Here is a 288,358-nt window from a genome sequence, read left to right on the forward strand (position 1 = left end):
GTAAACTGACTATACTTCAATTTAAAAAATAAAAATAAAAATGAAAAAACAAATACACCTTGGTCATTGGCTGGTTGGACTCTATAGTTTTTCTTTTTTGTTGTGGTTCATAATCCACTGGGTGTTATGCGCTGTGTGGCCTCAGGTGAATTACTTGTCTTTCCTGAGCCTATAAAAACTGCCTCACTGAGTTTTTATGAAGATTAAATGGGATCCACGTAAAGTGTTTACTGCAGACCCTGGAGCTCTGCCGGATCTCAGTCGAGCTCCCTCTCTGCACATAGATTTCTGTAGTTCCCATCATCTCCCTAAACACAGAGCTTCCTGAATATTATTACATGGGGCCAGGGATGTTGTTGGTACCCAGCACATGCACACTGGGGCAATATACGAGCAATGTTCATCAGATCGTCATATTCAGCAAATATTTATTTTAGGAAATGAACATATTAACAAGTGTATACAAAGAAGTCTGTCCTCCAGCTGCCCAAGTTTGTAGCAGAGGGTTAAGTAAACCACGCATAGCACTGCAATACCATTCATGCTACCGAATACCAAATGCCCAGGCCACGGCACCCTCCCACTGGCCCAAAAGGAGGAGTGATTTTTGCGAGTGGACATGAGCTGGTGCAGAGAAGTTTTCATTGCTTAGGGGCTGGAGGGAGGCTGGGTTTGGGTGGAAGGCAGGGTGCCTAAGTGGGGAACGATAGAAGATGGAACTCATACATTCACCTGGGGACAGACAGCATTTTACGCTAACGGGTTTGGACTTCTTGCTTCTGGCTCAGGGGAGCTTTCAGAGGGCCTTTGGCATGGAGTAGCCTGATCAGATTTGTATACTAGAAAGGAAACACTGGTGTGGGATGGAGAGCCTGCATAGGATGGATCGCAGGCGAAGAGACCGGCAGAATTGAAACAGGCAGCTAATTTAGCCATAATCTTTCATGCTCGAGAAAAATACACACAAATCTACTGAAGCCCACTTTTCAGAGGGAGGTCCTGAGATTCTAACACTTAGTTTAATATCCTTTCTGAAAGGGATGTATCTGCCCTGATGGACGGCAAAGTGAGGACTTCCTGTATGGGGAGACATGGTGTGGGTGAGCTACAGCCTGAGCTAGTGAGCACTGGAGGGGTGGAAGCAGGGAGGGCAGTGGTCTGGGCCCCAGAGATTAAAGCCACATGCTCTGGATTTCAGCAGAAACAGGGCTGGAATGCACCTTCCCAAGGCTGACTGGGGGGTGGGGTGGTGACGGGTTCCTTTCTAACTGGGAAACTTCCAGGTGCCCAGAGGAAGGACAAAAAGATGCTTAGTTCTGAATTAACACTTGGAAAACTTTTCTTACAGAAACAATGTTATAAATGGGTTACAGGGCTGGCCTCTTGAATCAACAATAGTAAGTCTGAAATTCAGTCCATTTGTAACTTGATTATCATTAGATAGTCTTCTGGATATTTCACTAATAACCAGATCTTGGGAACATGACCTGTTTATAAAGTGGAGATGATCTGTGGTTTAGAGTTTATAATCTCACCCTGTCACCTGCCGGAAATTCAAGGTTGTCTTGAGAACTTCATGTGTTGCTGCCAAGAATGAGATCAGGAGATATCAACCCAGGATACTGGCTTGGAAACGTTTCTATCTGAAAATGAATCCCCATTTTTGTTTTTACTAGAATAGAATTTTATTTGTGGCATCAAGATTTTTAAAAAATGATTTTATATTTTAAAGTATGCAATAAATTTTGACACATTAATCTTCATATATTTTTCCCATAAGAGATTTAAAAATACAATGTCGAGTGGCTTGTAATGAAAACGAATTGTTTGCCTTGATAATTATCTGGAATAATTTCAGCATTATAAATAAAAAATGAAAACAAATACCATTTATATTAGGATGAAATGCATTTGTAATACAATTTTATGTCTGTTAAAATCTGATTACAGAGAAAATATAGGTTAAAATTATGTGCTTATAGTTTCTAAAAAAATATGACATCCTTTATGAAAATGACTCTATTCATTCTCCAGCTGTAGAATGCATTCGAGATACTTTTCTATCTGGGATGAGGGGCTGCATTGCTTGATACAGGTTCCTTCTGGACCACTGGTGCACACTTGGGAGACAAAGGGGATGATGCTCTGTGGCTGGAGGCTGTGGGAGTATCTGGTCTCATTATACCTTGTTAACACCTTCTGAGCCACAGAATCATCCAATGAGTCAGGTGAAAAGCAAGCTTTCTATTTTCTTAAGCTCTGATATCTGCTATATTTCACAGAAGTGATATTTAAACAATCATGTGGTAAAATCCTGTTTTAACAAAACTAGTTTTCACGTTCAGTTCTACATAATGAGAACATTCCAAAATGCATTGGCCCATGTTAATATTACTTTGCTCATGAGGAAGGAGAAAATGAATTCTGATGGTAAGACCCACGAAGAGACAAACACATGTACACGCGTATCTGTATGCATTCAACATCAGAGATGGGCCTGCTTCCTTGTCTGTCAGCAGTCATTTTATCTTTAAACAAAGAGATTCTTCTTCAGGAGGGTGGTTCCTGTTCACAGCTGATCTGACAAAATCTTTGTGCTGATGGTCAGCACAAAGCATCTTCTGACTGTACGATGTTGTACAAAGCATCTCTGGAACATACAACAATCTTACATGACTATGAGAGCCGGCATGATTATTTTCTTTAGATGAAAAATTAAGAGCCCAGTGAGGCTGAGTATGTGGCTTCATTTTAAACATTTGGTAAGTGATAAAATCAGCGCTGCACCTGGAGGCCTTCCCTGCATGCTGGTTAGCATGGGTGAAGGTAAGACACAGAGTGCACTGATCTGTGAACTACCGTCCCTAAGCCGAGCTGTAGATGTGGTGTTTGGAAAGTGGTTTTGCTGCTGTCACATGTGAGATCTCTACCAGGTGCAGAAAGGTACCCATTGTGTTAGACTCTGGCAAACTTTAACCAACAGCCAGATGCACTTTTCATAACTCTCAGAGTGTGTGTATATGTAAATATAAAAGAAGACTCATAACATATATTTACAATTATTCCTAAATCACCAAGATACCATATTGAGAAATAGCTTTAACTTTTTGCAAGAGCATCTTCTATATAATCATTCCAATAAAGGTATAAAACGTATAAATACAGTCTTGGCACACTTTATCTTTGCAAGTGCACTAGAACACTTTCCCTTTTGCCTTATTCCGCTCACTCCTACTTTTGATTGTCTGAAATTTCCTTTACACGTCTCTCAGTTCCTTGAGGATGAGGACTCAGCTAGATTTCTTTTAAAACTGATGACTCTCATCCCAGGGCCCAGCACAGAGCTGTGCACAGAGCACAGCATTCAGGAAATGCTGGCTGAATGCATGCACAGGATTTTTACGTCCTTCAGTCTACTTAAAGCAGGAGTCTGTTTGTAGTATTTGGCCTAAAGAGTTTTGGATTCATAGCAAAACTTCATTTTCATAGTAAACAGTATTTTTAAAAAGCATAAGAAATATGGTAATAAATTTAATACAAATTACGCATCATAACTATTCTTTGGTTATTTTTAACAAATTATTTGGGTTTTTTTTTTTTTGGACTGAAGTGGAACACTAAAAACATAAAAATGCAACTACAGAAATTAGCTTAATCTGTAAACATAATAAACCCTGTAAACATACATTTACTACGTAATTGTGCAAGTGTAAAGAATGACTAGTAAAGGCAAGGACTATACATTTAACTTAGTTCTTCAAGGCATACTTAGGAATACTGCTTCGTCGAGCTTTAGTTTGAAGAAGGAATTCTTTTAACTACAACAGGAAAGAGTATGACTCTGTCCACGAGCCATAAGGATATACAGGCAAGAGGGCGGCGTGAACACCTTTCACCCTTTGCAAATCTGACTTTGCTTCACATGTCTTATGAACCACCTTGTTTAGTAGAACCGCATATTAACAAAAGCTGAATACTTTTAAAACGAAGAAGTAAACAGTTTTTTTTTTTTTGCAAGTGAGTCAGTTGACTAAAAATGCAGGTAACACACTTTCCAAGATTATTCCAAAAATCTGGGCAGTAAGGTGCAGTAGGCAGGTCTACAAAATAACAACTAGCCGCAGGCAGCACTGAATGTTCTGTAGTGTACTCAGTATTAAAGTTCTTTTCCCCCCAATTTCAGTTTTCCTTCTCAAAAGGCATCACACTTTTCACACATGACACTTACCACGAATATTTCACAGTTACAATTTCAGTAGTTTAAGAACTGCCTGGAAAATACTGGGAAAGAGGTAAATGCCAAGGACAAAACTCACGATGTCAGGCACACATCCTAGGGCGTGAACTCAAGTTAGAACCAAACAGCTGTGTAAATGCAACGCGTTATTTACGTGAATGAAACAATGGCAAAGTTGTCACACTACTTCTTCTAACGCTTTGATATGATTTTCTCCAATATTTGGGGAGAATCAGCAGCCAAGGGTTAGTCGTTCCCTGGAAAATTTTAAGAATTTGCTTAGAAAAAAGTGGCAGTAAAACACCATCAATGGTTACTTGTAATCTAATCAACGCCATCAAAACCCTGAGTGTTCTCTATGGCCATCTGTAGCTTATCCCATAATTCTTCAAATGATTCATAGGGTGGCAAGTCCAAGCGATTAAAGCTGAAAAAAACCGAGAGGGGCTGGTTAGGATGGTCCCTGACAAGGTCCGTTGCCACGGCACACACAGCGATGCAGCTATTCATGACGGCATGCTCCCACGGCACCAAAGACGTGCTCTCCCCAGGGACAAGGAAGCTCTAGGACTGGACTCGAGGCGTGGACTCTCCCCATGACTTCTTGGTGGTGTCCTCTCGCCTCCACCCTGACCTCCAAATGTCTGGCTTCCCTTCATTTGAACCTCCAAAAGGGAATGTTTTAGCCCCTCTTGGGATGGCCCATCATTCATGGGATGGGGGCAACAGGTGGTCAGCAATTTAGCTGGGCCTCTCCAATGTTCAGCTTCTTGGACTTCAGGTCCAGGCCTGCCTGGTAAAGAAACACCTGTTCCTGGGTTGGTGGCGCCGCCTCCCCCTCCTCCTCCTCATCTGCCCCTTCCTCCACAGCTGCCACCGACCCAGCACAGAGGGAACGAGACCTTCTGGACCTAGGCCAGCTGCTGGAGGACCTTCTCCCTTTGAGGACTTGTTCCCTAGGGTTGAAGAAGCTGCTTACCACGTATGAGCTCTTGGCAGCTTCTCGGGGGTGCCCCACTGTTCGACAGTAAACGACTGTGGTCCGTTTGAGCCTGTAAGGAAGAGGAGTTGCTTTGGTTTCATTTACTCTTTATGGGAATTCCTGGGCATTTCACAGCTCACCTTGGCTAATGGAGGAGAACTTAAACACACAGAGAACTCATCTAGTTTCTTTACACTTGAAAGAACTGATGCTGCCCTGGGCCAGACAACTTCCCCGTCCAGCCGTGAAATGAGGACCCTTCTTCCATCAGCCCATCCGCGAGCCTGTATCACTCTGCGGGGGGCGGGGGGGGGCGTGTCTGACCGCGCTGTTTCCCGGCCCTGCATTCCTGGTATCGCCTCCGTCATAGGCACACAGAAAATGAGCACTTTCTTGCTTTTTTGACTACCACTGCAAACAGCTTTAATTTTTTCTTATTATCTAATCTCAGTGCAAAAGATTAAAACTATAGGGAAAAAATTAGTGAAAGAGGTAAAAAATCACCTGAAATTCTACTATTAAATCTGAGTAAACATCCCATCAAACATCTTTAGGTATGTGTGCACATATACAGAATCTTATGTGCACGTGACCATGTTATAATATACACGGTACGTTTTTCTCTTATTATGGCCGCTCTTAGAAGCTCTCTTCTTTAACTGGAGTCTTCCCTTAGCTATTCCTTCTCCAGTTCTCAGCATCCTCCAACCACCCAGGTCAGCAGTGCTGACAACCCGACGAGGCACCTTCTGTACTTTTCTCCACGTCTTTTAATCGTATCCAAGTATGTGTGTATGAGTGTGACTGTCAGAAGCAGCACTAAGGAGGCTTAATATTTTCCATATTACTGTTTTCTCAAAAAGCATTGCTTTTCACACATCACCCATCACAATTATGTTCGCAGGTGAAGTTTCAGTACTATTGTCACTGTGTTTTCCATAACATGGAATCATATATATTTCCCTGCTTTCTGGTTCTTGCACCTAAACAATCCATCTGGAAAACTCCCTGTAAGTCAGTCAGTATCAACTTAACATACTTTTTACTGGCTAGACAACACTGTGCTGTAAGATCAACATTCTGAAGTTATTTCTACTTCTTTTGTAAATCCCTAAGAATTTGAATTTATATTCGAAGACTAATAACTTTGGATTTGTGTGTGGGAAATCTCCCCCAAATTTCAAAAAAATGCATGAAATCAGTGGCTGGCTGGAGGCCTGGGCTGCATCCGAGGGGGCCGTGGGGCTAGAGATGGAAGAGGTGTTTGTCCTGCCTTGATTTTCTCTCTAACTGGTTAAAGTCCAGGAGAAGAGACAGGAAGGGAAGCGAGGTGAAACCACCGGAAAGACAAATGCTAAGAAATTCAGTTAGGCAGGGAATGGGCGCCCTGGTGAGCGGCAAAGCTCCTGGCTCATCCTCCTCCCAGGGAGTGGCTGCTCTGGGTGGGGAGGTGGCGGCGGTTTGATGGGTGCTGCAAACAGATGTAAATGAGGCTTATCAAGGAGACCGGGTTGGCCAAGGAGGAGATGGCAGGGCTCTGATCTTGGCTGTCCCTTCTCTGAAGGCTCTGTTCTTGGTATCTTTAAAAGCAAGTAAATGTCATTCTAATAAACAGAATGTTAACTGTTTTCAGAAGTTGCTGTGATCCACCTCAGAAACAGTACTGCTGCGGTTTTTCTTTTTTGTTGTTGTTGTTAACAAAACACACCTCAAGCCTTACAATCAAAAAACAGGTTGCTAGGATACCATTAATTTCACTTTATAGAAAACTGCATTGATGGTAGCTATTCTGAATATTGAGAGATACAAGCAGTCTAACCCCAGTCCTGCCATTTCTCACAAGGCCTGATTAGATTCTCCACCCTCTAATTAGCAGCGCCCCCATCACACACACACACACACACACACACACACATACACACACACACACACATACACAGATTCCATGGGAAAGCTTTTTTTTTTTAATAAAAGCAATTTCCAACACTGAAAAAGGCCCAAAGAAACCGACTGAACTTAATGTTTAGTCTATCATTTCCCCCAAATGTATCCTACCACGATATTCCCTGTTTTTGGTTGTCTACTTATGAACACCCTGTGGAACAACTCTACATGCCGCACGACATCCTCCTCCTCCAGACAACGCTTGTTCTGTACTGGAATGCAGAGTGGAAATCAAATTTAAAATTCAAGAATGGAAAGTAACTCGAGTCATTTCATGTTTCCGGTCTTGGCCTACTTCAGTGTATCTAATTATGTCATTCAAAAACCTTTTTTTTCTTTTTTATTAAGCCAAACGTCTATATAAATGATAGAAGCTTGAAGATGAGTTGCCCATGAAAACGCCAGCTGGCACAAGCTCCATTTCTGGACACTCTGTAGAGAATCCTTACCATACAGTTCGGCAAATCCATTCATCGGCACACGAGATGTGCCCGTGACAAACTGAAGTAATCTTATCCGCTTCTCTGAATCCATCATTAAGACGGCCTGTGGAAGAGAAAAGTAGCATTTAGGAACATCACTGGGAAAAAAATGGTAACTAAACTACCCTAAAAAATACGCCATCAGAATTCAGCTGAGCATTCATGATCACTTATAAAGAACCTGCATGTTTCTTTTAGCTCCAACTGTGCTTCTTGGTCATTTACAACGTTCCTGAACCTTCAGTTCTGAGGCTCTCTGATAACTCTTCAGCATGGGATTATTAGCCTAATAAAGTGATAAAATTTCCTCTCGATGTGGCTCGTGGCTTTTGAAAAATCATATTTGCTGATATGACTGAGTGGCACACACATTTCTCTGTAAAACAGAAAATCACATTCAAAGGGGCCATGCAGGAGTCCCAGAGAATGCATGCGGGTTGTTTCAGGCTGCCTTGAAGAATCTCTACTTCAGTAAGGAACTTAGTGCCAGCTCAGCTGTCACGGCCACTTACTACATTCTGAAACTTACTTTTCTAATAAATATGTATGGAGGTTGGGACCATACCCAGAAGATAAATGTATACTGCACAAAGTCAAAGATGATTTTGCTGGGCTCTCCCTATTTTTGTCTTCTCTATACGTGATCCCCTAGAACAGTTAAACATGATTAAGTCTATCAAAAAGTAATTTACGAAAACAGAAGCTTTCCATCACCTTCCAAAACCACTGGATGACCTGATGATTTACGCTGTAGCCGTTTTTGTACTTTGTGTGTTCTCGCCAGTCATTTACATCGACATCTCCCAAGCCGCACATCAGAAGCTACGTGATAAGAAATGTCAAATTGTAGACAAGAAAAATAATGGGTGCAAAAGTCCGCTTTTAACATAAGAACAGTATTTCTTACCTCTAGTTCATTTTCATCGAAAATTTTGATGAGATCCTGTGGGATCAGTTCAAAAAACCCCTAGTAGAAAGAATATATTTAAAAGCCTGGTTAGCAGGGTCAGTGGACAATCCCACACTCAGCATCTGGAGGCATCCCACACCCACACGATTCCTACCACTCCTGGATGCTTAACTGATGCTTCAATATTGGCAAAAAAAGTATATACGTCTGTTCTCTCACTGCTTCCTCAAAGTGGCTATTTTAAAACTTCCCCACACTTTTCAAGCCTCCTTCTCCTCTAGGGCATTCCTTCTTTACAGTAGATAATTCCTATTTGGCAGAGAAAGTAGAGGCGATTCTGCGAGATAGAATTCCCTCAACCGTCGTCTGCCTCCCCATGTAACACGCAGCACCGACCTCGAGCGGGGCCCCTCCCCACCGCAGTGCAGAGAGGGACCACTTCCTCTCTGTGCTTCACCTGCCTCCTCAAGGATGTCCTCTCACCAACCCGTATTAGCTCACCTTCTATGAATCTAAATTTGTTCAAGCTGCATTTACCTTAAAAACAACAACAAAGCAAGTCCCTTTCTTCTGCTGACGGCCTCGCTCTGGACAGTGTTACTGCGTGTCACTAAACCCACGTGCTCCCCTCCATCCACCCCTCAACCCCTGCAGTCTGAGCTCTCTGTCAGCGCTGCCCTGAAGTGTCCTGGAGAAGGCCAAAGACAGCTCTGCGGCCACACCTGATAAACGTTCTCTGGTTCCCAGTCTTATCTGCCTTCTCTGCACTGTGATATTGTTGATAACGCCTTCGTCCTGGAAACTCTGTCTGCTGTTGATGGTTTTTCTCTTATGTCTCTGTCTGGCTTTGCTCATTTCCTTTGATGTCTCCTTTTCTCCCATCCCTTCTTTAAATGTCGGTGTTCCTACATCCCACGTGTGGCTATCCACTTTCACTGTTCTTACCATTCTTTCAAAGTTTCCATCATGTCTAGTCCATGCAGGTCACTCCCAGATCCACACTGCCACACTGGATCTCTATCCTTTAAGTCACCCTAAACTACAGATCTCCCTTCCCGAGGGCCATTCAAATGCACACACAGCTCTTCCCACCGTCCTTACCACGTCCCCGCCTGGGTCACCGCAGCACCTTCCCAGCTAGCCTCTGCTGCCCATCTCGCCCCCCTCCAGTTCACTGCAGACCACTTCCAGAATGATCTGACCAAAACATACACCGAATCCTGGTGTTTCATTGTTTAGGAGCCTTTAACGTCACCCTCCTTCCTCACTGGACTTCAGAGATGACTCTAAACCAACAGGTCCTTCATCATCTGGTTCCACTCCGCTCTCCACGCTTGGTTTGACCTCCTGCACCCTCTTCCCCAGCATACAAAATTGCTTGTATTTTCTCTAACGTGGGCACAGTCTTTTGCCAGACTTCACATGTGCTGCTCCCTCTGCTCTTCACGCGTGCATTTCCCTCTTCTCTGTGGCTGGCTCATCCCTCGAGCCCTCCCTCACCCCTGCCTCCATCTCCCTGCTCTGGTTTCTCTCCGCTCACCTGGCACTCAGGCTTCCCTCTGTCCGTCCCACCCTTCAGATTTTCTGCTCCTTGACAGCAGACCTATGTCTTTTTGCCTTGCATGGCACCAGCCACAGAGTCAGTGCTCAATACTGAGTAAATGGAAAATTGCGGGATCAGCATTTAACTTACAGTTAGCTTAAGAAATGAGTGCCCTGACAACAGCCTCAATGACCATCGACTGGGAAGCTGAAACAACTTGTGAATTTATAGTGTGCATAAAATGCAGTCACGGGGAAAGGTCGCTATATACCTTGACCTGTAAAGATGTCCAATAAATATTTGATAAGAGAGGAAAGTGAGTCACAAACCAAGATGTACACTGTGATCCCATTTAGGAAAGGAAACAAGTGGTATATTCTGCCATCCCTCTGGCAGTCTTGCGCCTTTGCTCATCCAAGGTTACTTAAGGTGAGGGGAGCGGGGCTGGAAGAAGGTGAGCGGACATGACAGACGTTAAAGGGGACCGTTGACGTTTACTGCACGGACTTCTTGGATGGTTATGTTTTAACTGAAAATCTATTCATTTAATGTTCTGTTAATATAAAATATAATTAAATACAGTTTTAAAAAGTGAGTCATATACTACTTCTTCTCTGATATAAGGCCCAATATTTAAAACTTATGGACTGTACACTTCAAAATTAAAAAGCAAACAACAGAAAATGAATACCTCTTTAAAAGCAGCCATTTGCTTCTGGATTCGGTTTACAAATCGCCATTGTATAACAAGACTAAAAGAAACAAAACAGTTCATCTTTTTCACAGGAACCAAGAAAAAATGTTAAGGTGCATGTTTTCTGGTTAGAAACAACAAATAAAGACTAGCTTAGCCCAAGGGAAAACTGAATGTGGTTAAGTAATATGGCATTGTTATAGAAAGAGAAAAAGAACATTGAGGCTGACTCTGGGGGAAGAGAAAGAACGTGAAAGAAATACAAAATTATTTGTAATATTTAATAAATACGGTAAAATACTTACTAAATATATTCCTTTTTGTTCTTATTGGTGACAACTATTTCTGATCCACCATTTTTCAACTCATGTTGATGTGTCTAAAATTAAGCATGATACCTGGATATGTTATTTTAGTGAAAAAAGTAAAATCAAGTATACATATTATAGTTATACTAGACACGTGGTGTTTTAAATTAAATCCATTCAAAAGCTAAGAAAACTTAAAATATTAGTTTTACGAAAATAAATACAGAATGACTCAAATGTCAAAGAAAGCAGAAATTCTTGCTGGGAGACAGCTTTTGTTACCGGAAATAAATTTAAAAATAGAGCATAGAAACGGGCTGAGTATATCCATCATTTATCATCTAAACTTACATTATAACATTTCCCTTAAGTTATTAAATTTAGGTTGTAAAGTTTCACAATTTATGTACCATTTATTGATTGATTGATTGATTTTGTGGGGGGAGGGAAAGGTAATTAGGTTTACTTATTTATTTTTAGCGGAGGTACTGGGGATTGAACCCAGAACCTCATGCATGCTAAGCGAATACTCCACCACTTGAGCTATATCCTCCCACCTGTACCATTTTAATTAATCAAAAAAAAAATTTTGTTAATAGAGACACTAGGGATTGAACGCAGGACCTCATGCATCCTAAGCATGAGCTCTACCCCTGAGCCCTACCCTCCCCCATAATTAATCAAAATACACAAACCTGTCCAAAGAGTTCTTCATCTATGACAAACCTGAGGTCCAGTTCTGTTGGATCATTTTCAAGAATCCATCTTAGTGAATTGTAATACTCACTATCCTAGATGTGGAAAATTGCATATTTAAAATTTGTATACAGAAAGAAGATGCCTGAATTTGCCAACAAAATATGCTGAGGGTCTGAATAATTGGGCAAAAGATGAAAAGGTCACTTGGACATCTTTTTCACACATGCACACACACAAGTATTATAAAAAGGTGTGAATGACTAGTGAGGATATGAGTATAAATGCAACTTTCTTTGAAATGCATCAGAAAAATAAGATGATTGATGGACGGGGGTAGACTCGGGGACAAGTATGTCACGAAGTAAGTCTAGATAAAAAGCCAATTGTGGAATCTGGGTGGTGGAGACACACGTGTCCACTGTAAATTTTTTTCAATTGCATTACATGTTAGAAAATTTTCATAATAAAATGTTAGGAAACATGTTCACTTGTATTTTGGAACACTATAACACATTGATTTCTTCATCATTAAAAGGTAACTCTTTAAAATGTTCAGTGGGCTGTCAAATTACAAATTCTCTGTGTTTCAAGTGAAAAAGACGTACCACTGATTCCATGTCATGAAGTGTTATTGGCTTGTGCAGCATCATCTTGTAAAATGGGCGGATGAAAAAACCTTGCAAAAAAAAAAAAATCAAACACATTTAAAGTGATTACCAAGTGAAAGAAATCAGATAACTACATATTTTTAAAAAAGTTTTATGCTTAATACTAACCATCCAACAGTTTGCCGTGATACACTGCCATCCCAGCTACCCGGCCAATAAACTTGAAGTAAGAGAGGTGGTCTTCATTACACAACCCAGAGTTGGGATTTATCTGCAGGGTGTAATTGTCCCTGTAAAGATAACTACATTTAAACACTCCTTTCTATAGCGCATACAAAAATTTTAACATGACAAATGATTACACATCATCTCCCTCTTGTTAGAGCTGTTCACCTCTCCCAGAACCATATTAGACCACTGGATTTCATGGTTTTGAAAAGTCATTTATGTCAAAAGGTGGAAACAACTTAAATGTTATTGAAAGATGAATGGATAAACAAAATGTGGTACATACACATAATGGGGTACTATTCAGCCTTCAAAAGGAAATTCTGACACATGCTACGACATGGATAAACCTTGAGGACATTATGCTAATGAAATAAGTCAGTTACAAAAGGACAAATACTATACGACCCTACCTATATGAAGTACTAGAGAAGTCAAATTCATAGAGACAGAAAGTAGGATGGTGGTTGCCAGGGACTAGGGGAGACAGTGTTTAATGAGTACAGAGTTTCAGTCTGGGAAGATGAAAAAGCTCCGGCAGAGATGATGGTGATGGCTGCACACCAATGTCAATGTCCTTAATGCTGCTGAACGATACACTTGAAATGATTATAATGTAAAAATTTATGTATATTTTATCACAATTTAAAGAAGTTATTTCTGAAACATTAGTTACAGTCTCCCTTTCCTGCACAGTGTGTCGTATGTTTTCCTTGCCTCCTATAACTTGGTTACTTTCAGAAGCACGATCTTTCTTCTAAAATATAGTCGTTGTAAAGGTACTTACGTAGCAGAATATTCAAACAACCCATAGTAAGGGTTAAACATTTCCTTCGAAATCAGAAAGAACCATTCTCTGGCGACTCCTCCGTAATCCAGTCCCTTTTCACCATCGAACTCGATCCACAACCTAGCCTTGAGGAAGTCTGCCCTCTTGACTCCCATGATTCTCCTGTAAGAGTCTTCAAGGACAGTTGTGCGGCGAAGTTTCATCTCAAATTTGTTTGGAATGTCATTCTGAAAACCCAGAGAAGGGAGGCTGACGATTTACATCAATTCAACACGACAACATATTTCCCTGTCACGAAAGTTACAACACTCATTGGATGCTACCGTGTTTCCGAGACCCTTTCTCAGGGAAAACAGGACTAGGTCTATTGTCCCTATTTCCTCTATGGCATGGAAGAACTCATGCATTTTCTCTCAGTATTTTATAATAGAGATGTCTGGTTGTGCCATCTAACCAGCAGTTACTGAAGGTGGTAATAACGCTCTCGGGAAGGCATTTCAGGAACAGTCCTTTCCATCGTAAGACCCAGCGAGGCCCATGCTGTGCCCTGCAGTCAGCCTAGCGCTGCCTGCCGGCCCAGGGCGCTTCCTTCTCGCCACGTTTCCTCCTTGGAGCCTGTGTTCCTCACTCTTTAACAGACGCTAACATTTACAGACTGTGCCAGCACCGCTCCCAGCATTTTAATAGGTTAACTCATTTACTCCTCATAATAATGCTCTGAAGAAGCTACTATTATTATCTCCGTTTTATGGATGAAGAAACTAAATAGAGAAGTAAAGAAAGTCCTAGTGCCTGAGTCTCTCATCTTAACGAATGAGCTACACGGCCTCACTAACCTTTTGTACAGACTCTGCATACATGACAAATGTAGAGAACCATGCTTTTAGGTAGATCTCACTGTAAATTATATGGCGATCCACCTGAGTAGTTTATTCTTGAGTGCTCTGTGAATAATGTTCCAGTGGAAACCATGAAGAGAAACCATGCTGTCAATATTCTGTCACTTCAAAAAAAGAAAAGAGGGCTAGCTCTAAGGGAAAAAAAAAAAATCAATTTCGCTCTCCGTATATTTAGGAAAAATAGAAAGCCCTATAGTAACATAACAGTACAAGTACTGTATATAAGCAAATAAGGACAACATAAGCATTCTCCTCTGCTGCTTATGTAATTAAAAAAGTGGTGAGACTGGAGAAGAGCCACTTTAGGATTTTAGACGCCAGGCAACCAGTGCAGGTGAGTTCCTCACCAAGCACTTCCTGCAGGCCGGCTCCGGGCCAGGCCCACGCAGGGAGGCGCTGCAGTGGGGCCAGAGATGGGAGGAAAGGGAATGAAACCATGGCCTAAGATGTGGTCACTTCCTTAAGGAGTTTATGATTTGGTGTGTGTGTGAGAAACAAATGGAAACGGTACTAATTCTGAGACTTAAAAGAGGAGGAAAACTGCTAAAAATAGAAATACGAGCAATGTTTTGTGGGCACCAAAAGTGAGCTACTAGTTGCAAGTGTGACCATCCAGCAGCTTCAAGAAGTCTTGAGCGGAGGCGAAGTGAGAGAGGGACTGGGGAACAGCACGTGGGAGGGGTCTACCGCACAGGACAGCCAGAGGGTATGAAAGAGTGGGGAGGGGCAGGATGACAGCGCAGGAAAGGGGAGAAGACTGGGCCCACTGCGCAGACTGCGTGCAGGTCGACCAGGAAGACCGATGAGCAGGGCCCGCGGGACCAGGCTGGTGCGTTCTCAGAGGTTGATGGTGTGGGGTGTACAGAGTGGGGTTTTTTTTTTCTTCCAATTTTTTTTTTATTGAAATGTAGCTGATTTACAATGCTAGTTTCAGGTGTACAGCAAAGTGATTCAGTTATAAATATACATACACATATATTTTCTTTTCAGATTTAAAAGGTGTTTTTAAGAAGAGACAAGAGGGAGTGGAAGCCTCCTGAACCAGACGGCACGGGAGAAGAGGAGTGGGCCGGGTGAGTGAGTGATGGCACAGGCAGAGGGGCTGGAGGAGAAACTCCCACGTGTGAGCTGGGAGGGGCGCCACGCGTGGGTTCTGGGATCAGGTGACCCAGGTACAAATCCCGCCTGCGCTCTGCACATCCTGCCTAAGCTCAATTTCCTTATCTATAAAATAGGAACAATACTGATAATCACCCTTACGGAGCTGTCGTAGGTCTTCCCGGGAAAACACGTGTCCCGTGCTTACGCAGCATCTGGCACACGGTGGGCTCAATAATGCTTAGCCGCCCTCATTCCTGACTAACGAGACGTTCAGGATGAGGCAGGGGAAAAGGCTGAAGACAGCTCGAGGCTTTGGAGCACTGGGTTAGACGTTTTTTATCTCCATCGTGGTGTTCTGCCTTTTGCTGTGATGTGTCCAGAAAGGGAGTTTAGTTTTTAAATCCTGCTTGAGACTTTTTGTTAAATTGAGGAGTCGGAATCTCTTCCCCACGCTCTTGAGTCTCTCCTTCTGGAACCACTTCAAGCCTCTTAAGCTTTCTTTCATAATTTAAAAAATCTTTTTGTATGTTTTTGTTGCATTCTCAGTAATTTCTTCTCTTTATCACCAGTACGATATGTCATGGGGGAGAAGAGCATGGACTCTGGGGCCAGATCACTTGATCTGTATCTGGCTTTGCCACTGATAACCATAGAACTCGACCACTTTGCCCAATTTCTCTGAGCCTCGGTTTCCTCACCTGTAAAATGTGACAGTAACAGTCCCTTCCTTGTATACTTACAGTAGAGACTGCATGGGCAATACATGTAACTTGTTGAGGAAAATGCTCGGTAGGCAGTGAGAGCTCAGTAAATATTACTGCTTTCATTATGGTTTCTGTGTTCTGTGACCTGCTCTGGGGGGGAAGTCAACCTCTGTATCACATTTCTAAGTGTTCAGACTGGCAAACAGAGAAGCTAGTGCTTCTATTCCACCATTATGTTGTCGTTAAGAGTGAAAATATTTACCAAATAAATCAACAAAGACTTAAAATCCCAAGGAATTTTAAGAAGTAGGACACAAATTTCCAGAGCGATTTTAATCACAGTGTTATTACTGCAGATGAGTTTAAAGCACTGATGATATTTTAAGATTTTATTAAGATTTATTATAAAATATTTGCACTAAAAAAATCTATATTTCCTCTTTAAAAAGTTTTTTTGGATGGAAAAAATCTGCAGTCACAGACCCACCATCTTGAATCTTTGGAAAAGCAGGCTTCCAGCTTGGAAGGCAAGAAAGTGTAACCCAATGTAGCCACCTAGTGGCGGTACTTGTAAACTGCAGGGCAAGGGGAAAAGTAAGAGCAAGTTAGAAAGGCTTAAAAAATGGTCATCCCCTCAGAGATCTAGACAACAAACTTGGTGGCCACTTGTGGGTGGGCAACAGGGGGAGGAAAGGATTATGGAATTATATGAAATCATGTCTGTGAAACTTTGAAAACTGTAAAGCACTACAGAATTTAAAGAATCTTTCACTGATAAAAAAATTACTCCAAAAAAAAGGTCGACACCAGCAGAAATGAAACAGGTGGGCAGATGATGAGTTTAGTTCCAGACATACTGAATGCGCGGTGATGGAAAAAAGTGTAGTGAACATATCTGATAAGCAGAAGGAGACGAGCCACAAGAGGACTGCTCCAATCACAGCCGTACTTTCAAACTATGCAGACACACTATGCAGACACACTATGCAGACACACTAAACATAGTGTGAAGAAAGTGTGAAGAGTGAATGACCATCCCTGGAGGACGCCGGTCAAAGCAGGAAAAGGAACCCAGAGAGCCTGCCTCCACCATCAGAGTCTGGACCAGGGGATAATCTGAGCCACTCTTGCTCAGTTTCTACAAAGTCCATACCCCACAAACCCATGAGGAAACCAGGTTAGAGCGCTTTAAAAAGCAAACCTTTAACACTGTTTTTCTATATTACAAGGTATATAGAAAAATAAACACATAAAATAATTGTGGTCTTCAATGATTTATCACAGCTACTCAAAAAATAAGCATCCTTTCCCTTTAGAAACTATTCGAAGTTGTTAATATACAGAACAAACTCTCCATTACTTTTAAGAATGCATTTCCCATTGCTTTCAGTCTATATGACAGTCATTCTTAAGAACTCGTAAGTATCACTAACCTGCTTCTTCAACTTTCTTCGGAAGAACTCATACTTTCTTTTGTAATCCCTGGAGTAGGGCACTGCCTTGAGTTGAAAATTTTGGAAAAATAAAGAAGGTTTAGGTTGCTTTACTCTGGAACAAAACAAAAAGTTCCCCTCTGGGTATTTTATGAACAGAAGTTAAAGGCATTAAAAGAGAATATTTGGAAGGAAAAGTTTAATTCAAAGAAAAACAAATATAAGACTTAAAAAATTTTAATTTCTCCATTTAAGATAAAATTGTATTCAGCAATTCCTATGGCTGTAATTTTCATCATGCAATATTCTTGAAATGCAACAGGCCAGAAACAGGAAATGTCTTCCAGGCAGAGAAATATTAGAAGTGAAAATTTCCATTTCTAAAGAGACTTTCAAAGTGATTTCTCCATTAAAGGAACAATTTGAAAAATGTACTTTTTCCTTGAACTCTGAGGCGATGCCTTTTTTACCCATCATTTTAAAAAGACTAAACATGGAGACAAGAGTAATTTAGAAGAATTGTGTTTTCAATTTTACTTATTTTTGTGAATTAGAAAACAGTATAAAATCTGAAAAACGGAAGCAGGAAAAAGTAGCTATATAAAAGAGGATAATGATTTTCCTATCATTAACCTGACTCAAGAGTAGTATAAACATCATACATGGTAATAATTGTACTTAAATATGAGCATGCCTTATATATTTACAGCGATTTCAACCCAAAAGTTCAAGACCAGACCCTGAGTTGACAGGACGCTGTCTGCTTCCTCACCAGATACTCTTGGCACCTCTGATCTGCTGAGGATTGCCAACATTCTCTTTCAGTGGCAAGTACCAGTCTGAGCACAGCAGTCCACTGCCGTAGCATTTTGACTGTCTGGCCCACTGGCCTCCCAAGGCTGCTGCACAGAGTTTGGATGACTTTACATGCTCTTTTCAAACAGCTGAGACCCAGTATATGGGCAGTGGGGAGCAGAGAGATTTGCAAATGTGCTTTCCTCTCCACGCCTTTAGGGTTATGACCTTGACCATTCAGCCCTGAAGAGACAGGTGAGAGGACAACCCCATCAGAGCACTCTGATACAAAGAGACTTACTGGTCCGGTTATTGCTACATTCTGCAACCGAGGATCTTCCCACTGGGTTCTTTTTATATCTGAAGAGAGGGAGGAAAAAAAGGTGTTCTTCATTCGCATGCACAAAATTTGATATTTCAAAAAACAATATAATGAAAAATCACATGGCACATACTATGATTTATGTAGAAGATTCTTCCATCAGTGTGAGTTCTTTCTTCCCATCCTGGCTATAATGAAGAATAAATTTCAATTATGTTTTCTGTATGGGCAGAAAAACGGCCTTGGTTCTATGGCTGATTTAATTCGCATATGCCATTCTTACCAGAAGATATCAACACCTTTATGACAATATTAAGTATAGTTGTTCAGGAACTACTGTATTCCAAAAACCAAAATGTTTGCGATTGCTGAGTTAGACCAGCAGCAGCTCGATAAACTTACAGGTAAAGGCCCCAGGTCACTGGAAGAATCAAGAGACGTCTTTCCTCTCAGGTGAGCTGGAATTTTCAGTCTTGGATCTTCCTTTTTTGGTAGAGTAAATAAAGAAAACAATACACACACACAAACTTTAAAATCAAGAAAGTCAGTCTGTTACTCTGTTTTCTAGTATCAACGGATATTTAAAATACTCTCTGATGAAAAGTCTACTTTTCTTTCACTTGCTTATGCTATGAAATAATAGGTACTCGTCTAAAATCTATCAATCTCAGGCTGCAATATTCAGTTCTCAGATCTTAAGAGCAAGATCAGCACTAACTCACCATCTCTCCCACAGAAAAACCATTCAGAGTATTTTGCCCACTGTTTAGCGATTGTGTCACCACACAGGGCTCGTCTCGAAATAAAAACTGGCAAGAGAGCAGCACACAGAACTGGACCACATATTCTACGCTTTTCGGCACCTACCTGCGAAGGTGCTAATTCATTAATATTTTTGAAAGACAGGAAGATAAGCTCAGAAAGGTTATTATAGGAGAATCAGATTGTTGAAAGAAAGGACAAAATTTAACTTATTTGGGTCAATTTATATATCATTTTATGACTGTATTAAATAATTCATTAAATAATTTTAGTTTTATTTAGGTATGTTGGTCTTTTAAACAAATTAATTCATCAAAAATCTCTTCGTCTGCTGCTGATTTTCAGGAATTTTTCTATTAGCAGTAAACCAACTGCTCAACAACTTTAAGCCTTATCTTAAAAATACTGGTTCTACCGAGCCTCATAAGGTTTTTTGGGTATTAAATGAGATACGGATTCAAAAGTACTTTGGAACTAGAAAGCCTCCTATAAAGGGAAAAGATTATTACTAAGTATTCATAAGCATTCATGGCTAGTGAGTGGAAAACCAGACACAGGAAGTAAATATATCTCCGTGACAATCCATTCCAACATTAAAAATAGGCATAAACATACTGAATAGAAATAATACTGTTTAAGAATTCAACATATCTTTATATATGTATGCATATGTATAACTGAATCATTTTCTTTGCTGTGCACCTGAAACTAACATTGTAAACCAACTACACTTCAATAAAAAAATACTCAATTCTAAAAAGAAAAAATTCAACATATCTTTAAATGAAGACTAGGAACTGTAGGGTATGTTAAAGCGTATGTAAGGATGATCAAGAACTATACATAAGAGACTGTATATAAATATAAATTAGAGAGCGTTCAGGTTACCCAGGTGGTGGTTTTGGTGTTGTGGTCAATGAAGAAGGGCCTCCCATTGGGCGCGTGCCGGACTTCCCAGCCTTTAGGAAGGAAGCCTTGCTCCATTTCAGACAGCTGGGCCACCTGCTGCGCCGCCTCACTCGGCGGGGCCTGGGGTGGAGGGCCTGCAGAAGAACCCTGGCTTGATGGCAGCTGACTCGTCTCCACTGTAGCCTAGTGCATGGATTCAATCACGATATAGTGTTTAAGAGAGAACACACAAATGGCTGTGGTTAAAAAGGTGACTTAACTTGCAAAATGGAACACACATTTATAAACAGGCCTAAACACTGGAAGCTCATTTTTCTAATAAGGTGTTTCGCTGAAGCTTATTTTTGAAATAATTGGTAATTTCTCAGCTAATTCTTGAGTGGTAAGATGCTGATTAACTGTCAGTCTGCTGTGGATGCACATGACTGGAGAGGCCGAGTCAGTGGGTCTGTGCCCTGCTTGTAAGGCAAGTCACAGGGCCAGCTGGAGGAGGCTGTCTTTGCTCACCCAGAAGACTCACACAGAGCAGGAACCCCTCATCTATGGAAGTGGGTTCTTATGCCGGGCAGACAAAATGAATGGCAAATACCTACCACAGCAATTGATAATTGAGACGTCATATATTCACACAATGAAACATAAGGCAGTGGTAAAAAGAAACACTGAATCTACATATAGAACAACATAGACAGGGTTTTAAACCAAAGTTGAGCAAAAAAAAAAAAGATTTACAATTATACAATATAACATCTTTGCAAAATATGACACATAAACATAAATAATATTTTGCATCATTTAGTTCTCTATGTTATGTATAGAACAGGCAGGAAGACTACCCCACAAGCTCAAGCTGGTAGTTCTCTCCAGGTACGGGGGACCAAGTGCTTGGCTAAAAGGAATTTAGTTTTATCTGTAAGATTTTATTTTAAAAAAGGAAATGTCTAGAAACAAAAGTGGTGATTTGTTAATGGTGGTACGTTTGGATGTTAAGAAAGTGGGTATCTGCTGTATTATTCTCTGTACTTTTCAGTGTTCAAATATTTCTCAATACGAGAAATGGTGATAAGGTAAAATAAATATTTTCCTAAATGCTCACAAGGAAATATTACAAAGGACACTCACTGTTGCCAAGGACACGGTGTCATCATCACAAATTTCTTTGAGAGATGCTAATCACCATGATTATCTTTTAGCAAAATAATGATCTTAACCATTCAAATTACAGAATAACCCAGTGGACCAGATTACTGACTTTGTCCTCTTACTCCCAACTGGGCTTGTCTGACCTAATCACAAGCGGTGATTCATGTATGTTAGAGACCTGCAGGAAATGGCAGGCAATTAGCATCCAGCTCGTACTACAAAGGGACGTAACAGCTTCCATAGAAATATGTGACGGTTGAAATGATGTGAGAAAACAGGTTAACGGATGGACTGCAGGTACCTGTACAGTGGGCTTTGTCCAGGTAGTAGTTCTGCAGTTGTGATCCACATAATACGATCTTCCTCTTTCGTCTTGTTTTTCTTCCCAACCTGGCGGTAACCCAGACGAAGTAGGCAAAAGCTAAAGTAAAGAATAAAAGGAGAATTAAAGAGTAATAGGAAAGAATCCTTTTTAAAAGGACCACCAAAAGCTAAAGTAAAGAATAAAAGGAGAATTAAAGAGTAATAGGAAAGACTCCTTTTTAAAAGGACCGCATCCGTTTTTCACTGCTAGCTCTCTTTAAAATGAATCATGTTTTAAATCGTATTTTAAAGTGTACAGCATTGCACTTAAAAAAAAAAAACTCAGGAGAACAGACTAATGATGAGAGTGTTAATACTAAAAACCCTGACAGTAATAAGAACCACACGCTAAGTGCTTTGACACAGACCATGTCATTTAAGCGCCACACGAATCTTAATGAGATAATTAAGATGAGTGGCCCGCTGGACTTAAGAGGAAACCGAAGCTTACAAAATGGAAGTAATTTCCTCACATACAACACTGCTAGTACGGAGCTGAGACCTGAACCCAGGTAGTCTAACTACAGAAGCTATGGCCCGTAGCTGCCAGGTCAAAAGTTACTCCTTCCTTCTTTCCGTGAGGGCTGGGGAGGGGCTGATCACTGTAGTTTATTACAAATGAACGGAGAGGTCTAGTTACCCAGGTTTACTTAAAATAGTCCAGGTCTGGCCTTCCTTTCATCTTTTGAACCAGATCAGACTCTTCAAGGCTTGGCCTGGTCCCCTAATGTGCCTTCCATATTAAGACGATCACCGCTGGTCTGTTCACTAGACACACTGCTCCCTAGACACACAGTGGGTAGATGTAACTGCGGACACTTACGATGAACTGTCAGTCTACAAAATAATGGAAGTCAGAGTTGCCCAGCTTTACCAATGTCCAGCAGCTGGTGAGCAGCTAAAAGGAATGTAGTAGATTTATCTCCACAATGGATTATCGTGAGCTGCTGTGACATATAACATGGACAAACCTCAAAAACATCGTACTGAGTGGAAGAGGCCAGACGCTTAAGATGGCATACTGTATGATTCCACTTACATGAAATTTTTACAAAAGGCAAAACAGTAGCAACAGAAGCAGATGAGTGGTCGCCTGGGGCCGAGAGGCGGTATTAAGACAACTTTTTGCGGCGATGGAAGAGTTCTTAAACCTGACTGTGGTGATGTTTGCACAACTGTACAAATTCATTAAAACTCATTTTTTTTGTTCACTTAAAAATGGGTAGATTCTATGTTCTGTAAATCGTATTTCCAGAGAGCTGCTTTAAAAAAAAACTCTAATCAACGCACTGTGAAGAAAAAGGCATGGAAATAGCTTTCCCAGTACACATGATGTAATCCATCGCTAGATTCTGCGGCTCAGCTGATGCACTTAAGACTGTTTCTTGGATGAGTGCCTGTAAGTCAATCAGAAATTCACCATTCTCTTGCATGGAGAACAACGACAAAGTACAGTGGGAGATAAAACAGGGGCCTCTGCTTAAGTGAGCTCCAGTCGAATGGAGGAGGCCAGACGGGGCCGTAGGTGAGAGGAAGGCTGTGGAGGGCATCCACGCTCCTGTTTATGGTCAATACAGACTGAGCCAATTGCACAAATGGGTGCCCCCTCCCTCCTTAGCACAGGGTCTGTGTCCCTCTCTTGGTGCAGAATCACCTTTTAAGAAGGATGAGCCACTCCCAGGTCAAGGACTTTTGAGTCTATGGCTTCCTATCCTGGAACTCCCATAAAATTGAAAACAATCTGAACTTTTCAAAATTAATATACAGACTGCCATTCAAAATCACAAACGGTTGGTGGCAAAAAAGTGAGATGGCCATTCCCAGCCGGGAAGTGAAATGGGCACAGACCCAGAACAGGGAGAGAGTTAGGAGATGCGGCAGCCCGTTTGGAAGAAAGAGCCCAGACGGGAATGAAGGCTGCAGAGGGGTCCATGGGAGGCTGAAGAGGCTGGGAGCCTGGGCCTCTTTTGTTGGGTTTAAAGAACAAGAAGTGGGGACCATGTAAGGAAGAGACAAACTCAAAACAATGAGAGTTGAGGCAGGAAGAGGATGGAGGCTGGGAGACCCAAAGGGAGTTGCAGTCCAGGCGTGAAGTTGTTAAGTCTAAGCTCCAGTCAAGACTGTGGCTGGAGATGCTACTGAGGGGGCGGCAGACGGCTCGGTGGCTTGGAGGATGAAGGGAGGGGGTGAAGGGGACTGACGGGCCCCATCCCGGCCACTGAGCCTGCTGACACCTGCTGACACACCTGCTGGAGTGACTGGCCCCTGATGGACCTTCAGGTGTGGGGCAGACACAGCTGCGAGACGCCGTGGGCTGCGCACAGAGCAGAGGCCACTGGACACTAGGGTCTCGAACTGGATGCTGCCTGCCGCCCACACAGTGCATCGCCCACCAAGCCCAGACGCCACCCACAGCCACCAGCACGCAGGGACTGGCCCTCTTACTATGGGAGAGACAGCGCTCCTGGTTTGGTCTTTAAAGGGCCCACCAAGCCCGCTTCCCCTCCCCCAACCTCATCCCCCAGAGCCCAGATGCTGTGATGGAGCAGTGCTAGGCAGCCAAATGGTCATATTCAGTGTCCCCCGTACCCCCTCCCCAGAAAGCTGCTAGGTTTTATATTTTTATTGAGGATTGAGGGGAGAGGATAAAACTCACCACAGGAAGTGTAGGCTGTTCCTCAAAAGTATAGGCTTGTAAGCTGCCTCTTCTGTTGGAATGATTCTTATTAAAAGCGAAAAAAGGAACAATAATAATGTTAGGTCTTTGGTTCGTCTTCGAACAGCATGTGGGGCGGCGGTGGAGGGGTACGATGGGGCAGAAGAAAGACCACACACTCCGCCTGCGTGGAGACTGCAGGGAGCTGCTCAGACAGGCTCAGCCCCAGGCCAACCTCCGGTGCACACCTCTCCCCCGACACCTAGACTGTCTCCTGGACGCTTTCTCTTCAGCGTCTAACAGAGAGCCCCTTATTGTGTCCAAAACTGGGTTTGGTTTTCTCCACCCACACCCACTCAAACCTGTTCCTCGTTGCAGGGGTAGCACGTGAGGCCAGCAGGTGCCCTCATCAGGTATCAATCACTCCCCCTTCTCCCCGTCCTGTCCCTGACAGCCAGGTCAGTCGCCAGATCCTATGCATTCTACTTCTTTACTAGTTCTCAAATACATTTCCCTTGCACTTTTTGGAAAAAAAAAAAAGTCAAGTTTTCATCATTTGTCACCTTGGCTGTACTGCAGCAGCATCCTAATAGATTTCCCCACTTTAAGATTTCATTGCTTAACTCTAATCTCCACACTACACGGTGCAGCCAGAGGGCCTTCTACAGGGTAGGCTTGATCATATTCTTTCGCTCAGAGCCCTTCGGTGGCTTGTTGCAGTCACTAGGATAAAATCTACAGCACAGAACACCACGTGAGTGAGCCTCCTGACGGCTCCAGAACTTCCCACCTCACTGGACATCCCAGATTACTTGTTTCCAGGAAATCCCATGTTCTTTCTTTCCTTGTGCTTTTATATGCACGCTGTTGTCACTATCAGAAATATTTTAATTCTGTTATTTAATGACATCAAAATTTATAATATACATATAAATTAAGTCAGAATAGCCACTGCAGTATGGTTTACAATAACAAAAAACTGTAAACAATCTCAAGTCCAACAAAGGAGACTGGAGAGATGGCTTAAGGGTTCCCTGCACAAGGGAACGATATTTGATTATTTTTCTGTTGTTGGTTTTTAAAAAGAGCACATCTTACTCTATATAGAAAACCCTAAAGACTCCACACAAAAAACATTAGAACTAAGAAATGAATTCAGCAAGGTAGCAGGATACATGACTAATATACAGAAGTCTATTGTTTCTTTACACTAAAATGAAGTATCAGAAAGAGAAAGTAAAAAAAAAATCCGGTTTAAAATTGCATCCAAAAGGAATAAACCTAACCAAGGAGGTGAAAGACCTATATGCTGAGAACTATAAAATGCTGATAAAGGAAATAGATGATGAAACAAAGAAATGGTAAGATAGCCCATGCTCTTGGATTGGAAGAATAACATTGTTAAAGTCACCATACTACCCCAAGCAATCTACAGATTTAATGTGATCCCTATCAAATTACCCAGGACATTTTTCATAGAACAAATAATCCTCAAAATTCATATGGACCCACAAAAGACCCAGAATTGCCAAAGTAACACTGAAGAAAAAGAACAAAGGCGTAATCCTCCTAGACATCAGACAATACTACAGAGATACAGTAATCAAAACAGCATGGTATTGGTACAAAAACAGACACATGGATCAACGTAACAGAATAGGGAGCCCAGAAATAAATCCACACACTTACAGTCAGTCAATCTTTGACAAAAGCGGCAAGAATATACAGTGGAGAAAAGACAGTCTCTTTGGCAAGTGGTGTTGGGAAACTCAGCCTCCTGTAAATCAATGAAGTTAGAACACTCCCTCACACCATATACAAACATAAACTCAAAATGGCTTAAAGACTTAAATATAAGACATGACACCATAAAACTCCTAAAGAGAACATAGGCAAAGCATTCTCTGACATAAACCATAGCAACACTTCCTTAGTTCAGTCTCCCAAGGCAAAAGAAATAAAAGCAAAAATAAATAAATGGGACCTAATCAAAGGAAACCATCAACAAAATGAAAAGACAACCTATGGACAGGGAGAAAATATTGCAGATGATGTGACCATCAGGGCTTAATTTCCAAAACATACAAATGGCTCATATAAGTCAATAACAAAAAAACAAACAACCCAATCAAAAGATGGGCTGAAGACCTAAACAGACATTTCTCCAAAGAAGACACAGAGATGGTCAATAGGCACATGAAAAGATGCTCAACGTTGCTAATTATCAGAGAAATGCAAATCAAAACTACAGTGAGGTATCACCTCACACCAGTCAGAATGGCCATTATCAAAAAGTCTGCAAATAATAATTGCTGGAGAGGGTGTGGAGAAGAGGGAACCTTTCTATACTGTTGGTGGGAATGTAAATTGGTGCAGCCACTGTGGAAAATAGCATTAAGGTTCCTTAAAAAACTAAAAATAGAGCTATCACATGATCCAGCAATCCCACTCCTGGGCATATAACCAGAAAAGATGAAAACTCTAATTAGTAAAGACCCATGCACCCCAGTGTTCACAGCAGCACTATTTACAATAGCCAAGACATGGAAACAGCCTAGGTGTCCATCAACAGATGACTGGATAAAGAAGATGTGCGTGTGTGTGTGTGTGTGTGTATAATGGAATATTACTCAGCTACAAAAAGAATGAAATATTGCCATTTGCAGTAACATGGGTGGGCCTAGAGATTATCACACTGAATGAAGTAAGTCTGACAGAAAAAGGCAAATATTATATGATATCACTTATATGTAGAATCTAAAAAAATTACAACTGAGCTTATTTACAAACCAGAAATAGACTCAAGGACATAGAAAAAAACTTATGGCTACCAAAGGGGGAAGGGAGGGGGAAGGATAAATTAGGATTATGGGATTAATAGATACACAGTACTATACATAAAATAAACAATAAGGATTTACTATATAGGACAGGAAATTATATTCAATATCTTGTAATAACCAATAATGGAAAGGAATCTGAAAAAGTATATATATATAAAAGAACCCCCGAAGCTTTGCTGTACCCCTGAAAACAGCACAATATTGTAAATCAACTATAGTTTAATTAAAAAAAAAAAAAGAGAGCACATCTATATTTACTGAAATGGTCCAATGTGTATGATACAGCATGAAAAAAAAGTAAGCTACCAAAAAGATAATCTCAGGTTAAAGAAAGATATATAAATATATGTGTGTGCATGTATGTTTATGAATATATAGAAAATGTTTAAAACAATATAGGCCAAACCATTAATGGGAATTGAGGGAGCATATTTTAGACGTAAGACTGAAGATTTAATTTTAATTTTATATGCCTCAATATTGTTTCAATGTTTTTCTTTTTCTTTTTTGTATCTGTTTCAATTTTTAACCATGACCATACAAGACTTTAAAAATAACAAATTATTTGTTTGAATTATTACGCACAGGGTATGAAATTCAATACAAAAGATATATGTCTTGCTCACCCTGTTCCTCCCTTCAAAAGCAAGCAATGCTACCAGTTTCCTGTTTTAATTTTCAAGAAATATGATACACATATTTATTCTCTGCCATTTAAATGATTTACATAGATGGCAGCACATCAAACACACTGTTCAGTATCTTGCTGTTCTGCAGTGAGCAGTATCTCTTAGGGGCTGTTTCATACATCATATACATTCAAAGACACTTGATTCTTTTTAATTGCTGCACAGTATTTCATTGTATGAATACCATCTATTACGTCTATAATTAAAAAAAATAACAGGAGGGAAGGGAATCAGATCTTATGTGATTTATCACCAGCAAATCAATGCAGTCTATCTTTTAAGTCTTTTTGACTGACCTTTCCCACTCCCCTGCCAAAAAAAAAATGAAATGAATAGAAGACAGAAGAGACAGGTGGACGAGAGAAGGGGAAGGGGGCAGGCACACTTGCTCCTGGATAATCACACAGGTATTGACACAGAACTGTCTACACTGAAGCTTCTTGAGGAAGGTGCTGAACAGAAGTCAGCAAACTTTTCCTGTTAAGGTTCAGAAAGTAAATATTTTTCTGTGGGCCATACAGTCCCTGTTGTAACTACTTAACTCTGTCAATGTGGCGTGAAACCAGTCACCAGCAATACCTAAACAAATGGGTGGGTTGTATCCTAAAGACTTAACCAGCATGCAACGTGCCTGTAGTCAGCCCTCCACAGTGACTGAGTGAAAAGAGGGGAACTCCAACTGGAAATGACCATAGGACCCTCAGATGCCTCTCCGTCTTCCATCAAAAAGATCTGCCGTGATGATACAGATAGATCAGAGAGCCAGCCACAGAGATCTCATCATGGCAGTGTCTACTGGAGCACTTGCCTCTGGACCCCAGGGACAGCAATTTTTATAGCAGTTGCTGGGGTGAAAAGATCATCTATCTCCCTGTCCAGCCTACATCAGCTCTTATTCACATGTGCGTTTGTGACAAGTGATATAACCGAGAAGCAGAAAAGCAGCCTGAACACCCAGGACCTGGCTTGGCACTTGGCACTTGGCAGCAGGATCCAGACAAAAATCAAGACTACTCTGTAGTCATGCCTGAACACAGCAAAACGTGGGCCCTGCCCAAGCCACAGAATACCAAATACCTCCCTATCCTGGCAAATGTGAGTGACCGCTGTTTTGTTTTCACTAATTATAGCTTTAGCCTTGTTCCAGATAAGATTTGAGATATTCAATGACATATTTCAAATCATTACGCTGTACACCTTAAACTAAGACAATGTGTTATCTCAATTATATCTCGATAAAACTGGAGAAAAAAGACATTTTATGTAAAAGTTAGATATTACATGGAATAGTATATATAATATAACATAATATAACATTCTGACGCGACAACAAAATCTAAGAGCATCTTCCTTACTGAGCTGGCTACTGGCTGGCCAGTGGCTGAATTTCCACAAATAGTGAGTCTGGCATTTAATCCTTCTGCAAGATGAGTCTGGACATCCACGTTACTCGATGGTGGAGATGATGGGAAGGCCTGATTGCCAAACATGTTGGCTTCATCTTCTCTTATAATTTCCCAGTTCTAAAAATGAAGAGAGTAAACTTAAGTCACACATACCTTCGTCTAATGCTATATGTCTGTCAACAAGAATAAGAAAATTATTTCTACCTCGGAAGACTCCCGATTGTCGACACTTTCTGTTTCCTCAGATATCTGCCGTCTGGTGGTAAAAGCACGCTGTGCTTGCAGCTGCATGTTACCATTCTCAGCATCTGTTAGGTTGTCCCTGCGTTAGAAATGTGAACGCCATCACTATGTCTGAAGAGAGTTCAAATGATAGTCAAAAATCCTGTGTTCATTAACAAAAATACCTATATTCGATCAGAATTTATTGTTTTGGGCCAAAGGCTGGTTCAACACGCACAGATTAAGCCATGGGCACACTGGTACCTTCAGAGTACTTTGCGGAGTTAAAATTTTTGTGAAAATGTGTAACGTGCCTGAGTGATATTTTCATTCATCACTGTGCCTAGGATAATGTCTCACATGTGTGGGCACTCAAAAATATGTGTTGAATGAATGAATACCTGAGTTTCATAAATAATTTCATTATATTATTATTTTGCCATGGTATTCCAAGGGTAAAATCTAAAGTAGTGCTGGAAAGTTCATAATAACAGAAGCTTTAAGAGTTACGTATACATCTTCATGAATTAGACAGTAACGTTTTCCAGAATTGATCTTAAGCCCAGAGCAGTGTCTCCCATGCATGAATGCAGAGTGTACGGATGCTGCAACTAAAAACTTAAGAGAAGCTTAAACTTAAATGGTATCTGCTTTTGATCATATACAGTCATGGGCCCATTCTGAAAAAAGATAGTAGGATACTAGTAAAGGCGCGCTGGGGTCTAGGAAAGGTGTGGTAAATCAAACCGAACACCCTTTCCCCAGTCATTCATTAGTTATATTATTTTAGCGAGTTGTATACCATAAAATAAAGAATTTGGTACAAGGATTTAATAACAAAATTTTTGTTAATTTATTTACTACAATATAAGTCCAGGATAGTCAAAGACCAGTTCTTACTGTACTGTTGCACAGTGGTCCTAAGAAAATGCCTCAGACATTTTTTCCCCGAAAGAACTGATTTCGGTTGGCTGAAAACAACATCAGCCACAGTGAAAGAAATGTGATTCTGCTCAAGTCCAGCTTGCCACCATACCGGGGTATGCAACAGGGCAATTTGGCAGAATTTTATAGCGTCTTCAGTTTTGCACCCTGTATGGCATTCTACAGAGATCAATGCTTCTGTGACATGAAGAACTTGGCATCACTGATTTGCTTTGGAAGGATCTGAGGACAGAAAATATGTACGAAAGTGCCTGGACTATAGCAGACACAAAATACCAAAGCCAAAAATTAGAAGATTCATAAACAAATAAGAAACATTTTATGTCTGTGTCAAGAAGTAGAAGACTAAAGGAAGACTTTGTAAGGCTTATCAGGAAGAAGTGGAAGGATATTTGATAATCAATATGAACAATGGGAGGATCTGTCAATGTATATTTACAAATACACAGTGTGATGATAACAAAAGAAAAATGTCACTGAGGAGACATAAATTAGAATACCTCAAAGGTCATTCTGTCCTTGATCTGTGTACAGTGGAAATTATGTATATATTGACCAGAAAGGCAAATGAGTATTTAACAAAAGAAAGACCTTGTTATTGAGTCTTTTATATTTTATAAATAACCTATATTTTAAAAATAATTTACTGGAGAAATTAACATTCCACTATATTTTAGTAACAAACTACAAAAAGTCTCCAAGATTTTCTAAACCAGTCTGAAGAGAAAAATGTACCTTTTGTGGCTGCATAATAATTAAAAACAAATAATTCACCATCTCTTAAAATAAAGAAGCAGTTAGAAGGTGACTCAAATAATTTTTAACATAATCAAATCATTTTAAAGAAGAAACAGGTAAGATAGCATTTTTTAAGCCCTGGGCCATAAAAATCCTAGTATTCTTACAGTTCTGGGATTCCCATACTATTACAAATCCATTTGAGCCATGGGTCCAAAATGAAAATTAGTGGTCAAACGTATTCCGATTATAAACATGAAAGCCATCAGCACATACTGAAAGGTTGGTCTTTTCCACTGTGTTCTTCTAGATTCATGGTTTACATAGTAGGTCCTTCCAAGAATATCCTGTCTCTCTTCCCATCCTGGAGGTAGAGGAGAAGGTTCTTGTTGATGCTGCAAATGGCAAGCAGCATCCGGTTGGTCCAAAACTACCCAGCCAGGCTGAAAAACAGAACAGTAACAATGAACTCGAAGCTTAATTTCTTTAATCTTATAAATTATGCTAGAGGCAACTGTAAAAGAGATTTAGCATATCCAGTTCCAGAAACTATGCAAAGACAGAACTGGCACATTGTCAACTTTTAAGACCATAATATGAAGATTTTATGATAATGAAGATTTTATGATAATGAAGATTTTCAGTTTGCAAAATGATTACATTTAAATTTTACTTGAAACTGTTTTAAATTCTTTCAGGTAAGGTTTTAAAATACATCTAATAGAAGAAAATGGGCAGGGAAAACTTTTAAATAAACAAACAACATTGGAAAGCCCTGAGAAATTGAGAAGCATAGTTTAGACTAATGTAATCTTATGCTATTCTCTACATTATAAACAGGGATCATGTCTTATTAGACATTGTCTCTCCCATAGAGAAAGAACCTTGTTTATGATGGAAATACATAACTCTCTGAAACCTAAAAAAACTCACTGGCTGAAGGTCAAACACGTAGAGGTGTGATAGGGAAGGGCAAATGATTCAGAAATAATTGAGAGATTGAGAAGTCATTATGATTCTCTGGTCTGACTTTTCTCTTTCCCCTCTGGACCATGGAAAGGCATTTTGGTCAATTAATAAACAGCCAAAGAAAGAAAGTTTTGTTTTGTTTATATGCTAGAAAGGCACTGGAAATTTCCTCTGAGACTAGCAAGGGGCAAATACACAAAAAACCTTAGCTAGGAAAAAGCAAGGAATTATTTGAAAAGGGTAGTGAGGGTTAATGACATGCTTTTATACAAGACACATAACAGAAAAGGCAGTCAGTAAAAGTTCTGCTAAATACTGATATAGTTAGAAACCATAAATAAACTAGGGATGAAAACTTAAAAATTCTCCTAAAGGTATACAAAAGAAGACCTGAGTAAATGGAAAGACATAATACGATCTTGAAAGATTTAATCTCACAAAGGTGTCAATTTTCCCCAAGTTAATTTATAAAAGTACCAAGATTTCAATAAAACTACACTGTGGGTTTTTTTTTAAAATAGCAAGACAAGGCAATTCTCAGGTTCAAACAGAAATAGAAGCAAGCAAGAATAGTCAGTACAATTCCAAAAAAAAAAAAAAGAAGAAGAAGAAGAAGAAGAATGAGTGAAGATTAACTTTGTCAGATAAAATATACCATAAACCACAATTACTAAAGCTGTGTAGCACTGGTACATGCAGAGACACACAGCTTAATAGAAGCGGAAAGCTCAGAAAGAGACTCAAATCTATAGGAGTTTAGCATATGATACATTTCAAATTTGTGGGAAAAGAGTTGATTTCAGTTGCTACCTCATACCTTATATCAGAATGTCACAGATTGAGCAATATTTAAAATGCAAAAAGGAAAAAAAAATGTAAAAAGGAAAACCAAACTGTATTAGAAAAAACCTTGGGATATCTAAAAAATATATTCTAAGAGTGGAGAAGTATGACACCAAATCCAGAAAGCATAAAAGAGACTGATTTGATTATAACCCCCTAAATTTGTACATGGCAAAAATTACTAAAACGAAGTTTAAAAATGACAAATTAGGGGTACCAATGGTATTTGGTTCCATAGATATAGCTAAACAAGAATTTTCTTAGTATATAGTCTTTTTTCCCAGGCACTTGGGATCCAGCACTAGAGGACTGTTGTGTGCCAGCCAGCAGACGGCTTAGAAGATGGAAGAGAATTCTTCCATGCTGGAGGGCTGAATCTAAACATGAAGGGTCAGGGAGAAGAGCTGGGAAGAAAAGAAACATTTTCTGGCAGCAGGGAGAAAAGGACGGGTTTCTGCAGCAAGGCTGGTCTCTTTGGCACGCTCCAATGGGAGGGTTACAGGTGGAGGTGGAACAGAAGACCAGGGGTAGGAGAGAGGAAGACAGACAGAATTATTCAGGGGAAAGGGATCTGGAGGGGAAGTAAAACTGACTGCCTTTCTTCTTACCTTTTCTGTGGGAACTGACATCATGTTAATTTTGTTTCTTGCTTTTTATTGTCCAAACTTCACTCTCTCCCGGTTTCCTCTCCCCCCTTACTTTGTCTCTCCATCTATGTCTCTATCCACCTTCCTTCTCTCTTTTTCCTTTCTTTTAAGTGATCATGGTATAGGCTCTATATACCTAAAAATTAGTCTCATATATACTAAATCAAATTTTATTTCCCTGGTCTCAATTTCAAAAGCATGAGAGTTGAATTTTTACATTTCATTCTCTTGGAAAAAAAAAAAGATTAATTTAAAAAATGTCATTATTTTTCTGCAGATGAATAAAATTTATTAATAAAAGGGTCCTTACTATTGCTGTAAAAGACTGTAAAAACATTCAGAGCTTGGAATATGGTACCAGAAATAAATTTTTTAGAATTTTCTTAAAGATTTCTTCTCAAAGGTCTACTTATAGAATTTATGTTACCTACGTAAACTTGCAAAGGGAAAAAAACTAGTTTAATTAAGGGCCTATTTTTAAAAAAACCTGTTTCAGTTAAACGAGGAAGTACAATTATAGATTTGAACATTGTTCAGAAAAAATGAGTTTTCATTTTTTTGTATAGAGTGCTTCCCTATTAAACATGTATCAGTTAATATCATTCACAAAATAATTTTCTACGCATCAATATGTGTCACTTAATTACAAACCTCAGTGCAACTGCCTACAATTTCAGGGAGTCAAAGAGGGTCAGAAAGAAAGCATTCAGAGCTATAGCAAACATTATATTGTATGGTAATCATGTAAAATACAGACAACTAAACCTGAAGTTACAAGGGGTAAAAATCAAATATTACATAATTACCTATTATAGTCACACTTTATCCCACTAAGGACTACACACTGCCTGAGAGTGAGCCTCTTTCGAAAACTACAATTGTTTTCTTTAAATGGTAGAATTTCATATATTCAGTCACCAACTAGATGTCAAAGACTAGGCTTCTCTGCTCATTAGCTACACAGAAGATAAATAAGCACAGATTCATGTGTCTGAATTCTGAGGGCCTTTCATAAATAAACTCCTACACGCTTACATCTACTGAAATTATAAGGTGCATTTGGAGGGAACTCAAACATCGAGACGTGAGACCACAAAATGCAGCGAAGCAGCTCTACCCACAGAAACTGCCCTGTGAATGAGGTACCTGTGATACGTGTGTGTGGGCATAACTTGGAGCAGGTTACCAAATAATGAAACGCTGTTAAAATTTTTTTTAAGTTACTAAATAGAGAATTTTCTTTCTTTACAGCAGACACCCTTCATTTCAAACAGAAAATTCCATTGTGCAGGATACCCTGTGCACCAAAATCCCAGGGAGAGAAAATTCTACTCAATAAATGTATAAATTTAAAAAAAAAGATTATTACATGATAAATCAGAGAAAAACTAAAAAGAAAAAAGTAATCAAATAAGGGAATTAGACTTAAGCAAGGACACCAAGTTCTTTGATTGCCAAAGTAAGGGCTGACTACAGTCTCTGATTTAAAGAAAAGAAAGTTCTGGGGGAGGGTTTAAGCACGGGGTAGAGTGGGTGCTTAGCATGCATGAGGTCCTGGCTTCAATCCCCAGTACACCTCCATCAGAAAGAAAGAAAGAGAAAGAGGGAGAGAGAGAGGGGGAGGGAGGGAGGGAGAGAGGAAAGAAGGAAGAAAAAGAAAGAGAAAGGAAGGAAACAAGGAAGGAAGGAAGAAAGAAAGAAAAAGAATTCCCCACAAAGTAAAATCTCATTAGTGTATGTAAAAAATTCCTGTTGCAAAAACACTGCTTACTCTCAAGCTTTCTCTCTCAAGACGCATACACGTGTGAGGCAGAGCACACCCTTAGAAAAACCCCAGCAGACCTTCAGTCAAAGAGGCATGCCTGCTGAGGAAAGCACACACCCCAAACCTGCCACAGCAGACCGGTACCAATAACGGTGTGCCTTCAGTCAGTGCTGTAGAATACGGTGTTATCTTTTGAAGATAATGTCCCTTCAGTGGGAACCTCAAGGGGCAAATGTTTTCATCGCCTTTTCGGATCATGAATTTTTGTACTGGAGGAAACCCTAGAGGTCACCGGGTACAACCCTCCCCCTCTGCAAATGAAGAACCTGAGGTTCAGAGAAGTTCAGACTAGGATTCCAGGCTCCAAATGCCCATCCAGTTCTATTCCAAATACACGCTATCTGCCTCTTCTTCACTCACTGAATGCAGGTGGGTCTGCCCAAATCCTTGACTTGGACTTCTTCCCGTCCTGTCACCCAGGAAGACTGTTAAATTTGATTGGCTCCCAATAAATGTGGCCTTTTATTAGATCACTTGAGTTCTCTCCCCTTCCCCTTAGTCTCCTCCTTTCCTGTGAGCCCCAGCCCACCCCAACCATGATGGGAAAAGTCACAGGAATCACATTTCATAAGAGTTTCTAATTAGTAGAGCCTCCTCAAAATTTCCATATATTTAACTTACAAATACTAAACTGTATTCTTACTTTAATGGAGGGGGAGCATGACATGGTTTAGAAAACTGGAAAACTAGAAGAAGTTAATGACTTAATTACAACAAATGCTTTCATTCATAAACACTGTATTCTCTATTCCCTCACCTTTAAGAATGCCGTCAGTAAGGCCAGTCATTCTACAGAAACATCCTTAGAGGAAGGAAATGCTTAACAAATGCTTGGGTAAAATAAACAAACGTCCAGGTAAGTAAATGCTGCCCCCCCCCTTTTATTGGGGTAAAATACACATAACAAAATTTATAATTTTAACTATTTTTAATTGTACAATTCAGTGGCATTAAGTACATTTATAATGTTATGTGAGCATCACCACTGTCTAGTTTCAGAAATTTTTCATCATCTCAAACAGAAACTCTGACCCATTAAACAATAACTACTCATTCCCCCTTTCCCTCAAAACCTGGCAACCACCACACTCCTTTCTGCTTCTATGAATTTGCCTTCTTCAGATCAGGTAAGTAACTTTTATTGCACATCTTAACGTTATTGAATATTTTTTCTTCAGAGAATAGAAAATAAAAAATTAGATATTATTTTATTTTTAGTTTAATCAAACATTTATAAAGTCTCACCTCTAATTCCTCAGCCTGTTCGGTGTTATCTTCTTCGGAGCCACTGGTTTTAGGTAAATAAGTCATTTTCAATCTCAGATAACCTTTAACTCTTGATTTGTTACTGTGGAAAAGAAAATAACAATTCACAACACTTTCACACTAGGAAGAAAAGCACTCATTTAGTAAGAGTTTATCGCACGCTGACTCGCCAGTAGAGGAGATTCAAAGACAAATTGCAGTGTGGAAGATATTTGGGAAAAGGAATAGATGTGGAGAAAAAGGAACATACACAAATAAATAATTGTTATGAGAGAAATAAGGAACTAAGGAAGTCTAAGTGCAAGATCAGAGAGAACTTGAAGGAAAAGTTGGCTTCGGAGTTGGGGCTAGAAGACTAGAGGGGATTTTGATCCGCGGCAGTGAAGGCAAAGGCATGATGAGTGGAGAAAAGAGCGAAAACAATGAAACAGATGGGAAACCTGGGATGTGGTTAAGGAAATGGCAGTAGTTGAATTTGGCTGAACTCAGGACACATTAGGGAGGTGGGAATGGTCCAGCTGATGGGGTCCACGTGAAACAGGAGAACTTTTAGATTTTATTTTGCATAAGACTTCGGGGCTAGGACAAGGCACCCTCAGAGATGTGTTTTAGGGATAATAATCTAGCCATGTTGTATAGGATGAGAGAAAAGTGGAGAGTAAGGCTGGATGGAAAACTGTCTGGAACCTACCGCCTGTCTGTGACAGCTGTTTGAATTTGTCATTCATTAATTGACCTAATATAATTTCATATTATATCTTGTGTCACCTCTTTGAATAATGAGTTGTCTAAGCTCAGGGTTGCTGCTCAGTGTATGTACATGTACATTTTTGAAAAGCCTGTCTTTCTTAAGCTTCTAGCTGGGGACCTAACTGTCTACTGCTCCCACCAATTCTAGCATCCTGTTCACTTACAAAGCCCTTACTTGTCCTAGCTTATAGTTTTTTGGGGGTGATTTTTTTTATAGATTTCAGTTATGTAACAAGACATCCTTTGTCTTTCTAGCCCTGAGTCTTTATCTTTTATCCTGTCTTCAAGGATTACTTCACCCACCCCTGATGTCTCCTTTCATCTTTTCAGTTATTCCTCTCTACACAGTTCTCATGGATTTGGAAAGTGCACCTTTCCTGAGTGATCAATAAAATCCCTGATGCTTATTTCTCAGGCCACTCATGTGGCACAGGACTCCATAGTTACGGGGGTGTGGTGAACACTCTAACTTGTTTTAAAGGATGGATACAGAAAACTCACTCAGATAATAGTTTATAGAAGAGTCTCTCTCTATAATGACAGGCCTTATTTTTTCTTTCCAACTCGATAATAAGCCTGTGGGTTTGGACTTAGTGGTGCTCAAAAAAACCTTAAGAATGTAGTACCTTTTCTATTTGAATAAAGTTCCTTCTGCACTTGCAGCAGTACTCAGTGCAGAGAGAAGATGTAAACTGTTAATAGTTTTTTGAAGATAAAGATATCAGAAGCATTTGACAAATTGAAAAGCAGGTTACTACAGCAACCAAAGAAGAAATACTTGGTTATTCTTGGTATATAGATGTCACAATCAGTTCAAAATTAAAAGAAGAAAAGAGACTATATTGCAAGACTTGTATAGAAATTAAATGTGACTTCTTGTATAAATAGTAAATACTAATGTAGTCAGAGAGCACTGTCCCCTTTATTTTGTTTTAAGAATTTATATTACAAAAAATACTTAAAATTTTCTATTTAAAAATGTTAGTAGTTCTCACATGATGCTTCTTAACTGCATTTTCTAGTTTTAAGAACAAGACAAATACTGTTGTTTCCACGGGTTCTTCCTTTGCTTTACTCTGACCTTTTTGACAGTGAATCCGCACACATCTTAACTAGAATTTACCTGATTATGTGGTACAGAAGATCAAAAGGAGTTTTATTTACAGCTTAAACTTAAAAATTTTGACAAAAATCAAGTAATTCAGTTTAGGAAAATGGAATTATGAATATGCTATTTGGGTTTTAATTTCCAGTCTTTGCTCATGCTATTTTCTGTAAATATTTGTTTTCTGAAAATACCTTTTTTTAATGAAAGTATGCAAAATGTACTTAGGTTTCCCTGAAAATGGTTTTGTGTGTATCGACTTAGGTTTCCCTGAAAATGGTTTTGTGTGTATCAAGTTGGATATTTGAATTGATTGAAGTTTGTGATTTTTTTTAAAGCACAGTATGACAAAATTACATACACTGTAAGGTATAAAATAAATATAAAATAATGACAAATTTCATTCTTCTAGTCTGATAAATACTAAGGTAGGGAGACAAGTCTTTCCCAAAGGGGTATGATCACTTTCCTCTATTTCCAGAATTTCTGTACTGTGCATATATTACTTTCTAATTAGAAATAGCAATGAAGCTTTTAAAAACAAATATTTAAGAGTAGCTTATTTACAGAGGCTTAAACTTTGAATTTCCAAAGAGACTACTGTAAGGTATAATGAGATAAAAAAAACCTTAATATCTTATTATTTTATATTTACTGACCTTCTCGGGTGAAGAACAAAATCCTTAAAGGTATATGGTCTCTCCATTCTTGGATTTTCTGTCTAGAATAAAACAGTGGGTTTTCAAGATATATCTATAACACCAAAAATATACACTTTTCAAGAATATTCATGAACTGTGACCTCAGGCATCATTGAAGTTAGAAGTGAGAAAAAAGGAGCTTTAGCTTATTAGACGTCACACCTGGTAACCTGACAGTGCGTTCACTTTTCTGCACTGTAGGAATTGCCACCAGCATCACAACTCGGCATAGAACTAGTTGAGGAGGCGTGTGTGGAGCCAAAAGGAGGGTAAAAGCAAAAATACAGTAGAGAATGGTTAGTGTGTTTGCACCCAAAGGAAGAGGGAATTTGTACAATGCCAGCAGAATGGCATGGTTAGACCATTAGAGACAGTTGCAGGAGAACAGAAAAGAAAACAGCCTGGAAAATAAGACTGGATTAAATATATTATTAAAAGTTTGCAATGTCTGAAGGCTGTAGAGACAATGCAGATCTGAAAAGACTGATATGGTAAAGAAGTATCACTTCTCTTATCAAGTTCAGCCACCCTTTGTTTTTATCATCCTTTACTTCTCTGTTGCATTTTGCATGGTTAACTACCCATCCAGTCTTGAAATTCTTAAATTCTCCCAACAACACTTTACTTGGTTCTTTCCTGGTTTCTCCTGGTCGGTCTTCTCTTTCTCCTCTGACAGACCCACAAAGACTAACAGTCAATGTCTGGCCTTCCGTGCTCTCACCCTCTCATTTGGACAGCCCATCACTCTCAGAGACTCTGTGGTTATAATCTCAATGGTGATAACTCTCAATCCTTCCAGACCTGTTTCTCAACACACTTTATTTTTATATCTGTCAGTTGCTCACTTTAAGCTTTCATTTTTTCCTGCTTTCTGTTGAAATGCAATATGGCCAAAAAGAAACTTAACATATTTCAAAAAAAAAATGGCTTCCCTCCTACCCTCTCTACTTGAGACACCACCCTTATCTCCCAAGTTCAACTTGTATTATCTTTACTTTTTGCTTATTTTTTTCAACTGGAGTTCTGTGTCAAAAACCTGGACCAATGATGTTTTGTTACGTCCTGAATGGTTCCTGAATCTGTTTTCTTCTGTTGCTATATGCTTGGTCCAGATTCAGTTTCATGTCCATATTGTTGTAAACAATCACACTTTCCTTCTGTGAGACTAAGCTCTCCCCATTCTAGTTATTCAATAGAACATCTCCAAACTGATCTTCCTCAAACAATGCTTTCATGACGTCAATCAACTTCAAGGGCTGTTTCTTACTAGGGTTCATGTAAGGGAATCTTGAAAATAAAATTAAAATGGAAAATTGAGAGGAGTTTTTAGAAAATAATACACTCAAGAAATAACAGCAGTACACACTTTACAAATAAAATATTTACATTTACTATATTGAGCTTCTGTAAGTATTTATTAAAATAAAAAGAATAAACATAAAAAGTAAAATCACGAACATCTATACCAACCGGTAATGGATAAAGGGGAACATCCACTTGACCTAGGAAATCATCTCTTGTCTACAAAAGAAAGAAGGAAAAATAATATTAGTAAAATGCTCAATCTTTTTGGAGGATTTTAATGAGCTACTGTCATCATTCACTAAAAATGTAGGCTTTTTTTCTGTTTAATCCTATGAAGTATCAATGAAAAAAAATCAATGGAAAATAAAAGGTAATATTGTACAACTTCTGGTAATGGCAGAATAGAGTATATTAGGTTAATCCTTTTGCACATAATTATGTGCTCTGAGAAAAACACAAAACAACTATTTGAAAGTACCATCGAGTGACCAAAACAAGCAGAAACTGGAGGGGAGTCAATCCTTGAAAGAAGGAACTGTACCGGGTAGGAGTCCTATTCACATGGCTTTTCACCTGGCAGTACTCCACGTGGTGGAATGATTGGAACTTAAAGGGAAATCTGAAAGGCTACTCATTTGAGTAGCTTGAAGACCTACTTTGAAGTTAACAGCATAACTGGAAAGTAAGAAAGAACTCCCAAAAGAAAGAAGAAACAAGAGTCCCTCCAAATCTATATATAAACTCTACCCAAATTCCTAGCTGATTCCTAAACTGCATATGTGAAAGGCAACAGCTGAAAGGCTGAAAGACTCAGCACAGATTTCAGTTGATGTTCACTTATCAGGAGCTAGCATTTGGAGTTCAGCTAAGTTAACAAAAATCAACATTCTTCAGGGAAAGATAACAAAATCATCATCTTCATCATGTGCCACACACCCTGTCCAGTATACACTGAAAATGACTAAACATGTAAAAAAAAAAAAAAAAAAGAAAAAGAAAAATATGACCCACTACAAGAGAAAAAAAGTAATTAATAGAAACTGACCACAAGATAAGCCAGATCTTGGAATTAGCAGAGAGGGAAATTAAAGCAGCTGTTATTAAGATGTTTTAAGAATATAAAAGGAAAATAAGATCATAATGACTGAATGAATGGGGAATCTCAGCAGTGAAATGGAAGCTATAAAAGGGAATTAAATGTATATTTTGAAATACATATACAACTGAAAAACAGAATATTTGAATTAAAGATCAGTGGATGGGCTTAACATATGATTGGAAATAACAGTGAAAAGTTCTGTGAACAAGAAGATATATCAACAGAATTTATGTAATATGAAAAGTAAAGAGGACTCGTGGAAAAATATAAAGCAGTCTAATATATGCGGAAGGGGAGTCCCAGAAAGATAGGAGACAAGGAGGGAGGAAGGGAGGGAAAAAGATAAAGGAAAGAGAGAGAGAAAATTATTTAAAGAATAAAGTCATCATCTTCCACAGTGTTGACATCTTACGTAACCATAGCACAATGATCAAAACCAGGAAAATTACTTCTAGAGGAAATATTAACTTTTATTTATTCAAACTTCTATTCTTAAGCTTTTTAATCGTAAAAAAAAAAAACCCTATACACATAACAGACAGTATTCTGTCAGATATTCTGTCATCCATAATCTTTATCAATTTAAAGTAACTTATGAAAACCTTGACCCTCCAATCTCAGTTCGCAGAGGGAACCAGGGTCAACTGTTCAATAAACTTCTCCCAGATTTTTTCCTGCATGTACCACATACCACAATTTTTTAAAAATTGAGGTATAATTGACATACAACATTATATTAGTTTCAGGTGTACAACAATATGATTCAGTATTTGTATATACTGCAAAAAAATCACCATAATAAAACTGGTTAACATTGATCATCATACATGTTACAGACTTTTTTCTTGTGATGAGAACTTTAAAGATTTACTCTCTTAGCAACTTTCAAACATGCTATACAGTATTATTAACTAGTCACCATGCTATAATTACATCTCCACAACTTAATTATTTTATAACTATTAAGTTTGTAGCTTCTGACTTCCTTTACCCATTTCTCCCACCACTCATCCCTTGCCTCTGACAACTACCAATCTGTTCTCTGTAAGCCTGTTTTGTTTTGTTAGTTAGTTTGTTTTTAGGTTCCACATATAAGTGAGATCATACATTATTTGTCTTTCTCTGTCTGATTTATTTCACTTAGTATAACGCCCTCAAGGTCCATCCATGTTGTCATAAGTGGCAAGATTTCACTTCTTTTTACAGCTGAATACTATTCCATTGTGTGTGTGTATACACACATACATTCATATATAAATATGCATGTACATATATTACTTTTTAAAATACATTCATCTGTTGATGGACACTTGGGTTGTCCCTATAGCCTGGCTATTGTAAATAATGCTGCAACGAATATGAACCTTTTCGAGAGAGTGTTTTTGCTTTCTTTGGCCAAATACCTCAAAGTGGAATTGCTGGATCATATGGTAGTTCTATTTTTAATTTTTTGAGGATCTGCCATACTGTTTTCCATAGTGGCTGTACAAATTTATATTCCTACCAACAGTACACAAGGGTTTCTTCTTTCTCATCACTTGCCAACACTTGTCATTTATTGTCTTTTTGATAACAGCCATTCTGACAAGTGTGAGATATCTCACTGTGCTCTTGACTTGCATTTTCCTGACAATTATTGATACTGAACAATTTTTCGTATGTCTGTTGGCCATCTGTACATCATTTTGGAAAAATGTCTATTTATATCCTCTACCCATTTTTTAATCGGATGGTTTGTTTTTCTGCAATTGAGTTGTATGAAAAATCAGGAATAATATTAACTAATCTACAGACCTTACTCAAATTTCACCAACTGTCCTGCTAATTTTGGTCCAGGGTTCAATTTAGGATCATACACTGCCTTTAATAGGTATGTTTCCTTAGTTTCTTTGAATCTGAAAAGTGTCTCAATCTCTTTGTCTTTCATAATCTTGACATTTTAAAAGAGTAGTGGCTAGTTATAGGATACCCCTCAATTTGGGTTTGTGTATTGTTTCTTCCTGGCTGAATTTAGGTTATGTATTTTTTGCAAGAATACTGTAAAAGTGATATTGGTGCTCTTTTCAATGCACTGTGTCAGCAGGCAATGAACGCTGGAATCTTATACATTATGGACAGCTAAAGACCATTAAATATTTGAGGAAGGTTTTAACGTGAAGAGCTGAGATCTAACCCAAAAAACAAACAGCAAGAAGGGAGTCAGATAAATAAGAATCAAGTCAGAGTGCAGGAGAAATACCTGAGAAAAACTATAATTAATATTGTCAGAGATAAGACATAAACATCTGTCAAATAGAATAGGAGGTTATATTAAAAAAGAAGCAATTAGAGAATAAGAGAGAACTCTTGGAAATTAAAAATATAACTGAAATTAAAAGTTTAAGATAGAGTTAGACAATAGAGTTCAAGAACTATGTCTCAGAAAGTAGAACTAAAGGACAGAAGAAAAGGCTGTAGCATTCCCCAAAATAAGGAAACTACAGGATAAATGTTAAAAGTCAACATCTAGATAGTAGGCATTCCAGAAAGAAAAATGAAAAGGGAGGAAATCATCAAGGAAGCATTTTAAGAAATCTTCCCTAAACTCAAGAAAATGAATTTTGAGAGTGAAAAGCCCCACTAAGTATTAGGCAAAATGCTTGAAGAAAAGACTCAAGCAAGGCAAATCATTGTGACATTTCAGAGCACGAGAGATAAAAAAAATTCTTAGGGCTTTGAGAGAGACAAAAGAGATCATACACAAAACAAGAGAATAATGCCTTCAACATGGTGAGAGAAAAAAAAATTCTACATAGAATTCTACACCCAGCCAAAATATCTTTTTAAATAATGAAGGCAGAATAAAGACATTTTCAGACACTGGTGTTCTCAGAAGGTAATGGAGGATATACTTCATCAAAATGAGGCAGTACAATATGGTCAAGGAAGATGCAGAGAATTCAAGACGGGAGGGAAGAAAAGAGGATCCCCAGAATGATGGGGAAGGGAACTGTGAGAATAATAGTAGCGTGAGACCTACGGAACCACCAGCGCACACTGGAGCAGGAAGATGGACAGTTATAAGAGGGGTGCTTCCAGAGGAACAGGAATAATCATATCCACCTAACAGGGTTTTGTGAGAATTAAATGAGATAATATACACAAAGTACTCTGCATAATACCCAGCATGCAGTAAGCATTCAATGAATGTTAGCTGTTATATTTGAAATGCTAGATTCTGTAATGAAACCCCTGCTTCCTTTCCCAGTCTGTGGACATTTCAAATTGGTACATACAATAAAAGGAGCATGGTTGGGGGCTGAAGCCTAGCAAATTACCTTAGTTAAAGGCCATATTCCTTATGAGAACATGAGCTGATAATTCTTCCAATGGACAAGTTAACTTTAATTATACCCTCAAGGCTGTGCTGTGACATGTTTCTTTATTCCTGTGTTTATGGTGAACAGATGTTATAATCCATAAATCTGATCTATAAGAAGCTATAAATAGCAAAGCAAAATACAACAATATACAGTTAAGTCTCAATCAGGATGCCTGAGGGATCAAATATTTTGGTTAACTGAATTATCTAATTAACTTAGGTTTAGGCTTGACCAGAAAAGGAAACAAAACACTTTTGCGGGGAGTTGTCTTAATAGATAGCCTTGCCCTCAGTAGAGTGAATTCAATGAATTCACGATTCTTCAGTGCTTTGAAAACATGGCTGTGGTCAATTATCACTAGAGTAACACAAGTAGAGAACAGGGTGTCTTAACTTGGGCACTACTGACACAGGAACCATTTAATTTTGTCGTCGTCGTGGCTGTCCTGTGCACAGAAGGATGCTCAGCAGCATCCCGGCCCTCTACCCACTAGATGCTCGAAGCACCTCTCCACCAGGTGGGACAACCAAAAATGTCTCCGGGCATTGTCAAATGTCCTCTGGGAGGCAAAACTGACCCTGGTTGAGAACCACTATTAAAAAACATGTAAAACAGAATGTCTCAACCGGTGAGTAAAAGACACCTCACTTTTAAAAATAACAGCTTTACTGAGCTATAATTCACATACTATACAGTTCACCCAATTACAATCAGTTTTTGGACATTTTCATTGCCCCCCAAAGAAAATCCATATCTATCAGCAGTCACTCCCCATTTTCCCCCTTTCTCCTTAGCCCCGGGCAACCACCAATCTAACTTATGTCTCTATGGCTTTACCTTTTCTGGACATCTCACATAAATCAAATTATATAATAAGTGGTCCTTTATGACTGACTTCTTTCACTTACAATAAATGTTTTCAGGGCTCATTCATCTTGTAACAAGTATTAGGACTTTATTCCTTTTTTATCACTGACTGTTGTACGGATATACCATATTTAACCATTTATCAGTTGATTGACATTTGGGTTCCTTTTTTTTGGCAATCATAAATAAGGTTGCTACGAACATTTGAGTGCAAGTTTTCGTACTGATACATATTCCCATTTTTCTTGGTTATATACTTAGGAGTAGAATTTCTGGGTAATATGGTAACTCTGTTTAACCTTTTGAGGGACCGCCAGACTTTCCAAAATGGTTGCACCATTTTACATTCCCGCCAGGACCGTATGAGGGTTTCAGTTTCTCTATATTCCTGCCAACATTTATTATTAACTATCTTTTTGATATAGCCCTCCTAGTGGGTGTGAAGTGACACCCCATCGTGGTTTTGTTTGCATTTCCCTGATGACCAATGACGCTGAGCATCTTTTCGTGTGTTTATTATGCCCCCTATTTCTTAAAATCTCTCATAAATCCTTTCTAGAGATTCAGTCTCCATGAGAGAGGCAGTGCCTGGTCACTGTAGGGGCAGAAAGAAAACATCTTATCCTAGGTTCCTTGTTCATTGATTACACTATGTGAACAAAAGCACAGAGCAAAAATTTCACATAATGAAACTTCCCTTGTCTCAAGTAATTCTGGTATATAAAAATACATTTTATAAAGCTCTTGCAATACATCTTCCTTTTTTAAAACAAATGATCTAAAATGAGTTTCTTAACTTTTACATAAAATGAAATGATCCCAAAGAACTATATTTCTAATATTAGAAGAAGGAAAACATTTTCCAAACTAAAAATCACTATGCATGGTCTAAGGCGATGGAGAATACAAAACTGGGAACTATCCTGGAAAGTCTCGGACATATGGTTACCATAAATACAGGACAATTAGGGGTTCTTTTTTCCATTTACAAAGAAAAAATAATAGTTTAAAATTCATTCCTATGAAGGCAAGTCAGTCTGTGATGTTCATTAATGTTGCCCTGGCCAACCAATTGTTCCAAACTCTGAAGATCGAACATTTCTTTGCAAAAGTTATTTCCTATATTTGAACTGCGTACAGCTTGCTCATAAAGCAAATTTGCATTTGGTAAATTACAAGTAATTTAAGAATGCCTGCAAATCTGAGAAACAATTTAGAACAGCAGGTGATTTTAAACAGGATTGTCTAGGGCACAGTTTAATCACTAAATAATACTTTCTCTAACATTCTAAAGATAGAAATTTCACTCTCTTAAAACAATTTTTAGAATATTAAAAGAGAAAAGTCCAAATTGCTGTTTTTGTAAAACTTCAGTTACAACTATCCATGGCTTTAAATTTAGAAAGACAAACTGTTATTAACCTTGATAAGGCTGCATGATGGCTGAATGTTCTGCTTTAAGAGAATCCAATGTCACAAAAAATTTTAATTTAAAAAACAGGAATGGTCAAATGTCATAGCTTCAAAGAATATTTAAAAAGAGTTTCCACTAAATCTGAGTTACAAATAATTTCCCAGGGTAAATCCACTGTATAGAGCAAAATAGTAAAGGAAGAATCACTTCCTCATAACCAGAGCCCAACAACAGAGCCAAAATTTTTTACTATAATAACCAACTTCTAATTTCAATCATGCTTTTTAATCGGTAAAAGTGAATTTCATACCTGGACATTAAATAGAGCAGTTTCAGTTTTCAGACTTAGCTATCAGCACTTTTCTAATGAAGATGATTTTTGAGGATTTTTGAAGATAATTTTAAAACAACAGTAGACATACACAGGGTACAAAATAAAAAGAAAAAAGGTTTCTAGCTTCCAACTCTCTAATTCTACACTGTCCTTCCAAGAGGCAACAGCTGTTATTTTTGTGTGCTTGTTGGGTTTAAGTGTGAAACCATTCAGAATTTTCTTTGACACACTCTTAACACATCTTTCTTTTTTTCTCTCTTCAACACTATCTCTAGGACCTTGTCCAACATCAGTCCACATAGAGATTCTTTGCCTCTTTAATGGTTATACAGTTTGCTGCTGTATGGAATACTGAAATTTATTTAGTTCCCTATTGACAGACATTTAGGTTGTTTCTAATCTTTTGCCCATTACAGTGAGCAAAGCAATGTCTCAATGTATAAACTTGCATTTATCATTTTGCAAATATACCCAAGATAATTTTTATTTTGCATAACAATAAGGACTACATGAAGCTAAACTGAGCTAATCTAAAACGGAAGCAGCTCTCAATGACTGACTGGATGTTACAGAAGGAAATAATGTCCTGAAAAAGCACCCATAAGTTTTCAAAGATAAGATCAAGATAAAAGATTTATGATCACGAAGTCTGCATGTAAAGGAGTATTTTACTCAGTAACTACCATCTTCACACAGCTGCATTCAAATCCTCTATGTGCAAATGTTAGGATTCTTCTGCAGACGTCACTGTCTAAAAAAGTTAACTGGGGCAGGCAGTAAAAAAGAAACAATAAATTCACAGCTATAAAATGTTCAAGTCATTGTTTATCATATTATTTAATTAAGTCAAGAGATCAAGAGGTATTTCAGAGATTATAAACAGGACAAGAGTAGAGTTAAAAGCTCTGAAGCTGAGACACTAAAAGTAAATTATCTAAAAACCTCTTTGTATAAGCTAGAATTTAAACTCTCTTTCTACTCTTTATAAGTTAAGAGGTTAAATGTTTTCTTGATTTGAACACATGAGAAGTCAAATATTTTGACACTGGATATTAGCACATGTGAATCTCCGAGAAAAATAAGCAGAACTTCTATGAATGGACCCATTTATAGTATTTTTTTTTTTTTAAAAGAAGAAACCATTTATTTCCTGCTTTCAAAATTTTATAAAAACTATTATTTTTAATGAACATTCTTCCTCTCTAAAATCCATATTACATGGATTTATAGCATATCCTAAATATTATAATTAAAAAAGATTACAAAAATGACTGTAAATTTAGCTTAACTATTTTCTAACATATGCAAATCTTTCTAAGTAAAATTGCTTTTTATGAAATTTTTACACAGCTTCTACATTCTAACCTACATACTGACTCATTCTATACTCTGACTTGCTTATTTTAAACATTTTTCTAGAGGTTCAATATTTATTGATTCAATCTTTTTCAGAACGTTGAGGGGAAAATGGTGTTAGCTAAACAAACAGTATCATCTGATCTAAGCTATAAAATCACAGTGCAATGGAGACTGGATGTCTTTGCTTAAAGCAAACATTCACCGCCCCAAACTCGTGATCTGCTCTGCCAGCCAGCCTGCCTGGTAGATTTAACTGTAAGGCACAAACTGTACTTGTTCTTTGACAATAGCTTCATATTGCTTGAAAACTTGGATACATGCATTCTACAGTCTTTAGCAACTCTCACATTTTAAAAGGGATTTTTACCTAATAGATGGGGGTGGGAAGGGAGTCAGGAAAAACCACTGTCTAAACCAGCTTCGGTCTGAATCATCCTCCTCTGAATTTGTCTTTTTGGAGGTTTCTGCTTTATAATCATTACAGACTTCTGAAAGCCGAAGATTTACCTTGACATGCTCCTCTATCTTGACATGCTTTTAAGTTTAGTTTGTGATTTATTGTGAGGATTTTCAAATATAAACCATTTAAAAACATGCTAGAGTAGAGAAGAAATCTGAGGCAGACAAGGTGTAGGAGGAATCAGGTTGTGTTATATCAAACACAAACTGGATTTTTAAATTATTTTCAAAATTAAAATTTAATTTTTAGAAGCAATTTATATTGTATGCCCCTAAACTACAGGTCTGTAGAAGGAGAGAAGAAAGTTTACCATTTATTACAACTTTCCTGCCCCCTCAAAAAAGGTGAGGTGCTCATCAACTTTTTTCATTGTTTCAAATTTGTATTTCTAAACAACGGAATATAATAAGAGGACTAAATGTATAAAGTTTTAATTTACTAGGAAATACCCACAGCTAGATAACTGATAAAAGGGATAAGGTTCTTCTTTCACAAGAGAAAAATATATGTTTTTGATTAAAAATAGACATCGAGATTCACTCTTCTGAGCTCCAATATATTATGCTACCTTTTTCTTTCTAGGAATGTTTGCCAAGCTATGAGGGAAAGAAAAAGGCCAACTTTTTAAAAGATGGAAGCTAATCCTCTCTGGAGAATTCTACGTGCAGTCTAAATGAGAAACTAATTCAGTAGATGGCTGCCCACGTCGAGGAAGATAGAGTGACTTTAATGCTCAGAAACCAAGGAGCTGTGTACAATCTTAGATATTTAATTTGAAAACAAGTTAAGCATGAGAAGGTGAATTAAGATCGTCCCTCTAAGACGGAAAAGCTGAGGCAGTTGAGGAAGTAGCTTAGGTGGCTCTGCTTCCAACCTAACCTAAACGTTTCAGATGCTTCAGCTTGAGTGAGTTCACTCAAGTGGTTCTCAAACTTCAGTGCAGGTGTCAGAAATCACCTGTTGGGCTTTTCAAGGACAGATCACTGTCCCCCTCTCCCTGCCTCAGGTGCTACTCAGGGAGTGGATCCAAAAGTCACACCTTGAGAACTACATTCCTATTCAACCTCATTTCTGGAGAAAACCAGGAAGAGTAAACAATAAAAAAGATGAATGAGCAGGGCATCTAAATTTATCTCTTTTTATCCTGCCTACTTCCAAGTGGATTTGGTAATTTTAAGATAGCACACAATGTAAATGGCACTTAGAGATAGCACAGAACAGAATTCCTCTAAAAGAACCAAAAGGAGTCAGGGACTTTGTATTTCCTCCTTGCTTAAAATATAGAAACAAAAACATATTCCTATTTTCAAAATCTTTGAAGACTTGCTATTGCATAAACATCATTTCCCAAGTGTGTTCTGAGGAGTAATGGATCTGCTGGACACTGAAAGAGTTCAAAGGTGGTCACATAATTGGGAAACACTTGGTTAAACAAAGTGCAAAACTTTATTTCCTGTAGGACTTCAGGAGCATTAACGTTACTAGTGTGCCTTGAGACATTCCAAGAAATACAGCATGCGGGATTATGCAAACTTATCAGTCAATGGGATGAGTTTTGTATGAGGCATCCTACAAACAGGTGAGGAACACATTTAAAAAATATTGGTCCAATTTTGACCAAAAATTTTGGTGCGGTTTTCAAAATGTGCACCTCTTGGGGAGTGATGGAAATGTTAGCTATCTTGATTGTGGTGGTGGTTTCATAGGTGTATACATCCATCAAAATTCATCAAATTGTACATCTGAAATTTGTGCAATTTACTGTACAGGAATCAGACAACGAAAAAGGTGTTAAAAAGTAGACTGGTTCAGAGGAAAAACTATAAATTCTTTAGCATGGGATTCTAGGCCCTCCACTTTTGTTTTACCCACCCACTCTGCAGTCTTACCTATTAATGTAAGTCTCCCCAATAGAACTGTATGACTGTGCTGAACACATCCTGTGTTTCACCCTCTCAAACTCCCTTCTGCTTCCTGGAAGATTTCTTTCTCTCTCTGCCTGTGTAAATCCTATCTACTTAGGGAGGCCCAGTTCCATGCCATTTTAATGACAATGTTCTTGATGACATGAAATCGCTAATTTTCTCCTCTGTAATTCTACTCCACTTTATATCTTTTAACGTCTGTTTTACAGCTCTCTTCTCCAGCCAGGCTGTAAGTTCTGTAACATCAACAAATGTCAGTGACTGGCTTCTATAGCCAGACTCTGTGCTAATTAGTGTGGAGAGGGTTAGTGATGTCCTGGAGTGGGCAGCCCGGCCTGGTTGACAAACATGTGCATGTAATTAAAGGGTGTGTAAAAACTGTAAACGAAAAGTACAGAAATCTAAGAATGTTTATAGGAGAGGGATTAAGGAAAACTTTCATTCTTTGTTTTATCCCAACGTGCCTTGCCTTTATAGGTATTTAACACCTAGAGATGAATAATAATTAATAAATTATTAAATAGTTTTAAAAATTGAAGTGAGCCAGACTTACTAGAAAATTATATCATCTTTGTATCAATGAATTCCTCCTTTGTTTAAAAAAAAAACCAAAACAGCTATTGAGGCCTGAGGAAGTACTCCTTGATGTGGAGAGAATTTACCAAGAAGGAAAACAGCAATAGTTCAAACATTATGAAACCAAGTCAGCAACGTGACAGGAAATGCTACAATGCCAAAAAAAGACGGTATCAGATTTCCTGTGCCTTTTCAGGAAATAGACTCAAGTCCTGCTTGCCCATTTCAAGAGGGTACTGACCAGTGTTGAACAGTGTTGGAGCAATAATTGAAAGGGTTAAATAACCTGTTCAACTTCTGGCAATCTGACTGTCTTCTTCAACCTGGACTTGAACTTAGCTTTCTGCTACCAGTGTGATGACTTGGTAATGTATGTGCTCTAAACTGGTTTATTGATTCCCTGATCATGTTTTTCACTGCTTCGACTGTAGCTTATGTTCCCGGATCACTAACTGGCTTTGCTGCCACAGGGACTGAACTGTGTTCTCTTCCATATGTGAGAAGCTGTCTTCCTCACTAAGAGGTCTTCCCTACACTTGTGCCCAGTCGTCCCCATCTGTTCCTGACCTTTTCTGCCCTCTAGTGACCATAAGCCACTCTCCCACCCTTGGCATGTGGAACCCACCACTTGGAGGCTGCACAGTTAGTAGAGTTTGACAGACAGAATATTAGGCATGAATCTCTGTTACTCAAGTCCCACCAGAGTACAACCCTGATCTCCGACTGACACCACCCTCAAATTTAAGAATTATATCCATGAGAGGTGAAATCCACAACTTAGGGAGACTTAGATTCAGATAAAACTACCCCACTTAGTAGGTTAAATATGATCTAAGAATATTTAAACAATGTTTAAAAGGAAGGTTAAAAATAATCCCTAAGTTTTGCCCTATAGTGAGGGCCTACAGTGCCTTGCACATGGTTTAGATGTCATTATTTCAGCTCACTGTTAAGTTAATTGCTCTGGATTCCAGTTTAATCATCTTTAAAGCTATGTGAATCTGAAGCTTATAAGCCACTGGACTTCATACTAGATAATTTTCTTCAGTGTATTAAACAGCAGCTCGTATAGTGAGTCTGGAGAACACTGCTGACAACTCAGGATTTATCCAAGTTTCCAGTCTCCAGACCCCTTAATGAGGCGATCCACCTGCAAAACTCCCTCGATTCAGGGGCAAGCAGCCTTGAAGCAACAATCATTCCAACCCTCCGGCCCTTAATTTCACATGATTATATCTATGTTATCTGTCTCCCTTGCTTAGACTGGCCTGTCAAAAGTTGGGATGATGCCTTCCAATCTTCTGTATTTCACAACAAAAGACATTTAAAAGGCAAAATCTGCTTGTTGTTGTTTCAACAGCATTTTCCCCAATCATCAACAAACAGTATTCAGCACAAACAATGCACAGTGACTGGCAAATACTTTCAAAGACTTATTGTCAGCAAAATTAGAGCACATTTGGACAAGGCCTGAAGGGACTGGCCAAGGAATAGGTCCAAACAACAAACAAAATTAATTATCAAATAATTCCCAAAGAGGTTTTTCCTCTTCTTTTTTCCGTAAACCTTGGTACAACACTACTTATATAGTGGTAGGTGGACATGTTTTTTCTAACAATTTTTATTTTTTGAAATGAATAATCCTTTCTAAGTTTTTTTAAAATTCATAAGTAAAAACTGATTATTCTTATAATTTGATTATCTGATCAAATGTAACATGAGCTGATTTATAAATAGTTGTTAAAGTTTCTCCCAGGGTTGAAAGTACATATAATTTTTACTGAAGAATATAATGTATCAGTGAAAACAGGGGCAAGGGGAAAGGATGTGGGTTACTGTTGTTTAAGAAAATAAGAACTCAATGGAGTCCTTTAAAACCAAATTTTTCTTCCTTAACCAGCAAGGCAGGTACCAGTGGAGAAAAATAAAGCCATAGGGATGTGGTTCACTCCTTCACCCACGTCTACAGAGTGCCGTAGTTTTAGGCACCTTCCTCAATACACTGGAGCTCTGTCAAAGTTACAGGGGTATCAAGGGCTTGCAGCTCGAAACGTAATGTTCTAGAGGAACCTTGTCCAACAGAACTTTCTGTAATAATGGAAATATTCTTTGTCTGTGCTGTCCAATGCAGGAGCCACGAATCACATGTGGCTACTGAGCACTTGAAATGTGTCTCGTGCAGGGGAGGTTCAGAATTTTAAATTTTATTTCATTTAAATTAATTTGAATCTCACTAGCCACATGTGGTTACTATATTGGACAGTGAAATTACAGAAAAATTTTCAGTGAAACGGTACTTTCTGGTTTTATGCATGATTTTTAGTTCTTGCTCTGCGAGTCATACATGTCCCCAGAACTGATTCTCCCACCATACTGTATTTGGAATCAGGACTCTTTTTTAAAACATTGAGTTGGCTCATCATATCTAAGGAAAAGTTGTATTATGCTCTTTAAGGATACTCCTGGGAAAGAAGTCACCCTAAGACAAGGAGGAGAAACTGTAGCCCAGTGGGGGGCAGCAGTACCTGAAAATGACAATGCCTGAAAATACAGTAGCAATGATGATAGGACAGGATTTGTTCAAGAGTGCATGGGAGCCATCTCTTGGGAGCATGCCACATATTGAAGAGTACTTCATAGCTGCCTGGGATCTTTTGTGGGCAGAAGAGAAGGGCTGTCATTGAAACTTGGGTTTATAACTGGCATTTTGTTTCCTTTGCTACTTGCAGTCTGATGAAGCTTGAGAAAACTTAGGTTGTATGTATTGAATAAAGAGATGTGACCGGCTCCTATCAGTATAATATATTTCAAAAGTTTTATCACCTGTCTGATAAAATTTACAAATGAAAATCCAGGATGATATCCAAGTTAATTTTAGAAGGTTAAAAAAGGGGTGTGGAGAAAAGGGAACCCTCCTACACTGCTGGTGGGAATGTAATTTGGTGCAGCCACTATGGAAAACAGTATTGAGATGCCTTAAAAAACTAAAAATAGAGTTACCATATGATCCAGCAATCTCAATTTTCTGGTGAAAACTCCAATTGGAAAAGATACATGCACCCCAATGTTCATAGCAGCACTATTTACAACAGCCTTACATAGAAACAACCTAAATGTCCATCAACAGATGACTGGATAAAGAAGTTGTGGTATATTTATACAATGGAATACTACTCAGCCATAAAAAATTAAATAATGCCATTTGCAGCAATATGGGTGAACCTAGAGATTATCATACTAAGTGAAATATGTCATAGGTAAGCCTCCTCCTCAGACAAATATCACATGATATCACTTATATGTAGAATCTAAAATATGATACAAATGAACTTATTTACAAAACAGAAAGACTCACAGACATAGAAAACAAACTTATGGTTATCAAAGGGGAAAGGGTAGGTGAGGGATAAATTAGAAGTTTGGGATTAACAGATACTAACTACTATGTATAAAATAGATAAACAACAAGGTCCTACTGTATAGCATAGGGAACTATATTCAATAGCTTGTAATAATCTATAATGAAAAATAATATGAAAAACAATATATATCTATAACTGAACCACTATGCTGTACACCAAAAACTAACACAAAATTGTAAGTCAACTATACTTCAATAAAAATTTTTTAAAAATCTCAAGAACCAAATATATACTTTTTTTCAGTAAAAGGGAAGAATAGCTATAATACAGACACCAGATGGACAAAACTGAATTGCTTATATAAATCATACAAAATTGAGTTTTTATGAATGTCCCAAAGAGACCAACTAGATAAATGTGGAATTATAATAGCTGAGTTATTTTGCTTTTACCTGATCGATAACTGCCAACCAAATATTTTAGCATAAGGATAAATCCTGGGTACACCAGGATATGTGTCCTTTTGTAAAAGTAACCTTTTGTTGAAAACATTTAAAAAATAGAGATTACAGTTAGGAGATTATTTGATTCCTAAAGATCAAGAATAAAACAAAAACTATATTCTAATGTGACTTTCACAAAATAAAATGTTTATTTTAATGTCTTCCAATACTATAAGCTCATTAAAATGAAAATAATGCTATTAATAAAAACTGTCATATCTTAAAACAATCATTAATAGACAACCTGAATAGGCCTATCTCTGTAAAAGAAATTAAATCAGTAATTAATAACCTAACAAAACAGAAAATACCAAGCCCAGATGGATTCACTGGCAAATTCTACCAAACATTTAAGAAAGAAATTATACCAATTCTCTACAAACTCTTTCAGAGGACAGAAATGAGGGAATACTTCCTAACTCACTTTATGAGATGAGCATTACCCTGACACCAAAACTAGATGAAGACATTATATAAGAAAAGAAAACAACTGACCATGTCTCCCATGAACAGAGATGTAAAAATCCTCAACAAACCATCAGCGAACTGAATCCAACAAAGAATTACACGTCATAACGAAGTAGGATTTAGCTCAGGTATGCAAAAGATTTAACATCTGAAAACCAATTAATGTGATCCAACAGGTCAAAGAAGAAAAAATTGTATGATCATAACAATAGGTACAGGGAAAAAATTTAACAAAAGCCAACACCAATTCATGACAAAAATGTTCAGTAAACTAGGAATAGTGGGAACTTTCTTAACTTGATAAGGAACATCCCCCAAAAAACCTACATCTAACTTCAGACTAACTGGTGAGAAACTAGAATCTTTCTCACTAAGATCAGGAACACGTCAAGGATGTCCCTTGTCACCACTCCTTTTCTGTACTGTACTGATGTCCTAGTTAATATAATAAGACAAGAAAAGCAATAAAAAGTATACAGATTGGGAATGAAGAAATAAAACTGTCTTTGTTTGCAGATGACACAATCATCTTTGGAGAAAATCCAAAAGGAATGACCAAAAACTCCTGAAACTAATGAGCAATTATAGCAAGATCACAGGATACAAGGTTAATATAGAAGAGTCAATTGCTTTCCTACATATACCAGCAATGAACAAGTAGAATTTGAAACAAAAAACACAATACCATTTACAACAGCACCCCCCAAAAAATGAAACACTTAAGTATAAATTATCAAAATATGTACAAGACCTACATGAGGAAAACTACAATACTCTGATAAATGAATTCAAGGAACTAAACAGATGGAGAAATATTCTATGTTCATGGATAGGAAGAGTCAAGATATCGCTTCTTCCCAATTTGATTTACAGATGCAAGGCAATCCCAATTAAAATCCCAGACAAGTTATTTCGTGGATGTTGAAAACTTATTGTAAAGTTTACTATATGGAGACACAAAAGACCCAGAATAGCCCACAAAATACTGAAGGGCAGGAACAAAGCTGGAGAACTGATGCTACCTCACTGTAAAACTACAATAACCTAAACAGTGTGCTAATGGTGAAAAAAACAAACAAACAAATCAACAGAACAGTATATAGAGCCCAGAAATAGACCCATATAAATACAGCTAACTGATTTTTGACAAAGGAGCAAAGACAATACAATGGAGAAAAGACAGCTTCTTCAACAAATGATGCTGGAACAACTGAATATTTACATGCACAAAAGTGAATCTACACACAGACTTTACATTCCTCACAAAAATTAACTCAAAATGACTCACAGATGTAAATGTAAAATGCAAAACTATACAACTCCTATAAGATAACCTAGGAGAAAATTTAGATGAATTTGGGTTTGGTGATGACTTTTTAAATACAATACCAAGGGCATGATCCATGAAAGAAATAACTGATGATCTGGACTTCATTAAAATTAAAAATGTCTACTCTGTGAAAGACACCGTCAAGAGCATGAAAAGACAAGCCACAGACTGGGAGAAAATATTTGCAAAAGACACATGTGATAAAGGACTATTATCCAAAATACATAAAGAATACTGAAAACTCAACAAGAAAACAAATAACACAACTAAAAAATGGACCAAAGCCCTTAACAGACACCTCAGCACAGAATATATACAGATGGCAAATAAACATATTTCATAAGATATTCCATATCATATGTCACCAGGGAAATGCAAATTAAGACAATAGTGAGATACCACTGCACATATATCAGGATGGTGAAAATCCAGGACACTGACAACACTAAATGCTGGTAAAGCTATGGAACAACAGGAACTCTCATTCACTGATGGTGGGATTGAAAAATACTAGCCACTTCAGAACACAGCTAGGCAGTTTCTTACAAAACTTACTCTTCAGCTTACTCTTAAGTAAACTTACTCTTACCATGTGATCCAGCAGTCACATTCCTTGGTATCTACCCAAAGGAGCTGAAAAATTATATCTGCACAAAAACCTACACAGAGATATTTATAGCAGCTTTATTCACAACTGCCAAAACTTGGAAGCAACCAGGATGTCCTTCAGTAGATAAATGTACAAATAAATACAAATAAATAAGGTACACTCAGACAATGGAATATTATTCAGCACTAAAAAAGAAAACCAAAAAAATCCAAAAAAACAACACCATTTATCAAGCCATGAAAAGAGATGGAGGAAATTTAAATGCACATGGCTAAGTGAAAGGTGTCAAACTGAAAAGGCTACAGACTGTATGATTTCAACTACAGGACATTCTAGAAAAGGCAAAACTATGGGGACAGCAGGAAGATCACTGGTTGCTAGGCAACAGGGGATGGAGGAATAAAGATACAAAACACAGGAGATTTTTAGGGCAGTGAAACTACTCTGTATGATATGATAGTAGATACATGACATTATAAATTTGTCCAAACGTATAGAATGTATACTACCAAGAGTGAACCCTAAATTAAACCATGGACTCTGAATGATAATGATATGTCAATGTAGATTTATAAGTTGTAACAAATGTACTACTCTGGTGGGGGATATTGATAATGGAGGAAGTTGCATGGGTTGGAGTAGGGAGTATCCAGGAAATCTCTGTACCTTCTGCTTACTACTTCTGTGAACATAAGACTGCTCTAAAAAATAAAGTCTATTAAAAAACAACACCTTTTGAGAGGTCTGGAATTGTTTAGTCTACAAACTGAAAAGAAAGAATCTACCATCCTATGGCTAGAAGCTGATTTTATCAATAATATAAGATGAGGAAGACTATCGCTATGAATCAGTGTTTTCAATGAGGGGCAAAAAAATAATAAGGCCACCTTCTTTAGAACTATCAATGATTGCTTATGGCCCATTCATAGGATTTTTTAGATTCTAATTCTCTTCTGTTAATTTGCTGTATAATCCTTATTTATTTCTGTCCTTCTTTTGAATGTCTAGTCTTGACATAGTTTTGTCCCCAAGAATATACACAGTCAAAATTGACTATAAATAAAAAGAACCATGCTTTACTTCTTAATAGGGCTTTGGAAAAACTGTATTCCTTTGAAAATATGTCATGATCTTCGATTTAGAGCCTCAGGAAGAAGTGCTTCCTCAGATTTCTAGTCTGCATTTTTGCTCTACTTTTTAATGAGTTCTTTTCATGTATTTCCTGTTATTTAACTGTCAACCTGGATTCTTAAACTTATATATGATTCAGTTTGTACATATATAAAACAATTATTATTATGTTATGGAATGTGTCATTTCATAGTTCACAGTGCACCTTCATATACTCTTACAATATTACAAGGCAGATAACAGTAGCTACTTTTTATTGAGCACCAACTATCTGCCAAATAGATATAAAATGTCCAGTCCTCAAATCACCTCTGCCAAGTTTCACACATCATGTTTCACAAACATGAAATTAAAACTCCAAGAAGCTGTAAGAGGAATTAGTGTAGCAAATTCACTATACAGTTATTTTCACTCCAGTGAGAAATGGGAAAGGTTGGTATCCCAGATATATGAACCCAAAATGCAGATTTGTGGTGATTAAGGCTGAGATGAGGTGTAATTAGGTGACCAGTTCTACGTCTTAACTCTAATCTCAGTTTTGGGTTCCAGAATACAACCTCAATTATATTGTTAACAAACGTATTATCAAACACTATCTGCTTAAAGAAACAGAAAAGCCTATGCTAAATAATTAGCATGCTCAGCCCCAAAGTGAAATGAACAACATAAAACAGATGAAGAAATAGACAGACATAAGTTAAAGGAGATGAAACTGTCTTGAGCCATGGCAATACTAAAATGACCTACATGACTTAGAGAGAGATCCAGTCAGAACCATTTAGAACTACTATTAATTTTAAGTGTGACAACTGCATGGTACTTTTGTATATCTAAAAGGTCCTTATCCATTACAGATACACTCTAAAGTATTTATGGGTAAAATTATATGATGTATGGGATTTACTTTGAAAAAAAAATTCAAAAAAAAAAAGAGGGGAAGAGATGGATGACCTGATTGACAAAATGTTGGTAACTGTTGAAACTGGGAGCTCATTTGGGACACACATGGAGGATTACTGCATTATTCTTTCCACTTTTTGTGTGTTTGAAATTTTCCATAATAAAAAGTTTAAAAATATTTGGAAAAAAAGGTAGTTTGTAATGATTTAGGTAGTTTATACTAGTTATTGAAGAAAAAGAACACAGTGAAACTCATAAAGAGTGTTGCAGGAGGTAGAAACACAAAGCATGTGTTATTTGATCAATAAAATTAATCAGAAGGAAGAAAGTAATTACAAATGTTGAGTCACAAGTAAGGAGAAGAGAAAAAGAAAAGTCTGAAAGATAACCTGGTTCTCTAGAAATGTGCTTCCACAATCCCTGAACTTCACTCTCACTCAACCACGGCAGTAAGAAGGACCTGATCAGGACTTGATCTGTTCTTCAGGAGGTAAGCATCATTCTTCAGACTGCAGTCAGTCCTAGTGGAAATCTGCCTTTAGACAACACTTTTCGTTGTTCTTCCTCATGCTGGCTTACTAGAATAATCTTCCCCAGGCAGCTTCACCCTGTAGATTCCTCCTACTGCAGTGTGGGATGAAAGTCCTCTTGGTTACACGTGCAGAAAAGTGCTTTAGGATCCATACTAGAGCTAAGTTTTGGTCCAAATATGACATTTACTAGATTTACAATACAGAGCAAATCGTTTTAACTTTTGTGAGCTTGCTCTCTTATTTCTAATATGGAGATAATCACTGTCTCAGAGAGTTTTCTGATACGTGGTATATAATACATGCTGACTGATTAAAACTTCTACAGGGATAGGGTTAAGAGTTTAAAAAAAGAATATATCAAGATTTTGTTCAAGTTAAAAAAAAGTCATAGTTGAGGTTTTGAGTTCTAGTGTGACAGTGAACATCCAGTATTATTCTCCATTAGGAGGCCATTCTGTCTCCTCTTCCTTTGTGTCTGTAGCCACATTTTTAGTAAGTCTTTCCTCTTCCTCAGAGTGACAGGCATGCACATTTACATTTAAACATATTGCCACTAACGTAAAAGGTTGGGAGATAACGTTAAGGTAACCACATATTCTATTATAAAGAATGTTTACTTTAGTCTTTCTAGAAGCATCCTCACTTCTCGAATATATATAATGTATTTCAGACAACATATGAAAATCAGGCACCTTCCTTTCTGTAAGTTAATTAAATTACAGTCAGTACCTTAAGAATTTGTTAAGTAAGTATCGCTTTTAAGGCATGGTTTACCTTGAATTAATCCAGTTTCAGAACCTATGAAAGAAATCACCTCCACTCTGAGTTTATCACTAACCACAGCCATAAAACATAACTGGGCAATCATTGCAGGTTTCTTCTCTTGCAGAAACAAGATGACCTCTGAGAAAGAACCTGCAGATACTGACATTTAGAAGTTGCCTGACAATGAAGCCTACCATCTGAAAAGGCCCACACATTTACAGAGCCTTCAGATAACTTCATAGTGACTCATTCTCAAACATGAACAGACAGCCAAGGTTCACCAGAGACCTGGAGGAAAATGTCTAATAACAAAGAGAAACAAACATCAACAGCAGCAGAGTGACCCACAGGGACCAGAGACAACTTCGGACCCATAACAAAGCTGATTTTAAAAGACCTTAAGTAAAATATTCTCAGAGAAATAAGAGACGGCACTTACAGAACAAGAATAATAGGTAATCATCAAAAAAAAAAAAAAAAAAACCCAAAAAACCCAAGATAGAACTTCAGAAATTAAAATAGCCAAAATTTTAAAACTAAAGAGAAGGAAAAACTTGGGGGAAAATCTTCCAGAATATAGAGTAAGGAGGCAAAGAAATAGAAAATGGGAGAGAAAAGTAAATTATAAGATCAACCCAAGAGGTGCAAACTTTGGTTTTGGAATTCTAGGAAGAGAGAACACAGAGAAAAAGGCAGAAAGGAAATCATCAAAGGAAAAAAACCCTGATTTTAAAAACAGGCCCATGTGTTATCTTGGTAAAAATTTAAATTAGTTAAAAATTATATAGACAATCACATAGCTCAGAGTCTAGGTGTTCACATGCCTGAAGTAGGAATATTGACATTATTATATATTCTACTATATTGTATATTGTATGGTTCTTTTTTTTTAATGGGTAATTCTCTCTTCTCATCTAAATTATAAGCTCTTTAAAGCCAGGAATAATATTTGCCATTCACAGCAGGCACATATTCTATTTCTGATAATACTTGTTAAACTCATTTGCTTTGAAGATGACTTGAATTTCCATCAAGCTCTGTGACTCTTTAAGAGGGTTCAGTCTTTCAGCCTTGGTACAAAAGGTAAAGGTCATTTTTAGCTAAAACAGTTACATGAAACTCCAGGGACAACTCTAAGAATCCAGCTCATACATTAAGTCTGGAATGAAGTCATTTCACTAAACAATGATAAACTTAAAGCGAGTCAAATGGCCTTTGTTTAAACACCCTTCAAACTTTTGGCCCATTCAATCTCCTTTTTAGAAAACTTGATCTGAGCCTCTACCCAGACACATAGTTCTATGGTACCAGTTAGTGGAATATGTAGGCTATGAATCAGACTCCACTGTGGAAACTAATCCTTGAGTCACGATCATAATATTCCACTGGCATCCACCCCAGGGACAAGGTATTCATTTAAGAGTGCCACTCTTCCATGCAAAGGGTGAAGCATCAAGAAGCTCCCACTCATCATTATAGTCATCCCTTAAGTATCCTAGTTTGGGTATCTGTTTGCACAAGGCTGTCTGGTCAACCTCATCTATCAGGCTCTACTGTCATCTCTACCCCTTTCCAAAGAGTCCCTTGGCTTCAGTCATTAATTTAATAGACACTGAGTGCCTATTTTGAGTGAAGCACTGTTCCAGGTACTGGGGATAAGTAATGAATAAGACAAAAAGTCCCTGATTCAGGGAATTACATTCCAGTAAGTCAGAGCCCAGAAAAGATTACCCATTTGCTTAAGCCTCTCTCTAGAATTTTTCTGTGATCAATTCTAGAAAATTTACATTTGTTGGCCTGCTTGCCTGCCTATCTATCTCCTCATCTTTCAGTTTTTCCTTGCTAGGCTCCCTTTTTCTCATTGCTTACCTGAAATGTTTAGTATCTCCTCAGGTTCCTTAAAGTCAGACTAAGCCACAAGCAGCCACGAAGACCACAAATACCCAGCTAACAATAAGATTTCTTATGCTGCTCCAGTGGAAAAACAGTTCCTAAGATTTTCATATACTGACCTATGTTTGGGAAGGTATACATACTCTTAAGTAGCATTAATAAATTATACATAAAGGATTTTTTTAACTTTCTCCTTAAAGATCAATCAAAAGGACAGCTCCTAAGTAAGCACTGATTATACAGGGTGTTTCAGTTCATCACATAAGCCAGTGTAAGACTCAAACATTCTTAGCAGTACCCTAACTGGCACTGCTAGAGGGAAGTGTTACTGGAAAGATTGCAAATGTTCGTAAAGAGGAAGATAGAAGATATTGCTTGAAAAAGCCAGAATAGTTAAAAAAAAAAAACATTTCAATTGTGTATTTTTCAAATCTCATGCTGAGAAGGGAAAAAGTTAAGTGTAGGCGATAATTAAAAAAAAAAACACCACCACAAACCAGAATTACAGCCATAATGAATTAAAGAGATTTAAGTAGAACTGCATGCCTTATAGACCAATATTTTTAGATTCTTAAATGAAACTAGAATGTAATCCTAGAAAATTTAACAGTCAGAATTCTGTGAGAGTCATACTAAAGTTCTTTCCTGAGACAGGCAGACAACCTTGCCCTTGAATGTCTGTTGGTCCAAACAATCTCTTCTGTATTACATGGTCTCAATCAATAACTAGTCTAAATGCACAAGTAGATTTAAAACTCTTTGTAAATACTTTGGCCCTTTGCAAATTATTATGGCTCTTATGTAAAAGCAGAAGAGGGACTCATTGGATACTTCAACTATGAACTGTATTACTGTTCTCATTAAAAAAAAAAGGTCTTAAAGTTTTGCTTCCCACAGTATGTTTGAGGAATTAGCAGCACTGATGTGATCTGGGAGCATGTTAGAAATACGGAACCGCCTCAGGCTCCACCTTCAGACCTACTGAACCAAAATCTGCATTTTAAAAAGCTCTCTAGGAGATGTACACACACATGAAAAATTGAAAATCAGCAGTCCAAAAGACACCTTAATAAACCATTCTCCAATTGGAATCCTAAAGCATTAGTAGGTAGCTTACTAACAAACATTTGAGAGAAAAGAGAAAGAAAAAAAAAAAAGGAAGTAGTCCTCCATAACATTTTAGCTATACCATAAAATGTTACACTCAGCTTTTGTAAGAGGGACAAAAGATAAAAATTCTGTTAAGAATGTGTCTGCACTTAATGAACAATTGCATTCAAAGACACTGTCCATTGTACCACCAATATCCTTGATGTAAGTATCTTTTTGCTTGGTAGTATTTTTTCTATTAAGGTAAACCACAAAATGTTTCACAGTGATATGGTTTTGAGAAGGCGTATCTCTCCCCACTCACCTCCACAGATATCCTAGAACCTAACTGGAAACATCATGGTATCTCCTGGTCAAGGTGTTCCTTGTGGTGACCAGCTCATGAATTGGGCTACAAGATACATAAACATGCTAGCTGCTTGCCCTTCCAAGTCCTCGGACCTGCTCAAGTTCCATTTAAGAAGTTTTGTCGGGGGTGGGGAGTGTATAGCTCAGGAGTAGGGCGCGTGCTTAGCATGCACGATGTCCTGGGTTCAATCCCCAGTACCTCCATTTAAAAACTAAAATAAGATAAATAAGTAAGCCTAACTACCTCTCACCTCCCCCAAAAGAGTTTTGTTACATCTCAGTCAGTGAAGGTAACACTACTTTCTGACGGCTGCTCCCATGTTGAGAGCCTCCCCCTATATACCTCACTGAACAGGGACAGATCGGCTCACCTCTTGTTTTGAAAGGCTTTCCTGTATCTCTAAATGCTGGTCTTCACCTGACCACAATCTTTCAGTTTCACACACGGCCAGCGAAGAAAACTGAACCACACACTTGAGCAAGACTCAGGTATTTAGTGGATTTGCTGACAAGATCACTGGATCCCCTTCTCGGCAGACACTCACTCCTGCTAACCACCCTCCTGACCTCAACACGTTGGCTGGCCACACCCAGGGCCTCTGCCAAGCCCCTTGTGCCCACACAGGCTCCTGCTCCTGGCTTGTCCTAGTCTGTCTTGTTTCCTGTCATCATAACGCAGAGGGACGAGGGGTCTAGGACGGGGAGGTCTCACGACAGGTAGCACACGGTGGGTGGGCTCCCTATCCTGGGAGAAGCTGGAGACAAAAAGATAGAGGTGCCTCTTCTCCAAGTCGTTTCAAGGAACAGGCTTTAAACTCTGACCTGTTTTCTACATGGCAGCTGTATTTTTTGTGTTGTCTGATTTTCGGTGGCCAGGGTGGGGGCGGAGAAGAAAGAGTGATGCTGCTCACAAGGACTACACACACAGGCAGCCTCATGTTTACACTAATTTTTTGTTGCCTTCATTTCAGATTGTTCAGTCTCCATTTCAGTCTTCACTGCCCATACTCACTCATTCTAAAATTCTAAGGTGAAAGAACAGAGAGCTACAAATCTTTCCACCGCCCCTAGATAACAGAATACAATATCCCTGTAGACAGACCATTTGATTTATGCAATTAAATCCACCTAACATCCTGTCTTCTATACAGTAGCCATTAAATATATTCCTTGTCTATACTACCTCATGCCTATTTCATGACACTGAGCAAACAATCTATGCCTGCTGTTTGCTTCCTTACCTTATGCTTTCTGCAATACTGTTCTCCTGAGCGTACTCTTACTAACGTCACCAAGGACCTCTTAGCTGCCACGTCCAGTGGATACATACATTCCACAGCATTGTGTGCTGCCGCCCCTTGCTTGTTCCCTTCCCTTGACTTCCAGGCCTCCACGCTCCCCTGGCCTCTCTGCCCTCCTCTCCACCCCCTCCCAGTGGCTCTTTCTTAGTCTGCTCTTTACCTCCTGTTCCACCACTTCTCCAAAGTTGGTGGCCTCCAGAATTCTGATGTATCACTCCTCCCATCTCACTTTTATGCCTTTTTCAGTTCATCCTTACCTAAGTCTCTGACTATACTCCTCATTCCCCAGCTACATTTCCAGCTCTCACTTTTCTCCTGATCCCCAATCCCGGGCCTCTAACTACCCTACCTGACAGCAGTAGCACCAGGGCAGCTTCTCGGTACAAAAACTTAATGATGTACATTATCTTCTTTACCCTCCCAGTCTGGCCCCTTCTGAATTCCTCATTTTAGTTCAGGACATTGCTATTCACCTAATCATCCAAGCTAAGAAAACTTTGATTCATTTATAATCCATGGTGTCATAAAAAAAATTGGCATCTAAAAACAAAAAAATGAGCACGTTACATTCTCAAATAAAGACTTCCAGCGCCGAACTGTTGTCTGTTGGCAGGGGTCACATGGCTTTCTTTCAGCATGAGGTGCTGCACTCAAGGGGACGCCAACCACTTCCAGCACGTCACCCCCAGCCCTTCCCACATCCCTGGACTCCCCATGTTGAGTCACACTGAACTATTTACAGTCTGATTTTTTTCACATCTCTAGCCTTTGCATGTGCAGCTGCTTCTGCCTAGAGCAATGATGCTCAATGGGGGTCAAATTTGCCCCTCGGGGACATATGGCAATGTCTGGAGACATTTTCTGATTGTCACAACTGGGGGAGAAGGGTGTTATGGGCATCCAGTGGGTGGAGGCCAGGGATGCTGCTTAACATACTACAGGGCACAGGACAGCCCCCCCCAAAACAAAAATTATCCTTTCCCAAGTGTCAATAGTGCTGAGAGTGAGAATCTCTGCCCAAAAATATCCTCCTTGATTTCTCTGCCTGGTGAACTCCAACTCCTCCTCTGTGAAGTCTTTCTCTGCCAACCAGGTCCTCTCCTCCAGATAAATATTGTATCTTTCTCACTTCCTCAACCACACCTCTGTTTTAGCACATCACACGTTAGACTGATTTTTTTTTCAGTCTGCCAGTGTGCGTCTACGCTGGAATGGGAGTTCCCCAAGTAAAGACTGTACTTTAGTACATTTTATTCCCATAGCCTGAGCCCGTGGGTGGCAAACAGTAGGCACTCAGATGTGTGCTAGATGAATGAATGAAAGACGCAGCTATAGAGAAACAAAGTATTTCTGAAGCAGATAATTCAGCTCCCTGAACCACTCCGAAAAGAACACTTTAGTTCTTCAATTCTGAGACACGTACATATACAAGCACACACTTCTCACTACGTTTCTAAAACTGGTCATTAACATTGCCGCATCACAATTTTAGAGTCAATATTTATAAACTATACTGATTTTTATAGGAAAGATTAGGTGTTCAAAATAAATTTAACCAAATGTCTCTAAATATTCTGCTAAAATTAACAAAATAGGAGCTGAGAAAATAATGGAACCCTAAAAATACTTAAAACATTTATTTTAGGAAGAAAAACCAAACATTATTAAAATGTATAATCTTGAGATAAGTGTTAAAGGCTTTTGAAATAACTGAGACATAGTTTTTTTTAAAGTTCTACTACACTAGGCTGAAGCAATTTACCTAACCAAGATTAAATAACAGGAAACATGCACAAACTTTCATAATAAAAAGAAAAAAAATGTAAAGCCAAACTTGCTGATAAAAACAAGATTATACATGAAGAATGGAAGACATATACAAGCACGGGCAAAATGCTAAGGTATTTTAAATAATAGGGTAATGAAGTCTCTGAGCTTCCTAACAGCACAGGAAATTTAAAAAACAATAGATAGGGAAAAACAAAACAATAATAGAGTAAGCTAACTATTACGCAGACTACAGAACTCTGCAGAGTAATTTTCGTAAATGGATAAAAACTGGTTCCTTACCTCCTCTTAGCTCCTTAATCTATTTCTTGATCAAGCTGACAAGATATTACACACAATGTTAAGATATCAAATATCTACTTTCAGATCAAAAGTCATTATAAAGCCCTTACGAAAGTAATATTGTCTCTCAAAAAGAGTATATAAAAATATATGCAAGTTACTGTTATGTTCTGTGCTGGCAAATAAATGGAATAAACCCTGTCATGTGGATTACAAACTCCCATCCTCATTCTAAGCTGTAAACACAGAACACAGCCTTGTTGCAGATATAGGTAAAAGCTCTCACTAGATTTTAAAAATTAGCCCTTAACGAGCTGTTGATTATAGAGAGCTAGAAACTGGATATGATTCTGCTAGAGACTGGTGTCGAAACACAGAAGAAAATCTGTAGCCCTCTCAGGGCTTTAGAAACCAGGGTCCCTGACCAAAGCAGTGATTTAATTTCACGGCTGCTGGGTACAGATAGCTGACATTACTAAATGCTACTCTAATATCAACTTGTTAAATGTGAATCCAGACTCAGCATATCAGAATACGAACCCAGACTAACTGGAGTCATGGGAAATATTTTGGGAGCTGTTTATTTATAAGTGAGTCACAATATACCACTATAATTAGATTAATATATAATTATTGATAAACACAGGATTATTTCTCAAACCCCATTATTGTTGTCACTGCTATGTTTAAAAAGCAACATTATTATTTTCCTCCTAGAACAAGCCCTTGATTTACCACTAATTGATTAGATCAATTTAGATCGAGTATGTGTTAAATTTAATGGTCACTATATTTTTTACAATACTTGTATAGAGACCTTTTAATAAACATTAGAAGGAGGAACAATTTAAAGCTCTTCAGCAAATGACACACTTCTGAACTATTTTATAATCTAATAATCTATCTGAAAAATATAGGATCTGCAGAAAGCCAGGCATTTGGCTGTTATGAAAAAATACTTAAATTTGCTTACCTAAGTTTTAATGAAACCAATAAAAGTGTATTTTTTAGCCACACAAAAGGCATTTAGTCACACATTATTAAAAAACATGAAAAGTACTATTTTTCAAAAGCATCAACAACAAACTATAATATTACCACAAAATCAACTATTTTAAGGATATTTCTATATTTATTTCTAGGTTAATTATTCCTTGAAGGTTAACTATTTCATTAAATGTAAAATAAGTTTACAAGGTACATATGAATTCAATTAGCAAACTATTAATGTATTTCTTCATAGTATCACTTAATTGCTTTCTTTTAGGAAACAAAACAACTATATTAATTATAATTTCCTAAGAGGTGGTTTTTTTAAGAAAGCGTTGTAAGTGGAATTAATAATTCTAAAACATAGATCAGAATTTGAAATGTGATCTTTATTCATCCTCAGTAAAGCAGTTGCTTATAGCAACATCTGGGTATTGGGTAACAATGATTATATTTATCAGATTTTCAGAAGAGAGAAAACAAACTAGCAATTACTTAATATTTTATCTGTCCAGAAGTTTTAAAAAAGATCTTTAATAGTGAAATTAAGTGCTACATAAACACAGATAAACAGAAAAGTTTTTCCCCCCAAACTATTATATTCCCTCATCTAGAATTGGTTTAGTCAGAAACACTTTTTAAATTTCTTGAAATCTGTCTAGATCTTCCAAATTCAGAAATTTTTAGAATCTACTTAAGTTTAAAACACTTAAAATACTTTGGGAAGGTCAAATTACATAAAGAACCGTTTTGGTTAAGATTCACTAGAGTTAAATTACTAATACAATACAGCAAAATTATCAAAATAACAAATTAATAAGGTAACCAGAAAATTATAGAAGATGCCTAGCAGTTGAAACCAAATTCAAAAATATAAAATTTAATATTGTTGAAAGAGGGAATTACATTTTAGAAGGCATTCTTAACTGGGAGCTAAAGAAAAATTGGGTGGAAACAAAATTCCTGTGGTTAAGGGTATATACAAATGCAAATGCCATTTATTTTCCCTCTGCTTTAAACATTCAGCATAATAGTTTTTACCCATGACCTAATACATATATGTATTTTAAAGAAACATTTTCTCTATGTTCACTTACGAAAGATCTTCACATTTTTATGCAGGCTTTTTATTGTTTAATAATTTAAGTAGCTTTCTATATTTTACTATCTTTTTCACAATGCTTAAAGGAGGGGGAGAATACTAAATGAGCATTTTTGAAGTAGGAATAAAATACAGAGTTAGACATTGAAATACTATGCCACTTGAGGGAAAAATCTACCAAGGTAAAATGTTATAAAATAAATTATTATTTAAAGCTTGTTTTATGCTACAGATATGTTTTGTGGCTTAAATCACTTTAGAAAAAAATTTTAATGCATATTTTCTACACTGGTAAAATAACAAATAGAGTGAAAAACTACGGGGACTTCTCAGCTTTACAAATATAAAGTTCATGACTACAAAATACTTGCAAGCTAAGAACAAGAAAATACATAAAACTACCAAGTTATTATACATTTTACCCAAATATTTCATAAAGCTATTCTAGTATAAATTATCATTTCCTGAGACCAAAGGGAACTTACCTTACAAGAATGCTTTAAAGAATTAGATAGTTTATTTGTGAAATCTCTGTTGCTGTCTCTTGATATATGATCAACTTTACCTTCATTTCCAGATGCAAATTTGATGAGTAATTGAGATGGTCCCCCCTTAGAACAGTTGTGCTTAAGGCTGGATAAACAGGAAACATTTGGATAAATTCCTCCCAATGAAATACTTCTTTGTAAAACAGCATGGTTTTTGTTTATCTGTAAATTTGGTCTTTCCAACTGCCCATTGATATTTATTTGATAATCTACATTTTGGGAAGATGGTAAACAAGATGTCCTATGCATAAGCTTAATATACTCTGAATCAGAATTAAGTTTAATTTCTGACATCTCTGGTTTACAATCACCATTTGCTGTTTCACAGTCTAATGTAGTTGCTTTTTGTTGGGTGAAATGCACTGAAACACAAGAGTATCCTTCAGATGGCTTTTCACAGACAGTCTGATTTGGACTATTATTTGCAATTACAATTTTCTTTTGTAATGAGCCCTTCCTGTGAAGTGGTCGTATGTCTCTTACTTCTCCGGGAGTACAGACCGTTTTAGATAACCGAAGTCCATTGACAGCTGTTGAAAGAAATCCCTTAGCACCAGTGCCATCTTCACTGTGGGCAATTTCACTAGGAGAAATAATAAACTGGTGGGAGGTTTGATAGGATCCTTTGCTTGGAAGAGTACCTGTAGTTGTTGGAGAAGCTGGTGGGGTATTTGAAGGACTCCTAGGAAAAATGACTAAGGATGAACAACGTTTCAGTGGAATCTTCGAGTTCCTGCTCATTGGCAATTTCATGATCTCTAGTCCATGATCCAAGTCATCCTGGACAAAGGGAACTGTACTTGTACTTCTTGAAAAAATTTCACATGGCGTAGTATTCCTGTTTGGCACACTTCTATTAGAGGTGCTGTCAGAAGATAAATTTCCACCAAAGAAGGTATCATCGGTTGGTGGAAAAGTATAACCACTGCTGTCACTGATGATACTGTTGGTGTATGAACCGCCACTGGTGACACTTGTGCATGACCCATAATCACTACCGTTGCTGCTGTAAGACCCATTCTCACTGGCTGGAAAGTTGCTAAGGCTACCACTGCAAACAGCAGAACTGCTTAATAGGTTACCATCATCCACGGCATTCAGCTCATTATCAACCACAGCACTGCCATCCTTCAAGACACAAGTAAATGAAGCATCGTCTCCATCAGCTAAGACATTGCTAGACTGAAGACATCCACTGTACCTTGTTGGTTGGAGTGAAATCTGCAGACAGCTGCTCTTTTTATGAACATTTTCAGGTGAAGGAACAGATGATCTTTCCTGAGACTTAACGTTTTCCTTTCCTAACGGAGCTAGTGCAGTCTGTCTGGGAGTCAGCTTCATCTGAACCACGTTAGACGCTGAAATCCGTGTTGGTCTGGTGAAGCCCAAGTGAACATGGCTATCCAGATCATCTCCGGAGGTTTCTGACAAAGGGTAAGTATTGCTTCTTCTGGCTGCAAAGTGCAATCGTAAGCTTTGTGCCATTTGTTCTCATTTCCAAACATGTTAAGGGCTGAAAGTCATAACAAAGATCTCTGTCGGTAGACAGGCTAGAAGCAGCTGCACTGCATCGAAAGAAAAAATCATTTGTGGTGCCTGAAAGAGCTCTTAAGTAGTAGTCTTTATCCTAAGTAAAACCTTAGAGACCAGATATCATAGAAAGAAAAAGACGGCCCATTCCTGAGACTGACGTTTCCAAAATGTCTTGAATTGCTTGTAGTCAAAATGCCTTCACTTACAAAGCACTTGATTTCCAGCGACCTTTAAGCTGAGCTCAGCCGCAGCACACTGCCTCAAACACTGCCAACCTTGTTTCAATTATACCTTCTCCAATTTGCATGAATGAGTAACACAAGAACAACAATCTTCTAGCATTTCAAGTCGAAACAGTATTTTTTTCACTCCAGCTCTACTAAATGAACATTTAACTCTGTGAATCACGGTGCGTAGACTTTCTCCAGCAGCGTTTGACCACTAATATTTTTACCCATAGGGATAGAATTACAGGAAGTTGGTAGGAATGAAACTCCATGTAATTGAGTATCAAATCAAGGATTGAATTTCCAAATAGTGGCCATACTAGGAATTTAGTCAACTTCGTAAATGTAGAAAGGAATACAGACTGTTAAATTTTTTCAAATGAGTAAGTTCAAAAAGTTGTATAAATTTGGAAATACCAAAACATCAGGGTAAATTAAAATCTCAGCGTTCAATCAAACAGATAAATATTTCAGCTTCCAAAACACTACGTACTTATAAAAAGTGAAAGCTTAAGGATCGAAATACAAAATTAGCCTAGTAATACTACTGCAAAAATTGAGCATACGACTGAGGAAAAAAAAAAGTTTAAGAGAAGCTGTCACCAAGCATTTTCTCCTGTAATTTTAAGGCCTTCCCAGCCAAGCAGTACAGTCTTTAAATGATGCCATTTATATTTTGACTATTAAAACTCTGCCAAGAAATAGCCTAAGCAAACATTCCATTAAAAATATATGCAGATTAGACAGAAAAACTATACCCCAAGATAGTCTGAGCACACAAGACATTTTATTCCACTGTCTCTGCAATTCATTCACTTAAGAGAGTGTTGTGGTAAGTAAAGAAGTCGAAAAAGGATTTAACACATCAAATAAACATATCTCAATGCCAATTCTGTTCTGAAAAACTCTTAAGAGCTCTTTGCTGGCCCCTACTGGCGCACTGAAACAATTCATTTAGCTGTTTGATATCTATAAAGTACAAACCATGCTGCGTATTTCTTTATGTAAACAGAGTACATACTTGTTTACATTTTTGAGTGCTAGCACTGCCCTAGAGGTGGAATTACTTACTACTGCTGATAAAGCTCCCGCAGGAGAGAACAACAGACTGTTTGTCCTTTTAGAGCTTATGATTTTGTATATATATATATTTTTTTCTGCTTTGTATTTATTTAACCTTTACTTTATTTTCAGTTTACTGGGTAATAAAAGTTTAATATTTTAATTTCTCCCCTAAATGTCATAGACCGAGGTTGGTATTCTACTTGAAAGAAACAAATTTATTTTTAAATAATACTCCAGGGTATATTTAAACCCCTTACCTGAATTTTACAGCTGGAACTCCAGTAATAAATATATACTGGCTCATTCATAGGAAAGTAAAAAGTAAAAGAGTTCCGTTGTTTACACCACATGGTTCTACACCCAACTTGTATTTTTCTAAGTAAGTTTTTTTCCTAAGTAAAAGCAAATATGTAAAACATATACTTGCACTTTGTTTCAAAGAGAAAACTCCTTAAGATAGATCTGTTCTCAATCACAATTTTCTAAACAGTGTTTTTAATCAAGTAAGACATGACGAAACAGAAATATGGAATTTATTAAATTTTATTTCTGACTAGAGTGAGATAGTACTATATTTCAGGATGTATAAAGTTAAAAACCTAGCAATAAAATTATCATGCTATTTTGGCTTTATATAATCTGTCTCCTTTTTGATTTTATAGATTTCAGTATGTATTCCCTATAATCTTCCTTCTTTGCAGAAGGAAGAGTCCTAAACTTTTCACTCTGCCTTCAAATAACTTCAGCTTTCCTTTTTGAATTAAGTTAGGGATCTGATGACTCAGAAAGTGGATCACTTCTACCAAGCTAATCAATGAGATCTAACTGCTCGTGCCTGTGGCCTAAAACTTCCATTTAACAAGCACATCTCCTTTGGCTGTTAATAGAAATAATGAAGCAGATAAATGTTTTCTCTTTGGTAACCTTCACCATAAGCATCAGTTTCATGTCCCCTAACTAGATTTTAAGCTTCCAGAGAGCGAGGACCACATATTTCTTCTGATGCTCCTGAGCTCATGCTGGGCAGAGTAAGCACTTAGTAACACCAGAGAGGAGGCTGGATGGATGGTGGACGGATCCCACTAGTACTTCTGAAGAAATACCAAAAAGTACTACAGCTGGACAAGAAGGAATGATGCTTGAAAAATCAGCAAAGAGGGCTTCAGTGAAGAAGAAGAAAGCTAAGAGAATCAAATGCACTTCCTAGCACTCTAGTTTGAGTTTAGGTTCTAGTGAGGCTGACTGGTTTGCTCTACTAGCTGTGGTCTGGGACGGCACAGGACTTGTCCCACTATACAGCAGTTATGGGCAGAACCTGGGGAACCTGGGGGGAAATGCAGCCCCTGAGCCAAACAGAGGCCAAAAGAGGAGCATCAACCCTAACCTCAAGGGGAGAAGGGCTGCAGAGGGGTGGCAGGCCTCAACTCGGAGGAATCTAGGCAAATCCTATAGGATTTCATATTCTGGAATGAAACAGATAATGTCTTAGGATTAGATTGAAGCTCGGGGCCCCACATCCTGAGATATTTGGTTATTGATTATCTACACAGAAAACAATGGGATTACTTACATGCTATGGGTAGGCTCTGGAAAACCCTCATCATTGACTAGAACTTTAACGGCCAATATCCACTGTGATGGTTAATTGCATGTGTGGACTTGGCTAAGCTATTTTGCCCAGTTATTAGGTCAAACACCCATTGAGATGTTGCTAGAAGCTATTTTTAGACGTGACTAATATTTAAATCAGTGGATTCTTGAGTAAAGCAAAATGCTCTCCATAGTGTGGTGGGCCTCACCCAATCAGTTAAAAGCCCTAAGAGCCACGACAGGTTGCCTGAAGCAGCAACTCGGCCTCAAGACTGTAACACAGAAACCCTGCCCGAGTTTCCAGCTTGCTGCCCTGCCTTGCAGATTTCAGCTGCATTAACCTGAATCTTACCTGAATCTTCAACCTCCAGCATTGCCTCACAGATTTCAGACATGCCGGCTTCCACTATCACATAAACCAGTTCCTTAAAATTCCTTAAAATAAATCAATCTCTCTCTTTCTTTCCCTCCTTCTTTCATTCTGTGTGTGTGCTTGTGTGTGTATCAATGAAAGATGTTCAGAGTGCTTTGATAGCCACTGTCTCATTTCATGTTCACAATACATTTATTGATAGATAGGGCCAATACTGTTATTCCCATTTTTTAAACATGAGAAAATATTTTCAGAAGGATTAAATAACCTGTCTTGGGTTACAAGCTCACACGCCAAATCACCAGAAGGACTATGACAGGTCTTCTGATTTGGTATGGAATCTATAACATTCTCATCAATGCATTGTTTTCTTTTTGCTTTCTTTATATATTATGTTTATAAGTCTAGAAATATCCAACTGTTAGTATCAGAAGCAACTCTTTTTTTCTTTCGACATATCACGATGCTCTGTATAGTGCTTTACACATTGTAAACACTCAAAGCATGTTCATGCACCGATCAGAGTATGACAAACATCAATTTTGGCAAGTGAAGAGATACACTACACCAAGGTTTCCCACAAAAAAGACTTGACAACTACAAGCAGGGTGTAGAGCACCAACATGAGCTGTCCCTCCTTGTGGACAATATGCCAGTAACTCGAATAAAATAGTTCACCAGTGATGTACCCAAAATCAGGGAGAAATTCACTTCAGTGGAAAAATAACACAGTAATACCATGACCCAACAATTCAACCCCAAATACCAATCTCGGAGATACACTCATATATCAGGAAACATAGCAAGAATGTCTATCAATTGGTAATAGCTCAACACTGGACACAACACTAACACCTACTAAGGAGGATAAATACATACATTACAGTATTTTAGCATTTGTAGACGAAGGGAAAACTACGCATCTGTGAAAATGAGTTATTAAGGATCAATGTCACAAACATAACACCAAGCAAAAAAGCATGTCACAGAGGAAAGTATACAAAGCACTGCTATTTTAATAAATTCAGAAATATGAAAAGGAAACTACTGTTTTTAGACGTACATATGTACCTGATAAAAATATTTCAATCAGCAAAGAAATGATAAACACAAAATTCAGGACAGTGGCTACTACTGGTGGGGGAAGAAAATAAGATTGGGGAGGGGTATGAGGGGTTCTGAAGATTTTGGTAATGTTTGAGTTCTTGAGTCATAAGTGTACAGATATGTGTCTTATTATTTATAACAAAGATTCATGTTATATCTACTTTTTTGTATGTATATTTCATGACTGAAAAAACACCAACACTAAATTTCATCTGGTCTTATCTAGAAGGAAAACAGATCTGGAGAGACAGGGGAAAAATAGAAACCGTTCCCTATTCTATTTAAAAAAAAAAAAGCAAAAATACAAACAGAAAACCAAGTGCTCCGCAACTAACTAAATCTGATAACCGAATCATCAACAGCCATCACTCAGCTTACAAACTGAGACTGCCAGGTAGTGATGGCGTCGCCCTCGGCAGCAAAACAGCACCGTTGCTTATTATGATGCTAACGAACAGATTTCATTGCAACATCTTCTGTTACTAGTATAGCTTTCACTTCTTGAGGAGGAAAAAAAAACGTGTTATGTACTCCAACACTAAAAATAGATACTTAAAAAAAAATCCAGTTTCTTTGTTAGCTACAAAACAAATAAGACTGTTTAATTTCTTTTTTGGTGTTTCTGTTTAATAAATGCTTCTGATGTGCTTTGAATATGTAAGACTGTTTTTGTACCTTCATACTCAAATCTTACAGGTTTAAAATATAAAGTATGATGCTGAAAAGGAGATTTGAAATAAGGTTCCAAAGAGACAAATTAGGAAAAGGATAGGATTTCAAGATAGTTTAGTGGGGAAAGTGGTGGGGGCGGGGGTGGGGGACAGGAGGGATAAAATAGGAATTTGGGATTAACAGATACATACCACTATACATAAAATAGATAAACATCAAGTATTTATTGTATATAACCTTTAATGGAAAAAATATGAAAACAAATATATGTATGTATGTGCATGACTAGGACATTGTGCTGTACACCAGAGATTGACACATTGTAATTGACTGTACTGCAATTAAAAAAAAAGAATTTATTGTATAGCACAGGGAACTATATTCAGTATCTTGTAAAAACCTAAAATGGAAAAGAATCTGAAAAAAATATATATATATAACTGAATCACTTAGCTGTACACCTAAAACTAACACAATATGTAAATCAATGATACTTGATTTTAAAAAAGGTAGTCTTTAGGAAATCAGGAATCAGAACTATCCTTTCATAAAAATAAAATCAAATTTAACTTTGCTTTTTCTCCCTCTAAGGGCTGACAATCCCTTAGAGGACTTTATGTCATCGGTGTAGAGAGGACAGCTTTCCTCTGTAGATGAGTGGGGATGAGGGGGTAGATGGCATGTTGTAACTGGATACAGGTAACCCCAAGAAATCCACTGGAGTGAGGGGGGGGCGGCTCCCTGAGCCTGGACTACCGACCAGGGTACAAGCATGGACATGAGGAAGGCAAGACAGAGACACAGGCTTTCCTGCCCTCTCCTCTCACAAGCCTTGAGGAAGACTGTGTAATCTGTTGAGAACTGACAATCAGGAGAGGTGCTGGGAGGAGAAGGGTAGAGAGCAGCACCAGGGAAGAGGGGAAAAGACTGTATCTATCCACCATTTCATCCAGAGTTCTCCATAACCAGCCCCAGAGCACCCCTCACCTCACAGGTGCCCAGCCCACTTTTCCTTCCTGCTCTACTGAACTACACACCCTTGCTTCGCAATTCACACTCATACAATGTTAACTTACCAATCGATTTTCATCAAACACTTCAAAAAGAAGTCGGTGCTCCTGCGGGTGGACCTAAGTAAGGAAAACACAACCTTTCTTTAAAAACAAGTGAATATCAGAACTATATTCAATATCTTATAAAATTACCTGTAATGGCGAAGAATCTGAAAAAGTACATATATATATACACACATATACACAACTGAATCACTTTGCTGAATATCACAAACGAATCCATCATTGTAAATCAACTGTACTTTAGTAAAAATTAAAAGAAAACAAACAACAAAAAAGAAGTGAACATCAACCCACAGACACTGAGAAATAAATGCTTGAAAATGCTCCCATTTCCTAATTCCTGTTATTTACAATGTATTTTACATCACACGAAATACTTAATACAAAAGCGCAGGCCAGTCACGTGTCACCCATTTCCTAATAGTTTTACTATAACAACAAATTGGTTGCTTATTTTTCCATTTTTTCTAAAATAGAATAAAAGAAAGTAAGATAAATTTTCAAGAAATTAAGTATCTGCAAGCACTTAAAATATAGATTAGATTTTAACTTATTATCAATTTTATGTACTCACTTTTTACTTATCAGGTTAGAACTACCCAAAGCGGATGTTGATTTTATGGAAACTAGTGTTCTGAATCCTTTCAGTACTGACTTGATAAAACCATTTGTCGTTCTATATAAAGTACACAAGCAGTCATAAAGTATACACTGAGTTTTCACTTACTGTTTATGTCTTACAGCAAGAGTAAAACTTAACATGTTGTTTTTCAAAGCCAATGCTTTAATTTTTGCTGAAATGTTTCAACATCAAGTTAAATATCTACTAAATATCAAACACAAAGGAAGTCTTTAATAATTTTTTATACCAGAAGTTCAGATGATGTATAAAATATTCTCACATTTAAGTTGATACTTTCCCTATGATAAATATACTACATTAAACACTGAGATATCTCAAAACTTTGGTTTACCTGTCAAAAATATTGATAGCCTTCAGATAAACGTCCTCTATGTGTGACAAAGATATTTAGATACTTAACCCAATGTCCACTCTCCCTGATGTCCTTCTGAGGACATAATTCTAATTTTACCTGCAGCAATGGGCCTGGGGTCCACTGTACAACTCTGCGGGGGGTGGGCTTTTTTTAAAATGAAGTATTATATAAGTTCAGTAAAGTATAAAGTTTACTAACATTAAATATACAGCTTGATGATTTTTCATACATGTATACTGTGGTATCATCACCCAGATCAAAATCTGGAACACTCCATTCTATTTTATGTACTGTTTTCTATGTGAACAGTGCCCTCTGGACTTGTTCAACATTGAGACTCTCAATACAACTCCCTAAAGGGGTTCCCTCGCACCTAGGGGCGACCAGAGAGGAAACCTACTGGCAGTCGTCGGATGCGACTACTGGGAGAGCTCTTGAAATGCAGCTGACACAGCTGGGAGGGGTGTCCCTTTTGTCCTCTGCATTTCTTTTTCCTGCGTGGAACTTGGTCAGGACAGCTGGCACCGCTCCAGTCACATGGTGACCAGGGAGCAACCATGAGGATGGAAGCCCCACTCAAGGGCTAGACGCCGTGGGGCTAGCAGAAGAGTGTAAGACAACAATCTGCTCTAAGAAGATGTCGAGGGAGTTTTGGGGAGGAGACGACACTTGAGCTAAGACTTGAAAGGTGGGAAGAATTTGAGTAAGAAGGTATAGAGGGCATTCACAGCAAGACATCACAGGAGCAAAGGCACGGGGGGCAGAATGAGCATGAGCTAAGAAGATTAGGCTGGTAAGAACATTTTTGTATTAGAAAATGGTAAAAAAAAAATTCCGTTAGTTAGGGTAGAGCCAGGCTGAGGGCACTGGTATCCAGAAAACGAATTAAGACTTGACTGGTAGGGAAGAAAATAAAGCTTTTAAAGGAAAAAAATAATAAGACATAGCTCCTATGTCATATTATTTTGTCAGTGATACACAAGATGAACTGGACTAGAGAAAGCGCCTGGAGTCCACAGGGACTGTGGCCCTAGTAACTCAGGCATGAAGCGATGAGAGATACTTAGGAAACAAAAGAAAACACTTTTTAAAGCGGTAAGGAGTATCCTTACAGACATCTGGGAAAGTCTTGCAACCATAAAGCAAAAACAGGACACTATAAAAAAAAAAGACAACTGGAGAACAAAGCAGTGGCATTGCTACTAAAAATGGCAGTTGAATTCAAATAAAAGCAATTTAAGGTAAATTTTTAAAAATCTTCCAAAATGTAGAACAAAAAGCTAAGCTGAAGAAAAATATGAGAGAACATAAAAAGAGGGTTTTCTGAACAGATTCAGTGAAAGAATTAAGCCCTAATGCCCTAAAACAGAGGGTGAGTAAGCTACAGCTTATGGGCCAAATCCAGCCAGGCACCTGCTTACTTAAATAGCACAAAAGAGTATTTTTTTTCCATTTTAAAATGGTTACATTTTAAACAGATATCTAAGTATCCACATCATAGCCTCAATTTTTGCCCCCGGCCTGTGACACCTACAATATTTACTACCTAGACCTTTATAAACATTTTTGCTGACTCCTGTCCTAAGACATTTACTGTATGTTATCTATTGATTTATCTCCTATATATCCAGGACAGCAACTGCATGAGACTGTCCTTGGACTATGTGAGGAAAATGTCACTCTAATCAACTTCTGGGTTCTGCGGTTCACCTGAGGAATTCTGACTGAGAAAGAGAGCAATCAGCCTCAGCAACCCTGCACCTGGCTGGGCTCCTCGAACGATGACATGGAGGGAAGGAAATCATTAAAGAAATTATTCACACAAAAATTTTCATAGCTGATGGGAACCAGTGGCCGTCTACTGGCCATACGTAAATTGGCTGTCTACTTATCTGTCATATGTGGAACTCAGTTTGGGACGTGGATGTGTGAGCTAGTCCACAGAATGGGAATAATGACCAGAATGACAAACAGGAGCAGTTAAACCGTGGTTCCTTCTGGGAAGCGGGGAAGCAGGGGAGAACATGGAGCCCCAGAGTCTGCTGCTTTCCATTACAAGTCCCTTTATCCGATCTCATTTTCAAGCTACGTGTGAATTCTTTGATGAGATGATTTTTTTAAATTTATTAAAAATAGGAGTAAAGCTATGGTCACAAAACCCTGAGTTTACAGGGTCATATTTATAGGAAAGATGAAAGCAGAAGAAACAAAAATAAAAATTCTGGCAATAAGCTTTTTGAAAAGTATGTTAAGTCCATAAATGCATAAAAGAGTAGAGAAAACACAACTTGCCAGCAGGGTAACCAAGTTTTCAAAGAAGGACAAAGGTACTGATAAATGTCAATTTATTCTATGGTGTTCGTAAAGAACCTGAAGAAATGTTCCTGGAAATTCTGCTGGTGCCTGCAGGAAAAAAAACAGTTCAGGCACCCTAAAAATTTAGTTTTACTGAGATATAATGTACATACCATGTAAATGACCCATTGAAAATGTACAATTCAATGGTTTTTAGTGCATTCACAGAATGTGCAACCACCATCACAATTTTAGAACATTTTCATCACCGCAAAAAGTAACCCCAGGCCCTTTAGCAGTCCCTCCTAATCTCACCTCAACTGCCTCAATCTCAGGCAACATCTAATCTATTTTTTGTCTCTATACATTTGCCTATTGCATTTAACATAAGTGGAATCTTACAGTATGTGGCTTTTTGTAACTGGCTTCTTTTACTTTGCATAATGTTTTTGAGGTTCACCCATGTTGTAGCACGTGTCAGTACTTCATGTCTTTTTTAACTTTTTTTTCCTTGGGGGGGGAGGTAGTTAGGTTTATTTATTTTAATTATTGATTTTTTATGGAGGTATGGGGATTGAACCCAGGACCTCGTGCATGCTAAGCACACGCTCTACCACTTGAGCTATGTCCTCCTCACATTTCTTTTTATAACTGAATAATGTCCCATTGTATGTATATACCCTCTTCTGTTTATCCATCCATTTGTTGATGGCCATATGGATTGTTTCTACTTTTTGACTATAACGAATAATGATGCTATGAACATTCCTGTACAAGTTTTTGTGTGGACATATGTGTTAAGTAGATTTTAAAATAAAACCTGCATTAAAAAAATAAATGAACCAGATAAGTATTTTCACAAGCATAAAGCATTATATAAATAAAAAATATCTTGGCATTTTATTTACATGTTTTATGTCTTTCTACATTGTTTCTCTACACAGTTAGTTATTTCTAATCAACAAATATAAATTACAGATACACAGCCATGGAAGAAAAACCCAAACAGTAAAAAAGATATACAGTACAGTGAATCATAAATCTCTCACCCTTTTCCCACCCTCAGGGAGAACAGAGTGAACAGTTTCTTAGGTCCTTCCAGAAGTGTTTTCTGCAAATACCAGCAAACAAGAGAGCTGTTCTGTTTTTACATAAATAGGTGCATCATATACACAGTGTTCTATACCTTTGTTCCTTTATTTAATGTTTTGACACTAACATCCTATCAATACACATATGTCTGTCTCTTTTTAAACAGCTGATGAGGATTTTATTACGTAGCTAAACCATAAGTTACTTAGTGCTTTGCTAATGGGGCATCCCATCCTTTCCCCTAGCTAACAGAATTCTGACTTTATTCAAATATTGGATGGTGATGTGTGTCAGGCTTACAGGCAGCTGCTCACCACTCCCGGGATTGACTTCTGACTCATCTAAGCCTCCGGGTAATTCTATTCTTCTTACCAATCACTAGGTTATAAATACACACACAACACAATTCTGGCCCAAGAGATATGAAAAAAGGTCTCCCGGGAAACTTTTGGAAAAGGGTTCTTCACTTTTTGAAAGAGACATGTAGGAGAAACTCCCCCTTTTCTACCTCATCATGGGAGGCTATGTCATCTGGAACTGCTGCAAGCTTCTCGTGACCGTGGAGAGAAAGCCCAGAGAATCCCCGAGAGGCTGGGTTCAACACGACTGTTCAGCTGCTGCAGTCACCCCCTTTCTGCTATGATGCTTGTGAGGAGAGATAATCAATGTGCCTATTGTTCAAGCCAGCTTTAGTTGTCACTTTAAGTCTTGAAGCTGAAAGCATCCTCAATGATACACTTCAGAATGGCCTTCCCTAAGTACCTCACACCCCACAAATTCTCTTACATCCCCTCAGATTCACTCCTTAGCACCCAGTGTTTTCCCCTTCACAAGGCTCAGCACACTGGCAATTACTCTGAGAGACTAGTTCATAGGGGCCCACAGTAGACAGTAAGCTTCACTGAGGGTAGGGACGATGGCCTCACAGTCACAAGCATTAGCTAACCATTCTACACATTTTTAGGGGTACCATACTTTATCAAGTAACTTAAGCCACAGTTGATGGGTAGGGTGACATCTTTTCCACTGGTGCCATGGTGGCCTAGGGTGAGACCAACAACCCTCTCTTAATTCTTTTTTTTTTAATGGAGGTACCAGGGATTGAACCTAGGACCTCGTGCATGCTAAGCATGTGCTCTACCACTGAGCCATATCACCCTCCCTGCCCTGCCCACTCCAACAAGAAGCATTAGTTAAGTGACTGGGGAATAAGTAGAGAAAAATACCACACCAATTTTTTGTATGTGTAAGGAGGTGGGGAAGTATACATACATGAATAAAAACACTTAGGAAAAAATACCAGAAAATCACACAATCAGTGATGGTTTAATGGAGATTAAATTATGGCTGATTTTTATTTCTCTTTATAAAAGTATCCATGGTGTACAAGTTATGTTGTTTCTGTAACATAACACTAATACATACGTGAACATATATAAGCATTATGGAAATAAAACATGATGAGTATGAATACTCAAGATACAAAAGGAGCACCATGGGCATACAGGGAATGGAGTGGGCGATCTTTTCCAGATGCTCATACACGATGCTGATTCTCAGAGCATATAACGTGTATTTCACACCTAATGTGTCGAACTTTTCCCCTCCTGTTAACTTGCCTCCCTTGGTCTCATGTGAGCAACCTTGAGCGTAAATTTTACTATCGTGTGCTATTGAGCATGAACTTCAATTTGGAGTCTTCCCTGTTTGTTAATCCACCAATAATAGTTCTCCCCCAAAAACTTTCTTTGAACCTCATGTTTTCTCAATGAGATAAAGGTTCCCTTCAACTCCTGGCCACAATTTCCATTTGGCTGAATGCCCAATACCCAAGTTTTTACTGTAATATCTCAACAGACATTTTTATGTGAATACATTCAATTGAAAACATTTTGTGCTACGTATAAATAATGATAAAAATGACAAAGAAGAAAACAGGAGCCCACATATAATTATGTCCTTTGTATAGCAAGTACTAAATCACCTTGTGTTTCCAGTTCTATATCCAGCTGTGATGAACTAGCATTGATTCACACAAATTTATCTAGCTACCGTTGCAATAAATTTGCAAATTTCTGATTGCAGTCTATGATCCCAGAATAAAGTAATACTGTCTAGAACATTTGGTAATAGTGAAGCTATGGAAAAAGAAACAATGAATAAAAGGCAGTAGCATTCTGAGCCTGGTTTATCATTTACAAATGACCTTCTTTCTCATTTTTGTGGTAACAGCTCCAATTCAAGAGCAGTACTGACTTTCAAATATCCTTTCTAATAGGAAATTAAGATCATAAAAATAATGGGAAGGTTTTTTATTACAATTTTAAATTGAAAATTTTTTACAATTTCAATTGCAATTTTAATTCATCTAACAGATATCCACATTATCTCTTTCTACCCATATTTTGATGTTCCTTTCATTACTGATACTGGCCATTTGAGTTTTCTCTCTCTTATTTGGGTTAGCTGTGGTACATCCATTTTATTAATCTTGTCAAAGAACCACCTTTAGTTTCATTTGTTTTCTCTACTTTTCATTCATTTTCTATTTTACTGATTTCTATACTCCTTCCCTCTACTTTTTTATTTTTTGCTTAAGGTAGAAACAGATAATTGATTTTAAGTACTTTTTCTTTTGTACATAAGCATTTAAAGATGTAAATTTCTCTCCAAGCAATGAATTAACTCACCCCATATTCTGATGTGTTACACTTTCATTACCAGTGAAAATGATTTATAATTTTCCTCATGATTTCCTTTTTGATGCATGGCTTATTTAAAACGTTTAATTTCCAAATATTTGTGGATTTTCCTGATATACTGATATACCCAGATATACACATGTATTTCCCAGATACACATTCCAGAATTCTATTCAAAGTCTACTGTAATCGGAGAACATACTCTGTTGAATCTCAAGTCTTTTAAATGTATTCAGACTTGTTTTACGGCCCAATAGATGGTCTATCTTAGGGAACGTTTCAATGCCAAAAATTGTTCTTTTTTTTAATCGAAGTATAGTCAGTTTACAATGTTGTGTCAATTTCTGGCGTACAGCACAATGTTTCAGTCGTACATGAATGTACATACATTTGTTTTCATATTCTTTTTCACCATGAGCTACTACAAGATATAGTTCCCTATGCTATACAGTATAAACTTGTTTATCTATTTTATGTATATGAGTCAGTATCTGCAAATCTCAGACTCCCAGTTTATCCTTTCCCACTCCCGTCCCTCCAGTAACCATAAGTTTGTTGTCTATCAATGTTAAAAAGAATAGATATTCTTCAGGTACAGGCATACTTTGTTTAACTGTGTTTCAAAGATTTTGCAATTTTTTACAAATTGAAGGTTTGGGGCAAACCTGTGTTGAGCAAGTATTTTAGTGCCATTTTTCCAAAAGCATTTGCTCACTTCATGTCTCTATGTCCCATTTAGCAATTCTCACAATATTTCAAACTTTTTCATTATTATTACATTTGTCCTGGTGATCTGTGATCAGTGATCTCTGATGTTACTATTGCAAGATTATGAGTTGCTGAAGGCTCTGATGATGGCTAGCATTTTTAGCAATATTTTTTATTAAGGTATGCATACTTTTTTTAGACATAAAGCTATTGCACCCTTTGTTAAGTATAGTGTAATATATAGTATAGTATAATCGTATAGTGTAAATATAACTTTTATATTTACTGAGAAACCAAAAACTTCATCTGAGTCACTTTGCTATGGTACACGCGTTATTACAGTGGTCTGAATTTGTAATGTCTCCGAGGTATGCTGTATCAGATACAGTGTTCTATCCATGAAATAGATAGAACTGTAAGTTGATAGTGCTGTTCAAATCTTTTATGTACTTACTGGCTTTTTTTTTTTTTTTTGGTCTAGTTGTTTTAGCAATTTCTGAGAGAGAAGTGATAAAATCTTCAATTATTCTGGATTTATGTATTTCTCCATTTAGTTCTGTCCATTTTTGCTTCATAATCTTGAAGTCCTTTCATCAGGTGTATACACAGGACTGTATGTCTTTCTGATGAATAAGTGCTTCAATAATCATGAAATCTCTCTGGTAATACTCTGCATTCTGAAGTCTGTTTCATCTAATGATATTACAGCCACAGCAGGGTTTTGTTTTGTTTGGCTTAGTGTGTGTATAGCCTACCTTTTCCTGCACTTTTACTTTTCACCTGTCTGTATCTCTATACTCCAAGTGAACAGCCTACAGCTGAATCTTGCTTTTTTTTTTTTTTGTAATTATTGAGACGGTTTGCTATTATCTTTCCATTTATTTTTGATTTTTTATTCCTCATTTCTTCCCTTTTGTCTTTTAAAGAATTACTAATCAAGTATTTCTTGGTATTCCATTTTATTCCCTTTATTAGACTTTGACCTACAATTTTTCATTTTGATTTCTTCACGGCAGCTCTAAGGATTACAACAGGCACCTTAAACATCACAATTACAACAGGCAGAGTGAAGCCACTTGGATCATGTTCAGATCTCCTCCCAGAGAATCTGCAGAGTTGACTGGCAGCCCCCGCTGACCACGCACCTCTGAATCTACCCGTTGGGTTCTCTTTGCTTGCTCTCAAAGACTGGGCACAGCAAGGGTTCTAGAGCCTGGCCATTCTTGCCCAACACAAGACTTCTCTAACAGACAACCTTTGCTGGGAAACTCTCCATCCGCCTGGATGGGACTTTCTCAGCACCGTGCTGCAGTGTGAGGCTCTTCCTACCCAAACTTTTCACCCCTCTCCTTGCACAGGTCTTAAGGCTGCATCATGATGAGAAGGCTCTCCCCATCTGTGTCCTTCCTGTCTGACCTTCACAGGTGCTTCCCCAATAAACCTCCTGCATATCTCATTCCATCTTGGTGTCTGTTTCTGAGAGGGCCCAAACCAACACAGATGGCACAAGTAGTGGGGCTCAGGACCAGCCCATGCTCACTCATCTGGCAAGGATCTCCCCATCCTTAGCAGAATGTGGGACACAGAGAATCAGTCTCTGACATAAGATGGTGGTCCAGTTCCTACAGATTTCTCCGGTGGTGTCCTGGGGAAATGAATGTCCTGGTGGAGGGGACACCCTAGCCAGTTTGATGTTTAAGGCACTTGAAAGGTAAGGGAAGAACAATGCCTACAAGGACAATGAAGTTGGCTAGTTATCACTGTGCTGTATTAATGACTTGCAGAGAGACACCGAGAAATTAAGGGCAGTTAACAAATGGCTAAGGGTTAAATCTGAGAGACAGAGGGCCTCTTTGGTAGCTTATAAAGAAGCCTGCACCTCCTAAAGTGGAAAAGAGGACAAAACTGACGAGCAGACTCAGAGGTGACAGGGCTGCAGAGCTCAGAGACATTTAAATGCTCAGTCACTGCGGGTCTATTACATTCATGTCAGGGCCCTGGCTGGGAAAACCTGGGACCCTGACATGTGGGACCGGAGGATCTGGATGGATGCTCCTGAAAATTTTGGTTCCACAGACCTCTGAACCCTCAGAGCTTGCAGAGTCAAGCAGCCCCACCCCTGCATAAGAAGAGCGAGCACATCCCCCGTGCAGGAAGACACTGCAGAGGCTGCTCCCTGTGCTCCCTCCTCAGGAGTTGCCCCCTCTTCTCTCCTGGTTATCAAGATAATAACCAGTGTCAAATCCCATCATAACCCAGCTGGGCCTGATATAGGATGAAAGAGACTGCATCTGGAAGAAGCTTCAAGAATTAAATAGCATGTTCTGGCTGGAGCCAGAGGAATACCCCTGGGACTATGACGCTTGATCAAAGAGGCAGAAACATAAGACTAGATAAGCAAGAATTTATTGACTTGAGGGCACTTTCTCAGGACAAAGGATTGAACATCCGGTCAAGAACCCCATGAGATGAGGCTAGCCTGCTGCTAGAGTGGCTCCTAGAAGCCTGAAAAAATAATGAGCCACCTCAAAATGCCTGAGTTGCCCTGGCATACAGCAGGGGGAGGAATAAAAAGGCCGAGCGAAGTTGGTAGATGGAATTAAAAAAATATATATATATACATATATATATATTTATATATATATGTGTATATATATGTATATATATATTTATATTTATATTTATATTTATATTTATATTTATATTTATATATTACATGAGGCCAAAATCCCTGCCAGATGCTTACGTTCCATGACTGGGCCGAGAGGACAGCATGAAACACAGTCACCAGGCATGTGTTGGTGACAGGGGCAGCAGCATCACCAAGAAGTGCAGTGCTGGCTCTCTTCCACCTGCCAGGACTGATGGCAGGAGAAGTGGTCACAGAGCTGGGCTCCTTAATAGCCACGGGGATGATCCTACACTTCCCCAGTAATGGAGACCAGGCAGTGGCGTTTCACTGCCAGAATCAAGGAGGCTACAGTTACTGTAATGACCAGCCAGGTCAGACGGGCATGAAGCTGACCTGACCTGACCTGCAGAGTGCAGAGCATGGCACCCCTAGGGGCAAAATGGGCAGGTGGCCAACAAAAGTGCTGCTTAACATCTACAACTGTAAGAAGGAGGAAGGAAGAGGCAGGTGGCTTCGGACAATTGCCCCAATTTAAAAATAACCCCTCGTCTAGTTCCCCAACCGGAGCCACTTTTCAGATCCCAAACCCACTGACTGAAGAAGTAACCTAGTCCTTAGGAGGAAGGAATCTGTCTACATCACTGCAGGAAGTGTATATTGTAATGACTCCTTCCTTCCTCCTCCAAAAGGACTATGGCCATTTACTTGGGCAATTGTATACTGGGGGAAAAGAATAATCAGATATACTGAGGACTGTTGGAAACAGAAAGCCAAAGCATCATCACGGCTTCCATAGTAAAGCAAAGATTTACAGGGATCAGATAACAAATGGAGTCCTGGCTAAAGTTCAGCTTACATTGAGTTCATTAGCTCTGTGGATCCACCCAATAGTCACTTCCCTGGTTTTCAAGTGTGCAGTTGGGGCTGACATACCAGAAGCTGGATCTCCTCACTGCCACCACCACAGTGAGTCCATGGCTGGTGGGATAGGTGCTATCATAGTGAGAAGGCAAAGTGCAAGCCTCTGGAACTGTCCTCCCTCTGGTCAAGACAGTAAATCTAAAACAATATTGATTAGATACTCCAGCAAAGCACAAGGAACAAAAGAAAAGAGAAACTGAACATCATTCAAATTAAAAACTTTTGTGCCTTCAAAGGACACCGTCAATAAAGTCAAAAGACAACCCAAAGAATGGGAGAGATTTTTGCAAATTTTGTATCTGACAAGGCACTTGTATCTAGAAATATAAAGAACTATGACAACTCAGTAACAAAAAGACAAGCAACCCAATTATAAAATGCACAAAGGATTCAATAGTCATTTCTCCAAAGAAGATACACCACTGGCCAATAAGTTCATGAAAAGGTGATCAACACTGTTAGTCATCAGGGAAATGCAGATCAAAACCACAATAAGATACCATTTCACACCCACTAGAAGGGCTATGATAAAAAGTCAGATAATAACAAGAGTTGCCAATGATGTAGCGAAGTGAGAACTCTCACACTCTGTTGGTGGGAATGTAAAATGGTAAAGTCACTTTGAAAAACAGTTTGGCAGTTCCTCGTAGGATCCAGCAATCCCACCTCTAGGTATATAACCCCCCAAAATGAAAATAGAGGTCTCACACAAAAACTTGTATGCAAATATTCACAGCACCATTATTCGTAATAGTTAAAAAGTGGAAACAACCCAGATGTCCAACTGATGCATGGATAAAGTATGGTTATGCAAATAATGGAATATTATTTGGCAATAAAAAGAAATTAAGTACTGATACATACATTATAACACAGTTGAACCTTGAAAACATACATTATGCTTAGTGAAAAGAAGCCAAACACAAAGGACCACGTATTATATGACAGCTTCTATGTGAAATGTCCAAAATAGGCAAGTCTCTTTAAGAGACAAAGTAGATTGGTGGTTGCCTGGGAAGTGGGGCAGATATTGGGGGAAAAGGAGGAGTGACAGATGGTGGGTATGGGGTTTCTTTTTGGGGTGATGTAAATGTTCTAAAATTGATTTTGGTGATGGTTGCACAACTCTGAGAATATACTAAAAACCACTGAACTGCACACTTTGGGTTATAATTGTATGCTATATTAACTATATCTTAATAAAGCTATTTAAGAAACAAACAAAAATATTGCAACCTAGTAGGAATGTCAGAGACTAGTACCACCACTAAAGACCTAAAGGACACCAGAATGGTTTCTGTAATACGTTCTTTGAATTCTCCAGTCTGGTCCCTGGAGAAACCAGGTAACAGCCTTAATCACCTGTTGGTTCCTGGAAACAAGGAGTCCAGAGTCCTGGGCAGCAGCTATAGACTATGGTTCAACAAGATCCTTAATATGTAGCCTAGAAAGCTGTGTTCCCTCTGGGGACTTGGACCTTTATTTAGCTCAGCAGAGCCCAGAGTTCCAGCGACAGGAAGCACACAGTCCTGCAGGGGGTCTTTGGAACTGATGGTAAGTGGGGTCTCTCCCACTTCTATTCCTTAGTTCCTGAGCCATGTATTCTGTTGTGAACACAGCCTCATGGTGCTTCAGCTGTGCCTTCACTAGGCCACCAGTGCTCTGTGAGGCTACCCGCTTCTGGATGGTGTGGGAGATGACGTGACCAATGGATACAATGGTCATGGGCTTATTCCTGTACCTCCTCCTCTGTGAACTGGGTCCCCTGGAAGGATGAAAATTCTGCATGGGTTTCTATCCCTACGGAACTCAAATTCTGAAAGCCCCCAGATAATCGTGCTGGCTGAGGTTCTGCAGACAGGAAAGGCAAACCCAGGTCTATAAGTAATTTCAGGACAAATTACTGAAACTTTCAGAATGGAAGGGGCTCAGTTTAGTAAACTAACCACAAAATGGCTATAATCATGAGGGTTAATGGTCTGTAGTTTTATTTCCTCATATAGTTTTTGGTATCAAGAGTAGTGCTGGCCTCATGAATGAACTGGGAAATGTTCCCTCCTCTTCTAGTTTCAGTAAGACATCGTGTAGAATTGAAATTATTTTTTCCTTAAATGCATGGTAGAATTTAACAGTGGAACTATCTGGGTTCAAGGTTTCTTTGTTGGATGGTTTTTAACTTCAAATGCAATTTCTTTAAGAGATATAGAACTTTTCAGGTAACTCTTTAGAACTTTTCATTTCTTATTAAAGTTTTGGTAGTATGTGTCTTTAAAGGAATTGATCCACTTCATCTAAGTTATTGAATTTATGGGCACAGAATTGTTTATGGTATCCATTATTATCCATTTAATGTTTGTTGGTTCTGTAATGATCCTACTTTCCAGTTTCTCAAGAAGGAACCTTAGATTAATGCCTCAAGACCTTTTTTGCCCCTAATATAATTTAATGATAAATATTTTTCTCTAAGCACTGATTTAGCTGCATCCTACCAATTCTGATGTTGTGGTTTTTTTAAATTGAAGTACAGTTACAATGTATCAATTTCTAGTGTACAGCACAATGTCCCAGTCATGCATATACATACATAAACTCATTTTCATACTTTTTATTAAAGGTTATTAAAAGATATTGACTATAGTTTCCTGCGCTATACAGAAGAAATTTGTTTTTCTAATCTATTTTTATATATAGTGGCAAACATTTGCAAATCTCAAACTTCCAAATTTATCCCTTCCCTCCCCCTTTCCCCCAGTAACCATAAGATTGTTTACTATGTCTGGGAGTCTGTTTCTGTTTCGTAGATGAGTTCATTAGTGTCCTCTATGTTGATGTTGTATTTTTATTTCATTCTGTTAGAATATTTTCTAATTCCCCTTGAGAATTCTGATTTGCTGCATAGATTATTTAGAAGTATGCTGTTTAACTTCCAAGTATTTGGGGATTTTTCAGATATTTTTGTGTTACTAATTCCTACTTTAATTCCATTATAGTCAGAGACCATATTTTGCATGATTTCTATTCTTCTAAAATTGTTGAGGTATGAGTTTTGACACAGTTTATTCAGTAAATATTCCATGTGCAATTTTAAAGCCTATGTGTTCTGCTGTTGTTGGGTAGACAGTCCATAAACGTCAATTAGATAAAGCTGATTTGATTACGTTGTTCAAGAAATCTATACCTTTACTCAGTTTTTTTGTCTAGTTATTTTAACCAATTACTGAGAGAACAGTATTTAGTTCTCCATGTATAATTCTCTTATTTTTCCTCAGCTTAAAATACCTTTACTACACTGTCATTTTCAAAGGATATTTTTGTTATAGAATTCTGAATTGACTGTCCTTTTTTTTCTTTGCTACCTTAGTCATGCTGTTTCATCACAGTTTCTGATGAGAAACCCATAGTTATTTGAATCACTGTTGTCCTATACATAATGTGTCATTTTCCCTGGCTGCTTTCAAGATCTTTTCTTTATCTTTGGTTTCAGCAATCTGATTATAATGTGTTGAGCATGGTTTTCTTTGCATATACTTTCTTTGGGTTTCACTGAACTTCTTTAATCTGTAAATGCATGTATTTCAATAAATTTAGAAGTTTTAGCCTATTATTTCTTCAAGTACTTTTCTCCACCAATGTCTTTTTTCTCTTCTCCTCAGACTTCAAATGATCCAAATATTAGACTCTTTTAACATTGTCTACAGGTCCCTAAGGCACTACTAACTTTTTCCAATCATGTTTTTCTTTTCTTTGGATGAGATAACATCCACTGATTATCTTCAAATTCACTGATATCTCCATTCAGTTATTATCAGGTTAATTTTCAGATACTATATTCTTAAGTTTGAAATTTTTGATTTCATTCTTTTTTTGTAGGTTTTATTTCTCTGCTGAGAATGCTTATCTTCCCATCTTCCCATTCATTTCAAGACTCTTTTATCTTTGTCATGAAGCATGGTTGTAACGGTTATAATAACTCCTTTAATAAAGGAGGGTTTTAAGGGTTTTACTAATAGTTCCAAAGTCTGTATCATCTTAGGATTGGCATTTGTTGATTGTCTTTTCTTTTGAGAACTGGTCATATTTTCATGACTTGTAGTATGCAAAATCATTCTGGATATATTTTGAAATATATATATATGGGGGGAGCTCTGGGTCCTGCTAAAATCCTTAACAGCTTTACAGTTGTTTACAGCACTGGGTTAAGTTCAAGGCCCTCTTGCTGCATCATGAATAAAACTGGAAGTGTTAATTTTTTTAAACACTCGAGACAATTTATAACACCTGAATATGTCTTTAATGTGATAATAATAAAAAGCCATGTTTAATGGAAAAAGGCTAGATGCATTCCCATTAAAACTGGGAACAAGACAAACATCTAACCCTTTTATGACTAAACATTATTTTACATGTGTCAAATAATGATATTCAAAAAAAAAGAAAATAGTAAAGTGTACCAAAAAAACCTCCCACACATTTCTAAGACAAATGCAAAAAAAAAAGAGTATAATAATAACATAAGTATAAAAAAAAAAAAAAAAAAAAACTCAACCACTTTAAAAACTCTCTCCAAGCAATACTTGTTCCACAGAAGCAATCAAAGCCAGAGGTTATCGAATTTGGAGTTTACTCTAAATGTGAGTATAAACCAGAAATTTAGCTTCATTTTTCTTCACATGACTATCCAGTTGACTCAATACTCTTTCCTCAAGAATCCAAAATTCCCAAACTGATTTCAAATGCTGTTTCTATGCCACACTAAGCAGAGTGAGGGAGACCCTTCTCTAAACAAGAGAGACCGGAAGCTCTCTAGTTGGTGCCGTTGTCTGGATCTTCAGTAACAGCTTCTCAAACATTTGCTTCAGCAACTTCTTCCCTTCAATTCACTTTATTAAAACAAAACAAACAAACAAAAATCCTTCCAACGTGGAATACAGAAGAGTGGCTTCTGTTTCCCTGACTGAAATCAAGTGTGGCACCAGAGAAGCCCCCTGAGAGGCTGGTGTTCCAGGAAGGGTCAGCTCTGTCAGATGCTGCTGCAAGCATGAGGAACATGAAATGAGATCAACGTGGCACCATGGAGGTCACTGGGGACCTTAGTGAGAGCAGTTTCATTAAGTGATGCTGATAGGAGACTAGAGTGAGAAGTAGAAATGACAGGGGCAGGCAACCCTTTTAAGAATGTTGGTTATTCAGGTGAAAAGAGAAGCGAGTCAACAGCTAAAGGGAAAAATGAGGTCAAGGACGTCAAAGGATGGAATGTACAAATGGGAGTAATCCAGCAGAGAAGGGGAGATTACTGATGTCTGGCTCTACCAATGCTGGTAGGGTGCTGCCTCTGGCTTCAGTAAGGACTCTGACAGACGGGCACAAGGACACACTGTCAGATTCAGGGCCCTCCTGGGAACCTGAGATAAGTGCTGATTGGAGCTTGCTCTTTTGGGACAGTGAGGTAGGTGGAGGTAGGGGGAAGGCAGCATGTGAATGAAGGGTGCACAAGAAGAAATGTATCCTCTTGTTGGTAGACCCTCATCATCTCTTTTCTCAATCAGTGTGTTTAATAAATGACTGGAGAGACACAAAGAATGCATTACCTTTAAGTAAAACACCAAAAACTGCAAAACTGGAATAAGATCGTCTCTGATCAGAATTAAATTAGAATAAGATAATTCCAGGTTTACATTCATCCTTTACCTCTTCATTACCTTACATATGTTTTTCATTATAAGATAAATGGTACCAGGGCCATGTCATCGTGGGGATACTTATATTTAACTCTTTAAAATTTCTACAAATTCTTACAAGATACCTTGTAGAATATAGGTGAGAAGTTATCATTCTAACCTACTAAGAAAAAAAATCTTAGCTGTTTGAATGAAATAAAACGCATACTTACTCTGAATAATATTTCTTCATTCCATTTTGGATTCAAGGTCTAAAAGACAATAAATATAGTATAACTAAATTTTTAAATATTTTGCTACATAAAAATAAAACATAGTATATTTAAAATTGTTTTGAATAGTGCTGAGTCTAACCTTTTTAATGGTTTTCGTTTGCACACTTGTAAAAATTCCATTCATTGGGTCATACAATGTCACTCTCACATAAGGATCACTGTTAAAATTAAAAAAAGAAGTTAATTGTTGCTTATTCCCAAACTCAGGTTACTCAAACTATAAAAATCACAGAATCTTCCCTGTTAACAATTTCTACAAATTATTTCCTACACTTAAAAGTAAGGGTTCCTTAGGCAGGGGTAAGTAATTATAGTCATTTTTGTACCTTGTTAAAAAGCTAAAATTAAAAAGAAATTTTTGTATAACCCAGTAGAGCAAAGATTTTCTCCTATGTCTTCTTCTAGAAGTTTATTAATTTTAGCTCTTATTAATTTTCTATATTACATGTGGTAAGGAAAAAGTTTCATTGTGTTCCATCCAGATAACCAGCTGTCCTAATACCATGTACTGGAAAGACTACTCTTTCTCTTGAATTACCTTAATGCTGAAAGCAAGTGACCACGTATGTGTGTATATGTGTGTGTGATTTCTACACTCTTTATTCTATTCCATTGAACAATATAACTGTTCTTATGCCAATGCGACTTTGTCTTGAATACCTATAGCTGTACAGAAATTCTTGAAATTAGGTAGCGTAAGCTCTCCAATTTTGTTTTTCTTTCTCAAAATTGTTTTCACTATTCTATGTCCTTTGACTTTCCGTAACAATATTGGAATCAGCTTATCTATTTCTCAAAAACAGCATGCTGGGATTTTGATTGGGATTGTGCCAAATCTACTCAATCTGGAGAGAAATACAACTCTGACAATAATGAATCTTCCAATCCATGAACATGGCTTATTTAATCCATTGATTCAGATCTCCAATTTCCCCCAGCAATGTTTTGTAATTTTTAGTGTACAGTTCTTAAAAATATTTAGTTAAATGTATTTCTAAGTTTTTTATTTTTACACGACTGTAAACAGAGATTTAAAAAAATCATTTCCCAAGTGTTAATTGGTTGATAGGATGTAAAAATACACCAACTAATTTTGGTACATTGACTTTGTATCTTGTGGTCTTGTAGTTTCAGCAGCTTCACTGAAGATTCCTTAGGGTTTTCTAAGTATATGATCAGATTGTTTAAAAATAAAAACAGTTTACTACCTTTTCAGTCTGTATTATTTTTATTTCTTTTCCTTGCCATGTTACATGGCTAGGGCATTCAGTACAGTGTTGAACTGAATATGAAAGCAGACAATCTTTCTTATTACTGAGTTTAAGCAGAAAGCATTCAGACTGTCATCATTGGGTATGATGTCAGCTACTGTTTTCCTCAGAGAAAACCTTAATCAGGTCGAGAACTCCCATCTGTCTCTAGTTTGCTAAGAGTTTTTTTCATGAAAATGGGTGCTGAATTTTGTCAAATGCTTTTTCTGCATTTATTGAAATGATCAGCTTTTTCTTTTATTCTATTGATATGGTAAATTACATTGATTAATTTTCAGATGTTAAACCAACCTTGTATTTTATTATTAGTTTGCTGAGAATGTTCATCATAAAAGGGTGTTGAATTTTGTCAAATGCACTTTCTAAACCTACTGAAATGATCATGTACTTTTTCTTCTGTTCTATATTAATATAATGAGTTACAGTGATTGATATTTTTCAAATGTTGAACAAACCTTGCATTCATAGGAAAAATCCCACCTGGTCATATATTGTTGCTATACATTGTTCAATATAGGGTTATTCAAATTTTCTATTTCTTCTATGATTAATTTTGGTAATTTCTGTCCTTGAGAGATTTTGTCTACTTCATCTAAGTTGTGCATGACTCTTTACTGGCAGAAGTCGTGCACCGTGTTCCTTTTTTGTCTTTTTCATTGCTATAGGATCTATAGCCATGTCCCTGATTTTATTCCCACTTGGTAATCTGCACCTTCTCTCTTTTGCTTTTCATCAGTCTAGTTAAAAGTTTAAAATTTTTATTGATTCCTTCAAGGAACAAGTGTTCAGTTTCAACGATTTCTATTGCTGTTCATTTTCTATGTCACTAATTTCTGCCCTTATCATTATTATTGTCTTCCTTCTACTTACTTTGGAATTAATTTGCTCTTCTTTTTCTAATTTCTTAATTTCAGAACTCAAATCATTCATTTAGATCTTACTCTTTTTCTAAGTTAAGAATTTTAAAACTATAAATTTTCCTCTAAATATTATGTTAACTGAATCCCACAAATTTTGATATTGCTAAATTTTAATTTTTGTTCAGTTCAAAACATTTTCTAATTTATCTTATGATTTCTTCTTTGACCTATAGATTGTTTATAATTTTATTGTTTTATTCTCAAATATTTGGGGGTTTTCTAGATATCTTAATGTTCCCGGTTTCTAACTTAAATCCATTGTTATCAGAGAACATTTCCATATGACTTCAATCTTTTCAAAATTCCTGGGACTTGTCCTACAGCCCTACACATGGTCTGTATTGGTAAATGTACCAAACACCCTTGAAAAGAATGTAAATTTTGCATTTGTTTGATTTACCATTTTCTGGCCCAGCATAATATAGCAGACAGACTCTAGGTAGCTCCTTTTTTTTTTTAAAGATAGCTCGTTTTATCCCCACCTCCTAATGTTCATGCTTTTTGTGTTCCTCTCCTCTTAATGTGGAAAGGACTATGTATCTTAACCAATACATGACAGCAGAAATGACAAAATGTCACATTACAAAAGATTGTAACCAACCATGCTAGGAGACACTCTCTCCTTTGACAGCTTTGAAGAAGCAAGCTGCTAGCCTGTGAGCTACCATATGGAGAAGACCATGCGGCGAGGAACTTAGGGTGGCCTCTGGCTGACAGCCATCAAGAAACTGAAGCCCTCAATCTAGCAGCCTGCAAGGAAACGAGTATTACCAACAACCCTGTGAGCTTGGAAGAGTATGCTTCCGCAGATAAGCTTCAGTCGAGACAACAGCCCTAGCCAATACGTGACTGCAGCTTCTAAAGCAGAAGAAGCAGAGGAGCTAGTTAAACGATGACTTCTGACCCACAGAAACTATGAGATAACAAATGTGTGTTCTTTTAACTGGCTATGTTTGTGGTAATTATGGTTGTGCAGCAATTGATAAATAATATGAATTTACCACGTGCACCTGAAAAGAACGTGTTTTAGTTCATAATACTGTCCAACTTTCTGTTTTCGTTGATTTTTTTCATAGTTGTTTTGTTAACTTCTGGGAGAGAGCTGTTAAGGCCTCCACCTATGATTGTGGAATTTTTTATCTCTCCCTTTAATTCTGTCAGTTTTGCATCATATATTTTAAAGTTCTGTTAGCAGGCACAAATTTGATTTTTTATCTTCCAGATGAATTTATTCTTATATTATTATGAAATACTTCCAAATAATTTTTTGTGTTGGAATCTATTAAAATATCCACGTCTTCATATGCTTACTGTTTGCGTGGCTATTTCTTTGCATTCCTTTTCCTTCAACTTAACTGTGTCTTTGTCTTTTAAGTGCATCATTTACAGACAGCATTTACTTGGGTCTTCTTTTTTATAATAACTTCTATCTCATATTTACCTTAGTCCATTAATGTTTAATGTAATTATTGATATCATTAGATTTGGGTCTTTCAAATTATTATTTGTTTTCTATTCCTCCCTCTCCCCTTTCTCTCTCTTTCTTTTTTGAGCACTCATTCTTCTTTTCCAGGTGTTTTGTTTAATTATTTTATTTTATAAAGAATTTCAGTTTTAAATCTCTATTGGTTTTTAATCTATACTTCTTTACATTATTTTTTAGTGGTTTATCTATGTATTACAATATACACCCTTACTTTTTATTCCACTTACACTTAATATATTATCACTCTACTAAAAATGGTTCATAACCCACACCCAGCCCTGTCCTTTACACTACAGTGGTTATATGTATTCCATCTACATATAATATAAATCCTACAAGACAATGTTATAAATTGGGATATAAATAGGCTTTTGTTTTTTTTTAAATTATGATGAAAAGAGTAAAAAGCCTTTTGTATGTTCCCAGATAATAACTGTTTCTGATGATCTCATTCCTTTCTGAGGATCTGAGTTTCCATTTGATACATCTGGTATCTAGGCTCTTTAGCTGGGAGAATGACCTTTATCTTTTATTATAGTGCAGGTCTGCCAATGATAAAGTCTCATCATTTTCTTTTATCTAAAAATGTTGTTATTTTGTCATCATCCTGAAGAACACTTTCACTGAATTTAGCAGAGAATTTTAGACCGACAGTTGTTATTCTATTGTTCCATTTTCTTCTGGCCTCTACAGTTTCTGGTGAGAAGTCAGTACTCAGTTGAATTATAGGTCCCTTGTGTATAATTTGTCATTTTCTGAGTTTCTTCTACAAGAATTTTTCTTTATACTTGGCTTTCAACAGCTTGACTATTACGTGCCTCAATATGTTCACCCTGGTGTTTAACCTGCTTGGTGTTTTATGATACTATATACATATTTGGGAGAAAAATGTGGCCATTATGTCTTCAAACAATGTTTTGCCTCATTCTCTCTCCTCTATTTCTAGGATTCTAATTACATGTGTGTTACACTGTGTGATATTATCTTAAGTCCCTGAGGCTCTCACTTAAAAAATTTTTTTAAATCTTTTGTTTCTCTCTCATCTCCTACTAGGGAATAACTTTATTGATTTAAGTTCAATTAACTTTCCTCTTCATCTCCATTCTGCTGTTAATTTCATCCAAGAATTTTAATTTCAAATATTCTATTTTCCAGTTCTAGAATTTTCATTTTTTATGGTTTCTATTTTCATTCCTGAGATTTTCTATCTTTTGACTTATTATAAGCATATTTTCTTTTCTCTATGGAGAATGTGTTTCATTTTTCTGGTTTTTAAGCAGATTATATAGTTTTGGATTATATCTTAGATATAATAAATGTTAAGTTGTACAGACTTTGGATTCTGTACTTTCTCTTTGATGAGTGTTTGTTTTATATTTTATTTTATCATGCAATTAATTGTCTTATTTAGATAAGAGCCACAGACTCTGTTTCTTGGGCAGCAACCCTGATCTCAGTTCAAATCTTTTGTCTTTAGCTGAGTTGCTTTGAATTTGCTATCACATGTGTGATTCAGAGTCGGCAAGAAATGCCAGATTTGGTGTGAGAATCTCCTCTCTGGTTCTTTCCCTTCCAGAATCCCCAACTTTGTCATGCTTTCTTCAGACTAAGTCTTCTGATTTCCCAGGCCATGAATATTATACTTTTTCCATGTTCTGATTCCGTGTGGCCTCAGACTAATGAATTAAACTGGGGACTCAGTCAGTGCAACTTCCCCTCCAAACATGGACTCTTCACTAGACTCCACCTGCTCTGTTCACCCCCTACTGCCTTTCAGTTGCTGCCTTTTGTAATATGTTCAGAGTTTATGGTTGCTATCTGCTCAATGGTTAGTCTGTTAGAATTTTACTTCTTCCCAGAAATAGAACTTAATAGTGTATCTTATAACTACCACTCTAAGTTATACTTTTGTCTAATTTCACAAACTCAGTATTTCAGATATCAAGGAATTTAGTAAACTAACTGGAAACATTATTCTACCTCATATAACAGTTTACTAATAATATTATTCAATTGTTCATCTACCCAAAGTTTAGAAAAAACTAATTAACAAACGCAGAGTTTTAAAATTACAACCGAACTTGCCAAACTTACCTAGCTCCCAAGATATCCTTCTTGGCAAGGCCTATTCCAGCAATAACTTTTACTCTCACAATTCGGGAATTTTCCTAAAATGCAAAAATTTATATTTTATTTTCATGTAACTTATAACTTATTTAAGACTTTAAATATATATACCAAATAAGGTAATCAGGACATTAAAATTAATCGGAAGAATCTTTTTCAGGAGTTAATTTGATTAAAAGTTATAGAAAAGAAAATGAAAACTGTATTATTTTTTGTAATGACTTGATGATCTACAAAAAAAAAAAAAGCCAAAAAAAAAAGCCAAAAAAATCATTACAGTAAGTATGAGTTTATCACTGCTTCCAAAAGAATCTAAAGCCAAATTATTGGAACTGATATGAATTTATCATTGTTGCTCTGTACATGAACAACACAAGATTGAGAGCTCATTTGTAATAATTATTTAGACAAGTAATTATTTTTAAAATCCCACTCACTAAACCATATATTAAATAAAACTATAATGTATTAATATTGTAGCATATGAAACATTAAATTTCTGGGCATAATAATACTATTATGAGGTTTTATATAAGAATATCTTACTTTTAAGGGCTACATACTGAAGTATTTAAGGCTAAAGTATGATAAAGTTGGCAACTTACTCTTAAATGGCTCAGCAAATAAAAAGTTAAACATAAGGGTGTGTGTGTGTATAGAAAAAAGGGAAATTAGCAAAAAATTACCAATCCGTCAATCTAGCTGAAAAGTAATTAGGTGCTCATTATACTTTTACTTACTGCTCCCTAAATTTAAAAATGTTCAAAATAAAAAGCTGGGTAAAAAATACTATAAAACAGAATACATACTTCAAAAATTAACAAGTAAGCAAAACTGTTAGATACAGAGACATAAAATTAATAAAAAATGCCAAAAAACTTTATAAAGGATAAAATTTGTAAATTACTGAAGAAAATAAAGAAAACATATACAAATGAAGAAATTTACTATGTTCATGGATGGAACTATTTATTATCTACTTTCTCCAAAATAACTTATAAATTCAATACAATTTCAATTCCCCTCACTGAATTATTTCATATATCTTAACAAATGATTCTAAAGTTCATAAGGGAGAGTGAAAATGAGTAAAGAACTAGACAATAATATTTGATCACTATCTTATACTATATATAAAAACAAATTCCAGATGCATTAAATTCTAAAAGTGGAAAAGAAAACTTTCAAAATTTCATAAGCTATTTTAAAATATTTTTGTCACTGGAGTAGGAAAGGATTAAAAAAAAATACAAACCCTAGTGGAAAAAGCTGTTAGGTTTGACACCAAAATTATGTCTCTTTTGTATGAGAAAAGATGCCATGAGCAAAATGAAAAAACAAAGGGACAAATAGGGTGGAAATATCTAAAATACATACCACTGACAAATTATGATTAAAAGCCAATAAGTGAGATTTAAATAACAAAATACTAGAAATCACAGAGAATGGCCAATAAACACATGAAAAGATCCTCAATTTCACTAATATTAAGACAGAACTCTAAAACACTGTTGGTGGGAGTATAAACTAAAGAATCATTTTGAAGAGATATTTGTCAATATCTACTAAAGTTCTAAATCAATAACCCAGGAATTGCACTTTTAGATATATCCCCTAGATAAACTCTCACTCGTGTACACAAGGCCATAAGTGCAACAGCATTCACAGTAGCATTTATAAGATCAACAAATGTGAAATAAAGATTGCCCAACAGAGAGCAACCTGATTCTGTTCTAAAATTATTCCATCAGCCAGGTGAATAGATAAAGATGTGGTATGTATATACCATGGAATACTACTCAGCTGTTAAAAAGAATGAAATTTTGCCATTTGCTGCAATATGGATGAACCTGGAGGGCACATGCTAAGTGAAATAAGTCAAACAGAGAAAGACAAGTGCTGTATGGTATCACTTATACATAGAACCTAAAAAATACAACAAACTAGTGAACATAATAAAAAAGAAGCAGACTTACAAATATAGAGAACAAACCAGTGGTTACCAGGGGAGAGGGGTGGGGGAAATCATAGGAGTAGGGGAGTGGGGGGCATAAACTATTGGGTATAAGATAGGCTCAGTGATGTATTCTACAACATGGGGAATATAGGCAGTATTTTGTAATAACTGTAAATGGAGAGTAACCATTAAAAACTGTATAAAATTTTTAAAAATAATAAAATTATTCCATTAACAAGTAGTAGATCATATTCCTTTCTGAGGAGAGGTCTGGGTAGGGGAAATATACGTATTATAGGGTATTGACCGCAATCTTCTTCCATTTCTAAATACTTAGAACCTCCCTTGTTTCTGGAGGTTTCAATGAAATATGATAACAGAAGAATTCTATGAGCTCCAAAGCCCAGATGACAAATTCAGATAACACAAAAATTCTTGACTAGTGATGCCAGATAAAATACAACTTTCCACCATCACCAAATATAATTAAACACATTGCTGATCTTGCAAGAAAGAAGGGAAATCCTCAAATATCAAATAAAAATAGATTTGAAAATCAGAGAGGAAAACATAAGCTGAAATTTCAGTTTTCTACAGGGATTGATTCCCCAAAATCTGAAGAGATTTATGAAACTACCAGTTTTTCCTGGAAAGTCACTGAATAATCAGGCCAATTAAAATACTCTATTGGCCGTAACAGCCAAATTCTCCTATATCAGTTGACTGGGAAGAGGCTATACTTTATTAAGTAGGTACTAATCTCCAAAACTGATTCTGAAAATTAGAAATCTTCTCTGTGATGACTTCATAAACAAATACAAACTTTTTCAAGTGGTAAAGCATAATCAAAAGGGAACTATGTTCAGTATCTTCTAGTAACCTATAATGAATACGAATATGAAAACAAATATGTGCATGCATATGTATGACTGAAACATCATGCTGTACACCAGAAACTGACACACAGTAAACTGACTATACTTCAATTAAAAAAACATATACAATAAAAGTTGTTAAACAAAAGTGCCCTCAGCAACTAATGTTATTTGATAATCTTCTCCTTTCTAAGTGCAGACGAGTGTTTATAATTTGTACATGACCTTAGCTGAGGAAAGAAATTACTATACTCTTCTAAAAGAGTTAATCCATAATTGTGACGCTCCTGATTTAAAAACCATCCACACTACTATACTCCACTGAAACTATCCCCTAGAAGTCTCCTGGAGGAAAAGGTAACAGGCATTAATTAAAAACAATTTCAGGGACTAGCTTACTCAAAGGCACAGACATTTAACTTTTAAACCTTATCCTTACATTTTCCACCACAAAAATGAGAATGATTTACTTTAGATGCTGTGGTTACATGATGTAAACTTACATTGATTTAAGAGTCTTTCAGAAAATTAAGTAAGAAATGCCACTTATTTTCATATTTGCATTCATTTAGCTTCATTTTGTAAATTTATGCTAGAAAATTGTCCAAACTGGTCCCTTCAACCACATGCATAAACAGAGATCGTATCTCACATCATCTTTGAAAATGATGGAGAACATTAATACTGCAACTAGAGACATAGCTCTCCAGTAATTTCAGAATCCTGATGCTAAAAGTACTATTAACAGAAATCTGAGGAGTACTCAGTGAGTCAAAAAGAAACAAAAAATTAAACATCTTTTCTTAATCAAAACGGAGACACTATCCTCAAACAGACCAGAGCTCTTCACTAAAGCTGGAACTTTCTCCTTCCACTCCTAAGAGAGCTTTGTTGGTTTTTGAAAGTGAAATGGAAAGGTTGTAAATTGTAGGCCAAGCTGTGTGGCTTTTCTCTATGACAGGGAGAAACACAATGGTAATGTGTTATCTATGCAGGCGGCTTCAGTAATTAAAAGCTGCTTTCCAAGGGCTGAAATTTTCTCTACAATTCATGAAAAGAGCTACTAACTACTCCTTAATCTGTCAACTCCACCCCTTAAAAAACCAGAAATAGGAAAGGCAGAGCTTTAAGTCTTTCTATCTCTCACAGGCCTTGGGAGAATTTCTGTTACTTCCTTCATCCTTCTCCCCTCCTTCCATTGCCCACCCCACTAGTCTACTTTTTTAAAAAGATATATCCTGTGTTTACTTCCCTCTGAGTTTTTATACTTGATCCCCTCTGCCTGGTGTATTCTTCCCCATCCCCTACCCCTTCAGTGTAAAGTCCTACATTGTCTGAGCAGATTCCTTAGAAATCATTAAAAATATAATTATTAATATTATTTATTGACAGAAAGTAATTATAATGTTAATTGGAAAAATCAGGATACAGAATGACATCTATTCTGTGATAATTCCGTAAAACATGCATGCAGATGGATAAAGACTGGAAAGAAATATGGAACAAAGAAAATAGCTACTCAATAATGAGATGATGAAGGTTTTGTTTTACTTCTTAAACTTTTTACAAAGTAAAATTTTTTTCATAAAAAAAGTTCTGTTCTTTCTTCAAAGTCCAAATGCCATGTTTTCTAAAAGTCTTGACTCATGTCAAACCCCTTCTCTTTGCAAGAGACTCAATCATGTAGCATCGACTACATGCTATCTTGAATCTGAGGCAATAAGCTAGATGCTTTTCTCCACTATTAAAATTGTGAGATTTTTGAAGCCCAAGAAACATCTTTTTGTTATCTTTGTACCTTCTATAGGAACCAGCAGAATAGCTGGGACATAACAGGGGCTGATAAATTCTTGATTAACAACCCTTTTCTGAAGTAGCTGCAAGTAGGAATAAGGTACCAAATTAAAAGTGAGGGAAAGTCTGCACAAACAGTGAGCCCTCGGCCCCCTTCCCTACTTAGGTCCAAGAAAACTGGCTGCCTGACCTACACCCACCAAACAAAAGATCAGAAGACTTCTTTCTGAGGATACTGAGGGGGGCAGGGGGGAAAACACTCTATGTGAGAATCCCACAATGAAATGGGAGGTTCAGATCATTCTACTGTGAAATACTCTAGTCAACAGTACTGTCCACTCATAAGGAGGGCATATGTCAGCCAATGAGGGAAAAATTGGGAAAAAGAAGACACGAAATTAAGGAAACAGTGGATCCAACACAGAAAAGCGATCCAGAGAATTCTCACAATGATGGCAAGTGGAATCCTGCAGATAACGGCTATCCAACAGGTGTAGCGTGCAGGCAGTTCATAGGGAATGTAATGTAGCAGAGGCTGTCTCCAACAAGTATGCAGAGAAGGGACTGGATAGCATTCGTATATGGGGGTTGTGTGTGTGTGTGTGCGAGCACGCACGTGCGCATGCATAGAAACACACTGAGTAGTTTCAAAGCTCTTTCAGTTTGCAATTTAATTTGTGATAGCTATATGGAAAATGAAAGCAAACATAAATGGTAAGTAATTATAACTACGGTATGATGGTTCAGATGTGAATAATAGTGTAATTACAAAGTGCAATAATATAAATACTAAATACTTAACAAAAAAATTGCTAGGGTGGGAGGAAGGGATGCATTTTTTAAAAAAATTTTTTAAGCAATAAATGCTATATAACTTCAGATAACCATATTTTCCAAATTAATACTGGAACCTAAGGTTTGATGGCAGTTTTCTTCCTCTGGTGTGTAAATTTACCTGAGACGTTTTACAAAAACATAAATGTTAGATCACCTTTACTGAAAACTAAACAAAATCAGAGCCACCCTAGTAAAGGTGGAGTATATATATGATTGCTATGTATTTGCTATGGATGGTCAAAATTCCTCTGGAGTTTCCGGCAGGAATAACCACGATACATTAAAATACCCAGAACTCTTAGATTTAGGAGAGAGTAGTGACTCTCAAAGTCTATTCCCTGAACCAGCAGTATGAGCATCACATGGGAATTTGTTAGAAACTCAAATTTTCAGGCCCTGAACCTACTGCATCAGACACTCTGTGGTGGGGCCAGTTTGAGCCTTGGTAAGAGATGGAAAGTGGTCTTCAGCCGAGAGGTTACTAAATGTCCTCTGAAGCTCTAGCACTTCTGAAAAAAGTCTGATTTAACAAACTCTCCAGGTAATTGTGAAGGATACTAAAATTTAGAACCACAGGAAAAGAGCGTGAGTATAAGGAAGGGAAGTGCTGTAGTTAATTAGCGCAGCTGTGAGAGTATTCCTCATTTTAAAACTGCAACTTTTTTATTCAGTCAGTACAACAAAACTTCCAAAAAAGCAACTCATCGTTACCTTACATTTTAACACTACCTTTAAATATGGCAGCACCATATATATGCTTATTTATACACAAAATATCTCTGAAAGGAAACACATCAAGTTGATATCCTGTATTTGTCGAAAACATAATTTCCACAAAAAAAGATCTGTAGATGAATGTTCATAGTAGGTTTCTCTATAACTGCCTAAACTTGGAAACAACTGAAGTGTCCATCAAAAGGAGAAATGGATAAACCTCTGGAAAATTGCGACAATGGAATACGACTCAGCAATAAAAAGAATGAGCTACTGATATAAACAACCACATGACTACTTTGAAAAACATTATATTAAACAAAAGAAGTCAGACACAAAAAAGTACATACTGTATGATTTCACTTATATAAAGTTCCAGAACTGGAAAAATGAATTCATGGCAATAAAAAGTTGCCCAGGAAGACTGAAGGAGGGGAGGTGAGTGGAAGAGGACCCAAGGAAACACTCTGGAGTAATGGAAATAGGCTGTATCTTAATTGGGTTGTTAGCTATAGATTTTGTTGAAAACCACTGTACATCAAATTGTTCATTAAGATCTGTGCAATTCACTAACTGTACTCCTTCCTCCTCCTGTCTGGAAAAAAAGTGAAATAAAGACATTTTCAGACAAAAACAAAAACCAGGAAAGTTTATTACCAGGAAACAGTCACTGAAAGAAATTCTACAGAATGTACTTCAGGCAGAGAAAAAGTCATCCCAGATGGAAAGCCAGAGACGCAGGAAGAAATGAAGATAAAACATGCAAAGAAAATGTTAAATACATGAGGGAAAAAATTTATGAAAAAAATAGTAACAATGTTAATGATGAGGATGATGGTGTGTGTGTAACAATGTTAATGATGAGGATGATGGGGGTGTGTGTGTGTGTGTTTGTGTGTAGGCTCATGTAGGCATTTAGTGAGTTTCCCTTCCACTTGGGATCCAATTCAAAATCCTTAATAAACAGCCTTCAGGCCCCACCTGACCAGATTCTGCTTTCCTTTCCTCTCCAGATTCTTTTCCTGACACCAACCGTCTTTCTCCAACACTGGAGCCTTCTCTGTGTTCTTGTCCATTTCATCTTTTGCACACAGTTCTATTTACCTGGAAGGCTTTTTTGCCCTCCTAGGCAACTTCTATTCATCTTTATGTCCTCAGCCTTTCCTCACACTCTCTACCCTCCTCCATACAAGATTAATTCACTTTCTTCTGTTAAATACTTTCATCTTATACTCCTTTTCCTTCATAACATTTATAACAACATTAGTGTGTGATTATATATTTAATGTCCCTCTCTCCCTCCAGGCTATAAATTCAGTAAAATCTGTTGTCCACCACTATAACCTCATGACTTGACTCAAGTGCCTTACACATAGCAGGTGTTCAACAAATATTTGTTAAGCAAATACAGAATTCAGGCACTTCGGAGGTCCACCTAAAAGTTCTAACAAAAATAGGCAGAAGATATGGAAGAACATAAGACCAGTTACAAATGAATTCTGCACATGCTCCATTCATCATCTTCCTGAGAAAAAAAACCTATTCTGTTCAATTCTTTTATTTGAGCAACTATTTGCAGCAGGACATTGGAAAGACCACACCTTTGGTACTAAAGGGTTCTGGGTTTCAATTCCAGATTCACTACCTTCTGGGAGTAAGTCCTTGAGCAATCTCAGATTTCCTATCCATAAAATGGGGATAACACCAACTGCTTTTGCAAAACTGTTGTGACAATTACAGCCAAAGTATGAGAACACAGAACCTGGAACCCAGCAAATAGCAAGCATTCAGTTAAAGGCAGCTATGATTATATTTCAATTGACTCTTACTCTGAAGGAAGACATTTTCATTAAAGCATCTATATGCACTGACATGACTGTTCACGTTACTTTCTTCTTCACCCCAACATGTCTCACACAGGGAAAGCCAGACATCTGGGTCAGGTCACAAGGCTATAATGTTGGGCTACAGACATTTATTCCACAAAAGCCTTATCAAAACTTTTTTCCATTTTTTTTGTGCTGTGTCTTTCTCCTGGCATCTATCTGTCAACCTCCTACCCTCTCCACTTATTTATCCACTTAAAACTCTGACAGGGTTGAGAAGGCAGCCAGACTAAATGGAAGCTTTGAGAAGGAAGAGATCAGTAACATCGAATCAGTAGAACAGTGGGTTTAGCAATTCAAATCAGCAATCTTACATGTCTCCAGGCACTGTAGAATATTCTGAGTACCAGATATAGCCAGGAGATAGGAGCATCAGCTGATTTAAATACCCCACTCTGACAGATGTCACAAAATTATGCCAAATAACCTGTAAGTGACAGGGCCAGAATTTTAACCTAGGCAAATTCCATTTTCTATACCGCTGCTCACCCTGAATGATGTATTATAAAGGTGCCTTAAAGATTCTATTCTTGTGTGATATATGAATTGCTAATAGTTAACCGTTAGAAAAAAAGTACTCCCTTCTCTTCTATTTTCTTCCTGGAGCAGAGGGGTCAATGGCCGGGCTACTTTAGGCAGAGTTTGTGGGGAGGAGGAGTCTCATGGAGGTGCATGGTCAGCGTGCTCACCAGCATGGAGCACTGAGGGAAGGGGGAGGTGCCATACACAGAGGCTTCAGTAGCATGCCCACTGGCCTGGGACTCGGAGGACAGGGAGAGAGTGGTGCATGGAGATGCGACAGCAGTACTCCCACTGGCACCCAAGGATGCAAGGAGCTGAAAGTAGGGAACAGAAGAGGCAAACAGAGGTGAAACCTGCATGACTGGGAAAACAGTCACACCAAAAACATAAGTACATGGATTGAGCAAATAAGTGAATATAATGAGGATAATAAAAGTCAGAATTTTCATTGTTAGAGAAGAAAGAACCCTGATGTATTAGATCTGAATTGGAAACACTGGTATGAATTAATGATTTTCAAATATATGTATACAGATTGATACAGAAATAGCTATAGATTTATGTGTTCACTTATATATGTATATGTGTACAGTACACGAACACTTTTTAACTCTCTTTGCTGAAACTGCTGAAGAGAAATAACATCCAGTAGCAATGAGCATACCATACACCCTGATCTTGGCTTCTAAAAACCATTTCCTACTAAATGTAAACAGTGTTCCTAGGAGAAACAGCTGATTCCAGACAGTGCTGGCCCAGGCAAAATACAAAATACAAAATACAAGCATCTTCTGCCAGAAAAGTAATAAAGAATTTCAAAGAATGACGAAGACTTGTCCCAAGAACACAGGAACCTCCTTGAAAGGCTCTGAGGAAAACCTCCACTGGCCAAACTGAGATAATTTGAACCATAAAATAGTCAATGATAGCAATTAATTACAACTTACTGAATGAGGTGGGACTGTACAAGTCTGCTATAACTAAACAAATGGACAAATAAATGGAGGAGAAAGGGAAGGCTCTTCTTACACAAGATGGAAGTAAAAGACAGTAGCACTTGATTCAGGTGGAAGCCATCAGTGGACACTAAAGCTGGTGGATGGAGAGCTGATGAATGAGAGGACACTGGCATAATCTCTGACTATGTCCCCACCAAATATAAAGGGAAAATGGTGACATTACCAAGAAGAAACCTGGCAGACACCAAAATTACCAACCAATCAAGGTTATCGTCCACGGTGATGAGACAAGCCAAAATTCTGTACCCCTAGATGTGACATACTGAGAAGAACACAGCACCATCCCCATGACTCCCACTCAAAAAAGTGTGGCCCTGACATGATCATGAGGAAACAGGAAACAGATCCAGGCTGAGGAACATCTTACAGGTTGTACAGCCTGGACTCCTGAAAACTGCCAAAGATAAGGAAGACTGAGGAGCTGACACGGATGACAAAAGACTGAAAAGACATGACAAGTACATGCGATGTGTGCTCCCTCCTAGATGAGATCTTGGACAGGAAAGGAAAAAGGGAAATTATCAGAACACTTGTCAAAAACTGAATGGGATGTCTGGATTGGATGGTAGTGTTTCAACAATGTTGATTTCCTGGCTTAGAGGGTTGGATGGCTGTTATGTATAAAAGTCTTCTTGTTTTAGGAAAATACACACTAGAGTATTCAGTGGCGATGGGGAATCATGTCTGCAGTTTGCCCTCAAATGGTTCAAAAAAAAGACCAATGAAAATGGCAAAAAGGGTTATGGACCAATTGTGAAATATCAACAGGTGAAGAACCTGCTTCAGAGGCCTTGGTGTTCTTTGTGTTGTACTTCCAATTTTTCTGTTCATTTAAAATGATGAAAAAGCAAATTATTAAAAATGAACTATATTTACCTACTTCTTTGTTCCCATGGAAACCCGCGAAAAATACTTCAGAATGCTGCTGGAATCAGAGAGCTGCAGAAAAGCAGTGATGGCAAAAACAACACGTGAAAGACTGGGTCAGATACAGATGCAGCTGCTGTGCACACTGTGCTTCTCCTTTGAGCGCAGTGAACAGAGGTTTGGGAACTTTGTTCCCAGGCTCGGTATGATGCCAGGGCAGGCAGGGTCTGCTTCCACTCGGTGTTAGTGGGTCTAGAAGCATCAGAATATGCACTTCTCAGTTACCCTGTTGTTTATGCATTGTTGCAGCTGTCACCATCAGAGGCATCCATACTTCTGTATGTGCAAATCGTACTCTCAGACCGGCAGTGGAGACTCAACCCTTTCCTCTTTATTTCCTTCCTTTTTTCCCTTGTCTCAGTCAGGTTTCAGTTGTAGGAAACAGAAATTACTCCGGAAGGTTTAAGAGGAAAGGAGCTCATATAGGGAATTAGGTGCTTCCAAAATCTTTAGAGAAGCTGGAGGGTAGGCTGTAGGCTGTGCCTCCAGAGGACCTAGAACACCTCAGAACTGGCCTACCCTGGAAGCTGCCACCTGTGCCCAAGGCAAAAAGGCAGGTAATCAGGACAGAGCCACCACCAGATCTGTTGACTTTAAGAACATACCCAATCTCGACATCAGAAAGCTGTCACCACCACTACTTCTGTAACTTCCTATCCATACTCGTAAGACAAGTTACCAGATACTGAAACACCTGTGCAGAAAAACGCAATGTCTACATGACCAAACTTGCCAACAGGAAAAGAACAAGAAAAAAAAGAAGTTCCGCCCCATTTCATTTCCACCTTCCCTCAACTAGGCGCACCTAACTGGGAAACCTATTTCATACCCCCTTTCCAGAATTTCAAGTGCAAAAGAATTTGGGAAACAAGGTGTTTCTACCCTGTATCTACCACACTCTTCATCACAGATGAGTGAGAGTTATCCTCTACTGTTGATCCCAATAGGCCGGCAGAGCAAATTTGGTATAAATTATCGTACATCACTGGCTCAGTTTGTTTGTTTTAATGGCAAAATTCTGTACGTAGAGCCAGGATCATCTCTCCTGAAAGACACGTGTATGTGGACAAAGAGCAAAAACTCACTGGTAAGTGACAGAGAGGTATGAGGACCTAAATTTCTGCATACTTCAATACTAGTGTGTTCCCACAGTGTGACTCAGAGGCTATTCAGCACATACTGGTTAAATTACAATTCTCTCACCATCTTCTATCCCACGTCTATTCATTTTCTTCCTTGTTTCAGTTTCAAATTTAAAATAAGAATCATCACTTCTTGCTGTAATAGAAGAGCTATCTCACTTTCAGTCAATAGCAAAAGGCTGCCTCATCTCAGACTAGTCTGTGATAGAAAATGACATAGCTGCAATGTTTTTCTTCTTAAAAAAAGGTAAGGAGAGCGGCTTTTCTAAGCCCTCTTTTACTTCTGTGATGGACCAGAAAACTAATGGCCAGGGATAGTGGTGAGATGGCAATCTCTACCAGGAAACAAGTGATTTTTGTCTTTCCCACGAGACTATGAGCCCCTGACAAAACAGGCGGACGCCGTTTTTCTCTCTCTGTGTCCCTGGTCCCCTAGCATACTGCATGACACAGAACAGACACCAAAAAAACGTCAGTTGATGATGAATAACCCAAATTACAATGGAAGAAGTGGAAGACGACACTTCATCATTCCGGCTCTTATCTTTCTATCTCACTCTCTTCCTCAGCGTGGACAAAGGGAACAGAGGGAGCTGGAAGGAAATTCGAGTCATGAGACTGACACCTGGGACCCCCAGCCCAGAGAGGGCCCCACACTGGGACACTGCCCAGAAGTACAAATCCTTCAGCCAGTTCAGGAAAATCTCAGTTTAAAGGGTGGAGTTTCTGGCCGGTAGCCCCAGTTGCTTACTGACCACCCACTGGCTGCCACGATTCGTTTTATCTCAGCTGGGCAGAAGAGTGATGTGAGAAGCAGAAAACTGAAAATACAGATTTGTACCAAGAGAGGGACAGGTAGTGAATGATACCTCTGGCAAGATGCTGTCTATGATCAATCGGCTCTGCTGGAAAGGAGTGAGATTGGAAATGTGGAACAGCAGAGCCCACCAGGGAAAGAAAGTCCAAGGCCAGCCTCATCTGGTTGGATGCCAGCTTGAGATGATCCGCATTGGACAGCTTACTGCAGCAAGCAGGGAGACCAGACTGGTAAGAAGAAAGCTCTCATAGGTTCAACACCCCATTCTTTTCCTCCGATCGCTTCCACAGAACAATTATGGGAGAGGAGCTAGAATATTATCTTTAGCCATCACTCTGACTCTTGTTTCTGAGGGACTGCCACCACTCTCCACCACCACTTTTCTTCTCTTCTGGTAGCAACCACTAAGAAATTAAATTCTAATTGCATCACATAATCATTCCCAAAATACTCTGAGATAACGTGCCTGCATCAACAAGTTGCCCGCTGTTTATAAGCCAAGAACTCTCAAGAGAAATGTGAGACACTTTGTAAGACATTTGAAGATACCAAGTTACTAAGAGAAGGCACTACTACAACATTGTTAGAAAATTTAAGCAATCAATCTAAATTAGGCTGAAGGATTTGCAGTTAATTGGGTCTAATCTTGATAACAGGTACACGTGACAGCTTAGTCAATCAGCAAGAATGCTTACATTTTCCCCACAAACTGAACGAGTCTCTGTTAGACTCGATAGCCATTTCATCTTCCACCCATTCCCATTTTTGAGACAATCATCAAGAACACAGGGAAGCCACATCTCATTTAAACTGGAACTGCTCTTCCCAAATGGCCCTATTTTTAATAAGCATAAGGCATAATAACCAGAATAAGTTAGTTAGCTGACAAGAGACAGTTTCGCCTTCTCAAATCACAGAAGTTACCTTTGAGTGAAGAGCTGTGAGAAGTTCATAAAGGTGTTTACGCTTTTTTGGCTTAGTTTTGTAAATATGAAGACCAGTGAAACACAGCGTGAACTTTGCACACTTGACACTTGTTGCTAAATTGAAGATTTAAAAAAATCTGTCTGATTGCCCACCCCCGTCTCCTGGTAGGGAGTTAAAAAGGATTTCAGATGAAAGAAAAAAACCCAAACAGCTAATGACAATGCACTTGGAAGTCTTCAGGTCAAAGTTCAGAAAGTTAAGCCCAACGGGCCCCGGCCAGAGCAGGCTAATCAGCAGCCGGGATGCCAAGCTCCAGGGAAAGTCGCCCCACCCCACCCCCGGAGCTCACGCACACTTGGCGGGGGGTGGCAGGAAGGGGCCGGCGGGCTGCTGCGCGAGCCCCCGCGCACTCACGCCGCCGGCTGCCTAGCCCCCCGCCTCATCACTTCCTGAGGGGAGCTGACAAGGAAGGCGGCGGCTTCAGCGAGGAGAGGGGTGTGGAGTCCACAGGCTCGCGAAGAAAACGGGGCTCCCTAAAGCAACCGCCCCCTCCCCGCCAGCCCGCGCGCGCCGGGCTGCCCCCGAGGTCCCCACGATCCCTGGCGCGCTCCCGGGGCTCGCGCAGAGGGAGGAAGGCGCTGACAGCCCACCCTCCGGCCGCCGCCGCCTCCTCAGGTCCGACTGATGGGCAGCGCGATGGGAAGCCCGCCCCGCAACCCCGCGGCCCCGCGACCCCCGCACCTCGTCCTCCGGGAGCCCGAACACCTCCACCGCGCAAGTTGCCATTTCCGAATGGTTCCAACAAACCGGACGCGCTCGCCCCCACCCAGAGTGGGAACTGCGGTGAGGAGGAGGAGGAGAGGGCGGAGGCGGGAGGAGTTGGAGGAAGAGGGGGCGGCGCTCCCCGGGCCGCAGCAGCGCCCCCGGCGGCCGGCCGGCGCTAGTGGCGCGAGGAAGCGGGGCGGGGCGGGCGCGGGAAGCGTGCGCGGTAGGAGGGCGTGCGTGGTGGGGCTCGGGTAGGAGGGGCGCTCGCGGCGGGGGCGCGCTTTCCGCCTCCGCGCCGGGAGGATGGTGGCCGACTCTCCCGCCTCGGGGAGCCGGGCAGCCCCAGGCAGCCCCAGGGAACTGCGCCAAGCTGGCAGTGGAGGCCGGGAGCACGGCCGCCCTTCCCCTGGGAAGGCAAGCTGCGCCTCGCCTCAGCAAGTCTCACTGAGATCCGCCGCAGAACTCGGCCTCTGACTAGCCGCCTGCGACCCGGGGCGCTTAATCTTAGCCTCTCCACGGGCTTAAACATCAGACCGCCTTTTCGTCGGTCCAGGCTGCAGATTCCAATAGAAGCTGGACCTTGGGACCGTCGGGTCCAGCCGGAGAGCGGCAGCAAATGGGGAGGCGTGAAGGGAATCTCATCATGCTTGGACTCAGGATCTGAAATTCTCTTCCTGTGATTTGTAAACACGGTGCCAATTAATATTTCCTGTCATATGGTATGTCCATCTTTAAAGCCTACCCATAACGTCCAGCTGCCAGTCTTAACCCTATAAATCTGCTTAGCTAAGGAAGCCTTGATCTGCAGCACCACTGGAAGGTAGTGAAGAAGGGGGAAATAAAATAAACTGGGACCTCCGGTGCTGTGCAATAATACGCTTATTTTATAGTCATGTCTGATGGGTTCAGATAGTTCCACAATCACAGGAAGTCCCCCACCAAATAAAGCACCCATAAAAGAGAATGGGGAATAACGAGCACTCATTGTCTAAGCCAGGATTAATCTCTTGCTCTTTTCCTACAGTTGCAGAAAGTTGTGTAACTCTAGAGTCTGGAAATCTAATTTAAATTTTCCTTAAGGAATCCAGAATAAACAATTTTAAGTGCTGAAAGGGGAACAAGACTATAGCCCATATTATTGGTTTGTTATATAAGATTTTGTTGTACTTTATGTTTGGCAGGGTGCATTTAATTCATATTATGTATCAGAATTCTATTAATATACTATCCAAATTTTATCATCTGTATTAGGGAGAAAGAGGTGGCAGTTAAGTAAACACGAGTGCAAAATTCCAGAATGCTCAGGAATTGTTGGCTTAATTAAAAATCTCTCATAGATTAATTTCTTTGTTTTATAAACTGTCACATACTTGTGTTTTTTAGTAGGCTAGGAATAAAATAATCTGAAAATATTCAGTATGCCCTTTTATTTGGGAAACAATACTTCTTCCTAAAATCTCTCTGATACACATTTTTATGTTTAACTTTAAGTAGGACATTTGTGTCATTTTAGGGCATTGTTTCAAAGGTATAGAAACAGCTTCCATCCTCCTACTAAAATTTAATGAATGGATGAGAAGTGTACACACAATGTAAAACTGGTAATAAAGTCAACCAGAAATCCCAGTAATTTATGTAGTAAAGCACCAGCTCTTATAGGCAGTAGGCAACAATGAAGATAATTCCAAAGACCGCTAATTTGACTGATGATTTCTTATTCCTTCCCTGTGGATCCAAAATGGTAATGAAGAATTAAGCAGGCAGTTACTGACATATGGTGAACTACAGTAATTGTTATTTCTCAGCCAACAGCTAGGAGAGGCCCAGTGCAGCTAGTACCTGGAATTATGAGGACGTTCAAATAGAGAAGGTGGTATCAGCTGGTGGTCTAGTAACCACCACTACCATGGAGAAAGCTGTGTGGAATGAGAAATCCCTCTTTAACTGGACATATTGTTCAACTGGGTGGTATACTCAAGAAGGTTTTTTGCCCACCTAGACTGCTTTCAATTGAGTTCATGTTGATTTGACTTGAATAACTAAATGTATAACCAGGTAAGAGGCATGTATGAAGAATGTGACATTGTGCATAATAACTTGTTCCAAGCCTCACACCCCTGCTAGGGATTGCCCCCAAGTGAAAGGCTGGGCAATTCTAGCAACCTCCAGTGGCATCACCGTGCTCCTCCTTGTTCTTGAACCTATCTTCCCTTCAAATCTCTTTTCACATGAGCCTCCAAACAGGTAACGGAGCAGTAAATGAATGAAAAATCAATAACCTCATCAAGACTTTCTAGTAGTCTATGTACCTAAACCTCTTTATCTCTGCCTGTAATGTTAATTGTAATGCAGAACTTGAAGTTGTTTTAAATTTTTAATTATAAACCCTTGGGATAAAAATTCCGGTGCTGAATAACCAATCTAACAAGGGTAACAATATAAAAGATACTTTAACGTTAATTATTCCTTCTGTAAAGAATTTTTAAAAGTCTAGTGTGAAAGTTCTCCTTTATTCTCTCTCACATAATATCTGCTGGCTGCCTCTCTTCTCTCTAATACAAGATGTTTGAGATCTTTAAGGTTCACTTTTTCTTCCTCTTCTTCCACCCTAAACTCCCTGTACGTCATCCATTGCCATTCCCCCATTGCCATAGTTTCAGCTACAGTCTTTGTAGAGCCTGTCTCAGACCCAGAATTCAGTAGGCCAAGAAATGTTCCTATTTAATATTACTATAAATGTTACTATCTAATTCTGTAATTGAGTTTAGTTCCTACTACAATTTTCCTGTCTGCTTGGTAGTTAAAAAAAAACCCAGTCGTAATCAGTTCACTCTTGTTTCTCGACCGTCCTTCCAGTAAGATTGATGCTAAGCTCTAGCAGGCAGTTGGGTGCAGCATCACCTTGGGGATGGAGGGCAAGGTCCTCCCTGGGCCACGCTGCTGTTAGTAGATGCATCCTCCATCCCTCTGGTCCTAGTTGTGGTCTCTCATTAGAGTGACATTGGGCCGTTAGTAATGTAACCCAAAGTAATAGGATTGAAAGGTAGATGGTATATTGTTCTATTATATAGATGTCTAGAGGTAGGCAGGCCAGGGTAAAGACGGCTACTTTGCTCCACAAAAGAAGTCAAAAATTCAGGTACTTTACAGCTGGCTGCTTTGCCACTTCTAAGTGTGGCCCTTATCCTCAGAGTCCAGAAACACATTTAAGCCTCAATCATCACATCCATGTTGCAGGCAACAAGACAGAAGAATGAATAAAGAAGGGAGATCGGGTCTCACGCTTGACTTTTAAGAAAGGCTTACAGATTCTGCTTAAACTCATGAAACAGATTTGAGTCACATGACTGTATCCAAATACAGGGTGGGCTGGGCAAATACAGAGACTTAGTTTTTCTCCTGGGAAGTCTTGTTGAGGGTCTGTTACTAGGGAGGAATGGATATAGGGGGAAAATTAGCAGTCTCTCCCTAGCACCTTTGCCCTCCACCATCCGAGGAGAAATCAGCACTCCCATCTATTTCTGGCATTCAGGCCATGGGCTTTTAGGTTCAACCCTGAAAACCCCTTCAGGTCCTCCAGCCTCTTTTATCTGCTCCTGGCCCTTCCACATCTTTCTGTGGCTGCAGAGACTTGGGACCTGTCTCCAGCCTAGCCTTTGCATTGCTTCTAGAGTATTGCTGCTCTTCCATGCTGGAATCAGGTGGGGATCTGGGCACTTCTGTAAAGCTTTCCATGTAAGACTGTACCCAGGACACAGGTCACCTCTACTCTTGGATTCCATGAATCTAACCCAGGGTTCTGTCATTCTCTAACCTGGAAGGAAAAATCCAGGTATGGGAAGGGAGTTCTCAGAACCTCTTCTCAGAGATGGTCACTGTCTAGTACTGTCCAACAAAGCTCCCTGCAATGAAGGAAATCTTTTATATCTATACTGGCAATATGGTAGCCACTGGCTCATCTGGCTGTTCAGCACTTGAAATGTGGCTAGTGCAACTAAGGAACAATTATTTTATTATTTAAATTTAAGTAGTCACTTGTGGTTAGTGTCTATGATATTAAACAATACAGGAACTGTGTCTAACATGTCCAAAATTGTAGAAACATTTTAAATTAAATTTTGAGTATGTACAAAAGAATATATAAAAACATGTAAAAGAATAACAATGAAGTGAACACTAATATACACATCACTACTAAAAGAAAAAAAATGTTACCAACAACTTTTTTGTCCCTTTCATGCCTTCCTATTCCCTGTCCTTTCCTCCACTCACCAAAAGATAACTCCTATTCTGAATTCTATGTTTACCATTTTCTTGGTTTTTTTTAACTCTTTCACTAAATGTATGTATTACTAAGTAATGCATTATTTTTGCTTCTTTTTATAAATGGGATCATTAAGTGACTTGGATTCTTTTACTCACCATTCTATTTGTGAGATTGATTTATGTTGATGGAGTTGTGGTGGCTGATTTATTTTCACTGCTGTGTAATATTCCATTGGATGACTTTACCACAATTAATCATTCTTCTGTTGTTGGACATTGGGGTGTTTCCAGGGTTTTTTGTTTGTTTGTCTGTTTTATTTTGAATCTATAAAGACCTTTTGTTATATTATTTAGCTGTTTCAAATGTTTACAGCATGATATTTAGATAAATTACAGTGGTGTCTCTGAAATATATTAATGGTTCAAAATTTGTATCCGTCGAGATAAATGAGATCACTAAACTTTTCCCAAAGGTGTATTATATTCAATGACAAAAATATCAATTTGAAATTATGGTTTTTAAAAAATCTGATCCTATCATACTCTTTTTAAAAATGAAATAAATTCTAAAAGTTTTTCCCCACTCAAATCCAAATACAGCATGGTGCTTCTTGTTTTAACTTTCTCTTCCTTGTCATGTTAAGGAGTTTGGACTTTACACTTTAGCAATGAGAGGCAGTGCTTCCCTTTTTTTCTTTCTTTCCGATGATTATTTTCTATTGTTTTGTTTTACTATTATGAATAATGCTGCTATAAACAGTCTTGTTTATAAATTTTTTTATGGAACATCTTTTAATGCGAGAAAGTAATTAAAGAAATGATGGGGACATGTCAAAAGGACACAGAGACAAGCTTGAAGAGGTTCCCACTGGCCAAACATGGACTAACTTAAGTACCAAAATAAATTACTATAGCAACAGATTATTATAATCCAATGAAAAATCCAGTAGTATGAGTCCACACTAAGGTAAGTTATAATAGATGGGTAAATTCAAAGTTTTGGCAGGTGAGGTGTTTATAGAGTTCAGTGTATCTTTCCACAAAATACATATTAATTACATAGGGGAAAAAAACCAGAAGACACCACTATAATAAAGTGATCAAAATGAACATCAGTAATAGAACAAATAAAAATCTTGCAACCTGATAGAATGCAATGAGAAGAAGAGAGCATGACTTCAGTGCTATTCCTGTCTGCCCTGAATCTAATCATGAGCAAACATCTAACAAATTCAACTTGCAGGACATCATAAAAAAATAACCGGCCTGTAATCTTCAGAGGTGTCAAGGGCACAGAAGTCAAAAAAAAAAATCTGAGAAATTATTCCAGAATTACAGAGATTAAAGAGATTGTACTAAGCAGGGTTCTCCAGTGAAACAGAACCAGTAGGATGTGTGTATGTGTGTGGGTTTGCGTGTGTGTGTATACATACACATATAAATTTATTATAAGGAATTGCTCACGTGATTATGGAAGTTGACATCTGAACTGAGGGCTGGCAGCCTGGAGACCCAAGAGAGCCAATGGTGCATATGAAGACCAAATACTGTCTGCTGGAGGATTTCTTTTTACTCAGGGAAGGCTAGTGTTTCTTTTCTATTCAGGCCCTCTGCTGACTGGATGAGGCTCACCCACATTATGGAGAGCAATCTGTTTCACCCAAAGTTTACCAGTTTAAATGTTAATCTCATCCAACACCCTTCAAGTTAACACATAAAATTAACCATCACAGACACATGACAAAATAAGGCAACTCATGATTCTGAACCCTATGGCTCTAAAAGATATTATTTGGATATTTGCTGAAACATTACTATACCTGAGGATTAAACTGTAATGTATGAATATTAATTGCCAGATTTTGTGGTACTGTGGTTATGTAGAGGAGAACGATCTTGTTCATAAGAAGTACATTCTAAGTATTAGGATGTGATGAGGCAGAAAGTTGACAAAGTTCTCTCAAATGATACAAGAAAAAGTTTCTTAAACTATACTTTCAACCTTTCTGTAAATTTGACGTTGTTTCAAATTTTAAAAGACGGAATTGTGCTGGTTAAAAATAAACAAATATCTCCCCTAAAAGGAACCAGGGCTCCTTGGAGAAATGGCTGATTCTAGGATTCAAGATGAGCCTGGAGCATCTTTTAGTGTCAGAAAAAAAAGAAGTGCTCAAAAAAAAAAAAAAAATCAATCCCACAATTATGGGGGTATGTCAGAGATCTCCCAATGGCCAAAGCTGGAACAATTTGAGCAAGAAAATAAAGTAGTACTGAATTATAAACAAAGTATAAAATAAATATACATGAGTCTGTATTGAGATTAATAAATGAATTAGTAAATAAGTAGGGGAGAAGAGACAAATCTTTGTGTAAAATTCAAAATAATGTATGCAGATACTCCACCCTCAAGGGGTAGGGAGCATGACTTACCTCTGCTGCAGTGTGGGATGAGCATAGTAACTGTCTCCCAAAGGTTACAGTATGGAAACGGGGAAGAAGGGGTAACTTCACAGTGGAGAAACCTGTCAGACACTGCCTCAGCCAGGTGATCAAGGTCAACCTCAATAGTATTAAGCGATGCTGATACTAGGTACCCTTGATAGGATGTGATGGAAATAGTGCTTTACCTCTGTGAGAGCAAAAACTATAACCCCAGTCTAATCACCAGAAAAACGTCAGACAGATCCCAGTAGACTGTCTACAAAATACCTGGTCAGTGCTCCTCAAAACTGTCAAGGTCCATCAAAAACAAGGAAAGTCACAGAGATGTGATGACTAAATGTAGTAATGAAGTGGGGTGTCCTGAATAGGGTCCTGGAACAGAAAACAGACATTGGGTAAGAACTAAGAAAATCTCAGTAAAGTATGAATTTTAGTTCCTAGTAATTGTAAAGGGGAAATTCAGCTTCTTCCTTTCTATGTAAGGAAAAACCCAGTTCTTCCCTATTGTGTTTCTCCCCTGTGAGTCTCCTTTACCTTTGCAGAGAACATGTCACTTCTGACACTTCTGGTCGCCAAGTGTGTGAAAGTTTTTCCCCATACCAACAAGCAATTCCTAGACACCAGCTGGGTGTCCTACAATTCTGCTTAATTCGGATCCTATTTATCCAGAGATAGTCTCAGATTCCACGGGTTAGGTTTCAGTCCTACAAGACTGCCCTCCTCCCCTTATCTCAGACGCCAGTCACAAGCCCAGGTCACCCCCGTGCTTCTGACAGACTGGCTACAGATCAGAGGTTCCAACAACCCCCTCCTTGGGTTTGATTAATTTGCTAGGGCAGCTCACAGAACTCAGGGAAACATTATGTTGACCCAGTTTATTGACGGATACGAGAAAGGATACAGATGACCAGCCAGATGAAGAGAGGTCTGGAAGGGTCCCAGGTGCAGGAGCTTCCGTCCCCATGGAGGTGGGGTGCCTCACTCCCCTGGTGTGGATGTGGTCATCAACCTAGAAGCTCCTCAGACTCCATGCTTTGGGGGTTTTATGGAGGCTTCATCACACAGGCATTCTCTCTCGCTAACTCCATTTTCAGCCCTTCTCCCGGCCGTCATCCAGGAGCCCACGCAGAGCTGCCTCACTAGAACAAAAGACACTCCTCTCACCCAAGAAACGATCACCCAGGGAATGACAAGGGTTTCAGGAGCTCTGGGGCAGGAACAGAGATCAAAGATCAATATTGGAACAAGAGAGGCCCCTAGTGTTCTTCTCACTTAGGAAATTACAAGGGTTTTAGGAGCTCTGTGCTGGAAACTGGGGGCAGAGATATATTTTCTACGATCTCATAATAACGCATCAGTGTTTGTTTATTAACTATAACAAATGCACCGTACTAATATAAGATGGCAATAATAGGAGAAAAGAGTGTGGGGTAGGTAGGAACTCTCTCTACTATCTTCACAAATTTTCTGTAAATCTGAACTGTTCTGAAAAATAAAGTTAAAAAAAATCGTAATGTCTTTCAAAAAGTTTTACAGTTTCCTCCACTATGGTCTTACACATATTTTGCTACATTTATTCCAACATACTTTACATTTTCCCCTGCTATTGTAAATGCAGTGTCTTTTTTTTTATTATTATTATTATACAGCCTAGCAGTTTATTGCTGGTCTACAAAAATACAACAGAGTTTTGTCCATTTATTTTGGTATTCAACAAACTTCCTGAACTTCATTGTGTCTAAAATAATTATTTTCACTTTCACTCTGACATTTAACATCTTTGAGTGACAATTTTGTTTCTTCCTTTCCAATCCTCTCAACTTGCATTTCTTTTTCTTTTTGTCCCATCTAACAGATAGACATGGTGATAAATAGCCTTATTCCTGGTTTTAAAGAGAATGATATTTGCAGTAGGGTTTCAGGTTTTGTTTTCATTTGGGTTTTTTTTTTTTTTCTATCCTTTATTTGGTTAAAAAGCTCACTTCTATTCCTAGTTCACTAAGAATATTGGTCAAAAATGGACATTATATTTTATAAAACAGTGTCTTCTGTATTTTTTAAGATGATCTTTTTTCTTTTACTCTTTTTGTGTGGGAAACTTTTGATTAAGTTACAGTAATTAGTTGTGGCTAATTTTAGGTGTCATGATATAGTCATTCCAGATTGTCACAGTCTTTTCAGGTTTTAACTCAATCAAATAATGATTTGTCTTTTTCTCCTTATTCTCTCACGAGTAGAATCTGAGTCCGAGGAGCTTACCTGTGGTCATGGCAACGGAGGAGGGTGCCTGGTTCCTTCCTGCTGTCCCTCTGCATTGGAATTTATAGCTGTTGTCAGGTCTCCATCGTTCTCTGGTTGTTGTCCCATCTCTAAGGGCTCTTCTGCTCTGCTGGCTCTCTCTCTACCATTTCCCACCCTCTTTTAGGATTGTGGAAACTTCTGTGTGTTCTCCCTGACCACTTTGGAGACAGAAATCTTGGGGGCTGGACTCCAGCACACGGATCACGCAGTGCTGTCATTTCTATTACAGGGGTGGCTGCTAGGCTGTGTTAGCAGAGGAGTGCTGTCTGGGGCTGAGCATCTCACAGGGACCCTGACAGGAGGTGGTGCACACATTTCCTCCCAGGGCACCAGCATTATTAGAGAATTCTATCACTGCCTCCTACTGATCGCTCAGCAGCGAGGATACAGGCAGGGAGTAGGGGCTTCTCTCAGAGACAGTCAATTATATCTTGTTTTCACCTCCAACTCTCTCTTCAGGGGAGGAAGACTGGCTCTTTTATCATCATTTATTCTACCGAAATCTGCTGCTAATGGCATCAACTTTGGCTGTTGGTACTCAAAATCCAAACTTCTGAGACTCAAAAAGCCTTTTTTTCTCAACCTGTTTTTCCTACTAGGAGATTCAAAACTCTTATTTTGAAACTTATAAATTGAACATTGACTCGTCTTTCTCTTTTTATTTCTGTAGTAACTCCTCCCCTGAGGGCAGTAAACATTGAAAGCACGGCTCACTGCTGCCCGAGGGCTGGGAAAGAGAAAGGGAAGCAGACTATTCCTGGAATAATAAGTAGCTATCAGCAACAAAATTGCACAATAATATTGTGCACAACTTCCACGCCCTTAGCTCTTTCCTAAGCTTGACACATGTATTTCTCACTAGCTAACTCTGCATGAGCATCTTAAAAAAAAAACCAAAAAAACCCCTCAAACTTAATAGATCCAAAGCTGGTCACCATTGTCCTATATTCTCTGTCCGGAAATGGCATTATTATATATTTAGTCCCAAAGGCTAGAAGCTTCTGAGTGTCCTCAAATTCTACCCAACCCCCCAACTTTTCCCACGCCTACTTTATTATATAATAGAAATTCTTCTCCCTCTAATCTCATCAGAGTATTTCATTTTACTGATATCACTGACTGAGGTCAGTGCACCACCATTCTCTGCTTATTGGCTCAGACAGGTAGATTACCCTTTGTCCTTCCTGAGCCACATGTATCTTCCAAGACAAAGGTTTGTGTGCAGGTAGTTTATTTGGGGCCATGCTCCCAAGCAGTGGTGTGCTTGGACTCAGCTCCTACTGGCTTCCAAGGACCGACTGTGCACACGTCTATCCAACTGCAGAAATTGGCAAAAACTATAAACCAGGATTCTTTTTTTCCCTGGAGAGCTGGTAATTAAATATCAACCAGCATACCACTGATCCTAGGGAACACGAGTGAGGGCTTGAGAAGAATGAAACAGCGAAGGGGTAAAACCAATGCAATGGTTCTTGAGTTACTGGCTTTGATCTCTATTATTAAGTTGACGTGGGGCTCGCTCTCACTAAGAACCCCTGACGCATAGACTGTATCTCGGAATTATCTTCCCAAGGAAGGCGTGTTTATCCACTGGCTTCTCCTCCCCACCGGCAGGGCTGCCTGGGAGGGCGCTAACTCTCCTGCACGCCCGGGTCTGCCTGCGTGTGGAACGGCCGAGCGCGCTCCTGCCGGCACCCCAAGCAGCCGCGGCAGGGCAGCCCGGGTGCGGAAAGGGGGAGACACGCCAAGCAACTGCACTGAGCGGCTGCCCAGCGACGGCTCCACGCAGCTGGCTGCCGCAGCCCGGGCTGCAGCCGAGGCCGGCTGAGAGGGTGAGGAAGAGAGCGAAAGGGACCCGACACAAGGCTTAGCAGGACAGGCTACGGTGCCCGCGGCACTGCCTGGGCTCAGGCTGGTGACTAACGTTCATCATTTCTCTTCTCAGCCACGCGGTTTAGATTTCCCCCACCCTTGGCCGGCACCTCAGCAAGTCTGAGTTGTTGCCTGGTGGTGACTCAGATTTTTATCCCCAAGGGCTATGAACTGTCAGTTGTGTTAACCTTATCAGGCCACGGTTGCTGTGAGAGACCATTTGCAGTTAGTATTGGACCTGCAAGTACTAAGATAAGTCCCAATGAATCCCCTGGGCTCCACACATTTTGGAGGGGGGAGGTAATTAGGTTTATTTACTTACGTAGTTTTTCAATGGAGGTACTGGGGACTGAACCCAGGACCTTGTGCATGCTAAGTATGCACTCTACCACTGAGCTATACAATCTCACCTCCTTCAAAATCTATTCCTGTTTATGCTCTCTTGGTTTCTTTGAGGTATAGTAATGGGAACAATTTTTCCTTCCAGAGCAGGGATTACCATTTCCTTATTTAGGCTGTGCTGTGACCTGACTCAGAAATGCATCCACTATGTATCTGAAGGAGGTGATAGGAATTTGAAGAGGACAAGCATCATTTGAGAGGCACCTGCCCCGTGTAATGTCTTTGCAGGGCCTCCAGGTGAAGGAGGACATTGGACTCCAGCAAGGGCAAGGGAAGTGCTTCTGCCAGTCCAGAGGGCTCAGGGAAGTCTGGGTGGGTGAGTTTCTGAGGGCTGCCATTGCAAATTACCACAAACTGTGTGGCTTAAACAGCATAAAATTACTCTCTCACAATTTTGGGAGACCAGAAGTCCAAAATCTAGGTGTTGGCAGGGTTGCACTCCCGGTAGAAGTTCCAGAGGAGAGTTGGTTCCTTGCCTCTTCCAGCGTCTAGCAGCTGTTGGTGCCCCTGGTTCGTAGCCGCATCTCGCTGCTCCGCCTTCACATTGCCTTCTCCTCTGTGTATCTGTGTTATCTCCCTCTGCTTCTCTCATCAGAACACTTGTGATGGCACTTGGGGCTCACCTGGATAATCTAGAATAATCTCCTTATCTCAAGATCCTTGACTTAATCACATCTCCAAAGATCCCTTTTCCAAATAAGTTAATGTAATCACAAATTCCAAGGATTAGGACTTGATAGGTTTGGGTGGCCATGATTCAGCTTAATATCAACAGTGTTTCAAGATTCTTGGGCTCTTCCAACCAAATGCCCTCTTCTAAGGTTTACAGGATTGGTCCCAGTATCTTCTGCATCAGAGCCCTAACTCTGGCATGACCAACCTGTTGAGTCCAGGTATTCAGTCATTCCCACCCTTACCCTTAAAGCTTGGACTTGTTTTCATCACAACCTGCCTTGGAGCTGCAGGAAGATACAGATCTTTTGAATGCTGCCATGGGAGATTTCTGACTTTCACCATGCCATAACCTTGCCCACGCTGTCTTTCTGCCTGCAGTGCCCTTCTGCCTCATCCTTCTTCGGAAAGCAGTCACTCATTTCAGATGTCATCTGCTCCCCAAAGTCTCCCACAATTCCCCCCAAGCAAACTTAGTTGCTCTGTTTTTGGCATAATCATAGACTTAAAAAAAAAAAACCAAAAACTTATTCTTCCCTTAAAAAAAAAAAACCTTACTCAGCTTTCATTCTTTAAAAAAATTACTCATACCTCTTTTACAGTAGCTAACACATTGTCTAATAAATTATATTACAGTGCTCCCCGAATTAGTGTGGGAATTCCTTGAATATAGGCACCGTGTGTATTATCTTATCACTGGACCTTGGTAAACCAGTCAACAGCTATGTGCTAAATGAATGAAAGTTGAAATACATTTCCCAGCAATGGAGGAAAATGCATGTGGAACACTCATGTTTTTACCTCATAAAATTGTTATATTTCTGGATTTTATGTTGATTTCTTAATGCGAATGACAATTCTACAATACACAAGCCATATCTATACCATGAATACTCTGTAGCTCAAAACATTTGAGCCAATGTTATTGTTTGCTTTCACTCTCAAAAATAAAGTGAACTTACAAAGAACATTTCGTTTTGTTATTAACCGTTTTTGAGTGATAAAATGAGAAAGGGGGGGTTAAGAAAAAATATCACTAGTTACTGCGAACCAGTATTTCTACAGTGACTTTTATGGTTCAGCTTTTATTTAAAATGAGTAGCCTTTAGGATTATAAATGATACTTACCTGAATTATTAAAAAGACAGAAAGATAACATTTTGAATTGCAAAATGTTTTATATTGTTCCCTAGAAGAATAAAAGACATTATATTTGAGGGTTGTTTTCCTAACTATTCTTAAGTATGAATTAGGGAATCTATCCATTAAAGTAAATTTCAGTTAAAGTTAAGAAATTGCTTCTATTTTATTATAACATATAGAGTAAAAATATTATAAAGGAGAATTTCTATACTATAATTTGAAACAACTCAAATATGTGCCTAAAAATAAAATTACCTCCATATAAGACCAAGAAGACAAGTTAGTGAGTAATTAGAAGCTCAGTATTTTATTCAAAAAGTGAAAATTACCCTATAGGTAATATGGTGTGTGTGTGTACATGTGCAAGTGGGTGTGAAATTTTGTCTTCTTTCTTTATCTGCCACATTCCTAAGGCAAAGAAATCTTTTCTAAATGACACACAGCCTCATATCTAAACCATTGAGAAAACTCCAAGTTTTCTTACCAAATGTAGATTAACATTCCAGTTTTGTTATTAAGAGACGGTGAATGACAAAATGGCTTGAGGGTTTTGCAGGAAACCACTTATAAATTTAGCTAAAGTTCTTATCTACCTTCACAAACTTGTTTAGCTTTCAACTGAAGAGACTCAAGTGCAGATAAATAATTTGTAAGCAATTTATTAAATAAAATTTTGCATTTGAATTCTTTCTCCTTCTCTTGACTCATTTTGGAGGCCCAAAACAAAGTCACGTCTTCTAAGGAGATATTTCTGAGGTTAAAACACTACCTGTCCAGTGTATAGTGAAAGTACAAAAAACAACTTGGCATCTCCTACTCAGAATACACATACAGAATCACAGAATTCTAGAACAAGTGGGCATGTTCCTCCCTGTACATGGTAGATGATGTTGAAGGACAAAAAAAGTATTTAGTGCAGAATAAATACAAAAATAATGTTCTTTTGGTACATTGAGACTTTTGGATCAGTTTTACATATGGAAATATTTTTACAATGGAAATATTTTTCCTATTAAGTTAAAAATTCATAGGAAACAATGGAATCTAAACAACCAAATTAATATCAATAAGGGAATAGCTTAAATATATTGTGGTACATTGATAGTCTATATTTCCATAAATATAAGGATATAAATTTGATGGGTACATAATACCACAGATTACAAGACAGAATGTGGAAGGAAAAAGAAAACAAGTTGCTGAAAAATATATACTATTTACTATCCACATCAAACCTGTAACAATGGTAATTTGTGGCACAGGGGGAGATTATTGGAATTTGGGGATTTGGTTAAAAGGGACTTTAGCCTTATTGCTAATGTATTAATTTTTTTGAAGAAGAATTTTTAATCTTTTTTATATTATAAAGATTAAGTTAAACCATGATTAAATAATACAATAAATAAAAATATTTTTAACTATACAATGCTACATTAATGTAAGGTTTAATATAAATATAAACTTATATTTATATTTAATATAAAAATATTGGGTAAGATTTGGGGTAAGGAGGAAAAGCACTTCAAAATTACTCCTGATTCTTATTTGATGATAATGTTGTAAGAAAATGATTTTATAATTACTAAGAATCAGAGGACTTTTCAGAATAGCTTAACATTTCTATTCAAATGAGGACCCAAATTCTGGTTCATGATGGCTCTAGGACACTGTCACTTAATGAGAAAGAAGCAAGAAATGAGTATTTAGACGAAAACTATTGTAAAATATGTATCACTTGCTTTTGTCTGCCCAACAGGTCTCCCTTTGGAGAACTTCCACGCTATATAATTCTGAAAGAATGCCAATCACAAGCTCTCACACCCTTGACCACAGGGATGAGAATGTGGTCCAAGCCAGGCCACTCTCTTCTGGGAATTTAAGTTTTAAGTGTGGAATCTAATAAAGGATTCAATAAGAAAAAAGACAGATTACTCAGTAAAATACTTAAATACTCCGCAAAGTATTTAACATACTTAAATAGGCGCTTCACAAAGGAGGATATCTAATTGTTCAATGAGCATTTGAAAAGAAGGTGCTCAGCATCATTAGTCACCAAGGAAATGTGGACCATCTCAGAAAATGAGAGCACCCCGGGGTGAAGGGGTGGTTAGTTTTTATGGGCTGGGCAATTTCATATGCTAACAAGTAGGAGGAGTATTCCAACTATTTTGGAGAAGGGATGGGTCCAGGAATTGGGCCACCACCCACTTTTATGGTCAGCCTTGGAACTGTCACCATGCCTGTCATGGCTCTGGAGGGTGTGTCATTTAGCATGCTAAAGTATTGCAATGAGTACCTAAATACATAATGTAATATTAACAGACACAAAGGACAGTAAGACAATAATAGTAGAAGACTTTCACTCCCCACTTATGTCATTGGACAGATCACCCTGACAAAAAAATCAATAAGGAAACACAGGCCTTAAATGACACATTAGACCAGATGGACTTAACTGATATTTATAGAGCATTCCATCCAAAAGCAGCAGGATACACAATCTTTTCAGGTTCTCATGGAACATTCTCCAGGATAAATCACATGTACCTCTAAGATCAGGTACAAGACAAGGATGTCCAATCTCACTACTTTTATTCAACATTGTTTTGGAAGTCCTATCTACAGCAATCAGAGAAGAAAAAGAAATCAAAGGAATCCAAATTTGAAAAGAAGTAGTAGCTACTGTTTGGAGATGACATGATATTATACCTAGAAAATCCTAAAGATGACACCAGAAAACTGAGCTCATCAGTGAATTCAGTAAAGTTGCAGGACACAGAATTAATACACAGAAACTTATTTACAAAATGGAAATAGACACACAGACATGAAAAACAAACTTATGGTTACCAAAGGGGAAAGAGGGGTGGGGAAGGGATAAATTAGGAGTTTGGGATTAACATGTATTCACTACCATATATAAAATAGATAACCAATAAGGATGTACTGTATAGCACAGGGAACTATACTCAATATCGTGTAATAAGTTACAATGGAAAAGAATCTGAAAAAGAATATATATGTATGTATAGATAGATAGATAGATAGATATAAATAACTGAATCACTTTGCTATCTACCTGAAATTAACACAACATTGTAAATCAACTATACTTCAGTTAAAAAAAAAAATCCAACCAAAGTCCAAATGGTGGAAGATTTGACTGCTAGGAGACCTTAAGCCTCATTATATGCTCATTTTAATACGTTAGCATGCTAAATGACACACCTACCAGCACTATGACAGGAAGCATGGCAGTTCTGAGGCTGCCCATAAAAGGCCAAAAAGTGGGTGGTGGCCTAATTCCTGGAAATCCCTACCCCCTTCCCCAAAGTAGTTAGAATACTCCTCCCACTCATCAGCAAATGAAATTACCCAGACTTTAAAAACTAACTACCAGCACACCTCAGGGTGATCTTAAAATCAATGAAGTTAGAACACTCCCTTACACCATACACAAAAATAAACTCAAAATAGTTTAAAGACTTAAATAAAGACCAGACATGATAAACCTCCTGGAATAAAACATAGGCAAAACATTCTGTGACATAAATCTTAGCAATGTTCTCCTAGGGCAGTCTACCCAGGCAATAGAAATAAAAGCAAAAATTAACAAATGGGACCTAATTAAACTTATAAGCTTTTGCACAGCAAAGGAAACCACAAGCAAAACAAAATGACAACCTACGGAATGGGAGAAAATATTCGCAAATGATATGACTGACAACAGTTTAATTTCCAGAATATATAAACAACTTAACAAGAAAACAAACACCCAATCCAAAAATGGGCAGAAGACCTAAACAAGCAGTTCTCCAATGAAGACATACAAATAAATGGCTGATAGGCATATGAAAAAATGCTCAATATTGCTAATTATCAGAGAAATGCAAAATCAAAACTACAGTGAGGTATCACCTCACACCAGTCAGAATGGCCATGATTAAAAAGTCCACAAAGGATAAATGCTAGAGAAGGTGTGGAGAAAAGGGAACCCTCCTACACTGTTGGTGGGAATGTAGTTTGGTGCAGCCGTTATGGAAAACAGTATGGAGATTCCTCAAAAAGCTAAAAATAGACTTACCATATGATCCAGCAACCCCACTCCTAGGCATACATCAGGAGCGAACTCTAATTTGAAAAGATACATGCACCCCAATGTTCATAACAGCACTATACAACAACCAAGACATGGAAGCCACCTAAATGTTCATCAACAGATGACTGGATAAAGAAGTGGTGGTATATTTACACAACGGAATACTATGCAGCCATAAAAAAGAATAAAATAATGCCATTTGCAGCAACATAGATGGACCTGGAGATCATCATTCTAAGTGAAGTAAGCCAGAAAGAGAAAGAAAAATACCATATGGTATCATTCATACATGGAATCTAAAAAAGAAAAAAAGAGGGCACTAATGAACTCATCTACAAAACAGAAACAAACTTGCAGACACAATAAACAATATTATGGTTACTGGAGGAAAGGGGGTGAAAAGGTATAAATTAGGGAGTTTGAGATTTGCAATTAGCTACTATATGTAAAAATAGATTAAAAAACAAATTTCTTCTGTATAGCACAGGGAACTATATTCAATATCTTGTAATAACCCTTAATGAAAAAGAATATATGTATATATATACACGACTGGGATATTGTGCTGTACACCAGAAACTGACACACTGTAACTGACTATACTTCAATTAAAAAAAAAAAAAAAAGCTACTGCTTTTCCACTAAAAATAGTTTCTGGAATTCTTATTATTTATTTTTCTGTAAATGGTTTCCTATTTTCTGTAGAGGTTTCTACCGATATTTTAATTGTACTTCACTAAATCTATGACTAAATTTGGAAGGATATTGTGTTCCTCACCACGTTAATTATTTTTACCCCAGAATGTGACACATTGCTTCTTCTATTCAAATCTACCTTTATTGAAATGCTGTTTTATTAGATCTAGTTGGAATTTTATTAATTTTATTAATGGCTTTGTATCTTAGCATGGCTAACATATGCTGGATTGCTCAAAAAGAATTTTGATGACACATTAAGGGAAAAAAAATCGGACTGATAGAAAGTTGTAAAACATCAAAAAAAATCTGAATAATGATACTAATAATCCTAATTAGCTTCACTAAATCCAAAATTCCCATGTCCTAAAATAATGCTGTTTGTCAGCAGAGTGATTGGCACATGGCAACCTTCTCCCACTTGAACTGACACCGACTCATTTCTAAGCTAAGCTGTTTTGTGGTTCACACCTCCCTAGGGTAGGGTTGCCAGATAAAACACAAGATAGTTAAATCTGCATGCCAGACAAACAACTACTACTTCATTTTAGTGTAAGTATTCCCAAGCTTTGAATATTCCTTGTTAGTCTGGAAAACAAATTTTAACTGGAGATTTATATCAATATCTACACTTCTATTTATCTATATAGGTATGTGTGTCTATCTAATATTTTCCTAAATCTGGCAGCCCTACCCCCAACCCTAGGTATTACCAACTAGTTTTATTTTCTGGTCTGAGTGATACACTGTTCACAATTAATGCGCTGGTTAGTGGAGATGAAGCTTTTGAGACCAGTCAAGTAATAAAAGGTACATCTTCAAAGCATTCAGTGGTTTGCAGTCCACACTTTTTCAGGATATAAAAGACCAGGCCAGAAGGCGCGAGTCCCCATGTTCGAAATAATCGTACAATTTTACTGAACTGATCGCTCCTGTTCAGCTATCCTGAGAAGCCTGATCTTTAGTATATCTACCTAAGAATTCATCCCTTCCGTAGCTCCTCCTGGTTCTCTCAGAATCTTCCTTACCTGTGCCTTCCAGGTTTGTTGGGGATCTCCAATACCAGCTCAAGATCACTCATGGAAACTTGTTTCCTGTGTTCCCGCTAGGCTGTCAGTGTGTCTGACTCCCTGATGCAGGCTGCAGCCTGTCTGTGGCTTCCGGCCATCGCTTCCTCCCCTGCACAGCACTCTCCCCTCCTCCCAGACACAGTCCCGTTCTTCTTTTGCCCCACATGGTCTTCACGAGCCCGCTTCTCACGTCAGAATGACTGTGGGAAGGAGACAAGACGCCCCTGATGCTGGGCGCTCGCAGCTGACCTTGGTGTTCTCCTGCTGAACGTAAGGAATTTCATAGAATAAACATCAGACAAGGCCCCTGTGACCAGGATGGATCAAGACAGAAACAAATCCACACTGTAATCATGTCCAACCACTGTCCAAACCACAAAATGACCACCCAAACGTGTCCTGGCTGACAGGAGTGACGGCTGCTTCTTTGCCAGTGATGAGCTTTAGCTTTACTCTAGTCCTCCCTCCTTCTGGGTAAGGTTCAGTAAGATCCACAGTCACAGAATTACCCCTGCTTCCCAACAGACTCCAACCAGAGCAAGCTCTTGCCTCCTTAATCTCTCCCTAAAAGGAACAAGAGCCCGAATCCTTTAGGAAGGCTTTTCAAACACCCATAGCTACTGAGGCACGTGCCATGGGACGCTTCTCCCCTCTTGTAGGAGTAATAAAGCCAGCTGTTCAACTGCAGGAGTGTTCCAGGTGCTCTTTGACTGGAGGGCACTGACAACTCCCAGCAACCCATGATTCAGCACCAACAGTCTTCAGGGTCACTCCCAGGGTGGAGCAAAAGAGGGAGGCCTTTTGTCAAGCCCTAAGCTGCTCTGTGTTCCCTACAGGTATTCTTTTCTCTGGCTCCTACCTCACAGGTGGGCTCTAGAGGAGAGTACAGGTCTACCCACCTGTCAGCAGTCAACTTTCCATCCCTTCCACCCAGGACCACCTGGCCATTGGGGGAGTAGCTCCACTTGGCTGTTGGTGGGTAGCCCTGCTCTGATGGTTTCACTCTGTTTCAGTGGGACAAATAAATATAGAATAACTAAGCCCCTGGGCCATTAACCATCTAATTGGAACTGTGGCTTTGTAGCTCTGTCCTCAAACTCTAGAACAACAACCTTTGTCTTGGCAGAAACACCCACTTCTCCATCAGTGATCAAAGAGCAAGAAGAATGCTAGGCTAAGCATATAATCGACCCAAAGTTGGTACAGGAATATCTATATTATTAAAGTTCAGGGGAAAAGGGTCCCCATCTAGCATATGAGGCTGAAACGAGCAGCTTTAAACACCTGCTGAAGTCTATAACTTTCACCACACAGATATAATAATCTCAAAAAAAAAAAAAAAAAAAAAAAAGGAAAGAAAAAAAGAAATGTCCAGTATCTGCCAGGCTTCCTTGGGGATCAACTCTGACCATCCAAGGAGCCAGGAGGTGAACCCTTCTCTCTCTGGCCTCAAATATACTCCCACCAAAAATTATCCATCCAAACCTAGCAGTGTTGGTTGAACTCCATTGTTTTTAATTACCATGGGCTGTTTTGTGCCTTTCCCATTGTGAACACAAGTCTTCAGTCTCTGTTAGGGGATGTGCTTTGTTTACTCTCCTTAGGACACTGCCGTTTGCTGTCTGGATTTAGTTTCCATCCCATGTTTTGCTGGCCACAGGGTCAGGAGCAGAGTCCAGCCTGCCCTAATCTAGAGAACCTGGTCTCCCCACCATGGCCCAGTGAACCCAACGCCCTTGCCACTGTCCCCACCAACTTCCATCTGGGCAGGACTCACCCAGTAGTCACGTAAAGGGTGGTACTAACCTTTTCCTCTGTTCTCCGTGAGCTTCCCTTGACTTTGTTGTTATGCTCATTCCTTCTCTGTTTAGATTTTCTTCCTATTCGCCACTTCTCTTCCTTAACTTACTAGTGTTTAATCAGAGTTCTCTAGCTTTAGTAGCATTCAGTTTTCACAGCTTTTTGGACAGGACACATCATATTATAGGATTAGTCAAAATTAAATGAGAGGATCTCTAAGGTCCGTTTCAACTCTACAGTTACGTGGTTCCTTGGAACACTGTTTTCCTCATTTCTGCCCACTAAATAAACAATTTAATTAGAATTTTCACTTTAGGGGATATTTTATTGACTCTGTTTAGAGTTAGTTTAGAAGACAGAATGCCAGGTCATAAACAAGTCTCTCAACCTTGGAAATAGAGAAATTCAGATCAAAGCAACAACAAAGTATTGTTTTTAATCAATCAAACTGACAAAGATTAAAAAATAACACTAATTTCCAGGATAGGTAAAACTGACCGTATAGTACTTTGGTACATCTTTCTGGAAAAGAATCTGAAAAAAAATGCACTAACATTGTAAATGTCCATATTCCACATTTAGGGATTTAAGAGTTCTTTGTATATTTTCTATTTACATTTTGCTGATAATAGTGATGTCCAGAATCTTTTCATTTATGTGTTGGCTATTTGAATGTCTTTTTTTGGAAACGTGTCTATTTAATTACGCTGCCTGTTTAAAAAAATTGAATCGTTTGGGGTTTTTTGCTGTTGAGTTGTATGAGTTCTTTGCATATTTTGGATATTAACTCCTGATCAGATAGATGGTTTGCAAATATTTTCTTCCCTTCTGTATGTTGCCTTTTTATTTTACTGATTATTTCTTTTATTGCACAGAAGAGTTTTAGTTTGATGTAGCCCTGCTGTATTTTTGCTTCTATTGTGTCTGCTTTTGGTGGCATATGCAAAATTCTTTGCCAAAAATCAATGCCAAGGGGCTTTCCTCCTATGTTTTCTTGTAGGAGTTTTATAGTTTCGGGTCTTACATAAATGTTTGTTAATGGAACAGGATAGAGAGCCCAGACATAAACACACACACTGAAGATTAGTTAATCTATGACAAAGGAGGCAAGAATATACAATGGAGAAAAGACAGTCTCTTCAGTAAGTGGTGCTGGAAAAACTGGACAGCTACATGTAAAAGGATGAAATTAGAACAGTCTGTAACACCATATACAAAAATAAACTCAAAATGAATGGAAGACCTAAATCTAGGACAAAATACTGTAAATTCCTGCAAGAAAACATAGGCAGAACACACTTTGACATAAATTGCAGCAATATTTTTTTGGTTCTGTCTCTTAAAGCAAAGGAAACAAAAACAAAAAGAAACAAATGGGATCCAATCAAACTTGAAAGCTTTTGCACAGCAAAATGAAAAGACAACCGTTAAATGGAAGAAGATATCTGCAAATGTTATGACTGATAAGAGGTTAATAGCCAACATATTTAAACAGCTCATACAACTCAACATCAAAAAAATAATAATAACCCAGTCAAAAATGGGTGTAAGAACTGAACAGACATTTTTCAAAAGAGGAAATGCAGGTGGTTAAAAGGCACATGAAAAGATGCTCAGCATTGCTACTATCAGGGAAATGCAAATCAAAACCACAACGAGGTACCACCTCACACCCATCAGAATGACTATCATCAAAAAGAACACAAATAACAAATGTTAGTGAGGATATGGAGAAAAAGGAACCCTTGTACACTGTTGGTGGGAATGTAAATTGGTGCAGCTAACGTAGAAAAACGGAGGTTTCTCAAAGAACTAAAAATAGAACTACCATATGACCCAGCAAGTCTGTTCCTGGGTATATCCAAAAAAAACAAAAACACTAATTTGAAAAGATACATGCACCCCAATGTTCATAGCAGCATTATTTACGATTGCCAAGGTATGGAAGCAACTTGAGTGTCCTTCAACACGTGACTGGATAAAGAAGATGTAGTGTATATATACATATACAATGAAATACTACTCAGCCACAAAAAAGAATGAAATTTTGACACATGCAACAACATGGATGGACTTGGAGGGCATTTTGCTAACTAAAATACATCAGACAGAAGGACAGATAATGTATGATATCACTTACATGTGGAATCTAAAAAAATAAAACAAACTGAATAAAACAAAATAGAAACAGACTCTCAGATGCAGAGAACAAACTAGTGGTTTCCAGTGGGGAGAGGGAAGGAGGGAGGGGTATAGGGGTAGGGGGAAAAATGTTATTATGGGATTATACAAAGTCATGTGTGTGAAACTTTTGAAAATTATAAAGCACTATAGAATTTAAAGACTCTTTCATTCAACAAAAAATACTACAATTCAATGAAACTGTATATATATATGTATATTTAAATACTATTGATTTAAAGTCTTATAATTCTTTTTTTCCTTCCCTTCCTTCCTTTTTTTAGGGGAGGTGCGAAGGGGAACTTACCTCATCAATGAGTTTGCATGAGGCTAGACTGCCAAAGGGCTGATTTCTTCATATTATATAAACCATACTATTTGTGCATTTAAAAAACAATTTAAAATCACAGGTAATTGTTTTCTCTGTTAGTTCTTTCTTTCATATACAATCTTCCAGAATGATAAAAAAAAAATTGAGGCTCTAGTCACAATTAGGTTCAACTGTCAGGAATGACTTAACATCTTCCTTATCCCCAGGAAGGGTGTGAACCAAACAGAGAACAACCATACAAGTCCAGCTGTTGGTTTCCACCATTCTGATTTATGGTGCATCCCAGCTCAGAACAGGAAAACAGCATGGTTTTGCACCAGATTATGGGAAGGAGAATGGGATACATTTTCTGGTTTCTTCTAGAAAGAGTTATTTTGCTTGAAGTTTTGTTTCCCGAACATCTAAACACCAACTCTCAAATATAAAATTCTAAACACCAAAGTCATAAATCATAAGGGATTTCTGAAGCATTCTTCATAACCATCTGGGTCATTCTTTCCCTTTACTAGCATGGATAATTTGGAGTTAATTCAGAGTTAATACCTAGGAAATAAATACCACATGATTTTCAGGTTAAAGGTGAGAAAAAAGGAGAAAGGGCAGTTCCTGTGCCTTGATGCAACACTCTTCCATCTGCAGAAGCGGCTGTAGCTCACAAGCGTGACTCATATGGGAACACTGAAAAGAGCACCACGTGCTGGAAAACAGTGTAGATGACAGGCTGCTTATCTCATTGGGCTGATGCAATCCTGGAATTTCCTGAATTGAAAGACAATTTAGAACCAGAGGCAGAGACCCTGGGCTTTTAGGCCTTTAGTTAATTCTGCCCCTTCCCCCTCCTTTTTAAAGCATTTTTCTGTTTCCGTCCTTTCTAATGTAGGAGGTGACCATTGCTAACAATTACACTGTGCCAGATGCTAATCTAAATGTTTAATTTTTTAAACCTTCTCAACGCTCTTACAAGGTGATCATCCCATTTTACAGACAAGGCAACTGAGATGCAAAAATTCTATGTAACTGTTTTAGGTCACACAGGAGAAAATGTAAGACTCTTCTCTTGGAGACCCATACCTGAGGGTCTTTGCCTTCAGTGCTCAGGTTGTGTCTAAGTCTTCCAGGAAGCCCCACTCTTAGAAAGACCATGCCCACTGAGCTGTGACAAAGAGGACGTTGCCGCCTCAGTAAACTCAGTGCTCTGGTCACCCATTTTTAACAATGAAATTGGAGCTTTTTAAAAACTATATTAGAATTTTATTTTTCTATGATTGTTTCAGATTGCTCTTAGTATTTTGATTGTCTTTAATGTTTTGGTAGAAAAGGGTCACCACCTAAGATCTCCCTGCTGCCCCCCACACCTTTCTAGGATTTAAAGAGTGGGATCGATTTATTTGGGGTTTTAAGATTATTTTCAGATAAAATCAAATGAGCAAGTCCAAATAATCTTTTATAGCTCATTATTTTGTTCTGGATTTAATACCAATATTTGCATAAATAAGAGATCAGAATTAAAAAACAGGCAAGGAATATGTTGGCTTGATAATTATCCAATTATCTTCTTGGGTGTCACACAATTCAAAATCCATACATCCTTCACTTCTTATCGTCATATAGGAATGGAGAAAACTACAAATGTGTTGTAAACCTGGAGTCCATGCCAATGATGGAGTCTATTCAGCCTTGGATACTTTTGGTATAAGACTTCCACCTGGCAGTCACATCCATCCAAACTACATATGCCCACTGGCAACTCACTAGGAAGGCAAGGAGCACAGAGTAAATATAGATCAATTGCCTACAGACTTACTACCTGGAGCCCAGGTGCCCAGAGCAGTGTCTCTAGCACCTCCTAGCCAGGAATGGAGTTAGATATTCAGAGTTAATACCAGTCTGAGGGTCTTTTACTACTTCCGTTTACTCTTGAGACAGAGTTCAACTCTTGCTCTCATGTGTTCCTGGAGTTACCAGAATGTTTCAAAGGTTAAAGTCAATGTTCTTTGACCTCACCTGTAGTGCAGGGTTTTTGCTCTGTTAGGGCCTCTGCCAAGTGTTACTTCAAGGTTTCTTTCTTATCTGTTGAGACTTACCTCTGTTTAAAAGAGGACAGGTCATACTAAACTAGTGGAAGATAGACAGAACTCTTCTATTAGAATATATATTCTAAGTAAGTGAAAAGTGTGATTTATAATCACACACACGTATATAAACCAGCACAACTGATGCTTTGATTATTGCTGATTTGAAGACAAATTCCTAACTCTCTTCATTCCGTGGTGACATGTAATCAGTACACTTACAATTTTTAACATGGAGGAGTACCAACAGACGGAGATACTGATGGGAAGTGACCTGATTTGTCCCCATAGAACCCTGGAAATGCTCAGGGATTACAAGTGCTGAGTGCCTCAGAAGGCAGAGGTTGAGGTGTGCGTGAAGAGAGAGTGTGTGTGTGTGTGTAGTGTGAGGAACAACAGCAGGAGGATTGTTTGAAAGTCTGTGTAAGCAAAAGTCACATTCCCAAGTTTCCAACCGCACTCTAGGTACTGAGGCCCCTGCACTTCCCCGAAACTTGCAGCAGAAGGGACGCTTTGGAGAAATCAGACCAGAGGCTCTGGACTTGAGGACACCAGGAATAAAGGAGAGTGAGGATGAGATGACAGATTTAAAACAAGCAAGTGATATTCTGCATACTGAAAGGTGAAACATTCTCCTTCCCTGCTGAGTTTCAGAGTAACAATAACCAGTCTTATAAACACAGGCAGGAGATGGAAAAGATGGACATTCTCAGGAAAAAATGTCTACAGATACTGACCTTTGGCATTACACAAAGAAAAAGGCAGCTGGCCACCTCACTGCTCTAGAGTAAAGACGACTGATCAACGAGGACTGTTCATTCATACTACTTGAATTATATATGAAAAAAGCAAATATACACACATATGTAAAAAAGCCTCGATACATACATACCTAAGTAGTTACATCTCGGAACAGAACAAGATGGAAAGGGCAGGATCTTGCTGTGTTTTACCACATGCCTTTAATAGTTACATAATATTTAAAAACTATAGACTAATAATACTTTGGTGAAAGTGATATAACATACAGCTTACAGTAAATTATATTATTTCTTATCAGTGAATAATTTAAGGGGTGCACATCTTAATGGAATACCACTCATATACTTGTGCTGGGACTGCTAATGGCACAGAGCTTCGTGGAGATGATTTCACACTATCAATCAAATCCAAAAATGTGCTTACTGCTGAACATGGAAATTCTTCTTTAGGAATTAATCCATGGAACCACTCTCCCCAATACACAAAGATATATGTATATGAATTGCAATGCAGCATTACTTGTCTATTGTAGAGAATTGGTCAAATAAATTAATAATATAAGATTAAAAAAAAAAAGAATTTACACCTTAACTTAACTAAACATGTTATAGGTAAAATAACCCTATTCCTTTCCAGGAGGAACTAGATTGCTCTCTTTAAGAATATTCCCCATCTATACTGTTGGTAGGAATGTAAATTGGTACAGCCACTATGGAAAACAGTATGGAGGTTCCTCAAAAAACTAAAAAAAGAGTTACCATATGATCCAGCAATCCCACTTCTGGGCATATATCTGGAAAGATGGAACCCTAATTTGAAAAAATACATGTACCCCAATGTTCATAGCACTATTTACAATAGCCAAAGCATGGAAGGAATCCAAGTGTCCATCAACAGATGACTGGATAAAGAAGATGAGGTATAGATGTACACAATGGAATATTATTCAGCCAAAAGTCAAATGAAATATTGCCATTTTGGCAACATGGATGGACCTAGAGATGATCATACTAAGTGAAATAAGTCAGACAGAGAAAGACAAATATCATATGATATCACTTATATGTGGAATCTAAAAAATAATACAAATGGACTTATTTACAAAACAGAAACAGACTCACAGACATAGAAATAAAATGGATGGTTACCAAAGGGGAAAGGTGGGGAGAGGGATAAATCAGGACTGTGGGATTAGCAGATACACAGTACTGTATATAAAATAGATAAACAACAAGGATTTACTGCGTAGCACAGGGAACTATATTCAATATCTTATAATAACCTATAATGGAAAAGAACTGAAAAAAGATATGTATATATAACTGAATCACTTTGCTGTACAGCTGAAACTAACACAATATTGTAAATCAACTATACTTCAATTAAAAAAAAAAAACTTCCCATACAGGAGATAACTGTTTAATGAAAGACAAAGAGATTTCCCCAATAAGGTATTTCCATGAAGACATCAGAACCCAGACAAGGGAAGCAGAAGACTGTCTTTCAGTGGATACATTACTCTTTCTAAATCAGCCTTGATATCTGCCATAAATGGCTATTACCTACCTAGAAATTCAAATGCTTCCTATTTAAGAATGTTGTTGAGCTATAGTTTGAGGCATTCACTTGAAAACTGTGGAATACTGTGCAAAAAAAAAAAAAATTAACAAGCCTTTGATAGACACATCATTTCTCATTAATTGCACAGAGTGAAGAGACATTTTAAGAACACATTATCTCTTCATCAGTATTAGGTCATGCCCCACGTAGAAATCAAGACCAGCCTCTGATACTAAATGGAGAAAATCTACAGGGTCAGGAGACATAGGTCAGGGCTTAATTATCCAGTTATTCAGTACAAAAAGTTATATGGATTATTTAAAGGCTCCTTTGAAGAAAAACTGACAGTTCTTTCTAGAATCTTCTTCTTCAGGAGTAACTTAATATTATGACCAAAGCGGAGATCTGAAAAAACTAAACTAAGTCTTAAATTTATTCTATTACCTCATAAATTTACCAAAACAAGTTTTAGTTCAATGATTAATCAATCCATATCTTTCCCTATAAAAATGACCTCCCAGTTTAAGTGGGGATTCTTTCTACTGAGTATCAGACTATGAAGAGATGTTAAATAGGTCAGAAGAAATAACCAAATTTGATAAGGAAATCTCTCAGTGCAGAAACTTTGATAAAGCCTTTAAACCTTGATTACATTTAACATCCATCTTTCCACAGTGCCTTGCAAGCCATGTCAGTGAAGAAGTGGTTCAACAAATATTTTGAAAGCCATGATGGCCTTTTTAAAGAAATACAACGGGTCAAAACAAAACTATAAAATTAGCAATAATTCTAAAGTATAACAAAGTCTCGGCATGTCTGTCAAGTTGTACTGAGGTAATGTTTAGAGACATTAACCTTGGACTTTTCTGTCTCCTAAAATTACTCTGTAGTTTTCCACTGGTTGGATAATGGCATCCACTGTTTGATGAGGGCGGACGCTGCTTACAAAGAAACAATTCCAATAGTTTAACTGAAGGACTGCATGAATTTTTAAATTCACACCTGGCAAAATAATCTGAAATCACAGTGTTTTGGATTTGTATGAGCCAAGCCTTTGACAGAGAAATGGTTTCGTTTTAAATTCAAAGAGGGGTTGGTTCCAAATTTTCAACCAGATTGGAGGATCAGACTTTAGGCTTTATAAAAGGTAATCATGGAGCAGTGAGCAATGCACTCTGACTCCTGGGCAGTTCCCTACCCCCAGGGCAGGACAATCAAAAAAGATTTTCTGGGGCCAGGAGAGAGGAATCAGAGAAAGAGGGAGAGAACTACAAAGTTAAATGCTTGAATGCGGCTACAAGAACCCAACCCTTCGTGCTGGAGCAGCCAGACCGGTGGTGGGGGGCCAAGCTGGTGGAGCTTGGGCCAGTAATCAAAGCAGAAGCCCAGCCCCCATTTCCCACATGGAGGGCACCCCTGCAGAGTGCCCCACACCACTACGGGTGGCCTCAGTAGAGTAAAAGTGGCACCATAATGTGTTTGAGTCTCTGGTTCCCCATGACCTGGACCAGATCTCTGAGTTCCTTGGGCCCAGGTTGACAGGCCAGGCATGATAAGTGGAGGGAGACATGGGATTGCTGGCGGAAAAAGAAAGCAAAGGATGTGGGATGCAATATTCAAAGTTTCTTTCCTGTACTCTGAGGGATGCAAAGACCTGAGCCTCCTATGAGAGGATAAAGATATGACGCACCAAGCAAAGTCATAAAGCAACTCGAGTCCTAAGTGTGGAGGCTTAGGGGATATTTGGAAAGACGGCTTGGGAGAAAGAGATAGGATTTTAAAGCTAGGCTTGGAGCAGAACCCAACGCTACTGACACAGAAGCTGAGCAGACCTGGGAGGTGCTGGGAAGCAGAGAGTGACAAGGGCAGGGCTGTACTGATCTGGGCAGAACCTCCGCTCAGGGGGTGCCCACAGCCCTTTCTCAGCCACAAGCCAAGGAGGACCTGGCCCCCAGCAAGGAGAAGAGGGATTTGGGTTGAGGGACCAGCCCACACTGTCTGCTGCTCTTAAGAAAATACAGGCGCTTACCTTGTTGATGTGAAGCGAGGGCCACCATGCACAGCCCTGTCGGGAGTATCACCCGTACAGACGAGGACAGAAGTGATGCCCCTGGGCTGTGTAATGCACATCCTGCACTCCTGTACTTTGGGCCTTGTCTAAAGCCTGTCTGAAGCTTATCTCCCACCAAGGGAGGCTCTGTGTACCTGATAGCTGAAGCTTCCTAAGAGGTGGGGTCAGTGGGAGAATGAAGGAAAGCCACTGATGAAGGAATGTGAGGATTTTACTTAAGACTGAGGCCACCCAGGTAAACCTAGAAGGCTTTTAAAGAAAGATGAAACAGATTGTATACAGAAACCTTCTGGAAGTGAGGACATCTAGACGAGAGTAAATGTCTTGGTGGAGACCATGGCTAACTCCTTAGAAGAAAGGAATCTGGAATTTTGAACACTATTTGCTAATTTTAAACCAAGATTTATTTTCTTTCCAAAAACGATACCTGTTGCCCAATGAGTCTTCAACCATGAGAATGGCCTTCACTGCTTTAGGGAAAGGCTGATTCAGCCAGAACAAAGAAGGCCACTGAAGGGTTGCAAAGCAGTGAGTGCATATGTGTGTTCCTGTAGTCTGTGTGCTTGAAGTCAGAGCAGGCAAAGCTGCCTGAAACCCTGCATGTGCAACAAGTTTAAAGTTTATGGTCATAATGACTAAGACACAAACAAATGTAAGCTTCTTTATTTGTCAATAAAAATAGAGCTCCTCATTTCCACAAATGTTGGGAAAACATTTCATCCTGCCCCTTTAAGGTAGCTCCAGTTTAAAACCTCATCTCTTTGGGAAAAATAACTGAAAGGTGGCAGAATATGCCAGCCCCAAATATGCCTTTTAGGCACAAGGGTTGTTTTGAGCTAAGGTAATTGAGAAGAATCAGGTCTAAGAAAAGTCATGGGGACATAATGCAGAGCAGGGTGACCATAGTTAAGCTCACTGGATGGCATACTTGACAGTAGCTCGGAGAATGTATCTTAAAAGTTCTCAGCACAAGAAAAAAAAATTCTTTAACTATGGATGGTGACGGATGTTAAGTGGACTTCTTGTGATGACCATAGCAATATATACAAATAACGAATCACTGCATTGTACACATGAAACTGATATACTGTTGTTAATTATACCTCAATAAAATTTTTAAAAAATGCTATTTGTCTATGAAACAGTTTTCTTAAAAAAAAAAAAAAGAAAAGAAAAGAAAGAAAAAAGAAAAGCTTCCTGCCTTCCCTCTATTTGCCTAAAAGCAGGACATAAATTTGCGAAGGTGCCCCTCCTCCCCCTCTGCCAGGAGGGACAGAAGCTAATCAGTGGAGACTTCAGACCCTGTCAGTCTGGAGATGACCCCGGAGGAGGCCTCTACACACAGCCTTTACTGCCTGGCCTTTGTCTCTCATTAGTTTCCCATATACTTTTCCGCCCCTGGAGATTCTAGGTCCTTTTTCTTTTTCTTGTCAGTGCTCTAAAATGCATTGTCTCTTTGCTAAGATACTACAGAAACTAAAGTTCTAACCAAACCTATGAATCCAAACTTATGAGTTCCTCATCTCTGGGGTCTCCCATGTGTTACATGTGTGATAAACAGAAGCTCATGAACTTCTGTTTGTTTCCTCCTGTTAATCTGTCATTTGTTATAGGGGCCCCAGCTGCGAACTTAGAACAGTAGAAGGAAAATTATTTTTTCTTCCCTACATAACCAATTTAAGATTCAAATTTCATTAATTCAAAATCAAACTCCACATTCAGGCTTCTCTGGGTCTCTCTACCCTTTGCCCCAGGGCTGTGCTCTGAGTGCAGGTGGCAAGTGGCCTGGGCCCGCACTGTGCTGTGGAGAGGGCTGCCTGGCCCACCTGCAGGCCTGCCGACCTCTGCCCCTGCTAGCCTAAGATGACACCTTGCTCAGCTAAGGGGTCTTATTCTCTGCTGTGTGCACCGGCAGCCAGCACCTGCTGGGACCGCCTGCTGTGTTGTCCTGCCATCACCCACTTGGAAGCCTGTGGTGCTGGCCCTGGCCTCCCTGCTCAGGGGTGTGCACTCCTCAGCTGGAACCCAGTCCTTCCCCAGGGACACCCCCTCATCCTGCACAGAGGCACGTGGCCTCTGGGGCTTGTCCAGGACACACATAACCCCAGAAAACCCACAGAAAACCACAATCACAGGCTGTTTCTCTGCCTAAAACCCCACCCATTGCTACTCTGTTGTTGGTGTCGGCTATTTTTTAAGGTGGTGTCCTTCCAAACTTCCAGACAGAAAATAGTGCATGAGCCCCCCTGCTCTGGGAATCTCAGGCTGATGTTCTTTATCCCCACCTGCTCCCATTCCCGGAGCTTGAAAATCCTGTGTTCCTCGGTCTTTTCTCCAAGCTCCTCCTCCTAAGCAGGGAAGGGTTTTTATTGCCTTTTTGTGTGACAGGAAATTGCCATGACCTCATGTCCTATACCCTATGGTTTATGTTAAAAACTCTAAACTTAACCATCCCTGCTTTGGGCCTAGAGATTTAAAGAGAACGTTTGGGAAGTTGAAAACAAAACAGAACAAAGGCAGGCCTGTTCTATCTCCAGTGGTTGGCCTTTGTAGTTGGTGTGTGCATTAGGAGCCTGCCTGCCGTCTAGTCCTTTCCTGTCCTGCCGCTGCCCATCTCTCTGGTCTGAGGGCCTGGATGCCTGCAGGTCCCCATGGTCCTGGCTCTGGCTGGGTTCAGCCCCTGGGTGACACTAGCAGGAGATGGGGCTGGGGATGGGAAGGGAGAAGTCTGAGTATGTCTCTCTGCCTCTGTGGTATGTCTGGCAGGAGCTGCCTTATTCCACTGCGGACCCTGCAACGATAGGCTCCTCCCTCTGTCCCTCCAGTCTTGCTGATGCTGCTCATCTCAGGGTGACTTCACCATCCACTCTTTGGCTTCTCATCTCTTCCATCTCCTGTGAGCCAATTACCTAAGTCAATTTTCCTTTACTGTAAGTTCTTATAGGGGTTCCTGTTTTCCTGGTTAGACTCTGACTGCACACCTGGCTTTCAAGACTCTTGCTTTTCACTGTTTACAGTAGCCAAGACATGGAAGCAACGTAAATGTCCATTGACAGATGACTGGATAAAGAAAATGTGGTATGTATATACATACACACAATGGGTTATTACTCAGCCATAAAAAAGAATAAAATAATGCCATTTGTAGCAACATGGATAGACCTGGAGATTTATACTAAGTGAAGTAAGTCAGAAAGAGAAAGACAAATATCAAATGACATCACTTATATGTGGAATCTAAAAAAATGAGACAAGTGAACTTATTTACGAGGCAGAAACAGACCCACAGACATAGAAAACAAACTTATGGTTACCAAAGGGAAAGGGGAGGGGGAGGGTTAAATTAGGAGTTTGGGATTAGCAGCTACAAACTACTATATATAAAATAGACAAACAACAAGGACCTACTGTATAGCACAGGGAACTATCTTTAATACCTTGTCGTAACCTATAATGAAAAAGAATACATATATATGTATAACTGAACCACTATGCTATACACTGGAAACTAACACAACATTGTAAATCAATTGTACATCACTAAAATAAAAAGACTTTTGCTTCTGAAATGGGCTTCAAGATTAAATAATGACTCTGCATTCCTGCTGTAAAAATCCTGATCCTTCTTAAGGCAATGGAGACTAAATTAGGGGGTAATGTGATCAAAGAAGTACAGAAATAAAAAGCACATTAATATTTTAAACACATCTCACCACCAAAGCATACACAATCATTGCATTCATTGTATTGCTACTTGAATAGACTTTTTTTTTTTTTTTTGATGCCCTTACATACTCATGTGGCAAAGTTCTCAGATGTTCCGTTAACCATGTGATCTCTCTGGGATCCTACACTTTGTCTCCGACCTCTTTCTTATGGAAGATTATACCCTGTTCAATAGTAAGTCACACAACCCACTCAGCTTCATGAAGGGATGGCATATATGCTCAGGTGTAACAAAATCAGTTTTACACACTAACCAAAACATGGCTGCAGAAAGGAGTTTGAGAACATCAGTGTGTAAAGACTGGTACTGACCAGTCCAACAAAGACACTAAAATCTGCATATCCAAAGGGGAAACAAAGAGATCACACAGATCAAACGTCTATGGGGCCAGACAGGTAATATAAATGGAAAAGCATGTCCTGCACATTACACAAGGGAGCAGGGGCACACGGAAACTAGAGAGGAGGTGTGTTCTTGAACGGGGAGGGGGTCTCTGCCTAGGTCAGGCTGACCGGGTAAGAATGGAGATCCCTTGTTATGAAATTTTACAATATTTGAACAGAAATCAGCAATCTAGATTGCATGTGACAACTTCATGATTTGTAAAGTAGCATCAACTAACTAAAAAATTTTTTAAAATATCATGCAAATCTAATAAAACATATTTCAAGCTAGACAGGACCCAACTCACCAGTTTGCAATCTCTGTCCTAACTGGACATTATACTTGGAGCAATGTACACTATGTGTTCAAATAATCTACCTTAACTCAGTAACTTTTGCGGATATTTTAGTTACATCCACAATGTGGTCGATTCTCTTGAATATTTTCATTCATATGAAACAAAAATTCTTTAATGGTAAGCCAAATTTTTGAAAATAGCCAATATAATATTAACATGAGTTACCTTTAATAAACAGAAAAAAATGGGGGAAATGAATTTGGGTTTATTTTTTATCTCTCAGTTTCACTACCTGCATACATGTTTCTTTGTGGAACATTCTAGTGGGTGGGAGGGCTGTAGCTCTGGGAGGAAGGGAGCCCCAGCTGGGCCCAAAGGAGGGGATGGGGAGGAGCAGAGCCTGGTTCACTGACTGGTGCCTCAGAGAGACTGGGGGCACCGCTATCACTGACTGAATTCATTATAATCTCTTCATCTCTGCATTTAAGGCGATAGAGTCCTACACTACATCTCAGGTCTTACCTCTTTGTGTTCCAAGATCACGTTTTCAAGCTTTTTTGCCTCTGGGCTTGTTTATCCAACGCTCTCCACCTCAGCCAGTTGAAATGTTACTTGAACTTCAAAACTCAAATGCTACCTCATCCAAAAGTCTTCTGCTAACATTTTGGAGTTTTCTTTCTTTAGAGTGTCCATAGAACTTTTTGTCTGTATTTTGACATTTATATTCTGCTTTGAAACACAGATTCTTGAGTTCTTGTCTTACGCGCATCAGACAACTAGGACATTTAGAGCACCAACTGCATCTTATTTTTGATCATTTGGAGTTGCCTAACGTTCAGCTTGGCACAAATTAGACACTGGAGCGGTCTGTCTTGTGTTGGTGAGAGGAAGAGTTCTCCATCTAGTGGTAGAACTGAAAAATTGCAAGCAACTTTTGCCTTCTCTAACAATTATGGTATTAACAGAAGACTGCCTCATAGATACTACACAGTGCTTCAACTTTTGTCTCTACTGAGGAGACTACTGCTACTTCTTAATCAGACATGGAGCTCCTTTATAGAATTTTTGATCAAAATAGTTCAAGAAATTTCTCTAGATGATAAAAGATGCTATAAACAATCAATAGATTCCTTTAATCGGGTAAGTTTCCTTTATCAGGCTTAGACAAGTGTTACCGCTGCTTTCTGACCCATGACATAAATATCTTGGAATAAATGGAGATATTCTCTGAACTCTTCTAGTTTATCAAACCCATATTTGTATAATTTGTGAACTAAAGGATTCTCTACAAGAGCTGTTTCTCACTTACTCAAGGACAAGTCCAGAAAAGTTAAGGTTAATACTCTGAACTGTAGGTTTATACAGAGCATGATTTCTGGTAGATTAGGACTTACCCAATGATGTAGAGGTCTTACCTGACAGAATTTCGAGTCAATTGCTGCTTTTATATTCCACTTTCTTCTTTCTCTCTTTCTCCAGGTTTAAAAGGATTTCAGGGGGAGAACAGAATCCCCCCCCCCCCGAAATTGGGTCCATGTGGGGTGATCTCAAGACTTGAGGAGTCTGGTAACTCATAAAACAGTTTGGAGACTCTATTTTAGTGTTTGGTATCATTCTTCTAAAATTGGCTTTCTAAAAATACAGAAAAAGAGAAGTTAAGGTGGTTTTGACATTAAGGCTAAAGTAAACATGATGATAAAATGCTCTCATAAGATTAATTTTTAAATTTCATGTATTTTATTTTGTGTACAGTCATTCTAGTTCTGTTCCTAAGCATAAATATCTGGTATTTGACTAACATTTTTGTGGTACAATGATAGATTGAAAAACCTTAGCCACAATACTTTGTGGCTCTTCCCATCAATAAGATGAGACGAGAAACTACCCAGTTCTCTGCTGCTTCCCCATCTCTTAAATCTGGGCTGACTGTCTGACCTGCTTTGACCAACAGAATGTGGTGGGAGTGACACTGTACAAGTTCTTAAAGACTCACCACAAGGAGCCTTGCAGCTCCTGTTTTTTCCTTCTGGGAACGCTGCCCTGAGACCACCGTGTAAGGAAACTGGTCTAGCCTACTGAAGATGAGAGGACCAAGGCGTCCCAGCCGGGAGCTAAGTCAGCTGTCAGCCCTGTGAGTAAGGCCGTCGTGCACCTTCCAGCCCAGCTAACCCTCTGCTGAATGCAGCCCTGTGAGTGAGCCCAAAACCTCTACATTTTGATGGGGGAAGCCCAAAGAACTTGAGCTATCTTTAGTCCATCACAGTATTTCTGTTGCATTCGTCTATTGCTTTGTAACTGGCTATCCCAAAACTTAGTGATTTAAAACCACCTCTGTGCATTTACTCACAGTTCTGGAATTTCGGTTTGCTGGACTTAGCAGGACAGTTCTTCGCCTGTGGCTGGGAAGGCTTGGAATTCAAGACAGGTTTTCCCACAAGTCTGGTGTCTCACTGCGATGGCTGGAACATCGAGGGCCTGGCCAGCGTGACAGTGTGATCAGATAAGATGTCTGTATCTGCTCTTTGTCCTGTCGCAGAGCTCCTGAAACTCTTGGGATTTTCTGAGTGATGTGGTGAGAGAAGGGTCTTTTGTTAATCACAGTAAGCCCCCTTCAACCATACCTGAGTTTATGTTAATGCGATGACTGGTGGCCAACGCCCCTGGATAGCTTCAGGAAGGGGGCTGGTCACTGGGGGAACCAATCATGGGACTAGAGGGTTGGAACTTTTAGTCTTACCCCCTAGTCTCCATGGAGGGGAGAGAAGCTGGAGACTGAGCTAATCACCAAAGGCCAATGATTCAATCAGCCATGTCTTCATAATGGAGCCTTCATAAAATGAATAACCTATGGAGTTCAGAGAACTTCTGGGTTGGTGAACACATTCATGTACCAGGAGGGTCCACACCCCAACTTCACAGGACAGAAGCTCCTGTGTTCAGGACTTCTCCAGACCTCAGCTCACATACCTCTTCCTTTGGCTATTCTCTGTATAATATCCTTCATAATATCCTTTCTAATAGGCCAAGAGTGGTAAGTAAAGTGTTTCCCTGAGTTCTGAGCCATTACAGCAAATTATCAAACCTGAGGAGTGGGTGGTAGGAACAACAGATTTGTAGCCAAGTTGGACAGAAGTGTGGGTAACCTGGGGACCCACTGCTTGTGATGGACATCTGAAGGTGGGGGCAGTCTCGTGGGACAGAGAGGGCCAATACTCTGGGTAAATAGTGTGAGAACTGAATTAAATGGTGGGACACCAGTTGGTGTCCATGGAGAACTGGAGAACTGCTTGTTGTGGAAAATCTACACATTTGGTGTCAGAAGTGCTGTGAGTAGAGAAAGTTTTCTTTTAGCCAGGCATCTTCCAGCTCTCCACCTCGGTGGCTGAATCTCTTCCCATGTGGCTCGGGGCCCCAAGAGGACAAAACTGGAAAGTGCACAGTCTTGTAAGACCTGGCACGGTATCACGTCTGTGGCATTCTACTTGTCAAAACAAGCCGCAGAGCCAGCCCAGATTCAGGGGGAGGAGAAATAGACTCCATGCCTCCATGCAGGGACAGAAAAGATTTTGTGGCTATCTTCAATCTACTGCAGTGCATCCTCTGGCCATAAATTATTTGCATTTCTCCCTTCCGCAAAACACATTCATCTCTTCCAGTACCTCCCAAGTCTCATCCAGTGTGGCAGCAGCTCAGTGTTCCAAATTTCATCCTTTGGATCAGGTCGAGATGTGGATGAGGATGCTTGGGTGTGGCTTTTCTCAATCTGGAAATCTGTGAATCAAAAATTCAAGTTATCTGCCACCATCAACGCCACCTCCCCTACCCCACATGCAGTGGTGAGAGAGGGATAAGATAACAGCATTAGATGCTCCCATTTTGGGGGAGGGGGCATTGAAGGCACAAAGCAGGCACGCACGGGTCCTCAGCAGTTCTGAAGTCCAGCTGCACACGTGTGGCCAGTGTCCCTGGCTCCAGATGCAGGGACTGTTACTTGACTGGGGCTTGTTTATGCTCCCCCCACACCACACCTCGCCAAGTTGCCATCAGTTTACCTTTTTCTTTTCTTTCTTGCCATTTCAAATGATCTTGCTTATGAATTTCCTAATGTGTTCACTTCTTTTCTTAATCCACTGTTCTTGGCTGCTGGCTCTGTCCTCTGAGACCTTTTTCCTTTTCAATGAGAAATGGTTCACCTTTGAAGCTGAGTAATTTCTCAGTCTGCTTCTTGCTCATGGGAAGGTGAGGGCGCAGAGGTCTCTACATTTTGAGTTGTCTTTGTTCCTTTAGTCTAAGAGTGTACAATTCCTTTAAAAATGCTGTGGATGTTCTGAACATTAAGTTATAACATACTCTGTTAGACAAAAGTCACACTCTGGTCCACACATCTCTTGGATATGGGCAGGCCCTCTCCACCCTGAGCTGTGAGATCTTAAAATAGGTCTTACAGCCACACCCTTACTTCGGTCTTGACTAAGGTCACATTTTGTTGGCAGCATCCTGAGGCCATTTATTACTTTGAGAACCCTTGGTGGCAGGAGAGTCTGGGATAGAGAAAGAGTTTTATTTTCCAACCCATCAAGCCCAAGGTAGCATATATTTTCTCTAAATTCTGCCTGAAAATCGAACTGCTCATTCATCTCTCCTTCCCACATTTTATCATAGGCAGCTACAAGAAGCAAATTAGCCCCTTTGGCATTCCACTTGGAAATTTCTTTTGGCCAGGTCCACAAGTTCGTTAAGCACATTTTCTATCTCACATGTTACCGTAGTCATCAGCTTCACCTATTTTTCCCCTACTTTACGACACAGATAAGCATCTTTCCAGCCTTCAGTTTCCTCACTGCCTTTGCCATCCTTCCAGCCTTCTGCCACGGCTCAGTCTCTAAATCATCTGTTTTAGGTTTCTGTTACGGTAGCACCCCACCTCCAGGTACAACCTTCTGCTTCAGTTTTCTATTGCCTTGTAATTAACCACCTCTATAATGACTAAAAACAGTGATTTATTGTTTCTCATGATTTTGTGAGTTCACTGCAGTAATGCGACTACATTCATTTAGGAGCTTGCTGGGGCTGGTATGTCCAAGGTGAGCCCTCGTCCTCTGGAAGCTGCCTCCATACGAACTCCCATCACATGCTAGTCTAGCCTGAGCCACTTTTCAGCATGGTGGCTAGCCTCCAGAGAGAGCGTTCCAAGAGGACAAGCCCCAGTGTGCAAGTACTTATCAAGCCTCCTTCCATCACGCTTGTCCCACTGGCCAGAGCAAGGCACACGATAAAGTCCAGAGTCAACGTGGGAGGGGAGGCCAAGGGAATGAATACTGGACGGGATGGTTTACTGGGGGTCATGGTCTACCGCACTCTCCAACTTCATGTCTTACTAGTTTCTCTTTTTCCCTATGCTGTATTTACACTGTGTTCCTTGCTGTTACTGACATGGAAATCTCTTCCTTGCCTCAATCGTTGCTTTTGATTTTCTTTACCTGGATCACTCTATCACCAGTCTTCAAATGTCTGTTCTTTTATAGTCTTTAGGTATCAGCCAAAATGTCACACCTCCCCTCCCCCTACCCCACCACGTTACTATCACATAACCTGTTCCTTTCTTTCTTGATGTTTGAAATAATCTTGTTTATGAATTTTCTAACTTGTTTGCTATTTTCCTCCCCCTACCAAAATATGGTCCCAGGGGGTCTTGTCTGCTTTGTCTGCAGCTGTATTCCCAGCACTTCACATGGGTCGAGCACAAACTAAGTGCTTAATAAACGTTTCTGAACGTATGATGAACAAACAGATAAATGAATGAAGTAATTAAATCTTAGTGTAAAGGAATTTGTAAGTAAATATGTTTATTTTGTATAGAAGCTGAATCAAAGTTTTAAACCATCATTGACTACTAAAAATCAGGAGTGACCCAGAAAAGTCTTTTTGAGAAAGGTGCTTAACAGTAGTTACAGCTTGCTGAAATATTTATAATAAATGAAATATTTGAGATTTGCTTCAAAATGATCTGGAGAACATGGAGAAATGAGTTGAGGGTACAGATAAAATGAGACTGTGAATTGACGCTTATTTAAGTTGGGCTAAGGGTACATGAGGGTTCATTATACTGTTCTCTTAACTCACATATTTATTTGAAATTTCCATTATAAAAAGTTTTAAAATTATATGTAGATTACTAAGGGACTGAAGAGCATTAGAAAGACTGTGGAAAATATTCACAACTATGAACTAATTTATTAATATTCCCACTTTTCCTACATTTTTTAGAAAGAGTTATGATGGGAGGGATTCTAAAGATCATCCAGGAATGTCATTGGCTAGATGATCTGAGGGTTATTTAGATGTTGCATTTAACCTATAATGGACCTTATTTTAAGATATTCCTGGAATTTTGCATGCAGAACAGTTTTCTGGAAAGCAAGTCATTTCCCCATTGATTTCCATTCAGTTTTGAAGACATGCTCTCATACCTCCCGTTGACTTCTCTGTCTGCTAACTATAGCTCAAGGCAGGAGGTGGGAAGTGCCACGCTCATGTAAGCACTGGCATTTTGCCTTGATCTGCGGCTCGAACAGGTATCTGATGCAACAAATTTTTCTGTTCCCTGCCTGGAACAAGAAGTCAGGGAGAGTAGGAGTTTGCCTCAACAGATGCCATCCTCAAGCTGGCAGCTCTTTGCCTGGCTTAGTTATCAGTCTGGGGAGTCGCTCATCTGTTGGCAGAATTCAATTAATAAGGTACTTTTAATTATTATGTATCTTTCATACAAGTCTTAATTTGGGAAAATCTAGAAGAAATATGGCTTCGTCCCTGGTATTAAGGAGCCTGCAGGGTCTTACAGGGCACAGGAACAAGTCTAGCCTTAAAGCATTATCTGATATTTTCCACCCAGAACTAGAAGATTATTATGTGGTTGGGGGCTGCCATACCCTGGCCATTCATTTAAGGAGTCAGGACCATGGGGCCAAAATCATCCAGCACAAAGCTGACTCATGAGTGAGCGATGGAATCAATGATGTAGTTACTGGGGCAGAAGACCAGGTGGCTGGTTTCCAAGCAGAGCATCAGGGTCTCGCACTCCTAGAGACCCCCAGATTTGCTATAACCAGGCAAATCCACTTAGGAAGACCATTCTGCTGGGCATCTCTGCCTCTGGAATAGCAATAAGGAAACACGTGTGAATTCGTTTTAATGGAAGTCTTTTTGCTGGGAGATTTGTCTTCACTCACAATTCACACACACCCTACATTTACTGCTGTCTGATTACAAAGATGGTTGGAGAAAGGCCAAAACACAGAAATGGAGGTGTGTGAAAGGAAGAGACCTGGGGTGAGAGAGGCCTAACAGTTTGGGGTGCCTTCAGCTGCAAGTAACAGTGAGCTCCAAGGATGGGTTAATTCACCCAGTCTCACCTCCCCACACAGCTTCATGTTCTCAGGGAGACCCTGAATTTGTAGGGGAGAAAGCACTGGGCCAGGGGCCAGGTGGCCTATGTACTGGTCTTGACTCATCAATTATCTCACCTTTCCAGACCCTGTTATCCCACCTCAACAAGGAGGGAGGGGTCCAACTTCTCTGAGATGTCAGGATCTAAAGGTCCAGGAACGCTGAGTGTGTAGCTCCTACGGGTCATGTGGGTCATGGATCATCGACAAGTGGGAGGAGCTAGTTCCTCACTTTGCAATTATGTTCAAAGCCCCAAACTGACCTTGGTCTTTTGGAATAAGTTAAATGAAGGTACCTGCCACAGTGCTCAATGAATGTGAGTCTCCTGTTTCCTTCCTACAGCTCAAGTCCACCTTCCATATGTAGGACCATCTCACACAGAAAAGAGAGAGAAGCAGTTGTGATTTGCAAATGCAAAACAAGCCTATGTCAAGACTTCCTTTAAAAAATAGCTTATTACATTGAAATATATATATTTGCATAGCATAATTTCACAAAGGCTATAGTAGACTCCAGTCACCAAAATAAAAATTAAAATACAAAAATGTTATATTCTTATTGGAATTCAGTTGGATTTGAGGATGTTACCGTTTATAGACTCACAGTAAAATAGTGGTTTAATTCAAGATTCATTTAATGCAAATATTTGAAGTCCTACCAGAAAGACCATAAGGCTATTGTCAAATCAGTTAAATTTCTGTTATAAGCAGTAAGGGTGACCATCTGCTGTGGTTGGCAAGCAAATTAACATACTTCAAAATGCAAATCCATCTTAGTCTACCCCTCCAGACCTCAAAGCAGGCATCTTGGCTATAGACAATTTAGATCTAACATCTAGTACTCCAACTACAACGATATCCAATGTCTTTAAATAGGCAAGAGATACTATATAATAAACGTCCTATTCATTTGTTATTATGAAGGATGACAATTTCTTAGCTTCATACTTTGTGCCTCATTGAGAAACAATCTGAAAATCACTAGCATCAATTCAATTAAGCAAACAAGGATTGTGCCCTTGCTATAGACAGGTCCCTGGGCTCCATGCTTTGAGGCATACAGTGAAAGGTGCCTTTCAGGAACTTCCAGTTTAGTGGGGGATATAGATACACACATGATCGCCCATACAAGGCAGAATACTATCAGAGAGGCCCGAATTCAGTGCCACAGGGGTCTCCTTATTTTACAGGCATATTTGGCAAAGACTTCCCCTAAGATGGCAGTAGGGGTGGTTTTGAAGGAAAGTACGCCTCAGTTAAAAAAAAAGAAATACAGAGAACAGCCTAAGCAAGACTTAGAGGCACAGGAGCGTGCTCTATTCAGGAGATAGCAAGTGGTCCTGTTTGGCTAGACGCACTCTGTAAGGTGCAGCTCAGAAAGTTGCGTGGGAACCACGGTGGGCATCCACTATGGTTTTTTTTGCCTGGCTTTGATTCTCCTTCTGGAAACAGGACCCTGATGTTCCCTTGGGAAACTATGCCTGCCCTCTTTTCAGCTCAGGAGAGTTGAAGGAACTGAATGTGCAGTGCCCTGAATACCCTCCAAGAGAGCTTAGACTCTGAGTTGTATATTTTAAATCTCTTATTTAATAGAATGGAGAATCAGAAAAATCTTTCTAAATGAAAAATATTCAAGCATACATAGAAGTTAAAAAAAACAAAATGATGAATCTTCATAAACCCATTCCATACCCAGATGAAACAATTATAGGCACACCTCATTTTATTGTGCTTCACTTTATTACACTTTGGAGATAATGCAGTTTCTCTTTCTCTCTCTTTCTTTCCCTCCCTCCCTCCAGCCTTCCCTCCCTCCCTCTCTCCTGTCTTTTTTACAAATTGACAGTTTGTGGTAACCCTGAGTTGCCACAAGTCTATCAGCGCCGTCTCCCCAACAGCATTATTTTAGAAGTAAGTTATGTACATTGTTGTTTTAGGAAAAAAATGTTATTGCACACTTAATAGACTACAGTATAGTGTAAACATAACTTTTCTATGTACTGGAAAACCGAAAAGTTCACGTGACTTACTTTATTGCCATGTTCACTCTACGGAGGTCTGAAACCAAACCTGCATTATTTCCAACGTACGCCTGTGCCATGATTTTATCATTCTTCCTGTATCCTCCTCTCTGTCTTTTGCCAAAGTATTTCAAAGTAAACCTTGGACATCTTGTATTTTCCCTTCTACATATTTTAGCATGCATCTCTAAAAAGTATGGACATTTTCTTACAAACACCTAGTGAGTCTTTGGAATTGACTACTGCTCAGTCCATAGTAAAAGCTCCCTATCTCCAAAATGTCTCTGTAAGCTGGCTTGTTTAAATCACGTTCTAAACAAGGTCCATACATGGAATGTGGTTTTTATAGCTGTTAAGTCTATTTTAACCTATAGCATCCCTCCTCATTCCATTTTTCTTTCTTTATGCTACTGTCTTGCTGAGGAACTACGTCCGTGGTCCCTTAGAATGCTCCCTGTTTCTGGACGGGTCTGGTTGCTTCGCTGGGGTGTTGTTTAACTTGTCCCTCTGTTTCCTGTATTTCTTATGAATAGAACTTCCCCATGTCTGCTTGTCCCACATTTACTAATAGGAATGCTAAGACTGACCAGTGGGTTCAGGTGGTGACAGCCTGATCCTGACGCTCCAAAATTTCCTGTCCATCTACTACATATTGCTTTCATCCAGTGACGATCTTTGTCTGAATTTTCTATTTCATTAGGGGATGCAAAGTGGTGATTTTCTAATTATACCATTCTTTCCACACTTGTTATTTGGAATTTTTCGCTAAAGAAGAATTTTCCCTGTGTCAAGTAGGGCTAGTTGATATACGAAAGTCAAGTTTCCTTATAATTGTCAATTTTCAACATACTATTAAAAATAACTTTACAAACTGCAAAATATAACAAATGCATAAAGCCACATAAAATAAGTAATACTTTAATAAATTATTGGAAGCAAACACCTTGGCAACCACTACCTAGGTAAGGAAACAGAACTTTGGCAGCCACCCCAGGAGCCATCTGTATGTCCATTTATTCTGATTTTTATGATAATCATTTCCTTGCTTTTTAAAAATATTTTATCACCCAAGTGTTCATCCCTAAACACTATAGTTAGTTTTCATCTATTTTTAAATTTAATATAAACTGTAATATGACGTTTTAAAAAAGTCTCTTTTAATCTACAAGTTCTCCATCGCTTTTTCTTTCTTCCTTTTTTTTTTTTTCCCTTGAAATTTATTTGTTAAAGAAACTCAACTGTTTGATCTGTTGAGTTTTCCAGACTCTGGATTTTACTGATTGTATCCCCATGATGCAGTGTTTCCTGATCTATATACTTCCTGTAAATTGGTAATTGGGAACAGAGACTTGGTTAGATTTCAGTTCCATTTTTGGAGGCAAGACTACTTAACTGTGGGTTGTGTTCTTCTGTTTGGGGGCACATGATGTCTGTTTATTTCTCTCTTTGTGATGTTAGTAGCCGTCAATGCCCATTGTCGAGATTAATTCATTAGGGATTGTAAAATGATGATATTCCAATTTTATCACTCCCTCATTTATTAGCTAGAATATTTCTGTCTAGATCAGCTCCCCCTCATCTATTATTTGATTACCCAGTGGTACAGCTCACATAAGAAAGGCAGGGTAAATATTTGATTCTTTCCCTCTACCCAACTTTAAAAATAATAACTTAGTGTTGCCTATCATCCTCAAAAGGTGACCAATTAATTTTTTAGGATCATTAAAACTCATGGATTTAAACATTTTAAGATTATCAATCCACTGAAGTTATTTTCCTTATTGAGTTTAAGTTGTTCTATCTTTGGCCAGTGGCAGCCTCTTTAAGTTGGTTCCTGTGTCCTTCGGGCATGACCTCAGTAGTATTTGATAGCTTCCTTGCTATTGTACGGCAAGATATTCCACGAGTTCATATTGATACTTCCAACACAGTCAGGACTGTATTGTTTTTACTTCACATCTTCTATCTTACATCAGTATCCCCTTTCTTGTGAGAATCCACATTCTCAGAGACCAGAGAATGATAGAATTAGATTATCACACAATTACAGTTTGCATAGTCTTACATTTTATCTACAGTCTTAGAAAAATCACCCATTTTACCACCACCAATAATACTGAAGCAGTTTAAAAAAAATGTTTGCATATACTCTCTCCGTTTTCTTTAGTTTTATCCACATTTTCACAGCCTATATCCAAAACAGTCTACTCTTTAACTCTCATGCAGTATGTGTTTTGCAAGTAAATAGGTATTTGACGCTCACCACCAGTCCTTAGGTTGGTATCTCTCTGGTCATCTGGATGTCTGAAGTTTGTTCTCCAGCCGATGCTTTAGGAAATGTGAGATGAAACAATATTAAATGCCTTTGCCCCCACAATGTTTCCAACAGAGGATGCCATCAAACACAGATTTTGTTTTGATTTGTTTTGGGCAAACTGATAGTTGAGGAGGGGTAACTTGGCATGGTTTTAATTTGTATTTCTCTTAGTATGAATCAGGGTAGGCATTTTTTAAATTATGCTTAAGGATCATTTCTTCTTTCTGTGAGCTGTTTGTCACATCTTTTGTCCACTTTTCTATGGGGTTGTTGGCTTTCCTCCTTTCCTCATTTTTAGGAGATTTTTCCTTATTAGGGTCATTACTCCTTTGTATGTGATATGGGTTATAAATATCTCTTCCTACTCTGTTATTTGTTGTTTGACTTTACTTATGGAGATTTAGGTATGTGACTCTACAGTATGTTTAAAACCTTCCAGGATTAACCCTTCACACATTGCTTTTTTTCAGATTTTTTGGGGGGCTATCATTGTTTATATTCTCATTGTAAGTATATATTCAATTTGTCTAGCTCTTGGAAAAAAAGACTGACATTTTTATTGGGATCATGTTAAATTTTTCAATAGACACAGGGAGAACTGATATCTTTATGATTTTGAGTCTTCCCATCTACGAACATGGTTTTCTCATTCCATTTGCTCCGGCCTATCCTGTGTCTTTCAGTAAAATGTGCTTAAAATTTTTTCCTCATTTAATTTTTGCATGTTTCTTTTTAGGTTCATGCCTGAATAGTGTATCTTTTTTGTTGCTAGCGTAAAAAGAGTCTTCTTTTGCATTATATCTTCTAGCTGGTTATTGCTGATGTATATGAAGAATATTGATTTCTGAATATCAAAGGCTTTTGAGTTAAGGATTTCAAAGGGGTCACAGTATAAAAATTATTAGAAGAATGAGAGATAATTAAGTATTTCAAGTGAGCAATGAGTCCATGTACCAGAGTAGGATCAGGAGGAAAAGGAAAGAACAAGGGGATAGGGACCTCGAAGGTACAGGACTTGGAAAGTAATCTGATGCTGAGGAGAGGTTGGAGGAAAGGGCACAAGAGCCCCCAACTGGGTGACTGCAGTGATGGTTATGTTAACAGATAATAAGAAGAGGAGAGGGTTGGGGAGAAGAGAACGAATTTCAATTTTGGGTGTTTAGATTTTAAGACTGGAAGTCAGGGAGAGATTAAGTCTGAAAACTTAGACTTAGAAGCCATCTGGAAGGGCTGTGGGAGGGTTGGAAATGATGAGGGAGAGAAAGTAGAATAAGAAAAGACAATGATTGAATGTGGAAGGATTTCTGTATGTCAGTAGTAGACAGAAGAAGCTGATCCCTGAAATAGACTGGCGAGGAGGGGTCTGAGGTAGGAAGTGAAGAATATAAAGTCATAGAAACCAAAGGAACAGTGACACAAGGTTAACCAATTATGAAGTGATTTTTGAGACAGCCATTTCAGAACTGCTATGAGGGTGAGGTAAAATTGTGAAAGATTAAATAAAGAGGTCTTACTGACTGGGGGTGAATCTGCATAGGACATTTAAACTCTTGTGTCTTTCAAACATCTGAAATCGAAATACAAGGTCCCATGATTTAAATAATCTATGTAGGTATCGGTTAAACAAACATGCTCAGGTGACAGTGACTCGGCTTAAATTTTATTAAGTTATTTCTTATGGCCACATAACCTAATTCAAAGTTCACCCCTTTGCCTGAATATACATTCTTACTTTACCTCCTGACAGATGTGATGCGTGTGTTCGAGGAAAACACAGCATTTTAGTGCTAAAAAGGAAAAGAATTCTTCCCACTCCTAGGTGAATGTTTGTTCTGTTATGTGGGCATGTGTAACAATCATAACAGCTTGTATTTAGGGCTTTATAGAATATTGTTATATCTCACTGAACTTCACAAAAGATTCTGGGAAGTAACAAGGACAGGGGTCATTATTCTTAGTAAAGTGCACAGAGGGGAAAAGGATGACAAAAACACATCTAGATCTCAGAAGTTCCTGACTCAGCCTGTGGGCATACGTTATGAGTCAGAACTGAGTGTAGGAAATGTTTATTCTAGCTGTCTTAAGCAGAAAAATACTTAAGGCAGGCAGTTTGGCACCTATACATAAATGAAAGAACAAGTTTTAGATTGTGCCTCCAGAAATGACTCCCAGGACAACATGGTAGAGTGGACCACTGGGGGACCAAATCCATACCTGGAATCACTCCAGAGATCAGGAAGCCAGACCAGGACTTTGCTGATACTGCTGCTGTTAGCATCACTGCCACCACCGGACTGCTTCTTGATAGTCACAGAACTGTTAAGTTGGTGCGGGAACATAAATCCCAGACACCTCAGGATCTCAAGAATGGACACTGGAACATTGCTGCTGAAACTCTTGCTATGAGCTTGCTTGCAAGAAAATCACACACACACAAAAAAATGGGTAGGAGGATAGCTTTTGTTTCATTTTCATCCTCCAGATCTTGCAAGAATGCATCTAATAGATGGAATGCAATTCATATCCAGAACCCGAGCTGTGAGGAAGTCTAGAAAGTGTAGCTTTTGGCTTCCCAGGATCTGCATACTAGGAAGAGGCCAGAACAGAAACTGAGCAAGCCATTTTACAGTATTTGCCAGAGCAAACCTTTTGTGTTGACATTCAAGATGTTGGCAAAAGTGATGAACAGGCCAGAATCATGTGGCACACCACTAGGAAATGCTCTCCAGATGAGTATCGTTACTAGTATCCAAATAACTTGTCAGGGTTATGGTTATAATTGGCAGAGCTGAGACTTAAACACAGGTCTGACAACAATGACAGAATGCCTTTCAACTTGATCCATTAGTTTTGTATAGTTGTTTAAGAAGCTTAGACTCCACCTGTACTTATTTTTTTTTTTTTTTTGCAGGGGGAACAGTTATGAAATATCAAATCTGTGGAAATATCAGGGCATTCTAAGGTTCTCTCCCAATTTGCCAATTCCAATGAAGAGGAGATGTAAGTTTGCCTTCCTTCAGGGAAACTCGTGGTGGCTTAGTGATTCCCATGCTCATTGAACATGCCACACTCCTGCTTAAAACCTTCTGGTGGCTATGTTGGTTAGAATCTGGATTCATGTTGAGTGACAGAAAACTCAAAATTATGACTTAAACCAGAAAGAGGCTTCTGTCTCATGGAAAACACATCCAGAGGCAAGCAGTCAGGACCAGCAGAGCAGCTCCCCTCTGTCATCAGGCCCTCAGGCTCCTTTTATCTTGTTCCTCCCTCATCCTTAGCACGTGGCTTTACCGCCGAACCCAAGGAAGCTACCAGAGTTCTAGTCATCATATTCACATCCCAGCTGGCTGGGAGGAAGGAGGGCAGGAGCACTGCAAAGACACACACAAACCTTTTGATTGTATCTTTTTGGCTGAGTACTTGGTAAGTGGTCCCCCTTAACAAGGGAAGCTGGTAAACGTAGACCTTGGCACAGATGGCTAGGAGAATGTGTATCAGTAGCAAACAGCAGTCTCTGCTACAGTGACATCACGGCATCCTGCAGTCCTGTTCTTTGTGCATCTTCCTTATTGTACTGTAAAATTTCAAAATGACTGACGCCTTCTCTAGCCTTGGCACAGGGACTGGCATATTTTAGACATTTTATCATTGTTTAACAGAACATTTTTTTGTCAAGTTTTTATTTCCTGATGAAATTTTAAAAAGTGGTTTATTTAAATCTAGTTTCTCTCTTGATTTCCCATACACCAGGGCATGTACTTCCAAGAACGAGAGAGGAGGGAAAAGAACTCAAATAATTGAGTTTTTAAAAAATACAGGTAAAAATTCAAAAGCAACAAAAAAATGAAAAGAAGTATAAGAAATATAAAACTCAGAGTCTAAATAGAAACAAAATCCCTATAAAGATCAAACTTAATTCTAAGTATTAAGCCAGAACGAAAACTTCAAAGAAGCCACCAAATCAAATTACTACAGCAGGTAATTTGAACAAGTATCTTAAGTACAGCATAAGAACTAGATCTCGGAACCAAGTTAATTCCGGCTCTACCTGTTACCCTTAGCAGTTTATCTCTGAGCTAAAATTTTCTCACTTGAAAAATGGTATTTTTTCAGAATTGTTAAAATGAGAAAATGAGCATATATGCAAAGTGTTTAATACAGGGTCTAGTGCAAGGAAATATTGTATATATAGTAGCAAGGCTGTTCTCACAATATATTTCATTTATAAAATCATTTTCCCTTCCTTCCAAAAAATTTAGTACTTCTTAGAAATAAAGTCTATCTTGAAAATGGCGGGGTTTTTTGTTTTTCCATTTCTCCCCTTACAAGCATATTATAGCTCCAGGGCTGGTCATATACATAGTTTTAAAAATTTCAGATTATATACTACTGATAAATGATCCCACCTGCAAATTAATTCTAATTATTTAAAAATTCATTTATAGCAATATATACCAAAATAAATCTCTACAGACTGAGCAGAATCAAAGTTTTGGTCTTCTATTATGGTAACAGATACTAAGGGCATTTGCATTTACAATACGCAATAATGCTTGATTTTTCAACTCAGAGAGGGAAGGCAGGATTCCAGTTAACAGTTTAAACTGGTTAACAGGCTACTTCTAAATGTAGCCCTTACTAAGAACCTTCTTTTGCCCAGTTATTGAATCTTCTAAGTCTGAATTCTCAGCTCTTTCCTTCTAGGTAGCATGTTATCTATACTTCTAATTGGCACTTCTCAAAGAACATGTAATTAGTTCTTCACAAGACTATGAGTCTCTCTCAAAGGTGGGCACAAGATCTTAGGTCCTGGTATCTTTTCTAGGTTATAGAACTCATTTTAGGTGGTTGACCACATGCTCCTGGAAATGGGCCCTTCCCATAGCTATAAAAGGTGAATCAAGAATCTAAACTAGTTGGTTTTAGGGTGGGCCTTTGACCTTGTTTTGTATAAAGGGACTAAGTGTGGGGGAGGGAGGTGGAAGTGGGTTGGGAGGGAGTGCCTAATGGGAGAGTCTGGGAAAGATTTTTCTTTCTGATAAAACGCTGAGAGCTGCCCTTGCCACCTCATTTGGGGTGTATGAAGATGCAATATTTGGAGCTGTGGTAGACATCTTGTGACCATGAGGCAATAGACACACGAAAGCAAAGCTGAAGAGGGTGGTACAGGAACACAAGAGTCTGATTCTTGATAACACTGAGTCATTGAATGAACCCATGCACCTCCCTATCTCCATAGCATTATGTTAAAATGAGATATGTCCTTATGGTTAAAGCTAGTGTTAGGTTTTCTCTTACTTACCGCCCAAAGCATCTCAGGTACTACACATTTTTTCCTCTAGAATTTCCTACTGGTTCCATGATCCATATCCAGTGCTTATTCTTGACCATATTAAAAAAAAGTCTCCCCTTGTCACTGAGAATCCCCCTAAATGAACGATTTTAAAGTAACATCCAGATAGCTTGCTACTTCTTTTATTTTATCTTGAGTGACTGCTGATTGTCTTCCTCAGGGTTAGTTTTTCTTCAGGTACTTTGGAATTTTAGTTTGCAGCTTCTTTACGAGTCTTCCTGCTACAACTGTTTCCACCACCTGTCCACACTCAGGGCTCCAGTCCTGTGGTGATAGTGGGGTTATCACGGATCTAAGCAGATCTGTATACACAAGGGAGCATGCTGCTTGGCTCAGGGCCTGGCCCTGGCTGCTGCTGCATCTTACTCTCCTTTCAAGAGCGAGGAATCTCCATGGCAAACCCTGGCTTCTTATTTTTTAGGAGCTGAAATTTATGGCTGCTCTTTCCTGCTTCCAGACTTACAGCCCAGGTGCTGGCTTACAAGTTCAGTGCACTTATCACTTTGTACTTCTGGTTCACCAAAATGCCTATGTTGCTTTTGGACATAGCTGTGCTTTAAAATTCCCTCCACTTTCCTATTATTTTTTCAATTCAAAGCTTCCAAAATATCCACATCTAGATACTCCATGGGCGAACACTTTAAAGCAAACAATACATGTCAATGAGCAAAAGGAAAACTTTTGTGGGGGGGGACAACATAAAGGTCTATGCCAAGTACCATTCTCTGGTAGTAAATTCTAAGTGAACAGCAGAGTTCTGATGAACGAAGTATCTGTGCAGCCTTCCAGGTTAGTAGCAGAGAACAGGCTAGCAGCACTGTTCCTCCTGGTGCTGATTTTTTTCCTATTGCCTTGAATTTCAGGAGATCAAAGGAAGAACGGCTTCGGGTCTGTTTATAAAACAGCATGCGGCCTATATAAAGTAGATCCCATAAATCACCTTAAGATCCAGTCAGTTTAATATAAAATGTTTTTAATTGTTTTCGAAAACATTTAAAAAACAATTTTTGAGCACTTTCAATAAAAAAAGAGAACTGAAATGCTACTGCAATATTCAACTACCGTAGTTTCAGCAGGTACAACAGACAACAAAACACTGGGGAGATCTTGACTTTCTGCACTAAATGAAAACATGAAACAGGGCTTGTTTTTGTCATTTATGGTGTAGTAAAGCACATTATAGTACAGGACTATTATATGAACCTCGGATGCACTGCACAAAAAAACACTTTCCTTCTTTTCAGTTCAAAAGTCAGTGCTTATTGCAATTATATGCAAAATTATTTACTTCATGAAGTCTTATCATGATAAACAGTATGCAAAATGTTTTAAACATCAAAACGATGAAAATAATCTGAGAAAAGAACATATTCAACAACAACTAAGCAGAATTAGTAAACATAAAAAAGTAACTAACTTGTGAATAACTATGCTTGTCTGGTTAACACTGAACCAGGTTCAATACAGCCAAGGGGGAAAAAAAAGTGGTTACAGGAATACCTAGTACTGTACAAGATAAGCCAATAACACTCATGCACATTTTGTGATCATGTATTAACATGGTGAAGCAAACTAAACTTAATTCTTCCTGCTGTAATATTCTCAGGTAAGAGAATAAGAATTAGAAATATCTCATTGAGATCAATGCACATTGCTACATAAGACAATTTTATCTGTCACTTTGATGACATTTTGTCTTTTCATAATGAAACACATTTAAAAAGTTTAATCTGTGGACTGTATTGGTTGCATTTATCCTAAGAGATGTGCCTACCACAGGTTCAACAAATTTAGTGCAATATATGAACCCCAGAAAGTTTGCTGGACGAATTCAACCAAATTTAAAGTGTTTGCTGCAATACTGTACAGGGGGTTAAAAATCCTCCAGTCTATATTTTTATCAAAAAAGATTTCCATTATTTTTATATTAGTAGGAAGCTAATAATGTAAACAAGGGATTAGAATGGCCTCAAAATCTCCTTTTCAGAGTATTTCATATAGAAAGGCTCCCATCATTTGTTAAAAGAAATCACACAGTTTCCTTTGGGTATTGCATACTTTGGTGTGCAGTAGTGCTGTGTCTCAATGTACAGTGAAGAAATAACTAGCATCAAGAAAAAAATATCTAACAGATCATTAAATCAAGATAACAGCAAACACACACAAATGCCAATAACTACGACATATCAATATATAAACCTCTGAGCCAACCCTAGCACCAATTATTTATCAAAATATGTTAATACCCTACCTTGCAAATTTATTGAACAATGAAAACCTTATTAAATTAAACCCTTCATCACATTTGTTAAATATTCATTGATTGTAGTCTTCTGATTGGCTTACTAATTAAGGTAAAGGAAAGCTTAGCTAGGTTCAAGGTAGCATAGCAATGGTTTAATGTTAGCTTTAAAAACTTAATGGCAATTTTTAAGTCTATTTGAAACTGATCTTGAAACTTACTTTTATGAAGCTGTCAACTAGTGAGAAGATTTCTGTCAGGGTGAAATTCATAAATAATTATTCACAAAACAGAATGGGAGCCATAGAGAGAAACATTTTAAAACAAATCCTGAGTGCTTATTTTGCAATTGTGGTTATCACAATAAATAAATTAATAAGCATGTTATAAAATGCTCTTCTTCTTCAAGTACTATTGATATCCCCTTTGTTTTACCAGAGATATAAAGATTTGTGGCTTCAGACCTCAGGTGGCGAAATGTTTTCCGATCCGATTTTTATGTTATCTCCTTCCTGGCCTATTTGTTTTTCGAAGGGACCTCATGATCAAATTGCATTTCTAAATTCAGGAGGAGTGAAGGAGTCAGTCACTAAACTGAGGACTTAGAGAATACTACAATTAAAAATCTTCAAAATAAATCTTAGAATTTTAATATGTGCATGCAGACATTGTGATGAAACTAAGAAAATGCTTTTATTTCCTTCTAAATTCTCCTATCTCAACTACCAAATAATAAAACATAAAATATTTCCTAATACATTTGTATTTATTCCACTAAATTACAATGTTTGGAATTATCTGTTGTGTGTGCACGTGTGCATGTCCCTGTGTGTGTTAGCTCCACATTAAAATCAACATTTTAAAATAATACTAATGCAAGGTCACAAATATAAATGGCTACTAGTATTTCCTTTTAAAATGTTTAGTGCAGCTTTTGCTTTCCTTACATTAATGTTTAATTTTCCATTATTTTCTCCTATTTAAGCCCTTCATTCAGGTGCAAATGGTACTGAAGTCCTAGAAAGTCCTACAGAGATTTTTTTTTTGTCATCCTACAGTAGCTCTATGCTTCAAGCCTAAATACTTATAATAACCTGAATATTATCCCTGTTTCAAGGAAGACCTTCTTGTCTACAGTTCACTTTAGCTATGATTTCATATCTAAAAGATAATGCCAACAACAAAAAATAGCCTATACCTAAAATCAATGGTTTCCTCTAAAATCTGTGCAGATAAACCAATGAATTAAAATGAACTTACACAAAATAAAGATCTAGACTGCTCTTGTAAAAGCCTGTGAGTCTTCTGTTTACTAGCAAACAATGTGATTAAATGGGGAACGTTATAAAATTTTAAAACCTAATACTTGTTTTTCTACAGCCTACTCTCTTCAGAAACTTGTTAAAAGCTGAGGCGAGTCTAACCGTTTCCTACTGAAGAAGAAACCACTTCTGCAGCAAACTCTTTTAAAATGTCACAATTAATAGTAAGTGTTTCTGCTGCGGGAGGCACTTCCATTAAGACAAATACAATACATATGTCTTTAGATACAGTGTGCTACATATTATAAAACACAATTTAACCCAACATTTCAACAGTAGGATGGTCCTTGCTTTCTATCCATTCAAAACCTGATGAAGTCATAGAGCTCATGGATTCACTGCAAATTTGCTGAAACAATGGGTCGTTCTTTAATTCTTCCAGTGTAGCTTCATCATCTTGTCCCTGCTGACGACCTGGATCAAACAGTAGATTTGGGTCTAAAGTGTTCAAATCACTGATGCCTGAGAGTTCAGAAGACAACCTGATATCGCTAGAGAAATCAGACGCAGGATTAGTGAGATCAGATGCTACCTGACCTACCAGCTGCTGGTTGGCTTGCAAGCTGTCTCCACTCAACAGGTCTTTAACAGTGCTACTGAAATCCAATTGTTGCTCTCCAATTTCTGATTGTGCTTGATTATCTCCAGGAGAAAAACTGATCTGATCGGTGCTATTACTTTTGGTGAGGTAAGATGGTGTCTGGAATTCATAAACAGAAGTGCTGGAATCGATCGTATTCTGCGGGTTGGCACTAGGAAAGACAGGGGAAGTTTCCAAAATCTGCGTGAGATTCATCCGGGCTGTGTAATTGGAGGGCAGGTTGTTCATGCCCAAACCTCTCACTGCATCATCATTGTCAGAATCAAGTTTACTCAACAAAACATTGGTTATTTTTTTACTGTTTGTTTGCTTCTGAAGAGCATTCGGGAAGGCTGTTTGCATCATGACTGTCAATGGAACTGATTGACTTCTTTGAGCTATGTTGTTGGCACATGCATCTGTGTGAACATTTGTGAAAACATGAACTTCTGGGGTTACTGGACTTCCAAAGGGGGTCACATTAGATCGAGGGATATTAGATAGGGGATAGAGGGTGCTTCCACTAAGATTACGTTGGCGATGAACAGCAGGGCTCACACTCCGGCACCTGAAGTTGCTGCTGGCAGATGAATTAGTTCCTTTATTATCAAGAGGGGCGGGGACCGCAAAACCCTCCTGTTTGTTGGTGTTATTTACAGTGGCACCTTGATGCTGCACAGGAGAGACAGGAGTCAAACGACCAAAATGAGTGTCGTGCTGTCTGGATTGAGACTGGTAAGACTGTCCAGGCACAGCAAAAGCGTGAGGTTTCCTGAAACGGTCTTCTACTAGTTCCTGATAGCTTGGGAGAATGCCATGGCCAGAAACTGATGAGTTACCAACCCCACCATACCCATTATTCATCCATTCAAGCTTGGTTTTGTCAGGGTGTGTGGCCATGGGTCTTTGCATCGGTTTCACAGGGCTACTTGAGACAATGCTGGCATCGTGATACGCCATACTGGAGCTTATTGGGGTAAATGCAAATGGATTCCTGCATTCAACAGGGCTGGGAGGGACACTACTGCTGCAGTTAGAATGTGGAGTACCAATGGGTGTGTGCCGGCTACTTCCTAAAGCACTATCCACAGGTGTGGTCTGGGCTAGCCTGGAGCAAGGGCTCTCTCGTGACAGACTCTGAGACCCAGCAATCATTTCAGATGTTGGGGTTGGCGTGGGGGTGGGGGTGGGGGTGGGCGTGGGGGTGGGAGTGGGTGTGTGGATTGGAGTGCCGTTGCTATGGATTGGATGATAGAAGTGGGCACTGGAGGCATGAGATGACATCGGAGCTCCTGGCGTTACTGACTGACTCTGAAGGGTCATTCCCATACAGTTACCGTAAGAATGCGAATTGTTCATCGACATCTGCTGCTCCATGAGCACCAGCTCTTCCACGATACTATCTTGTGTAAGTTCATCATCAAAAGGAAAGTAGCTCTCATTTGTCTGGGAGACAGAAGGCTCAAACTCCTTCAGTTCGGACTGAAGAGGTAACTGATCTGAAGACTGTGCTTGTATTTGATTCAAAGAAGATTCTTGCATCTGGCTGTGCAGCTGCTGGGAATACGTGTCCTGTGGCATTCCTTCTAATTCCCAAACAGATTTCTCTAAGTCGTTGATGTCAGAGTGCTCGGGAATTGTCATAACACCGATATCCTGCTGTTGTTCACAGCCGGCAGATATAAATTCAGAATCCTTAGTGACCTGTTGCCATTCGTTTGGATTAAAGCTGCCATCTGATTTTGAATCACTATCCAAGAGAAAGACACTGCCTTCAAGCTTTACTTTTACGTCTGGAGATGATGATGGCGTCATTTGCTGTTCTGAAGCTGAATCACTGGTAACAAGAGCAGAATTCAAGGGCTGATTTGCTACTATGTGTGAGTTGACATTTGTTGATATCTTGCTAGGAATCTGAGCACCTGCTACTGAACTTTCTGTTTTCCCTGAATGTGGAACCTTTTGATCCTTCTTAACACTGCCTGGTTTCTGACCTTCGGTGACAACTGCAGAAAGCTGTTCCACTGTTGGTTTCTTTACAGGAGGCACCTGGGACTCTTGCAATGCAGAAGATAGTCGCTTTCTTGGACTTTTAGTGCATAATTTAGGGTCTTTATTTATTGAGTCACCATTAGATGGTGAGCTGGTGCTGGTGAAAGCTAAGTTCTGAGTGGCAACTGAGACAGTGACAGAGCTTTGATTATTGCCTGTTGAAGTGCCTGGCAGAATTTCATTACAGCGATTTTTACATTTGGTCCTCTGGTCACAGACCTTAGTTGCTTTTATTTCACTGACACCTTCATTTGAAGGTTTTTGCACTCCTCCATCTGTATGACTTTTCTGCCCCGTAACAGCGCTGGGCGTTGTTTTGGGTGCGTCAGCCCCGTCAGAGTTCTCTTGGCACTGCACAGGGTGTTCATCTGATGACGCTTCAGGTTCCATTTTGACCTCCACAGCGGATGTTCCCCCGGTGCTGCTGGTCCTGGATCCAGGAGACTGCAGTGAAACCACAGAACCATTCTTGATCTGAGGAATGGTCTTTGCTTCTTCTGTTGTCCCTGTAGCGCTATTTACCGAGGCAGAATGTTTAAGAGGGGCACTGTTGCTGCTGGGTGTGAGGGATATTGCCGTCATTTTCACCACATTCAGAGAACTCACGTGTGAAGTGGGCACAACAGCCGTTTTGATGGGACTGCTAGTAAAGAGGACAGTGGTTGGAGAGCGGATGGTGAGTGCACTGGTGTTGGCTGGTTTGGGTAAGATCTGAGGGTAGCGGTGCCGGGCAGAACGATCCCCACCAGGACTGGCTGGAACATTCTGAGGAGTCTTTGGTGCCTGTTTCACAGACTGCATGTGCTGAGTGACCACCTGTACATTGAGGGGAAGAACTTTACCATCAGAGGAACTCATTGGACTTGGTGAAGTTACCAATTGCCTGGTTCGCTGGACCTGTTAAAAGGTGGAAAACAAAGCAGGTTTAACAAGTCTAGACTATGATCGGTAACTCATATATTCGTTATTATTAAGGCATTCATTACATGTAATGCTAAAAGGAAAAAAAAAGACAGTTCCCATGTTAGGTGAGAGTTCTTCTAAAGTAGATTCTATATAACCAGACACATACCTATTACAATAAATGCAGCACAGTGCCATATAGCTACCAAATACAATAATATGTAAGAAGAATATTGAGATTTCAATGAAAAACTTCACATCTGTGTTGAATACTTGCCAAAACAATAATTTTTAAGGTTATAGGGAGAGGAGATAAAATCTTGAAGAAACGTGCAACTCTAAAGGTATCCAACTAGAGTCTGTGCAAAGATGATTCACTCACTCACAGGGGACACTGTCTTATAAATGCATCTACCTTCGACATTAGTGATAAACCACTGTGGATGAGGTCTCAGATAAAACTACTGCCTCGCATGTTTGCTCTACAGTGAATAGTGCAACAAGAGTATGGTTCCTGGGTAGTGGGTTTTAATGACATGATGATGATGATGATGATGATGATGATAACAACAAGAACAAGAAAAACAACGTAAAATATCTCCTTAATAATATCATAATAAATAGCAACATAAAATATCACCTTGCTTTAGCGTGATGCACTCTCATTAAAATTTTTTTTTTAATTGATGAACTCTGATTTTACAAGCCCTTCATCATCGCCTCACTTGTGTGAAACAGGAGGAGAGAAGACTATAACCTTGACTTGTTGATGAAGAAAGAGACTCAACAGCTAAGGGACTTCCCTGGGGTCCTATGGCCAGCAAGCCAGAGGTAGGTCTATGCTAGTACATTACCAACCCACTTTACAATTTTGCTCCACCTGAATGTTAAAAAGAAAAAAAAATTTAAACCAAAAAAGGCTACAATCGTGTCATCTTTGCTTAGCTAGAGATGAAACAACTCTGACAATGACGCATCTCTTACATAATAAACCTCTTGACTGGTTACGTGTGTACTTACATGTCTTACAATTTCACCTATGTTCGTTTCATAGCTCACTTTGTAATCAACAACGTACATCCTGAATTAAAGATAACCGACTGAACTGAAATCTGTGCGTGGTCACAAAATAAGTTTACAACTGTATCTACATCTGTATTCGTCTCCTTCTCATGTGCCACTCTGCATTAAGGAACTGACTTTCTACCACCCCAGTAAGGCCAACACTAATGATATTACCGGAATGGGACTAGGGACAGCTGCCACAACGATACCAATAGGCTGAGGAGAGAGGATTGCTGGATTTCCATTAGAAAGACTCGTCACTCCGTTGGCTGTAGCGCCTTCTGATTTTTTTGCTGAGGATTCTCCTGGCAAAGGGGATTGTAGTTTCTGTTCTTGCTGCTTCTTCTGTATTTTCCGTTGCAATTGCTGTTTAGCATCAATAGGAGATGGCAAAGTCTTCACTTGAGGCTGAAAGGAATTACTTTCAGCTGTAGGTATAAAAGCAGAAGGCTGGGTGATTCCTTTAATTCCTGAAAATAAACAGAAAGGAAAGCTAAACACTCTTTTCTAGAAGGCGGTTACAACTCACTTTCTTTGACTATGTTGCCATCTACTGGACAAAGCAACCAAACCCAGCAAATTTTAATTCACAATTTCTTTATAAAGCACAAATATTATTAGACTTCCAGTTTATAAATGTTTGTCAATATGGTTTTAATTGACATCTTAAAATATGGTTCAACTCAGGTGACAGTTGTAGTTAAGTCAGCTATAATAGATGAAGATTTCTAAGAGGGAAGTAGCTGTGTCATAAATGTGCAGAAGGTAAGATAAAAAAATGCCAAGACAGCAAGTTTTAACTTTTTATTGGTAGAGACCAGAAAATCTCCCTTCCTCCTCCTCTAATTAAGAAATGCATGCATTTTTATGATTTTAATATTCAGCTCACAAGGGGCACTCAGTAAATATTTGCTGAAATCATCCATATCTTAGGGAAAAAAAAAAATCACCAGGGGAAAACAAGTCTTTAATTCTACTAGCACGTTATGCAAATAGGTATTACAAGTCTAAATGCTACTACACAATTATTCCAGTAAGACCCAGGAGAAATTAAGGAGAGTTTCTGAAGACTGAGGTTAAGATATTCTGAGAAAGGGTTACTGAGAGAAATTTTTAAAGCGTTAGTAAGATCAAAACTAAGAAAAAGGAATGATAAAATAAGCAAGGGATAAATTTTAATTTCAGAAAAATTGATTATGTAATGCAATTAATTTTTCAAAAGCTCACTTCACATTTAGCGTGTGGCACTGAGATCATTAGAAAGTCGGCCGAGTTCAGTAAAAGCAGTGGAGAGAGGCAAGGGGAGGACACTGCTGACCTGCTGGCACACCCTGCCCTTCTTTCCCCGGGTTCTGCTTTTCCCCTTCTGTTAACAGCAACAGCTTGGAGTGGGAGACGGGAAGGAGAATGTGACTGTAAACTCCTACCCCCACACTGACTCCTCAACAAGCCCTCATTTTCTGACTTCCCCTTTATCACCTAAGTACGATTTTTTTTTTCTTCTCAAGCCCAACTCAGATTGCACGGCCGCTGTCTGGCCTGCAGCCTCGGCTCTGGCTGCTCCACACCTGCACCCTGAGAGCCTCTGCCAAAGGCTCTAAGCTCTCTGTCTTACCCCTCCTGCCAGGGTTTCTGGACAGAAACGAGTTCCAAGCAGCTGACTTACCGAAGGACATCTGTAATACAACCTGTTCTTAATATGGACACTATATTTATAAAAAACCAAATTCACCTTCAAAGGATGAAGATTATTCACTATCAGAGGTATTTTTTTAAAAAGTGGCAATGGCTGAGAACAAAATTTCAAGAGATTCTAAAATACTGAGTGACGACACAACTGTCAAAGTAACAGCCTCCCAAGCTGTCTACTTTGAAAAAGGGCAAACTCCTGTTTATAGGTGTGATTTTTAGTATTTCTGCTTAAATAACACATCTTTCTTTAAACTTACGCCTTAAAAATCCATTCATTCTACATTTCCTTCAGTCAGACTACGTGAATAATGTGGGAAATAAGGAAGACAGAGATGTTTCTTCACCCCATGAGAACTCCCCAGTCCTCAACTTGTTTTAAGTACTTTTCTAGGTGTTAGCAGGGGTAGAAGAAAGAAAACACAGAAAGGTTTTATCTTTTAAAACCCCATTTTGCTGAAAGATAAGAAGACAGTACGACGTAATGGAGTTAACCTGGGTTTTGGAGACAGACAAATCAGGATTCAAATTCTGGCCCCACTACTTCTCTGACTATGGACAAATTACTTTATTTCCTAAATTTGTTTCCCACTCTGTAAAATGGGACTAAATATTACCTATCTTATAGGACTGCAGAGGGGATAAACGAGGAAACACATATGAGCTATCCAGCTAGACCTAAGGCTGCCCAAGCATGCTCCTGGCTCCTATGTAAGCATAAGTGAACAGATTCGGATCACATAGTTTACACCTAGGTAGGAAAAATTATGTTGAAGCTCTTGTAAAAGGTTATTTTACTGATGTCATTTATGGTCCTGAACTGGCCATAAAATCAGAGAACAGAATAATCTCTCTCACACACATACCACAAATACTTAAAGCTTCTGATAAATATAAGAGAGAAAAATGATTTCTTATTAAAATGTTGAAGTTAAGATAAAAAAGTAAAGTTATTTGATAGTACAATTATAGTTCTGGCTGTGATAAATCTACTATTTCATATTATTACATTTTCCCATAGAAATTATAATTTCCTAGAGTAGTACCATAATTTATTCACTTTTTAGGTTTATGAGGTATGATAGAAATAAGACATTTAAAAAATTTTATCAGAAGAGATACTTCACACAGCTATGAAAGTTAGGAGTGAGTCATTTATTCCAACAGTACTGTTATTCCCAAAAACATCAATTCTAAAGTTCCTATCTGAATAAAAATACTCATTTGAATACACATTAAAAAAACTTCTTGCTATTTTACAGTAATGCTTCATATGGTTTATTTTTTGTGAGACTCAGGTACCTTCTACATTGTTCAAAGGTCATTTGACTTATAGCATTAGTTTTTGGGATAGAAGTCTTAGCAAATAACTTAAAAACTTACATTTTTAATTTGTAATATTTAATTTATTAATTTAGATACATATATACTTAAAAATACATGTATACATATTCTTTAAATTTTAAAACAGTAATGGAAAAATTAATAAACTATCAACTAGGAAATCTTAAAACTTTCGTATTTCAGCAGAGCAACATACAAAGCTACAGCTTTAAGCTTTATAATGAAAGAACTGTTATTTTTGTCTGCTCAACAAACCCATCTGAATTTAGTGTTGAGTGAACTCACACAAACACTGCAAAGACAAAGTTCTCTGGCTAAACTCTTCTTTTGCTACCAACTCTAAATATAGTAACACCCTGTCTATTTTCAGCTTGTTAATCATTTTGTACCTGGTGGTGCTGCTGCCATTACAGTTAGAGCTGCCATCGACTTGGTGCCTATATAGTGACTCTTTACAAGGAAGCGGGCTAATTCCAAGACTGTGTCAAATGGCTGGCTTAACACCTTCTGGGCCCACTCACACACAAGACGGCAAGCAGAAGAGATAACTTCCTCGTCAATATTTTGAAGCTGCCCAGAAGGCTCTGCTCCTTCCAACTAAACAAAGGAAAAAGGAAAAGTTAACTTCTAAAAGAAAGTTCAGAGAAATTAAGTTGAAGCACATTCAAGATACATATTCTTAATTAGAAGATACAATCTGAATCCGTCTGGTCAAAGTAGTACGAGGTGACTGGTGTTGGCAGGCATACTAGAGCCTTGCAAATAAGAGGCCTGTGCCTGTGCCCACTGGTGCACAGCCATCAGCAGCACCGTGAATGTAACACTTAAGCATACACTGTGAGACACATACGAAGACTAACAGAGGTTTTGAATTTTTCTAAAAGCCTTTTCTGACATCACAAAAACAAACTATGCCATGAGCCATATTTTCTTTTCTGAAAACATTTATACTATACATGTTACTCTATAATTTAAATTTTCCTCTTGACAATGTATATCATTTACGTATCTACAAATCAATAACTTTAGATCTATCTTTTTTCCCCTTAATTTCACTAGCCATGTTGATATAAGTCACATATGCTAACAATTTCCAGACACTACTGAATTTTTTGGCTCATTTACTTTGTGAAAGGCACAGTTCCTGGTGCCTGGTTCTATTCCAATGAGACTATGCAATATGCATTTCCATGCTGGTAATAAGGTGCAATTTTACTTACTAAAAAGAAAAGGCAGAAATTCTTACCCCATCTCCAGTTTTGTGAAAATCAAGATTGGGCAGTGTTGGCATATGAACAAAAGCTTTTTTTCTTAGTCCACTGTAGCAATATGTAATAAATGGTTAAGGTCGAAAGTCCTCTAAATTAAACCAGCTGTTTACATAATTAGCACTTGAAAAGTAAGCGTATATGAAATAAGGATAAAATCACCTGAGATAGGGTCTACTTTCTGAGTTTTTCAGTAAGAGAAACCTTAATATTAGAAAACTCAGGACACTTTTACTCTTTAGAAACTGGAACAGTCTGTGTAGGATGTTACCGTCCTAAGTGAAACAAAATGATTCTCATCTGTTATAAATTTTATGAATAACTGTTCTTAATAAGCTGTGCCAGCCACCAGTAACAAACAGGTCAGAAGGAAAGGAATATCCAGATGGAAACCTGGCAGGGAGAAGGGAAACTTTAGCCCAGGGCACTGGGACAAAAACAACTCTTCAGAGTGTCACAAGGGCTTTAACCTTTTCACTTCTCTTTTTCCACTGAAACACACTGGATTATCGCCTGTAACATGCCAAAGACACAACAAGACATTTTCATTTATACTCAGGAAACAAGACTAGGTCATGCAACAAGGGGTTAAAGAACACCTGAAGACTGTTAGAAAAACAGTCTTTCCCCTCTCCTGGCTCATCTCCTCTACAGCAGAATTTTTATACTTTGAAAAAGGCCAACAGCTAAGCAGAGAGAAAGGATGTATTTCTAACATGATGCAGAGACCCTCAACTTCACAATCTTCTCCCAAGGGTCGAATGAACTTTCATAAATTCTTAATTTTCATTTGCTTACTTCTGTTTGCTCCTAAGTATTTCTCTATCACAAGAGGGACCTTTTATATGCCCTAGATGTAATTTTAATACAGCCATTAAATGGTTAGATGAAAAATACTTTAAAGAGAATACTAATCTTCCAGTACAAGTTCCACAAGAAATTTTTTTGAATATTGCATATTTTGTCAAGAAGATTCCTATGTTTCTAACATCAAGGAAGGAAAGAAGATAAGCTAACATTTTTCTCCATTTTTACTGATACGATTTACAATTACTGTACTATGGTTTGCCTCAGTAATTCTTATTAAAGAAAAAAAGATCAGACCATCAAGAACACATTGCAGTGACAGAGTAAGGTGAAATCTATCACAATCCTAATAACCACTATTTGTTATTTCCCTTGCAGTTTAATAAGTATCTGGGAAAACAACATTTACAATTATTCTACCAAGTACTTTTGAGTTGTTTGTATTTGTTGGTTTGAATTTATTTCTAAATATAGTGCTAGCTAAACTACAACAGCAGATGTTCTGTAATAAGTGAGAACTTAAAGAGATGACTAAGAACCATTCTCGTAAAGGATATTTAGATTTGCCTCTCGTGCCCAGACGACGTGCCTTCATGTTTGGAAAGACATTTTTCATGATCTTTCCAAAGTCAGCAGCACTTAATGGATGGTAACCAAGATTGTCACAATAGCTCCTGCAAAAGAAGGAGGGACCAATTTAGAGAGCAACAGAACTCAGAGTTACATAAGCACAGTGCTGTTTCAGTCCAATGTGACCCCTATGACAAAGGGAATAAACACAACTTCAAGTCGTTCGCCACAATTTTCACTCGATGCATGATCATCATTCTTTAAAGACTAGCTCAGGTTTAGTTGGCTCGTTTCATCTTCAAGGTATACAGTATCACCGCTTTTAATAGCATTCAAGAAACTTGCTGGAAGAGATACTGGCACAAAGTTTTCCAACGACAACCCAACTGCACACTCTGAAATGAGTATATTCAGACTCAACCAGAAGGCTATACGTTTTCACATATATATCAAACTTACATACTGGAACAATTTCCTGTGTAAACATTATGTCAGACATTAGAGACAAAATTATTACATGGTTTAGAATAGAAAAATGATATGATATATCAAAACTAAGAGACCTTAGGGATCATCTATACCAACACTCAAATTTCACCAATAAGGGAAAAAAATGAAGACACAGAGAAAGGTTCCAAAGGTCCAGTGTTCTCACCCCTACAGCTCCTATTACTGTCAGGAAAAAAGCACTTTGTAAGGCAGTAACTTCAAGTGGGACCAGGGAACCAAGCCAACTCTTAACTACTACTGGAATCAGGTATTCTGTTTTTCACTAGAGCTTCCAGTCATAGGTAAAAGGCCAAGCCCAGTTCAGCAGCAGGAAAAGGCCACATTTTGCTCTAGCTACCAAGGCCTTCCTCGTAACTGCTGGCCTTTGGGAGAACCCCTATCTGAGAAATACCATAGAGGAAGTCAGAGGAATTCCAAAGAAATTCAGTCAAATCCCCCCACCTCACCCCCTATTTCAGCAGCAACCAGAGCAGCTTCTTGATGAAGAGGTCATGCAGTGGAGAGCCAGAGACAGAGCTTTAGGATGAAGAAGGAAAACCCCTGGAATGCTTGGTGGGCAGGGTACAGTGGTATCCTGGACTTGAGTTCTTACAGACTGCCGAATATCTTGGCATATTCTCAAAGTGACCTGAACTCAAGGAGTCAAACTGGTAGAGTCTCAGGAGAAGGCAGGAACGCCTGGGAGCCTTAACACAGAGAACAGGGGTAGGTCTAAAGACAACAGTATTTTTCTTAATTGTGCCCTTCCTATCCCCACACCAAGTACCAGACACTTCTACTGGGGGTGGGGGTGAGGGGAAGGAGAGGAGTTGCCCAGCAAATGCATTCCCAACAATGCTGAAGAGTAGGGAGACGGGAAAGGACTACTCTGTACAGAGAATTCCCTCTACAGGGAATATGGGATACATCATATTTAAATTGAGACTAAATGTGGTATTTCAAGTGGTTCAAGGGCCAAGGTTTAAAGTATAAAGTAATGGAGTGACTATTTTGGGGGGGCTGACAATTTAAATGAATTGCGTCAAATCAGAAATGTTGTTTCCTCCACCTAGAATGTTACTTTTCTTACCCTTCAAGACCCAGCTTAAATGATGATTTTGAACGGGTCTTCTGACTTCCCTACCCAAAGCAGTGCCCTCCTGCCACACCCTTACCATATTCCCTATCTGTGTACTTATTTCTCTTCTCATGACTTATAGTTATGTGCCAGTCAATGTGTTTGTTGTTTGTCTCCTCCATTAGTCTGCAAGCTCAGCCAGGGCAGTGACCATATCTATCTGGTCCACCAAGGTATTCTCTGAACTAGAAACAAGATGAAAGAGTCACACTAAGCCCACCTGTCATGTTAAACTTTAATATGACATGTAATTTAAAATGACTTTAATTGTGACTTAATAAGTATGTCATGTTAAAAATGACAAAAAACCTTAAAGAAACACATAAAACAAAAAGAGCAAAAAAGAAAACACTGCTCACTGGCTCCTATGACAGCACTGGCAGATGGGCCTAAAGAAACTGCAACCAAGTAAAGAGAATCAAAGCAAGGAGTCTAATGAGAGATACAATATCCATTCTAGTCTCCCTCTGTGATTTTGGTTTTGATGCTTTTTCATATTAGTGTATCAAAGTTTTCTCCTTTGGCAGAAGGGGCAGGTGGAAGGGTGGCAAAATTCAGGATCAGGATGATCAACGCAAAATGTGCTTGTCACACAGGAGTAATCCTGAGTGTGATTTTAGAATGTGACCATCTAATTTCATCTGGTTTTTAATTCTTATTTATTCCACAAGAAGAGAGGAATTCACCTTTTGGAAAAATGACCTTTTTTTTTTTTTTTTCACAATGACCTTATTTTTAAAATACTCTTTAGTAGATAAATATAAAAGTACTTTTCAGACATATAACTAACTCAAATTAGACCTCCTGAATCAAACAGCAGGCAATGTTAAGAATAAACCTGCTTATGATTCAAAACTCTGTACTGTGACATCTTATGCATCAAAGAGAAAATAAGGAGAGCCTCAATTTTAAAGTAACACTAACAATACCTGAACAGGTCATCAATTTCCTTAATTCTGTGAAATCTCAGAACTGGAAATGAGTTGTTGTATAATTCAACTTCCTGCTGAGTGTAGAATAATGGGTTACCAAATGTTTACACGTTCCTTGACGGGGAGGGCTCTGCACTGTGAAGGGGCCTATCCAATTTTCAGTGGTTCCAATTTTCCAAGAAAATGAATTTCATTATTACAACCTCTTCCCCACTGAGAAGTTCTAAGCAGTCAATGACTGTTTAATATAATCATTTATAGGCTGTCTATTCACATTTTTGAAACTATTGCTACATAACAAGCCATAGGTCATTCCAGGTCATGAGGAGACCTTGGTTATTTACATCTTGTTTTCTGACTTCATAACTTTAACTGCAGGTTGATCAAACAAGATATGGTGTCAATTAACACCTAACTCAGCGTCAGATTATATTTATGCAAGATGCAAAACAGAGGAAGGAACAGAGGATATTTTGTTCACAGGATAACTAACACTCTAATGCCATTCTTAAAATGAGATTTTTTTTTTGGTCTTACTCTTTTTTAAAAGTTTGCTACACAGACTTTGAAATTAAACCTAACATTCAACATGGCCATCAACATGTCACTCAAAGTCGTCAGCAGCAAGTCAATCTTTAACGTTTACTCATACCATTTATAAACAAACTGTACATTACGGTAAGGTAAAGGTAAAATTTTGTTTAAAAGTACAAAAATACAAACAGAATAAAAGACTAGTGGCAAAAGATAGTCATAGGATACATAACAATACATGAACTTTTTGGACTGTTTTGTATGTTACATCATTTAATCCCCCCAACAACCTTGAGGCAGGTTTTTTTTTTTTCCCTCCACAAGGTTTTTACACTCCTTTCAAGACACTTAATTTCAAAACTACTATAAAGAAGCCCCTATTTTCTTGCAGAAGTAAAAATCCTCAACATTATTTATGTGAAAATGTTCACACATATTCCAGTATATATAAAGTATATGTGTTATCCATAGTGTCTAAATGCCAGTTAATGATGGTGACAGTAGCCCTTGGAATACAACTAAGTTGCCTCACTGCAACAACGCATCACGACCTACAAAAAGACTGATGCAAAAGGTTATCCTTACAGTATCATGTAGAAAATAAAGGAAAATAGCATTACATGTCTTTGAAATGTTATAAAGTCCAACTACTTTTATGTATAAGAATATGCTTTCAATTTGTGGTGTAATTCTCAGCTATGGACTCCTACAATTCAAGGCATGCTACTGTCTTAATGTATGAGTTCAAGATCCATTTTTTAAACCCTTTGACCCTCTTCACCCATCTCTCCCACCCTCTACCACCATCTTCTGGTGATCAATAATACATTATCTGTATCTATGAACTTGACTTTTTTAATATAAAATTTTAGTTTCAACATATGAGGGATCACATTATATAAGTCTTCCTGTGTCTGACTTATTTCACTTAGCATAATGCCCTCTAGGTACAAATGCTGCAAATGGAAAGATTTCATTCTCTTTAATGGCTGAATAATATTCCACTACATATATGCACCACAATTTCTTTATCCATTCATCCACTGATGGATACTTGGATAGTTTCCATAGCTTGGCTATTGCAATTTTTGGGGCATCTCCATACTGTTCTCCATAGCAGTTGCACCAGTTTACATTCCCTTTCACAGCACAAAGTTTCAATTTTCTCTATATCCTCACCAACACTTGTAATTTGTGTTGTTTTTTTATAATAGGTATTCTGACATGAGTGAAGTGACATATCTTTGTGGTTCTGATTTGCATTTCCCTGATGATTACTGATGTCCAACATCTTTTTATGTACCTGTTGGTCATCTTTATGTTTTCTTTGCAAACTGTCTAATCAGACCTTCCAGCCCATTTTTAAATCAAATTACTTTTTTTTAAATTATTGAGTTATATGAGTCCTTTATACATTTTGGATATTAACTTGTCAGATATATGACTTGCAAATATTTTCTCCCATTTAGTAGCTTGTCCTTTTATTTGGTTGATGATTTGCTTAGCTATACAGAAGCTGTTTAGTTTGATGCAGTCCTACTTGTTTAATTTTGCTTTTAAAAATTTTATTTTTGGTGTCAGATTAAAAAAAATCATCACCAAGACCTATGTCAAAGAGCTTGCTACCTATGTTTTCTTCTATGTGTTTTATTATTTCAGGTCTCATGTTCTAGTCTTTAATCCATTTTGAATTGATTTTTGTGCATGGTGTAAGATAGGGGTCCAGTTTCATTCTTTTGAATGTGGCTGTCCAGTTTTCCCCAACACCATTTACTGAAGAGACTGTCTTTACCCTCACTGTATAATCCTGACTCCTCCGTTGTAAATTAATTGACCATATATGTATGGGTTTATTTCTGGGTTCTCTATTCTGTTCCTTTCAACTATGTGTGTGTTTTTATGCCAACACCATACTGTTTCAATTACTACAGCTATGAAACAGAGTTTGAAGTCAGAGAGCGTTGATGATTCCAGGTTTGTTCTTTCTCAAGACTGCTTTGACTACTTGAGGTCTTTTGTGGTTTCATACAAATTTTAGGATTCTTTGTTCTATTTCCATGAAAAATGCTACTGGAATTTTCATAGGGACTGATTGAATCTGCAGGCTATTTTGGGTAGTATGGATATTTTAACAATATTAATTCTTCAATTTATGACCACAAAAAGATCCTTCCATTTATTTGTGTCTTCTTCAATTTCTTTCCTTGATGTCTTGTAGTTTCCCAGTATACAGGTCTTAAACCTCTTTGGTTAAATTTATTCTGAGGTATTTTATTCTTTTTGACAGTATTGTAAATGGGACTGTTTTCTTAATTTTGCTTTCTGATAGTTTACTAGTATATAGAAATGCAAAAGATTTTTGTGTACTGATTTTCTATCCTGCAACATTACTGAATCCATTGATTAGTTCTAACAGTTTTTGTTGGGAGTCTTTAGGGTTTTCTATATGTAACATCATGTCACCTGCAAATAGTGATAGTTTTACTTTTTCTTTTCCAATATGGGTGCCTTTTATTTCTTTTTCTTGCCTAATTGCTCTGGCTAGGGCTCCCACTACTAATGTGAATAAAAGTGGCATGAGTAGGCATCCTTGTCTTGTTCCTAATCTTAGAGGGAAAGCTTTCAGATTTTCAGTACTGAGTACGATGCTGGCTCTGGGCTTCTCATATACAGCCTCCAGTACGTTGAGGTACTTTCCCTCCATAGCTGCTTTGCTGAGTTTTTATCATAGATAGATGCTGAGTTTTGTTAAATGCTTTTTCTGCAGCTATTGAGATGATCATATGATTTTTATCTTTCATTTTGTTAAAGTGCTGTATCACAATAACTGATCTGTGAATGCTGAACCAGCCTTCCATCTGTATAAGAAATCTCACTTCACATGGTGTATGATCCTTTTAATGTATTGTTGAATTCAGTTCGCCAGTATTTTTTGAGAAGTTTTGCATCCATATTCATCAAGGATATTGGCCTGTAATTTTCTTTTCTAGTGGCAACCTTGTCTGTTTGGGTTCAGGGTAACGTTGGCCTCATAAACTGAGTTTGGAAGAATTTCCACCGCCTTTCTGTTTTTTGGAAGGGTTTGAGAAGGATAGGTATTAATTCTTCTCTGAATGTCTGGTAGAATTTGCCAGTGAACCTGCCTGGTCCTGGACTTCTGTTTGTTGGGAGGTTTTTCATTACTGATTCCAGCTCCTTTCTAGTAATCAGTCTGTTCAGATTTTTCTATTTCTTCGTGATTCAGTTCTTGGTAGGGTATATTAGGAATTTATCCATTTCTTCTAGGTTGTTCAACTTGTTGGCATGTAACTGTAGTCTTTTATGATCCTCTGTGTTTCTGAGCTATCAGTTGTACTATCTTCTCTTCATTTCTGATGTTACTTGAGTCCTCTCTTTTTTTCTTGGTGATATTGCTAATGGTTTTTCAATTTTGTCTTTTCAAAGAATCAGCTCTTATTTCCTTTAATCTTTGATATTTCCTTCCTTCTACTAACTTTGGGCTTTGGTTCTTTTTCTAGTTCCTTGAGGTGTAAAGTAAGGTTGTTTATTTGAGACTTCTCTTGTTTCTTAAAGGAAGGCATTTATCACCATGAACTTTCTTCTCAGAACTTCTTTTACTGTATTCCATAAATTTGGTTATATTCCCATTTTCATTTGTCTCAAAGTATTTTTTGATTTCTCTTTTGATCTCTTCTTTGATTCATTGGTTGTTCAAGCAGCATGTTGCTTAATTTCCACCTATTTGTGAATTTTACAGTTTTCTTCATATAACTGATTTCTAGATTCATACCACTGTGGTTGAAAAAGATACCTGATATGATTTCAATTCTCTTCAATTTACTAAGACTTGTTTTGCGGCCTTACATATGATTTATCCTGGAGAATGTTCATGTGCTCTTGAAAAGAATGTATTCTGTTGTTTTTGAATGGAATGTTTTTAATGTATCTGTTAAGTCCATTTGGTTTAATGTGTCTTTTAAGGTTGATGTTTCCCTACTTATTTTCTCTCTGGATAATCTATCCATTGATATAAGCGGGGCATTCTGGTCTCCTTGATGGAATGTTAGTCCATCTGATGCTGTCCCAGAAGTCCCTTAAACTATTTGGACTTTTTTCCACTTGCTGCTCTGATTGGATGACGTCTCCTGCCTTATCTTCAGGTTCCTGGATCTTTTCTTCTGCTTCATCTAGTCTGTTGTGGAACCCTGCTAGTGTACCTTTCAGTTCAGTAATTGTTCTTCAGCTCTGTGACTTCTGTTTGGTACTTTAACGTATTTTCCATCTCTTTGTTAAAGCTCTGACTGTGTTCATACATCCTTCTTCCCAATTCACTGAGCATGTTTATGACCATTACTTTGAACTCTTTATCAAGTAAATTACTTATCTCAGTTTCACTGTTACTTGGCTAAGGTTTTATCTTGTTCTTTCATTTGGAACATGTTCCTTTGTTTCTTCCTTTTGCTTCACTGTGTTGGTTTCTATGCAGAAAATGAAACCACCACATCTCCCAAGCTTGAAGGAGTGTAGGAGATGAAACTTGTTCAACCCTGTCCTAGGTCTTGGTAGTCCCTTAAACTTCTGTGCTTGTCAAAGCAGTCTATTATATTTTTAATAGTTTTCAGTAGTTAAGTATGTACCAAGACCTGTCAGTGTCCCAAAAGGGAGGATCTCAGTACCTAAAATCAGGCTGACTGGAAGCCAGACCCTCAGGCAGCAGTTTTTAAAAGTATGCAAGTATATACAGTCCTGTGGGACTGCAAGCATAAGCCCTGCTGGCCACCAGAGCCAAGCAATCTGGAGGTGTCCCCTAGGCAGTTGCAAAACTCAGGGCTCCTGACGCGTGTATCCACTCTTTTCTGTCAGATACCAGAAACGGAACAAGGCAGAGGGAAAAAGCCAAGACTGCATCCATTCCTTGGGCATAGCTTTGTAGGTAACTAGACATATGCCAAAACAGGAGGCTGCCCCTTAGGCCAAAGCTTGAGGAAAGCAAAGAGGCCTCCCTCACAGAAAAACTTGGGTGTGCCCCAAGTCTGCTATCAGTGCAGTGCCTTGGGGATGATACTTAGCCAAAAACTGTCTTTCCAATTGCCACATTCCTTTCGAATGATGCAGGAATTCAAGGTCCCCTGGCCACCAGAGCCAGTTGATCTAGGGGTACCTCTTGGGCAGCAGTCACAAAAACCAGAGCACCGGATGTGTGTAATGCTCTTCTTGGGAACACACTGGCACTCAGGAGTGTGGCAGAGGGAGAGAAGGAAGATAGCACCAGCCCTCTGAGGTCTTCCAAAAGGATTATAATCAGTCCCTAAATGCATGCTTAACTAGCAGCCTGCCCCTCAGGCTAGGCTGCAGCCATGACAGTTGGCTAATAGGTCTCCATCACAGGAAAAACAAGTTCTTGGATCTGTGACGTTGCTGTGCCATGTAGGTGGTAGCTGTTTAAGAACTCTTTTGCTGTGGGTTATAATCCTGTGGGACCCATGAGTGTAAGTCCCACAGGCACCAGTCCCATACTATGTACAGATGTCCCCTGCAGCAGCCACAATAATCAGCGTGCCAGAAAAGGGTATAAGTTCCTTTCTGAGTGACTCTGTTTCTTACAGTTCCATTAGATCAGGAAGATAAGCTCCCCTGGCCTCCAGAGCTAGACAATTAAGAGGTGTCTCCCGGCTGGGAGTTGCAAAAATCAGGACACTAGACGCATGTAATAGCTCCCTTCTGGGAGAGACTGGTATTCTGGAGCACAGCAAAGGGAGAGTGCAAAGATGGCACCTGCCAGTCTCTGTCCCTGGAGTGTTCCAGATATCTCCTAGATGTGTCTTAACCTGGATGGCTGCCCCTCAGGCTGATGCTTCAATACAAGCATGTGATTCTCCTTTACTTAAGTCTGGGCAAGACAGGCTGCTTCTGAGCTGGGCTCTGGGGCAAGTGAGTCCAAGTGTGTGGGCCCTTCAAGAGCCATTTGTTAGAAACTTACAGTCTTGTGGGTCTTAGGATGTGAGCCCACTGGTTTTCAAAATTAGATGTCTTGGGGGCCTGTCTCTCAGATACAGGTCTTAAAACTTGGGGTGCCTGATGTGGGGCTTGAACCTTTTGATCCTCATGAGAACCTCCAGGATTCCAGTTCCCTCCTGATTGTGGGTTGCCATGCCATCGGTAAGGTTTACGGTGAGACTGTGCCTGAGCCTCTCCTACCCGCTTCCATGTGCTTTTCTTCCTGTTTGCCTGAGGTGTAGTCTTCATTCAGTCAGCCTTTAGGTTTTTTAAAGAGTTCCATATGTAGCTGTAGACTCAGTGCGTCCATGGTAGTTCAAGATCTTCCTGAACCTTGAACTGTTTTCCCCAGGTATTTTTTTATTATACACATTTTGTAGATAAGAAATTTGCATAGAGAGGTAAATCTGGAAAGAATTTCATCATCCAGCCTAATCCACTCATCTTACAGATGAGAAACTTTTATTACTAATTAGTGACTGTAAGCAAACTGAATGCCTGGAAAACAATCAAGATTAGATCATTAATTTTTCCTAATATTTATAAAAAGAATTTATTAAAAATTATTAATTTCTATTAAAATCCCTTTTCTTACCAAGACCTACACTTTTATTAATATTCATGTATTATAGATGATAATAAAAGATACAGGATTTTAGGAAGGCCCCAAAGACATGGCAGAATTATAGTCCCTTACAAGTATTAAGCAAATAATACATTTGCTGAGTAATACATAAATGAGGTGAAAGTAATATGGTCAAACATCTAGTCAGCTTAAGCTTTGGAAAATATAACACTTGTTGAAATCCTCCCGTAATCTTTAGGTGCAATTAGATCGAGACTCCAGAGAGAAAACCTCCTGAAAGGGCCTGATCTTGATTATAAACAGATTTGATTCTTCTTATTGTTCCATGTTCTGGGCAGAACAATGACACACAGCTGAGTCCGAGCCATGGCTGAAGTCCACCAGACTCTGGCGTCTGGCAGGAACACTCAGAGAACACCGCAGAAGTACACAGTGTAACGTGCACGATAGTTTGGTGTCCCAGAGAACAGCACAGCTGGAAAAGCACTGCATTAAGTCTGTTAGTTAGTTATATACCTTCTAGTCTAGGCCCAGAACAGAAAGTAAGAATTGTTCATAGTACTATAAAGCCAAGCTTAGTCTAAGATCAAATATCACTTTGAAATTCAGGTGATAAATTTTATTTTTATGGTAAGTAACTATGTAATAAACAATATATCTGAAAGATTACTTTGAAGTCAACAAAATGAATTTAAAGAAGAGTTACACTATCATGGATACATAAAAAAATGATTATGTATGACCTTACTAACCAGATCTTTTCTTCCAACTTGCCTTCCCTTTTTTATGGGATTATTACCTAAAGTGACTTTGGGTAATAATCCCACAAAATAGATTCAGTCATGCTGAATCATGATTTATATGTCAAGGGTCTTATTCTGAAGTTTATAAATTACTAATAAAAGAACATAAGCTTCAAGGGTAGTCACCTGATAAATCCTCCCTATTTTAAAAAGAAATGTGTGTCAATTTTTTAATAATAATAAAAAGTAAGTACTTCTGCTTTTATTATTTCTTAAGAAAGGCTTGATTTCTCACTATTGCACATAAGAGGGCCATTTAAAATAACAATTCTTTTGGTTAAGTTGGATTGTTTTTTTTTTTTTAATAAAAAAATAACTCTGTATATAATGCAAACTACATTGGTATGCTTACTTTCATTTTTAAATTGTCTCAGTTTTTCTTTGTTTTAAATTAACTTCACATAAAATGGTCAGATTTTATAGTGTCTGCCTATAGATTAAGAATGAACAAAAACACTGAAGCAATGAGCACTGATTCAATTAATTCCTGATGAACCATTTTTGTTCTGTTTCCACTTAAATTCAATCTTATTCCACTAACAGTTCTTCAACAGTTTCAAACATTTCTGAAATCATTTTAGTAAAAGGATAAATTCAGTTAAAAACGAGGTGGTCTGCATTTAAAACCCCCCAAACAAACTCCAGCATCATCTTGTGTATTTACACCATTTTATACACGAGGAAACTAAGGAATAGAGAAGTGAAGATGATTGGCAAGGGCAGTTCATCAGTGGGCGGCTCTTTATCTCACTGATGAACCAAGCAGAGTTTTATGCAATTGGTATTCAATACGTATTTGTTGACTGGTGGCACTGCAACATGTTCAGAAGGTTCCTTCTAAAGAACATCAGTCAGTCTCCAACTTAATTTGCTGCATAAAGTCTCAAATCAATAAATACATAGAGCTATGATGGATGAAGAATGGCATTCTAGAAACTATGTCAGCATAAAATGATGAGTGTGATATACTTACCTGCCCTTAGTGATTATAAAGGTAAAAATGAACAAAGACGTAGATAGGTTCTTCACAAAAGAGGATAATCCAATTTCCAAAAAAACTGTATTAAAAAGTCACTCAACTTTACTAGTCATCAAGGAAATGCAAATTAAAACCCACATGGGGAAAAAAAAAATCTAATGTCCATACACAGTAGAATGGAAGAAATTACGGTATATATTCATAAAGAGAATACTAAAAAGCAATTAGAATGAACCAAAACTACACAAAGCAAAATGCTTCAATCTTACAAATATAATATTGATTACTGCATAATTTGATTCACATAATTTTCAAAAACAAGCAAAGCTAATCCATGGTGTTAGAAGCCAGGATAGCAGTTTCTCATGGCAAGGGTGGCATGAAGGTGATGGGAAGGGTAGTACCCAGAGGAAGACACTACGGGCCTCTGGGACGATAGTGATGCTCAGTTTCTTGATCGGGAAGCTGGTAAAAAGAGTGTACTCACTATGTGAAAATGTATCCAGTTGTACACTTACGAGTTGTGCAGTTTTCTGTGTGTATGTTACACCTCAATGAAAGTTACATAAAATACTGTAAATAAATGCTATGAAAGAGATATAAGTAAGGTGCCATGTGGTCACAGAGCAGGGAGTAATTTGAATTTAGGTTACTAAAGATATAATGGTATATGGAGAAAGTGAATGTAAATTAGGCCTCAGAAAATAAGGAGATTTATTCACACGGGTGCTAGTGTGGGAGGGGGATGAGGCAGACCTACTTCATGTGGAGCAAAGAGTGTGAACAAAAACTGAGAAGAGCAGGGTGTGTTCTCGAAATCCTAGAAGTTCAAAATAGCTAAGGCACAGGATGAACAGCGGGGAAAAAGGAAGGAGGGAGAAGAAAATTTCATACAAAAGAAGGTTTATATCAGGTAAGGCCAAAATGCTGGACTGTGGAAGAGTCTGAGTAACAATTGCTGCCACACATTGAGGGCTTTCTATGTTCAAGGCACTGATAAACATTCTATATATGTATAGTTTTAAAACGTGATAAAAATAGTATGGTATTCATATATTTCACAAAGGGAAAGAAAGCAAATTGAACACTAAAGATTAAGGATTGCCTACGGCTACAAACCCCACATCATAAATTAGGACTCAACCTTAGATATGGCTAGCACCAAAGTCCAATCTTTCTCTACTGTATAATTCTTTCTCTGAAAAGTAAAAGGTTTTGAACTTCATTCTGTAGCAATAGGAAATATCAAATAAAATTTAGGAGTCTTTTTCATAGTTTATGCTTTTTACAGACTTTTAAAGAAAGTCTTTATAGATGTTTTCATCTTCTATGCTGTAAAATTTTTATTTCTTTATTGAAATGGCTATTCCATTTGCTGTACCATTTCAGTTAACCTCAATGAAGTGTGGCAATTAGAACTGCACAAACGATTTCTGGTCCTTTAACATTCACGTTCTTCAATTCTACAGTTTTGGTGACATCAATGAAAGCTACATAGTAAAAACCACTAAAATTCACTTCTCCATGAAACAATGGAAAAACTGGCAAAGCTGGTCACTAACAACTTTTGAGAACTGTGGAAATTAACCCAAGGCTTACATCAAACTGGGGAGCATTTATCCAAGAAAAATGGCTGATTTTTCAGTAAGAACAGCTTTAACCTGCACTAGTCTGATACTCTTCCATTCTCCAGTAGTAGCCTTGAAAAGTAACAGCCCATATTCCTAGTTCAGCCTGGTGGTCACCAGAATAAACGTAACACAGCTAGAGCGCTCTCCAGCCTTCATTGCTAAGATTCATTATTTGTCTTGTGTGGTGGATTCTATGTGAGACCCCACCTACTGGCTTTATCTGACCTGTGTTGGAGCCTGCCCACTGCAAAATGCTTTCTCCTTTGTGGGAGTGGAAGGGTGAGGGAAAAAAGTTGTTAAAAAAATTATAGGCAAGTGTCTTAATTTTGTGGCAGCCTGGGACAGTGGCTATCAGTTGGGACAAACAACAGACTAACCAAAAAGCTTAAAAGGTAAAGCTGGGAAATAAGATGTCCACAGAAGCTTTAAAAAGCTCCAGTGTATTTCTGGGAATCTAGAAGACCAATCACATGCAAAGAGCTGTGTGCATTTCAAGACATAAGAAGTTCCTAAGCTCTAAATCTCTTGCTCAACTTGAGGCTCTGCAAAAGTAGGAAGTGAAGGCTAAGGAAGGCTTGTCAACTGCTTGATTGAATGTTTACGGTGTACCCCAATACATACACAGAGCCGTTTGGCAAAGACTGATTTATTGGTTCAAGTTGTTTAAGGAAATCTCTGTTCAATCAATAGCTGACCGTTAAGCAAACTGAGTAGAGACTTCAGTGGCCACACAAAAATATGACAGAATTCATCACTAGCAGATAGGGAGTTATTTAGGCTTATGTGAAAAGACACTAAACAGTAACTTGAATCCACAGAAAAAAATAAAGAACACCACTAAAAGTAACTACCCAGGTAAATATAAAATACAGTCAAAATGTATTTTTTGTTTGTAACTTCTTTATTCTATCTGATCTAAAAGACAACTTTACATAAAGTACCAAATATAAGTCTGTGTTGAATGGGTACACAATGCATAAAGATGAATTGGGGGGGGGAGATAACAGAGATACATAGGAGCAAAAGTTTTTGTGCACTTTTGAAATTAAGTTGGTATTAATCCAAACTAGTTTTTAAAATAAGATATTAGCTGTAATCTCCAGGACAACCACAACAGAAAATGACTTAAAAATACATATAGTAAAAGAAAGAACAAGGGAATTACAATGGTTTGCTAGAAAATGTCTATTTACCACAAAACAAGTCAGTAATGGGGGAACTGGGGAACAAACAGACATAACACATATAGAAAACAAATACAAAAATGGCAAATGTAAATCCTATCTTATTAGTAGTTACATTAAATGTAAATGGATTAAACCTCCTGGTGAAAAGGCAGGGACAAGAAGAATGGATTTAGAATAATCTACGATCCAACTATGTCATCTACGTACTACAAATGTATTTTAGATTAAAAAACACACCTAGGTTGAAAGTAAAGAAAGAGATATAGCATGCCAAAGGTAACCAAAAGAAAACTGAAATGTCTATATTAATAGCGAAGAAAAAGACTTTAAAACAAAACTTGTTATAAGAGATAAAGATATCACTTCATGACAAATGGGTCAATTCATCAAGAAGATATAATGATCATAACCTGTCATGCACCTAACAACAGAGCTCAAAATACATAAAATAAAAATGGACAGAACTGAAGAGAGAAATAGATAATTCAACAATAATAGCTGGAGATTTCAATATTCCACTTTCAATAATGCATAAAACTAAGCAGAAGATAAACAAGGAAACGTAAGACAAGCAATAGTATAAACCAACTAGAACTAACAGACATCTATAGAACACTCCACCACCACCAACAGAATATACATTCTTCTCAAGTGCACATGGAATATTCTCCAGGACAGATCATATGTTAGGCTATAAAACAAGTCTCAATATATTTAAAAGGAATGAAATCATAAAAGTATTTTATCCAACTATAATGGAATGGAATTAGAAATCTAACTGAAGAAATGGAATTAGAAATCAATAACTGAAGGGAAATTCATAAATATGTGGTCATTAGAAATAGGTCAAAGGAGAAATCATAAGAGAAATTAGAAAGTATTTTGAGAAGAATAAAGATAAGAGCACAACATACCAAAACTTATGGGATATAGTACAAGCAGTGCTTAGAGAGAGATTTATAGCTGCATATGACTACATTAAATAAAGAAGAAAGGTCCCAAATGAATAATCTTCCACATTAAGAAACTAGAAAAGTAAGAGGAAACAAAACCCAAAGTAGGCAGAAGAGAGGAATAATAAGGATTGGAGTGAAAATAAATGAAACAGGAAATAGAAAAACAACAGAAAAAATGTAACAGAGCCAGTAGTTGATTTTTTGAAAAGATCAACATAACTGATAAGCCTTGAACTAAACCAACCAAGACAAAAAAAGAGAGAAGGCTGAAATAGCTAAAATCAGGAATGACAGGAATATTACAACAAACCTTATGGAAATAAAAGGGACTGTAGGAGAATACTATGAAAAGCTCTATGCCATCAAACTGGATAGCCTACACAAAACAGACAAATTCCTAGAAAGATACAAACTACCAGAATGGACTCAAAAAGGAGAAGACAATCTGATCTATAAAAAAGAGACTGTATTAGTAATTTTTCAAGTACCCACAAAGAAAGGCCCAGATCTAGATGGCTTCACTGGTGAATTCTACCAAACAAAGATGAATACAGATCCTTCATAAGTTCTTACATAAAAACAGAAGAGGGAAAACTTCCAAACTCATTCTGTGAGGCCAATCTTACCCAACTCCAAAGCTAGACAAAGACATCAAAGAAAGAAAAACCCAGACCAATTATCTCATGATTACAGACATAAAAGTCCTTAACAAAATACTAGCAAACTGAGTCTGTCAGCATTTAAAGACATAATACATCACGACCAAGTGTGACTTATCCCAGAAATACAAAACGTATTCAATGTACAAAAGTTAATCAAAAATGTAACATACCATATTAATTGCATAAGAAAAACAATCTGATATGATTATCTGAACAAATGTAGAAAAAGCATTTGATAAGCTTCAGTATCCAATAATCTGGTAGTAGACTGTACGTCTCTCAACCTGACAAAGGTCATCTATGGAAAACCTACAGTTAACTTCATAGCTAATGATGAAACACTGAAGGCTTCTTCCTTCAAACTGGGCGAAAGACAAAGATGTCTGCATTCACCATTTCTATTCAACACTGCACTGGTAATGCCAGCAGAGCAATTAGGCAAGAAAGTGGAACAAAATCCAGATTAGAAAGAAAGAGGTAAAACCATTTCTATTTTTCAGATAACATATTCTATATAGAAAATCCTAAGGAATGTACTAAAAAAAAAAAAAAAACCTATCATTAGAGCTAATAAACTAGTTCAGCAAAAGGTTGCAGGATACAAGACCAACACATAAAAATTAGTCTTAATTCTATACAAATCAAAAATGAAATTAAAAATTAATTCCACTTACAACATCATAAAAAAAAAACCCTTAGGAATAAATTTAACAAAAGTGCAAGAAGTATACATGAAATCTACAAGACATGCTTGAAAAAAATTAAAGATCTAAGAAATGGAAATATATCCTATGTTCACGGATTGGAATAAATAATATTGTTAAGATGGCAATACTCCCAAATTGATGTACAGATTCAATGCAACCTTTATGAAAATTCCAACTGCCTTCCTTACAGAAACTGACAAGCTGGAAATTCAAGGGATACAGAAGAATCAAAATAATCTTGAAAAATAATAAATTTGGAAGACTCACATTTCCCAATTTCAAAAATTACTACAAAGCTAAAGTAATCAAGACAGTATGATACCAGCATAAAGAAAGATAGATACATCAATGGAATAGAATTCAGAGTCCAGAAGCAAGCTCATACATGAATGGTCAATTGATTTTCCACAAGGGTACCAAGTCCACTCAATGGGGAGGAAATAATCTTTTCAACAAATGATGCTGGGACAATTGAATACTGGATATCCATGTGCAAAAGAATGACTTTGGATACCTACCTTATACCATATACAAATATAAACTCAAAATGCAAAGATGCAAATGTCTGAGCTACAACTATAAAACACTTTAAAGTAACCATAGTGTAAATCTGCATGACCTTTGATTAGCCAACAGTTTCTTAGATATGATACCCAAAAGCACAAGGAAGCAAAGAAAAAATAGATTGGATTTCATCAAAATTAAAAGTTTCATTCATCAGAGGACATTATCAAAAAAATGAAGAATGGCCACAGAGTGAGAGAAATATTTGCAAATCATAATATATCTAATAAGGATCTATTATTCTGAATAAATATAGAGTACTTACAACTAAATAATATAGACAAATAACAAATAAAAATGGGAAAAGAATAAATATTTCTCCAAAGGAACAAACAGTCAATAAGCACAGGAAAAGATACTCTCAGGGAAATGCAAACCAAAACCATGAGCTACTATTTCATATGTACTAGAATGGCTATAAAAGAAAGTGTTGGTGAGGATGTGGAGAAATGCAACCCTCCTACATTGTTGACAGGAATATAAATGGTGTACCCACTTTGGAAAATAGTTTGGTAACGCCTCAAAGTTAAACACAGAGTTACCATATGATCCAGAAGTCCCACTTCTAGATATATGTCTAAGAGAAATGAAAACACATGCCATGCAAAAATGTATAGACAAATGCTCACAGCAATCTTATTTATAATACCCCAAAGTGTAACCAACTCAAATGTTCATTAACCGATGAATGGAATTTTCTGAAGTTAGGAAGCAATAATTAAAAATTAGACACTTCAATACATTAATTAAATTTGAATAATTTTTTATATATTTTTCAAATTAGTTTTAATTTCCGACCAACAAAACAGCTATTTGATAAAAGAGCCCATCTAACATGCAATGAAATAAACACAAAGGGTCTTGATTATTATCATTTTGTTACAGTCAGATGGCTAATTTGGTTAACCAGCTTTATAAAAGAGGATCGAGTGTATTAGCACATTAAGTACTTCTTTGCTGCTAGTTTATCAGTCACATAACTAATAAATACCAAGAAAAAAACTAAGGACATTTAAGGTTTTAAAGAAATTTAAAGTATCAGTGATATTCACTATTATCAATATATATTTAGATCTTCCATGCTAAAAAAAGTCTCCAAGGGTCTCCAGAGAATGCAGAGTATCTGCATGAACAATCAAAAAATTTCGCAGATGGAGTAATAACTCCAATGAACACTACTGACATTTTGGGGGTGGGTTAATTTTTTGTTGTAGGGGCTGTCTTGTGCTTTGCAGGATGTTAAGTAGCACACCTAGCCTTTTATTCTGCCTTAGGCTGTAAGGATATTCATTTAAACTGTTAAAAGTGTTTCCTAGGTACTAGGTTCCTATGGGGATTTAAAATTAATCTGGGAGGTCAGAAAACTTGAGACAGTTACACAATCATATGCTGTGTTACACTGTAAAATGCCAAAGTAAATGAAGAAAAATCACATGCTTAAGAAAAAGTTAATGTAGGAATAAATGCTCCCACCCCTCAAGGCACAGAGTAACAAGGGTCAGGAATCATCTCCCCAGGTAGTAACATAACACTTCGGAAAAATTTAAAAGGAGTGGGTGGTAGTTAAGAGATAGCAACAGATGAGGTGGGAATCTCAAGCCCATTTGGGTGGTAAGAAGGAGGGGAAAGGGGAACATAGTAGTTGTGCAGATTTGTTAAAAGTCTGCTACCAGAATAGTCCATTTCTCCCTTCTCTGTGCAAGGTCCAGAACTACTACCAGTAGGCAGTCATGCTCCCTAAGCAGAAGTTTAGAAGAATCCTTCTGAAGAAGAGAGTGATGTCTGGAGAACATATACTCAGAAATCTCTTAAAATAAAGGTTGGTCACCTGAAAGTAAAGCCCAACAGCAGGCAAGCTCGGGCTTGTCTTTAAAAATATGAACAGATAACAAAGAGCACTAGACATGTTGAAGAAAATCTCCAACATGAAGGAAGACAAAAAAAATTAACAATAAAAACTCCGAAGAGAGAGTGATTATGCAGGAAACGAAATAAAGACCAAAAAATGTTTACATCTCCATGTGTTAGGTAACTTCTACCCAAATTACAAAAACACAAGTCCTTAGTAATTTTATGTCATGGAATTTATCGTACTGATCTACATACGTGTGTTCATTCACAGCAGAATTGTTAGTGTTACCAAAAGGCTAGAAACAACCTAGATGTCCATCAACTGAGGTCGAAATACATAATGATTCATGTGATAGAATGAGATGAAGCCATCCACAATTAAGAATGACTATGATTATTTAATTGTAATTATTTAGAGGCATACCTAAGTGATACTGTAGGTTTGGCTCCAGGCTACCACAATAAAGCAAATGCTGCAATAAAGCAAGTCACACAAAATTTTTCATTTCCCGGTGCATATAAAAGTTGTTTATGATATACTGTAGTCTGTTAAGTATACAATAGCACTGTCTAAAAGACAATGTTCATACCTTAATTAAAAATGCTTTATTGCTAATAAATGCTAGCCATTACCTGAGGCTTCAGTGAGTGGCAGTAATAATATCAAAGATCAATGCTCATTGTAACAATTATAATAATGATGAAAAAGTCTCAAATACTGTGAGAATTACCAAACTGTGACACAGAGACATGAAGTGAGCAAATGCTGCTGGATGGTGCCAAGAGACTTGCTTAACACAGGGTCATCACAAACCTTCAATTTGTATAAAACAGTGTCTGTGAAGCCCAAAAGAGTGAAGCACAGTAAAACGAGGAGTGCCAGTGTATTAGAATAGTTAATAATTTATGTTCGGTTTTGCAAAGATCTCAGGATATGTTGATGGGTGAAAAAACGCAAAGTACAAAACCATGTAGATAGTGTGTGAAGAAAGGGAAAAGTATGTAATAGTGCTTACTCGTACACTATTACCAAATACTGCTGGAATGATAGGAAAAAAATAACAGGAGCTTTTGCCTAGGAAGATTAAAAAAACAGATGGCTGAAAGGCAAAGCTGAGATGGAATTTCTTCCTTGTTTACTTTTTATGCTTCATGATTTACAATTATGTGAATATAATCATTCAAAAATTAAAACTGATAAAATTGTAACTTCTACTCCAATAATTCCACTTCTAAGTACCAATGACCCTTGAACAATATGAGACTGAATTCCATGGGTCCACTTACATGCAGATTTTAAAAAGAAAGAAATACTACTGTAGTACTATGCCATCCTGCTTGTCTGAATCTGCAGATGGAGAACCACGGATACGGAGGGCCGAGTGTGAAGTTGTAAGTGGATTTTTGGCTGCACAGGGGTCAGCACCCCAACCTCTGCAATGTTCAAGGGCCAACTGTAGTCTAACTTTCAGTGTTACTTTCATATAAGCACCAAGATACACAATTAAAAGCTGCTGAGTATAGTATTTTTTTCAGTATCAAACAAATTGGGAACTACCTATGTGCCTATGAATAGAGGGCTTAAACACCCCCCCACACACACCCCATGGAACATTTATATTATGAAATACTGTGCAGCTGTAAAAAAAAAAAGTGTGTAATAACTTTACATATATAGATAAAGAAAGCTGCCTAGGATATATTGCTTAGTGATAAAAGTAAGAACAATATGTATAGTTCCATTTTAATTAAAAAAATTTATGACTGACAGAACTCATATGTACAGAAAAAAAGAACAGAAAGATAAACCTGTTAAGAATATTTAAATCTTGGGAGGGTAGTGCAATGAAGGAAGGAATGAAGAACAATTTTAATTTGATGCTATACTTATATAGACTGTTTTAATTTATTATCATGAATATGATTATGTATTATTCACATAATTAAAAACAAATTAATTTAAATATCTGATAAGGGGTTAATATTCAGGATATATAAAGAACTCCCACAACTCAATAACATAAAAACAAACAACTCAATTAATAAGTGGACAAAAGAACGTGAACACATTTCTCCAAAGAATATATACGAAAGGCCAATAAGCATATTTGTGTGTAACATGCTCGATAACACTAATCATTCAGGAAATGCACATCAAAACCCCAATGAGATACCACCTCACACCCACTAAAAATGGCCATTATCCAAAACCCCAGAAAATAATGTGTTGAGAATGATACGGAGAACCCTGTGCACTGCTGGTGCAGTCATTACGAAAAACATTATGATAGTTCCTCATAAAATTAAAATAGAATTACCATATGATCCAGCAATTCCCCTTTTGAGCATATACCTCAAATAACTGAAAGTAGGGTCTTGAAGAGATACTTGTACATCCATATTCATAAAAGCATTATTCACAACAGCCAAACGACAGAAGCAACCAAAGTACCCATCAGTGGAAGAACGGATAAACAAAATGTGGTGTATACATAAAATGGAATATTCTGACACGTGCTCCAACATGGATGAATCCTGAGGACGTTATGCTGAGTGAAGTATGCTAGTCACAAAAGGAGAGTGCTGTGTGATCACACTTATGTGAGGTACTTGGAATAGTCAAACTCAGAGACACAGAAAAGCAGAATGATGGCTACCACGGGCTGGAGGACGAAGGAGGGAATGGGCAATTACTGTTTAATGGGTAGAGAGCTTCAGTTTTGCAAGAAAAGAATTCTGTGCCTGTATGGTGGTGTGGCAGCACAACAACATGGGTACACTTAGTACTACCCAACTCAACCTAAAATTGGTTATGATTTTACATTTCACATGTGTATTTTACCACAAATAAAAATAATACATGAAATATTATACTATAAGCAAGGCTTAGTGCAAGGTTTTAAAAAAAAATTATCTATTTTTTTAATTTTTCCTCCCTTTCTTAACGCACCTGAGTTCTAAAGTCACTTACTTCTCCCATTAGCCATAGTAGCTCATTTTGGATGGCAACATGTAAAACCAGGCTAAGGACCACAAGTGGTGGAGTCAGGATTTAGAAGGAGCCTGGATCCCTGTTGATACTACACAGCTGGTGAAAGGAAAACTGAATTCTTTCTTCTTGCATCTACTGTTCCCTGGATGTTCTATTATATAAAAATGAACTTGATCCCTAATGGATGAGGCTAAAAAAAAAAAAATCTGCTCTCACTACCTTATGCCGCTATTTCTCATTACTTTTTATTTTTCCAACCCTTTAAAAATCAGTCTCTACTCAAGGTCTTTACTTACCACCTATCTACTTTTTATGGCACTGAAATCAGGCTTCACTCCCTAAGACAATAGGTAAACTGCTCTGTAGATTCCAGCGGCCTATTAATTGACAAATAATGGACTTTTTTCTTATCTTCCTCTTAGACTGCCGGAGACAGGAGACTGGAGTGAATTCCCTTCTCAAAATAATCTCTTTTCTCACATTATGACGCAAAATTGCTTTCTTGTTTCTGTTTTAAATTCCTTCTCATTTTTGGAGGGCTCTTGCTCCCCTAGTTCCTAATTCCTGAATACCAATTCTCTCCTTCGCCTTGCAGTTTCTCACTTTCTGACATGTTGTTTTATTGCTTAAGTTTCCAGTGGCCCTGAATAATCCACATATGGAAGAAGTCTAACTTTTCTGGCCTAGTTTCTGATACCTTCTCTTGAACTCTGATTATAATCCTCCTGCATTAAGTACTGCACCTTCCACCTAGAATGCTCTTCTGACTCCCTAGTCTGCTACGTAAACTTGTTTGCACAAAAGTGACCTCTTCTGTGATGCCTCCCCTCAAACCACCAAGTTGAGCTAGTAATTTTTTCTTTGCACCCACTTATTTATTGGCTTATTTCTCCTATTTGAGGGCCAGGATTGTGTGTATATAGTGCTTGATGAATTAATGCACTCAAATTAATTTATTTTTAAGTCATTTATTTTAATTTGTTGATTGCAGTAAAGCACTATTAATTTCTGCCACGATCTCTTTGTCCTCAGGAGTGGTAATGCTGAAGTTGTAATAGCGTTAGCTAAAAGTAAAGTACTCAGTGCCTACCAATCGCCACAAGTCACGTTAGGGGCAGACAAAAACGTTAAGGTATTAAGAGCGGTGAGGAACTGATAACTGAAAGATTCGACATACTGAATAACTGGTTTCATGGACACGCAGTTTACATGGCTGGAGTTATTGGAAAGGACTGATTTTAAATTAGGAGACTTGGTTTGTAGTCTCACGACTGTAACATGTACAGTTGGTGTGATTTTGGACGAGTCAGTGAGCCGTCTCTACAAATACGTCAAATAAGAGAACTAGTTCCTTTCCCGATATAATATTTACAATTCTAGCTTTATTCTGCCACTGCGCTACCAGTGCTCTTTCTATTAACTACTGTAAAGAGTTGAGGAGGGAAAGAGCAAATGAGGACTCTCTGAAAGTACGAGTGGTCAGAAGCATAGAGACGACAGACTATCAACTCTGCCCTTAAGAGTCAAGTCACTGGAAACACAAGTAAAAGAGAAAACTGAGATAAGGACTGCTGTGAGACAGGCCACACCAAGGAAGCAAGAAAAAAACCGAAACTTAACCTGAAAAATAGTAACTTAAAGGCTAGACAATGTATTTAGGGTACCAACTCAGACATTAAAACTATTAATGCAAACTTAAATGATAAAAATCTTAAACTGATTTATATCTTAAGGCATATTTAATATCCATATTTACCTGTCAGATGTGAACAAAAAATTAGTAATGCCAAAATTGATCACTTTTATGTTTTAGTTTACTATTTCCAATCAGTTAAAAATATTTAAAATACAATTAAGGCTTGGCAAATACTACTCTAAAATTTTTAATTTTAAAAATAATAGCAGTTGGAACAAGTTTCTAGAGGTAATAGGGATTAATGCAAAAAGAGCCCAGCCTTGAAGTCAGAAAATGCAGTTTCAGATTTGTCTAGAGCAGTTCACTCTCTGTATCATAAGGACCTCATCCATAAACCAGAAATAATATCTACCCTGCACATATGCTTAAGCCTGACCTAGATTTTAGGTAGGTGAAAAACATTTATATGTCTTTTAAGTTATGAAACGTTCATTATTTTAAAGCTCTTAAAACAAATACGTTACTAGAATCTATTTCTATCTTCAAGGCTGTACTAAGAATTTAACATACATTAATTAATACAACAGAAATTACAAACTTTATTAGAAAACACAAAAGTATCACACATACAAAGCTAATGATTATACACAAACTAAAAAATTAAAACAATCATATTCCTTAAAATATCAAATAGATTTTTTTTTTTAAAAAAGCATATGAAGAGAACATTTGTGTACCAGGAAACACTGCAGCCAAAGTTGTCAAGTTTACAAATCTGAACATTTGTGGCTCTACCCAGAATGAAAGCAAACAAATTTTCAGGAATGCTAAAACAGGCTATATATTAGTTAGTAAGAACTCCACTTAAGATTAATGCTCGTGTTTCTCTATCATGCAGCAGGAAAAAGCAGCAGGAGCTGAGCTGTGGTTGCTGCTGCCTCTGTTGCTAAGTGTTTGCATACACCAGAGTTTTGGAACTGGTTCATCCCACCAGCTTCTTCTATCAGTCAGATATTAAAACCACGGACAATTTTAGATTAAAAACTTTAGAAACATAACAGTGAAAACTGCCTAAAACAAAATGACATAAATGGTAAGAATAAAAGGATGGACAAATACATACATATACTAGAAAGATATCCAGAATGGGTTGCAAATACTGATATCAAAGGAGAATTTAAGACAAAATACATTTAATATGACACAGAATCATTTTTTTGTTGACAATAAGCAAATACTATAATAAAGATACATAATCATGAGCGTTTTTGTCTAACATCCCCAAGATCTTTGAAACAAAACCCATGAAGAATACTACGAGGAACTGCGACAAATGTCACCTTTGTAAGAGATTAACACACTACTCATGCTCAACTAATTAAGCAAACAAAAGAGTAAGAATTTTTTACAGAATCGAGGGATTTGAAAATCATAGGAAAGTGGATTTAGTGCTTATCAATATATAGTCAATATACAGTGTGAATAAAGAGAATGTCTAGAAATATTTGTAAAAACTGATAATGTAGCTAAAAGTAAATCTCAACAAATGTAAAAAATCAGAAATTGAGTAAGCCACATTCTTTGACAGAATAATAAAACTAGAAATTGAAAAAGTACAAAACCAAATGGAAAAAAACCCAACTCCCTCAAGCACATGAAAAGTTAAAAAAAAAAAAAAACACTTCTAACTATTTTGAGTCAAAGAAGAAATCAAAGTTATAACCACACACTATTAGAAAATAATCGTAATTGTAACAAATTGTATCCATACCTAAGGAATACGGCCAAAACTATAGTAAAAGGCAAATTTGTGGATATAAATATTCTTATCTTAAATATGAAAAGAATGAAAACGAAATAAGCATTCCATTTAAAAAGGAAAAAAAAAAAACCCAAGAAAATCAGGATAACAAAAATAAACACACCTAAAAACGAGACATCAGACAAAAAAATAAAACTGACATATTAATCTTAGTTTTTGAAAAAAGAAAACCAATAAAAATAAACTACAGCTAAGTATATAATTTGAAAAAAAGAGGAAAATTCAACTGAACAAAACAAGAAATATGAAAAAGGATGTAACAGATAAAGAAGATATTCAATTTATGAGAGAATAATATATGTATTGCTATACTAATACACTTGAAAAATCTGAATGAATTCCAGGAAAAACCAATTACAAAAACTGACTTATGAAGTAAAAAAACTAACCAAAAAAAAAAAAACAAAAAACCCCACAAAAATATTGTCAAAGAATTACCTCCAACAAAGGCTCCAGGCCTAGATGGTTTTATAGTTGAGTTCTTTAAAACTTTCAAGAACAAGTAAGTCCCATGCTATATAAACTGTTCCAGAGCACAGAAAATTAGGGAAAGAGTTCCAATTCACTTACGAAGCTGGCCTAACCCTGATATCAAAACCTGACAAAACTAGCACAAAAAAAGCTAATTACAGACCAAACTCACTTATGAGTATAGATGCAAAGATCCTTAATAATATACTTGAAAACAGAAATCAACAGTATGTTAAAAGATTACACATCTTGACAGGAAGAGGGAATACTAGGAATAAAAGAAGGGTCTACGTTAGGTAGTATCTTTATATAATATATCCCATCAATAGGTCAAAGTAGAAGCACTGAATAATCTTCACAGATGCCCAAAAAGCATTTGATGAATTTCAATATCAATTTCTCATAAAACAGCAAATAAAATCTTGGTCAATTATAAATGATACATCCTTAACATCAAAGAACTGTAAGAGGAAATGACACCTATCATTGCTATTATTTAAAATCAGATTAAAATCAATTAAATGTAATTAAATAAAGAGAATAAGGAAGATACACAGGATAAACTGTAACCAGAGGGGTCAAAAGTAACAATTGGAAAATTAGGATTAAACAAAGTTCAGTAAATATAAAATGTGCAACATAAATACTAGTCTACAGATATCCTACAAACCAAAACCAATAATAAAACAACAGTAAAATATATTTTTCATAATATAACACAATAAACATTTGTAAGGAATAAACTGAAGGAAAATAAGTAGACTTAATTGAAGGAAAAGTACCTAAAATTTTACTAAAGGGCACGAGAAAGATGTTAATTAAGAAGCATACTTCTAGCCCCAAAGTTAATTTTTCTAAAGTAAAATTTCACATTAATGTTTTCTAAATTGAAATTCCTTTGAAGTTTCTCGTTTTAAAAAAGTTAGAAAACTGATTCCAAATTTTATATGGAAAAAATTAATTGGTATGAAAATAAAATCATGGAAAAATTTGAAAAACAAGGATAATGAAGGAAGAAGAATGGTCCTCCCAGCTTTTTAAAGATTTAATAGCTAAAATACTTAAAAGTGGTATGGTACTAGAATAAGAATAAAAAATACAAAGGAAAAAATTAAGTCCAAAAGACTGTAGTAAGGTAAAAGTTACATGATAGATAAGTACTAAGAGAAAAAAAAAAATCAGCAAATAAGACTCAGATAATTAATTAACCATTTGGAAAAAACTAAAATTAGCCCCTTACCTTATGGCATTTATCAAAATAAATGTATCATTTAGTCCAGATGGATTAAGGGTTGTATGTGAAAAATGAAGTAAATAATATCTAGGAAAAATACATGTAAGTATTCAGCTGCTAGTGGTATGGGGAAGTTCTTTCTAAGCAAAACAGCAGTGTCACAAGGTGCAAAGAAAGTACACAGACCAGACTACTTACACAAAAATTAAAATTAAATAATAAACTAGTTTTGAAAAAATGTTTACATTTTTCATAGTTAATATCCTTAATATGTAAAGGTTCATAAGACAGCAATCCCAGTTGTAATAATCTAAATTATATAGTCAAAAATGTTCACTGTAGTGTTATTTCTAATTGTTCTCCCATTCAACTTTGTAAACAGTGGGGTCAAATTTGGTTGAACATTAGCATGAACATTATACATGACAAGAAGGCATTTTCTTTTTCACACATTTATGACCAACTGCTAAAACTTTCATGATGAATACATATTACTTTTCTAGTTAGAAAAATAAACACATTAATCATCATTTTCATAAACACATGTGATTATCAGATTTCAAAAGTTTCAACAAATATAAAAGTCCAAAATGGTCTGTAAATCAAACTGTCTTTGCACGCTGAAACTCCCTTAAACCTTTTGATTCTATTAATATCTTAAATTGGCATAAAAATACCGTTAAAAGAAACCACACTGTCTTAGATTATATCTTCATTTTTTTCTCTCAAAGGAATTTTGATTTTATTGGTTATTGAAGTGATTGTCACAAAAATATACCTAACCATGACTGCAATGAATTATACCAGGGTCAATATGCAAAAGGAATAGCTTAAAATAAAGGTATATTTCATATTAATAATATTTTTTTCAATGAATATTTAGAACAGTTACAATTTAAGATTTGTCATTCTACATTAAGTTTTATTCAGGAAACCTCATTAAGGCACTCCAAATTGGAAGATGACTAGTCTAAAAGGCGTTTAGGAAAGGACAAAATTTCTCTAAAAATCTTTACTGGCAGGAAGTGTTATTTATGTCTAATTGAAATCTTTCCTTCTGTAATTTAAACCTCCTGTCATTAAAAAAAAAAACATAGCTATATTCCATTTTGCTTTCTTCAAATAACATATTAAAAAAATTTTAAGCAGCTATTTCCTAATACTTTGATCTACTTCTTGCCTGTCTCTAGTCTTCCTACATTTTTCTCTCAAGTTATTTAAATCCACATAGCAAATTATGGTTTTAGGCAATGTACAGTCAAATGAGACACTAGCTTGGAGCTCCGACATGCAGTAATTCTGTGGAAACACAAACATACTTCCCTCTGAGCACATGGACTGCTACTAACAGACGTTACTGTGCTGTGTCTCTTCCACTCATATTATTTGTATGCACACATACTGATTGAATACAAACACATTTACACATGCGCAGCTTATTTACTCACGCAAGGTGGAAGTTCTAGACAACTTTATTTCTAACTACTCAACCTATCCTACCCACTAAGCTTGATAGCACTCCAACTTAACAAGTTCACCTTCTCACCTATTATGAACTACTACTCATGGAATCTGACTTCTAGCCTTGTATTCAACAACCCTGACAAATTTTGGGATGCTGGAAGAGTCACCTAACTTCCTTGAGTTTGAATATTTCATCTCTACAATGGGGATGGGAGTGCACTAGAAGACTTACGAAGTCTTTTAACACTGAAATGTTATCAAGGTCAGGGATCAGATTCCTTTCTAATTACTCAATATTAAACTAGTGCCTACTATGTGGAAACACTGTGTAGAATACAACAGTAAATAAAGTATATTTTTAGTGAAATGTTTTTTGAACTAAAATATCCAAACTCAGTTGCAGTCCTGTAGTATAGTACTGCACTGATTATACAAAGAGACAATCATTAGCATAATCCTTTCAAATTCCATGAACAGAACTGGTATTTCTTTCCTAGTCACATTATTATCAAAAATTTCCCTTACTGATTACTTCCTGTTTAAACTCTAGTCTAAGTCATTTCTTTTTACCTCAATTGCTCTCTACTGAATTACAAATTAATTGCTCAAAATTGGAGCTCTCATTCCGTGCCCCAGAATGATGTTAAAGGCTGGGTTCTCTTTTGTTTAGGAAAAAATCTTTGATCAGTGAAAAAAATTGTAAGAATTTACAGGGACCTTAGAACATAATTTCATAGAAAAATATTATAGAAAAATACAACTATGCCTTGCCCAAAGCAGGAAACTTTTAGGAACTTAAGGACTGCTTTAATGGTTCAGAGTCACAGTTCCGCAAATGCGGCATGCTGCCTTTAATGGTGATGCAAAGGGTGTGCAGTGGAAGGACATCACTTCAAAAATACATGACTATCCTGGGTTCTCTTATTAACTCACTATGGAAATGTCTTGCATTAATTTGCTTGATTTGCCTTTTGGGAAAGTCACAAGACATCTTTCGAAAACTATTTCCTCAACATGTCCTATCTCAGACAACTTTTAGAATTTTAGACCTAAAAGAAACCTCATACTTCTTCAAGTACCTCATTTTACAGATAATGCAACTGACAAAGAGTGGTTAAAACACATGTTCAGATCACATGAGTTTAAGAGAAGATCTATTCTCTTGATCCTCAATCCAGGGGTCTTTATATCACACATTTGCCTGGTTTTAATAAACTTTTAATAAATTTAAATTTGCTTCTTTGTAGTTTCATAAGGCTATCTTTCTTTAATTAACTTGAATTTAGTGAAAAATTCATGCTTACTATATATATTTTCATATTCTTGATTAGGGCAGAAGCTGTGTCCTATTCATTGTATCCTCAGAACTTATATCAGGGTCTGAGATGGCACGTAGCACGGTATTCAACAGACTGCTGTAGATGGGGAGAATGAACTTTACAGACTTGGATTACATGCACTCTTAGCTTTAATCTTCCTGAAGAGAAAAAATCTAAAGCTCTTCAGTCTAACTTTCTTCCCTTGATCATTTCAGACATTTCTCTTTAGGTTTTCTCCAGCTCCATTATGTTTTTTTAAAGTGAGGGAATCAGGATTTTGAATGAGGGGAGAAAGTTTTCTTCCTAGATACCAATAATCTTCCCAGTAAGTGAGTGTAGTTCTTTGCATCATCTTACACTGGTTAACAGCAACACTTATTTGACACCTTTCTTCCAAATTGTATAAGAACAACAAATAGATGCTCCTTGGTTTAATGTTTCAACACCCAGAAAATTTTGGTTTACTTTACTCTGCCAGAACAAATTCCCTCTTCCAAATCAATTATAAAATGTTAAACAAGACTAGATTTAGCATCTATTAACTTTTCTCTATTCAGAAAGGCCCATTACCCTCTATATTTTTGTTTCCTGTGTTTAAATAAATTATCTGTACAATCAAAATTATTTGAGTGTCTTATAGGTGCAAGTTACTGAGCTCCTTCATCTACGAGTGAGTAATTCACAACATTCTAGAAACTCACTTTTTCCTCAGGTTAGTACAGAGAAGTATCAGAAAAGTTTTGGATTCATGAAAAAGGCCTTTAAGAAGTCTAAATAAAAAACATGTTTTAGGTTTTCCTTAAGCACTGATTTATTTATTGCCTTACTGTCCTGAACTCTATAGGAATCCTCTTATTTAGCAACCCTACCCTCAGACATCTCTCCTAACATCCAGAAGAACCCCAGACAAATCCTTTTATTCAGTAATCCTGTCCTTTATTACATATGCTACCAGAGAAGCTGAGAGATGGAAGGAATCTTAGAGATTTCTAAGTTAAACTCCCATAAACCAGCATGATATTCACCAACGGTAAGACAAATCATTGCAGCCAAGTATAGTACTTAAGCTCTTTAAAACATCAGCTATTTGACATAATACTTACTTGTACTCATCATAGACTTCCTGTTTGGGCAGTGAAGTCTCAGGATGTTCCTCTAGGGTATTCCGAATCCAGGAAAAGGCATGCATTTGCTGTGCCCGACTAGATGACATGGCATTCTGATCACTAATCATAAAACAAAAACATGTTTTAGCTGAACTAGACAGCAATTCATTGATAATTTTTGAGTCAGGCCCAAGTGTTTCACTAAAGGATTGTGTGTAAACACACTATACAAGGCCAAACCAAACTCAGGACATAAAGTATATGCCGTTATCGAAATACAAATTGTCCACCAGGGGCTGTGAGCCACTTTCATAGCTAGTGTCCTACTGAAGTTACTGCCCTGTTCTAACCATCCCCATGGTCTCTAAAGTGGCAGAGGTGATGGAGTACTGAAAACAAGATATCTGTTTTGGCCAAAATTACCTCTAAGGGGATATTTGCTCACTTACTTCCTGTTCATTTGCCTAAATTTACCAAATCATCGAAACTTTAAAATGAAAGTCAGAGGGAAAATTGTTTATTTTCTACCTGCTTAGCATTAAGTACCTACCTTGAAATTTCACTGAAGCACTCTATGGCTCCAGAACGGAAGTCACACTGGAGTGATCCTTAAAGGACAAATCTACCTCTATGGTCCCTCCTATAACTGGGCCTCCTTTACAGGCCAACACCTCCACTAAACATCATACATTTTTATTAAATGGCAGTGTCATTTACAAACTAATTCCATGAAAAGGACATCTAAGATAGCATGAGGGAAGCTCCCCTACTGATTCTGACATTCCTGTCAGCTACAAAAGCAGTAATTTATGTAATTCCAAAGAAATTTATAAGCAAGTTTCTTAGACAGAAAACTATTAAAATAGTCACAAAAATTTGGTCTGAGGAAACAAGCAACAAATTTTTCATTCCATTTCTTTTTGTACACAATTTTAAAGTAATAGAATGTTAAGTATAAAATACATGAATGAAATGAATTCTGAGAAATACTTAAAGAGGATAAAGAAATTCTTTTAAGAACAGAATGCAGGAACCAACAACTTCTCTCTCTATTTTCTAAATGAGATTATTAAATATTTTTCTAAACAAAGCACAATAATACGCCTAAGCACTTAAAACATCATACATTAATCACAAATTCATGTTATACAGGCAATTCACTTTTTTATATTCTGTGATCTGCTTACCTGACAGCATCTAAAAAAATTCTTGCATTTTACTACTCACATTAGTTATCTGTTTTTTCTTTGGTTTTCTGTTCAATTTTCAAAATCTTCCACACTGCATAAATATATTGATCTGCTTATAAAACATACTAAGTAAAATCGCATTTTGCAGCATTTACCCAGGTATGTAAATGAATCAGCAAAAACTATGGGTAAACACTTAACCAGTATGATCAAAGACTAAAAAAAGATCTATTGTTTTGCCATTCCGTTTTGTGAAGACGTTAGGAAGAGTGTAAAATAATGACAACCACAACACATACACACAAATACTGTAACTAAGGCAGAGCTAAGAAGAAATATACCTTTTCTCTCCATTGCTGAGACCAGAAGGCAGCTGAAGGTAGAGGTAGAGTTTCTCTAGGTCTGTAAACTTCTCAACTTCTTGCTGGTTAAAAGGATTAAAATGAAAAGATCACTTAAAAAATTTTTGTTTCTCCCTCAACAAAATTTACTATCACCTCCCTAAAAAATACTGACTGTTTAAATTTAAACCAGATGGAATGAATCATTTGCCAAAGAAAACAAAATCTAGGCTTTTTTCTCATCACTAAAATAATACGGTTGCTTGATACATTTATTGCACATAAAAAGTTGGTTAATAAGAGAAAAATGGTACTTTACTATTAACTCTTATATTCTAGGTATAAATAAAATCATAGACCAATGCTCAGACAAAAATTTCTCATTTTAAATCACAATTAAAGAAGGAGGGTTGTACAATATTACGGGAGAAGTACTAGACCTGGAGTCAAGAGACTATTTATTAGTTGGTCTAGGCCTAACCATTTAACTGGTTACGAGGCTTCCACGTGCTGGCAAATCTTCCTTAGAAATTTAAAATGAATGAGGATTTCTAGGATCCTTTTCTAATTCTCAGAAGCCTAGAACATGTGACTGATGATGCTACTGTCACCTGGGGTGGAACTGAAGTTTAAAAAATACAGCCATCCCTCCATATCAGTGGGGGATTGGTACCAGGAACACTCCTCAGATACCCAAATCCACGGATGCACGAGTCCTTTACATAAAACAGTGCTGTACAGTCAATCCTCCTTATCCACAGGTCCCTCCATATCCAAGGAATCACGTTCAATCTAGGATTGGTGCCACAAATGTGGAATCCTTGGATACAGAGGGCCAACTGTACCAAAGCACAACCAACAATTCTTTCTACATTATGCAGATGTAATTATTCTCTGACTCGCAACAGTGGCTACTATTTGGAGAACCTACTTGTAAAATCCTCTATCACTACTGTTCTGCAACTATGTCATTTTTGTCTAGAAATGTACCCTTTAAAATAATTTCTGCTATACAGAGGACTGTAGTTTTCTTTCCCGGCTGAGTTTGCCACAGGATAGCTTTAAATGTGCCAAAAATCCTACTGCAGTAAAAATATAATAGAATTTTGGTAGCCTAATTCATTACAATTAAATTGCATTGAAACTGAAAATATGGACAGATTATTGGCATTCGTGGTAGCAGAATTTATTCTTACATAAAGCACAGCTTAAACACAGATCTAATTTTTAAAAAAAAGCTTAAAATGATATAATTTAGCCTATTCTTATTCTCACCAGAATTCCTCCACAAAATAGTTTAATCTTAGAATTTATCCATAGGATGATTTAATCTATCAGTTACATGCAATCAACACCCAAATCCACATCGTTTTCATTCTACTGTCTATGGAATATTTTCCAATTAGCTCTTGTTCTAAGACCTAATAGATTTACCAGCAATATCCTGTAAACTCTCCCCTCAACAACAACAAAAACACACACACACACAGGCATTTCCTTTCTCAATTGTTACTTAACACCTTATTGTCTCTAGTTTCTCAGTGTTCTGTTTTGGAGTCTGCTTAATTTTGTTGCTCTGAGTGTATTCTACTCTAATCCTTTACTTAGCCCTCTTAACTCCACCATGTTCTTCCAGTCTCTTTATTTTCCCAGCCACCATATTAGTCTAAGTCTTTAACTTTCTTTTAAAAATAAAGGAGAATTCATTTACTTGTTTATTTATTCATATATTTTATTTCCTGCCATGTTCCACAAATGATTTACGGTAACTATGAACTTATACTGTGTATCACAACCTTTACAAAGACTGGAAACAGACAGATGAACAACACAATTGTCCTTGCCCTTAAGGAACTTAACAATGACTCTTAAATTACTAAAGATGTCTAACCACCTGCTTTTCCTGCCTCTTTTTCCCACTTGAATCTACCTAAAATATAGTTCTTAAAATACTTCTTGTTGAATATTATTAACATCACCCACTTAATCCCAACAGTGCTTGTCATATTAAATCTAAAATAGACTGTTACCAAAAAAACCGCATCATTATGAGCAGCTATAATTAATAATACCGTATCGTATATTTGAAAGTAGGTAGGACAGTATATCTTAAAAGTTCTCATCACGAGAAAAAAATTTTTTTAGCTCTTTATGGCGATGGATGTTAACTATTGCGGTGATCATTTTGCAATACAGGCATACCTCGAAGGTATTGCGGGCTCAGTTTCAGACCACTCCAATAAAGCGAATATCATAATAAAATGAGTCACACAAATTTTTCTAGTGCATGTAAAAGTTATCTTTACCCTATACTACAGTCTATCAAGGGTGCAACAGCAACGTCTGAAAAAACAATGTACATATGTTAATAAAAAATACCATATTGCTAAAAAATGCTAACAATCATCTGAAAATGCAGGCTTGCCACAAACCTCTAACTTACAAAAAATGCGACATCTGCAAAGTGCAACAAAGTGCAATAAAATGAGGTGTGCCTGTATATACAAATACTGAATCTTTATGTTGTACACCTGAAACTCCCGAAGTATTATGCCAATAACACTTCACTTATAAAACAAAAAAACCCACCTCATTTTTGATGACTAAGAATTAAAAAAACTTAATACTGTTGGAGAAACCTTGATTTATATATATTAGACCAAAGAACAGAGAAGAAATCCCAGAAGGGATTCAGAAGATAATCCAAGTTAGAATAAAGTGCCAAAAAGACGGCTGTCAGAAAAATAGTTTTAAAAAAGATCAAACCCACTGCCTTTCACCCTACCTTTCAAACAATGAAAACTTACTATTGTCAATTACTATTTCATTTGTTACGTGGGACTCAGCACACAGAAGGAAAAATTTGGAGAGTTTACTAAAACTGATACCAAAATTCTATGAAGCAAATGGGAACAAAACGATTCAAGTGTTTAGTGATGGCATTCCAGACCAGCAAGGCACAGTTCACTTTGAGGATTTTTGGTTTTGGATACACTTGTCATTTACAGTTGTTTTTTTTTTTTAAAGAAAGAATATATTTGAGCCATATAAACAAATAAAAAGTTATTACATAAGAAAAACTAATGTGACAGTTTATGTAAGTACCTAACATAGAAGCATGCTCTTACATCTAAAACAAAAAATAAAAAGTAACAGGTACTCTCTCTATATATTTGATAAATGTGCATTAAGGAATTCTGTAATATAAAACATTTAAAATGTGGAGAATACTTTTTCAAGATACAGAAGACAACTGTTAAGATAGGCACATGCACAACTCTTATAAAAACGTGCTTATGGAGGATGTAATTCAACTGAGCACTCTTTTCTCAGATGTGCAGAAGCTATGAAATTGTTAATCACTGGATACTGTCTCCCACTTTTGCATTGTTTGAGTTATGACACTGACCGGTATGAATTACGAATTACACAATTAATTAGTTTTTTAAATCTGCCAAGGTTCCATGTAGAATGCATCTATTTAATATGAATACTTAAAACAGCAACACTATTTGTATAAAAGTCATTTCTTAATATTTTTTCCTTTTTTATAAAAGGCACTGTAATCAGAAAACACTTATTACAACAAACAGTGCTCTGGAAAATCTGAAACTCCAAATCACTGGCTTCTAAAACAATTACCAGTGGTATAGAAGACCTTAACCTTACTTGATTAGCAAGGCAAGAGTATCATGTGGCAAGTATGTTAAACATCAGATTATCTGATATACTTTGTAAAGATTTAAATGTCAAGAATAAAATTTTTCTGTTCCATATTGAGATTCACTGCTTGTCAAAAAGAAATTTGTTTGGCTGAATTTCTGAAATGAAGGACAAAGTTACTCTATTTCTAGAGCATTAGAAAAAAGACCAACTGCATAAATTTTTTTAAAATTATAATTTTAAAATTCAGCCATAAAAAGGAATGAAGTATTAATAAATGCTGCAACATGGAAGAACCTTGAAAACATTATGCTAAGCGAAAGCCAGAGACAAAAAGCCACATTTCAAGTGCTTTCGTTTCTTATGAAATAACCAGAGCAGTCAAATCCAGGGAGAGAGAGAGATTAGTGATTGCCAAGGACCGGAGGAGGGGAGAAAGAGGATTGACTGCTTAATGGGTTTCCTTTTGAGATGATGAAACTGTTTTAGAACTGGGTAGAGGTGATAGTTACATAACAATGTGACTATACTTAATATCACTAATGGTAAATTTTATGTTGTATGTATTTTACAACAATAAAAATTACAGTTTTTAATAGAGCTTGGCGTATCTGGTAGACATATCTGAATATCTGACCTGACACTTCAAATGACAAACATCAACATCCCTATTCATTAGACTTAAGTGTCTTATTTTCTTGAGTTGAAGAAGTCAAGTTCTCAAAGCAAAGTTACTGAAAATGTTTCCAAGTTTAGGGGGAACCTCAAATATAATCTAGTCTGTTGAATGAATTAAGGTGATAATTTCCCACTACCGTGGTTGCAGATCTTGCCTGAAAACTTACGAGGACTTCTCTCTCACACATTTCAATCTTTGCAAGAAGATAGCCAAAAGGAATCTTTGAACTAAAGTTTGATTTAGATATCAAAGACATTCCAGCAAACCACTTTGGAGAATTTTGGGTAAAAAAACCTCCATTTACTCCCAAATAAACAGACCTGGTGTGTTAATCATCCCATTTATATAAGCATAACATTTACATAGCTGGTTTTTCGGAATCTTTGGCTATGAAAACAACGCAATGTTACTGACTTAATGTTGCAAATGACCTAGACAGTGCTTTACTCTTTCACATCCTGGACAGAAAAGCTCGTAGCAAACAGTAAGATTCAATACTCACTTTGATATAATGTGATGCAGAGAAAAATAAAGATGTAAAACAAAATACACAAGATCAAGTTACTCTGGAGGGTTGAGATGGAGTCTGGTGTTCGAATCCTACCACTCAATGCCCTTTCCCTCTGAAGCTTTGGCTGATAAAGACTATTCACACAAGGGACTAGCATTAGGGAGCTATCTAATTCTTTCTATGAAGTGTAAGTAGAGTGGTGAAGAGAACACGGAACAGAGACAGAGGTCATCAAATATTCCATCTGCTCACCTACATTTCTAAGCCTCCTTTGCTGTTAGCTTAGGGTCATGAACTGAGCACAAGTAGTATATTTTATTTCTCAGCTGACAAAGTTAATAATCAGTGTGTCACCTCCATATCCTCTCCCCCACTCTGTGGAGGCATGTGTTTCACTGGTGAGGCTACAACGTGGCAATGTCTGTCATGTGGGTTCCTGAGTGACTATGTGGAGCAGAGTCCTTTAATGATTTGTGCTCTGCACATAATGTGAATGAAAATAAGCTCTTCTGGTTAGGCCACTGATATTTCAGGCTTCCTTTGTTATGGCAGCATAGCTTAGCCCATCCTGATTAATACAGAAAGTAAGACCTTTCCCTCTAGCACTTCCAAGAGAAATGAAGGTATCTTTTAGACATGCAGATAAAAACGTGAGGAGAGGAAACGGGCTCCTCTCTAATCACAAAAGGCTCCATTCACTCATTTTTAGAATAGTGTTTAACTTATTTTAAAATTTCAAATTATACAAAGTATCAAAGTAGGTACACATATATCACTATCCATATTTAAAAGATGCTAACTTTTTGCCCTATTTGGTCCAGAATTCTTTGACTTTTAAGTAGATTATACAATAGTGTTATATGGACTAAAACTAGTTTATTCATTTCTCTAATGACAGATAATTAGCTATTATAAAGTTTCATTATTTCATAGGGGGATGCAATGAAAATTCTTATCTGTGACCTTGTGTTGTGTCCTTGTGCAAGGGTTTTTTCCTACGGCATGCACCAACCTAAAAGTAACAGTATTTGCTCATCTAGGATGCACATCTTCAACTTTGTTGGGTATTCCCAAATGGCTCCCCCAAACTGTTATATCGATTTATATTTCCAACAGCAATGCTATAATTTCTCTACATCCTTGTAAAAACTTAAGATATAAGATTTTAACTAACATTTTAAGTATGAAAAAGTATCTTGTTGCTTTATTTTACATTTCTTGACTGATGATGAGACTGAATATCATGCTTTATCATTTGAGTTTACTTTAATATAATGGCCATCAAATTGTATCATGCATCAGAATCACCTGGAGAGCTTGTTGAAGATTACAGAGTTTCTGATTCAGTAGGTCTGAGCAGGGACCTTAAGAATCTGGATTTCTAAAGAGTTCTCAGTGATGCTGATACTGCTAGACAGGGTCACATCTGAAGAACAACTGCTCAAGAACTACACATTTTAAAGTGGGGATATTTATCATATAGTCTGTATACTAATCTTCTATCGCTTACAACTGCTAATACCTTCTCCAAGTTGTAGCTTGTATTTGCATTTTGTTTTTAGACTCTTGAGATGCAGAAAAGCTCTTAGTTTCCTGGCAATCAAATATACCTATTTTTTCATTTATAATCTATGCTTCTTGTGTCTTATTTTGAAATCCTTTCCTATCTCAATGTCATTAAGATGTGCCATATTTTCTTCTTAAAGTTTGGTTTTCCACATTTAGGTCTTTAGTATTTAATTCCACTGAAATTTTTTTCTATAAGCTATGAAATAGAAACCTAATTAAAAATTTTTCATATGGTTAGCTAATTTTCCTACTATAATTTACTGAATAATTCACCAATTCCCTTCTAATTTTCATGCCACATCTATTGTGGGATTTTTGTTTATTAAAGGTTAAAAATAATGCCACTTTGACTTTCAGTATTTAAAAACAACTTTCACTGAGTTGGAATTTAATTGAGAAAAAAATCTGACAACTTATCCTTGAGAGGATCACAAAACAAAATGTATGATTCATTGATCCTTCTTGAATTTGTGAAATAGACTTTTCATGTAAGAATATTACCCAGTAAGTGATTAGTACAGTAATAAAGTAGCTTTGATGGAGTTTTTAGAAATGTGAGGCTAAAAGACAAGTCTTCTACTAATAAATTAATAGTTAATAAGATAAAGGACCTATATTATATATTATAGATGAATAAAGCAGCTGCTACTTGAGTCTGATAGGTGGACCTTTCAAATCTAATCTATCTAAAACAGCAGGATATAGTGGTATACGATAGAGAATCAGAAGTCCTGGACCTGAGTTCCAGATTTGCCACCCGTTAGCTCTGTGATATCAGGCAAGATGAGCATTAATTTTCAAGTCTGTAAAACAGTGACAAAATGCCCATAAAATTTTTGTAAGGATAAAAAGCAATTTATAAAATTTATCTATGAAAGGTATTACTATTACATAAATATTATTCTGAAATATATAATTGCTTAAATCAGGTTCTGGCAAAGGAGTTTATAATTCAAATTCTATCAACAAGTATAGACTATTTTATTTGAAAAAGCAAGGTATCTTAAGAAATTCAGGAAATATTTAGCCTGTTTTTTAACCTCCACTAACTTAAGAAATACACAGTAAGAGCAAGGCTACTAGGTTTTATACGTGAGCATCAGACTTGGCCACAAGTTACTGAAGACAATGTTCATGGACTTTCCTTAGGATAAGTGCAGAAAATGCAGATACTACTCCCTCCTGAGCCATCAAGATGAAATCGAAGTTAGAAAACATTTCTGACAACAATTGTGATAGTAGAGAGAAAGGAATCAATCTAAGCAGAACAGGTCAGAAACAAAAGCTTTTCCCAGGCTGGACTTGGAAAAATATGCGTAACTTTCCACCTGTCTTCTGTCACTAAAAAACCTCTGAAACAATATTCTACATTTCAAAAACTGACTTAATTTTTAGTGTTTCTGCTTGTCCGCTAAGGACATCTTCCTTTGAACTGTCTAAAACATACCAGATAAAATACAGAGAACCAGGCAGAATTTTCATTGTTTTATTATTAGAACTTGAAAACAACCTTCAAGGAGATGGTAAGGAAATACGTTCCCACTATTTACTGGCATAGGATACAGTTACAAGGTAGTCTGAGTGGAGAGATTTGCTCCTGTTTTTAAGGACCCTCTTGAATCAGGTTTACCCTACAATTTCTCAAATATTATTAAAAAAGGATTTCTTCTGTTTGACATAAATTTCTTTGCAGTGATGTGTTTCTTACTATGAGACTTTCCTCTTCAGTGTTACTCGTCTTCTTTTAAACAAGGTCACAAAACTAGGGAAGGGTTGATGCTTATAAAGACGGCAACAATTAAAGACTTAATTCAGAAGCTTTCACGCAAATCCTTGATGGATCATTATCTTTATTTCCAGAAGAAGCAGAAACTCTTTCGTTAAGATGTATAAACACCTTTCCATGAATTAGTCAGGCTAACAAAGGCAGAGTTCTGATGGAAGATGACCAACCAGGGTAACATGTCCATAATGAGTTCTTCAAACCTTACTTTCAAACTGGTATCAGAAAAAGGTTCTAAAAGAAGCTGTAATTTATATTTGTACTTAGAGTAGTTAGCTTAAAACCCAGAAACTTAAATTCTCTAGCTTGACTGTTTCTTCAGATAAGTTACCACGTATGGAGGGAAAATACATACAATGACAGGATAATCATATCCGAATTCGTCTGCTCTTGATTTTGTAAACTACAAAACTACAAAAACAAAATGAAAAACAAAATGCGAAAAATCCTAATTTTTTTTTTCCTGTCAGGAGACACTGATTCAAGACCACAGTTACTAAAAGGCCTCTTTCTTCACCAGCACCACTGACAGAAGGATGGAAAGGGGGGAAGTAGACTCTTATTCTACAGCCTTTTTTTAATTTATGGAAACAATCAACATACCTGATATTACATTCTCTCAGGCCCCAGCAGTTGTGAAAGCTGTCCTTCCACAGGATTGAATGAGGAAGACAGAGAAAAAGGTCAAGGTATGAGGACTCTATTTTTTAATGCTTTTTGCTTAGAATTCTTAGTTTGCAGCAATTTTTAGTTTTCTAAATCACCATGAGAACCATGTGGTGATTTTTATAAGTGTGCTCTAAAATGTACTCTTCGATCTTTTTTTAGGACTTAATAAAAAGGAAGCTGAATCTCTGAAACCGAAATAATGAATAATATGGCAGCAAATACCACGGCTACATAAATGCCCAAATGACTAAAAAAAAAAAAAAAACAACGGATAAAATGCTGAGACAAGGGCATATTGCTAGGGTTTGAACAGGCAGAGGGTACATAAACCTATAGATCTGAGTCTCTTTAAAATAAAATTCAAATGAGAGCCATCTCTAAGAAGAATACTTATGCCCATAGCTAAATTCTACAAAAAGTGAACATTATGGAGTGATCAGGTAATATTTTGCTGGCTTATTTAGGCTAAGATTATCATCAATGTTTCCGTATGCTGTTTAAAAAAACCCTATGGCTCCACTAGTGATTGGGGATAAGGGTGGGGGCTGTAGCAAGAAGGTAAGGTTAGATCTTTTCTTTTTCTTTTTCTTTTTTTAGCATGGAAAGAAAGGCTAGTCCCTGAAAGTCCAGTTACAATTATGTTTCCAAAAAGTTGAATTTGTCCTAATTGATTCTGCAACATTACAAAGCTACAGTCTCAACAAAGGTGTAGGCCATGAAGACAAAGAGTTAGCTCTTTAATTCCTATCTCTACTCCTAGTAACCTTTCCTTCTTTTTCTCCTTTAGCTTACTTTCCTATAAGTTTGAAATTACTTAAAATGCAAAGAAAGAAAAAACAGAATACTATAAGAATTCATTTGTTTTCTATCAGAACACATTTTTGTGTATTATGTCATTCTCTGAATATAAAGATACTAATGAAAATTGAATTCCTTCAGGTAATGGGTGAGAGATTGACACTGTATTCTTTTCTATTCTTCTCTGTGACAATAAAATGAATCTGAAAGCTAGCTGACAATGTTTAGGGCATTCTTTACAATTATGAAAGAGAAAAGTAACCAGAACTCAAAACTGGGGCCTTAGTAGCAATTTAGTCCACTTGAGTTCCTAAAAGGAGAAAAGCCAAAAAAACTAAACACATTATATTATCCTCCCATACTAAAAGATAAAATAACTCATGTACTAGATGTAAATAAAAAACAATAAAAGGTTCAGAGTCCTCTAAATGAATGGTGTGGCCTTATAGAGATGATTTTTTGTGATACTCAAAAAACAAAACCAGCTGTTTAAATTTAGCCCTTTGTCAGCATGCACTCCCCCACCTCCCCTGCCAGGGCAAGTAAAATCTATACAAAAATGCTCTTTTGAAAGCTACTCATTTCTTCTCTACCAAGTGGCTGAAAGGAAAAATTCAGATTCTGAGCTTGGTTTTCACGAACAGTCACCCTAGTGACACGTCACATGATAAACCGTATTTTCTATTCTAACAATAAGCTTAAAAAAAAACACAAAACTTTAATGAGTTTTAATTAGATATTCCAAACAAGATGTTTAGTTTCAATCAAGACTGGGTCAGGAAGTTGACCTTGGCCATCATTTAGTATTCATTACAGCAAGGATTTAAGGTGAGAAAACATGCTTTCTTCCATAAAGGAGGAAAGGGAGAAAAGAAGTCTTTTCAAATTGTATACACCTCATACACACCTCCTTAATAACACGTATCTCTGGAGGGCAGGAGCACAGATGTGCCTCTTGTTAAAAATTATTCCTTGAACAAGTTACTCAAATTTATTTCTGGGAGTGTGTTATCTATCTTAGAAAGCCCCACTCTAATAATATTAGTTTGGTTCTCAGAAGCAGATATCCTACACTCTGTTTCACATACCTTTTAGCTCCCATCCAATCACTTCAGCAGTAGGCACAGTAAAAGAATTGGCTTCTAACTTAAAACATTAGCTATGGGACAGATTTGAAAAGTTTAAAAAATTAAATGCGATTGACTCATTTATTCATTCATTTATCCAGTGCTGAGTGCCAACTATGCTTTAGTCATGCATGACCTCATATTTCAGTACCAGGGAGAGAGAAAAAATTTAAAAGTAAAACATCTGTTACATGATAATGATAAACGCTATAAAGAAAAAGTATTGGTAGGGGGTACAATTTAAACCAGAACGATCAGGAGAGGTTTCAGCTGGAAAGTAAGAGGATAAAATGTTTTGTACCAATAGGAAAGATTCTCAAAAAGGGTTATCATTAATTCTTTGTTCCATTCTACTTTTGCTTTCTCCTGACTGGTTGTTGTAACGGCCAGGCAAGGCAAGAACTGACAGTAAAGAATCCATGTTACTAACAGACAAAAACAGAGGCTGTCTTCTCACTATTTGTCCTCATACACACTATTATGGCTCCTTCAATCCTGTAAAGAATAGCTCTCAGAAACAAACTGTGGTTACCGGGGGAAATGGGGGGTGGGGAGGGATGGATTAGGAGTTTGGGATTAACAGATGCACATTACTGTGTGTAGAATAGATAAACAACAGGGAATTAATGTATAGCACAGGGAACTATGTTCAATTTTCTTGTAATGAGCTGTAATGGAAAAGAATCTGAAAAAAAATATGTATGTACGTGAATTGCTTTGTTGTACACATGAAGAAGAAAAAGAATGACTCTCAGAAAAATTTCTCCCCAAAAGAATCTAACACAGATGTCACAAACTCAAATGCCAAGCAGGTAATGCAAATTATTAAAGTGAACTAAAGGTAAGAAAAGTATCTATGTTGAGGAACTAAACATATGGCAGGGACTAAGAAAACTGGAGAATATACATCATGTGGAAATAAGGATTCAGTGTCCTAAGTTTTCAGAGAAGCCAGATACCTCATTTTTCTGGTGAACTCTCCCAATTTTAAAATTTAAAATTTGAAATATGCCAACTAATTTGAAATTTAAAAACTGTTAGTGTGGGACAAATGAAATACCTCTGTGGAACAGATCTAGCCTGTAGGTCTCCAGTTTAGCTCCTCTGGTCTCCAGGGTCGGGGCTGACTCCTTCCATGACCATGAGCACTAGGATACTTGATTAGCTGCACCAGTCCTGCTTGCTACTACCATTCAGTCCACATCTGAGCAACTGAATGTTTTAAAATCCAGGGTCTCTGGAATGTACAGCACTTGGTTTCAGAGCAAGCCATACGAATAAGAAGCCAGAAGCAAAAACGCAATGATACTAAAAAGGCTATACTCAGGAAAAAATTCTCTATTGCAATGTTCCAGATATGACCCTGGTGAGGGTGCAGGTACCACTGAACCTCCAACATTAGATACCCGTAATAAATGAACAGACTTGCTATGGACAGACTACTTGCCCTGCTTTCCCCTTGCCTGTTTCTAACCAACTTTATTACTATGTTCAATAGGATCTTTGAGATGCAGTAGTTAGCACCTCTGTTGTGATTCTCTTTTCAGGTCTTAGCTTTTATAGTAGACAACTTCTGTGTGCTGAGAAAGTTGGTTCTTAAGATTTACCTAATAATAGGCTTTGGTGTCCATTACAGGAGGAAAGTTTTTAAAGAACACAGACTGTTAATTTTTGTTCATTTCCCTGTGAAGGACAAATACCAGTCCAGCATGGGTGGGAGGCAGAGAGCTGAAGGATTCTTTAATCGGCACTCAGAACCCAAGATATACTGACTATTGATCCAACACAGTTTCACCCATTCAAGTTTCTACTGTACTCCTGTGCAAGAGGACCCTATGGGGAGCTCTCCCCTAGAGGAAACCTGCCTCACTACTGAAGAGTCTGAGTGATGGCGTCTAGCCCCTCCAGAAGGAATAGGCATTCTGGCAACCACACATCACTTTCAACTTCTCTCTCCCAATCGTAATCCTAGAAAGCCCTCCTTTGGTCAACTCTCATGCATAAGCCCTCTCCCGGTAGAGTGGACTTCAGTCAGGAAGCCTTTAGACTCATTTATGGCAAGGAACTCATTAAACATGTTCAATTTTCACCCAGGTGAGTTTACCTGGCCTTCCCGGCACAGAGCATAACATGCTCTGTAAAGCAGATGCTTTATTAGGCTGTGTGAGGTCACCAAAAAAGGCCAATACTTCATTTTTTAAACCTCGAAGTAGCTGGCGATACATAGGAGTCCTCTTAGAATACTGGTCAGTTAGAGAGCCCTAGAAGTAAGGCAGTATGCTCTGCCTAAGAGGTTTAAAGTATGGATTTAGATGGATTTAAAATAAACTGACCCTTGAACATGGGGGCTGAGGAAGCCTACCCTCCCCATTTGAAAATCTGAGTATAACTTCACAGTTGGCCCTCCATATTGCAGTCACATTTGGGGATTCAGCCAACCACAGATCATGCAGTGCTGTAGCATGGTATTTAGCAAAAGAAATCTGCATATAAGTGGACCCAAGCAGTCCAAAATTGTGTTGTCCAAGGGTGAGCTGTACTCAGCCTCCCTTATTCCACCTTTTAAGCCTTCAACCTCTCCAGTTGAAAGGAAGAAAGTAAACAAAGACTGTCTCCTCTTATCTCTATAATCTTATTAGGATCCTTGCTGAATTGCCTAGTGCATGATAGAAACATTTTTCTCTGGCTTTCAGCTGATTTGCTGACAAGCTGAATGTTACCTCTTTTAATAATGACATTGGCTTTTCCTAATGGGAACCAAAATATATGGTCTTCCCCCCCGCCTTTTTTATCTTTTGTTAGTTTAATAACTTCAAGGCATAACTAATCAATTTAGGGGACCTGAACATTAGAACTGGTGGGAAGATTGCTTCCTGGTGGCAATACACACCTAATACACAGTAAGATAAACAGGAAGTTCTCAATATCCTTATAGTTCCAAATGGTAACATGGGAAATAATTTCTCTTTCTAGTGTAGAAACTTGGCCTATCAATTTTACTGAACACTCCCCAAATAGTGGGCCTTCCTTTGAACACCAGTTTCATGACAACTTTTATGAGGGAAGAAAGTCTGGAACATAGTGAGTATTTGTTAAGATTCACAATATACAGCAACATTTTAATAACAGCTCTTAAGATACTGTTGAACCCAGAGTTCATGAAACATATTTGACTTTAGGAACTTTTCTGCATAACATATTAACACCCTATGGAAATATTCTTCCAAGGACCGTATTCTGGGAAACAAAAACTATTACTTCCTCTCTTTCTGTGGTGACTCTCACCAAACCCGGCCTTTTCTGCTCCAGACATTCAGGATTATTTCTCTCACGCGTTAAGATTGCTATAGCTTTCATGGAGTCCAATTTAACTGAACTAAATAAGGGGAATAAGTAATACGGAATGAGCAGCTTTCAAACTCTGCTGAGGCCTACCTGATCCTCTGAGGTTGAGTATGTCAACAGCAAGATTTTGCCTTGACTGTCAAACTGGTTACGAAAAGTATAACTGGATCAGCTCTACAAATCTACAATATTATAGATCTAAAACTGTTCCAACTCATGAGAAATTTAGTTTCAGTCACATTGATAATTATTCAAATTAAGTAAAAATCAACTGTTGCATTAAAATATTAAAAAACTTTACTCACAATTATGTTACTAAAAATATTTTCATTTGTCTTTGCTGATAAGCAAGGAAAATACTAGGCTCTAAAAATAGGACAGATACAATTTTATGTTCTTCACTTCTAGTGTCTTTCGTAGTCCCATAGTCTTCACAACTGTAATCAATTCAAACAACTAAAATCACTTTAGCTCTTTCGTTTTAGAGAGCATATTATGTTTTTTAAATGGCATTCAAGAAACCTGCCTGCAAAAAAGAGACTGCATTTAGAAATATTGACTACCGAAAAAAGATAATGAGGGTAGCTTTTAATTTTTTCTTTTCAGATTTCTTTTCAAAGTGGATAATTACTTTTAGGAATATTTCTTAACTTATAAGAAGAAGTAGCAGAATTTTTTTGAAATTCATATATAATAACCTCGTATTTAAGACACTTAAAAAGGATATATATATATCACAGTTTTTAAAAGTCTGGCTCTGGAGAAAGACTATCTGTATTAAAAGCCTAATTCTGCGAATTAGTAAGTTTTATGACTTGAGTAAGTTACTTAACCTGTCTGAGCCTGTTTCTTCATTTGTAAAATGAGGATGATAACAGATTAACCTCATAGGCAAATTATGAGGACTGAATGATAAAATATGTAAAGCACTTAAATGGCACATGGTAATAAATACTTAATAAATGCTAATAGTAATAATGACAAGTACAAAGAAACTCTGTTTTGAGGGCGTTATAGGCATATTATACATTCTTTTTGATAATTACTATTTGTGGATAATCATTCTGCAAATATTTACTGAGTATCTTCCATGAACTAGACACTGAACTAAGCACTGGGGATACAAAGACCATAAGACACAGTCTATATTACCAAAAGCTTATTTCTGGGGAAGAAAACAAATTAATCTGCTAATTACCATACCATATGGTAAGCACTTAAATATGGGTATAAAGTTTTTTGCAAGGTGCATGAAAGCAGGAGTCCTTAACATGAGAAGGTACAGCAGATAGGCTGGACTCATATGTATACTGCTAAACACCTTCTTCATTGTCTTCCTCTGGTAGAGAGGCTAGAAAACAAAATATTCTACCCTTGTTTCCCTTGCAGCTAGGGGCACCCCTGGAGGTTGAAGTCCCTGAGGTGGGTTTTGGGACTAGAAGTAGCTGTCCTGAAAATAAAGACAGGGCTTCCCGAGAAGAAAGTCCTTTTGCCGCCCTCCCTTCTTCCTGCCTTAGTATTTGGATAGAAGGCACACAGAAGTGCAGCAGCCTTCAATGATGTGACAGGACAAAAGATGACAAGCAAAAAAGAAAGAGCCTAGGACTCCAGTGACGTTGCTGAGTTACTGCACCACTCTTGAATGCCTAACTTTGGACTTGTTAGATGACACAAACTCTTATTTCTTTAAGCCACCAATAGTTGCGGTTTTCTGTTATCTGCAGCTGAAAGCATTCCTAGTAGATAAACAAGCTTTCCAAAAAGGTTTCTGAGTCAAGTCCAAAAGGAGCAGGAGTTTTCCAAGTGAAGGAAATCTGAGAAGGGCACAGCTGGCAGAGGAAACAGCATCTCCAAAGGCCTGGAGGGGGAGGCAGCATGGAGTGTTGACACTGGCAGCTGTTCCACAATATGTACCTTCTGGCTTCTTGGACAGCTTCAGCCAGGTGATCCCCAGCTTCTCTATCTTCCACTCTCTATGCTGGAGGGAGTCAGTACTCTCCCCTCAGTGGTTCCATATGGTAAGCATTCATTCTTAAACAGTAAGTTCTGGGATGATGAACGGAAAATGTGATCCCTGCCTAATGTTTAGACTGCCAGAAACATAAATTGATGGCAGTTAAGTCAGTCAGAGCAACGTTATCAATTTATACACACACAACCCCCTCAACTGAAGCCACCACGTGTGCTGACTGTGCCAGGCCCTGTGTTCACACTGCAGGCACACCCGGTTTTACTGAGCTTCCCTTGGTCGTGCTTCACAGACACTGTGTTTCTTACCAACTGAAGGACCACGGCAGCCCTGCACTGAACAAGTCTACTGGCACCATTTTTCCAATACTGTTTGCTCACTTCTTACCTCTGTGTCGCGTTTTGGTAATTCTCATAGTGTTTCAAACTTTATCAACATTATTATATTTGTTATGGTGATCTGTGATCAGTGATTGATATTACTGCTATGACTTGCTGAAGGCTGAGATGATGATTAGTACTTTTTAAATCAACAAAGTATTTTTAAATTAAGGTATGTACATTTTTTAAAAGATATAATGCTACGGCACACTTAATAGACTACAGTAGAGTGTAAAGATAACTTTTACGTGCCCTAGGAAACCAAAACATTTGTGTGACTTGCCTTACTGCGATGTTCACTTTACTGCAGTGGTCTGGAACCAAACCCTCAGTATCTGAGGTGTGCCTGTAATTATCTCACTTACTATTTACAGCAATTTAGTGGGTTAGACACTATTACTATCATTTTTTTAAAAAACATAACTAAAGTAGGTCAAAACTGTCCAAAATCAGACAATAATGGCAATTGTGGTGGGCAAAGATTCAAACTCAGGTCTGTGTCATTCTACAACTTCAGATCTGGGCCATTCCGTTATACTGCCAGTTTCCCATAGTTTCTGACCTATTTGTCCCACTTCACTTGCTCAAATTCTTCCTGAATCCATGCAACAAAGTTTTAGTTCCCCATCTGTGATCTGGGGATGAGAGCTGGTTATCTCCCAGGCTAGTGTGGAAGGAAGAGGACTACTAAGCCAAGTAGAACAGCAGAGAAGAGGACAATGCCGGGAGGGGGGGAGGTCTTTCCCTCTAAAGGAATAAGACAAGCTTCTGTCCTTACAAGCAAACTGTGAAGTAATTCCAACAAATTAATTCAAATATTTTAACAAGTGTATGGTCTCTAAAAGGTCTGAACTGAAGGTGGCAACACTTCTTTATATTTTAAATTGTAATATGTTTAATAATTGATTTATTAGATTATACTCATTCATACATTTAACAAATATTTATTGATCACCTGGCATGCACCTGGGGATATTCCAGTGAATATGGTCCTACACTCAAGAAGCCAAGAACAAATAATGCTAATTATGATTATCACAGAGGTGACTACATGATACAAATAAAGGTAAGCATGGTATAGGACAGAAGATGTATCAGACTCAGACCTGAAAAACCACAAACAACTTTCCAAAGGCGGGTGGCATCTACGACAAATCTTAACAACATAACTAGGTATAGCAGAAAAAAAAAAAGGTGGAGAGGATAGTCTAGACCAGAGTTCTCAACTTTAACACTATTAAAAAATTTGGGCTGTTAAGTCTGTTACGAGGTGATATCCTGTGTTTGTAGGATGTTTAAACTGCATACTCGTCCTCTACCCACTCAATGCTGGAGAAGTCTGAGTGTGAAAAACAAGTATGTCTCCAAACACTGTCAAGTGTTCCCTGGGGTGCAAAACTGTCTCCAGTTAAGGACCACTGTTCTGGACCTGCACTATTCAAAAAGGTTGCCACTAGCCACTTTGGGCCACTTAACTTAAAACTAATTAAAATTAAATTAAATTAAAAGTTCAGGTTCTCAGTCATACTAGCCACATTTCAAGTGCTTAACAAATAGCTCCATGTGTCTAGGGGCTCCCGTATTGAACAGTGCGTATATAGGACAATTTCTACCACAGTGGAATGTTCTAGTGGACATTGCTGTTCTAGACTGAGAGAGTGTATATTCCCTTCTCTTACTCCACAACCGTAAACTATAGCTTGCGGATAGTCTGTGGACTGAGTAGAAAAAGATGAGGTCAAACAAGAAAAGTAAAGTCTAAGTACAAAGGGTCTTCAATACCTTAAGAAAGAACAATAGGGAGACAGTGAAAGGTCTTTAGCAAGGGTATAAAATAAACAGATTCACACTTTATAAAGACGATCGTGATGATGCTGTGAAAAATGGAATGAAAGGGGAAAGATGAGAAACGGAAAAATAGTTGCAGTATTTACAACAAGTACAGTGATCTGGATTAACGCAGTAGCAGTAGGGACCGACAAAAATGGAGCCATTACGAAGGCAGAACTGATGGGACTTGGTGACTGACTAGATGTGAGGAAGGTGAGAAAGAAGATAAAAACAAGAATGACTACCCGGTTTTTAGGTTGGATGAATGAGCACATTCACTAAGACAATACAGTAGAAAGAATAGTAGTCCTCCAAGATGCTCATGTCCTAATCCTCTAATCCCCACAACCTGTGAATCTGTTACCTTACATGGCAAAGGGGACTTTGTATATGTGATTAAATTAAGGACTTTGAGACAGGGAGATTATCCTGGATTGCTAGTAGGCCCAATGTAATCACAAGTGTCCTGATAAGAGGGAAGCTGAGGGAATTCTGACCACAAAAAAGAGACGTGTCAGGGCACTCCAGTGTAAGAAGGACTTGAGTAGCCTTTGCTGGCTTTGAAGACATAGCCACTGAAGGCTAGGAAAGGCAAGGAAACAGATTCTCCCCTAGAGCCTCCAAAAGGAACACAGCCCTCCCGACACCTTCATTTTACCTGTGAGTCCTGTGTCAGACTGCTGAACTACAGAACTACAAGATAATATATTTTTGTGGTTTTAAGCCACTACATTTATGATACTTTGTTATAGGAGCAATAGGAAACAAAAAGAACTAGGTTCAGAATTTGGAATATGATACAGTAAGACTGGTTCTAGAGAAGCTGAGTTTGAAATGCCTATGAGGCATCTTAGTAAAACTGGTCAGCTGATAACAGTGGCCTATATGGGTCTGGAGCTTAAGCTGGGGATGTATAATTAGGAATCATCAGTGTACTGAGATTAACTGAAACTATCAAAGTAGATGAGATCACCATGGGCAAATGTAGACAGAATGCAGAGGACTTAGGTCAAGGAATAGAGGGCCCTAAAGCAACTGGGAAAAAACAGCGTAAGATGTAACAGGAAAATCAGGATAGTGTGGTATCTAAGGCCTTAAAAGAACAAAAATGAACTAAACAAGGAAGAGGGGTGAGTAAGAGAAATGTCAATAGAGTCAACTGAAAAAGGGTTGTCAGGTTAGGGTCTGAGACTGTTCATTATTTTTAGCAACAAGAGGTCATGACATCCTTGATAAACACAAGTTTCAGAGGAGTGGTTTTTAAGAGAAGACTTGTTACTGGGGTTGAAGAATGAATTGAAGGTGAGGCAAGAGACTGAATTCAATCAACACTTTGACTGAACTTTTTTGACTTTCTTCTTCCAAGAGAAAGGAGGAAGACAGAGTGGTAGCTAAAGAAAGGTTGTGGGTTTCAGGAAGTATTTTTTTTTTTAATAGATGGAAAAAATTAAGCACTTAACCATTAATGGGAAAAGGCCAGTAGAAAATGAGAGAACAAAATCACAAGAGGAAGAGAATAAATGTAGTGAATTCTGAGACAGGAGGAGATGGGATTCGGGGCCTAGATGGAGGAGACCAACCTTCAGATAAGCAGAAAGATATTTCTTCTGCTGGGAGAAAGGGAAGGAAGACAACATACAGAAGTGAGAAACTACCAAGTTGAGAATAAGAAGTGGTTTTAATTGTGTGTAATGCCTACACTGCATCTGACCATTTCCTCAGAGAAGGAGGAGCTGAGATCATCTGCTGACAACTGGAGAAAAAGAAGTGAGTTTAGGACAGAAGTGGATCTACACTGCAAAAACGATGAAAGAAAAATTATCTGGAATTCTATACTCAGTGAAAATACCCTTTGTAAATGAAGGGAAGTTAAAGGCTTTTTTAATATAAAGTAACCCTGGGAGAATTAATCAGTAGTAGACCTACACTACAAGAAGATAAGTAGCAAAATGGTGTAATACACTCAATCATACAGGTGATTACAAGACAAAGCTTGTCAGACTGGTTAAGAAAGACACAAACATGATGGTAACAGCAGCAACAACAACAACAAAACACTTTAAAGACTCAGACTGTTTAAAAGTAAAAGGATGAAAAAAGATATGGCACACAAACATTAATTATAAGAAAGATGGAGGGGGCAGAGGTAATATCAGACAAAGCAGACTTGAAAGCAACAAATGTTACCAGAGATAAAAACAGAAATATCATAATAATGAAGAATCAATTCATGAAGAAGAAATAACAATCCTAAATATTTATGTTCCTATTAACAGCTTCAATACATGAAGCAAAAACTGACAGGATCAGAGAGAAAAAACATTCACAATCACAAGTATGAGATTTTAGTATCATTCTCAGTAACTGAAATAACAAGTAAAAGAAAATCACTAAGGATAAATATCTCTTGAAAAACAATAACCAACTGGACCTAATTTATTTATTTATACACACACACACATATATATATATATATATATATCTGTAAGTATTTATGTATTTATAAGTGTATATATATACATACACATATTATATATATATACTTATAAAGAGCAGTCCATCCAAAGACAGTAGAATATACACTCTTTTCAAGTACATAAGAAACACTTTTGCCTGGGGCTGCTCTCATGACCTATCCCACATGGATAGTAGTGCTGCCAGAATGATGCTGTCTGTGTTTAAACATAAAAAGGAAAACATAATGACAATGAATCAAATAATAGGGAATCTTAATAAAAATAGAGAAACTAGAACACAGAAAAACATAATCATAAAAAAATAAAGCTTCAGGGACTGGAGGGACAAGAGCAATCATTTCAATATATGTATAATGGTAGCTTCCTAAAGAGAGGGGAATCCAAGGGAGAGGAAAAGTATTTAAAGAAATAATGGCTAAAAACTTCCCAAATCAGATTAATCTACATATGCAAACTCAGCAAACCCAAAGCAGGATAAACACAAAGTGACCCATACTTACATATATAATTGTTAAAATGTTGAAAGCAAGAGTAGGTGGGTGAGCAAACAAAGAAGTGAATGAATTTATGAATCAAACTTGATGGCATCATGTACCAGAAAACAACATGATTAATGACTGTCTTCTCATCAGAAACAATAAAGGCCAGAGGCAGCAGAATAACACATTCAGAAATGAAAAACAGGCAAAAACCTGTTAACCAAGAATTCTGTATCTAGCAAAACTATCTTTCAAAACTGATGGCAAAATAAAGACATTCACAAAAAAATACAGATCAAGAGAATGCATTATGAGCAAATCTGCCTTTATAAGAAATACTGAAGGAAATCCTTTAGGCCAAAAGGAATCATTCTTAATTCCTGTTTCTCCCTCCACATTCAATACATCAGCAAGCAAGGCCCACTGGCTTTATATCCAAAATATGCCTTGAATCCATCTATTTTTTTTCCTCGTCTTCCACTGCCATTATCTGAGAGCCTTGAATTCCCATTTGGACAGTCTAACTGGTTTCCTGCTTCTACTCTTAACCCTCAATAAGCCCATTTTCCAGCAACAGCTAGGGTATTGAAAAGAAAATCTAGATCACACTATTCTCCTACTTAAAACCCTTCAATTGACTTTCCATGCAGTGAATGAAATCCATACTATTTGCCACACCTAAATAAGTCCTATCTGAACTTTCTTCCTATCATCCTCCCCTTCCTCCATTAGTTCCAGCACACTAGGTTCTGTGGAGTCTTCAAATGTCCCAGACTCATTCCTGCTTCAGAATTTTTGTACTTACTGTTTCCTTTGTCTAGTTTGTGTCACAGGTAGATCATCTCATAAAACTGGCTTTCTATTCAGGTCTCCTCTCAAATGTTATTTCCTCAAACAGACTTCCTAATCACCCAATCTAAGGTTACCCTACTCACCATCAGTTGTCTCCTTTTGTCTTTTAAAAATTTTGTAGCAGCATTTATCTTTATCTGAAGTTTTAACGCTTATTTATTTTACCATTCATTTAATGTCTAACTCAGTAAAACTTAAGGATAATGAGGATAGAGATCTTACTACTTGTTTATCAACCACATATAACTTTAAAACTTAAATGCTAAGTATAAACATTTCTGAACTCCTGAAAGATTAAAAAAAGCTTTTTGTTTTTATTTAGTATTTTATAAATGCCATAATTCATAAATTATACCAGTCTTCTGCCTCAATTTTCTCAATGAAGAGGAAAAACTGAATACTCCAACATTATCTCAGATACTGAAAAAAAAAAAAAAAAAAAAAAAAGCCAGGTGGTCTTAGACAGGATCTGTATCTGTCTCGTTTACCACTGTATCTGACACCCAGAACAGGGTCTGGCACAGAATAACTTTGCAGTAATTATTGAATGATAAAACAATGAGACTCTTGAGAGTTGGGAGACAGAGAATGCTTGGGGGGTGGGGGTTGGCAATGTCAACCCTCCATCCCCAATCACCACCTTCCTAGGTCTTAAGAACACTACTGAATATATTTTAATAGACCTAATTTCTTGAAGACAAGGAAACATGTCCTTTTAATTCTGTATTCCTTATATCCAACACTGGCAGACAGAAGAAGTTCAATCGTCATTTTTTGAAGTAAACACAAAAGCATCAGTTTCTTCATTTGTAAAAGAGAGGTAACAAGATTATCTACTTCAGAGGGTTATTGAGAGAGAGTAAAAAAAAGGCAATAAAGAGTAAGCAAAAAGAAAAGGGGAAAACATCCCCACAAAGTCCTCTTTCCTAACTATTAGGTTAGAAATACACAGAAGAACTGATCAAATTACCGCTTCTCCTGTAAGTATTCTTGTTTATTCACCTACCTAGAAGCAAATAATAATGCTATAACCTAATAAGATCACATACTATCTCAGCACCAGACACTATTGACCTTGCCTCCCAACAAGAAAAGTTATTAGCTTACAGGGAGGACCCAAAGCTGAATAAGAAAGTTCTGATGCCACAAGCAGAGAAAGAGGACTACCTGCAGTGACGCTGTGGGGATCTGACAGTGTGGAGTCACCGAGTACTCTATGCTGAGGAAGTATTCCATTAATAAGGATTTCAAGGAAGAAGTAATTTCTATTCCAGTAGTCTCAGTAGCCACATACTCCTTCCCTTATGTTTTGAGAAAAATCTATAGAACTACAAATACTATCTAAACTTAAACTATTTTTGTGGCTTTACCTCCTGAAAGCCAGCAACTCAAAACATGAAAAGTATATTACAACTAACCCATGAAGTATTTTAAAAAGCTTTCATTAAACAAATTCTTAGAGTCTGTAAGTTTAACCTAAATGTAAGCTGTTATTGTGTCTTTAATTCCTGAAGTCTAGCAACCCAAATATGAAAAATATGCTATCACAACAAAACTAACCCATAAAACATCTTAAATTTTTTCTTTAAAAAATTATTTGAGACATTAGAACAGAAAAATATACATCCAATTTATTAAATGTTTAAGTGAACTTTAGTAAAGGCCAGTAAGTTTCAAAAACATGCAATTACCTCAAGTTATGATTTCATCATTGATGAGATACTATAAGAAAGTATTTAGATAGATTATAGCCAGTTCACATCTAGGGCTGTAATTAAACGTCAAATTTTATTCACTAAAATTGAGTTATATTTAAAATAAATATTTACTCAAAAATAATATTTGTTAATTTAATCGGAAAAGTCTTATTACAATAGAACTTTAAGATTAGTTATTTTACTTACCAAAATGCAGTCCACTTTAGATTGTATAGTTTTGCTAAAAAAAAAAAAAAAAAGAAAGTTAGGTTAATAAGAATGATACATTTATTAAATAATTGAAATATTCTCAAACAGACATGGTAATTAGTCATCTGTACTATGCAAGAAATCAGTAAAACTCCTTATTAAGATTAGGCATCATAACCTAACACTGCATTTTTCACAAGCAAAATAAAAATCTATTTCCCATTCATTGTACTAAATTCAGTCCTGAAGCATGCATGATCAGAATATTTTTTGAGATCACCATTACAGTCACCTTATTGTTATGCTGTATCATTATAACAGATGTTTCGAATAAACAATTAAGTTTTAATGATACATAAAAGTACAGATTCATTATTACATACAGAAATAGAACACAAAGTTTACAATGAGTTATGATTTTTACTGTGTGCTTGTCACTCTGGACAATTTGACTAGCATTTAAAGGCCATAATGTGGTAGTGTTATCTGTATTTCTAGAGACCTGTTACAAAGTAGACTCTCTTTCCTTCCTTTCTTTCTAGTCCTCTCTCATTCACACACCCCTCAACACACACCCAAGAAAGGAATCCCTAGACGTAAAAGTAATAATAAAGATTAGCTAATACGGTAATAAATTGGAGAGGGAGACTACATTTAGAAATAAATAACACAGAAATGCCACTCTGTATCAATTTAACTGAACTACTGAATGTAACTGAATTATTAACATAAAACACAAATAAACCTGGCACAAAACAATTGAACTGTCATTTGGATTTTAACATAAAGTGCAAATGCAATGAAATCATGCAAAGTTCAGACAGTTTATGTACAATCCTTAAAAGATGTTACAAACCAAATTATCTTCCATAAAAGGTTCTAGAGCCAAGTAAATGTAAAGAAAGAAAAAAGTGGTTATTTTCTTTTGTATATAGCTATACAGTTAGTCTGTAGAGTAAATAAAAATGAATATTTAAATCTCAATTCAGTTAATACAATCAATAATCTAAAACTTTATACCTGTACTTAGATTTCAAATTTCATTTTTGAACAAAGAACAAAGTATGACTGGATTAAGTTCAATTGCAAAGTTCAGAATGACTAAAAGGAAAAGTAAATGATACTTCTAGCTAAGAGGAACTGAAATTCCCTTCTCATAATCCCATAGAAGATTTTTAGAGATTTTAAATCTTTTGAGCATTTGTATAGCTTCTCACTCATTAGCAGCTAAAGTGTGATGTTTTTCTCTCTTCTTAATAACTCCCATAGTTTCCCTGAGATAAGAGGGTAATCTATAGATTAAGAATTGCTGCTCAAAAGTAATATATCAGGAATCCAATCATTTCTCATCACCTTGATCTAAGCCATAACCATTTCTTTTCTAAAGTGCTACAGTAACCTTCTCACTGGTCTCCCTGCTTCTATCTTTCCATCCCCACCACCAACCCTGTGGAATATTCTCAACCAAGTGTCTAGAGTGATACAGACTGATACTAGTTCTTTGCTCTTTGTCTTTATCATGGCCAAAAAAAAACCCTGCATGACTCGCCCTCTGCTATCTTTCTAATCTCATCCCATACTAGTCTACTCTTCATTCATTTGCCACCTGCCACACTGGCCTCCATGCTGCTTCTCAAGGCAGGAGTAAGACCTTGCACTGGCCTCTTCTGTCAGCCTCTAAGATGCTTCTCCCATAATTTATCTGTTCACTTTCTTCACGATGTGGCTCAATTTTACCTTTTACAGACACTTCTTCCCTGATTGACTTCCTCAAGTAAAATACTCTCCCCATCACTCTCTATCCCTCTTACCCTGCTTTTTGCTTTCCATTATTGTACTTACCAAGAGTCTATTTTTATTAATTTATTTGTTTACTGGCTATCTTCCTTGACTATGATTTAACCTCCAGGACAGCAGGGTTTGTCTGTTTTGCTCACTGTTCTACTATTATCTAGCACACGTTAGATGTTCAATAAAATCTGCTCAATGAATGACTGGTAAAACACAAATTCGGTCCTCCATATGAAGAAAACTCTGAAAACCTGGGACCACTTTAGAAAGGCTTTTTAGAGAAATTCATATGAAATTGAAAATGTAATTTTTCTCAAATCATAGATCTAAATATTCCCCTTCTACCAGAAACTCACTGCTCTACGGGCTTTCTAAAGAGGATGACCAAGTCTTTCTATCACAAACAACTTGGTAAATCTCTAAAAAGAATATATAAAAGACAACCTTTTAAAGAATTAACTTACAAAGTAAAATGAGAGCACTTCTAAGCTAGATTTAAACCAATCACCTAATCTAGTCTATTGATTACTTTTACTTCATACGTAACACAAACAGAATATACAGAAGACCTTTACGTCCCCTTTATTCCTCTGTCCAGGCTCACATACCTCCCTACATTCCCAAAGACAACCATCATTAATCTGATGTACAACCTTCCCTGCTGATATTTCAATACTTGTATTAGATATACACAGTATCTACAAGCAGCATATACTATTGTTTGGTGAGGCTTTTAAATGTTTACATCAATGCCATTACATTGTATATATTCTGCAAATGTCTTTTTTTACTCAACATTGTTTTTGAGATCTTTCCATGTTGATACACTTAGATGAAGTCCATTTATTTTAACTGCTGAAAATTATTCCACTGAATGACTAGATCAAATTTATCCATCCATTCCTCTATTGAAAGCCAATGATGTACTTTGCTGTTTTTTTCTACAAACAATGCTGCAAAAAAAATCTTTGTATGATTCCTGGTATACACAAGCAAAAAATTTTCAGTTATAAATATAGAAGTCTATTTTCTGGGATTCATGGATGCATCTTTTCAGTTTTATTATATATCACAGAATTCCTTTTTCAAGCACTTGTATACATTTATACTTCTCTCAGCAGTATATGACAGGCCCTATTTTCCTATTGCCTTGTGCAAAGAAAAAAACCCCAGATATATGTCATATGACATTTATTGATATACGTAATACATATATTAAAAAGTTGCCATTCTAATGAATAAAAAAAAAATTAATTTGTTAAATCCCAATTACTAGCAGTTGTTGTGTACCTGTTCACCTGTTTTTTGATCATATAGGTTTTCTCCTCCATAAATTGCTAGTTCTTGTCTTCTGCCCATCTTTAAGTGGAGGTGACTTATTAACTCTTATTAATTTCTTATTTCTTATTAAATTGTAGTAGTTCTTTATACATTCTGGATACTAATCCTTTGTTACATACACTTAACTTTGTTAATGACATTTCTTAATGATATCTTTCTAAAGCTTAAATTTTTGATTTAGTCAAATTTATTAATTTTTCCTTTATGATTTGTGTTTGTTATAAGAAATCCGATCTAGCTAATAAAGTTTTAAAGATATTCTGTATTTCATCCTAAAATTTTTGAAGTTAATTTTTTGATCTTTATTCTAATCAGAACTTATTCTTATTTGGCATTTTATATAAATATATACATATGTGTGTGTGTATGTATGTATGTACGTATGTGTGTGTATATATATATTTCCCCTCCCTCATCTGGCAAGCCAACTGTTCCTTATTTTGTTACGCCAACTTTACATAGATGCTTGAATCTCTTTCTACCTTTTCCTCAGTTTTATAATTAATCTACTTGTCTGTACCTGAGCCAACACCAGGTCTGAATTTGGATGACACTCCTTGACTATCTGCAGAACAGCCTTCATAATTCTTCGATCTTTAATTTCCAGGCGAGTTTTTCATTTTTCCAATGTTACAGAATTCCTAAGATTTTTACTGAACTGTACTAATGTTTACAGATTGAACTGGGGGAGTGATAATTTGAATTTATTCTTGTCTGTCCTTAAAATGTCATGTAATTTTCTCTATGTCTGTTGTTAGAGTTCTAGGTAGCTTGTAGATGGTATCATAACCTGTATGTTTTTCTTCTTAATATATTTTCTAATTGGTTTTTGCTAAAGTACATGCTAAATGTGCAGAAAAACTACTGGTTTTCTACACTAATCTTATACGCAGCAGCCTTCCTGTACTCTTACTGGTTCTAATAGTATGTAAATTCTCTTGTAGATAGTAATTTCACTTATAATTAATTAAAATATTTTTCTTCCTTTCCACTCTTTATGTCTCTTCCCCCTGCCCTTCTTATCTAATTACTGTGGGCAAATCTCTAATGTAATGGTGAAGATTAGCTGTGATAGCAGACATCCTTGTTCTGTTTCCAAAATTTACTATGATGTACTGTAATTTTCCATTTAGTGGATGTTTTATAATTTCCTAAAATATTTCTTGAATATTGGATGTTTGATTGACTCAACTTTAAAATAAAATAATGCTTCAATATTGTAACATTCTGCTTCGAATAGTTAAACTTTCCGACACATAACAACTATATACTACGGACAAAATACAAAACAAACATTAATGTAAAACAGAATGACCAAAAGCAGCTAGCAACTGGAGAGAACTCATCCTAAAAGAAGGACCTACACTGGGTAGGATTTGTATTTATAAGGCTGTTGCCTGAGGGCACTTATCTGCCCACACAGGAATAATCACTCAGGACTGACGCAGAAATCTGCCTCTTGTCTGCTGAGGAATCAGAGGACAAAGTCTGGGGCTTCCAGAGCCACTGCAAAATGAAAGATGAATCCCAGAAATGGGGCCACAAAACTCCTGTAAAAAAATATGCCCAAATATTTGGATGACCTTCATTTGGGGAAAACTTCAAGGTTATCAGTAAAAAGCAACAGCTGAAAGGTGTAAGGGTATGAGTTGAGACTTCTGTTGCTATCGAACAGATCATGCTGGCATTAGAATCCAGCCTTGTTAACTGTCTACCTGGACAAAAAACAAAACAAAACAGAACAAAAAAACACTCTATCAGAGAACAATAACAGAATCCAAAGTCTACAAGGTATCACCCACAGTATCCATTACATAAGCAAAATTTATCAGAAGGAAAAAGGAAAAAGAGACCAAAAGTCAAGGAAAAAAGCATCTCATAGAAACCAAATTCCGAATGATCAAAACATCAGAATTAGCAGACAAGGACTTCAAAACAAGTACTGTAAATTTGTTCAAGTATTTAAAGGAAAATATGGTCATAAAAATGTACACATGAAGGGAATCTCAGCTGAGAAACGGAACCAAATGGAAGACCCAAATGGAAACTCTCAAACTAACAAGGACAACATCTGAAGTGAAAAATTCATTGGATTACCTTAACACGTTGATTGCCACGTCACCCAAATCTGGGTGACAAGTGTGTTTCCTCAGAGGCACCCAATCCACAGTGGGCAATCAACATGTTAAAGGAGATTAGATATAGCAGAAACAGGGTCACTAAAATGGTAAATAAATCAATACATCTTACTGATTCTAAAGGAAAAAGAAAAAAGTTTTCAAAATAATAAACAGCTTCAGAGATGCACAGTACAATATCAAGTGATCTACCTAGATACAATTGGAGAAGATAATAAGACAGAAAAATATCTGATAATGGCCAAAATCTCCCCCAATTTTGTGAAAAACACAAACTTACATATCCAAGAAGCTGAAGAAATTTCAGGCAAGAGAATTATAAAGAAAATCACAGAGACACATAATAGTCCAATGAAAACACAAAGAAGAAAAGCAAATCTTAAAGGCAGCCAGGGTAAAGTAACATTACATATAGTAAAACAGTGGTATGAATGATAGCTGACTTCTATATAGTCAACTGATCTACAACAGGAGTATCAAAGCAATTCAAAAGATAAAGGAAAAGGAGGGAGGTTATAGCTCAAGCAGTAGAGCGCATGTTTAGCAGGCATGAGGTCCTGGGTTCAGTCACCAATACCTCCACTAAAAATAAATGAACCTAATCCCTCCATGTTGCCAAAAAATAAAATAAAAACAATACAGTAGTAAAAGATAAAGGAAAATTCTTTTAACAAAGGTTGATGGAGTATATATACATATATATATACTATTGAACATACCTGACTCTATAGAAAAATTTGACTTGAATCATAAAATTAGCCACAAAAGTTCAAATTACAAAGTGTGTAGGAGAAATTATAGGAGAACATCATGATCTGAAAATATACAAAGATGTCTTAGGATACAGAAGTAATAACCATTAAAAAATTATACTTCATCAAAATGAAAATCAACTTCTGCTCACCAAAAGACATTAAAAAACAAACTACCAACCAAAAGAAAATATTTGCAAAACATGTATCTGATGAAAGACTCATGCTCAGAATATACAATGAATTCCTCGAATTCAGTAATAAAGACAGATAAGCAAATTAATAAGTGAGAAAGCAACTAGAATATAGTTCACAAAGAAAGGATATACAAATGTCCAATAAGCAAATGAAAAGATGCTCAATATCATTAGTCACCGAGGAAATGCAAATTAAAATCACAATGATATACTAATATATTCACAAGGATGGCTAAAATTAGAAACACTGAAAACAGCAGAAGTTGGCAAAGATTTGGAGCAATCACAGCTGTCATTTCTGGTGGAAATATAAAAAGTAAACCCACTTCGGAAAAAGTTAGTAGTTAAATATGAACATATTCTATAACACAGCAATTCTATATCTAGGTATTTACCCTAAAGAAATAAATATGTGTGTCCACAAAACAGACTTGTACAAGAATGTTCACAGAATCTTTAGTCAAAATGGGCCCAAACTGGAAACAATCCTGGTGGCAGTCAATATAAGAATGGATAAACAATGTGGTATATTATGCAATGGAATACTACTCAGCAATAAAAACAGTAACAACAACTTCTGACACATGGAAGAACACAGATGAATCTAACGGACATTACACTGAGCCAAAGACACTACCCAGAAAAGTTTATTCCATTTATATGACATTCTAGAATAGGCAAAATTAATCCAAGGTGAAAGAAAAATTAGCAAAAGTGGCTGTCTTGGGATGGGGGTGGCACAAGGCTGACTGGGAAGGAACATGTATGGACTCTGTAATATACTGCCCCATTTCCTCTTTTTGGGAAAGGCGGACTGTGGGAGTGCTTCCAGCAGAAAGTCCTCAGTTGTCACTCCCCTATGGGGACAGCTATGCTGAAGAAAACTGCACTCCCCAAGGACACATCTCCTTCCAGGGACAGTCCACATCCAGAGGCTGATCAACATGGGGGCAACCAAGGCCCAGCTCTTTGTCCCAAACTGAGAAAACCCTGATAGGTCATTCCAGCTTCAGAACTCTCTGCAATAGCTTAACACTCTGCTTCCTAACAATTCCTTCATAGATAGGAGTCTCAAGAGCATTCCCTAATAAAGTGATTCTTAAAGTATGACTCTTGGACTAGCAACGCCTGGGAATAGTTAGAAATGCACATCTGTAGGTCTCACTCTAGACCTAGTGAATCAGAAAGCAGAAGCCCCATCTATCTGCAAAGACCTTTGTATCAGCTTTTTGTGCCTTACTCTTAAAAGATACTCAGACTGGTATACAATTGGGGAAAATCTCTGGTATGGAAGACATCATTCCCCTTAAAAGGGGGGCAGGAAGTCCCCACTTGGAAGAAATAAGACCATGCAAGAAGGAAAAAAAAAATTAATCCTTACAAAGGTAAAAAAAAAAGTGGTGTCTTAGAAATCAAAGCTATTGGGCTAAATTTCTTCTGTTTGTCCTACCAGATCCACTTCCCACCCTTTGCAAAAGGAGGCTGGCCTTTGTGCATTGTATCTATATGGCTTCCTTCCCCTGTGGTTTCCAGTGGACTGATATGAGTTGCTAGAAGGAGTTAAGATAGTAAAAGAGACAGGAGATGTTTAATCCACCTGGCTTTCCTCTCTAATAGGCAATAAGTTAGCGGTTGAGGTACTGTGGTTCTTAGCGTCTAACACCTGTTGACTCAAACTATTAGCATAGAACTTCAATCAAAAATGAAAATTAAATATATAAAATTTAAATGAAAAATCTCAAAGCTATCAAATAAGAAATGAGATTATCTATTGATATATTTGGAATTAACAATTTTTTCACCATTTTCGACTACTTAAGTTTAAGAAAACTTCTTCAGCAGCAGGAAAAATATGCACAAAAATATAGTCATCATTCGATAATGAACCACTGATGCACATTTGAGCCTATACTTTTAAAAAGACAGATAATATTTGACTTTTTAATATTTCATTGTTCAAGTGTTATTAATTTTCGTTTTAAATAAAACTATTTTGTTGATTTTACCTGCAAATAACTTATGTTCAAATGATAATGTATATTTAAAATATTTTTGTAAGTTCTTTGACATCTAAATTGTTGATAATAGATTATACTTGATATGCATTAAACTTTTGGTCTCATTGGTTTTTTCCAAAAAATATTACTTCTGTAAACATTTTAATAGTATTTTGGTATTAGACTTAAATAAAATATCAAGGCCATAATTTTGCTGTGCTATCATAACTACTGAATTTATGAAGCATGCTAATCATGAATCTTCTAAATCTTTTCATTCAAGCTTTGTATATCAAGTCAGATCACCAAAATATTCTAAAGTAAAGCTTAATAAATGATCAATGGAGTATGAAAAAGGGGAAAACACACCGGCAAGGAGAGCATATAAAAATTTAAGGGAGAGAGATACAGTTTGAGAAAGCATATTTGTTTTCCCTAAATCAAACTACAGGCGGAAGATGGGGAAAACTTTTTTACCCCTAGGACTACACAAAAGAGACAGTAAATTTAGGAAGTATGTGTTTAGAAAAACAAAAACAAATGAACTTAATCTAAGTGTACTTTACCTCACAGAAATACTTCACAAAAATACCCTGTAATATTTCCCTTTCTTTAGACTTAGATATGATACAATAAATAAATTAACAGTCATGGGCCAAACATACATATTATATAATACATTGTAAGTAACAGAATGCCTGAAAGAACACTTAGAGACTTTGCTTGCTAGAAACATTTCAGAACCTGTTTCCCCAGTTTCAACAAATTGTTTATAAACTGTTTAATGCAGATAATATTATTCTAAAACTCCCACTCATCTCTTCCAACACCAGTTTGGCCTCTATACTAAAGTTCAATGCTATTTCTACATTTGGAGTCCTCAAATCTGAATTCAGAGTGACTCACAATTCCTATATACTTGATTCAAAATTCTCGTGCTACAGAAATAGAGAGCTGTGAATACTAGATACTAGACTTCACCTACAGAAAATCTGAGGTAAAAGTGGAGGTACAGTGTAATGTATTAACAGTAACAAGCTTTTGCATTCTAGTCCTGCCAAGACAAATCAAGCTCCTAGCTTCTTCTCTTGTAAAAATAATTCTGTTAAAATATATTAAGACTTTAGATCCTTTGTGTGGATTATGACTTAGCTCACAATCCATCATATAAAACATATTTACCTTACACTTGTCCATAATGAGTATTTACTTTTGCTTTGCTCAAATGAGAACAAAACAAAATTTCACGTTTTAAAAAACAACCATAGTAACAGTGGCTAATTCTATAAAGGTTAAGGTATAGCCAGAGAAATATAAAAAAGAAAACAGAAACTACCCTGAATCCCACTATCTAGACATTTTGATTCATTTACTTAGTAGCTGTCTTAAATATAACTGGAATCTGTTGGTGAGGATGTGGAGAAATTGTAATCATTATACATTGCTGGTGGGAGTGATATGGTATAACTATTGTGGAAAACTTTGGTATTTCCTCAAACAGTTAAACACAGAATTACCATATATACAATCCAGCAATTCAAATCCCAGGTATATACCCAAAGGAATGAAAACAGGCATTAAAACACCTGTATATAACTATTCATAGAAGCACTATTCACAAAAACCAAAAAGTGAAAAAAACCCAAATGTCCATCAGTAGATGAATGGATAAACAAAACGCATTAGAGTCACACAGTGGAATATTATTTAGCCACAAAGAAGAATGAGGTACTGACACACACTAAACTTGTTGAAGGGCACCATGGACTGTGTCTATATAAGTCAGCAAACTTAATCAATAAAACATGTGTGTGTTTTGATGGCTCTGCTGACCAGCCAATCCCCCATCTCTCTTTCTTCTCAGGACTCCCTAATCCTTAAGACATAGTAATGAAATTAGGCCACTTAATAATCCTACAATGGCCTACAAATGCTCAAATGAAAGAGTCCCATATCCTTCACTTAAAATCAAGAGCTAGAAACAATTAATCTAAGTGAGAAAGAAGCAAGGCCTCTTGTGCCTAACAGTTAGCCAAGTTGTGAATGCAAAGGAAAGATCTGGAAGGAAATTAAAAATGTTACTCCAGTGAATACATGAATGAAAAGAAAGCAAAACAGCCTTATTGCTGATATGGAGAAAGTTTTATTTGTCTGGAAAGACGATCAAACTAGTCACAACATTCTTTTTAGCCAAAGTCTCATCCAGAGCAAGGCTGGTAAGCTCTTCAATTCTATGAAGGCTGAGAGCAGTGAGGAAGCTGCAGAAGAAAAGTTTAAAGCTAACAGAGGTTGGTTCATGAGGTATAAGGAAAGAAGGCTTCTCCATAACATATAAGTGCAAAGTAACACAGCAAGCACTAATTACAGAAACTGCAGCAAGCTTATCCAGAAGATCTAGCTAAGATCATTAATGAAAGTGGCTACACTAAACAATAGATTTTCAAGAGGAAACAGCCTTATATTGGAAGAAGATGTCATCTAGGATTTTTATAACTAGACAGGAGAGGTCAAACCTGGCTTGAAAGCTTCAAAGGACTAGCTGATTGTCTCATTAGGAGTTAATGCAGCTGGTGACTTTTAAGTTGAAGCCAATGCTCAATTTACCATTATGAAAACCCAATGTCCCTTAAGAATTATGCTAAATCTACTTTGCCTGTGCTCTAAAAATGGGACAACAATGCCTGGGTGGCAGCACATCTATTTACAACAAGGCTTACTGAATATCTCATACCCTCTATTGAGAGCTATCGCTCTAAAAAAAAAAAATTCCTTTCAAAATATTACTGCTCATTAACAAAGCACTTGGTCACCCAAGAGCTCTGATGGAGATGCACAGATTCATGTTGTTTTCATGCCTGCTGACACAGTAACCATTTTACAGCCCATGGATCAAGGAGTCATTTTGACTTTCATGTCTTATTCTTTAAGAGATACATTTCATAAGGCTATAGCTGCCATAGAAAGTGATTCCTCTGACGAATCTGGGCAAAGTAAATTGAAAACCTTCTGGGAAAGATTCACCATGCTAGATACCATTCATCATTTGAGTTTGGAAGAAGGTGATTCCAACCCTCATGGAAGACTTCAAGGGGTTCAAGACTTTAGTGGAGGAAGTAACTACAAATGCGGTGGAAACAGCAAGAGAACTAGAATGAGAAGTGGAGCCTGAAGATGCGACTGAGCATCTGCAATTCCATGAGAAAACTTGAAGAGATGAGGAGCAGCTTCTTACGGATGAGCAAAGAGTGGTTTTGTGAGATGGAATCTATTTCTGGTGAAGATGTTGTGAAGACTGTTGAAATAACAGCAAAGAGTTTAGAATATTACTTAAACTTAGTTGATAAAGGAGTGGAAGGGTTTGAGAGGACAGACTTCAATTCTGAAAAAAAGTTCTACTATGGGTAAAATGCTATCAAACAGCATTGCATACTACAGAGAAATCATTCATAAAAGGAAAAGTCAATTGATGTGGCTAACTTCATTGTTTTATTTTAAGAAATTGCCACAGCTACCTCAACCTTTAGCAACCACCACCCTGATCAGTCAGCAGCCATCAACATCAAGGCAAGACCTTCCACCAGTGGAACAATTATGACTCACTGTAAACTTTGGTGATGCTTCACATTTTTTAGCAATAAATTATTTTTTAGTTAAGGTATGTACATTTTTTAAGACATAATGCCATTGCACTTAATGGAGTACACTACATAAATACAATTTTATATGCAATAGGGAAGCAAAAATTCATGTGACTCACTTTATTATGATACTCGCTTTATTGCCATGGTCTGGAAAAGAATTTGCAGTATCTCCAAGATATGCCTGCCTTATAAATGCTTGTTAATTATATTATAAAACTCATTTTGTTGGTCTGAACATTAAAACTAATTTCAACCAGAAGAATTAAATCTATCACCACTCTATAACTTTTGTGTATAATTTAATTACTGATCATATTATTAAAATTAACTTTTCAACTTCTTAGTGACATTACTTCATTCACTGAGTTAATATTTTTTCTTATTATTTTTTAAATAGGAAACTTATAAAGGATAAGAACACTCATGTACCTGCAAGTCAGTGTAAACAAATCTTAATATTTTGCCTTCTTCCTGTTAAGGAAAAAAACTTTACAGATAAAACTGAAGCCCCTATGGGCCCTTCCGCAATCTCATTTCACCATTCCTTTACCATTCCCGTAAGTGTTTATATTTTTACTACCAATGTTGAGTATATTCATAAAACTATATAAAAGTTTTGTTTACTTTATAGACATGCAGTTATGATACATGTAACATTCTACCTTTTTTTCCCCTTTTAATTAATAGATTTTAGAAGTGTATCTGTTTTAATTCACTCTAGTTTATCCATTTTAACTGTTAGTGTTTTGGGTTGAATATATCCCTCTCACCCGAAAATTCATATAGTGAAGTCCTAATCCTCAGTACCTCAGACTATGACCTTATTTGAGGATAGCGTCTTTACAGAGGAAATCAAGTCAAATGAATGAATCAGTATTTGGGAAGATCCAATCCGATATGACTGGTATGCTATAAAAAAAGGGAAATGTGGAAACAGAAATGCACAGAGGGAAGACAATGTGAAGACACATAGGGGGAAGGCCATGTGCAAGCCAAAGAGAATGACCTAGAACAGATTCTTCCCTCATACCCCTCAGAAGGAATCAATCCTGTGAAAACCTTGATTTTGGACTTGTAGCCTCCAGGACTACGAGGAAATACATTTCTGTTGTTTACACCACCGAGTCAGTGGTACTTGGTTACAACAGCTCTAGCAAACTCATACATACAGTACCCATTGTTTGAACATGCCACTTTTTATGTGTTCTTTCACTGAAGGGCTTTTATGGTATTTCCAGCTCTATTTTTATAACACACAATATTGCAACAAACATTTGGCACACAGATCTTACTATACACATTGCCAAGACTTTTTCTCAGACAGTCACATACACAAACATACACAGATAAACTTTGCAGGGGAATTCTGGTATGTTGCTCTTCAACTTTCTAATTATTTCTAAATTGCCCTTCAAAACACTCCATCAGCTGTGTACAAGAATGATTTCTCTCTCTGTTCTCTCTCCAAAGTGTGGTAATGACAGACTTTTGCCAATCTGATGTGTGTGAAATATTTTTGTTGTTTTAATATGCATTCTCCTATTAGCGAGGCTGAACATCTTTTCGTATTTATCAACCATTAATCTTTCTTCTGTGAACTACCTTCTCATATCCTTTACCCATTTTTTCTATTTGGTTGCTTGCCAATATTATGATTTATATAATTCACTTAGTGGAGTCCTCTTATACTTTAGATAGTAATCCTTTGCCAATTACTTGAATTACGTATATCTTCTTCACATTTGCAGCTTGTTTTTCCTTTTATGGCACTCCCTGTTTTACAGACAGCTTTTATTTCAATATAGTCAAATTTATTGATAGTTTTCTTCATGAGAAGTGCTTTTGGTGTCTTGTTTTTAAAAAGGCTTCCTTATCATGAGGCCACAGAGACTTTTTTTTTTAATGTTTCTTTTCACTGTTAGGGGGTTAAATTTCCCTGGATTTTGTGTGTGATACAAGGTTTTTTCATATAGATAACCTTGCAGACAAGGCCCAAGTCTTATTAATCTGTTTCCTAAGTCTAGCACTTTTCCTGGTGCACTTTAGGCAAATATAAATGTGTGATCAGTAAAAGCAGAAATAGAGGGAAGAGAAAGGGAGACAAGGCAGGGATGGGAGTGTGGGGAAAAACTATTCAAATCATGGTCCTTTGTGCAAACTAAATATCAGAACCATGTAACTCACAGGGTATTAAAACAGATTTGGGGGTGTTCTGCAGAAAGATGAACTTTTCAGAACTCTGGAATGCTGAAGGCAAAGATACTGCTCATGTGTAAACTGGGTACTGATTCTACTTTCTCTCTCTCAGATGAGAATATGGCCTTGCTAGTGGTTAACTGGTTCAAAAATCCAGAAAACCATAATGCTCTGTAACTATCACTTGATTATTACGTTAAGTCTCTGCAGAATGTTCATGAAAGCCTAGGTGCAGAGGGCAAAGATACACCAAGAATTTGATGTACTAACTCTAGCTGAGTTTTTTCCTATAGGAAAGGTAGCTATATGCACCCTAGGGAAGACAGAGACTGGAAAAGCTTTTAAAAGATAAGCTGCATTCACTACTATTCAGAATAGTCATGTGGCTTCTACATTCTTAACTCAATTATCCAGGAACAATCAACAGATTGGTGAACAGTCTCCTCCCAACCAACCCTAACCTGAAAGTCAAATGTGGAGAGGGAGGCACAAGAGAAAACAAAGGAAAAGAGGACCCAGAATGACTTTCATCTCAGTGGCCCTCAACGGAAAATAGCCCCCTAGAGCAAAGTTATGATATCCAACTCAGTACGCAGAGGAAGTATGTTGCATAAGAGTAAAAGAGAGTATTCTTGCTTTAATACTGAACCATGTCTACATTCTGAACCATATATACATCTATTGACCAATACAGAGGACATAGAGGGGAAGAAAAATACGCTAAATAGCACCATGGGAGTGATACCAGCAAAACCCAGACTGTGGGAAACTCCAGAGGACAAATGTCCAGTTTCTTCAACAAATAAAAACCTACAAGGAAAATTTTAAAAGAAGATCTATAGATTAAGATATCAACCAATAGCAGTGTATGGATGCTGATTCAAACAAACTATAAAAAAAAGACAAAACAAAATGAGATGTGGAAATCTGAACACTGTATGCTTGCTAATAACAAGGAATTACAATTTTTGGTGGGTTAATCATACAGCTATATTTATTTACAGATGAAATCATATGATGTCTGGAATGTCCTTCAAAATAATCAATGGAGGGTACAGACAAGGTTTATATACATGTATATGATTAGCTATGAGATTAGCTGAAGCTGAAAAAGGACCTGAGAGTTCACTGTATTTTCTCTCCTTTCGTATACAATTGAAAAATTTCAAAATAAAGTTTAGAAAGGGGGAGCACTTAGCAGATCTTTTTCAAAAGAAAAGCATATGGTAGGTCCTACAGCTAAGAGAAAGGTCCAAGACCCAAAGGCCTTCTCATATTGATTTAAACTCTGAAGTACTTAAATTCTATGAGAAGGCTATATAGAAAACTGAAGAATCACAGATTCAACCACTATAACCAATGTCTACTGTTACTGTTAATCAGTATTTACTAAACAGACATTGAGTGATACTGAAAAGAGTATGTTTACAGTAGAGTCAGCCATCACTATCCGTGGGCCAACCGTACTATGTCAATCTATATAAGGGACTTCAGCGGCACAGATTTTGGTATCCATAGTGGGTCCTGGAACCAATCCCCCACAGACACTGAGGGATGACTGTATTAGAAAGTTTAGATGATAATGGCTGATTTTCATTAAAACTTTCTAATCAGTTATTTTCCATTTTTTGCTGTTCTTCCACATACAGGCAGGTATCTTTCATTATCTGATTGCTGATTGTTCCAAATGCTAAATTTATCATTAAATTTGCTCTAAAAGGACTGTAAAAATCAATACTTTGGGGAAGCAGGGTACTAAACAAAATTTGGTATTCTCTTTAGTCTCAATCTATGCATCTGAGGTTGATAATAAAAGTTCAAATAGTCAATAGGATTCAAATGTGCAATCAAATAGTATGAAAGCATTTGCACATACAATACACCTTTTAAAGTTAAAAAGGCCCCTTTAAGGAAATTTATGTAGTAAGAAACACCACAATATGTGTAGCGAGAAAAAAAACATGTTTCTTGAAAGAAGGAACACCAATTCTGCCACTACTAGTGATATGTCTGTTGCTTACATGAACTGTTTTTTCCTTGAAGTATGACACCTCCTCCAAAGCTTTTTGTCAAGATTAAACAAAATGATTTACATAAAAGCCATATTACAATAACAAGCAAGTAACAGCTTGTTAATAAATGTTAAATGAAGCCAAATCTAATCTAACCCCTTTTTATTTATAGTACAGAAGCTAAGGACCAAAAAGGTTAAATGGCTTGTGCAAAGTCACACACTGATTTTCCTTTGGCCCCATTATCTAATAAAAATGCTACTTTTATACCTGATAATAATGCCTCTATTTTACATTGATATTTTACTTAAGAAGAAAAACTCAGCCATGTCTCATCATTTTGGAACTTCCTTCTCCAAAAAGCATTAGGTATTGCCAGTAAGTGAGCTAGATGAAGGTTTTGGCTAGCTCCCAAGCCATACACTCTTTGCTGGGCTTCAATGCCCTCTAGTGCTGATCTGCAGAGGCAGCCTCAGGTTCCAAGGATAGGCAAATTTACCTGGTCTACAGAATAGGTAACAATGCCCATAAAAATAATGAAATGAAACAAGAGACAGGTGCATGCACATAGAGACCCATCTATAAGGATGACTCTGCTTTCTTGGGGAGGTGAGACTTTGAGAGGTTTTACTTTCTTTCCAAACTTAAAAAAACTTCTTACATTTTTAGCTCCTGTTTGAACTTTTATAATAAACGTACAACTTTTAAAAACATACTAAAACATGGAGAGAATAGTATCATGTAAATAGGACAGTGGGGAAAATTATTCTTTTTCCCCCACTGCATAGTTTCAGAAAAAGAGTTACATAGCCATGCAGCTTCATATCTTCTTATATTACATTACGAAAAAGCTGGGTCTGAGATAAGACAGATCTTTAAATTGAAATAAACATGGAGATAAAGGTAAATGACTTCATTTTCTTTGGATGGACCTTATGTATCACCAAGAGTTGACATGTGTGTAAGTCTTTACTAACTAAAAGGCTTTAAACCAACTTACAGTATTCATTATTTAATGGATGCTTATCTGTGACTCTAAAGGAAGGAAACCAAAGTGAGGACAACTACAGAGGTCCGAACTTAAAATGAGATTTCCTCTAAGATGGCAGACGCAGGCAATGATGCTTGATGTGCAGATCAGAAACCGTGCTATTGTCTCATATAAACTGCTACAACAATATTTCTTAAAACTGTAGTTGAAAAGACACTTAGGGTATACTGCCTTCTTGAGACATGACTTACTACTACTCTTTTCCAGATTTTATTGGGGCTATAAAGGGTTCAGTATCCTAATATCTGTTCCAAAAAAATGAAGCCACCAAGTTCAATGTCCTATTGTCCTGCATTTAACCTCAAGAATCATAGGACTTTTGTCATAATAAAAGGCAAAAAAACATAAAAAACCAATCTGATAGTTAATACTAAAATTATTTCCCCCAAAGCACTAAAAGAACCAAAAGCAGAGAGCCTGACCTAAAAATGCTGTTCCAAACTATAAAGCAGAAGGTTATCTAAGGCAATCAAAGATTGTCAATGCTCAAATGATATTTTAGAGAGGAAGATACTAAAACTGATATATTAAAGGCAGAATAGTTATCAATGGAAATAGGGAAAATAATTTATTAATGATACAGTTAGTAGAAAGGTCTATAGCTTTTTTATCTTTCTCCCTTTGCTTACAGCATTATTCCATATAGGAAGGTCTGGTAAGAATCTCTTCCTGGGACAGTTCAAAGAGACTTACAGGATGAAGAGTCATTTGATCTCAGGTCAAAAGTTTTCAAAACAAAAACAATTCTTCTCTGGGCCAGAAAGCTTTACAAAAACCTAAATACAAGGTTCAAGTCTTCAAGACCTGTCAGTTCATAGGAAAAGTGTTTGTAGACTCACTGTCCAACAGAAATATAATACAAGCCACATAATTAATCTTAAATTATCTACTAGTCACATTAAGTAGAAAAAAAAGATGAAACTGATTTTAATAAAACATTTTATATTAATACATGAAAAACATTACCACTCCAGGATTTAAACATAAAAATCATTAAAATATTTTAGATCTTTTCTTCATACTACTAAATATTTGAAATCTAGCATGTATTTCATACATAAGACATCTCAATATGATTTAGTCATATTTTAAGCACTCAATAGCAACATGTAGCTAATGGCTAGTGTACTGACAGTGCAGGTCTATGGCACAATATGTTTCATGGGCTACATTTAAAAGAATATAATAAAGTTTGATGGCTGCCTCAGAAATGAGCATTCAGAGACAAAACAGGTCATATGTTACTCTTTAATTGTATTTACTCCTTAAAAAGTATATGAAACAGTCCCATTCCTCAGCATATATCTGGAGAAAACCATAATTCAAAAAGACACCTGCACCGCAAAGTTCACAGCAGCACTATTAACAACAGCCAAGACATGGAAGCAACCTAAATGTCCATCGACAGATGACTGGATAAAGAAGATGTGGTATACATATACACAATGCAGTATTACTCAGCCATAAAAAAGAATGAAATAATGCCACTTGCAACAACATGGACGGACCCAGAGATTATCATATTAAGTGAAATTAAGTCAGGCAGAGAAAGACAAATATGATATCACTTATACGTGGAATCTAAAAAAAATGATACAAATTCTATATACAAACAAAAACAGACTCATGGACATAGAAAACAAACTATGGTTACCAACGGGGAAAGGGTAGGGGAGGGATAAATTAGGAGTTTGGGATAAACAAATGTACATTACTGTAGATACAAAATTGATAAACCACAAGGACCTACTGTATAGCACAGGGAAATACATTCAATTTCTTGTAATAACATACAATGGAAAAAGAACCTGAAAAGAATATATACGTATTTATGTATACGTAAAAAAAAAGTCCTCTCCTTCAAACTAATTGAAAAGCTAAATAAGTGTGGAACATTAAGTAAAATAATAATTTATTATGAAACCTAAGAAAAATCTGTCAATCTTTTAGGTAGACTGCCTTCATAATACATGCAGAATAATTTCTTTTCTAGACCTTACTAGGGCAGGGAAGTGATCAGTATCCCAATATCTGTCCCTACCAAAAAAGTCACTAAGCTAATATCCTGTTTCCTTCACTTAAAACCAAGAATCACAGACACAGATGATAAACCATTTATGTGTGTAGTCAATAAGGGATTATAACATAATACAAGGGGAAGATACTTGTCAAGTTAAAAAGAGTATGACAAGGTTAGGAGCCAGCCATCTGGAATATCTGACCATCTGGAAGAGAGAACTGCCAGGTTAGTAAACATAAGTGACATACTACTGGTATTTAGAGATGCATTTTGTTAAGGACTGTTTCTCCCAACATAAATAGGTAGCCCATGGGAAAAGCAATTGATATTCAAATACATTTAGGAATTACTGAGTTAAATAAAATTAAACATTATTCTAGGTTCCTTCATCTCTGTAATACAGGACTGTTCATGGACCTTAACATGCTATCATGCACTGTTTCCATTTAGGGTGAGTTAGAAGGAGGGCTACAGTATATAGCATTTCCCAAATAATTAAACAAAGAAATTTTATTGTCACGGATCATCTTCAGAAACTAGTATCACACATTGTAAAATAACGATCTAGAAGCACAGGTAAGAAAGACAACTTCCACAACCCCTGGGAGAATCAGTGCTAGAGTAAGGGCTTTAAGAAAAGAATATACTGTATTGTTGGGCTAAGCTTTGAGGGTCTTCTTCCTAACAATATTCTAACATAAACTCTAAGGACTATATTATCAGGAACATCTTTTTGATTTGCTCAAGGATAAAAGCCAATAATCAATCTTTAGAGCTATAATAACCACCCTCTTCCTATATCCAAGTCATAATGGCTATGAAATATAAGATTAATTTAATCAAAACCCTACCGCCTCCCCCAAACCTTATTTTGGCCTTTATGCTCCTGCAAAACAAAAAAGAAACTTTATGAAATCAAATGGGAGTGAGGGTCAAAGATTCATGATTATAAGCTGCTGCAGCTGAAATTTGGCAGGTTTAAGAACTTTGTGAACTTTACGGCACAAAGATAAACAAGTAATCAGAATTAATATACACAGAAACATTTGAAATAGCTACATTATCTAGAATGAAAAGGGATCTAAAATACCTATAAGGGTGCCAATTAAGACAATAAGAGCAAAAATAGAGTTACTTCCCCAAAGGAAGGAGATTTTCCTATGGTTTATGGAGGTTATCACTGGTAAAACAAAGACACTCCCCAAAATATTCTGTGATCTCTCCACATCCTGAATCTGGGTTAAATGCTTCTCTTTACAAGATCAAAGGAGAGAAAATAGAAAATGAAGGTAAGACTTCACAAAGTATTCAGGACAGACAGTTATAACCGTCATAAGCAGAAGACACTTAATTTTTGCCAGTCGGGTAGGTGTAAAAACGTTATCTTGATTTGTCTTTCCCTAAACACTAACAAGTCTGAGCATGTTCTAGTGATCTTGTTTTGTTTTGTTTTTTAAACCATGTTTCCTTTTTATAAAATGCCTGGTAATTTTTTTTTGCCCAGATTTCTATTTGCTTCTTTCTCTGTCTTAGTAATCTGTATGACTTCTTTATATATTTCAACTACTACTCTTTATGTTACATTGCAACTATCTTCTCTCAGTTTGTGATTTATCCTTTCACTTTCATTACATACACACGAGATCAATAAAACTTTAGAATTAAATATAACAGAAATGCTAGGGATTTCTACCAAACATTTTAAGAACACAGTCTTTTCCAGAAAATAGAATAGGAAGGAAAACTTCGCAATTCATTTTATGAAGCTGATATTACCACTGCACTGGCAGAGTGATAGACACATAGGTCAATGGAACAGAACTGAACAGCTAAAATCAGACCCATTCACATGCTCATCTGACTTTTGACAAAGGTGAAAAAGCAATCCAATGGAGGAAAGACAGATTTTCCACAAATGGTGCTGGAGCAATTCCACAGGCTGAAAAATGAGATACCATTTAACAGCCATTAGGATAGCTACTACTAAGAAATAAAACAAGTGTTAGCAAGGATACAGAGAAACTGGAATCCTTGAACCATTAATACTGTAGCCATAATTATAATTAGTCCTGGCATTTGGTGTTGCAAGTTCCTAACTTTGTCCTTTTTAAGGAGCATCCTGACTATTCTAGGCGATGTTCTCTTCCACAAAAAGCTTAAAATCAGATTCTGTTTTATTGAAAAACACTATTTTGATTAAAACTGCATTGAACTTGTACAATTATTTGGTAACAAATGAAAAAAGTCTTTATAGTAGTATTTATTTCAATGAACATAGTATGTTTCTCCATTTACTTAGATCTAAATTAATTACATCTTTCAATAGGGTTTTAAAAATCTATTAAAGACTTGCACATCTCTAGTTAGACTAATTTACAAGAATCTATTTGTTTTTGTTATCAAATATTTTTAAATTTTATATTTGTGTATAAATTTTTATGTAAAATACAAATGACTTGCTAGACTTTTAATTTCAATAATTTTTACGTAAATTACATTTTCTATACAAGTTAATCTATAGTAAGTTTATTTCTTCTTTATAATTATTCCTTTTACTCATTTTCTTTTTCTGAATGTACAATGTTGCTAAGAGTAGTAATAAGCATCCTCATCTTGTTTCTCATTTTAAGAGTGTTTTCAATCTTTTTCACTAATAAGTTTTTTGTAGTTTCTTTGTAGATACATTTTACCAAGTTAAGGAAGTTCTCTTCTATTCCTGGCTTGTTAAGAGTTTTATCATAAACAGATATTGAATGTTACTAAATTATTTTCCTACATCAACTCAGATAATCAAATAATTTACCTTCCTTCATCTATTAAAGTGGTCAATTATATAGGAACAGATTTTCTAATGGGCTTTTACTCTGTAATTAAACTCAAGGTTGCTAAGATATATTACCTTTTTAAATACATTTTTGGCTTCAATTTTCTAATTTTTGTTTTGGACATTCTGTTCCTATGTTTGCATGGGACAGTAAAATTAAAGGCCATTCTTAATATGCTATCTGATTTGGGTGCCAAGATTATACTAGTCTCACAAGATGAACAGGAGTGTATGTTAGGGACTGCTGTATAATACATTACTTTAAAAATTAGTGGTTTAAACCAACAAACATTTCCTTTCTAACAGTTTCTGCATGTCAAGAACTTGAGAGTGGCTTAGCTGGGTGGGTTCTGTCTAAGTGTTTCTCATGAGGTTTCAGTCAGGATGTTAGCAGGAGCTGCAGTGTCCACTTTCAAGACTGGCCCAATCACATGTTGGGAGGCCTCAACTCCTCACACAGGCTTCTCCACAGCCCTGAGTGTCCTCACGGTAAGTTAATGGGTTATGCCAAGAATGAGTGAGGAAGAAGCTGCAGTGCCTTTATGAACTATTCTCTGAGGTCCCACACTGTCACTTCTGCTTTTTGCTGTTAGAATTGCATCAATAGGTCCAGCCCTCACTCAAAGGGAGGGAATTAGGCTCTGCCTTTTGAAGGAAAGAGTATCAAAAGATTTTAACATATTTTACAATGACCACAGAGTATTCCCTCTTTTTCTAGTTTCCAAATTTGTGTTAGATTAAAATTACCGGTTCCTTGAATATTTGGTAGATTTCATTTATAAAACTATTGGGACTTGCTATTTTCTTTGTAGGCAGTTTTTAAAGAAGTGATTCAACTTCCTTAATGGTTAAAGGGCAATCAGCTTTTCTATTATTTTATAATAGAAATATATTTTATAATTTGAAGTTTTTAAATAATTTATTCACTGCAATTTTTAAAATTAACTGACATAAGGTTGCTTACAATTTCCCTTATTTTGATCTCTGCTGCATCCATAGTTATGTCTCATTTTTCATTTCTAATATTATTTCTATGTACTTTTTTCTTAATTCATCATTTCTGAATCTTGAACATTTAAAAGGATTTTGCAAGGAAACCAACTCAGATGTTGGATCCTATCATATCTTAGTTTTCTATTTAACTGATTTCTACTCTTACCTTCATTACTTCCTTCAATTTTCTTCTGGTTAATTCTGTAGTTCATTCTTCATCTTAAATTGAAAGCTTAACTCATTAATTTTCAATTCTTCTTTTTTCCTAGTACAAGCCAGGAAAGCTACCAACTTCTTTATTAAGTACCAGTTAGCTACATCTAATAGCTCTGATAGAGAATCTTTTATTATCTAGTTCTCAACAGTTTCTAATATTCACCATGATTTCTTCTTTGAAGGTATTTTTTAAACTGCTAAATATAAGGTGTTCTCAAACTTATAAAAAGAGTTAAAGTGAAGAAAAAAGTACAATGAATAACTATGTATGTTAGATTCAATAATAATATGACAAATTTATTTTCTCTTTCTACATATACACATATTTAATATATATATTTATATAAATAACACACATTTTGCTGTACCACTTAAAAGAAGTTAGAGACATTAAGACACTTGAACCCTAAATAATTTGGCATGTATCTCCTAAGAATAAGGACAATCTCCTAAATACCCACAATTCCACTATGTTACATAAGAAAATTAACAATAATTCCACAATACAGCATGTAGCCCACATCCACGCTTTCCCTAATTATCTCAACAGTGTCTTATAGAGCTTTTATCCCACAATGAGATCAAATCCAGGTTCATGCATTGTAAGTTACTCTATTCCTTTTTCCCCTACAATATTTACTTTTTGAAGAGTCCAAGACAGTTGACTTGAGAATGTCACATACTCTGGATTTCTGTGATTGCTTCCTCTTGATGGCACAAGTGAATGCAAGGAGTATTCCACCAAACATTTTAAATTATGAGTTAATGTCTGTACAACCTGAGCACCAGTCAGGATGTCTGAGAATACACTGAATGAACAACACAGTGTGTAATAATTTGATTACAGCTTTAATTTGACCCAAATTTGGCAATACACATAATTGGGTTTTGGTGGCAAAGTATTCAGGCGTGAATACTAAATAGCCCATATAAATGATTATTACCAGTATTTTTTTTACTCAACCAGCGTGTCAGTTTTTCTTTCATCTTTATTATTTCTCCAGTAATGAAATAGTAGCAATGTCTATTACACATAAGCAACAGCATAGAGTTTAACCTTCAGATTCAATTATTCAAATATTAAAAAGAGATCCAATGTTCCTTGTTCCTACCTTTCTACTTTGTACAGTCATGACTGTGACAATCTTTCTGTACACCCTCCCTGAAGAGTAGACTTTAAGGAAGTCCTTCAATAATTCAATGACTACAGACTATTCCACATTATTAGTCCCCTAGGTCTTGAATTCAAAACAGAAGAAACAGTGTCCCTAGGCTGTGAATAGTCCACTTGGAAAACCACAGCTGGCGCAATGCACAGCCAGGCTGATGACCTGGGAAACTGAAGAAAACACAGTGAGCCTGGTTTATGGAACTATAGCATCTGGGCCTCTAGAGGTGAGGAGGGACAGTAAAGTACAGTTATGCTCTATTTGGAAAAAAAGCAGAGACCAAACTTTAACAGCATGTGCAGTAAGCAACAAGGAAGCTCTCTTCACCTCGGTCCAAAACAGATAAAAAAATTACTAAAACAAAATAAAACAGAAACTCTCCCATATAATAATGCTATCATGTATAGAGTGCCAATACACAATAATCTATATACATTGCTTATAAAATGAGGTACAAAGAAATACAAATTGAAAAGAAGAACCATAATTCAGATGTAGATCTTTCCCACAACAAACCTACATTCTCACTATTTACTGATACTGGATGGCAAAAAGACCTAACTGCAAAATTATTAGAGAGTTAATGTACATTAAAATAGTGAATAAACAAAACGTAGATGAGTGAAGGAATTCAGTTCAGATGAAAAAAATTAGTGAGTATGATGACACTGGGAGAAAAAGAGGCTGACAACATAATACCCTTCTGAAGTTTATTATAAAAACCTAAAATGTGATAATCCCTCTGTTGTTAACTGGCAAGACTACAATATTTACTTTTATTTCTTCTTTAGTTTAATCATTTCCTGTATCATGTATACTGATGCTCCATTATATGGCACAAATATGTATTTTAGGTTTTTATGTCTTTTTAATGAATTGCCTTTTATCATCCTGAAATGTCCCATCACTGGTAATGCTCTTAGTCTTGAAGACTATTTTGTCTAATATTAATAGAGCCACTCCAGCTTCCTCATTAGTGTTTACATAATATGTCTTTTTCTAACGTTTCACATTTAGTCTGTATCTTTAAAGTCCATCTCCTGTGGACAGTATATAGTTGGGTCTTGCATTTTATCAAGTCTGAAAATCTCTGCCTTGTAACATACAGTGTTTAGTCCATTTATACTTAAGGTAAATAGTAATATGGCTGTCTTTGCTTCATTTAGTATTTCTTAGTATTCTATTTTATCATCTCAATTGGCTTTTCTGGCATACCACTTTGTTCAGTGATTGCTTTAGGGATTTGCAACACTATATCCTTAATCTATCAGTCTACCTTCAACTAATATTATATTATTGCATCATCTTGTAACTATGTAACTCTATCTTCCTATTATCCCTCTGCTATTGCCCCAGGTTTTTTACTTGTATGTTTTATAAACCCACAATTAACACTTCTTTAAAGAGGTAATTTTTGACAGAATTTTATAGATAATAATAAACCAGAAAAATGTTATTTATATTTACCCAAATAAAGACAATTCTGGCCCCCTTCATCCTCTCATTTAGAGTTGAGTTTCTCACAGGTATGTTTCCTTTAGCATAAAGGACTTACTTTAGTATTATTTGTAATAAATTATGATGGTGATGAAAATGTCTTTATTTTGCCTACAATGCAGAAAGATATTTTTGCTGGATTTATAATTCCAGCTACAACTATAAAACTCTTATAAGTAAACATAGTAAAGCTGCAATTTTTTTTTCTTTCAGTACTTTAAAGAGTATATTCTATTGTCTTTTAATTTCCATTATTTCTGATGAGAAACCAGTGTTCATTTCTATTACTGCTCGTCTATGTATAATGTAATGTGTTGTTCCCCTTCTCTACTTTTAAGGTGTTCTCTTTATGTTTGGTTTTCAGCAATTTGACTTGATGTATTAGTTTGGCTTCCTTTGTTTTTATTGTGCTTGGAGTTTGTTGACCTCCAAAGGTCTGTGACTTTTCATGAAATCTGGAAATCTTTCAACTGCCATATCTTCAAATATTTTCTGCTCCAATATGTCTTCTCTTTCTGGAACTCCACTTACATACATGTTCTACCACTCAATATTGGCCCATGGGTCACTGAGGTTTGCTCATTTTTTTTTCCTCTCCTTTTTCTCTCTGTGGTTCAGTTCACTGAAGTTTTCCTCTGCAGTTTCCAATTTGCCATTACACATATTCAGTAAATTTTTCATTTCATATAATGAATTTTTCTGTTCTAGATTTTTCATTTGATAATTATTTACATTTCAATGTAAGACATTCTTTATCTATGCACATGGATCATGTCCATCTTTTTCTTTAAATGTTCCTTGAACGTATTTACCAGAGCAGTATTATCTGCCTGCTAACTTCACATCTTTGTCATCTCTGGGTCTATTTCTGTTTTTTTCCTCTAAAGATGAGTTACATTTTCCTGCTTCTTCATATGTCTAGTAATTTTTACTGTAACTGGACATTGTGGGTACTAAGTTGTTGGGTGTTCAGAGTTCCTTCAAAGTATGTTTTTTCTGGCAGGAAGTTAATGTACTGGCAGCTCAACCTGATTCTGTTGAAGCTTAGTTTTAAGCTTTGTTAGAATGGGTCTAGAATAGCACTTAGTCTATGAGTAAAGTAGCCTGGGTTCTAAAACATAAGACTTTCTAGGGTCTCAACTAATGCCCAAGGTGCTCAGCAAGGTCCTTCCAATCTGACTGGTTGAAATTCTGTCTCTTAGCACTGTGTGATCTTCAGAACCTCCTGTTGAGATTATAGGTCCCAGTAGTTGTTCTCTGAAGAGAACTTCCCTGCACATGTGGAGTTTACTATTCAGCCAAAGAGCCTGAAAACCCCCGTGGAAATTTCTGAAGCTCCTTCTCTAAGTAGCTACTTCCTTTCCAGTACCCCAAGTTCTAGATGTTTCAGTAGCCATGTACTCCAATCATCACTGCTTCCTCCATCTCGTTAAATCTGTGGTCTCTGTCTGGGCTCTACTTCCCTGAGGTGCAGTGTGGAAAGCCAGAGTGAGTTCATCTCTTGGGCTTTCCTTTTCTTAAGGATCACAGCCCTTACCAAAAAACAAACAATCCAATTAAGAATTGGACAGAGGGCCTCAATAAACATTTCCCCAAAGATGACATACAGGTAGCTAACAGACACATGAAAAGATGTACAACATCACTTTTCTTCAAGGAAATGCAAATCAAAACCACAATGAGTTATTACCTGACACCTGTCAGAATGGCTATTATCAAAAAGACAAATAACAAGTGTTGTCAAAGATGTGGAGAAAAGGGAACCCTTGTGCATTATTGGTAGAGTGTAAATAGGTGCAGCCACTGTGGAAAACAGTATGGTGGTTCCCCCCAAAATAAAATACAGAACTACTATATGATCCAGAAATTCCACTCGTGGTCCTTATGCAAAGAAAACAAAAACACTAACTCAAAAATATATATGCACCCTTATATTCATTGCAGCATTATTTACAATAGCCAAGTTATAGAAGAAATCTGTGTCCACTGACAGATAAATGGATTAAAAAAAATGGGGAGATACACACACACACACACACACACACACACACACACGAATACTACTCAGTCATAAAAAAGAATGAAATATTGCTTTGAGGACATTACGCTACGTGAAATAAGTCAAGCATAAAAGGACATATACCATATGATCTCTCTTCTTTGTGTAATCTAAAAAATACCAAAAACTAAGCTCATAGATACAAAGAACAAATTGGTGGTTGCCAGAGGAGGTGGTGGTGGGGAGGCAAGTAAAAGGAGTCAAAAGGAAAAAAAAAAAAAACAAAACAAATGCCAGGGATAGTTCGAATGATTTACCACTGTACTGTCAGAACTAAACTATGCTTTTCATAGTTTGTGAGCAATTAATATTTGCTGAATGAATGAATTAGTCAATTCTTGGTTTAAAAAACAACAAAACCTCCCTTCTATTATATACTTTATGTTAAATAGAGGGAGTAGGAATTGAATGCTGCAAAAATAACCTATAAAACCTATGTGTTTCAAAAATAAGATTTGTAATAACAAACAAAAAGGATCACAGCCCTATGCTTAGCCCTATAATGCTAAGAAAAGCCCCAGTTACTTCATACTATTTTATCAAGTTTTATTGTTGATTATAGAGAGAGGGTAAGTTCAATATCCGTTACTCCATTATGGCATGACCTGGAAGTTAAGATGTATTAGAATTAATTTTAAGTACTTTTAAAAATTATCTTAATTTATATTCATTAAGAAAATTGGGAAAGAGAAATGAAAACAAAACTTTTAAAAACCAAGACATTCCACAAAAAACCTCTGCTAACTTCTGATGTACTTTCTTCTGCTTATATTCATATATTGGTATATACGTATGTAAAATCTTTTTAAATATTAGGGTGAAATTAGTTCTATATTTTGCTTTTCCCATTTAACATTGCATGGTGGGCATTTTCCCAAGTCATTATATGTTAACTGGCAACACGGTCTTTCTTGGCTATACAATAAAATCTTGATGGTAGTTTTAAAATAATAATAAGCATTCTCTTTTTGCTGGATATTTAGGTCCCACCATTATAAATAAATGCTGTGTCTAAGGATACCCACATGGTTCACTCTATAATTCAGGACTTTACTCAAACGTTAACTTGGTGAGGGTTCCCTCACCAACCTACTTAAAACTACAATCCTCTCCCTGACATACATACCCTCTTTTTTCCTGTTTTACTTTTCTTCAGAGAATTTACCATCCTATCATATCACATAGTATACATATATATATTTTAAATTATATATTATGTCTCCCTCCACTAGAATGTAAGCTTTATGAAAGCTTTTTTTTTTTTACTATTTGTTTACTGCTATAACCTAGAGTTTTAAAAGAATACCCGTCTAACACAGGTACTTATTAATATTTGTTGAATGAATCATTACATGACTACTAAAGAAGGATACACTATATAACATGATTTAAACTAGACCAAAACAAAAATTATTTATAGGAAAAAAAGAATCAAAGAAACAAGTCTGTCAGTTTTCTGTAATTAATACTCTGTTTTTAAGATATTAAAAAAAAAACTTTTTTTTAAAAAAGACAGTACATTAAGATTACATATTAAACAAGAATAAATGTATTTAAGTAAAAATGGACTGCAACATCTTTCTGACTAGTGATTCAAACTGACAAATTCTTACTTCTATCAACTTAAGACCATAAATATTTGCTAACATAGCACTGTGGGAGATACAAAGATGAATAAGATATGGTTGCTGCCCAACAGGGGCTCAACATCTACTGGAAAATAAAGACATACATAGTAAAAAAAATACAGTACATGCAAACTGTGATAAGTACTATACTGGAAGTACAAGGTAAAATGGGGGGAAAGGAACACTGAAAAGAATACAGTGAACTGTGGTACCTTAATTATGGTCTTGAAAACTGTCTTTAAATATGTAAAGGGAAAAGGGTGGCATTATTGCTGAAGGGTAAAACCAAAGCCAAGGCAAAGAAATGAAAGGCTATATGACAGATCTTTAAGAGAACAGCAAGAACTCCAAAACACCTATCAGGGAAGGGGTGCAAGGTAAGGACATCTTCCAGGGCTAGGCACATATAACCTAACGTGTGATTGAGCAGGACCTAATACAAACAAGATGTGGTGGGCCATGTCATCAAGTGAAACAAATTGAAGGTATTCACATTAAAATTTCTGTAAAATGTTATAAAAAGCCCTATGCTAGTCCCTGGTAGAGACACTGTGTAAGAGAAAGGAAGACAGAGTAGATAAGCCAGAAACAAATTACGAAGTCTTTGGACTTGATCTGGAAAGCAATCTTAGAAGAAACATTTTTTAAAGTAAAGTAAGTAAGTATTTCAAAAAGGCCCAAAAATACATAAAAAGAGGGAAAGTATAGCTCAAGTAGTAAAATGCATGCTTTCAGCATGCATGAGGTCCTGGGTTCAATCCCCAGTACCACCTCTAAATAAACCTAATTACCTCCCCACCTGCCAAAATAAAAATAATACAATAATAAATAAATAATTAAATATTAAAAAAAACAACAACTAAAAAAACACATTAAAAAAATTAACTATTTTGAAAATCACCCCTACCACCACTCCCAACATTATTGAAAGGCAATATTTTGGTGTGTTTTTCTCTCACTTTCTTTTCTAAGATTAGGTTGTATGTGGGTGTGTGTGTGTGTGTGTGGGCATGTGTGTGTATGTTTGGTTATATGTGTGAAATTGTGTAACTATATTGCTTTTTTTTATCCCGCTAACAGTCTGTCAAGAGAATGTACTCATTTATTCTCCTTAAACACTTTTAATAGGAGCACAACCATTTGAATTTCATTCTGTTCTGATCTGTTTTTTAATTTGGACCAAGAGGTAAAAAAAACATTATGTTTTTCTGTTTTTCATTTTAAGTAGTAAAATCTTTTTTTTGTTTTTTTTTTTTGGTTTGTTCTGAGATGTCTTCTAGTATTTCTAATAGAAAAAAATCCTTCACCACATTAGAAGTTCATTTCAATTTTGTTCTAGTCTTTATTTTATTTAAAAAAATTTTTTAAATGGAGGTACTGGGGATTGAACCCAGGACCTAGTGCATGCTATATACGTACTCTACTACTGAGTTATACCCACCCCCTAGTCTTTCATTTTAATCGTGTTTTTTTTTCATTTAACTATTTATTTGTCTGCAATTGTGTTGAGCCTCTAAATTTAACCCAATTGCACTAATATCATTTCTTAAATAATCTTCCTACTGATTTGTGGTGTCTCTTCTATCATTTATTTGTATTATTATTAAAATACAACTTGATTATGATGCTAAATTTACAAAGAGAATATGAATAATGGTAACAAACAAAATTTCATTATTAAATATTATTGAATGTAACAGTTTTATATTTGAAACTCAAGGGATGAATTGCAATCTAAAATAGCCAAACTACACAGGTCCTAAATATAAAGTTTTGTTTTGTTTTTTTAATCTGCCACAATCACTCCAGAGCCCATTCATCACTTCAAGTTATCACAAAGATTAAACACATGTAACATCAGCTATATAATCAAATAGGAAACATACTGCAGCACTGACATCCCAGAACAATTTTCTATAAAACTGGGTTTCTCTGGGTAGGCTTCAGTTTTAGTCTCTCACAGTTCACTGTCTTCACCCAGGACAACAGTTGTCTGAGCAACCTCTAAATTCTTCATACCGCACTGCCAATGCTGGAATACACATTTCAACTTACTTTAAATATGATTTTAAACAACTGTGGAGAACTTATTCTATTATTTAAAGAAAGCAAGACATAAATTGCATGTCTATCCAAATAGGCTGAAACTCTAGAGAATTCACAACATTTCACATCTCACTTCAAGAGTTAGGTATCCCAAAATGTCCTTTTAGCTTAATTCCTGTCTTCAACAGGGAAGAAGTTGGTAGCATTATACCTGGAGAGTAAAGCAAGTAACCATCAGCCTAACACAGCCCTTCCTTCTGTTATACTTGCCTGATGACTCACACCTTCTCTACAGTTTATTACACTGTAATGATTTTGCGTAATCTTTTCCATAGCAAAGGTTCACCACACTTTTCTTTAGAAAAATCTGATCAGACTTCCAAAGAACCTGATAAAGAAATATAAAGCTGTCAACTTCTCAGAGTCCAAATTTAAGAAGACAGTTTTACTATATTATATAGGTAAGTGTTTTTTTTTTTAAATCATGGGGAGAGAAAGGTGATAAAAGAAAAAAGTAAAAGAGGGGAGAAAAGGTAAGAATAAGAGAGGACAAAACAATAGAACGAAAAGGGGACGGAGGAAAAAATTGAGGGAGACAATCTAGGAGGTTCTGAAATATCTGTCATAAACACCTTGTACTATATTAACATGAGTTCTGTGAGGAAATAAATACCTCTCCACAATTTACTGGAAATTAACTCATGTCCTGTTTTATACTAGATGATCCACATTTACAAAATACAAGTTTAAAGAAGTAAATGTAACAGGCCAATGCAAATATTTTGGGACCACAGAGACTCTGTCTAAAGTAATCACTAGAAGGAGAGGTGAGGAACTGGTGATCATTAAAACTAAGAGTAAGCACAAGGGTAGACATCCAACATTAATTATCCTGACGGAAGTCACCTAGAGAAGAACAGAGAGCAAGGAACAGCTTTGGGAAGAGTGACAAATAGATGCTACATGCCAACTTCAGAGGTAGAGTGAAGGGAAAAAGGCAGAAAGTGATGAAAGGCACTGAGAAAGCAAATGCAGACTGTGCTAGAAGCAGAGATGGAACAAGAAAATGATGTAGAGAGAAGAGAGAAAACAGTAAATACTTAAACACTGTGTTAAAACTGCTCTTCCACACAACAAAAGTGTAACCCTGATGTAAATTATCCACCAGTATTCAACTCCATTCAAGTCTCAAAGATTTCCTTACCATTATGGTATATGTGATGCACAGAATGAAAAGCTATAAATAGTTGTGCATATCCTGTATGAAACCTTCCAGAGAGAAAGAGCATAAAAACAAAACTGCAGCCCCAAAGAAAAGTGGCACCCAACACTGGGATGGGAGTGAGTGTGGTAAACCACCAGCCGAAGAACAAGAGAGAGCTTTCTTTCTGTTTGGAGGTTCTTCAGATCCGTTTTACATAGGAGACACTTTTTGGAATTCTCTGTTTAAAAAACAAAAACAAAAACAAAAAACACAACTCTAAAAATCCCCTGGGAACAAGAAATAGTGAATAAAAGCTTTATCACACTCCAAGGGAAAAGAAAGACATGAGAAAGACTTTTTAAAGAATTTAGATAGACATAAAAACATGTGTTTAATTAATCTTGAATTCCCTGGAAATACCTTTCAAGAAAGATATCACATCACCCCAAAATCAAGCTTTAGGGATCAGAGCTAAATGCACAGGTTATCAACGTGCAGACCTTCCCACATACTCTGTTTTCTGTAAGTCAGGCTGTACTAATATGACAAGCCAACATTTCCAGAGGCTAAAAATAAAGAAGTGGGGCAGTGATACCACCGTCATTTTTTTCTCCTCCCCTACATTCCCAATGAGAAATTACAAAGAAATTAAATTTCTATTAAGAGCATTGAATATTTCTTCACAATTAAACATTATACTATAATATATATATATAACATACATATAGTGGTAAAATCTACCACTGAGGGAAAAAGGAAAATGTAGGTGAGTTTCAGAAAAATGTTTCATACTTCAAGCTAAAAAACCAATCTGAGAGCATAAGAACCAATTTGAGTTCTGATAGAATGATTTATTCTTGGTAATGCTGTCTATATTAACACTAAATTAAACACTCAAAAAGGTTATCACTAAACAGAAATTTACAGTAAGCTATACTTTTATACTGTTGAAAAAGGTTTACCAAGAAAACAAGATTTTTAATGGTAAAAGTACTAAAGTCTGCTATTGTTATTTATAACTTTTACTACACTTAGTAACTAAAACTTGAAACATGACATGCAGGTTAGACAGTGGAAGGTGAGAGGAGGAATAATAGGAAAACCACACCAGACCCCCAGCTGAAGTGTAAGGGAAGTTCAAGGCATAGTTACCCAGTTAGCTCCTGTAACCATGAATGCATTCACTCTGCACTAGGGAGGTATCTTTGAGAAATACAATCCCTGTCTTTATGGTGCTAGTATTCTAAGAGAGGAGACTCTGATATTACACAATTAGCTTACTACAACTGTAATGCATGGGAACAAGAATTAGAAATTAGAAGAAGAGTGATATAAGGACCTAACATACCTTAGAGATTCAGGAAAGACTGTTTCCTTTTAGGAGTTAACTGAGTTGAGCTCTGAAGGATAAGTAGAAACTTACCAAGGAGGGGACTGGGGCTGGGAAAGCACGGACCAGGCAAAAGGACTGCAGATGAAGGCAGGCAGGAATAAGGCCAATTAGAGATCCTAGAACGGCTTACTAACTAGTCTATTAAAACCATTATCTAAACGCAATTACTTTAACAAGAGTTTAAGATTTCAAAAATAGTAATTCACAGAACTCTCACCGCAAAATAAAGCCAGGAGTATAGTAAGGCTACCGGATTGTTATAATGATAATCATTTGTACCATTCTTTAAAATACTACCTCTATTGTTAATACATAGTTTCAGTCTAGTGGTTAAAATAATTGAATATATGTAAAATGTTTTATACTCTAATTCTCACTTTTTACTAATTTAGTTAGGTCATTTATTTTAAACTGCTGATAGTTCATCACACTCCAATAGACAGATTATGAACATTTAGTCTCTTTATGGAGACTCTTTAGATGGAAAATCTTTCAATGTTAGTAGTAGCACCTATGACATTGTACTTAATATGCAAGTATATCACACTAATCAAAGAGCCTAATATGTTTCATAATTTTTTTTTTTTTACTATTATCACAACTCCAAAGAAAATGGTAACTGTTTATGACCACGAAAACACTTACTTAAAGTTTTTGGAAAATACTGAAAAGTGTGTAAGGAAAATTAAGCCACTCATGGTTAACTGCAACACCCTGAGGCCACCATCTATGAACAATTAGAAGTATTTACTTCATCTTTTACTCACACATGCATGCACCTAATCCAGTACAGCCTTGTCTCCCTGTTTCTGCCTTTGCCCCTCCAGTCTCTTCTCAACACAGCAGTCAAGTGAGTCTTTTAAAACACCAATAGAGTCACTCTTCTGCTCAAAGCCTTCCAATAGCTCCCATCTCAGAAGAAAAGTCTAAATCGTCGTGCTTACTAGACCTGCAAGGCCCTATACAGATCTGCCCCTCCTTTACCTCTGACCTCACTTGCTATATTCGGATGCACTCCACCAGCTGGCCTCCTTAGGGCGGCCTTCTCACGACCTTTGCATTTGCTGTTCCCTCTGCCTGGAAAACACCTTCAAATATCATCGCAGTTCCTTCTACCACAGTACAGTGATTCAGTATCAGAATCAGAAGCAATCACACAGTCTTACAAACAGATTATGGGTTAAAGTGAAAAAGTTATTTGAATTTTATTGTGGCTAAAGAGTAACAGCTAACATTTATTGAGTACTTACCATGTGTCAGAGTCTATACTCAGTGTTTTATACACATTATCTCCTTTAATCGTCACTACAACCTTACAAGGTAAGCACTATTACTATTTTCATTTTACTGATAAAGGAAACAAATTCAAAAGGCTAATTTCAGAAATTAAGGCAACTAATTTCAGAGTGCCTTGAAATAACTTGTATCACTTCAGTGGAGTGTCTTTTTGTGATTCTGATTATTTTCACTTTAAAACTGTTAAATATATAAGATTTTTTAAAATAAAAGTTACTCTATTTTATAAGTCTTTATGCTTGGCAAGGAAATTAATTTTCTAACCATCTTAAAGAGAAAATTAATTTAGGATACTACAATTACCTCACTGGTTCAGAAACATGTTACAGAAAAAAAAGTCACATCTGACATATTGTGCTCTATAATTATAAATACATAAAGCTGAAACATCTAAAAATGTGTGCTGTAGGAAGACTCACTCAAGTACTCAACCAGTTATGGAGAAGCCCAAGGCAATACTTAGAATTTTTTTTTTTTTTTTTAAGCAGTGAACATCTAAATAGAAGCAAACTTTTCAGCATATCTAAAGTAATGAAGGACTGGCACATAAAGACAAGGAAAGGTTGCAGAGAAAAAGAATAGAGCCAAATGCAACTTCATCTTTGAGTTTCTAGAAACCCAAGTCCTATTGTTAAGTCTCATCAGCATGTAAAGCAAACACACTACCTCAAATGCTCCTCCTGCCTTTGAATTCCCCAAATTATAATTAAACAAATCACCTTTCCACTGCTAGTCAATGCAGTCAATATAATTCACTTTTCAACTGCTTAAAAAATGTTAAAAAAATTAAAACATTTAAAATTATCATGGTGGTGATTGCACAACTTTGTAAATATACTAAAAACCACTGAATTGTACACTTAAAACAGGTGAATTTAATGGTATGCAAATTATCTGATTAAAGCTGTGTAAAAAAATCAATCTACCTAAGAAATGCTCAATAATTACTTGTAAAATTAATTCTAAATGGAAAAAATTAAAGTTTATCCACAAAACTGGGCACAAAATACGGCTATTCTCCCTTAAGCTTTTTACTCCCTTAAGTTGCTCACCATTTGCTTGCAACTTTTATAGTAAAGGTTCTCAAATTCCATGTTACAACACATTCCTGATATATGTTACAAGCAATTGGTTACTAAATGATAAAGTATGTGAATGATAGACAACATATAGTTGGGGCTTATTTTTTTAATCTACTCTGACTGCCTCTGTCTTCTAATTGGTATATTTGGAACATTCATATTTAAAGTGATTATTGACACATTTAGATTAATACGTACCATATCTTTAATTGTTTAGTATTTCTTGCCCTTTCTTTCTTTTTTTGGTTTGGTCTTTTCCATTTTCTGCCCTCTTTGGTTTTATTTGAGCATTTCATATGACATTATAACATTACTGTCATTCATTTCACTTACCCATAGCTATAATCAACACATAACAGTATTTTGAACAAACCACTATCTGTTAAATCAATTAAAGAAAAATAAAAGATTTATTTGATCTTCATTTACTCCTTCCCATTCTTCCTATCTTTGTGTAGACCTGAGTTTCTGACCTACATCATTTGCCTTCTCTTTGAAGAACTTTTTTTAACATTTCTTAAAAAGCAAGTCTACTGATAACAAATTCTCTCAATATTTGTTGGTCTGAGAAAGTCTTTATTTTTTCCTTCACTTTTGAAGGATAATTTCCCTGGATACAGAATTCTAGGTTGGTAGTTTCCTTCTTTCAGTGCTAAATATTTCACTCTAGTCTCTCTTTGCTTGCTTGATTTCTGAAGAGAAGTCTAATGTAATACTTGCTTTGTTCCTCTGTAGGTAAGGTGATTATTCCCCTCTGGCTCCTTTCAAGATTTCTCTTTGTCTTTAATTTTCTGCAGTTTGAACATAAACTGCTTAGGTGTAGGCTTTTTTGGTTATTTGTCTTGCTTGGTAGTCTGTGAGCTTCCTGCATCTGTGGTTTGGTGTCTGTCATTCATTGGGGAAAACTCTGCCATTATACATCAAATCTTTTTCCTATTCCTCTCTCTTTCTTCTTCTGGTATTCCAGTCATGCATGTTATACTTTTTACAAGTGTACCACAAGTGCCTGGATATTCTGCTCTATTTTTTTTTACTCTTTTTTCCTCTTTTTATTTTAGTTTTGGAAGTTTCTATAGACATATCTTCATACTCAGTAATTCTTTTGTCAGTCATGTCCAGTCTCCTGACGGGCCCATCAATGGCATTCTTTGTTCCTGTTACAGTATTTTTTATTTCTAGCATTTCCTTTTGGTTCTTTCTTAAGAGTTTTCATCTCTCTGCTTACATTCCCCATACCCATGTTCTTGCATGTTGTCCATTAGAGCCCTTGGCATATTAATCATAGTAATTTTAAAGTCAGTCTGATAATTCTAAAATCTGTGTCGTATCTGAGTCTGGTTCTGATGCTTGGTTTACCTCTTCAGACTATGCTTTTTACCTTTTAGCATGCCTTGTAATTTTTTGTTGAAAGACAGACATAATATTGGATAAACAGGACTGGAGATACACAGACTTTTAGTGTGTGGTTTTATGTTCATCTGGCTAGGAGTGAGGATGTGTTAGTTGTTTGCCACTGCTGTGGTGTGTGAGGCTAAAATTTTCTGTAATGTCCTAGTTTTTGTCTCCCATGTTAACTTTGAGAGTACCTATAAACTCCTTAAATAAGGCCCGAGGCTTACGGTTGTTTCAGCTGTAACTCCATCATTATACAGGAGCCCTACTCATGTGGTAGTAAAGTTGCAGGGAGCAGGGTCATTCTACTGTCCTGTGATTAGGCCCCAGTCTTTCAGTAAGCCTGAGTCAGGTATTCCCCTTCTCCCACATCGAAGACTAGAAGGGGCTGAAGTTGGGTATTTTCTTTCCCTCGGGTCAATTAGGCTTTGGTAAAACTTGAGTGGTTACGCTCTGGTAAAATAGTTTCCTTTGAGGCAGGCCTTCCTTGTTAAAGAGAACAGAGCGCTCTGGGTGTATTTCAAAATGGTTACTTATCTCCTTTTACTCTTGTGAAAAGAGGAAAAACCTCACCAACTCCTGGGTTATACATCCCATACTTTCTTGCACGTGTAGTCACTGGTATTTTGTGTGTGTGTGTGTGTGTATGTGTGTGTGTCTTTCAACTGTTGACCAGGGCTCAGTGCAATGATGACTATGCATTATCTGCTTAATTTTTATTCAATTCATTTAACTACTGTACAACTGCTGAAACTAAAGATTTCAACTCAGTGGAAATCTTTTACAACACAGTGTAAATGATGCCACAGCAGAATTGGATTCAGATACCATAAAAATTAAAATAAAGGAGTTACTACCTGGGGCACTCAAGGATCGATAATACTAAACCTTTGCCACAGAGATGACTTGGGCTTAATATTTATTAGAAGACATCTCCTCTAAGCCAGTGGTTCACCAACCCCAGTACCTATCAGGATCACGTGAAGGGATGCTAAAACAAAGACTGTGGGGGAACCCCCTGGGTTTCTGTTACAGTAAATCTGAGGTGGAGCCCCCACATTTACATTTCTAACGAGTTCCCAGGGAATGCTAATATGATCACTGCTCTAACAAACCAAGTAGTGTCATCCAAATACAATTTTAAAGCTTAGAGGGTCTTTTAAAATATAAACTAGTTGTTGTATCTCTGAAAGAGTATCTATCACACATAAAAACAAACAAACAAACAAACAAGGTTCTACATCAGATAAACAGGTCCAGCAGACTAGCCTGTTTATGAATCTGAAACACTTCAGGCCTTTGAACTGTTTCCCTGTTTTAGTTATTCTCTCCTCACTTCCAGATAAATACACCTCCCTTGGTTATTTGTCATCTTCAGCCAAGACTCAACAAGTTACCTTAGCCTTGGGTCTTGGGTCCTAAAACAAGGAGGTCAAATCTTCCACCAGGACCAAACTTTAAAACAGCTGTCTCCAGCTCAGTGTTAAGGGAGTTTTCAATTCCAAGCTTATCTCTTGGGAACTAAGGTGGGACACAGCTCATCAGTCCACAAAACCCTACTAAGTGCAGCTGGCCCTTGGACAACGCAGGGGTTGGGGTGCCGACTCCTGTGCAGTCAAAAGTCCTCATCTAACTTCACTGTCACCCTCGGTATCTGAGGCCCTGCATCTGTGGATTTAACCAACTATGGCGGGCGTAGTACCACAGCATGTATTTACTGAAAAAAACTCCACATATAGTGGACCTATCCAGTTCAAACCCATATTATTCAAGGGTCTACTACTACTGTATACTCAGATATGAAAGGTTACTGTACTATGTAGTAGTCATCTGCTCAATATTTTTAAAATGAGGGACACAATGGCTCTCACTCGGGATATACATCACTTTTTAACCTAGATATACAGAAGATATTTGAGTAGAACTAAAACTCTAAATACATGATTATCTCAGTTTCATCAATACAATTTCTCAAAAAAATAAAATCAACTGCTGTTAAGTCCTCTAGTCTGTAAAATGCAGCATGAGTTTAATAACTTGTCTGGGGAGAAAATTACTGCATTAAATATATCAAACACAGAAACATTAATATGTAGGAGGATAAAAAGTACCTCTAAGAGTGTAGCAAACAAAAATAGGATTCAGTAGTGCCAACTGCGGGATAAGAAATAAAAAGATGCAAAAGGTGTTGCCCCTAGCTTCAGAGAACTTGTTGTTAAAGCAACATAGGAAAAAAAAATTAAGAGTGATTAAGTGCTTAATTGTACAGATCTCGCAGACTTGCCACCAGTTTGTGCATTCAGTGTGGGTTCCTTTTACTTTTTGATACTGTGTTGTATGAAACCCTTTTTGCCTCTGGAAAAAATACGAGGTCATGAAAAAGCCAATGTGGACTAGGGTGGCTAAAGAATGTTTCCTAGTACAATGACTTGAACTACGACTTCAAAACAGTTACAACACGCAGAACTACAACTTCAAAACAGTTACAACATGATTAAGTAGGATTTGGAGACGGGAGTAGAGACGCCACAAAAGATGGGAAGCAGGAATGAAAGCAGAATCACAAAATAAAAGGCAAGTAGTGAAGTGCCTGCTGCACTGAAGTGGAGCTGAATGCTGATGAGCAGCAAGAAATAGGGTTGGACGGATTACAGGGGGCTAGATTACACAGGCCTTTGAAACCCGACAGACATCTTTAGACATGATATGGTGGGCAAGATGAAATTACTGTAGATTTTTAGACAGGAACTACATAAAAAAAGGATGCTTTAGAAAACTTATTTTGGCAGCAATATACAGCATAGTTCAGCAGGGGGAAAAGTCAAGAGGCAGAGAGCCGCTATTTTGCTGCTATAATAATCCAGGAGTGAGATGGTAAAGCACTGAGCTATGGTCTTGGCACTGGAAATAAGAACACAGGGAGAAACTTAAGTGACAAGACAAACTTGGCAACACATTAAAATATTGGGCATGAGATGAGAGAGACAAATCAAATATGAAACCCACATTGCTAGCCTGACAGAATGAAGAACAGTGGTATCTACTACCAAAAACCTAGAACAACTGGAGAAGCAAGCAAATGGAGGTGGCAAGGCATCATGGCGTTTCACACATCATTAGTGTGAAAACGCCAAGGTGACAGTGGTTGCAACCTGTATACTAGTGAATGAATGAGTAGATGTTGTTAGGGCTGTCTCATCAACCTATCTACTTCTTGACTTTAGCAAGGAAGTAAAAAGGGAAAAAGAATGGATGGCTGAGAAGTAAGTGTTTGGATATGCACAATTAGAGAGCATCCAGAGGAAGGAAGCAGAAAAGATAAAACATTAATCAGAGGTAAGTTCCCTGAAAACAGGGATCCTGCATCCTTGCTCATGGAATCCCCAGTGCCTGGCAGGGCAGCTGGTACCAAGGTGGACCTCAAAAAGGAATGAATGATAACTTCCAGGGTGTGAAGGAATCATAAGAAGAAGAAAAGTTAGAGATATAATGAAAGATAAAGACTGAAAAAAGGCCAGAGTTGCAAAAGCAGGAAGTCAGACTGCAAGAGCTAAAAAGGACAAGACAGAGAAAAGACCTGATGGAAAGACAGAAGCTAAAGGGAAGAGCAGCAGGGTAGACACGGGCATTATTTTACTTGTTTGGATATTTTTCCGAAGTAAAAATAGTGCTTGCTCATTTTTTAAAAATTGGAGAATACAACAAAGCAGAAGGGAAAATGATGTCTAAGTGCACAGTTAACACTTTTAGAATGTGTATTCACTCTTACTCCACCAAAAATATGAGTGGGCTTACATGTAACAGGATAATAACTGAGGGACTGGAGGGAGGGAAAGGGATAAGGAAAACAGTACAGGCTGGGGTAAGATTAGCTAGCAATGATTGTTCTATTTCTTAAACCTTTCCTTAGTGGTCAGAAAAAATAGTACTTTTCTGCTATAATTGTTTCTATTGTTGAGAGGAAAGATTTTTGCATATTGGTTCACAGCTTGTTATTCTTCCTTCATTCACTCACCTAATAGCTTTTTTTCTTATGACTGTGAATGAACACTTTAGGTCTCTGAGAGATCAACTGTTTGTTTTACTGCAAAACCTCCCAGGTTCTTTGCTGCTGCTTTAAGGAACTCCTAAGCATGTACCAAGTCACAGGAAAAGCAGTCTGTGGAAAAGAACAGTTTGCTGACAGAAATGAAGTATATGTTAAAACAAATTCCCGAAATATGCAGACACAGGTGAAGCGGAAAACAAACTGCCTCCAGTAATAGAAAAGTACATGTTAGAGGTGCCAAGAAGGAGAAGCCAAGATAAGGGCTGAAGGAGGTACATGAGGGACCCCATATTAAACATTGTGATCCTCTTCATTCACTGAGTCAACTCTGGGTATCTAGTCCCCTTTCAAGATTGCCATAGGAACAGTTCTGGTCCTCTGCCTCAGTTCCACCCACCCTCATCCTTTTCTTTTTCATTATCACTTTCATTCTTGCTTCTACCTTTGTACATTAAAATTTAGATGAAAGGATTGTGACTGGTGATAACCCCACTCCTCGGTCAAGCAAATTTTGTCCTAAGCTCTAGTTATTCTCATTACTGGCAAGGCATACTGTCATCAACGACTCTGAACCTAATTCTTGTTCTTGGGAATAAAGATCTCCCAGCAAACAAATTGTTCAATGTATCTGGACCAATAGTTCATCCCCTGATTTTTTTGTTAAGACCACAATCCTGAATTTTGCCAGTAAAAATGTGTCCTCCCTGAATCCCTCTCTCATCTAATTCTGTATTCGTTTATACCATCAATTATACCATCACTGCATTTAACAAAATTTACTTCTGTTAAATTCAGTTGATGAGGCATACAACTACACACCAAGGGGGAATATTTTGAAGGCAGAGCTAGAGCCTTATTACTTTTTAATCTTCCTATGCCTATATGTAGTAGACATTAAAATAAATGTGTACTGAATTCAGTTTTTCTTGACCACTTCATTCCGTGAATACAGGATTAGTTGTTGACCTTCTCACTTCTTTGAAACTTGTGTGCACAGAATTTGCCCAAACAATGCTCGATAATTTCTCCTATTTCAGAAAAAGGGATCATGCATTTAATAACTTGACAGTTAAATTTTTATCACAGGTTGCTTATATACAAATGCAATTAATAGAACTAATGAATGCAATCAAATTAGTGAAGTAATTCACTTACATTTATTGAAGCATCTTGTTGGAATACATTTCTCAACCTTCCAGAAGCAAGATATCACTGAAGTGACACTCTTATCCAGTTACATTTAAAAAATTTCATATACACTGCAAAAACAATGCCAAGTTCTTGGCTACCCCATATACAAATAATATTTTACTGTCATACTGTAAAGTATTTATTATGCAGTGATTGCTTTGTTTCAAGTATATTCAGTCTGTGAATTCCTATAAACTTTACATATTGGAAAATGAAAATGTTTTGTTTAAATTTAGTAAAAATTCACTAACATGGATTCATCTCAGGTAAGGCCAGTGTAAATTACTGAAAAAAATTAATTTATACAACTCAGATCATTCTTCCCTGGAAATTGGAAGAAATTTCAAGAAAGCAGTGGCATATGAGTTGGACCTTAAAGTTAGACACCCATATTAGCAGGAAAAAAGAGAAGGGTTTTCAAGGTAACAGGCAAAAAGACCAGCACAGGCATAAGCAGAGAAACAAGATAATGAAAGCAAAGAAAAAGGGTTATGGATAATACAAATTTAAGTAGCCACTTAATACAGTAATCCCCTGTTCCCAGCTTGTAGCTACTTAGCAGCACAAGGTGATCAAAGTAGGAAAGCTGCAGAAAAATAAAAAGAACACAAGTAAAGAAAGCAAACCCAAGTGTTCTCCATGCTTGGTTTGTGTCCTAAAGTTAGGTACCATAGATGGCAACATCAAGGCTCGAGGGAGTCGCCCTCCAAGATAACCAATAGTTCTTATGTTTAACATATAACAGTATTCAAATTCCAAAAATGACAGATTTCAGAAAGAAAAGGGGAGGTCGTTACAGGGTACATGTATCATCATTTCTACTCCCGTGCCCTTGGTAAGCATCGCTCATCCATCAGACTTGTAGCATGCAAGTTCACACCAATTTGTGAATCCTGCATTGGAATGAGTGTAAAAGTATCCCTTACTCTCCAAACGCAGACTATGAACAGGTTCAGGTAATTTTTTTTTTTTTTTATTTTAAGGTAAGACTACTTGGAGGAGATGGTATTTCACACTATATGGACTCTTGCTTCCTACAATTCCAAAACATAACTGATTGGAATCTGTCACTCTGTCCTCTCACTCTTCAAATTCAGAAGCCAAATAGAATTCAAATAGCAAGGATTATCTGTATGTTTTCAGTGTGTTTTAAGATGTGAGGAATATACAACCTCACCTCCCACACAGCTTTTTGTAATATATACAGGAGCTACTGTAATAGATGCCTGATAGAGGCATTGTGCTTAATTAACCAAACCTCATTGTCTTCTATTACCTCTTATGAATAGGAGGGATATAGTCCATGAAAGAGAAAAAAGTAAATGTCTCAAGATAGAAAATTTAAAGCACTTTTTAAAGTTTTTGTTCATGTAACTTAAGGTTAACCACTATGTTAATCTCACAGTCAGCAATTAAGTGCATTAAGGCCTCAGAGCTGATTGTTCCTTATTATCCTGCCCAGGGCAGGAAGATTCTTCCTCTTTTGGTCCATGCTGCTCACCTGAACTTTCAGAACCCTCAAGGAAGCAGAAGAGAAAGCAACCTAAAATAGCAAATGTAGAGAAATTTGTGGAAAAGGAGGCTCTGGACAGAGTGGTTTAGGTTGGTCAGAGGTATGGAGTAACCATCTTACTGTCCTGTTCTTTATGGTACTTATAAACAACACTGTCACAACTACGAATTAAAACGTCTATCCTCGATGAAGAGGAAAAGTTGTGAAGTTCAACTCAACATTAAGTTACTCTGAGAAGAATACACACCTTTCTTAATTACATAATCAAATTTACAATATAATATTCACTACTGCCTTAAAATATTACATTATTACTGTAGGAAAAAAGTTCCTATGTTAGGTGCTTAGAAGTATTGAGTACCTCTTTATAAATTAAACAGAACAATCACATAAATAGCCCCCTAGTGCAATCTCTCAGCTAGCAACTAGTAAACTCCCCAACAAGAGGGATTACTGCATAATCTTACATATTTTTGCATAATCAACTCCTCTAAGAATACTTTAAATGCAATACATGCTCAATAAATGTTTGCAGACTGAATCTCACACAACAGGACTCTTGCACAAGGTAAGAATAAGTGAATAACACCTTCAGGTATTCTTCTTGGCTAACACCCAAGGAAACACCGATAAAGCCCAATAATCTGTCCATTGAAAACATTCTGCTGATTGCTGGTTAATTCTGTTAGTCTTTCACCATATTTATGGTATGCTTTATTATTTGCTGCCAATATTAATTTAGTAACAGTGCCACAGAAATTTACGTTAAAGGAACTTGCAAGGTCATCTAATACAAACCTTTCTTTTTACAGACAAGGAAACTAAGGTTTACTTCTCCCACAATTTACGCTTTTGCACTTGTCACCTCATTCTCTGGTCCTCTAACTGAATAAAAGAGATTTTATTGCACATTTTTGCTTAGGTTAGTACTACAAATAAATGGGCATTCCTCAAATGCCAGTCTCTAGGATTGTACTTTGTGTATAGTAGGTACTCAGGTGAGTACTTACACACTGTTTTTGCTTAAACTGTTCAAATCTGAGTATATGACAATGCTCATTTTAATTATTTTCATTTGTACAATTTTGGTGTGCAACATTATTCTTCTGTTATAAAAAGTGATTTCACGTAAGTTTTTATTTAAAGCATACCTTTCATAATAAATAAGACACTTCTGTCTTTCCTACCTCTGTGAAGCTCATTTCCTCCAATAATACCAAAAACTAATAGTGAGACAGAAACCAAATCAGTTCTGCACATTACACCATTCAAAACACTTCCCAATGGGGAGAGCAAATTGGTCAATTATTTACACACACACAAAGTCATTACCTAAGTTAAATAAGGCCATAAAGTCTAGGGGCTTGAAACTGCTTAACTTGCCTTTCTGATCAACAGGGAAGACAATTTCATCAGTTTCAGATCAAGGAGGAGAGCAAGGAATTGCCTTCTTTCTGGAATCAGAAACACTTAATGCTGGGATGTATCATCTCAGTTGGCCTCAGTACAGACAAGCAAAAAAGATCCCAAGTCTTTAATACACCTGGTATGGAAGATGAATAAGCTGAACTCAGGGCAGGTAGCATGTCACTAACTAATTAAAATATTCAAAAGCCAGTTGACGTACTAATCAGTGTCTAATTTTAAAGCAAAAGGAACATCCTGGGCTTATGGTTAAAGTTAACCCTAAAGTTATGAGCTTTATAGTAAATGTTTCCCATTGCAGTTAAAGGAACAATAACTATCTATCATTCAGAGCTAATAAATTGCCTGGCCCAGAACCAAGGACAAAACTGAACTACTGAGTTCTATGATAGGGGACAGAAATCAGGACAAATATGGTGTTAACTAAGAAAAACTTATGGATCACCATACTTTGCTCCACTGTAACTAAGAAATAAAAAAGTTTCTAAAAATTGCTCAACTTGGGTTTAAATTAGAATTTAGGAAATATCCAAAATGGTCCAAATACATAATCCTACTTTGATTATAAGTCTAAGTCTCAAATGTACCAGATTCAGAAGCCTGTATGACTTACAGGACTAAACAAAGACAAGGAACTCTGGCCCCAGCACTGCTTCCAGGATTTAATAAATGAATCAGAGGAATCCTATAGCTTCCCTGTCATTCAATTCATCTCTTTCCATAAAGCATGTAGAATAATGACACGTCATATAGGACTGTTTTAAGAAATGGTTTATAAGGTCTTACTTGCAAATAAAGAGTTATAAAAATAAAACTAACAATTGGTAATGACTAATTCTTTTAAAAATCTCTGTATTTGTTTGTTGAGTAAACACAGTATTAGAACATTTTCTACAATGAAACATCAGGGGTTTTTTTTCAATTTCTAAGTAAAAGTTTGTTGTCTGTGACAGTCTAATTTCAAATATGTTAATCACTCTCAACCATGTAGGTATGATTATTCTTAAATATAACTAATCAAAAAAAGGCAGAAGAGATTTCAAATGCAGTTTCTTCCACAATAATTTTATTCTCTCTGGGTTTCAAGTAAAACTGCCTTAAAAAGGAAAAGAAAAGCACTTTGCATATTTTTTTTTTTTTGTCTAAACTAAGTAGATATTCTTTTTTTAAAACTATGAAGACACTGGGAGATAGGAAGAGGGGAAAAAACCTGCTTTGGTATTCTTTTTTTAGGTAACCAAAGAGTGGTGCAATGTAGCTTCAAGAAGTTCGCAGTAAGGTAAGTATGTGGCTTTGTTTTAGGTTGCCAGTATGAGTCTTTATTTAGAAAAAAGACACTAATTACTAGTTTTCTTCTTCTAACGAAAAGTGTAAATTGGAATTCTATTATTTTTATTATTTACAAAATACAAATACCATTTTTGCAGCATATTCAGTATTAAAACACACCTCTGCAAATAAATCTCCTTTCAAGTGAGCAGTATAAGTCACCTGGAATTGTCTACAGAGTGAGAATGAGGAAAATCAAGAAGGGTGCAGGCTTGGTTCATTGGACTTAAGCTGAAGATATTTATAAAGGTATTACACAAATATTACACCACTATCAAGTTGTCAAGTTAGTAACTTTATTTTCTAGAACTCTTTTAAAAATACATTATATTTCCAATTCTTACAAAAGATGGCTTCTGATGTCATTAAATACCATGATTTCTACTCTGAATACTTCATATTTTTTCCCAAAGACTCAGTTAAGGCTTGAAATGACCATGGTCATATTTTTACCAAACAGCATTTTGGTTTAATAAACAGAATAAATTATGAACTGAGATAATAAATAACTCATTGTCCAGCTAAAGGCCTACATCACATACTATATTTATATTTGTAAGATAGGAAGACAAGTACAGACTTGTTTGTGATCTGCAAGTCCAATTATTTAGGAACTATGGTCAACCTAAATGAAAAGCCCATTTGATAATTATTAAATGCCACATTTCCATTTAGTGTAATTTTTAATTCTCATTAGTAATGATACCAAAGGTTGACATAGTAATACAAAATTGATAATCTTCCAAAATATTAGCAAATGATAAAATAATTGATAAAAAGACAGTGTTGCTTCAAAAAATGTGAAATGAGATACCTAAAAACTGCAATCTTATCCATTAGAAGTGATTGTAATTATACAGATAGATAGATAGATACACATATACACACACACATACATACTATTTCTTAGGAGGAGATGGTAGTGAAGGAGTTTTCCCTTTCTAATATCTTTATTTTACATAGTCGCTTGATGAATAATATAAATCCAGTCCACAGGGGATATGAGACTATGTATTAAAAATATTTACTAACATTGTTTATGATCTATCAACATTGTTTATCCTTAATTTTTAAATATAAAGAATAATTTTTGCAAATAGGATTTCTAAAGCTGAAAACTGAATGCTAGTAAGTATGACATTACAATTTCAAAATGAAGACCTAGTTTGTACATTTGGGGACTAAGGGGTTTGTTGCTCATTATTTTTTCAGAGCAAGTATCAAAAACTGAAGTACACTGTACTTCAGAAGTTTTCCTCACATTAAAATCAGTAAAGTTGAAATGGATGTGTAAATACAAATTATGAAAGAATTAAATCACATGACCTACCAAAATGAGCACTCCACTATCATTATTACTCAATCACTTCAGTCAGTTGCCTATACAACTTACTCTTATTTTCAAAATATAAAGTGAAGGTTCCTTACCTTTATTGCTTTTATAATAAATTAAAGTATACACTACTAATGAAACTTTTAATTAAATCTGCCTTTCTTAAAAAAGATTTTAGTCCTTCAATTTGTATTTCCCTTACCTGAATGTAAAAATCAAGGTGCTTAATTCAATTTAATGATGATTTCAGAGATACTGCTGAGAAGGGTGGCGGGCAGGTAGGGAAAATAAACCTAGTTTCTGGAAACCTTGATGGTAAGCAGGAGATAAAGCATCTCTTTCTTTAAATTACAGCTTTAAAAAAAAGGGTGAGAGCATCCATTGAAGAATAAAGTCTTCCGCTCTCCCTCTCCCTCTCCTTCTCCCTCTCTCTTTCACACAAACACACACACACACACACACACACACACACACACACACACACACACACGAGAATTCTATTTATCTGACCTATTCTAATTGTCAAACATGACGACTGTCAACCCTAAAAAATTCTCCTTTAAAATATTTAAACTTCATTTAAAAATTAAAACTGAAAGCAAGATACTCAGCTGCCAACTACTGTGTAGTATGAAACTATTAAAGCCTTCAATGACCTACTTCATATAAGCATCATGACAATATGGACATATGCCAAGAAAATAATGAAAATTACTATGTAGGAAACCTTAGTTTTGTATTTAAAAGTTATCACTATCTTAAAATGTGTAAATACTATGCTGCAATGCCAGTTGTTTTATGATTCATTTATTTTTAGATTGCAATATTAAAAATTAAGAAGTTTTGATATTTCAGTAATCATATTCAATGACAGACATGCAAGATTTCATTTTTAAAAATCAAAGCTTCTTTTTTTACACCACATTTAATTCTATTTTTAAACTTCTATTTAAAGGCAGTCTCTTAGACCAAATTCCAAATATTGCTTTCCATTTTTAAAATAGCACTACAGTTTTCCAAAAATGTCAGTTAATGAAGAATCCTACAAAAATAATGCAAGTTCATGTTCAAAGAATATTTGCAATGGCACTAACAGGAGACAGACTTAACTCAGTGTATTTAATTATTAAAAGACTATCACTAGTCTCTCAGAGTTTAATCTAATAATGAAATATTGGAAATTCTCATACTAGAAAGTACAGGAAAAGGAAAGGGTATTTCATCCATGGTTTCTAAAAAAAGATATAGAAAAAAATGGCAAGCCACTTATTTTAAATTAAAGACGTCTTTTCAAATCAGAAAATCACTTTACAGTGTAAACTACCACCTTAAAATAAAATATCAAATACTAAAGAAACCCTTTCTTCATAATCAATGCAAAGAATAAAATCCCTAGAAGAGAAATTTAATCTCAGAATAAGGAAGGCAAAAACACCCAGAAACAGCAGCTAAACCAACTGAAAGGAAGACACATTAGGTTTTGTGCTGCATGTTAATATTCTTACGCACAGTGTCTGGTGAAAATTCACAATACACTTCTTCCTCCCTGTATGACTGCAAGAAGGAGTAAACACATTTTACATTCCTCAGTCCTAAATTCATGCTATCATAATGCAATAGGACTTAATTTCGACCCATATTTCTCTTATACATAAGTGAAAGACACAAATAACTTATTTATCTGCACTCACAATTGAGGAGGGGGTAAAAGCATTTTTTGACTCCCGAGCCCAGGGGCTGATGCAAAGTCCCCACACCTCCAGAGATCCTAA

General features: G+C 37.2%; 2 protein-coding genes across 5 annotated transcripts in view; both read right to left on the bottom strand.

Moving 5' to 3' along the window:
• Window positions 1–411: 411 nt before the first annotated feature.
• On the bottom strand, window positions 412–123,954 carry NEDD4 (NEDD4 E3 ubiquitin protein ligase). 3 transcript variants are annotated; one of them, XM_074366168.1, is made up of 29 exons: window positions 123,032–123,954; window positions 101,842–101,915; window positions 96,150–96,228; window positions 96,008–96,046; window positions 78,770–78,823; window positions 40,932–40,982; window positions 39,420–39,481; window positions 36,885–36,987; window positions 31,632–31,798; window positions 29,655–29,772; window positions 29,400–29,567; window positions 24,513–24,578; window positions 21,795–21,914; window positions 20,330–20,533; window positions 19,082–19,162; window positions 18,813–18,867; window positions 18,659–18,717; window positions 17,563–17,628; window positions 13,423–13,652; window positions 12,576–12,697; window positions 12,405–12,475; window positions 11,796–11,891; window positions 11,098–11,171; window positions 10,790–10,850; window positions 8,553–8,612; window positions 8,360–8,467; window positions 7,613–7,709; window positions 5,217–5,289; window positions 412–4,664 (listed from the first exon to the last, which is right to left on the bottom strand). In XM_074366168.1, exons 3-29 carry the CDS (start codon window positions 96,192–96,194, stop codon window positions 4,562–4,564), a joined length of 2,553 nt encoding a protein of 850 aa, XP_074222269.1. In that variant the 5' UTR covers window positions 96,195–96,228; window positions 101,842–101,915; window positions 123,032–123,954; the 3' UTR covers window positions 412–4,561. The 3 variants fall into 3 exon arrangements, with proteins under 3 accessions (XP_074222269.1, XP_074222268.1, XP_010967773.1); XM_074366167.1 differs by lacking the exon at window positions 123,032–123,954 and adding an exon at window positions 116,033–116,201; XM_010969471.3 differs by lacking the exons at window positions 78,770–78,823; window positions 96,008–96,046; window positions 96,150–96,228; window positions 101,842–101,915; window positions 123,032–123,954 and adding an exon at window positions 71,064–73,072.
• A 44,339-nt stretch (window positions 123,955–168,293) lies between these two features.
• RFX7 (regulatory factor X7) overlaps window positions 168,294–288,358 on the bottom strand; it is a 120,658-nt gene continuing 593 nt past the window's right edge. For both annotated transcript variants that reach the window (XM_074366169.1, XM_074366170.1), the window contains exons 3-10: window positions 237,810–237,843; window positions 213,775–213,857; window positions 212,241–212,363; window positions 181,167–181,287; window positions 179,785–179,865; window positions 178,928–179,135; window positions 175,680–175,975; window positions 168,294–174,434 (exon numbers count right to left, since the gene is read on the bottom strand). In XM_074366169.1, the coding sequence (XP_074222270.1) occupies window positions 171,162–174,434; window positions 175,680–175,975; window positions 178,928–179,135; window positions 179,785–179,865; window positions 181,167–181,287; window positions 212,241–212,363; window positions 213,775–213,857; window positions 237,810–237,843 (4,219 nt within the window). In that variant the 3' untranslated portion in view covers window positions 168,294–171,161. The remainder of the gene's footprint in view (window positions 174,435–175,679; window positions 175,976–178,927; window positions 179,136–179,784; window positions 179,866–181,166; window positions 181,288–212,240; window positions 212,364–213,774; window positions 213,858–237,809; window positions 237,844–288,358) is intronic.

The sequence above is a fragment of the Camelus bactrianus genome, chromosome 6 (assembly GCF_048773025.1).
Source record: "Camelus bactrianus isolate YW-2024 breed Bactrian camel chromosome 6, ASM4877302v1, whole genome shotgun sequence".
NCBI lineage: Eukaryota > Metazoa > Chordata > Mammalia > Artiodactyla > Camelidae > Camelus > Camelus bactrianus.

Bases quoted from the DNA above. Each gene is read 5' to 3' on its own strand.
- NEDD4 (XM_010969471.3), bottom strand. From the start codon at position 72,611: ATGGCACAAAGCTTACGATTGCACTTTGCAGCCAGAAGAAGCAATACT. The intron at 39,482-40,931 runs GTTGGTATAGAT...GTTTTATTCTAG, and splicing joins TTCCCCTTTATCCATTACCG to ACAGAAAATCCAAGAATGGA. The intron at 13,653-17,562 runs GTTAGTGATACT...CTGGGTTTTCAG, and splicing joins GAAGAAAGTTGAAGAAGCAG to AATGACATTCCAAACAAATT.